Genomic DNA, 273,285 nt, shown 5'->3' on the forward strand with positions numbered 1-273,285 from the left:
CCGTTAAAATGGTTCGAAGTGATAATGGTACCGAATTCAAATGCATGATTCCTTTCTTTAATGAAAATGGCATTATATTTCAAACTTCATGTGTTGGGACACCTCAACAAAATGGTCGTGTTGAGCGCAAGCATCAACATATTTTGAATGTGGGGCGTGCTTTGATGTTTCAAGGGAATTTACCTATTGGTTTTTGGGGTGAGTGTATTCTTGGGGCGGTGTATTTGATTAATCGCACTCCTTCTCGCTTGTTGCATGACAAAACACCATATGAGGTTTTATTTGGTCACGAACCTAGTTATGATGAATTACGTGTTTTTGGTTGTTTGTGCTATGCTCATAACCAAAAAGCTAAAGGGGATAAGTTTGCTCCTAGGAGTAAGAAGTGTGTATTTATGGGATACCCTCATGGCAAGAAAGGATGGAAATTGTATGAGATAGAAACTGGTGATATTTTTGTGTCGCGTGATGTGAAATTTTTTGAACATGAATTCCCGTTTGCTAGTGTCACAAATTCTGTGGTGGAATCGGAAAATAATGAAGAAGTGCGTGCCTTGCTTGAGCCTAGTGTGGGGGTTGATCATGATTTTTTGGATGACTTGGAAAGGGTCCTTGAGGTGGTTGAGGATGCTCGGGATACTAATAGTGCTGCTGCCTCTGACATTGACACAGGGGCTGCTGCATCTTCTACAGGCAGTGCGGACCGCAGCCACCTCGCGGCAAGCACTGGCAGCCGCAGCCAGGTCGCGGAGGGTACTGCTGCTCCTGCCCGTGTGCCTGCTGCTACCTCTGGCAGCCCCGTGCCACTAACTGCACCTGCTGGCAGCTCTGGTGCGCGCGGTAGTGGGGCTGGCAGCACCTCGCCATGCACTGCTGCAGCTGGCAGCTCCGAGGTGAGTGGTGGTGAGGGTGCCGTAGGTAATTTGGGGGATGATGCTCCCATTGATGAGCTTGATCGTGGTAATAGGGTTCGCCGTCCGCCGGGTTGGCATAAAGATTATGTTGCACATACTGTTCAAGCTACGAGTCCTTCCACAAGTTCATCTCCTCCACGCTCATCAGGTACTCCCTATCCTTTAGCACATTTTGTGAATTGTGACAAATTTTCTATGCGACACCGTGAATATATTGCAGCTGTAGATACGGCAGTTGAGCCTCGTAACTTCAAAGAAGCGATGAAACATGAGGGGTGGAGAGAGGCTATGCAAAAAGAAATCTCGGCATTGGAGGACAATGAGACTTGGTCAATGGTGGAGTTACCTCATGGGAAGAAGGCTCTTGGGTGCAGATGGGTCTACAAGGTGAAGCATAATTCTGATGGGACAGTGGAACGACTTAAAGCTCGCCTTGTTATATTTGGCAACCATCAAGTTGAGGGTATTGACTATACTGAGACATTTGCCCCTGTTGCTAAAATGGTCACTGTTCGGGCTGTTCTTGCCGTTGCTGCTGCAAAAAATTGGGAATTGCACCAAATGGATGTCCATAATGCTTTTCTACATGGCGATCTTGATGAAGAAGTATACATGAAGCTGCCACCCGGTTTTCACGGCACCCGACCCGGCATGGTGTTTCGTCTTAAGAAGTCTTTGTACGGTCTTCGACAAGCTCCTCGTTGTTGGTTCTCCAAGTTGGCTGGTTCTCTGAAGAGGTATGGTTTTCTACAGTCGTACTCTGATTACTCTTTATTTACTCTGAACCATGGGGCCATTCATCTTAGTGTGCTTGTATATGTTGATGATTTGATAATTTCGGGGAATGATACTACTGCAATTTCAAAATTCAAGTCATATCTTAGTACATGCTTCCATATGAAAGATTTGGGTGTTTTGAAGTACTTTCTTGGTGTTGAAGTTGCTCGGAGTCCGGAGGGTATATTTTTATGCCAACGAAAATATACTCTTGATATTATTGCAGAATCTGGTTTATTAGGGGCACGTCCAGCAGGTACTCCTGTCGAGCAAAACCACACTCTGGCAAAATCAGAGACACCTCCTATTGCAAACCCTGAAATGTATCGGCGTCTTGTGGGTCGTTTGATCTATTTGTCATTCACTAGACTCGATTTGGCATATACGGTTCATATCTTATCCCAATTTATGCAGCATCCTCGTCAGGATCATTGGGAGGCAGCCCTTCGTACGGTGCGCTACTTGAAGGGTTGTCCGGGGCAAGGGATTCTATTGAGCTCAGATTGTGACTTACATGTGACAGGTTGGTGTGATGCGGATTGGGCTAGTTGTCCTTTGACGAGACGTTCCATTACTGGTTGGTTGGTGTTTCTTGGTAATTCTCCTATTTCTTGGAAAACTAAGAAGCAGGACACTGTTGCTAAATCTTCTGCAGAGTCTGAGTATCGTTCGATGTCTAAAGCCACTGATGAGTTAAAATGGCTAAAGGCGCTGCTTGAGAGCTTGGGGGTTTTGCATCCGCGGGCGATGAATCTCTTTTGTGATAGTCAATCTGCGTTGTATATTGCGCAGAATCCGGTCTTTCATGAACGCACTAAGCATATTGAGATTGACTGCCATTATGTTCGGGATGCAATTCAAGAGGGGGTTATTCGTCCGTCGTATGTGAAGACAACGGACCAACTAGCGGATATTTTCACTAAGGCGTTGAGCAAACACCAATTTTTGTATTTACTTGGCAAGTTGGGCATTTGTGATTTGCATGCTCCAACTTGAGGGGGGGTGTTAAGCCTTACATAATGTAATTAGCGTTTGGGCCTCGGTTTGAGCCCGAATATATTCTAGGTTGTATATATACCTTGTGATACAGAAATACACACTAAGGAAGATTGATTCCTGACAACTTCTTTTCAATTTTTAAATTATATACTCTCTCTATATCTAAATAATGTTCCTACTTTAAACCATGGTTGTCACACACAAAAGTCAACGTATGATCAATCTTAGAGATAAAAGGCATATTAACATTTCAATCTTAGATATAAAAAGTCAACGTAATATAAATCTCGCAAAAAAATACGTACATGCAATATCAACATTAACATCATCATCATCAAAAAGACGAAAATCAAGCAAAAAGATGACCAATAATAATTTAAAGAGACCTAACACATGGAATGATGGAGCATACAATATAATATCAAGTCAAATCTTCTAATTTCTTAAGATCTACCATTGCACCTAATAATTATACAAAGTTCAAAGGAAAATAATAATAATAATAATAATAATAATAATAATAATAATAATAAAGAGGTTGACATTGGGTTGGCTGGAGGGAACGACGAGGCCCTCAGACCTGCGGATGTGTTACTTTATTCATGGGATCGTGGTCGCGATGTCTGTGTTGATTTGACAGGGTCTTCTCCTTTGACACAGTCAGGGCTATCTGACTTTATTCCTGGGCGGGTTGTGGCTGATGCTGCTCATCGGAAGCGGGTTAAGTATGAAGCTCGATGTCAGGCTATTGGATATGGTTTCATACCCTTCTCCTTTTCTTCGCTTGGGGAATTAGAGAAGGAGGCTGTTGCGTTACTGAAGCGGATTCAGAGGTTCTCGACGACGCAAGACATTGGGGCTCGTGCTGCAGCTCATATCTTCACTAGGGTAGGTTTTGCTATAGCTAGAGGAGTGGGGGCCCAGATTGTATCTCGGCTTCCCACTAATTTATTGTAGGTTGTATGACTTTTGTTTTTGAGATATAATAATAATAATAATAATAATAATAAAAGAAAATTTTACCAGTTTCTTAGAGTTTCCAGCCTCAAGATTCTGCTTAAATTGGTCAACGGTGTGGCAACTTACAACTTCCGGCATTGTTATTTCTTGTGTTTTCTTTCTCCTTACTTTCAGAAGGTTTCGTCGTAAGTATATAATATAAGAAAATGCGAAGATCAATACTGTATCATCATACGAAGTATCTTTTTATTACATTATAGTTGGGCCGCCGAATATTTGGGCCGGCCTTTGCTATTTATTCATTTTTTTTTGTATAATTTATTTGTTGATGCGAGTAAATTAAACTCGTGCCTACACATGACAGGCACGATGTAAACCCGCCTCGTGTGGCACGATGTAAACCCGCCTCGTGTGATGGAACTTACTTTCGCTGATTTAATTAATTAACTAGTTTTTGAACCCGGACGATGCCCCGGGTTATTACATAAGGTTGATCATTAATATACATTGTAATTTATAACTCAATTTTCTTGTAATTAAATTTGTTGTTCATATTGAATTGTCATTTGTTACATATTAATATTTTGTATTCAAAAAAATACATAAAAAATAACTTAGATTGGTGGTAAAACACTTACTTTTAGATTTAGAGCTTGCGTGTTCAAATCTTGTGGAAAGTTTTTTTTTTATTATTAAGTGCATGACGTGGCGTAATGATTAGTTGAGTAGGTGACGTGGTGTAGTGAGTGTAGTTTACGTGACACGTAGATGTTCTTAGGAACATCTTGTGCATAACGTGGTGTAATGATTAGTTGAGTTGGTGACGTGGCGTAATGAGGAGAGCCTACGTGACATGTGGACGTTCTTATAAACGCCTTTTAATATATTAGTATAGATTGAGAAATCTTCGTCATGGGTTTTATCAAAAAAATAAAATAAATAAAAAAAAAAACGGCACCTAAACAAGAGGGTTGAGGGCCTAAGAGCACTCTCACTCATGGGCATAATTTTGCCCATGAGGAGAATTAAGGGGAAAGAATGAGAATTATAGCTCCACACTCATAGGCAATAAAAATTATGACCATGAGGAAAATGACAAATGCCCATAGCTATGGCTAATGGTAAAAGCTACAGTGAAGGTGGTCCCTCCATGTTTAATTATTAAAAAAAAAAAAAAAGAATAACAAAACTTGAAAATGTAAAAAGGAGCTGTTGGTTGTGTTTAATTATCGAGCATTTGGCAATTTTTGGTCCTGAGCATCAATAAGCTTGTGTTTAATTATAGGAAAAATGAAAATATATGATTTTTTTAATTAAAAAAAATATGTAATGTTAATGCTTTATTGTTTGATATTGTTTGATATGTAAAAGTCGATTAATTGAATAAAATAATGTCATTAGCATACATAATGTACAATTTATTGTTAACATTCATAATCATATAAAAAATTAAATGATGATGATAATAGGTAGGAGAGAGAAAAAGTAGGAGAGAGAGTGGTGTAGGGTTTTATTTTAGCCCATGAGTATGTGAGAAGTTATAAAAATAAAATGCCCATGAGGAAAAGTGAAAAAGAGGAGTGAGAAAGTGGATAGAGAGATAATGACATTTTTTTCACCCATGAATGAGAGTGGTCTAAGAGCATGAGCAAATGATGGGCATCGTGCCGTGCCGTCGCGGGCCGTGCTTGGTCGTGTCGGGGTGGGGCTCGTGTCGTACCGTGCCGTGTCGTGTCGGGGTTGTGGCGGGCCGTGCCGCGTGCCAAGTTTTGACACCCTAGCCCACGGCACGGCTCACGTGTTTGGCGGGCTGTGCCGTGCCGTGCCGCGGGGCACCACGGTTTTTTAATTTTTTTAATGTTAAAAAATATATATATTATACAAAATCGATATATATTTTATAAAAATAACGTGCAGGCGGGTCGTGCCGGCGTGTCGACAATCGTGCCCGTGTCGTGCCGTGCCAATTCTCAAAATTTGTGTTCACGCGCTGTGCCAGTGGTCGTGCCGTGCCCACCTTTATGAGCAATGGTGGGTAACTCACCACCATTACAACTAATCTCATTTATTTCTCTCTCTTCCAAATCATCTTCCACCTCACTTCCACTATCTTAAAGTTATTATTATGAGTCACTTTTTTTTTTTTTTTTTTTTAACTATAAGATCATCTCTAATGGTGAGACTCAACTTTGAGAATTGAAATACAATATGAGTTGTATTTTACCTCTAATGGTGAAATCATACCCACTTCTCAATTTAGCAACTCATGTTAAGTCTAATTTTCCAATGGTGAGTTTCTCTAAAATATACTTCCTCCGTTTTCTTTTAGATGCAACACACTCTTTAGTGCGGTAATTAAGAAAGGTGGGGTTTACATGATACGATAAATTTTAAAATAGGATGAGTGGTTATTAGGAGTGTATTTTAGTGGGTCATATGCTTTAAATAAGGGATATAATATAGTTTTTCCCTAAAGTAACTTTACTTTTATAGTGTGTTATAATTATTGTGACATTTCCTGTTTAGGAAAGTGTTGCAAGTAAAAGAAAACGGAGGAAGTACAAATATCACTTTCAATATAGACCCATCAATAATAATAATAATAAAAAGGTAAAATTTAAATAAATTACAAAATATATTAGAATATTGACAGGGGGTCCACACTTTTTGTCAAATGAGACTCAAAGTTGATTTTTGAAGTTGCTAAGTATAGATACCAACTTATTGATATATACATTGCAAAAATTATCCTCTCTCTCATAAAAATACTCACTTGAGTCTCACCATTGGAGAGGGTCTAATGATAAGCTTACTCACCACTATTTCTCCTAATTCAAGAATTCAAATATTACTTTGTAGGGGACACTTGTCATGTTTCTAGTGGATAAAAGCAAAAAAAAAAAAAAAAAAATTAAAAGTAACTTGTAGGTTAGTTACTCATCAGTGGGGTGTTCTCCTTACTATGAGTAACTTGTGAATCACTTCCCACAATGGTGAGTTAAGTCACAAAGAGGAGAGAGAGTGTTGTGAGTAGGGTACTAACTCACCAACGCAAATGCTCCAAGGAATACAATGCTTCAAGAGCAATGGTCCATTACAGTGTTTTATTCACAAAGTCTCTTTTTGACCATTACGAAAAAGAACCTGCAAGTAAATTTGAAATTGAATAAGAAAGACCATTGACATTTCTGTCATTCTGCAAGGTATAAACCAGAAAATCTATACAAGTAAGAATCTGTAACATCAAACTGCGCATTATAAATTAGATCACACAAATAAGAAAGAACACGTTACAGCTACAGAGTAAAGAATACTGATTCTATTCGGATTTAGTTGTCACATTATAAGTTTAGATCACATAATCAACTCATCCAGGTAAACATACTCACCACTAGAACACAATATTCTGTTATCTTAAAAACCATAAACCCAAAGCTGAATCATACAATCAGAAGTTCATAATCCATGATATATTATACCATTAAGAAGGGTACTAAGCAATAAATATAACATCACAAATTCACAAAGCGAAGAGTTCATTGATAACTTTCATTAAGTGGATGGTGCGGGATCAGCCTCAGGTAAACTTCGACCAGAATGCTCAGTAACGAGTTTCAGAAGAGTATCTTTGTTCGCGCCCACAAACCTGTCAACTACTTTTCCTTCTTTAAGGAAGAGAAAGGTTGGCAAGGAGTCGATTTTGAAATCCACAGCAACAGTCTGAAAGCAATCGATTTGCAACACCAAGTAAATGAAGCTGCAATTAGAGTAAACATAGAAGTAGCAATGTGGCAAATTTATGCTTTCAGAATTTCAGCTATTTACCTTGAGCTCATCAACATCAACCTTGAGAAATAACACATCTTCGTACTTGTTGGCAAATTCAGACAGAATTGGTGCCATGAAACGACACGGTGCACACCATGTTGCAGTAAAATCAATCACAGTCTGCCATAAAATTCATTTAGTACCCAACACTCTTAAACTCAAACATTTGATCATCGTTTTTGATCTTAACTCCCAAACACAATAACAATGCTTTCAGCAACTCACAACCTCAAACTAACACACATACACACCACTCGAAATCCAATCCAATTATGGACAATTTCATATACTAGTACTTCGTATTAAATCATAAATCATCTATTCCATCCTAACCAACCGGGAGCGATTGCCCCCAGTTGCAGATCGTCTCAGCTCCAATCCAGATTAATCAGAGTCTAATAGCACTAACTAATTGTCACACTCTTCAGAAATTCCTCAACTTTTTTTTATTTTTATTTTTATTTTTTATTCTTTCCGTCTCTAAATGATGTTCCTACCTCGACTCGGCGGTGATTGTCTCACAATAAAGTCAAAGTACGATCAATTTCAGAGATAAAAGGCATATTAACATTTCACCATTCCAATCATTCATTAATTAACTAAATTTTCGATTTCTTTTCCCCACATTATCTGAACTAGGAATCGTAAGAATTGCTCAAAAATACACAAATACATGCAATATAAACATCAACATCATCTAAAATCAAACAAAAAGATGACCAATAATCAATCAAAGACACCTAATACATTTAGCATAACCTTCAATATATAATGAGTCAAATCCCTAAATTTCTCAAAATCTACCCTTTAATACACAAAATTCAAAGAAATATAATAAAAAGCAAAAAGTTACCAATTTCTTAGAGTTTCCATCCTCAAGATTCTGCTTAAATTGGTCAAGGGTTTGGCAACTATGAACTTCTGCCATTGTTATTTCTTGTTTCTCGTTCTCCTCGCTTTCAGAAGATTTCGTCGTAAATGAGAAAATGCGAAAATCAATATTATCACTTTATTATTTTATAGTTAGGCGGCAGAATTTTTGAGCTTGCTATTTTATGTATTTTTTAACGTGGTATTCATTTATTTGTTGATGTGAGTAATTTAATTCCATTTGTTTTTCAATTACTTTACTCAAAGACTTTTGTGAATTATTTTTTATTTTTTATTTTTTTTCTCTCCTTAGTGACCAAGGATACAAAGGTACGACCTATAAGTAAGTTATTTGTATTTCCATTCAAATTATAGTTGGAGAATATTTTACCAATGAAAGATATAGAAAGTGATGATTGTGTAATGGAATAATTGGTAAAAAGCTTTATAAGATATGGAAAGAAGTATAAAGTAAATCAACGTTTATTACGATTTTGGAAAAAAAAAAAAAATTGTGGAATAAACGCTTATTACGAAACAAATTAGAATTCGGCAAGGCATGAATATACTAGGAAAGATTTGATATTCATTTAACTTATTTGTATTAATTAAAAAGAATGAACAAATTTCCTCAAAATAAAAAAAAGAATGAACAAATGGTTAAAACAGAATGTTTAAATTTGTAATTACCAATTTTGTAGGTTACATGTTCATACCAATTAAGAATAATAATGGTATGAGTCATAAGTATATTAATTGAATTTATGTAACACGTTACAATACAATTATTCCTATAAAGGGATAAGGATAATCTCATAATCAATGTGTGCCTCAAAGTAGTGGGCATAAGGAATACGATGCTTTGACAATGCCTAAAATTCGAATTTTCTCGTTTCATAGAGCTTGTTTATAGGAACTCTTTCCTTTGCAAAAACGTTTTCAGCCTAACGATTTGATTTTTTAAAAATGAGGCTTTAACATCAAATAATTCAGCCATAATCCAACGAGTAAGCCTCTCTTTCGAACCACACAAAAAGACTAGGCATGGGTGACAAGATGTTAAATCTTCTTCCTGAGATGGATGTTATTCAACAATCAGGTACTGGGTGGTAAGACCTCCCCTGTCCCGAGGACCGCTCACAAAGGGGTTCGGTTTCTCATAACCTGTTATGCAGGGTATAATACTACTTCGACCTGGTTTAAATTGTCACGTTATAAGTATAGATCACACTAACAACGCTACAAGCCTACAACTAATTCCACGCAAAGAAAGCCATGATAATATAAGAAACAATGGATGAACGGATATACTCATAGGTAAGCAATAAGCATACCCATGAGAACACAAGTAATTCCACAAAGTACATTACATTATTCGCTAATCTGTCATTTGTAACAACCATAAACCACAGCTGAATCATACAAGTATTCATAACCCAGGATATGGTAAAACATTAAGAGTAGTACTTAGAAATAAGTTTAACATGATAGAGCAATGAGCTTGCTATTAACTTCATTAGGTTGATGCTGATGCGGTTACAGTTGAAGATACTGCATGCTTCTCTATGGTGGCGAGGAGGGAATCTTTGTCAGCACCCACAACCTTGTCAACTACTTTTCCGTCCTTTAGGAAAATAAAGGTCGGCATTGCTTCGACTTCAAACTGCTCAGCAGCACTCTGCAAGCAATGATTCCCAACACAAAATCCATGAGACTGCAATTATACAGATACGAAGAAACGAAGTAGCTATGGGGGGCAAAATTGTTGTTTTAGAGTTTCAGTTATATACCTTCAACTCATCAACATCAACTTTGAGGAATACCACACGTGGGAATTTCTTGGCATACTCAGCCAGAATTGGTGCAATGAAACGGCAAGGTGGGCACCATGAAGCAGTGAAATCAATCACAATCTGCAATAAAATTCATCAGTTTACTAATCCAGTAATCCTAACTCCAACCACAAAGACGAAACCATTGGTTTTGAGACTTTTGACAGCTCAAAACATCAAACAATCACCCAAAACCATTCATCAGTTTACTAATCCAGAAATCCTAACTCCAACCATAAAGACGAAATCATTGATTTAAGACTTTTAACAGCTCAAAACATCAAACAATCACCCAAAACCATACGTGAAACCCAATTGAGGGTCAATATAACCAACAAGTGTTTTGATCGGCTTGTTAGAGGTACTAAACTACTAATAATTCTAGCTCAACCAGCACTAGTAGGGACTGTATCCCTTCAATTGGCGCATGCCCTGACTAAATCACCCAAAACCATACTCGAAAGATGAAACCCAATCGAAATTCAATTCTTATAAAACCAGGAAATCAATATAGTAACCAACATGAGTTTAGATCAGCCAATATCCCCTCCAATTGGGGTAAATCCTGACTTAAATCCGAATTAGTCGTAGTATAATGGGATCTGAATCATTGGGGTCTTCTAAAAACATTACTCACCCTAGCATACATCCACAGAAATACTACTTGTCTCCTATAAACATTTCTCACCCAAAACAGCATACATTCACACAAAGTCCAATTTGTGCTTCTTGTAATAACTTCCAACTTTCTCCACTTTCATCACAAATATCATCAATTCATCATTCCAATTACTTTAACAATTAACAAAATTCTCAATTGATTTTCCCCTATTTGTTGAATTAGGGTTTGACAGAATTTATTCTAATTAAAATTATCAAATTCATAAACATAAAAAATCAATCAAATTGAACCCCGTATAAAGGATTAATCTTTGAATTCAACCCAATTGCACAAGTAAATAAAATCAAATCATGAACTCCGGAATTCATAATTACATAAATAAATTTTCTGGGTTATAATAATTGAGCACAAATCAATAAAACTTCATATATATATATACATTACTCCATACTATATAAATACATAATCATATAAAACCCAAAAAAACTTGTAATCATATAAAAATCAAACAAAACACATATAAATTCATCAGAAAATTACAAAAATAATGATAAAAAATTTACCAATTTGTCAGGACTTTTGTTAGTCTCAAGCTGCTGCTTCCATTGGTCAACGTTGTGGCAACCAACAACTTCACCCATTTTTAAATTCTTGATTTTCTGTGTTTTCTAACTTTGTTGAGACAAATCAGACAATAGAATTCGAAGAAACGATGAATTAGATTTGTTGAAAATGAAAACGTACACCTCTTCAACTATTTATAGAGGGCCAAATAATGTTGGACCGCGTAATGTTGGGCTTGGGCTTTTTTTTTTTTATTCCACTTTAACTTTCCTTAACGCGGTGTTTTAATATTCGTTCACGTGAGTAATATACCAAATTTTTCTTTGTATTCGACATCCTTCTTCCGTTTCTTTTAACATGTAATGTTTTTTAAATAAAGAAGTTTCAATTAGGGTATTAGTTTCCTTTTTAACTACAAGTAATTTTTTTTTTTTGAATTGAACTACAAGTAATTAATTCTTCTATCTTCTCCTATCACATAAGCCCCATTTTTTTTTTTTTATTTATTTTTTTTTTCTCTTTTGGCTCTCTCTACTCCAAAAATTACATAGGAGTCAGTGAAAATTAAAATAACGCAAATAAAAAAAATGGAGGAATTATTTGATTTTCTTATTCTTTTTATTTAAAGGGTTTTTGTAAATTCTCTTTATCTTTCCCTTTACGCTACAGCTGGATGAATATGGAATATTTGACCTTTGATAAATTAAGAAAGTGATGAAGTTGATTATGATATCAAGAATGTTCAAGATTATAACTAAGTTGTTACACTTTTCATCCTGCCCTATGAATTCGAAAAAAAAAATTTGACCAATTAAGTTATCCCTCATTCGCCTAACTGAATGGTTTATGAGTCACATATAAGCCAAAATTTAAGGCATGTCAATAAAGGAAAGCCCACTTCAACTTATAAAAAAATTGCCAAAAAAATAAAAAAAAATTGCACTTGTCCAAAAAATAAAAAATAAAAAAAAATAAAAAAATAGCCAAAAGTATGAAAGTAAACTGTTTTGGGCCCACCTAGCATGCCCATAAATTCTCCAATGGGCCAGCCCGTATTTACTTCTAGTTTATTGAGCCCAGTAGTCCAGGCTCGGGACTATAATCCTTTATTTATTTCTAATAAATATAACTCGAACAAAACTCTTTGAGAGTCTTGATGATGGCTACATTATGCCTAGCCTTACGCTTTTACGTGACTAATGTCTTAAATTGTCAAGATATTCAGAATGGCCTTGGGGATTGGAGGTGTTCGTTCAATGGAGAGAACCCTATATGTGTGTTTTGTGACCTCCGATAACAAATTCGATCTTTGACATTGATAGAATATACGATAGATATTCTAGTTATTCTGTTATAGTGGGAGATATATTTTGTGAATATTTGTAAATATCTTTTGAGTTTCCTAATGTGATTAGGACTCATGTTTGTAACCCTATATATATTGATTAATGGAATACACTCCGATCTAAGGAGTTTACAGTATCTAACATGGTATGTATCTAACAGACATGGTATTTACTAGCAGTAAGACACTCAAGACTAACTATAATCCACTTCCATAGTTCCATATACTACATCCATTTCATATTATGTCACAATTCAAAGACAAATATGATTTACATATATCCTTGTTGGTTTGAATAGAATGCTAAGTATACCCCCAAAATCCGCTTTAGTTAGCCAATTCGCCAAGATAATATGATTTAAGCTAATGTTGGAGTATAGTCCTTAATCCTTATGTACTCCTTGATATCGGTGCTATCTACTGTATAGTATATACACACCGTGCTTTAAAATTGTCATATCGATTAATAGTACTACATTTTTATTTATTTTTCCAGGTCTATAAGGATATGGCTAAATCATACTTGTTATACATTATTTGTTTGTAAAATTGATGTTTTACCTAAAATTTAATGGTTTTTAACATTTTCTTGGTGCAAACAAAAGAATGATGTATGAGGACTAGAAAAACGTTTAGGAATAGGAACATCTTAGCACAATCGATTCATTTGATTTGCAAGTTGAATAATGTGTATGATTCTGTATGGTTGTACTCAAACTTAAAACATATATTGAGGCTATTATGTATTCGAATGGTCAATATATATACCATCAAGAGGGTAATACTTCTGCAAAACAATAATTGTAGGTCCAAAATACAAAAATCTGCTTACAAAACTACAAGAGTGTGGAAAGTTACTGATGTATGAGCAAATGAAATAGAGAATAATATATAGGACATTTTGTGAGAAACTACCTAATAAAGCCTAAATTTTGTGAGAAACTACCTAATAAAATAAATGTTGTAAGAAACTACCTAATAAAAGATAAAATGTTGTAATATACTACCTTCGACCGAAATTCCACCGTTGACTTAATTTTAGGATGTTGATCCACCTTAGAACACCCCCAAAACCACCGTTAGGGTTGGTTTTCAAGGTGGTAACGTTATTTTCGGGGTGGTTGGAGGATATTTTGAGTTGGTGAGCGTAGATTAGTGCTTTGGGATGGTGGTTTTTAGGGTTAGAGGTGGTGGTTTTGGGGTTGGAAGGTGCTTTAGATGTGGTGGAGACGATTTCAAGCAAGCTGTGTTAGTTTTGGGAATGAAAGTGGTGGTTTTGGAGTGTTTTGAGGTCGATCAACGGTAAAAATTCGGTATAGATAGTATTTTACAACATTTTACCTTTTCTTAGGTAGTTTTTTATATCATTTTACCTTTATTAGGTAGTTTATTACAACAATTTTTTTAATAGGTAGTTTCTCGCAAAATATTGGTTTTATTAGGTAATTTTTGACAAGAAGCCCTAATATATATCACAAGATAGGAAAAGAAAACATAAGATATGACATACATTTAAGTACTATAGTACAAAACATCGATTGACAAAAAAAATTATAAATACAACAAAATTATGATTTGAACATGTCAAATTATCTGCTCTAGTCTCTAACTCAACACAAATATAATATATTGCGGATTGGAGTATAACAAATAATCACACCACTAAGTAAACTTAAAATTGCTTACTGAATCCAATATCTAAGTATTACTTAGATACTAAGATCCCTCTGTGAATTTTTTTTTTTTTTTTTTTTTTTTTAAAATAAAAAATCTAAGTATCCCATGACCTAAAAATTCTTGTGGATGAAAATTCCTTTTATTATATATCCAACCCATCCCCTCTCATGAGATATTAAAATTAGATGTTTTTTTCCATACATGAGATATCGAAAAAGTTTTATTACAATGTATTTTAATTTCTCTCTCTATCTTTTTTTTAAAGATTACACACGAACAAGCATGAGGAGGCAGATCACTAATCAATGAGCTTTCAACCCGATTTGATTGGGAGATCGAGAATAGTAATAAGAGAACCTAACCTCAAACGACTCCATGTGCTCCTTAGGAGATCGAATCAAACTAGTAACCTCCAAATCATAAGCTCAACCCCTTACCAGTGGTTAAGCAATCTAGTCATTATGTAACCATTTTAAACAATCTAAAACTTGATACTCGTATGTGTTTATTTAAAATATATGAAGTACTCCATATATTATTACACTTGTGATGAGGTTTTCTAATGTTGATCGAGTTCTTATACTTTGTAGATTGTTGATTAAATTTACAATTGATTTGATCGTTAAATTCAAAAGATAATTTTAGAAGCACAAATACAAGACAAAAGAGCACAATAAAACCCTAGTGCAGTAGTATACTCGACTTAATTAATCCTTGATCAAGCTAAGCTCGAACTAATCTCTCATCCCCTTGCTTCCTTAGTTTGAAGATATCTTACCAAACTGCAAAGTTCTGGCCCGTACAAGTTTCATGAACTCTGCTTGTATTGAACTTCAAATGACTTTATTAGTTCCCAAAATATGATTTGAGTTTTAATGGAATCTTATTCATGTGCTCGGCTTTTTATTTTTTGACTTTTTGTCACCCTAATTTGTCAGCTAATTTCAATTTGTTAACAAAGTAAGTCACTAATGTGACACAGGACTGTCATGATATGGGTTATAATTCAATGAAAGTATGCTCCTAAGGCTATACGAAGTATATGTTAAGTTCGTCTAATTTCAAAATTTTAATGCTAGCATGTTTAGCATTTGACTAAATCGGAACAAATTTGATTATAATACATTAAGGGTCTGTTCACATTTACTTAATTTCAGTTCAGTTCAGCTCCAATCAGTTCAGTTCAGTTCAGTTCAGTTCGGTTCCAATCAGTTCAGTTCAGTTCAGTTCGGTTCCAATCAGTTCAGTTCATTCAGTTCAGCTCTTATTTTCCCTCTCACATAAAATATTCATTTCAGCTCAGTTCAGTTCAGTTCAGTTCCAATCAGTTCAGTTCAGTTCAGTTCAGCTCCAATCAGTTCAGTTCAGTTCGGTTCAGTTCAGCTCAATTTAGTAAATATGAACAGGCCCTTAGTACATAGTTTATGTATGATGATAAATTTAAGGAATATAATAATAAATGCACCCCTTAGGTCTGCATATATATAAGAAGATTAAGAAAGAAAGACTAACATTAAAAGAGAAATAATCCTAGCCTGATCAACACATGATTTTGCCATAATTTTCAAGTTTATACTTGTACAATTGTAGGAAATATAATTGATGCATGCTTGCATACATGCCTAAGCCTTAAGGGATGTATATATCATACAAATACATGTTAATAATCTATACTTAGTATTTAAAAACACAAACCAAAATTGACACATGTCATCATTCTTTCTCACCTTTCTTTATTCATTCTCCCTCCTTATGTTTTCAAAGAAATTCTCTCTTCATCTCCCCCTTTATTTCTCAATAACTTTTATATTTTGTAATCTTTATTTTAATTCAATAACAAATTAAATTTCCTAAACCTTCTCCTCTTCTCATTATTCCATTTATCAATTCAATTTATTCACATTCATAATTCATTTCTTTAATTTGACCCCTTATCTTCCCCCTCTTCTTATATAAATACAAATTTTCAATAAAGATTTTTTCACACTCATTAAGTTTCAAAAACTAAAAAATTAGAGAAACGTCTCTCAAAATTCTATGTGAAATTTCTACAACAATGAGGATGATGATTGAAAAGGAAAATATTGAGGTGGCAAGAATACTATGGAAATTCCATAGGATGACATTTTTTGCGTGTCATGGGGCTTTAATTTTGAAGATATTAAGCGCAATATAAGAGACATATATTGGTAAAGACTAAAGAAGAATATCATGCCTTCACATTTGATGTAAAAATTGTAAAATTATATTAAGTGTTTGGTATTTACAAAGTAGTTTTTTATACAAATTGTTGATTAATATATCATGCGATAGAGATATGATTTTACGATTTTAAGCCATTTTTTCTACAACTATTAGTTTATTACCACTAATTCATAAAATATTATAATATGTCAAAAGACGATAAAATAAATTCATTCAAATAATTTGTAAAGGGGTTTTTTTTTTTTTGGTGACAAGATAATTTGTAAAGTTTCAAATAAATTTATAATTTAAGCATAACCCGTGCGTAGAACGGGTCCAATAGCTAGTTTAATTTAATAATTGTACCGCACTCTATATTAAATCAAATAATAATTTCTTATATATATATGTGCATGTGCTCCCTAACTATTTAGTGCAGTAAGTGATGAAGGATAATTAAGTCAAATTTGATCTACTAATATCATAATTAATGTGGGGGCATGTACAATTTCTGACCTTAATTAGCACTTCTTACGTTTATTTTAATAATTAATGAACACAGTTAGGGCTGCATTTTGCTATAAAAAGGCCATCATAAAGACATCTTAATGCCATAACCTCAAAGTAGCAAACTAAAGAGAGAAATAAATAACTTCGTAATTAAATTATCGAAAGATTTATTAAGTATTTCTAATAATAGCACATTATGGAGAAGATTAGGGTAGCTAATATAGCAAATTTGGGCATGACTATTTGTTGCATGGTCTTTTGCTTTAATGTGGCTAATGCCTCTGATCCTGGTCTTCTTCAAGACTTCTGTGTGAGTGCAACCGATCCTCAATCCGCAGGTATATATTACATTATCCACCAAAATAATACTCCGCATCGAAATATTGATTACGCTTTTCACATTCTTACTATATACGAAGTATATGTGTATGAATTATTTAATTTTTAGGTACAAGTTGTTACGAGTACACTTTTATGTCTTTACCCTACACGAAAGGACTATTTACCCACTAATTTACTCTGTACTTAATTACTTTTGCCAACTAGTTACCCTGAATACCCCCACTTTAACGTGGAAGATTTTATCAAGATATCTTGATAGTATCTCTGGTTTATAAATAATAGTACCTCTGTCTCTTAATACAATGCCTCTTTCTCTTTATTATGTGAGGAATAAATGCTCAAAAGAGGCATTGTATTAAGGGACGGAGGGAGTAATTCGAAAGAACATTTAAGAAACGAGGCCAGGTATGGTAGTATAAATGTATGTACATTAAATAATGCATGCATTCGAGGTTACAATATTAGCAAAAAATCATTTTATTGCTATTATTAATATTTTATCTAAATTGTGGGATTTTAAAATCTATTTAACCATCTAGGCCAATTATCTACTATGTGATAATATGTAAAAAATATACATATAAGTGCAAAGCACAAGGTATAATTTAAAAAAAGGTACTAAAAAATTACTCAATTTTGGTTTGACGATCACAATTTCAATTTTTAAAAGCCCTTATAAAAATTATCGATTAAACGTCTACAACAGAAGCAACCCAAGACAACGCCCGAGCTACTCACTAGTTTCAAATCAAAAATTGTATGTGAGGAGCTAATATTTTTTTTTTTTTTTTTTTTTTGTCTTTCTTTAATTAAATAGATTAGTTGTCCCATTATCTAAGAACTTTTTTTTTTTTCCATTTTTATGGGGGCCTAAAATGAAAATATTTGTGCCCTATTTAACATTTATATTCCCTCAATAATTTTAATATTACTACGTTTATGACTTGATTTTCATTCGATAGTTGTATTGTTTGTACTCCGTACAAGCCTTACTAGTTTATTTTCTAATATTCCGTACATGTTCATGATTTATTTATGCGTGTAATTTATTTTACAGTGTTTGTCAATGGGATATTCTGCAAAAATCCAAACGACGTCAAAGTGACTGATTTCTTGTTCAAAGGGTTTAACAAGCCTGGAAATACAAACAACCTTCAAGAAGCATCCGCCACGATAGTGGACGTTAACCTATTCCCGGCACTTAACACACTAGGAGTCACCATTGCTCGTGTCGACTTTGGGCCTTATGGCCTAAACACTCCTCATTTGCATCACCGTGGATCTGAGGCCTTCGCGGTGATAGAAGGAACCCTATACGCGGGTTTTGTCACATCCGATAACAAACTCTATGACACGGTAATTACCAAGGGGGATGTGATTGCGTTCCCCCAAGGTCTAATTCATTTCCAAATGAACATGGATAACACACATGCTTTTGCAATTGCTGCATTTGGTAGTCAGAACCCGGGAAGAATTAATGTTCCTAATAGTTTGTTTGGAACTTCACCGCAAATATTGGATGATGTTCTTACTAAGGGATTTCAGGTGAGTGTGATGGAGATCGAACGACTTCGAGCACAATTTAATAACACGTCCATAGATACAGGAAGATCCATTCTGAAGTTGCTATCTGAACGTTCTAATTAATAGCCATAATCCAAAACCTAAATAAGGTGTTTGTCCATCATATTATATCCTATCATTAGGCTGAATATAATGGATAATAATAATAATATTTCGTAATTACAAGTATAATAAGTATGTACTCAGTAAAAAAGTATGTACTCCGTAATACTTGTAATAATGTATGCAATGTGATGTTTTTTACTTGAGTTTGTCACCTACGTATGATTGTCTCTACATGCTATGTGTCTAGTGTCTTGTATGTTTCAATAATAGACCACATTTTGGTGGTTAAGTTTTCAATTCGCTATAAATTATTGCCTTTTTAGTTTTTTCTCGAGCTCTATTTATAAATTGGTGACTCTCTCTCAAAAAAAAAATAAAAAAATAAAAATAAAATGGTTACTCTTTTTTTTTTTTTTGGAAACAAATCAATTCACTTATAAAAAGTCATCCTCCGGCATCTACAAATGAAATCTAATCAACAAATACATAAATTTAAATCATAGTGGTGACTCTTTATTTACAGTTTTTAGTTTAGTCAAATACAATAAGTAAGAACAGAAATTAATCTTGTACTATTTATGAATATTACGTATGTAGTTAAAATTTTGAAAATATATATCTCGAATCAAATATCTAAAAGATTCCACACGATGATAACTATTTTTACGTGATTTAAATTGCTATAGCTATAAGGGCTTTAGTAACCTAGATAATGTTAAGTAAATGGATCTTGACGAGGGTTATCGATGCCTAGCTAGAAGACTAGAACATTAATTAACTATTGTCAAGGACGGCAAATCAACTTTAATTAGGTCAAACCCAAAATTGTGTAATTTAGAGTAATAGGACGTATAAGGTATAAGGTACGTGAAATACGAAATTTTCAATTATAATTTAATTTATCCAACACCTTTCATAGCTTTGTTGGCTTTAATATGGTTAATTGGTTATCACATAAATAAAATGTGCATCAACACACTATAATAACAACTCACCGGCTCACCCCATTAAAAAGGAATTATAATAGATAACATAGAATTCATTTAGATGAAAGAGTGTCCTTAATTAAACAATGAAAATAACAAATGCTACTTTATACTCCGTATATTCTTACCAATAATAAACCCCAACAATAAAAAGCATAGGTATGACTAGTTGTACAACTATTATTATGAGCGAGTCAATTTTATTTATTTATTTTTAATTAAAACGAGTTAATTTTAATTTATTGTCTTTTAAACTTTTTTTTCTTCCTTATTTTGAGTAGCAAGTCTTGCATCTATCTTACTTTTTTTTTTAAGGGAAACGCATCGAGCAAATTTATTACTCAAGGGACATTAAGTCCGAGAGTACATAGGGAGCAATTTCAGGAGGGCAATGATTAACCCAAACTTGTTCAACCCCAAAGGGCACAAGCCTAGCTAAGTCTTGCATCTATCTTACCTTGAAGGATCTTATTAGTTTTCAACTTTGATTAACCGAGAGATCCTTATCATTAACAGTATTTTAGACTTTGAATTTTCAAAATAAACAAAGAATTAAGCATAACTCAAATTATATTTTGCCAGCTTCCAACGGACAAGAAAAATTGGAACTTTTTTCACGGGGCTTAGCTACTATTGACATGAGGACACAATTAAACATATTTTGCAAAAAAAAATTCACAAAAGGAAACATCAGAATTGGAACAACAACAAAAGTAACAAGAAAGAAACCTTATAACAAAAAGGATATTTTGTGGAAAACCACTTTTTTTGCGAGAAACTACCTAATTAAAAAAATGTTGTAAGAAACTACCTTATAAAATGACAAATGTTGTAAGAGATTACCCTTGGTCGAAAAGTCATTGATGACTTTTATTTTTTGGCGTTATTCATGTCACGTACCAATTGAGGAAAAATGAGGGAAAGGGTAAATTAAAAGTCACGTGATTTGGTCAACGCCAGAAAATGAAAGTCAACGGTGACTTTCTGCCCAATGGTAGTCTCTTATAACATTTACCCTTTAGTAAGGTAGTTTCTTATAACATTTTTTTGATTAGGTAGTTTTTCGCAAAAAAAAAATTTGTTTTATAAGATAATTTTTCACAAAATGTCCTAACAAAAAACCACCAAACAATGCTAGAACTTTAAATTTATATGAGATATAAGTGTATATAAAAAAAATCTCTCAAATCTTATTCAGCCTTGATTTATCAATCAATAAAGCACAAACATATATCTATAGGAAGTCTCAACTCTGTAACATTAAAGCCTAAGAAACTACTCCCTCCGTTTCCAAAAAAAGGATTACGTTTGTCATTTTAAGCATTCCCTTTTAATGTTTTGTTTTTTTATTTTTAATTTTATTTTTTTTTTTTTACTGACTTCCAATGCAACTATATATTCCCATTATTTTTCTCAAAAAAAAAAAAATTATATTCCCATTATTTACTATTACTATTATTTTATTTTCTCTTTCGTTTAAGATAAATAAAATTTATGTAAGCTTACATTATTGAAAGAAATGTCAAATTCTAGAGAGTAACAGAGAACCAGAGAGTAGAGACTAGTGTGGGCATACCTGGGGAGGGAAGGAGGTCAGAATTGTAAAAGGAGATTACTTGTAAAAGATGGTCATGTGTTTGAACATTTTATTTCTTCACTAATTAAAAATTAAAAATAATGGTCAATGAAATGACCAACTCCCATATATGATATTCAATTCCTATGATTTTAAATTCACATACACTAATGAAGCCCGCACGGTTTGTTAGTATATTTTTTAAAAAATATTCATATTTATGTGATTAAAATTGTTATTATATTAGTTTTAAAATATTAGATAAAATTTCTAATCTCAAAAAATAATATTTTGTATTTAATTAATTTAAACTTTAAAATCTCATTGGTCAATTTTGCTTACGTGGCATTTGAATTATTTAGTTGTAACAGAAATTAATAATCTCTTATTTAACTGGCTACAACTTAAATTTATAATCTTACACAGCGCCCTAAGAAAATTAAATCCTACGTGGCTCTCTAAAAGCTCGGTGAAAAACTCCACTTTAAATATATATATATTAGATTAGATTATACATGGTCTCCAAAGCATACATACATATTTCACCAATTATATACTTTGTATGTCTTAAACTTTGTATCACGGAGTAATGCATATCATAAAAAATTGACATTTGACATCTGAATGATTAATGTTGTGAGGACCAAGTTAACCAAAATTGTAAACCGTTACACGTTGATGATGATTATCTGAAGTAGTGAAGCTTAGCCCTGAGTCTTAAGACCCAGGATGACATTATCATTTTTTGATTTTATGATCTTAAGACAAGACTTTGTTTATTTAATGCATTTAAAAAGCTAAGTCTTAACAAAATCTGAAGTGGAGTCTTGAAAACTCAAGACTCAACTTAAGACTCAACTCTATACACTATACACAGTGTTTTCCCTATATATACATCAAAACACGGTGTTTTGATAATAATTTTTTTTTTAGTTCTTTAAATACATTATAATTTATGTACATTTCTTTAAAAAAAAAAAATCTATGTACGTTGTTTTTAAAAAAAAATGTATGTACGTTGTTCCAATTTTTTTTTTTTTTTTTATAGATATGAACGTTGTTTTTAATTTTTTGTATACAAAAAATCATGTTGCTTGTTTTATGTTATCTTAATTGTGTACTTATCTTGTTGCAAAAAAAAAAATCATACATACCAATTATGATTTAACAACGTATGATTTCTTTCAAAAAAAAAAAAAAACGTTTGATGACAATTATCAATCAAATATATATTCAACGTTTATCAATTTAAATTATCCTATTTTTTTGTTATTGTTGGTTGGTTTTTAATATTTATCATGTATGTACCTAGTCATAATTAAACTACTCTATATATGTATTATAAAAGCTAAATGTCCTATTGATTTTATTATTATTTATTTGTCTTCTTTAAAAGCCTACCAAAAATATAAAGAACGTACAATATTATAGCTTTCTCTGAATATGGATCCCATTCAAAATTTTGATTTGCAATCTTTTATAAACTTGATTCAAAGCAATAAAAATCAAAATCTACTCTCACAGTCATTGCAAAATTCCCAACTCCCTGAATTTTCTAGCCAACAAGGGTTGGAACATATTGAGGTACAAACTCCTCCTACGACTACTCAAGGCCGAAAAAGAAAATCTACTCCCTGGACGATTAAAGATGATTTCAAAAAAAAATATTGAAATACATATGTTAAAAGACAAAAAAAAATTAATAAATATTTTAAATAAATCTAAAATAAGTCTTAGGATTGAAGAGATAAATCTGATTGAGTCTTAAGAAGTCTTAACATAATTAAAATTTAAAAAAATAATTAAATTTAATATAAAATCTGATGTGGAAATTAATTAAAATCTTAAGACCAGATGGGGCTAATCTTGCTCTTACGACTTTAAGAATATGAAGAATCAATAGAAGTTCATAACCCAAAATTAGAAAGAATAAAAGTCAACTGTCATACATTCATACTCGCTCTCCACGGGTCTTCAGTAAATAATCCACGTGCAAATTGATTTTTATATTAATTTTTATTTTTTTTTTAAGATTATCAGATTTATTTTCAATAATTTTATTTTCTTGTACAAGTGTTATATAATGCGACAAGTCAAATCAATGTTCAATTCAATATCCTCTTTCTTAATACCTTCCTTTAAAAAATTACTCCAATTTTTTTTAATTATTATTTTTAGGCTCATATTTGCTGAAATTAGATTATTATAATCAAATTTATCATTGACGAGTTAACAACTAAGCTACAAGTTACTTGAACAAATTATGTCGTACTCAAATACGAATGATCATCAAGAACCATAGAAAGTTCTGTTCAATATTGCACCATTGTTATAGTCAATTACATTGATTACATCTCATTGAATAAACAATTTTCTTGTTAAAAAAAAAAAATAAAATAAAATTCTGCGGTCTTTTGAAAAATGACTACTATATTATTTTAATAATATATAATATGATCGGTTCCTTTTCCACGTTATAAAACGGTCACAATTAGTCAATTACTCTTATAATATCTATAATGTAAATACAAATTTTGAAAATTTTAATTCAACATAAAATAAATATTTTTTGAGAAACTATAAAATAAGAATAATAATTACATAAATGAAACTAAAAATTTAGGACAATTTTCAAATGGCTACAATAAAATTGTGGCCATTGTAACTAAGTGAATCTTAGCCCTCCAATTTATAAAATTCATCCTACCCATCTAGTTGACTTAAAATATAATAAAAAGTCAATTTCTATGTACAAAAATCTATGTAGAACATTTAATCAAAATATAAGAACATCCGTATCCAAAAAAAATTACAATTAGTTATAAGATTTCGAATTAAAAAACTGATACGAAAAAGATTTCAACTTCTATTAATACTGTAAAATCTGATCACATGATAAAACCTATGGGCTATGGTATATATCTTATTGGATGATTTTTAATTTTTCTTTTTTTTTCTTCAAATAATTGGTTTCTATAAATTAGAGATTGACATATCTTACATTGATTATCTTCATCTTCTTCGCCTTTGTTTTTTTTTTTTTTTTTTTTTTTTTTTTTTCTGATTTTGTTTTATGCATCATGGAGGATGATTGATTTTTGTAAGGATTTTGTAATAATGTAGAGACTAGAGTACTACATACCGAGTATAGTTATTGTTGATAAACTAAAATTAAATGTTGGTTTTTAATGGATTGGAGAATCCTTTGAACTTAGAAATGGATGGTATAGACGTTAATGGCAAAGTTTAGTTTCAGAAACCGATCAAAAAACTGTTTTTTTTTTAATTATTATTTTAATCAATCTAGCTTTTTTTTTTATTTTATTATTATTTTTTAAAAATTTAATTTTTTATTAAGTTAAATGGATGGATGGACAAGATTGATCATTAAAAATAAAGGGTCGAGATTAAAACTAATTACAATAGCTACAATTTTATTGTAGCCATTGAATAGTCTTCCAAAAATTTAATAAATCAAAAAAAAGTTGATGATACTATTTAATACTACCATTAATAAAGTAATATAATTAATTACTTGGAAAAAAATATGTTAAGTATGAACTAAATAATCATTAAAACATCATGGTACTCATACTTTAAAAGACTATTGTAAGATTTTCAATTTTCTTATGGTTATTATTTGTGGTAAGAAAGCTAAGAACATTGTCTCAATATCAGTGAATTAATGGACCTTATTTTGGCCTTTTAGGAGCATGTTTTCATTGTTGTTAGACTTGTTACTCCTTAGTCCGTAGCATAATGGAGTACGAGGTACGACAGTGGTTCTTAGGATTCCTTTCCTGTTAACTATTAACGTACGAGTTATAGTAAGTTATTCAATTTTGAAGGCCGGTTATGATGATAACATTGAACTAGTACTTCGTATGTTTAATGAGATTATTTATTTTGTTACGACTTATATTATTCCTTAATTTATTATTCACACTTTAACATATTTTTACTACTCCGAACAACATAATTGTACTAGAATATACAATTACATTGTTAATTATGGTTCTGAGGCACACCCCACCATCAAAAGAATGAGATTACTTTATAAAAATACAATTTCGAATATTTCATTCCAAAACCATATGATAATGACAACAGAAAGAGTAACTTCTTATTAATCTGGTCTTATATATATACAAAATAGTATGTTTAATTCTAGTATATTTCTTTTATTAATGGGGTACACAAACAACGTTGATTTCATTTCCTATAGAATACATGTATATAGACCATTATTGCTTGCAGAATCGGTGTCGTATCATGCTTGTACTACATCAATTCGGTCTTTAGAAATTTCAAGGGCTTTGGAAAATATTTGAGAAGAAAATAGCACATAATATAGGCGTTTTGCGTGGACAAGATGTTGGAATTGGACCAAATGATGGCAAATCATTGCATTAAATGTGCTTTTCCATGAATTTCAAAAACGAGTATAAATTTTCAAACAAAACAAATAAGTATTGTGCTACGTATTAATTTTACCAATTTGATTGGACTTACATCAATTTCCCATTCAAGGTGTAACTAGTGTATTCTTCAAAAAAAAAAAAAAAAAAAAAAAAAAAAAAAAAAAAAAAGGTGTAACCAGCGTAGGCGCGCACATACTTCGTATATAACTAGCCACTTATAAACACTCCATGTGTTAGGTTCCAAACAATTTAATTTATTAAAATATACTTGATCATAATGATTTTAATGAGATTTATCGATAATTAATCAATTGTCAAGTACTTACAAAAGTTACAAGTTAATCCATCCTTCAATTTATGTATAGATATAGCTGTGATTTTCATTAATTTAACCTGGAGATATGCACAAAAAGTATGACGAATATATTATCGAATTCAAACAACAAATTGTCAAATTAGGTCATCAAAGGAGTACATATATAAAATTAATATTTGAATGCATAGCAAACAAATAATCATTTGGGTGTGCGGCTCAACTCATCACGCACCTCCCTTCCAAATATAAAGAAATAAATTATTTAAAAGTAATATTCAATTCAAAAGTGCATGTATGTAGAATTATTAAGTAATTTTCAGCATCTTATGCATATATTCGTCACCTTTACTTCCTTAATAATATCATCTCATTTTCAATTGTAAGGATAACCTAACGATAAATGTTAATTAGATACATCCTCACGAAATTAATTAATAAAAGTAGAACCAAAAAGTTGGAGTTGAATAAATTTAGTAAGATCAACGGGTATATTCAAAATTTATATACTATATAGTAATTAGAAATGTACACCCTTATTATCAAATATATCACCATCCTAAATAACTTATTTGGAAGAATCTTTATAAAATTAGCTTAAGATTATAGGTTACCTATCCAATATAAATTAACATAAATTAATTGGTGATTCGTTAATTTTATAACCAAGGTTGGTGTTATCCAACTCATTTATCAACAAAATATATCAACAAGTATTATTTGTGCTTCCTTCTTAGAATATATATCTAATTAATTAGGTACCTTCTATTAGGTGAAATTACTAATTATGTAGTGACACACAATGTTTTTAAGTTAGTGTCTTTTTGAACAAAAAAGCTTCCTTTAGAAAAAGTCATGCATAAGAGTTAATGTAGTAGATCTAGATATTGTGATAGAAAAAGGTCCGATGTATAAAATAGTAACAATAGCACGATACACTTTACCTAGGAGTAATTTGTTTGTATTACTAGTTTATTTTTAATTTGGAAGAATGTCAAATTAAAGTAGTGTGAAAGACAAAATTGGAAGAAAGTTGAATTTTGGGTCTCAAATTTGCACAAAACAAGTCTCAGAAAATCTATCACACCAAATGAATTAGTGCAGCACATGACATTGTATCTATATTCGATCTCATGGATTTGAACGGTTAAAAATACTACGAACTACTTAACTAACTAATTAATTCATACTTTTTGTATCACAAATCATTTCGTAACTTTTATTGAGTAAAAGATACGAGTAGTAGGTTTTCAATTAAAGGGTAAGTTAGATGCAAATTCGGGTGCATTTCACCTAGATAAATCAACAAGGTTAATAATGAGACGATCAAGTACAAAATTACAAACGGCGGTGGAAATTATGGTGCATGCTAACACACACATGCATGTACATGTTACACATTATCATGGTAAATTAAATTTGTTGTACCATGCACCATGCATATATTGTCCATATATACAGTAATATCACATTTTCACTTTATTTTTTTTATTGCTTGTAATTATCCAAATGAGCAAATAATACTCATATAAAAGGTCATATAAATTACGGCTATTTCACCAAATGCCCCTGAGTAATTTTTTTATTCACCAAATACCCATAAACATTTTCAAATTCACCATATACACTTAAGTTTCACACAAATGTCACGAAATGCCCTTAATGACTAACAGCGGTTAACTCTGTTAGTCATTAAGGCTAATTATGCCACGTGGCATGTTCTAATTGGTTCATTTGTTATAATTATTTTAATTAACAAAAAAAAAGATTAAAAAAAAAAATTTAAAAACCCAAACCAGCCACTCTCCCCACCACACCACCACCCCCACGCCAACAACCCAGCCCCTTGCCCCCCACCCCCACCGACGACACCGACACCAGCAGGCAGCAGCCACTCCCCTCCCCATCGCCGCCCTTCTTCTTCCTGAAACCATCTTCCCCCCACCCTAAAACCCCACCCACAAATCGAACGAACCTCTCTCTCCTCGCGACGCCCCAACAGTGCCCAGCGAGCGCCCAACCAGCCCCTAAAGCCCATCCCTTGCGCCGGCGAAGCTACTTCAACCCTCGCCCTACCATCTCCACCCACTTCCCCCCCTTAAACCACCATCCTCGACACCTAAAATCGAAATCCCCAAAATTGAAATCCCTAAAATAGAAACCCTAGATTTCGATTTTAGGGGATTTTAATTTAGGATTCTGTCGTGGTGGTTGAAAGGGTGGAGTTTGGGGTGGTGGTTTTTGGCTAAGGTAGGCGGCGACGACGTAGGGGATGGACCTGGTTGCGGGAGAATTTGGGAGTTTGGAACGGGAGTTTCGGGGTGGTTTGTTGCGAATTTGGGAGTTTGGAAACGGGGGTTTCGGGGTGGATTGTTGCCGGAGAAGGGGTTTCGGGTCAGGTGGCTTGTCGAGGATGTGTGGCACCGGCACGGTGGGGAGGCTGGTAGGCTGGCGGTTTAGGGGAAGTGGATGGGCTGTTGTTTGGTGGTTGACGGAAGGTGGCTGGGCTGGTGTTAAAGGTGGTTTTTTTTTTTAAAAAAAAAAAAATTAACTAATTAAATAATTAAAAAAATAACCTATCAAATGTCGCCACGTGGCAAATTTAGCCTTAATGACTAACAGAGTTAACCGCCATTAGTCATTAAGGGCATTTCGTGACATTTGTGTGAAACTTAAGTGTATATGGTGAATTTGAAAACGTTTATGGGTATTTGGTGAATAAAAAAATTACTCAGGGGCATTTGGTGAAATAGCCGTATAAATTATTGTATCTTTTTTTTTGACAGAAAATTATTGTATCTTTAACTTACCTTGTGTGCACTATAAATGATGTACGAAGTGCAACAGTATATACAACCTTGACATATCAACACTTAGGACCACGATAAACACAACACAATAGAGACTAACTGTTTACAAAGTACTCCGTAATTAATTAATAACGTGTTTAATTGCTTGACCGAAAGCCTAAGTCGTACTTTTCGAAGATGGGCAACAGATCAAACCTACATGTACCGTGAGATAGATGTGGGACGGCTGCGTCCAAGTTAATTGATACATCGCTTTCTAAGACTCATCTTAATTTTCGTTCGTTGATGACGTCGTTGGATATGCATGCAATGCTGAACGATTCTTAGTAAACAGTTGCGCATTGTTGGCCTATAAATAGCCTGTTATTGTTCTTGTTATCACATCAAAACTTGTCTAAAACAAATTAATCACCTACCCTTTATACAATAATAAACAAATCACTTAATTTTTTTTCCAATCTTTAATTTGATTAATACGTTTGTGTATTTTCTTATATAAGTAATTACGTTGAATGGAGATGAATAATCATACGGCTTTGTTCATGGTCGTTGCATTGTTGAGTATTACTACTCATTTTTATTTTGCCAATGCAGCTGATCCTTCTTTGCTTCAGGATTTTTGTGTGGGTACGAACGACCCTAATGCCTCAGGTTCGTTTTCTTATTTTTTCGATTTTATTGTTTGATTTTTTCAATTATTTACTATGGCAAAATCGGATCTTATATAAGGTAGACTATATATTGTAATTCCTTATTGTTTTTCTAATCATTTAGCTATTGTTTTTTTTATTATAAAGTAGGAACGACTTTTTACTTTTTTGGGATAATATATCCACGCTACTAATAACTAATTATGGATTAGTTTGTTATACGTAATATGAATGATTGGGGTTATTTTTTATTTAACCATGCATTACTAATACATGTGTTTAAGAAATGTCACTATAGAGTAATAATCTAGTGAAAGACGTTTTGATTTTTAGTAATCGTTTGATGTAGTTGGTTGATCTCTCTATTCTCTAAGAATTTTAATAATTGATGGAATTGTTGCAAAAACTATATGGTTTTCACGTACTGTTCTTGAAAGTTAATGATATATGGTTTGATATATAGCTAGACTTTTCTCGAAGAATTTTTCTTATTTAATTATCTAAAATAACAAAATTAAAAATAATGGATGAAAACACTTATGCCAGCAAAATCTAAATAAATAATTAATTGTTCCTTCTATTTTAGTATAACTTGTCCTTTTCATTATTATAGACAAAGTTTGAACAATACAATTTTGTTTAAAATATTTTTAGGTGTCAAAAGGACATTACTCTTAAATATGAATCAGTTTCTTTCAAAAAAAAAAAAAAAAAAAGAAAAAAATTCATATTATCTATAACATATATTTTGAATTGAATAACCGTGAAGCTAAAGTTTGACCTTAAAATTTAAAATTACTTACTAATTATTTGACATCATTATTTACTTTATTAGATTTATTTATTTATCAGAAAGAATAAGTTCTAGTTCATACAAATTAACCATTGTAATACCCAGCTGAATAAGCTAATATATAAATAAATTAACTGTAATATAGAGTATTAAATATGATATCTAAACTTAAGAATTTTATAGCTTAAAATGTTTTGATGTAAAAAAATTCTAAGCTAACTATATGTTTTGTTTTGTTTTTTCTCAGTCTTTGTAAATGGAAAGTTTTGCAAGAATCCAAAAGATGTGGAAATAGAAGATTTCATACACAAAGGGTTTCACATTCGAGGAGACACAAACAACACTCTAGGAGCAGAAGCCACACTAGTAGACGTGAATAAATTCCCAGCACTTAACACACTAGGCGTAGCCCTGGCTCGCGTAGACTTTGCACCCTTTGGCCTAAACACCCCTCATTTGCACCCTCGTGGCTCAGAGATCTTCGCGGTGCTAGAGGGAACTGTATATGCCGGTATTGTTACAACCGATTACAAACTTTATGACACGGTGTTGAAAAAGGGTGACATGATTGTTTTCCCTCAAGGTCTAATTCACTTCCAACTAAATCTTGGTAAAACAAAAGCCTTTGCCGTTGCCTCTTTTGGAAGCCAAAACCCTGGCCGAGTTAACATTGCTGATGGTGTGTTTGGAACAAAGCCGCGTATTTTGGATGATGTTCTTACCAAGGGTTTTCAAGTGGATGAGACCGTGATTGAACGACTTCGAGCTCAGTTTTTGAGTAAGAACTTATCAACCAGCACCGGAAGATCTATTCTTAAGCTGTTGGCTCAAGATTATTAGGCTGAGGATACGTACTAATTAATTTTATCAAAATTAATTTCGTACGTAATATGATCAAGATTCATGCATTGTAGCCAGCTTTAGACCACAAATAAACTTCTTATCAAGATATGATTATACTTCGCATTATTATTTGTGTGGTTTGGATTAATCTAGGGTTTTATTCCTTTATGTTTGGCTTAGCTTGGCTTTCTGTTGTTTAAATAAATTAAAGGAATTTAGCATTATTCTGTTGTAGGTTCAGTTTAGTTTCGAAGTGTATTGTAATTCATCAAACATCTTCTTCTTTTTTTTTTTTTTTTTTTTTTTTTTTTTTTTTTTTTTTTTTTTTACAACATGTTTATTTTGAATAAAGAACTAGTCTTTGATCCATGATATATGCTGAATATTTATTATTGCTAAGCTTATTGTTTAATTTTATACATCGTATACTGAACTGAAATGAATATTTTATAAGAGAAGGAAATTAGGAGCTGAACTGAACTGAACTGAACTGAACTTATTAGAGCTAACTGAACTGAAAATAAACGTATGAGAACAGGCCCTAATATTTAAACAAATAGTTCAAGGTATATGTATAATTAGTAACCTTTAAAAATATTATTGGTAAAAACTTTCTAAGGCTCTAAGGTTTAACGAATTTTAAAAGTGCCTAAATTACTAATTATGGAAAGAGAAAAACAAGAAATAATCCTATAAAAATTAACACATTCCGATCCCCATTTTACATCACTTTATTAATTACTCGTATTGTTGTGTTTAGGTTATATTTATTTAATATTTCATGTAGCAGTTACCGACAATGAGAAAAAAAAATACTCAATGTTAAAATTCTACGAAGTAATTAATAAAATGCATGCATGCATGCATGGCAAGTTTCTTCGGAATATTAAATTTTACTCCGTACTTGAAATAACGACATTAAATTATCTCACCTGCATATCATGAACCATGCATGTTCTCCTCCAACTACATTATATCCCTACCTTATTTAAAAGTTTAACCAAGCGCCTATAAATAGTAAATATTATGTCAACTATTCCCCCATTTATGCATGTGAATCACAACATTTTTTTCTTTTTATATTTTACAGCATGTGGTAGGTTTTTTTTTTTTTTTTTTTCATTCCTACTCCCTCCGTCCCAAAAAGAACGACCCATTTGGGTTGATTACGCGGGTATTAAGAAAGTTAAGTAAAAAGAAGTAAAAATATATTGGAAAGATAAATTTACATAGGGTTTGTAAAAAAATAGAGAAAGAAAGTAATAAAATGGGTCATTCTTTTTGGGGACAAAGTTTTTATATGGGGAAGCTAATTTTGCACAAATATTGTTGCAAATTAGTGGGTGTTTTAATGCAAATGGGTCATTCTTTTTAGGGACAAAGTTTTGGCCAAATGGGTCGTTCTTTTTGCGACGGAGGGAGTACCTTTTACAAAGTTTGAGACAATTCTTATGAATAGTGTTTAAATAATTAAACCCTTTAAAATATTTATCTACTTATATGCCTTAATTAATGTTAGTTGACTCTTTTATTGAATTCTTAAAATAGTGTGCTGATGATATTTATATCATACCCCTAAATTTTTTTGTTTAAATATTTTCCCTCATTAATGTTACCAACAACTTAAGTGGTGACATAATATTAATCTGAAATAGATAATCGATCAGACATGGCTAGCTATGCGTCTTGAACATGCGCATTAGCCACCCTAGTATTCTAAAAAAAAGTATTGATTAAAAACCTAATTTTTGTACTTGTATTTAGTTCATATATGGCTAAAGGCCATTTAAAGGATTTTTCTTAAATTCTTCAGTAATTTATACAATTGTATTCAGAACAAAAGCTTCTCTTATGAATACTATGCATCATGTTCGAAATTGGTAAAATAATATGCCAAAATTTATAATTTCAATTTTCAAATAGCAATATTATCAAAACACAAATTTAGCTAATAATTCCTTCATTCCTTTTTTTTACCTTCCTACTTTTCGCTTTAATTTGTTTGATCTTTTTATATTTTCCTACTTTTTCTTTGTTAGCTTTTATATGGTAAAGAAATTAAAATTTTCACTTCTACTCATATCACCGTCTTTTCCCCAGTCCCCACTATATATATGGTCCATGTACATAAAACTATATAATAGTACTAATGTTTCTAAACAGCTTTCTCTCTTCCCTACTTAAAAGTACTTTAATTCGATATAAATATTCTAATTTTCGCATTAAATTAATTGGTATAGTAATTTTACAGAAGCGTACCTAATTCCATGAGTATTTGGTTGAATCTCTTTATTGATTATGTGGCTTAAAGCATATACATACACTAGGTTTTTCTCTCTATATTGCTAGAATGTATTTGAGAATATTAATATATGGTATGCGTAATGTGTTACCATACACTAGGGAACATACATAACCCTATACGTTTATTTATATAGCTCTTTTACTAATCCACCCGTCATATTTTTGAAAAGGCTAGATGGCCACAACACATATATATAAGACTGAACCCACACTTTAATTTATATGTAATAACTAATAAGGACGTGTATTAGCTCAATAATAATACTCGTAATAATAATAATAATAATTACTTAATTAATTTGATTGGATCATCACTTTAATTTTAATTTGGGTCAAACTATATGATAGCAAATTAATACGGATTAGAGTACAATTATATACTTGTATTGTAAACGCATAAATTAAAATTGTATATAGATCCATATATTTCTTAGATGTCTATATCAATTCATTAATTAACTCTTGTTTTGTTCTCGGGCAGTAGAATGTGTAATTGTAAGGTAGCTTCTAAATTATTGTCTTTATTTTTTGACAAAACAATTATAAATTACGAGAATTTGTAACTGGCCGAAATGACAACTTGCAACCGGAATTGACATCCATTATAATCAAATCTGATCAGATTTGTACTCTAAATTTGGTTATAATATTACATAATCCCCACATTTAAATAGCTGTAACATTTTCTCCAATAATTGTTGGGTGATTGTCCAACATTATTGAGGAGGGAAAAGAATTTACTTGTTTAATATTGACTTTTGGTATATTATATAGATTAATAAGGCTCTCATTTCACCTTAATTTCGCTGAGCTGAAATTAATTTTGCCGAGTTGAAATTAATTTTACTAAATTGAAATTATTTTTGACATGTTTTTGGCACTTGAATAAGGTAAAAGTGATCACCAAAACCCTCTAAAGAACATGTTTTTAGCACGAAAAATCGAACATATTTATTTAGAACGTTAGATTTAATGGTATGGTGGTGAAATCTTTTTTTTTTTTTTTTTTTTGGATGGCATTTTAAAATTAATTTTTTTGTGGTAATTTTAAAAAGTAGGTTATTTGTGGGTGGTAAAATACAAATCCAATGGTAGTGGTGAGAAGGTTCGTAACATTAACTATTGTGATCAAAAGTTGCTATGTGATGATCGATAGATGGAAAGTCCGAGTTATACACATGTATAGAGAAGGAAATCAAGCGGCGGATTGGTTGACCAACTGCAGCTAGGGGTGAACATGGTCTGGTTTGGTGCGGTTTGAGTCTAAACCAAACCAAACCGCAAAATACGGTTTGGTCAATTTTCCAAACCAAACCAAACCATATTAGTATTGAAACCAAACCAAACCGTAATAATGCGGTTTGGTTTGCGGTTTATGATGAGACGACATTTTTTCCTAAAAAATTGTCAAATATTAATAAATTTATAATAAAGTTTAAATAATTAGCCCAAAGGGATTAAATTTTACTACAAAGTTTTAATAAAAATAACAACCAACTAATCAAGTACTAAGTGCTAACACAATAAGAGCAATATGAGTTATATAACCTATTGAATTTTAAGTATTGATATTTGAGAATAAGTATAGAGTATAGTAGTATACTGACCGTATAGTCTTCTAATGATTTTTCATTTTTTTTTTGTTTTTAAATTTTTTTTATAATATATAATAACTATTTTAATTTAATTAAAAATTATAAAAATATTAAAATGCGGTTTACTGGTCTACGGTTTGGTTTGGTTTGGTTTATAATTTTCGAAAAACCAAACCAAACCGCAAACCATATTTTTCCAAACCGTAAACCAACCAAACTGCTAAAATGCGGTTTGGTCTGGTTTGGTTACGGTCCACACCAAACTGTGTACAGCCCTAACTGCAGCGTCTCTCAAGACACACAACTTAATATCATAAATTAAACTTTGTTCTAGATGAGCTTGGGAAGATCTTGCAAGAGGATGCTAGGGGGGTCTGACTTCCTCGTTTAGTTCCTCCTTAGTTGTTTTTGTTTAAGTAGTGGTAGTTTAGTGTGGTTGTTGCTTGTTATTTTTGCTTTTCTTTTGTTCTGTTTTGCTGATTGTTTTCTTGTCTTTGGAAGCTTTTCCTCATTTGAATCAAAAAAATAAAAATATCCCGATTTTTTTTTTCTTTTGAAAAGTAAGATACATTGAGGAGTTTAGGTACGTCTTCTCGTAAGACCGTGACCCAAGCTGTCAAGGAGCAAAAAATTAAAAAAATTTACTATTTAAAAATGGTTCTATATCTTGATGAGTCGGAGTAGTGTAGCCGAGAGAGGCAACATAGTCTGCTGCCGATTGCCTTCCTGAAAGATGTGTCTTGCATGAAAATTCGTAAAAGAATCCAAAATAGCCTTGCCATCCGCCATAAGAAGCTGAAGTTTCCATGGACAGCTGAAATGAGTCTACAAAATATTAATAACAGTAAGATTATCGCCTTCAATAAGTATATCATAAATATTAAATTCCCTAGAAAGAAGGAGGCCATTTCGAAGGGCAATAGCTTTGGCAAAGAAGGCCAAACAAGAACCTAAATTATAAGTTCGACTGGTAACATGATTCCCCGGGTGATTCTGAATGGCCACACTTGCAGTAGCAGCATTTTGATAGGAAGAACAATCAAAATTAAGTTTACAAAAGCCGAAAGGAGGTGGAGAACATGAGACAATAGGTGGAGGCTAGGGAAAGGAGGAGGTGGCGGTAGAGGTAAAAATATCCCCGATTAATTATTTATAACAATCTTTTTCCTAATCATTCAAAAGAGAAAAAGGTACGTACTATAAACAAAGCTCAACAAGATAATATAATCGAGATATATTATTGGGTAAACATTGAGACAGAGGTAGTACAAGTAAATTTCAAAAATATTGGTTCTCAACCAACCATACTTAAAGTCGTGTTTAATTTAATGTTGCACATTAGGTTAGAAATTTATTGACGTCCTTGAAATGGCTAAGATTTTTGTTTGGATGGTGTTTTCACTCTTACCCACTTAATCATGTCTAAAACGCAAGGCAAGGAGTTCTTGGTTGAGGAGGTCTCTGAGCAATTGAGGACCATCATTTTCTTTATGACTTCGGCCCAATATAAACTTAGTGACTTGATTTTCTTATGTACTTTGTTGTGATTTTATTAGTCGAGACTCGAAAGTAATATCAAAATTATACTCTCTTCGTTTCTTTCGAATTGTCTCAATTGCTTTTTTATTTTTTTTGTACAGTTTTAAATTATACTACTTCATATATATATATATATATATATATATATATATATAGGGGTGAGCAAAAATTCAGGGTACCCTGATATGGAACCGGAACCTGTTCGGAACCGCAGGTTCCAAACCCAGAACCTGTTGATCAGGTTCCGGTTCCGGGTAATAAAATTAGGAACCTGTTGCAACAGGTTCCGGTTCCGGGTAATAAAATTTTGGACCTAGAACCTATAGGGTACCTTGTTAGTACATGTTCCCTATAGGGTACATGAAACCGGAACCTATATGGTATTAAATATTTTAGACAATTAGTGTTGGTTTGTTATATTTGAAGTAGTTTACTAAAGTTGTAAGCTTTTATTGTGAACATCCATTTTTAAAAATATAGAATTGCCACAATTTATCAAGTAACTATTAAGCTTACTTTGAAAGGCAGGGTACCCTGTTTAGGAACCGGAACCTGCAAGTTCCGGTTCTGGTTCCCAATTCTTAGGAACTTGTTGCAACAGGTTCCGGTTCCTATTTTTAGGAACCTGTTGCAATAGGTTCCGGTTCCGGGTACTGATATTTTTACAAGGTACCCTGCTACGCTCACCCCTATATATATATATATATATATATATATATATATATATATATATATATATATATATATACTTTGTTCTCAAAAAAAAATATAGTTGGTACTTTAATATCAATTTCGAGACGAATTTAACAAGATTTCACATGTCAATACTTTTACTTATATTAATTTGGATGGTAAGAGAATTATTAACATAATAATCCCTCCATCCCTAAATTACATTCTTCTTTCTCTCTATTATGTGAGGAATAAATGCTAAAAAGGGGAATGTAAAGGGACGGATGGAGTATTTATTTTGAAATAAAAAGTAATATTTAATTTAAAAATAATTAATAATACTCGTATAATAATGAGTATGGTGTATGTCGTACCACTATGAACATATGGTATCAAAGGTGGTATTGGGCTTAGCACATATGGAGTATTATTTTGCACACATCACTAATAATTAAGATTATTTTAAGTCAATTTTGCTAAAAAGAACAAAGGAGTACATACGTATCATATATATAATCATCATTTTCAATTTGCAGTGCATCAATTTCATACTAATTAAATACAGTCCAATAAATGCCTATAATTACATTTTGTACTCCTATTACAAATTCATAGTCTTATATTCATTTATGGTGATTATTATGTAATAAATACTCCTGCGCCTCCGAACGAAAAGCGCAACACTATGACTTTTTGCCACACTAAGGGCTTGTTCTAATTTACAGAACTGAGCTGAACTAAACTGAACTAATTAAATTGAGCTGAAATAAACTGAAATTAAACTGAAGAGAATAGGTCCTAAATACATATTCCACTACAACCAAGTTATTTATTAAGGCTCTGTTAGATTTAACATTCTTAATTAATTAGGTTTATATAAAAAAAAAAAAACCTGAAATATGACAAAACAAGTCTAGATATATTACATATATATGTTAAGATTGAAATAAGTTGTTATGTTTCAACTAGAGGTCGTATAATTTATAGTTTACGCAAACAATTATCATAATAAGTTGAACCAAACAAACTAATGACAAATGTTTTTACATATGATATTCGAAACACACTTTTTACAATTTTTAATCAATTGCAACATTGTTCATTTTACGATTGTCAATGCATACTTTTTATTTTCAAGTAAGTAAGAACGTCCTACATATGTTAATAATTGATGCAGTTAGTAATGCATAACATATTAACGTTAATCATCATTATTTTCAATGCATCACTAGTAGGGATGGCAACGGGTCGGACTCGGAGCAGATTATACTAAATTCGACTCCGACCCTACAGGAAGTCAGAGGCTAAATCTGACTCCGACTCTGATCCGACTCCAAGATCTGACCTCTGACTCGATCCGACTCGACTCGAGTTTTTTTTATTATTATTATTCAATATACTTTGAGAAATTGGGCAATTTGGGCTTGCAACCCACACCCACTGCCACCATGACCCACACTAAAATCCACAATCCATCGGAGTTGGAGTCGGATAATCCGTCAGAGTCCGACATTTGTCGGAGTCGGATTTTTGTAGGATCTGACTCCGACCCTCCTCCAACTCGGAGTCGGATTATTTTAATGGAGTTGGACTGGGATTACCTTTTTCTCGGACTCGGAGTGGATTTTTTTTTCTTCGGGTCGGGACGGAATAGGGTCGGATCCGGATTGGATTGCCATCCCTGATCACCAGGCCAAAATACCTAATCGAATTAGAGTGTTCATTATTTTTAATACATCACCAAGCCAAAATAGCGTGTTTGCATAGTGCAAAACTAAAGTATGGATTTTTTTTTTTGACAAAAGAACTTACAAACAAACAACAAAGAAACTAAAAACGGAAACAAAGTAAATCACGCCGACGCGCCTTTCCTGCCAAACAGTGAGCTTGAGCAACCATAGACCTTGGAACCTTCTGAATATGACACACAACCAAAGCACCAATAACTTCCAAAATCTCTTGCTGAATCCAACATACAGAAATATCTTTGAGAAACTGAGATCGAAGCAGATCCACCACTGAAGAACAATCAGTAAAAATTTGTAAAGAGGAATACCCACGCCGCCTGGCATGGCGTAAAGCAAACAGACAAGCCATTAGTTCAGCCTGTAACGCAGAATTAGAGTTACAAGCCTGCGCCCCACCCCCGAGTTGAACATCAGAAGCCAGATCCAAGAATACCCATTCAGTACCCGCATTATGACTGGCAGAACTCCAGGCCCCATCAAAAGTAAGGCTGACAGAACAGGCATCCGACGCATTCCCTCGAAGAACTGCAGAAGATATATTACAAGAAAACCCAGGAGGAAATGCAGGCGTAATATTAATATCACATCTGAACGACCTAGCCTCAGAACACCTATCCACCCAACTAGAAGCTAGATCCATAATACAATCAGGGGAAGAAACTGCAGAACGAAATCTCATAGAGTTCCGAGTAAGCCATAGGGCCCATAACAAACTAAAAAAACGATCTAACATCAACCAGTCCTTATCATGAAGAAACTTAGAAAGAACCTCAGGAAACCACTCTTCAAAAGGCTGTTCTGGGGACATATTCAAGGCCGATCCACAAGGCCGGTTCTCCCATAAACTCCGAGTAAAAGGACAATCTCGGAAAAGATGAGAAAAAGTCTCCATATCCTTATGACAAAACCCACATTTGGAATCCACGGGCAAACCCTTCCGAGCAAGCAACGAAGCAGAAGGCAATGCATTATGGATAATCTTCCAAGCAAACATTTTCTACCTTGGAAATAAAGGGGAAGCCCAAAAATGCCTCCACCAACTTGAGTCAAGAACTAAAGGTGATCGGTGATCCCCATTCTCATAACACAAGGAGCACATATACGCAGTCTTCGTGGAGAACATCCCGTCCCTAGTAAATTTCCAATAAACAAAATCATCAATTCTTTCCTTAGGCCGTTCAAGGCCCAAAATAAGGCCAGCAGTACGGGGAGGAAACAACCGATGAATCAAACTCGTTTTCCATGCGTTCGAACGCACATTAATCAAATCAGAAACAAAGGATGGGACACCCATCCTGTTCACAGAATCCTTAAACTGAACGTGAACCCCAGGCACCCAACTATCATCAAGAATACTAATGTTGGTACCAGACCCCACTTTCCACACCAAACCATGATAAAGGGTTTGAAAACCCTGTAACACACTACGACAACCCCAAGACGGTCTGACCGTCTTGGCAGTGCCATGAGAAGCCAGCAAAGACGGATACTTTGCTCGATACACCTTGGAAACAAGCAGTTGAGGATTATGCATAAGTCGCCAAGACTGCTTAGCCAGGAGAGCAGCATTAAAACAACTAAATTTTCGAATACCCAAACCTCCCAGCCCCCGAGGCAAATAAAGAGCAGAACAAGGAGATAACGTTATCCCCTTAGAGGAAGGAGAAGAGCGCCACCAAAAACGAGCTAAGAGATTATCAAGTCGATTACAAACCGTAGAAGGCACTTTAAACACAGAGAGGATATGGTTGAAGGAAGCAACACATATAGAATTGATAATAACCAACTTCGCAGCCGCTGAAAGGTGCAAAGAAGCAAAGGATGAAAGGCGCTGAACAAGTTTATCAACCATAGGCTGGAAAACCTGACACTTCCCCCTGCCCATATCAACAGGCATGCCCAGATAAGTACCTAAGGAGCTCCTAGAATCCATACACAACACAGAAGCCAAATAATCCCTATAATCCAATGGAGTATTAGAACTGAACTTTACAAACGATTTTTGGAGATTAACCATTTGGCCCGAGACAGAACAGAATTTGTTAATGACAGCCATCAAATTGTCGCAAGCAGAAGGCGAAACTCGGAATAAAAGCAAGGCATCATCAGCAAAGAAAAGATGGGAGATAGGTGGGGCCTTACGGGAAATCTGAAGTCCTCGAACTAAACCAGAAGCCTCGGCACGACTAATCATTAAAGAAAAAATCTCCATACAAAGAACAAAAAGATACGGGGAAAGAGGGTCCCCCTGTCTGAGGCCGTAACGAGGAAGTAAAGTCTTTGACGGACAACCATTAACCAAGACCTGGTAGGAAACCGTTGTAACACATTGCTGAATTATATGAACCCAATATGGAGGGAAACCAAAAGCTCGTAAAACTTGCCACAAGAACTCCCAATTAACCCTATCATAAGCCTTATTCATGTCCAACTTAAGCGCCGCTGAACAGAGTTTAGAAGCCGAGGAATTCATATAGGAAAGAAGTTCATGAGCAAGCAGACTGTTGTCCGACATTAACCTACCAGGAACAAAGGCACTCTGAGATCCTGAAATCAAAGAAGGCAAAAATCTCCGAAGGCGATTCGTTAAACATTTAGCAATACATTTATAAAGAACATTGCAGAGACCAATAGGACGGAACTGAGAAGGCTCCTCTGGGTGATCCACCTTAGGCAGTAAAATCAAAAAGGTACGGTTCCATTCCTTAAGAAGATAACCATGGGCAAAAAATAACTGAATGGCCTCCGTCATTGAGGTACCAACCACTGACCAATGGGTCTTAAAGAAGGCTGCAGTATACCCATCCGGGCCTGGAGATTTGTCATCACCAATATGGAACATAGCATCTTTAATTTCCATATCAGAAAAAGGTAACATAAGCTCCTGACAAGCAGAGGAAGACAGACTGGGAAGCTTTAAATCTTCCCAGTCGAGGACCGGAATTTCAGCGGAAGGGGCATGACATTGGTAAAGGTTCGAAAAGTGATCAGTTAACATTAGCGAGATTCCAGCCGGATCTGATACCTAATTACCCAAAACATCTTTCAAGTTGATTATCTTATTGCGTTGTTTACGAGCCTGTACCGAAGCAAACAAAAATCGAGTCGGAGCCTCACCCAATGCATCCCATTTTACCTTGGCTCGTTGTTTCCAATAAAGAAATTCAACTTGGGCTTGATCTAAAACCTCCTTTCTTGTTGAAATAAAACTCATACGATTTGACTCGGTAGTCAAAGGACTAGATAAAGAGCAAATGGAAGTCTCTATCTTCCTCCAGTCAATACCCCGCGATTTCTTATGAGCAACACACCAGGCCAATAACAAACGACGAATAAAATCCAATTGACGAAAAACCGAAAACATCTTAGACCCTTGGGCATTAGCTTGCCAATTGGTACCAATCAGCAAGGAAACTTCCCGAAATAACAAACACCAATTCTCAATCCTATAAGGACGCTTCCTAGTTGAAATAACTGGACTATCACGTAAAATAATCGCCCCATGATCAGAGAATAAAATAGGTTGATGGATAAGCTCAGTCTCAGGAAAAGACTCCAACCATTTCCTAGAGGCATAGGCCTTGTCAAGACGCTCGAAAATCGGGTTATCTAATTGGCCATTAGTCCAAGTATAAGGAGGTCCCGAAAAAGGTACATCTATTAACTCCTCATTTAATTTCCAATCCAAAAAGTCCTGACGACCAGGAATATTAAAAGACCCACCAACTTTGTCTGCCAAGTATTCAACTTGATTAAAGTCTCCTAGTAAAACAACATCGTCAACTGTCCTAAGAATAGCAGAAACCTCATCAAAAACAAAATTACGATAAGAAATGTGAGGCGATCCGTACACAAAAACTACATTCTTTACTACTTGACCAGGAACATGGATTTCACAAAAGATTACATTAGGTGAAACTGAAATAGGAACTACCTTAAGGGGAGCAAACCTAAATACAACTAAACCCCCACTAAGCCCATTAGAATCCATACCACAAAATCCACTAAAAGCTAAAGAGGACAACTTTTGTACAGCAACATTAACAGTAGTAATGGTTTCAACTAAAAACATAATATCAACACCATAAGAGCGGACTAACGAGGCAATATACGGAACCTTAGGGGAGTCCGCTGCTCCAAGACCCCTACAGTTCCAAGCTGCCACATTCATAACAACCGTGGTGGCCCAGACCGGGGAGCCACCGAGCCCTCAGAAATTGAACTTAGAACACTACCCAAATGGTGTTGACTAGACGACCCTCTACGTTTTTTAAAAGCGTTAAGACACTGCAAATAAGGAGAAATACTACCCTCACCACCTAAGTGTACCGTTGAAATATTCTGCACTAAAACAGACTTTGTATAGGGCCAAAATTCCTTAACCCTGAACCTCATTTTATCACAATTCTTAATTAAGTTGAGATTCAAAGATCTTTTGCCCTTTACAAAAGGCGGTGAAGAAGGTTCAACCTCAGTACTTGGTCGTTTCTTAGAACCATGATGCTTAGCCCAGTCCCACATCTTTTCTCCGCTCCTCCGTGGTTTCGGACCAAAAACATGGTAGTCTCTTAAAAGGAGGCTTCGGTTATTTGAAAGGATGTGATCTTTGTGAGGAAAATGACATATTGATACTCCGAGGTTTAATTGTGGAACGGGGTTTTCTAGACGGTGAGTAACTGGATGAGGTTGGTGTATGACTGAGTTTGGTAGGAGGAGAGTTACAATGTATTGTGGGATCAGAGTGCAATTTCCTCTTTTTCGAAGGGGACAAGGATGGAATAGCAAACTTAAGGGGCCTCTTTCTTGATTGGTTACTCTGGGATCGGGGTGGAATAGTGTCCATAAAAATACTCCGAAGATTTACTGTAGTTGTTCTGTATTTTTCGATCCTTTTTAGTCCAATGTTCGAATTGGAGAGATTATGGTCAAGACCCAAAGGCGACTTGCACCAACTATTGTTATCAGCCACCAAAGGAATAGGCTTATGGGAAGATAGCAAACAAGAATTCTTTCTATGACCAGCTCTATTACACCCAGAGCACAATATAAACAAATTCTCATATTTGATATTTATCCATTTACACTTAGAGTTCCGAGGTTCAAGTAGAAGCCTGGTAACAATGGTTCGAAAACATTAATTTGAAGTTTTGCTCTAAGTAAGCAATTGATTGAACCTGGAGGTGGTTTATCGACACAGAGAATATTCCCAGCCAAAGATAGCATCGGTTTAACAATATCAATTTCACATAAGTTCAAAGGTACCTCATCAAGTCGCACCCATATAGCAGCGTCGTTAAAACTGATATCTCTTATCGAGTCACCTGTAGCCCAAGGCTTGAAGACTAAAAGAGCTGCTTGGTACGCAACAGATCCCTGCTCCAACATGGCATCTTTGTCCCGACTATCTTGACATAGAAACAGGAAAACTTTATTGAACCTCTGGACTTTAATATCCCCAAATTTTATCCACTTGTTGGACACCCAATCTTGGATTCGATGCTCTGAAAATTGACGGTAATCTACAAACTTGCCCAGAACTAGATGAAGATGGAAATTGGAGATTTGGGGTTTGGAAGAAAACGGGTTTTGGCTTAAGTTGTCAGAATTTTGAGGTGAAGCCATATCAATTGAAAGAGGAAAAAGTGAAAAAAAAACCGTAATCGAGGGGAAACTAGGGAAATCGAACAGAGCTATGAATTAAAACCAATAAACAAAGAATTTGTGGTGAAGGGAATTCCTTAGAAATTAATAATCATACCAGCTTGAAGAACACAGGAAAGGAACATGAAAGAGTCGACAACTCTGCTGATTGCGAACTGATTGCGCTATAAAGGTTAAATAAATAAGGGAAACAGGGGAAATAAATTGAAACAGGGAAAATACATAGGGATACCTTATAGAGATGAAGGAGTACTGAACATAATAAGACATATAAAGGACAAAGTAGATTTTTAAGCAATTACTAATCCTAACAGTTTGCTTGGTGATTATGGAGGTTGAAGAAGGTGGAAGACGGTGGAGAAGGTAGTGGATAGGCTCTAGATTCCTAGAGAGATAAGCTCTCAATTTAGAGAGAGAAAATTTTGATACTGAGTATTTTAACTAAAGTATGGATATGGGTTCATAGTAGTCCGGTCGTACCCAAACAATAATATTCCAGAAGAAAATGCACCTTAGATCAATCAAACTCCTCACGAGTAAGTGTATAATAGTGCTTACTATTAACAGGCTTGCGCTGCATTTACAAGAGTCCAATTGGGGTTCCACCTCTAAACCAGAGCTCTTTATTTCTTACAAAGTGGATATAACTTTCTAATTTATTCAATGGGACATCCCAACACTAGTACACTACCCTTACTTTTGCGTACGTTTAATACAGGACAATACTTCCACTCACATGTAAATTTATTCATTGATCAAAATTTAAAAGAAACATAATATCGATCCGTAACTCTAGCTTTTCTCTAAAATCTTTATGGCATCCTCACGAGAGTAGCCTACCTTGAGACTTGTTGCTTCATTCCAACCTTTCGAGCATGCTACAATTTTTCAGAGTAAATTACTTTTAACATTGAACGTTGAAAAAGGTCCGAGTCCGATCCCATCTCCGGCGTTGAACGCATCGAGCTTGATCTTGAATTATTGTTAAGCGTACAATAATCATTATTAGGCTAGAAATAATCACTATACCAAAATAAAGACAGCTTGGCCTAGCTTGCTAGTCAACGATGCAATTCAATTTTAGCTAATTACTCGATTAAGAAATCCAAACTTTGAAAATTTTTAAATGTACAACATCTTTATTTTTTTTTTTTGAAAGAATGTACAACATCTATATCTATCTATACTAATATATTAAAAGGCGTCTTGTCAAAATATATATATATTAAAAGGCGTTTCTAAAAACGTTTGCCTCAACTATATATATTGATAAGAAGGGTCGAATCCTTAACCTCTTGAACAAATGTTATTGTTTAACCATCTAGGGAAATAGTCGATTATACTTTAATGTTGCACACTAAATAATTATTATACTATAAAAATATTGAATATACATATTACATACACACTATTAAATGCTCTTAAAAACTTAGCACTTGTACAACTATAGAAGTAGTATTCTAGGGTAATGTCCGGACTACTCACTAGTTTATTAGTTCGTATTATACACTATCAATCATGCAAAACTCTTATTATCACGTTGCTTGTGAAAAAATCTAACACGAAGACTTGGTTGACAACTACTTCCCCGTGTCCTACTGATTGTGCCATAAATAGATTTTTCTTTTTTAATGGAGCAGTAATGTTTAATTGTATATATAGTCAGATTAATACATTGGCATGTGTTTCAATATTGACCATGTAAGTTACTCTAAAATGAAATGAGTATTATTTGATTTTATTTTCTAAAAAATACATATTATGGTTGTAATTTGACCCCTAAATTTTGAGTTCAATTTTTTTTTCTCTCTACTTTCTTTCTTGAAATATCACATAAATGAAACAGCTTGCTTTTTCAGGAAATCAAAGATCTTCTCTCCCAATAAACTGTTGGGGTGTTCATCCCAAGTCCCACATGGAAAGATTAAGGAAGTGAGAAGCTCCTTATATGTAAAAGCACACTCCAAATAATATGAGGCCTTTTAGGAAGGTGTCCAAAAACAAATCCGTGCGGGTTAGTCCAAAGCGAACAATATCATACTAATGTGGAGTGAGTATGCGTGCAACCCGTCAAGGTGGGTGACTCGGGCCCAACAAGTGGTATCAGAGCCGATGGTTCGTCTGGGACAATATGGGCGATATGTGTGCGACGGTTCCCTCAAATGTGTGACCTCGCTATTTTGGGGCCTTGTGTCGAAAGTCCTCCTGATATTGTGGCTCAGGTGGCGTGTCCCGTGATGATAGCGGCGGTGCAAGGTAGTTTTGCTGGAGGCCAGGGGAGGCCATGAGTTGTGAGGTCCTTGGTCTGAGTGGAGGTTTGTTGGGGTGTTCATCCCAAGTCCCACATGGAAAGATTAAGGAAGTGAGAAGCTCTTTATATGTAGAAGCACACTCCAAATAGTATGAGGCCTTTTGAGAAGGTGCCCAAAAACAAATCCATGCGGGCTAAGCTCAAAGCGGACAATATCATACTAATGTGGAGTGGAGTGTGCGTGCGACCCGTCAAGGTGGGTCCGGGCCCAACATAAACCTTATAAATTTGTGCATGGACAATTAAAGATAACGAGTTAGTTAGTGATTGACAAATGTGATTGAAATAACAAGTTACCCTTTCGTCAATTTGTATACGTAAGGAAGACTATAAATGCACGAGTTGATATTTTGTTCACTGCTTGAATGCTTGATCTACGATAGTACTATTGTGCTAGATTTTGGGCTATTAATAGGCCATTTTAGCCACTACCATAATCTCAATTACACAAACTTCTATAATACACAAATCTTTTTTATTGATAAGTAATTTCTTGTTAGCTAAGTTAAATGGAGAAGAAAATTACAATGTATGTTATTGCAACTATATTTACGTTACTTGCAGCATTGAGCTTTACTACTACTAATGCATCTGATCCTGCTCCCCTTCAGGATTTTTGTGTGGGTGTTGACGACCCTAATTTTGCAGGTCTGTTGATCTTACTTCAATTTTCGTACGTTATTTTGATAATCCTTCATTAAATATGTGTTATTGATAGAGTATAAAATTAATTCTATAATATTAACCACCATTTTAACTTTTTGGTTGAAGTTACATGTATGAGATTGAGTTAGCGTGACAAGAACAAACATAAGTGATGAGTATAAAATCAATCACGAGACTTTAATCATTTTAGCAGAGTTGGTCCGCTAATATTTTATGTTATTTAACATATATTTGGACTTTTCCATTTTTCATAAACTCTTTTTAACAATTTTTAATGTTTATTCATAAGGAAAACACCAACAGAAAAAATTGTTTGTTCATTATTCTTAAGTGTATGTAAAATATAAAATGTTGTACAGCACTCAAAAAAAAAAAAAAAAAAAAAAAAAAACATATTATACGCATAATTGGACATTGTGTGGACATGATTAGTTTTCACATAACTCGTTAAAATTAGATGTATGATATATGAAGCAAAATTATAAGATACAACATGATCAAAAGTACTAAGTTTAGTTGACGTCCAAGACTATGTTTTATACTCTATCAGATTTATTTTTCCATTTGCAGTGTTCGTAAATGGGAAGGCTTGCAAGAACCCAAAGAGGGTGACAATCAACGATTTCGTGTACAAAGGTTTTAACAAAACTTCGGTTATTGAAAACCCTCAAGGAGCAGAAGCTACACTAGTTAACGTTGATCGATTTCCAGGACTTAACACACTGGGTGTAGCCATAGCTCGTGTAGACTTCGCACCCTTTGGCTTAAACACCCCTCATATACACCCCCGTTCCTCAGAGGCATTCGCGGTCATTAAGGGAACTCTCTATGCCGGTTTTGTGACCACCGAGTACAAGCTCTATGAGACTTTATTGAATGAGGGTGACATAATCGCGTTCCCTCAAGGTCTTATCCATTTTCAACTCAATCTTCGTAACACAACAGCTTTTGCTATCGCGGCTTTTGGTAGCCAAAACCCGGGAAGAGTTAATGTTGCTAATGGTGTTTTTGGTACAACACCTAAAATTTTGGATGATGTTCTTACTAAGGCTTTTCAAGTGAATAGACCGGTGATTGAGCAACTTAGGTCGCAATTTTCGAGTGGTGAGCACGTATCAATCGACACCGCAAGATCAATGGTACTTGAGATGTTATCTCAAATCTAAGCTAAGCTAAGGTTTGAAGGAATTAAGGAATACTATGTCACATTGCTGGTAAATTTATGTGAGTTGTACGAGGGTATATGTATTGGTTTGAATAACCGACTACTATGATGTTATGCTTTAATTTATGTTTCTTGTATGTGATTATGTACTATGTATTGTGTTTAAGGATGGAATAAATAAAGGACTATTACAATAATGTCATGCATTCACCGTTTTGTTTTAATTGACATATTTCTTTAGACAAATAAATGCAGGATTGCAAATGTCAACTCTCTAATTGTATTAATATTTGAAAAAATTATTTTAAAACAATTACAAATAGATGTATAAAAATGTTAATTAAGACGAATCTATCAAGAACCTCATCACGCTATTACTTAAAATTTATATTGTTATAAAAAAGACAGAGTTGTATTTAAAATGTGCGCAACAAAGTCAATGAATAAATAATTGGCGAGAAAATAATATATAGATAGCGAAGATAAACAAAAAATACATAAGAATTTACGTAGTTTGGTCAACTAGACCTACTTCACAGCTGGGGTATTTATAACCTACCCTGTAATATATATATATGTTTATCAATGAAGCACTAGCCAATTATTTTTCAAAAAACGGATGAAAAAGGGTTTCGAAACCTTGTTTTGCATGTAATAATACAATAATACTACCTCTGCTTTATCAATTATGTCCTTATTTATTTAATTTTTTTTTTCATTATATAATGTTCTAGTTTTAATATAACTATTATTATTTTATTTTATTTTGAAGGAAAGCAAGTCCTTTTTTTACTTGCTTACACCCATTATCTCACAATATTTACATCTTTAATTATTCTTTATTTTATAAATTAAAATACTTCGTCCACTCTCTTTAAATTGCAGCGCGCATGAAGCAGATGCATATGATACAATATAATGTAGGAGTAGAGAGATAAAAAGAAAGACCTGTGATGAGTAGCGCGCGATATGTCACGTGCTGACTAATCCCCCCTAGTCTTTTGCACGCGTGCCCACTAACTTCCTTCCCAAAGGTTGCTAGTCAAGGCTTAACCCTGAGTATTGCTCCTAGCAAGTAAGTCAACGAAAGCTTAAGTAAGTGAGAAAGTAAGTAAGCACAAGAGAGAATAAGTTTAAGAGAACTTGTATTGCTTGAGAATGAGTGTTTACAAAATGCTTGGATGGTTTGCAAATGAAGGGGAAGGTCCCCATTTATAGGCCTCCCAAGTACCTAGAATGTTCTACTCTAGAAAATTCTAACCTCCTCAAATAGAGGGTCCTAGAACAAGGTTATTCTAGAGACTTCTATACAATTCTAAGTTACATATCTTATGTATTATACTCTAGGTCAACAAGAATGTACAAGAGCAACCTAAAAAGTTCTAGAAGCTTCCGGACGCATCCCAAGACTCCTAGCACATTCTGGAATGTTCCGGATCTCTCCTCGAAAATCCGGTTGCACCATTGTGTTTCTTGGGTCAAAAAACGGTGGACCACCAAGTTTGGTTTCATTTGGTCTCCCATATGACTCATTATTGTGTTACTGACAATGCGGTGTTCACTACAATTTCAATAGGGGTGCTAAATAAAGCTCAATAGGGGGAAGGTGCTCACTAGCACCCATAGGCATCTGGCGCATCTCCCTTGGCCCAAGTTGTTGCATGCTACCCATACGACCGCATTGACGCTGTCAAGGGTGTGGGACATGAGTCGTGACAGATAGCTAGCATAATTGGCCAAATTAAGTAATTTTGCAATTAATCTGTAACTTTACAAATTACTATACATTGCAATCAAATTAAAACGGATAAAGTATACTACGTATATAGTTATATTAGAGCCAACTATTAAGCAATGAAGCCTAATGCAACTGCATAAGGCCTAAAATTTGGTTAGGACCCCGAAACGATATTATTCGTACGATGTTCAAGTCATCACTTTAATTTGTCCTTATTTTTTTCCTTTTTCTTTTATCTTTTATCTTTTTATTTTGACATGATTACTTTTATTTGTCATGGAAAAAATTAGTGCGAGTAGGAAAAATTGAAAAATAGTGGCAGGAAAATGGATTAACACTGCGTTATTCAAAATCGGTCCTTTTCGTTTTTTCCTAAAACCATCAATGTGTCCCCATTACATTACCTTATAATAATGTCTACTGAATTTTATTTTGTTACCCATTATCAAATGATGCATGATTATTTACATGTACGTTGTACTTCTCGTATCAATTTCTAATTTTCTATATACCATTCTCAATTACAGTTTATGTCTAGTTAATTACTTATTTATAAGGGTCTATTCACATTTACTGAACTGAGCTGAACTGATTGGAGCTGAGCTGAGGTGAACTGAACTGAACTAAACTGAACAAAGCTGAAATGAATATTTTATGAAAGAGGGAAATTAGGAGCTAAACTGAACTGATTGGAGCTTAACTGAACTGAACTGATTAGAGCTGAACTGAACTGAAATTAAGTAAATGTGAACAGGCCCTAACTTACTCGTATTTAAAGATTTACATTTAATTAGGTCATATTTACAGAGCATTTTGTCCCATAAGAATAACTTCGGACCATCTATATATAAATCCGTGAATGGGTCAGATCCATTCAATTATTTTGATTGAAGGAATACAGGGCCTAGTAAACTAGTAATGCTTTGTGATTTATGTGGTGATGACATGACGACGACATGATTATAAAAACGATTTTTAAATTGAGATACTATTCATAAATATTGAACACAATTCAATTGCTAAGGGTCCCCATATGTTCATCCAATAGAAAATGTATGGTTCTTGATTAATATGACTTACCTTTTTTTTTTTTGCTATATATAGGCAAGTTATCACCTACATAATAAGTAAAAAAAGAAAAACATTCTCAAAAAAGGGGTGTATTTTATCTACTAAAATCTTTACTAGTTTAGTCATCTATGGAGAAGTTTAATAGAGGAGCTGGCTATGGTTATGCAATCAATTGGGCCATTGTAGCTTTGTCCATAGTCTTTGCAATGAGCTTTGCTACTCAATTTTACGTAGCTAATGCCTCCGATCCTTCTCCGCTTCAAGATTTTTGTGTCGAGGCTCGTGACTTTAATTCTGGAGGTATAACGCTCCTTTCCCTAGTTAATTTATTTTTGTGTTGTATAACATGGAACATGAATAATGCTGTGCTTTCACTGTACCACACAAAATTTAAACTATTCCAAAAATTTAAGGATTTCGTGATATGAAAAAGATGTTAGGGGGTCACGTTGTCACATAATGTACAGTAAATAATTAAGCACTCGTTTGGATTGATCATAGATTCATATCACTTTGTTCTCTACTTAATAAGCTCACATAAATAATTACATTATTCTAATATCTTACTAATTGATCTTAATCTATGTGATTTAATTAAATTTTGATTAATCTTCTACTCCGTACAGTCTTTGTGAACGGGAAGTACTGTAAGAACGAGGACGAGGTTACAACGAACGATTTCGTGTACAAAGGGTTTGACAAACCCGGAGACACAAACAACATTCTAGCAGCAAAGGCCACACTGATCGATATCAACAAATTCGCAGCCGTTAACACACTAGGGGTGTCCATTGCTCGAGTAGATTTCGGACCATATGGTCTAAACACTCCTCATTTTCACCCTCTAGGCTCGGAGATATTCACCGTGCTAGAGGGCACCCTATATGCTGGTTTCGTGACCACCAAAAATAAACTTTATGACACGGTACTTAAAAAAGGTGACATAATTGTTTTTCCACAAGGTTTGTTACATTTTCAACTAAATCTTGATGAGACCGACGCTTTTGCAATTGCAACATTTGGTAGTCAAAATCCCGGACGTATCAATATTGCTGACGCTGTGTTTGGAACACCTATCTTAGATGATGTGCTTACTAAGGCCTTTCAAGTAAATGAGAAGGCGACCGAACAACTTCGAGCTCAATTTTTGACTAACAATGCCTCCGATGATAATCCCCGGAAATCGGTTTTAAGGTTGTTGTCTCAACTTTCTAAATAATGCTAGTTCAATTCATTGTTAAGCGTGATGGTATGTTTGGATAAAATTAGTGGATGATCAAGTTATATGATATTCACTAATTAGAGTTTAAAACAGTGATTTAATGTTTGAGATTGTATTCTACAAGATTTTAAGGTCAATTTCTATTGGTTATGTGTATGAGTGTATGACTGTATGAGTGCATAGTATCATTGGTTTGTTGTTACATCACTATATTGTTGCAAAGAATCAATAGAATCCAATTGAAAATAATATGTCACATAAAAAACAATGCTAGCTAGCAAAAAGGGCTAAAATTCTAAAAACAATACTAGCTAGCAAGTAGCAACTATATATACAAACGACATAAACTTAATCGTCCATAATCAAAGTCATTACACATGAACTAAGTACTATTGGCTTTGAAATCATCCACGGTACAATATATTGTACAAATGGTTGTATAATGCGCAATATAATAACCAGATTGATAAAACTTGTTATTTTATTTTTATAGAATGTCGGGTTGTATAATAGAAATTGCTCAGATGAAGGCTATTTGTGGTATGCGTCTATGTTCTTCCACTATTTTTATAGTGCAACTAAGCACATTTTGCAACTTATGAATAGTAATTGTCATGTAATTGACTTATTGCAACTAGATGAGAGTGGCAATGGTACATTTTCAATTGAACTGGCATCCATGCATGTCCAATTATATAAAAAATCTAACAAACTCTAAAATGCAAAGTTAAGGTGGGAAATTAAACAACGTGACTAATATAATTTCCTAACCACGAATCTAAGTTATATAGTGTACAAAATTTCTGTAAGGTTACTATCAGTAGCCTGGACAATTGTCAATATATGTAACTATCGAACTCGTGAGGGTATTAATTAGTCCTGGAAACAGGCCAGGTCCTGAACTTTAATTTACATAAAACAATAATAGAGCATTTATTGACACATTAGACTTATTCATGCACCATCGTAATATAATTAACCAACTATAATTATATGCGTTTGTTAGATGGTATTTAGATTACTACGAGTAATAATTATCGAAAAGTCTTAAGGAATGGTACACAAAACTTGAGATTGAATTTATATAAACCATCTATTCATTATAATTTTACCTTTTCTACAATACGGAGTACCGAGTAAAACCAAAAAAAAAAAAAAAAAAATGCTTATGCAAAATGAAGAAAAGGTTGATGATACATTCAACACAAACTTTAATTTATCTTCCCCCGATTGACCGATTGTGACATTATATATGTAATTACAAACTATAGAAAAGACAGGTAATAATATTTTCAAATTGATTTGCCCTCAAAATTCCACATAAAAGTGGTCATACACGTACAATTTCACTCATTTTTAGTTCACATAGAGCTCATCCCAAGTATGCAAGAAATAACATTAATTGTATCGTGTACATCACACACCTGATTGTATGATAGAAATTACAGTCTAGCAGACTAGCACCGCTAAGATAAAAATAATTAATAATACCAATAACTATAAAAAAAAAATAAAAAAGCATATAGATCGAAGTGTAAGGCTAGAGAAAGGCAAGAAATGCTTCTAAGCTCCACTATTGCTAATATTTGCTATAGTGCAACTTAGTGAGCACACTATATTGGCACCTTAGTGAATGTCATGTTACTGCAACTACAGGAGTGGCAATGTATGTCTAATTGACAATTGTCCAAACTATTGATAGTAACCTTACATGGACATCAATCTTTAATTAGGTGAGAGATTTGTTTGACTCACGTTATTGTTTGATTTCTCACCTTTATTTTAATTTGCATCTCAAATTATCTTGGATAGTTATATTGAATTGAAGTGGTTATTTACTCGTGATGAAATTAACTAGCCTTGGAGACGACAACGGTGTTACGGACAATATCAATTGGCCTGGTTAAGAAATTAACATATTATTTTATTTTGTTAGATCAATCTTATACATATGTATATAATTACAGAGTTATCATTTGAATTCCATCTCATTCAAATTTTCACAATCTTTTAAGTGTGGCTTTCTTCACTTTCAAAAAATAAATCTAGTGGGGCCGATGCCGCATTCACGCATTAAGCCTAAATTTTAATCTAGTCCAGATTTGACACTAGTCCGATCTGATTCGAATTAGAAAAATATAACCGAGCCGAATTCGAGAAAAGATTACTCTAGCTAGCTTAATCAAAGTATATATAGTAGGATTCGACTTAGAATCTGAATTATCTAATCCAACTCCGACTTATATATGTACTCAATATTATTATTTTTAATAATTCAATTATGGTTTTATAGGTCTTTGACATTGATTTATTCCTCTACACTTGCTTGTCCCATTAATTAGTTATTCCCTCTTACACTCATATTCAATTCATAAACTACACCTGGCCTATATATTTCATGCATATATATTTGGCTATTGGCTATACTATAGCTAGTATGATACTATGATGTAATAGTTTTATTTTCTTCCCTACGTGAAATATTAAAAATTCTTCAAAAAAAAGTTTGATTAATATTTTGCTAGATAGACTTAATTATTCATCGATCGATCAAGGTCTTAACTTACTTATTATATGAGGTTTTAATCCATCTTATTTACAATTTACCTATTCTTATTGCAAATCAAACTTTATCATGTTCTTAACCTTATCTTGGGGGAGGGGGGCATTTTATTGCAAATGGCCTGGTTAATAAGCTAAATTGGTTTGGAGTAGAAGAATATAATTATGATGAACAAATCGAATTGAACACAAGCACAGTCATTCAATAAGAAAATTTTTCAATTTAAGTATAGTGTTATATTGTATATCGTTCATGCAATATTATGAATTTTCTAAGAAGTTCATGCAGATTAATATCATTACTATTAATATTATTACGTACTTCTTTTGTTAAAAAATCTACACTTGCCTAGCTAATACAGTCATTCCTAATTAGCTAACGATACTGTAGATGATAAGATTGTCAACCATAAATTACTTTTTTCATCAAAATCAACAGAAAAGTATGACTATTAGCTTTTACTTATTGCAATCTCAGCTATAAATACCCCCCATATACTACCAATACTACAAAAAAATCTCAATTTTCAAGTATTAATTAGATACATTGGATTATAAAGCCTTTTAATTTGCTCATTACATTATTATGTCAAAATTTGGCATGACTACGTTGTACGTAGCCCTTGCTACGAGTTTTATGTTTTACGTCGCCATTGCATCCGATCCTACACCTCTCCAAGATTTTTGTATAGGTGTAAATAACGCTCATTCAGCAGGTCCGACCTCTATGGCTTACTTGTTAATCAATTTTTAGATTACTTAGTTTATAATTCTAAAGTGCGTACCTTCTCATATGCACGCATGCATATGCCTAGGGGTAGGTGTATGGTGCACCAATGAGTGTTTTTTCGTTCATTTAATCAGTTTTGCTTATTTAATTTCTCCAAATGAGCAAAGCAAATAAAATGATAAAATATATATATATATATATATATATATATATATATATATATATATATATATATATATATATATATATATATATATATATATATATATATATATATATATATATATATATATACACACCATGGATACTCCTAGTTTTGAATGTAACTGAAATATAAGAGTGGGTGTTGTTAATTTGTTACGCTATGTTATTTGTTAGTGACATTTTTTTATGATCAACATTTTGCAGTGGTCGTCAATGGAAAGCTTTGCAAGAACCCTAAGCACGTAACTATAAACGATTTCTTATTCAAAGGGTTTAACATTCGCGGAGACACAAACAACACTGATGGTGCAAATGCAACACTAATCGACATTAATCTATTCCCCGGTGTTAACACACAAGGGGTGTCCTTGGCACGGGTAGACTTTGCACCCTTTGGCCTAAACACCCCTCACTGGCATCCTCGTGGCTCGGAGATTTTTGCCGTGGTGGAGGGGTCATTGTATGCCGGTTTTGTGACAAGTGATAACAAGTTATATGACACGATACTTAAGAAAGGTGATATGATTGTTTTCCCTCAAGGCCTAATACATTTCCAAATTAATATTAGGAAGACAGATGCTTTGGCTGTTGCTTCATTTGGAAGCCAAAATCCAGGTCGAGTTAACGTTGCTAAGGGTGTGTTTGGGACTACCCCGCGAATTTTAGAAGATGTCCTTACCAAGGCGTATCAGGTGGATAGGAAGGTGGTAGAGCAGCTTCGTGCCCAATTTTTTAATGAAATCATGCCAATCAACACCGCGAAATTGATTACTACATACTAATTAATCATGTACTGTATGTCTGTATGTGTAGTGTACGTGGTCATGAACCAGGGTGCAGTGGTTTATTTTTGTTCTATATATTATGTATGAAGCTAAGTACTGTACTGACGCTTTATGCCTTTATTGTAGTGTAGTTGTGGTTGTAAGCTAAGTTTACGTTTACCACTGTTTAAATTTAAGTTCGTTATTATGTTTAACTTTAATTCTATAGTTGTAATTTGTAAGGTTGTATGTAACGATATTTGCAGTAAATAAATTTTACATGTTATAATTAGTATGGAGAGAATATAATTATCATTAGGGTATAATTAGAAAGGGCTTATTTGTAACCTGTACTATATTTGATGGGACCTTACAACTTTGACTAAAATAAATGCACATAGAAGTCATTAAGTGTATTGTCCAGAGTTGGGCCAATGATTATGTTATTGGGCTTTAAATTGTCATTTTGAGTGGGAGTTGCAGCTTGGAAATACCATATTTTTTTGGGCTGTTTCCGTTGCTGGGCTGACAGTTCTCTTCATATAATTTTGCTGCCCAAAATTTCCACTGCACTAGTTTGTGGAAATACATTTCCAATTAGCTTTGTTTTCATTTTTTAACATGAGATACCCATGTCGATATGCTTGAGCAGGCACGAGCTCGTTGCTGGCTCAGCATTGTAACTTTGTAAGATATGCCTATCAGCCTGTGGGTTGTGGTCTTGTGGAACGTGTATCGGTGTATGTATATCATACTCTAAATTTGGCATGAACAAAATAGGTAGGCCTTTTTTGATGTTTAGAAATCTTAAAGGCGTTTGTTGGTATGGCATATGAGCACAATAGGTGTGACTTTTCCTTGACTCGTTCCAAACTCGACTAGCTAGGACATCGTAAGTGGGTTTGCATGACCCAACGCTATTATTGATGATTTATCTCTAGACATGTTTATAAAATTATAAACACATAGCTCCTATACCTAAATTCTTGATTACATATTCACTTTCTATAATACTCATTGAGTTATTATTATTAACTATCTCTCCAACTTACAAATGTGAGGTAAAGGGTGAAATCTCATCAAATTTATTCGAAATTTTTTTTTAAAATCTCCCCTTCTAATGTTCTAAGATGGACTTTCTACTCACCATAAGTCACCCAACTCAAAATTTAACTTTCATTGTTTTGATTCGAATCAAATTTTGATCTTATCGAATATCGACCCATTTGCCACCTCGTCCCTACATGGCTACACATTCAATCTTCACTTCACTTCACTTCACTTCTTGAGTACGATTTTTCAAAGCAAGAACTTATCAATTATCATCCATCTCAAATAGCACGTGCCACACAACAAAACCAAACCCAAAAGATTATCCAATCTCTCACGTGTAACCCCCCAAAACCACATCCAAAATCCCTAAAAAATCCACAATACCTCCCCAAAATTCCACCACCCAAACTCTCCTCTCACTCCCCTTTCACCCTCAATCAATCCCAGAAAACACAACCACCATTTTCATCATCTTCTTCTTCTCCCTCATCCACAAAACACACAATAATGCCAATCATTTTTCTCTCTCCTCTCCTCCCTTCCTCACTCTCTCTCCTCTAACCCAAATCTACAAAACCCACCTCCCATTTTCTCTCTCCTCCTCCATTAATGGCGCTCCCTCAATTCCTCCATTACTCCACCTCCCTTAAACCCTCCTTAAACCCATCCCCCATTTCCCTCCCTTCAACCCCTCTCTGTCTCACTCATCACCGTCGTAAACACCTCCGCTTCAGCTTCCAATGTTCCGCATCCTCCTCCTCTTCCCAACCCCAGAACAACCCACCATCTCCCAACCCAACCCCACAAAACGACGTCGTTGAACTCCCCATCTTCCCCCTCCCACTCGTCCTCTTCCCCGGCTCAATCCTCCCCTTACAAATCTTCGAGTTCCGATACCGAATCATGATGAACACCCTCCTCCAAACCGACCTCCGATTCGGGGTTATCTTCTCCGACACGCTAGCTTCCTCCTCCTCCGCCACCTCCGTCGGTTGCGTCGGCGAAGTCGTCAAGCACGAGCGTCTCGCCGATGATCGCTTCTTCCTAATCTGTAAAGGGCAAGAACGATTCCGAATCAACAAGATCGTACGGTCCAAACCCTACCTCGTGGCAGCCGTTGATTGGCTGGAGGATAAGCCCTCCTCCGATGGGTCCCACGAAGATTTGGAGAGCCTTGCCAAGGATGTGGAGAGTTACATGAGGGATGTGATTCGATTGAGCAATCGATTGAATGGGAAAGAGGAGAAGGAAATTGGGGATTTGAGGAGGAATTTGTTTCCGACACCGTTTTCGTTCTTCGTTGGGAGTACGTTTGAAGGGGCTCCCCGTGAGCAGCAGGCGTTGCTTGAGCTGGAGGATACCGCGGCGAGGTTGAGGAGGGAGAAGGAGACGTTGAGGAATACTTTGAACTATTTGAGTGCTGCTTCTGCTGTTAAGGATGTGTTTCCGTCTTCTTGATTATATTGAGGGAGAATCAATGAGAATGAGAATGAGAATGAGAATGAGAATGAGAATGAGAATGAGAGAAGGTTTGTGAATAGATAGGTAACTTTTAATATTTTTTTTTTGGAATGAAGGAATGAATGAATGTATTGGTATAAAGGTTGTAAATGATTGTTATTTGTGTTAATGGGAATATATTTTTATGAAGTAGTTAGTTGTTGTGTTGTTTTGTGTTGTTTTGTGTTCTTGAATGAGTGACAATGAGCTTGCTTTTTATGTGATACAACATGTTTAGTCACCCGGAATCATGGAATAAGTCAATTGTGCCAAGTCTGTTGTAGACAATATACCCGTTGTATACAAGACCTACCGCACTGATTACATCATTTGTGGGAGAATGGTTGTGAATCTTTTATGTGTGAGGGTTGTTTGACTCCATTGTGGAAAAATAGCTAGTTAGCAATGTCTTGGAATTGAATTGTGAATTTGGTTCATTAAGTATTTAGGCTAGCATTCGGAACCTAGAGCACGAAAGGGAAGGGAATGGAAATGAAGGAGAGTACTTTTCTCTGGTTTGTTCTGCTGGAATTGATGGAATTTCTTTACTTGGTTAGCTAATTGTAGAGAAATTGTAAGGAAATCGGCAAATTAATGTTATATTTACCTTCTCTTAGTTTGAATTCTGCTTATTTGGGAGTTATAGAGAGTATTGTAAGTAATCTTTCCTGCCACATTTGATCCTTTCTAATGTCAAGATTGATTTCCTTCCAGAGTGTAGGAAGTAAAATTGCCGTACCAAATCATCTACATTTCATTGCTTTATCATGGATAGTTTGCTGTTGTTTCTGCAACCTCTCATGATAGAGGTTTAATTAGGCAAATGGACATTCTCAAAATTGTTCTAGTGACAGGAAGTTGTCTATGACCCAGACCTCGGGGGTTGGGGGGAGTTTGGTGGGATTGTGTGTGCATGTGAATAGGTCATGGTAGTGTAGGCGGTGTAGCATTCTGGCGATATTTATAGCAGGCTATAAACTCCCCTGCAGGTTGTTTGCAAGCTTGAGCCTGCATTGCTTTGTGGTGTACTCCATATGGAATTATTCCTATCTGCTACCTTCTGCTGATATCAAGTTTTAAGTATCCTAAGGGAAGGCTTAGAGGATGTTTAATAGCTATCTTCTGCTCATTTTCTTCTACTTTTTTGTATCCTTGTTGTTTCGGTATATGTTTTTAAGACGTCATTTGCAACAATATCTGTGACTGAAGCAATGGTGTGTAAATTATATGCATATTTAAGGAATCCTAATGGAGAGATTTGATGGTTACCTTTTGAATATTTTTTTCAATTGTTGTGTTACTTGGATACTGTGTTCTGTCTGTAAAGGTTGCCCATCTTATCTTTTTAGTAGAGTCTGGTGTCCTCTTTGTCAATTCCACCTTCTAGCAATGAACATACTTGAGTGGCATAGTTACCTCAATTTCGAAAAAAATATCAATGCAGGTGATGGTTAGATTATATGACTACTGCATTGCTATAACTAATTGATAGAAACAGCTCAGTTTCCTGCAAATTTTCTGATTTACCTGAGAAGCAATGGCAGTTCCTCCTATTATGGCATGGGCATGCTGCATGTACGCCTCTGACTTGTCATTGCATGTACAAATCAAGTATTGAATAGTCTCATGGAGTAACGGTCTTCAACTTCAGAATCAGTTTACAAGAACTGCCACATCTGTGTTTGAACTTTGTAACTGCTCAAGTGCTTCAAGATGTATATAGAGATAAGTGAGTATTTATCAGTTGTCCCAACTGGGAATTGTTGAAGAACATTTTCACTGTATTTCTATGACACGAAGTTGGTTATTTGAGATATCATTAGTTGTGGTATATGAACACTGATGCTTGGCTATTTAATAATTCGATATTCAGGCACAGAATTGTTCAAAGTTGAGTTGCACCACAAGAACTTGCTTGATTCTGGTTCTTGTTTGCATGATTTGTGGTCTTTGCTGCTGTGCAATTACTTAAATTAGAGGTCACTGAGATGGGCAATTTGCTCTAGAAGTCACTCAAGTCAGAGACTCTTTAGATTTAGGTGTCACATTGTCTTAAAAGTCTCAACTCTTCAGGAAATGCAGCAAACAGAATCATAAACACGAATTTGTTAGCAGTCTTAGCACCCAAATCTAAAATTTTTGAAGACTAATATTGATTCAAGTTTGGTTACCATATACATCTCTGTTGTAAGGCGTGCTTATATCCAAAAACCTATCATATTTTTGGGGATCGACTACTGATTATATCCGAAAACCTATCGTATTTTTGGGGATCGATTACTGATTATTTTTTTAAAACAAGAACTGCGATAATATTAATTAATTAAAGCCGGAGCTTGATAAACATCAACTGCCCTCATTATGTTACAGATTTTTAACTGCTTTCCTCATCATTCAGGGCTCCGGTTTTATTAATAAAAAACACAATGTTCCCAAGGATGTTTGAGCCCTGACCCTGTTTACAACCATAGCAAGGCAAATACCAGTATATTACATAAACTCACGAAAATCTGTCGGACCTTAATAACACTGCTGTAAGAGTAGAAAAGCTTCTTCAGCAGAACACTATGATATTAACAAGGCACATACTGCAAAATCATCACCTCTACTCTCCTTCAGCATAAACGATATCAAACTGTATCTATTTTCCACCATGTACAACAGTACAAAGATGCGCAATATCGAATATACTGCATGAATTCCTCTATATAGCATGGGGAGCTTCATCTACCTTGCCCCCCTATTGTCGAACTGTGAAAAAGAATACGTACAAGCATCCAAGAATAGTCTCACAAACACCAAGTAACTGAATACAAGGGGACTTCAAACTGCCAGATTCTTCACAAGCTGCTCTGTTTGCTGTTAAATGGTTTCGCTAAAGTAATATTTCCTGTTTGCTGCAAGATCAAAAATCGTGAGTTGTGTTAGTATTACCAATGTAAACACATCATCAACCACATCACAGAACCATACAATTCAAAAAGTAAACAATTGCAAAAGCAATTGTAATAGAATTTGCTATTAAGTCATAGCACACAAGTGACACAACCAAGTTAGCATGATAAAATCACAAAACTCAAAAGGACAGCCAATTGCGAGAGCACACAGCATGATATTCAAACATGTGTTAGAAAACATTCTTAGATATGAAAAAACTAAACCCACCAGGCAAAAAGTTGTATTAAACTGTCTCTAAATAACTTATTGGGAGATCGGTGACTATTTTTTACCTTTTAGGGATGATCTTTACTGTCTTGGTGTTTGAGAGTTAAAAGTGAGACCCTCTTAGTTAATCTTAACACAATTTGTTTAAATTTCTTGTCTAACTAAAAAGTGAGAGCCATCGTGTCTAAACACAATTTTACACACATGAACAATGGATGATCTTTTCTTTCCTGCTATTTCAATTACCCCCCAGCTGTCAATTAAACATTTGCTAAAAAGAATGAACTAGGTACTAACCTTGAGACAAAGATTTCTTTGTGTATCACATACTGGATAATCATGAGGACAACAGTGGATATGATCTTTGCAGCATACTGCAGAATTTAACTCGCAGCATTTCCAAGTTGTGCATATACCAAGAAAACTCCGTGCACAACAGCAAGTCTGACCTGCTGGACAAGATGTGAACAAACTACATCTAGTAGGTCCGGGAGGTGGTGGTGGTGGTGGATTAGGGCTTGTTTTTGTGGGATATGATGGCATTTCATTGATGCCACAAATTCCACTTCTATCTCCACTGTTCCGCTGCATGTGTACAAAGCCATTCATACCCCAAGAAGTTCCCCATGAATTTTTAACTATCCAGTAATCAACTCCATTCTCTGAACCATAACCAACAATCAGAACAGCATGATCTACAGAGGTGGAACATGGGCCAGAAAAGATTCCCTAAAAATATAAACAAGTAAAATCTTCATGTCAAAACACAAAAGTTCTTTGTATCAGAAAAGCCAAGAGGTCCAAGAGTGAAGAAATTAACCTTAGAGTATAACTGGAATGCTCTCTCACTGCCACATATGCCAACACTTACTGGTTGAGCGGCTACAGCTTTTAGAAGTTCTTTCTCATTATTAGGAGGGACATCAGCATAACCATCAATAGTTACCACATGTCTCGCAAGCTGTAATATTAAAAACAAAGATTTCTTTGAGTTCTATTCCTCAAAAAGTCAGCAACTATGAGAACAAAAGACAAGCTGAAACAGGAAGCATTAGATCAACTAAAGGGTTTGTTTGGTTTCTCTCTTATTTTCCACAAAGGTAAAGGAGTGTTTTTGAATTGTGAATGCAGGTAGTTATATACTCAAACTCGTACGTGTCCCAAGTGTTGAACTTCTTATTTTGCAAAACACTTCTTTCTTAGCAGTCCAAATGAAGAGTCAAGTGTCCATACAGCCACACTCATGTCTGAGTGTTGAAGATCCATGTTGGACTCTCAAGTGCATAAGCCAATATGAAGTGTACAAGATTGACAAAATGAAGTGATGACATTAATTAAAGAAGCAAAGTTCTTGAGTATAGATTATAGAACGACAATTACACCCTATCACCTATGCAGGCCAGATTAGAAGAATTAAACTCTTGCTGCAATAATTGTTTTTGCATCATGCGGTTATGCCAATAGTCTAACAGACGCCATATAGTTGTCCCAAACTGTCAAGTGGGCATACAAATGGAAAATATAGCAGGACAAAGGAATGGATCAGGATGAATTTTTCACAGTAGCTGTCATTGCATCAATTATGGAGCATGATTTTAGTTCTCATTGCTCAGAATGCTCACCAGGCTAAAATGTCATTAAACTAAATAAGACACCCACAGATGAGAAAGGAGTTTACTCTCTTAGCTTCATCCACTTTAATTAAGAGAGCAGCACAATCCTACATTGGTTAAAACTATCAATTTCCAGCATCAAATATTGGGGTGGAGCTAAGAATCAGTTGTATTTAGAGCTTAGACAAGAAAGTTCCATCTCTCTTCCGATAAGACTGTACTAACAATGCAAGTGACTCAATGAAAACAACTGTTTTCTGTACTGTTCTGTGTACGAGCTAACCTAACTCAGCAATGATATTATGTTTATAACAAAGGAAGACTTCAAAGATTTTCAAACGATCAGGAAAAAAAAATCTCCTAAGCTCTACAATACTAAATGTTAGCAGAATTTTTTCTCCATACTTGAGGTGTGGTTAGTATGATAGCGTAAACAAAAATATATTCAAAAGATAAAAACCCATGGAAAGGTGTCTTACCTTGTTCCTATTGCAAGATTTTTGTTTAGCCTGGTATGGGTAGTCTTTCTCAGTGTCAATACCATGATTATCTATAACAAACTGGTAAGCATAGTCCATGAGCCCTCCATCACAGCCTTCATTGTAACTTCTATCACAGTCAATTAACTCCTGCTCAGAAAGGCTAACAAGAGAGCCTGTGACGATCTTGTTTACACCTTCAATTGCCCCTGTGGCTGAGAAAGCCCAGCAAGCACCTGAAAAACAAACCAGTACTCATTAAAAGAAAAGAAGGGTCTGTTTCATAAGCATGCTTCACTACTTCCTCAAAGAACTTGGAAAGAATAATCTTATTAAAAAAATAAAAATAAAAAATAGAACCTGAGCTGTTTCAAATTATTAGCAATCAACAACATCAGTATTATTTACTAAAAAACCAAAAAACATAATCAGTATTGTCTCAATGCTTCTAAGAAGGCTTTCAGCTTATCAGATATCTGCAACCTTACCCTTACACTTACAGTTAAAAGGTCTATTACAGTAGGCTATTGATCTGAAAGCAATGGCAGTAGGAGTAGGCTTCTTCACAATTATAAATATGTACATCCAGTTCAATTAGCCATTTTAATTGGGAATTGTTAAACAGCACCCTCAATTCTCCAGTTAACGTCGCAATATAAAAGTTATTTTACGAACATACCATTAATTGACCAACCTCTCTAAACTACTATCACCACCACCACCTCCTCCTCCCATTTACATACAAATCACCATCACCATTGTCACAGTTTAAAATGCAGGCGTTACCCGGCAAAATAAGGGCGTCGTTTAGCTTTTCACTTTTAATTTGGTACATTATGATCCAACAAATATTAAATATTTCAGCTCCATTGGAACTGGAAAGTAATAGGCCATCCGCCATCGTCACAGTTTATTTCATTTGAAACCTACTATTAGTAGTCTTAAAATTGCAAGAAGGAATTACCCAAGTCATGTCTCTTTTCAATTTAAACAAGATTGGATGTCATTGTCCAAAGCATCATTGGTTCATTGTTCTAATACATTATAATTCAGAAAGATGAAATCCTAAACAAAGGGGAGAGTTAGCTGAAGACCAATTATCTCCCATCTATCAATCAAATCAACCCAAAATTCTCAATCAATAACCAACAAGGCAACAGCCATAAAAACTTTCTTTAGAATGCTAATTTCCAATGTTCACTCAACATAACCCACAATTTCTTAAAATAAAAATTAAAATAAAGAACCACAATAACAATATAACATAAACACAGAACAACCCAATAAACTAGAGGGGAAAAAAATCACAATTTCAGAAAAACCCTTAATAATAGCCTAAACATTCAATTTAATTCACAAAAATACTAAAACCCTCAAAAAATTAATGAAAAATAAACAAAACATACCACAATTTCCTTGATCCTTGACATTAGTAACAGCACCTTGATTCCTCCAATCAACAGAATCAGGAATACCCAAATCAGGCAACTGAACAGGATTTTCACTATGCTTCAACCTGATGAAATCATTAGCAGAACTAGAAAGCCCAAGCTTAGAACTTCTAAATTCATGGTGGGTTAAATCAGCATAAGCATTCAGAGCAAGGGTATAAGTGGAATTTCCCAAGCTGTTATGGTAGTTGACAAATTCCAAATTATCTTCAAAAATTTTGAGCCTGTATTGTCTTTCTTGCTCAGATGGGTATGTTTTGCCATGTTCTTTGCACCATGAATCAAAAAGATCAGAGCTTGATTCAGAAAAATGAAGGTGGGATAAATACAGGGTGAATATTAGTAGCAATAGTAGAGAAAGTTTGCTCATTTTTTGGATTGGGAAATGATCAAATGATTGAAGAGTAAGAATGAATAAGCAAATGAGAAAATGACCATATATTAGGGTGAATTTAGATTGGTGTGAAAAACAAGTTGATTGGTATGTTTAGTTCTTTGGTGTTACAATTACAGCCAGAAAGTTGGAGTAGTTCCCAATTATATGCATGAACCTCGTGGTTCTATCTTGTTCTTTTCTCTTCCTTATCATTGTTGTCAATTTGTCATAAGCTCATTACTATGTGGATTTGTTGGGCACAAATTGCAAGGGAAATAGCCTATATTGGTAATAGTTTGAGTTATTAATGACTTAAATAATGTCGGTTGTTATTCACGATTTTAATCAAATTTTGTTGCCTCATAATATTGTTAAAACAAAAATAATTTCTCTTTATGCATTGATTCAAAAAAAATTCCTACATGGACGGTACTTTATGAATTTGTTTATAAATTGGTGCATGATGAGAGTTTGTTTTTGTTTCAACATTATTGAAGGAAATTGCTCTTGTTAATCATGATTTGGGATGCATTAAAGTGATATAGATTTTAATTTTTTAATTAAATAATTCCACTTAAAAATGAAAAGGGGAAAAAGGCGAGGTAATTAATGTGGTGTTTAGAGATAGCATGATTGTAACACCCCAATAATTCTCTCTTTAAACCTCTGAGGACCCTAAACAATATTCAAGAGAATTACTGGCGTGCTACCGCCACGTGTTCAAACGTTAAGGCTTTATCAGAAAATAGCAGCGGAAAAACTAAATCAGTTATAAATAAGTTTCAAAACCAACGAATGAAACCAAATTAAGTCATACAACTTGGAACCATTAAGGCCCTTATTCAAAACCCAATAAAAGTAGTAAGTGATTAAATTCAGTGTTCAAATAAATTCAAACCCAAAAGAAATAGTGTCGAATAAAATCGAATTAAAATAAATTCAAACTTGCAAAAGAAATAAAATGAAACAACCAACTCTCTACTCAAGATCCCACAACCCTGATGAATGCTGCATGTGTAAGAACCTGTGGTAATTCTGCTCCCCAATATTACAAGTGTAAAAATTGGATCGTCACAGGGTCATTGAAAGGCGAAGGCCATGACCAAAGAAAGACACACAAAGCACGCAATCAGCAAAGCTGAGTACATACAAGCTGCAAAATAAATTAAGAATTCCATAACATGCTACTAATAATCAATCATTAAATTATAGACTCAACACACGACTCAACTATTTATATTACTAAGACTCCATTAATTAATAATAGGTAAATCATTATTTTTATTCATTGGATTACGCAATAGACAAGGTTGTCCAACCCATGCTCCATTTGGAACATCAATGTAATCCCCCGTATTTTTAAATATATTAGTAATGAAATTATATTTTATTCATAATATTTATTTGTATTTTTTTTTCGGATTTAATTTCAAAAGTTTCAAATTATTTTTGGGTTTGATGAACGATTTTATTACAAAGAACTTTTTATGAACCTTTCTTCACTAATTTATATCCAGCAAACAAACCAAACCCACTTTCTTTTCTTAATTGGCCCATTAATTTTATGAGGCCCAATCTTAAAACTAACCCTACACCACTCTCTCTCCTATAAATACCCCATACATCCCCAAAATTTCCCACACAAAAAGGTTAGTCTTATTTTCATCCTCCTTTGTTTCATTATTTTGCTTAATGTTATTTTAATTGTTTTGGGTTTTGATTTTAGTATAAAGATTATATTTTTAGTATTAAATTATATTTTAATGGTATAAAGATTATAAATTTCAGATTATATTTATGTTATAAATTTCATATTTTATGAATTATAAACCTAGGGTTTCAATTTATTGAAAATCATGATTTTAGGGTTTTTATGAACAATTGATTTAGGGCTTTTATAGTAATGATGTTTTGAAATTTTGGTGATTATATTACTAATTAGTTTCCAGATTATTTTGAGCACGTAAATTCGTATTTTAATGTTTAGATTTCGGTTCGTTAATATTAATCCCGTTTTAATCCCGATCAGGTTCTGAACTCATCCGATTTTGACAAAAAAGTAGTGTTTTCCATGTGGAAACGATGTTTTAAGAAAGACTCACTACCTTTGGTAGTGAGCACCACCCTCTCGTGGCCAAATTCTGCCTCTAAATATGATTTTCGGGCAGTTTTTCATTTTTAACGAAGTTTTTTATTTTTAAAATTTTATCCTTGAGTTTGATTAATAAAATTAATTATTTTTAAAGTTAATTAAGCATATAAATATATGTTTTATTTATTTTAATAAGTTTTTCATCATATTATATTGTTGGAAATTACTTGGGATAGTAATATTAATTGTTGGTTGTTTTCTAGGAAGTGATTATTCCCTAGGAGAATTTTAAGTGATTAAAAGTGGCTCAAAAGGATTGTTTGTATGAGGTACGTACATGTCTACTTCGTTATAAGTAGTATCATGTTTAGGTACCAAAAGGAAAGAACTTAGTTTCATGATTAGAGAACACTTGGATGAAAATTGTTTGGTTATACATTTAATTAATTCATGTGCTTATGTTTATGAGACATGTTTTGGTGAATTGATTATGTTTGTATGGAATTATGGATGCAAACATGTTGAATTATATTGGATTAATTATTTGTATGGAATGTTGATACAAACATATTTTATTGGATTGGTTTGTTAACCACATTTGGATTATTAAAGGATTGGAATTTAATGGTTTAAATGGAATGAATTTATTAATTATTACCTTATATTATTATTGTATAATTGGATATTCATATGCTTGAGTGTATGTATATATGATTGACGTATATAATTTTATGATATGATCTGATTTAATTGTCTTGCTACTATTGTTATATTGAATGATTGTGTTATATTTCTGGGTTTTTTTTAATGTTATTGCTATAGGGAGTATTGTTCTTGAGGTTTTAGGATTATTAATGCAGAGTATTATTTTTGGGTTGAGATATGATTATATTTGGGTTATTAGTATGTGTTTTAAGAGTTGAGACATTATGAATCGAATTGTTATGTTATTTGGGAACATGTGCCAATATTGAGATATTATAAATTAATTTGTGAATGGTTATTTGATCAATGTGTGAGATCAAAAGGTTGAGAATTATTTATTTTGTTATGGGTTTGAGGCTCGGCGTTATAGACCTTAGTCCTTGGCATGTTGGTAATGAGATAATGATCATGAGTTAAGAATGAGGTACAATCTTTATTATTTATTTTTCTATGGTCCCCTACAGTGGGAATTGACCCGTATGTGGTCTGGTTCAAGGTGTTTTCTAGTTATTGGGAGTATTCAAGTTTTTATACTTGTTGGTTTTATTCGAATTACCCATGTCCAAGGCTAGGTATAGAACAATGAGCATGGCACACTTACGGGATAGAGAGTTGAGTAAAGGTTTGTATTATTATTCGAGGTTGAGTTGATAAAGGTTATTTTCAGAGTACAATGTGTTATGTAGTTTTGAACTACATTATTTAATTAAGCTAGTAATGTTGATTATCCTAGACTAACTTTGTGAGAATGGAGTCGCGCCCATTCTTGCATCGCGCTAAACTTTTATTTCAAATGGTCATTTGAGACCTGGATTGGACAACCTGGTCTATTGCTTACTCCAAACTAAATTAAATTTATTAAATTGAATATGATGAGTCAAGTGTTTGGAATTGGTTAGTAAGTATGTTGAGTCAATTGAATTGTCTAAGTGTGGAGACTTGATTAATGAATTCGTGTTGTATATTTAATTACTTTAATTAATTGAGCATGCTAGGTTTGGTATGTTGTAGCTTGTATGTACTCAGCTTTGCTGATTGCGTGCTTTTGTGTGTGTTTTCTTTTGGTCATGGCCTTCGCCTTTCAATGACCCTGTGATGATCCAATTATTACACTTGTATTATTGGGGAGCAGTATTGCACAGGTTAGCTTGATGATGTGAAGTTAAGGGATTTGACAAACGCATTGTCAAGGGATTGGTGTGATTGAGAGTATTCGATTCTTGTGTTGAACTTATTTATGCTTTGCTATTTCGTTTATGTTTTGGATTTTTAATATTGGTTTGGTTTTAAATAAGGGCCTTATATGGTTCCAATTTGTAAGCTTTGACTTATTCGTTTTCTAAATTGTGTTATTTTAAATACTTAAGTTTGATTTTTCCGCTGCGATACTTTGATAAAGCCTTAACGTTTTAACACGTGGCGGTAACATGTCAATGGTTCTCCACTATTTTATTTAAAGTAAGTGGTTTGAAAAAGGGAGAATTATTCGGGTGTTACAAAGTGGTATCAGAGCCAGGTTCGATTTAATTACCACTAAAATTAATTTAAAGTTTTTAGGCGCCTAACGTTTTAAATCTAATGAGTTTATTCGACTACCTTATTTAAAGTTAACTTAGATTTTCAAAAATTATTCTATTCTAATATATTTATTTCGGCATTTAATAAAAAAAGTTTATTTATTTGTTTTATATATTTTCAAAGTATTTTTGTTATTTTGAAATAAAATGAATTTAATTATTTATTTTTATTCCTAACTTGTGTGCTTATTTTGCTTATCGGTGAGATTTGGGTAGCATTAGAAAGGGCGTATAGAATAGATTATTTATTTCTTTATGCATTGTAATTAATTACTTAATGCTTTTATATTGTATGAAGTGATCATGCAAGTTATTTAATTGTGTATGTTCATGTAATGGTGCAAACTTGAGTGATCACTTAGTATCATGTTTAAGGATTAAAGCATGTCATATGGAATGGAATGGAATGAGATTCTTTGTGTAATGTGAAATGTTTAAATGATTTAATTTATTTGTGTGAAGCATGTAATTATGTGTCTACTAATGTGTGTTAATTTAATGATGTTATGCACTTGATGCATGAATTTTGGTGGAATTGAATCAAGGGAATTATTTTATTTAATTTTCGTGTGCGTAGGAATGATTAAAAATAAATAATCATTTCCTTTGAAAGTGACTTATTAGGGGCGATTGTGTGGCCGTGTCCACCTTTCTACCTTAATATATATATTTGATGATTATGAATGTGATTTATTAAGCAAGTGGAGTTCTTTCGCGCTGATGTCGTCCTAAGAGTGTGGTACATTTCTAGGCAGAGAAGGAGGATGGCTAACAACGATGCTTTAGCAGCTGCTATTAGGACTAGTTGAACCAAATTCGATTGACTTGCTTATTAGTTTGCCTACTAGTGAGGTTGTGAGGTGCACCAAGATACATAAGGGTTTACCTTTGAGGATTGGAGAGACTGATTTTCCATCTGATCTTATAGAATTTGAGTTGGATGACCTTGATGTCATTTTGGGAATAGATTGGTTAGCCACTTATAAGCTAATATAAGATTGATTGTGAGATAAAGAATGTTTACTTAAGGAGTTCTTTGGGGGAGATTGTGTATTACAGACGTTTTGGGAAACCAAATGGTATTGGGATTATTTCTGCGTTAAAGTTGTCAAAACTTGTACGTAAGGGGCATCCTTTGTTCTTTTGTTGTGTGCAAGACTTGGAAATGAGTAGTAAGTGAATGTGGAAGATGTGCCAATTGTGAATGAGTTTTGGATGTATTTTGTGAAGAAGAAATATGGGAGCATGAGATTGTGGATCGATTATAGAGAGTTGAAATAATGTCACAATAAAGAATAAGTACCCACTACCCAAGATCGATGATTTGTTTGATCAATTGAAGGGAGCTAGTGTGTTTTTCAAGATTGATTTACGTTCGGGGTATCATCAATTAAGAGTGGCTGATAAGGATATACCTAAGACTGCTTTTAGGATTAGATATGGGCACTACGAGTTTACAGTTTTGTCTTTTGAGTTGACCAATGCACTTGCAATTTTTATAGACTTGATGAATCGAGTATTCCATGAACAAGTTTGTAGTTGTTTTTATTGATGATATTTTGGTATACTCGAAAAGTGAGGAAAACATGAGCCATTGGGAGGCCGAGGATGATATGAGAAAGAGATAACCTAAGTTGTTTAATGAGGTGAGTTACGAGGGCGTAACTCTTGTTCTTTAAGGGGGGTAGAATGCGTATAATTTCGCGTTTTTTTTTACCCTATTTTATGCTATTTTATGGTGTTTTCATGCTTTTCATAGCGATTTTATTTGTTTACGCATCTAGTGAAGTGCGTAAATTGGAATGGTGATAAAGTATTAGTGTCGATATTATGACACAATTGGGATATAATTTTGAAATTTTTGAAATGGCTTTATGCAAAAGTTTTGCAATTTAAGGGATTTTGTGCTAAGTTTCGGGACGAAACTTCTTTTAAGAGGGGTAGATTGTAATCCCCCGTATTTTTAAATATATTAGTAATGAAATTATATTTTATTCATAATATTTATTTGTATTTTTTTTTCGGATTTAATTTCAAAAGTTTCAAATTATTTTTGGGTTTGATGAACGATTTTATTACAAAGAACTTTTTATGAACCTTTCTTCACTAATTTATATCCAGCAAACAAACCAAACCCACTTTCTTTTCTTAATTGACCCATTAATTTTATGAGGCCCAATCTTAAAACTAACCCTACACCACTCTCTCTCCTATAAATACCCCATACATCCCCAAAATTTCCCACACAAAAAGGTTAGTCTTATTTTCATCCTCCTTTGTTTCATTATTTTGCTTAATGTTATTTTAATTGTTTTGGGTTTTGATTTTAGTATAAAGATTATATTTTTAGTATTAAATTATATTTTAATGGTATAAAGATTATAAATTTCAGATTATATTTATGTTATAAATTTCATATTTTATGAATTATAAACCTAGGGTTTCAATTTATTGAAAATCATGATTTTAGGGTTTTTATGAACAATTGATTTAGGGCTTTTATAGTAATGATGTTTTGAAATTTTGGTGATTATATTACTAATTAGTTTCCAGATTATTTTGAGCACGTAAATTCGTATTTTAATGTTTAGATTTCGGTTCGTTAATATTAATCCCGTTTTAATCCCGATCAGGTTCTGAACTCATCCGATTTTGACAAAAAAGTAGTGTTTTCCATGTGGAAACGATGTTTTAAGAAAGACTCACTACCTTTGGTAGTGAGCACCACCCTCTCGTGGCCAAATTCTGCCTCTAAATATGATTTTCGGGCAGTTTTTCATTTTTAACGAAGTTTTTTATTTTTAAAATTTTATCCTTGAGTTTGATTAATAAAATTAATTATTTTTAAAGTTAATTAAGCATATAAATATATGTTTTATTTATTTTAATAAGTTTTTCATCATATTATATTGTTGGAAATTACTTGGGATAGTAATATTAATTGTTGGTTGTTTTCTAGGAAGTGATTATTCCCTAGGAGAATTTTAAGTGATTAAAAGTGGCTCAAAAGGATTGTTTGTATGAGGTACGTACATGTCTACTTCGTTATAAGTAGTATCATGTTTAGGTACCAAAAGGAAAGAACTTAGTTTCATGATTAGAGAACACTTGGATGAAAATTGTTTGGTTATACATTTAATTAATTCATGTGCTTATGTTTATGAGACATGTTTTGGTGAATTGATTATGTTTGTATGGAATTATGGATGCAAACATGTTGAATTATATTGGATTAATTATTTGTATGGAATGTTGATACAAACATATTTTATTGGATTGGTTTGTTAACCACATTTGGATTATTAAAGGATTGGAATTTAATGGTTTAAATGGAATGAATTTATTAATTATTACCTTATATTATTATTGTATAATTGGATATTCATATGCTTGAGTGTATGTATATATGATTGACGTATATAATTTTATGATATGATCTGATTTAATTGTCTTGCTACTATTGTTATATTGAATGATTGTGTTATATTTCTGGGTTTTTTTTAATGTTATTGCTATAGGGAGTATTGTTCTTGAGGTTTTAGGATTATTAATGCAGAGTATTATTTTTGGGTTGAGATATGATTATATTTGGGTTATTAGTATGTGTTTTAAGAGTTGAGACATTATGAATCGAATTGTTATGTTATTTGGGAACATGTGCCAATATTGAGATATTATAAATTAATTTGTGAATGGTTATTTGATCAATGTGTGAGATCAAAAGGTTGAGAATTATTTATTTTGTTATGGGTTTGAGGCTCGGCGTTATAGACCTTAGTCCTTGGCATGTTGGTAATGAGATAATGATCATGAGTTAAGAATGAGGTACAATCTTTATTATTTATTTTTCTATGGTCCCCTACAGTGGGAATTGACCCGTATGTGGTCTGGTTCAAGGTGTTTTCTAGTTATTGGGAGTATTCAAGTTTTTATACTTGTTGGTTTTATTCGAATTACCCATGTCCAAGGCTAGGTATAGAACAATGAGCATGGCACACTTACGGGATAGAGAGTTGAGTAAAGGTTTGTATTATTATTCGAGGTTGAGTTGATAAAGGTTATTTTCAGAGTACAATGTGTTATGTAGTTTTGAACTACATTATTTAATTAAGCTAGTAATGTTGATTATCCTAGACTAACTTTGTGAGAATGGAGTCGCGCCCATTCTTGCATCGCGCTAAACTTTTATTTCAAATGGTCATTTGAGACCTGGATTGGACAACCTGGTCTATTGCTTACTCCAAACTAAATTAAATTTATTAAATTGAATATGATGAGTCAAGTGTTTGGAATTGGTTAGTAAGTATGTTGAGTCAATTGAATTGTCTAAGTGTGGAGACTTGATTAATGAATTCGTGTTGTATATTTAATTACTTTAATTAATTGAGCATGCTAGGTTTGGTATGTTGTAGCTTGTATGTACTCAGCTTTGCTGATTGCGTGCTTTTGTGTGTGTTTTCTTTTGGTCATGGCCTTCGCCTTTCAATGACCCTGTGATGATCCAATTATTACACTTGTATTATTGGGGAGCAGTATTGCACAGGTTAGCTTGATGATGTGAAGTTAAGGGATTTGACAAACGCATTGTCAAGGGATTGGTGTGATTGAGAGTATTCGATTCTTGTGTTGAACTTATTTATGCTTTGCTATTTCGTTTATGTTTTGGATTTTTAATATTGGTTTGGTTTTAAATAAGGGCCTTATATGGTTCCAATTTGTAAGCTTTGACTTATTCGTTTTCTAAATTGTGTTATTTTAAATACTTAAGTTTGATTTTTCCGCTGCGATACTTTGATAAAGCCTTAACGTTTTAACACGTGGCGGTAACATGTCAATGGTTCTCCACTATTTTATTTAAAGTAAGTGGTTTGAAAAAGGGAGAATTATTCGGGTGTTACAAAGTGGTATCAGAGCCAGGTTCGATTTAATTACCACTAAAATTAATTTAAAGTTTTTAGGCGCCTAACGTTTTAAATCTAATGAGTTTATTCGACTACCTTATTTAAAGTTAACTTAGATTTTCAAAAATTATTCTATTCTAATATATTTATTTCGGCATTTAATAAAAAAAGTTTATTTATTTGTTTTATATATTTTCAAAGTATTTTTGTTATTTTGAAATAAAATGAATTTAATTATTTATTTTTATTCCTAACTTGTGTGCTTATTTTGCTTATCGGTGAGATTTGGGTAGCATTAGAAAGGGCGTATAGAATAGATTATTTATTTCTTTATGCATTGTAATTAATTACTTAATGCTTTTATATTGTATGAAGTGATCATGCAAGTTATTTAATTGTGTATGTTCATGTAATGGTGCAAACTTGAGTGATCACTTAGTATCATGTTTAAGGATTAAAGCATGTCATATGGAATGGAATGGAATGAGATTCTTTGTGTAATGTGAAATGTTTAAATGATTTAATTTATTTGTGTGAAGCATGTAATTATGTGTCTACTAATGTGTGTTAATTTAATGATGTTATGCACTTGATGCATGAATTTTGGTGGAATTGAATCAAGGGAATTATTTTATTTAATTTTCGTGTGCGTAGGAATGATTAAAAATAAATAATCATTTCCTTTGAAAGTGACTTATTAGGGGCGATTGTGTGGCCGTGTCCACCTTTCTACCTTAATATATATATTTGATGATTATGAATGTGATTTATTAAGCAAGTGGAGTTCTTTCGCGCTGATGTCGTCCTAAGAGTGTGGTACATTTCTAGGCAGAGAAGGAGGATGGCTAACAACGATGCTTTAGCAGCTGCTATTAGGACTAGTTGAACCAAATTCGATTGACTTGCTTATTAGTTTGCCTACTAGTGAGGTTGTGAGGTGCACCAAGATACATAAGGGTTTACCTTTGAGGATTGGAGAGACTGATTTTCCATCTGATCTTATAGAATTTGAGTTGGATGACCTTGATGTCATTTTGGGAATAGATTGGTTAGCCACTTATAAGCTAATATAAGATTGATTGTGAGATAAAGAATGTTTACTTAAGGAGTTCTTTGGGGGAGATTGTGTATTACAGACGTTTTGGGAAACCAAATGGTATTGGGATTATTTCTGCGTTAAAGTTGTCAAAACTTGTACGTAAGGGGCATCCTTTGTTCTTTTGTTGTGTGCAAGACTTGGAAATGAGTAGTAAGTGAATGTGGAAGATGTGCCAATTGTGAATGAGTTTTGGATGTATTTTGTGAAGAAGAAATATGGGAGCATGAGATTGTGGATCGATTATAGAGAGTTGAAATAATGTCACAATAAAGAATAAGTACCCACTACCCAAGATCGATGATTTGTTTGATCAATTGAAGGGAGCTAGTGTGTTTTTCAAGATTGATTTACGTTCGGGGTATCATCAATTAAGAGTGGCTGATAAGGATATACCTAAGACTGCTTTTAGGATTAGATATGGGCACTACGAGTTTACAGTTTTGTCTTTTGAGTTGACCAATGCACTTGCAATTTTTATAGACTTGATGAATCGAGTATTCCATGAACAAGTTTGTAGTTGTTTTTATTGATGATATTTTGGTATACTCGAAAAGTGAGGAAAACATGAGCCATTGGGAGGCCGAGGATGATATGAGAAAGAGATAACCTAAGTTGTTTAATGAGGTGAGTTACGAGGGCGTAACTCTTGTTCTTTAAGGGGGGTAGAATGCGTATAATTTCGCGTTTTTTTTTACCCTATTTTATGCTATTTTATGGTGTTTTCATGCTTTTCATAGCGATTTTATTTGTTTACGCATCTAGTGAAGTGCGTAAATTGGAATGGTGATAAAGTATTAGTGTCGATATTATGACACAATTGGGATATAATTTTGAAATTTTTGAAATGGCTTTATGCAAAAGTTTTGCAATTTAAGGGATTTTGTGCTAAGTTTCGGGACGAAACTTCTTTTAAGAGGGGTAGATTGTAATCCCCCGTATTTTTAAATATATTAGTAATGAAATTATATTTTATTCATAATATTTATTTGTATTTTTTTTTCGGATTTAATTTCAAAAGTTTCAAATTATTTTTGGGTTTGATGAACGATTTTATTACAAAGAACTTTTTATGAACCTTTCTTCACTAATTTATATCCAGCAAACAAACCAAACCCACTTTCTTTTCTTAATTGACCCATTAATTTTATGAGGCCCAATCTTAAAACTAACCCTACACCACTCTCTCTCCTATAAATACCCCATACATCCCCAAAATTTCCCACACAAAAAGGTTAGTCTTATTTTCATCCTCCTTTGTTTCATTATTTTGCTTAATGTTATTTTAATTGTTTTGGGTTTTGATTTTAGTATAAAGATTATATTTTTAGTATTAAATTATATTTTAATGGTATAAAGATTATAAATTTCAGATTATATTTATGTTATAAATTTCATATTTTATGAATTATAAACCTAGGGTTTCAATTTATTGAAAATCATGATTTTAGGGTTTTTATGAACAATTGATTTAGGGCTTTTATAGTAATGATGTTTTGAAATTTTGGTGATTATATTACTAATTAGTTTCCAGATTATTTTGAGCACGTAAATTCGTATTTTAATGTTTAGATTTCGGTTCGTTAATATTAATCCCGTTTTAATCCCGATCAGGTTCTGAACTCATCCGATTTTGACAAAAAAGTAGTGTTTTCCATGTGGAAACGATGTTTTAAGAAAGACTCACTACCTTTGGTAGTGAGCACCACCCTCTCGTGGCCAAATTCTGCCTCTAAATATGATTTTCGGGCAGTTTTTCATTTTTAACGAAGTTTTTTATTTTTAAAATTTTATCCTTGAGTTTGATTAATAAAATTAATTATTTTTAAAGTTAATTAAGCATATAAATATATGTTTTATTTATTTTAATAAGTTTTTCATCATATTATATTGTTGGAAATTACTTGGGATAGTAATATTAATTGTTGGTTGTTTTCTAGGAAGTGATTATTCCCTAGGAGAATTTTAAGTGATTAAAAGTGGCTCAAAAGGATTGTTTGTATGAGGTACGTACATGTCTACTTCGTTATAAGTAGTATCATGTTTAGGTACCAAAAGGAAAGAACTTAGTTTCATGATTAGAGAACACTTGGATGAAAATTGTTTGGTTATACATTTAATTAATTCATGTGCTTATGTTTATGAGACATGTTTTGGTGAATTGATTATGTTTGTATGGAATTATGGATGCAAACATGTTGAATTATATTGGATTAATTATTTGTATGGAATGTTGATACAAACATATTTTATTGGATTGGTTTGTTAACCACATTTGGATTATTAAAGGATTGGAATTTAATGGTTTAAATGGAATGAATTTATTAATTATTACCTTATATTATTATTGTATAATTGGATATTCATATGCTTGAGTGTATGTATATATGATTGACGTATATAATTTTATGATATGATCTGATTTAATTGTCTTGCTACTATTGTTATATTGAATGATTGTGTTATATTTCTGGGTTTTTTTTAATGTTATTGCTATAGGGAGTATTGTTCTTGAGGTTTTAGGATTATTAATGCAGAGTATTATTTTTGGGTTGAGATATGATTATATTTGGGTTATTAGTATGTGTTTTAAGAGTTGAGACATTATGAATCGAATTGTTATGTTATTTGGGAACATGTGCCAATATTGAGATATTATAAATTAATTTGTGAATGGTTATTTGATCAATGTGTGAGATCAAAAGGTTGAGAATTATTTATTTTGTTATGGGTTTGAGGCTCGGCGTTATAGACCTTAGTCCTTGGCATGTTGGTAATGAGATAATGATCATGAGTTAAGAATGAGGTACAATCTTTATTATTTATTTTTCTATGGTCCCCTACAGTGGGAATTGACCCGTATGTGGTCTGGTTCAAGGTGTTTTCTAGTTATTGGGAGTATTCAAGTTTTTATACTTGTTGGTTTTATTCGAATTACCCATGTCCAAGGCTAGGTATAGAACAATGAGCATGGCACACTTACGGGATAGAGAGTTGAGTAAAGGTTTGTATTATTATTCGAGGTTGAGTTGATAAAGGTTATTTTCAGAGTACAATGTGTTATGTAGTTTTGAACTACATTATTTAATTAAGCTAGTAATGTTGATTATCCTAGACTAACTTTGTGAGAATGGAGTCGCGCCCATTCTTGCATCGCGCTAAACTTTTATTTCAAATGGTCATTTGAGACCTGGATTGGACAACCTGGTCTATTGCTTACTCCAAACTAAATTAAATTTATTAAATTGAATATGATGAGTCAAGTGTTTGGAATTGGTTAGTAAGTATGTTGAGTCAATTGAATTGTCTAAGTGTGGAGACTTGATTAATGAATTCGTGTTGTATATTTAATTACTTTAATTAATTGAGCATGCTAGGTTTGGTATGTTGTAGCTTGTATGTACTCAGCTTTGCTGATTGCGTGCTTTTGTGTGTGTTTTCTTTTGGTCATGGCCTTCGCCTTTCAATGACCCTGTGATGATCCAATTATTACACTTGTATTATTGGGGAGCAGTATTGCACAGGTTAGCTTGATGATGTGAAGTTAAGGGATTTGACAAACGCATTGTCAAGGGATTGGTGTGATTGAGAGTATTCGATTCTTGTGTTGAACTTATTTATGCTTTGCTATTTCGTTTATGTTTTGGATTTTTAATATTGGTTTGGTTTTAAATAAGGGCCTTATATGGTTCCAATTTGTAAGCTTTGACTTATTCGTTTTCTAAATTGTGTTATTTTAAATACTTAAGTTTGATTTTTCCGCTGCGATACTTTGATAAAGCCTTAACGTTTTAACACGTGGCGGTAACATGTCAATGGTTCTCCACTATTTTATTTAAAGTAAGTGGTTTGAAAAAGGGAGAATTATTCGGGTGTTACAATCAATAAAAGAAAAACCCCATGCCTCCTTTCAGAAACATTAATAAACATCCAACGACCACGGGCGCGACTCCGTGACCGTAGTTAGTATGAGATCTCACCTAACTCCTAGTTTTGAAAAATATTTGAAATAAGAGACTCGTAGATCAGACGGCCTCGAGAAAAGTACACGGCTAATACCCCATGTACCCCAACCCCTGATTGTCATTACTCCAGAAGTGCACCAATCCAGAGTTTTATTGCTCATCCATCTTGCACTTTACGTGATTTACAGGTTTAGACTTGGTGATGACTCATATGCATAACAATACAATCAATCCAATATCAATTCAATCAAGTAAAACAACTTTTCAATTTCAATTCTTGATTTATTAGTGGCAAGCAACATTTATTATTTATTCCTTTACTACCTCGGTGTATAAACACCTTGAGTGCATAAGGCACCCCAAACTCTTAACCTTGTCTTATAAGACATGAACCATTCCTTTACTCATCCTATTTCATTAAATCATGAATGAGTAATAATTAAGTCATTTCACCAATCACATACCTTTGCCTCTAAGCGCACCTTGCATAATTAGAACATAACCAATAATTACAATAAGGAATAGTGCACGTCAAAGGAAATTCACAATGTATAACCAAACAATTTAACCCAGTCATCCCTAGACATGATACTAAGTTCTCGATCCGTCCTTAAACATGCACCTAAAAGCAAGGTTTTGTAACTTGTACGTACCTTGAGCAAACGAATTAGTATGCCACTTTACTAGCTAGAAATCACCTTCAATAAACTCCTCTCCTAAGCCAAATAATAACATCTCAATCAATACCCAATCAATCAAATTTACAGCAATACTAACTTACTTTAAAACCTTCAAAATCCAAATCAAACAACACTTTAAAACCTTCCCTTTTGTTAAAATTAAAGGCTTATATATAGTTCTTTAAATTTTTCTTCATAAAAACCTTAAAATACACTCTTATACATGAAATTACAGCAAGTTCAAAGTCTAATAAAAATCTGAAAATTATATAAAAACCCCTAAAATCTCTCTTTTTAATGGGTGATTAAACCCTCTTTATAAAACATCAAAAGTAGTACTTAGAAACTATTTCCAACACTTGAAACTTCAATAAAAACATATATTTATGCTTAATTAACTTTAAACATAATTAATTTTATTAATCAAACTCAAGGATAATATTTTAAGTATGTAAAAACTTCGTTAAAATCAAAAACTGCCCTAAAATCATATTTAGAGGCTGAATTTGGCCTCGAGAGGGTGGTGCTCACTACCAAAGGTAGTGAGTCTTTCTTAAAACGTGGTTTCCACATGGAAAACACTACTTTTTTGTCAAAATCGGATGAGTTTAGAACCTGATCGGGATTAAAACGGGATTAATATTAACGAACGGAAATCTAAAAATTAAAACACGAATCTATGTGTTCAAAATAATCTGGAATTAAGTTAAACTAATCAGTAGTTATAATCACCAAAATTTCAAAACATCATTACTATAAAAGCCCTAAATCAATTGTTCATAAAAACCCTAAAATCATGATTTTCAATAAATTGAAACCCTAGGTTTATAATTCATAAAATATGAAATTTATAACATAAATATAATCTGAAATTTATAATCTTTATACCATTAAAATATAATTTGATACTAAAAATATAATCTTTATACTAAAATCAAAACCCAAAACAATTAAATTAACATTAAGCAAAATAAAGAAACAAAGGAGGATGAAAATAAGACTAACCTTTTTGTGTGGGAATTTTTTGAAGATTTATGGGATATTTATAGGAGAGAATTATTGTAGGGTAAAAAGAAAGATTGGGCCTCATAAAAATAATGGGTCGATTAAGTAAACAAATGGGTTAGGCTTGTATGATTGGACATAAATTGTAGAATAAAGGTGCATAAAATAATTTGTTCAAATAATTTTCGACCCAGATTAATAATTTGAAACTTTTGAAATTAAATTATGAAAAATAACAAATAAATATTATAAATAAAATAAATTTTCATTTATAAAATATTTAAAAATACGGGGGATTACAATGATGATTAAAGAACGAAATCATGTATGAGAAACATTAATTAGTGGCAAATTATATGAAAATTGTTTGAAAAAAGAGAAAAAAAAACGTATTAGTAAATAGATGGAAGACTTTTTATATCGACTCTTTAAACCTTTCTGATTGAAAAAGGGGAACAAAAAGGATTAGAGAGCATAAGTTGTCTTTGAACGTTGAATGTTGCCCATCTTAGTATTAGTAACGAAGTCTATTGGTAACAGCAAAACTTTAGTTAGTTAGAGTCTTAGAACTCCCATCATTTATTCCTGTGACTCACTAAACAAAGCTTAAATTCTAATTTCTATATTCATTGGTACCATAAAGAAGTTTTTCAGTACTAAAATAATGAGTACTAATTACGCATAGTCGTGTCGTGCCAGGCTCGTGCCAATCTTTTAAAAATGAAGTTCATGCACAACCCAGACTCACATCTCGTATTGTGCCATGCCAAGTGCCAACATGCCCCTAATAATATATATATATTTGGTTAAGTTGGTCAATTATAAGAGTGTCAACCCATCATGCTCATACCAAAATTTAGAAATAAAGCTCATGCACAACCTATGCCACATCGATCATACATCCATACCTGTCTCTTGTGCCATGTCGAGCTTGTAATAGGCTCGTGTCAGGTCAGGCTATTTTTGTGTTGTGCTAATTTTGCCCTCGTGTCAGCCCCGACCCGACCCAACCCAACCCAACCCAACCCAACCCATTCCCATCTGTACTAGTCATTAACTGTAAGTTGATTATTGATTACCCTTATAAAGATGAAAGTCTTTTGAAATGAGAAGTACTAGCTTATACAGAGTATGCCTTATAACTTGCATAAAAAAAAAAAGAGTATGCCTTATAACACCAAAAAGTCTTCCAATATATTGCCATTTATAGATTTAAAATCTATTTATACTTAACTCAAAAATCTTGGGCTATCTTTCATTCTTTCTTCGCTTTCTATCTCTCTATCTCCTCAATTCCAATCACACGGGCATCTGTAAATTCTTCTCAACGGAGAGATGGAGTTGGATCCGCGGCATTACGAATACATCGTAAGTTGTATTTTCACTAAAATTTCCAATCTTTTTAGGGTTTTTTCTTTGCAATTTATTCAAAAATTAGAATTTCCTTCATTACTCTGTACTAATTTCATCTAGTAATTACTTCAACTTTCACCTTTGTTGCTTATGTTCGACCCTTTGATTGTAATTTTTGTAAAAGGGGATTTTTTTTTTTTTTTTTTTTTCGCAGAACTAGCGAAATTCATAACCCTAATTTTTTTTGTTATTTGTTACTATGTGGTAGGATTTTGTGATTATAATTATTTGTGGAAATTGATTTGAACAATGTATGTGGGTTTTATTTCATTTTGGGTGGTTTAATCGTGTTTGGTTGGAAGTATAATGCTATAAATCAATTGTGGGGCATCACCGAGGTACAAAACTAGTTGGGGAGAAATTTAAATTTGGGTTGAATAATGATTGGTTAAGTGCTTGGGTGTTTTCTGATACTAATATCCAATCTAATAGTTTCGAAAAGGTTACTTCTTGTTGATATATGATGGATTTTGGTATCTGTTTGGAGTTGATTTGTATTTAGCATGTGCTTGAACCGGGTTACATTGTGCTAATTGTATTTGGCGATGGCGGTTTTCCAGCATCAAAAGTCTACAGAATTGAATGTCTTGACGCCCATCCTTGGTGTGGGAGGTGACTCGTGACATTAAGCTGTGGAGAGCTTACAATGTACTAAGTTAGGATGTGATTGAGAAGTATTGAGGACTTTATGTCTTATTGGCTTCAAAAACAGTGTAGAATATACTTTCAGAGAGGGGTTCTATTTCAAATTAGATGAACAATTATATGTCTCTTTTTAAATAGGTTGCTTATGTGTCATATACTTATATACTATTCTGTGATAAATTTTATATTAAAACTAGCGGATTGGGATTGGCTGTTAAATTATCTAAAACCACATGTTTGAACTTTTGCATTACTATGGGTGGAACGAGGATTCCAATCATTTAGAATAAGGTATCTGACAACTTAATCTTATTAGCAATTCAGTAATAGAATATTTGTCATTGCACTTTATATGTTGATGGATGGTCTCCGTTCTAGCTGGTATTTGCAGTTGCAAATTATTTTAATTTTATGTGATTAAATGATCATTGAGCTCCTTACAGTTTTATATTTTCAGTGATTTAAGTTATCTCATCTTTTTTTTTCTTTTTCTTCTTCCCGACAGGCTGTAAGTGACAGTGACACCCACAACATCGTGCTATCATATCTTGTACATAATTGTTTTAAAGAGACCGTGGAGTCCTTTGTTGAATGTACTGGGGTAAAGCAGCCGACTGCTTGTCTTGAAGATATAGATAGAAGAAAAAGTAAACCCCCTCTCCAAGACTCCAACTACCTCCTTATAAGTGAAATTTCTATGATTTGTATTTCTGTGTGACATAGCTTGATTCAAGCTATATATGGTTCGAAAACAATTATACTTTTTAGAAAACGGTGAAGGTATCCTTGGACCTTAGGTATCAAAATCCTATTTTCTGAATTGCTAGGCCCGAAAAAGGGCATATGCAGGAGTGATATAAGGTATTAGTATATTCACTTTTGATGTCTGATTAAATGGATAATTTTTTGAAATACCAGTCACAATTATGATACTTGTAGACAAGGAAAGTTTAAGTTATGTCTCTTCCAGTATTATAATTATTGAAAGGAAAGGTATAGATGAAAGTAGGTACTCTACAAACTCATGAAGTATGTGGTAGCACTGAAAAAGAAGCATGGAGCACCAATGAATTGAATATATAGTTTTTCCTCTGTGAGCATGGATTATGACTTAGAACTGGTGAACTCAATACATTCCTTTCATGGAAACTCCAAGACCGAGAAGGGGGCAAACCCAGACTCTCAAATGTCTTAATACGTTGTAAACATTTAGTTCAAAGAACTTGTGCCATCCCAGCCTATGAACTAGGCAAAGTGTATATATATCTTGTGAGATTGCTAAAGTCAGCCTTTTCTGGAACATGTCATTTTTGTCAATCTTATGCAAAGCCATGTCCAGATGAAAGCTTCACCCTGAAAAAGAATCCACATGAAGTTGGCTACTAGTTTAAATGAGAGAAAAACTAGTTTATTTATTTATGGAGCAATTATTCTTTGTTATGCAGCCTGCAAGGCAACATCTGGATGTGCTGTTTGTTCTATTTAATTTCTTCATGCATTACTCTTGCTCTGGCTTTACTCCAAGTATGTGTTTTGACTTCCCATTTTTGTTAGGAATCATCAAGTTTATCTTAGAAGACAACACCCTCAAAGCTATTGAACTCACAAAAGAAGTAGCACCAGATTTACTAGAGGAAAATAAGGATTTGCACTTTGATCTTTTGAGCCTTCACTTTGTCAAGCTTGTGTGCTCAGGACAATGGTAAATATAACACTTAATGCTTCTTGTACTTCACAAGGAATGTCTGTTATTTAATAGATTATTTCCTTGACAGCGTCGAAGCTCTTCGATTTGCTCAGGAGAACCTGAGTCCTTATGGCAGTGAGCAAAAGTATGTTGTGAAGCTTGAGGTATCATTTCAACCATGTCTGCTCTGCTTCCTAGTATATGTGTATGATGTTATCTCTGAAAATAAGTTGCATTTGTTGCAGGAGTTTTTGGCTTTGCTTGCTTACGATGAACCAGAAAAATCACCATCATTTCATCTTATCAGCCTTGACTATAGACAAGATATTGCAGATAAGATAAATCGCGCAATTTTAGGTACATGTATGTATGTAACATGTTTTCTGCCTCATTTACTTTAATGTATATCTTTTTAAAGCTTAATCTTGTGAACTTTGTATTTAAAAAGTATAATGTCTAGCATGTCTTATAAGTTCTAATATTTTCTCTGGAATTCATTGGTGTAGCACATACCAAGCAACCAAGCTATTCGTCCTTGGAAAGGCTGATTCAGCAGACGACTGTTGTTAAACAACACTTAAGCCAGGAACCTAACAAGGTAATCTTGTATGAATACGCTTTACCTGAATGCATCGAGGCTTGTTTCACCAATATCTATCTTCTGATATACATTTAATCTAGGATAGTACTTGAGAGAGATCATTCTCTTATTATGATCCAACGCTTGAGTAAAGAACTTAGTTAGGTGATCTTAATATGAATGCATAGAGGCTTCTGTTTCTCATCCATGTATTTTGATAGCTGTATGATATAGGATACTCCGTTGTAGTTGTGAGAAATCATTCTCCTTGTATGTAGTACCAAAGTTTTTTAAATTGGATTGGTGCTTTTGAAACTTCATTTGTACCTGAGTGGGGAAGCTGGTACTTTTATGGGGCCTAGTTTGATTGGTGGGCTGGTTAATGATAGACAATTTGTTTGGCTCATTAGTATTTTGTCCTTCACGTGTAGTACTTTATATCAAAGGCAAAAAAAATCTGCCTAAAATGAGATCTGTATTCTAGAAGTTAGACTTATCGGCACACTGGCGTTAAATGAGTTCTATGAGACCTTATCTTTTGAGTTATTGATGATTTTAAGCTGTTAAAGCCTACTTTGAAAAACAAATGTTGCTGAATCCTTTTTTTTTTTTTAATTTTTATTTTTATGATGTACTATGATGATTGTACCGTTGTAATGATGAAATCCACAAATGTTGTTAGTCCTTTGAGGTTTTAAAGAACTAGTGCCTGGATTAAAATTTTAGTGTTTGGCCGTGTGACAACTGACAAAATTAGGTTGCGAAACCCCATACTTTATTGGAGTTTCTTTCCTAATTCATACTCTAGCACCTGTGCAATTTGCTTTCTTTGTGGTTGTAGAAATTCCTAAGCAATCTTTGAAATTGGTTAAGGGAGAGAATTCTGAATGTATATGCAGTGATGCCCCTCTCTAATACTCTTTTCTTTTTCCTTTTTTCATAAAGGAATTTTCTACTACTCTTTTATTGATTTATTCATGACAAAAGCTTTATGGAACGGTTGATCATTGGACTCAAATGAGTGAAATCTGAATCAACTCTATGCTTTACTTTGTGGTGTTTTCAGGATGGCCCTCCATTTTCTTTGAAGGATTTCATTGATTGCTGAAAACAAGATAATTATTCTAAATCAGGCAAGGCCACAAAGAGCAATCAAGGTGCATGCACATTCAGATCAGAGGAAATTCATATGTTAATTGGTTTTTTCAAAGATATGCACAATAAATCAAGTTTGTTCATAGGAGATGCCCTTTGAATTTTGGTCTTCCTGGCATTCACTTTCCGGTGGCTGAATATAAAACCGTCATTCCATTGTACAGACTGTAAATTCTTCAGTAGACTTGATAGTTGAGTTTAGCTCATTAAAGCTCACTTACAGAGTTACAGTATTGGTTCGAAAGGATGTGAATGTTGGGTTGAAACCAGTCCCACTTTATCTTGATTTCAAGTTTTTATTTTTTACACTAATGTTTATTGGATACATCGGTACATCAGAAATCGCTAGTTTGATGGAAGGATTTGTCTAACAACACTTCAAGGTCTTCAACAGCATGATTTCACCTGTTAAGTGATATCAAGTTATCATCCTACAGCATTGATGATTGATGATGCGTTTTAAGAGCCAATGCAGGGGCTTGATCATTTTAGGGCATACTATTATTATGATTGTGTAATTAGAGTATTAGACTGATTAGCTACTTGTCATCAATTTATAGGGATCTTTGATAAATTATCTTTGATAATTTAACTTACAGTTACAAATATAATCAAAGTTTATATTAATTGGATATAAAAATGCAAATGGGACCTTAAAAAATTCAAACAAATTTTCTTACTCATTTGAATTTTGAAGTAGTAATAGTCGAAGGTCTCTAAGCCATCATTTTACTTTTGAACCTATCCAAATGAGTGCTACTCTCACAAGTCACAACTAGCTACCATAATCTCAAAACTTTCTCAAACATGGGGTTAATTATGAGCTCAATTTGGATCCCTAAGGGTCAAAATAGCCCACGAAACCTTTGACGGAATACCAATTTGATAAAAATAATATTAATAAATGGAGAGTGGGCCCCACTAACGGTTTTAACGGCAGGATAACGGCAAGGTTACCGTATGGAAACAAAAATTATATTGGGGTTACAGTGTAGAAAGTCATATATGTTGGGGCACAACGTAGTAAAGTGAAAAAAACAGGGTTACTGTGTAGAAAAACCCATAATTTAAAGGTGAGATCAAATTAAAGGAAATTATATCACTAACCTAACTTTTGTACAAGTGGCTTTGAATATTACACCACCGTCTTCAACCCCTTCTCATTTCCACCACCGTCAATGGCGTCAAAGTCATACCAACGTTATTAGAAAAAATATTGTGTAGAACGGACTCACGGTGAGTCCGTCTACACATAAACACCAAATATTGTCATTCCTTGGGAGAATTTTCTTTAGCCACAAACCCAAAAAAAAAAAACATCTTTGTCACCACCACCATCTTTACCTGTGCCCTACCAACAAAACACCTCTCTTCTTATCACTTTATATCCTCCCTAACTCGATCCTCCTCTTTTCTCACATCCAGATCCCCATCAAGCCATCATAAAAGATTATAGTCGTCACAAACTCCATAAAGACCAACTCTTTATCTTATTGTCTAGAATCCCAAAATCCCAACTATACAAGATCAACAAGTTGTAAATTGTGATGCGAGAAACCTAGAAGGTGAGCCCGGTCTCACACAATACCTTTCGAAATTGTTATACTCCAGTACTCCGTATTAATGCCAAACTCGTTTTCTTGTTTAGGCTGGTGTCAAAACGACACTGTTTTGTAGATATGAATTTTCAATTTTATTTTTACTTAATTTTATCCTTATATTGTTTTAATCATTCATTTCTCTTTCTCTCCTCTCTTTCTCTCTTCAACTGTGCTCATTAAGCTACAGTTAAACTCTCAGTTCACCGGGAAAAATGGCGAATTTCGCAATCGTCTCTTCTCCGATATCACCATTGTCGACGTTCCGCCGGATTTCTCACTTTTCCGGCGAATCTCCGTCTTCGTCTTCTTCTTCCTCTTTCTTCTCTGACCTCCACCTTCCTTTTCCCAGGTATCACACATTTTATCTCTTTCCTTAAATTAGGGTTAATTAGGGTTTTTTTTTTTTTATTTTTTCGACTGGAATTAAAATTGATATGAACAATTCATTTCATGTTGTTTCTACTCTTGACCTCTTGTTATTTCATGCAGTTTAGTTCTGTTTTAGAAGATTATTTGATGTTGATTTTATGGTGTCGAATTATGTTATTTATCATCTTTTGCGGCGCTTTGTATTGAATTTTGTTGGTAAATGTTCATGAGTTGGTGACCTAATCTGTTCATTTATCAATGTGAAAGACAAATTTTGATTTAGAATCAAATGTGAGGAGGATTGTTGATGAAATTATCAGGTATATTGCTGCAAATGTAATTGTTGATTGTGTAGCGGATAGCTGTATAAAGGATACTCCCTTCGTCTCTAAATGTTGTTCCTAAGTGGATGTATCACAAAAAGAAAGTCGAAGTAAGAACAATATTTAGGAACGGAGGGAGTATCAAGAATTTGAGCTTCATCCTTAGCAAGCTTAAATCTTCATTATTGTATGCTTACTCGGTTATTTAATTCTAAAAGTAAAAACATTTCGATTATCAAAGAATGGAGGGAAAACTTTATTATGTAGGAAAGCATCACTTTTATATCAACTAAATGTAATTTAATAATTTAACACACATTTAATTAGCCAAATTAGATTGATATTTTAAAAGGAGAGATAGTATGTAAATGAATATATTAGAAGTAGACGAGAGAGTGAAAGAGGATCAAAAGAAGATCCTTGTGGATGTTGTAAAGGAAGGGGAAGAGGAAGAGGAAGAGGAAGAGGATGGAGCTAATGTAAAGTGAAGTATATGAAAGAGAAAGCGAGGTGTCATAAGGAGGAGAGGAGGGAGAGTAACTTAGAATATAAGTATGTAGTTGTCCACAAGTGATGGTTCAACAATTTATTTTTCTTTATACCAAGTAGACAAGTATAATTTATTTCGCTATAATAATAAATTGGAAAGTTTGCAGGAGAAGTGCATGTGTGCATCTTGTTTGTAAATCAGATTCATTTAACCTATTCATCTATATTTGGAAAAGGAAGGGAAGTGATAAAGGGTACTCGAAAAGACGTTAAGCAGTTTAAGGAAAGATGATGAATAGGTGGTGGGTTTTACTATACTCCTCCCCTCCCCCCCTTTGTTTTGAAGGATTATAAAGGGAAGTGGAGTAGGATTAGGACACATGGCATGCAAACATCTTTCTATAAAATATTAGTATAGAGACTATAGACAAAGATATATTAGTATAGATATAGATATGTATGGGTTTAATTGGATGGATATCTTTGTTGTTTAATCAGCTCATTTCATTTATAATATTATTTTTGGTGATGCAAGAGAATTCTCTTAGGATGTAGTTTTCGAATATCAATTATTGGCATTTTCTTCAATAGAAAACTATCTGACTTTGTTGTTTAATCACATGGACATTATAGCTCTTTATCTGCAAACTCTTTTCATTCCACACCACATATGTTTTAAGTTTTTGTAATGCCCTTTTTGTAATTTTCAGACTATGTAAACAGCTTGCTTTCTGATGCCCAGTATGTCTTTTTGGTAGGTTTGATCATCAAAGAAGCTACTGTAAAAAGGTTAGAATTTGCACAGTTTTGTGTGCTGCTGTCAAGGTCAAAGAGTATTCTTTGTTAGCATCGGATGCTTTCATGAAGGAGCCACATAAATATTTTGATCATGTAATCATTAGTGTTCGTGCTGGTGATGGGGGGCATGGGGCAATCTTTAAAATGCCAAACCAAAAGGCTTCTTCCAAAGTTGAGAATAAATATGACAAGGTGGAAAAAAGAAAAAAGATTTCATACAAAAGGGATAGTGATGGATCTCTTATACTTCCCCTTGGTGGACACGGTGGTGATGTTGTGATTTATGCTGATGAGAGTAAAGATACATTGTTAGAATTCCACAAGCAAAACCGTTATAAAGCAAAGCGTGGTGGAAATGTTGATGCTATGGGTGTTTTGAACTCCAAACAACGAGATGGATCTGCTGCTCAGACATTGCGAATACCTGTCCCGTTAGGTTCTTATAAAACCTTTAATGGCTTTTTTTTTTCTCCAAATATGTTGTGATACATCTTTGTTTTCGCTTATTCATATTGTTATAATCATATTTTATTCCTGTGTCGAGGTTGAAGGCAATATAAACTGCTAAACTCATTTAGAGCTCAAAGGTTGTCTACATAGGAGAGAATTAATACTTTAGTATTAAATATACACCTGTAGGATCCAAATTATGTGGAATACTAATGAATGATATGGCGCTCGCCCCCTCTTCTTTATGACAGGTACTGTTGTAAAACGGAAGCGAGGTAAACTTTTAGCAGATCTTGCCAATCATGGTGATGAGGTTCTTGTGGCAAGGGGTGGACAAGGAGGGGTAAGGCATCAATTTTTTGAATTTGTAGATCATTAGTTCATTACTTGAATCAGAATTTTGGAGTAGAACTTTGCTGTTCTCTGTTATGTATTTGAACTAAGGCCACTGTTTTGATCTATAATGAATGAAAATTTTCCCTATAACCATGTAACCAAAGACTGCAGTCTATAATTTTGAGCTGTTGACAAGAGAGGGGGCGAAGAAATATAACCTTCGTGTTGCCTGAATAGTAACTCTACTCCATATACATTTTTTTTTTGAAACACTCTACTCCATATACATAGATCGCACCTGTTAAGCCTTTCTTCATTATCTTCTCATGTTGAGTGTCTATGGATTCCGTATGCATATTGTGTCATGTTGTGTTGACATAGTTGTGGCAGCCAAAATTCCTAGTTAGAATGAGATAGCTCTAGAGATTTTAGGCAAGTATCATTGATCTTTCTGGGTAATTTTTTTTTTTTTCAAAAAAAAAAATTCTTTTTCTTTTAATTTTGTTGTATGTCTTTTCCCCTAGGAAAGGTACAGGGTTGGGGGATTTTGATGGGGTATTTATTGGCATCAGGATTCTCACCATGAATTTGGTACTCTGTCTTTTTTCCTCTTTGCAGATAAGCCTACTAGAAATGCCAGAGCAAAAGAAAAGTATGATGGCAGCTTTGACAACAAACATATTGAGAGATGACAGTGATAAGGTTAGTCTCAATTTATTCCAATATAGTATGCTTTAGCCTTTTGATCTATGTAATAAGGGGTTACTATACATTTTCCTTTTGCAAAACACACATTTTAAAAGTTTGAAACATGCATATGCTAGAGCCAAGAGGTTGAAGTTTGTATCAACTGATTTGTTTTGGGTTAGCATTCAGGTTATTCTGAAACTCTATCTGAAAGACATAAACTAGATGATCATTATGTATACTTTTACTACATATTCTGTTACAATTGCATCTACTTTAGGTTCTGTTGGTACGAATTTGTTGAAGTTTATTCTACTTTTTACCCTCTCAGTAACTTCTGGTGTGTTTGGGGTGTTAATTAAGATTTTGAGCTCTAATAAGCAAGTAAATTTTTCTTCTGTAGGGAAATTTTTATACTTAATGAGGTATTGGGATTGAAATGTATCCTTAGTAAGTTTTAAATTATAATTGCTGATCCATAATCTCATTGAATATTAAGGATGGAAAGATCTCGGTGATTTTTTTTTTTTTAATAATTATTAGGTAGAACTCTCTCCTTTTAATAAAGTTGGTAACACTTCAAAAATGCAGATATTTGTTAGTTTGTTTATCATATCAATTACTCTTATGTATAATTCAGTGCAATATATGCCATATATTGGGATAATTAAAGTTAAAAAGTTATACGAGTTGGTTTCTATTGATTTTTAATTTAAGTGGAATTATAAAGCACTTTCCCCAATCTCATGTCCATACTAGAAATGAATCCACATAGAAGGTTTGATTACATTGGTATCAACACAAATAGAATAATAAAGCCAAGATTCTTATCTCGCTTTCAAAGTGGATGATTTGTAAGGGTAAAATTAGGGTTTTGTCAATTTTATATAATTGCATACATACTTTTTTGTCATTAAATGACTTAGTATCTCTATATAGATAAAACCTCATTCACAACAACCTAGAAACCACCAATACCCAAAACCCATGCAACCGAATGCCTTCTTTGTGACCCTCTAGACTTGATTGCGTTTAGTAGTAAGGCCAATATCCAATTGGGCCAACAAATTGTGTATTGCTACTAGATAAACATTACAGTCATCTTAAATCAAATTAATTAATTATCTTAATACTTATAAAGTATCATAAAGAAATGCACCTTGATTAGTTAGTGTCAAAATTTAAATTGTTATTATTTTTGTGAAATAGAGTGCCGTAGTTAATACAATTTACATGTAATTTCTCACCATCTATAAGGTAAACACATGTGCATGTGGAGGTGTGGCTTGTCAAATTGTATGCCACATGTCAAAGTGAAGTGGTCAAGTTCTTTATCATATGAAAGCATTTGCATAGTTATAATTAGCCTATTGTTACTACATTTTATTTTATGTCATTTGAGCACGCTAACACCATGCACGTATACAGTATTAGTAAAATTATTGAATAAACGAGCATCCACATGTTATAACTATTGTTCTTTTTTTTTCCTTTCCTTTTTACATAATCATATATGATGTCAGGTGACGTGTATTTCCCATACTTAAATAATCATCCAACTACATGTCTATTAGCAAAATAATTGCAGCTACAATCGTTATCAATAACATTGTCATAACCGGTTGATAATTTTAGAAATGGAGAGAGAGGTGAAATTAGGGGTCAACAGAAATGACAATAATTTAGAATGTTCACTTGTAATGTACACTGTTGTCTAAAAGTAAGGAAAGAAAGAGAATCATGTTTCTGACAACCTTCTAATATTTTAACTATGCTGATGTGGCAAGGGTCCTAATAACAAACTTGGTTTAGTGAGCTATGAGTTAACTAACTAATACGCACTAACAGCTCAACACCTCCTGCAAGCTCGAGGATTTGATAAGTCAAACTTTCGGGCTTGTGAAGAAGATGTCAATGTTAAGCAGAGAGCAAAGTTTGGCAACAATATCAGCAACCTGAGGACTTGTGGGAAATTCACTGAGCTAAAGAAGACCTGTGACTCTGTGAGTACCCTATTGGATATCCCTTGTGTATACACAGTCCAATTGAACATGATTAGTCTTCTTGGTATGTGGAACTAGAGTAAGAGGGATGATCTTTGAGGAAGAGAGGGAGTAATTATCATTTCTTGCAAGTTTTAGAAATATGTAAAGTTTTTCTTCATTACATAGCAATCTTATGTTTTCTGGGCCTCCATAAAGCATCTTTTTTCTATCATATTATGCTGTTTTTGATCATAAAGACTTATTCACATTTGTGCATTTTATATTTGCTGATGAATGGCAGGTTCTAGTCCTTGGTCAAGCTAGGGAGGAAGTCAGTTTGGAATTGATACTCAGAGTAGTTGCTGATGTTGGTCTTGTGGTATATTCTCTACTGGTTATTTTAAATTTCTTAATCCTTTTGATGCTTATTCTGTTTGATAAATATTATCTATGCTACCTGTTGTCTCTACCAGCATCGTATCTTTAGTTTCTTGTCTCTGGCTTGCTTTGGTCCTTGTGAACAGGCAACCTAGGAGACTGTTTGGGGCAAGGAGAGACAGCATTACTTTACAACTTTCCCCCACCCCTGTCAAGGTTCTGATAGTTGAATTTTTAATTTTATTTTTGATTTCCTAGGGACTCCCAAATGCTGGAAAATCTACCCTTTTATCAGCTACTACACTTGCGAAACCGGACATAGCTGATTATCCCTTTACGACTCTGATGCCAAATCTTGGTCGCCTTGATGGTGACCCTTCTTTAGGGGCAGCTATGTATTCCTCTGAAGCAACATTGGCAGATTTGCCAGGTCTTATTGAAGGTGCTCATTTGGGCAAGGTACTTGAACTGATGCATTTTCAACTACCACTTAATCTGGCACAAGTTACTAATTCTGTAACACACATTCTGCAGGGTTTGGGTCGTAATTTCCTTAGGCATTTGAGGAGGACTCGGTTGCTGGTCCATGTTGTTGATGCAGCTGCAGAGGACCCTGTGAAAGACTACAAAACAGTGAAAGAAGTATGCATTGTTCTCCTCATATAGCAGCTAATTGAACAATGCCATGCATAGCAATTCCTATGTTCTATAAATCATCTTGATGAAACCTTATTTCTTCCATTATATACTGTCCTCATGACAAGGTTACTAATGACTGTCATGTGGTCTTTTCCTAGAGGCTAGAACAGTAGCTATTTGTGTTTGTGACAATGTGGACTTGAAGAGGCCTACATATGGTTTGAGACTCTGGGTTCTAGTATGGGGCCACAAATCATCTATAATATGAGATTGGCTGGCATATTACTTATCGCTGTATTGCAATTATATTAGTTCTTTGAAACATACTCTTCCCGATATAATTATATCCTTCATATCTTTCTCAAGTACACGATTCATTTTCATCCTAAAGATTTTTCAATGACATTGGTGTATAAAAGATTGTTAAATGATTGCAAGTTGTCTGCTTTAGATCCTGAAGATTTACCTAAATTAGTCCAAAACTAATTTACCTATCTGTGTGCAGGAATTGCGGATGTATAATCCTGATTACCTTGAACGACCATTTATTGTGGTATTAAATAAAATTGACCTTCCTCAGGTATTGTCATTTTCTGTGCTGGTGGTCTTGTAGCATTTTCTTACCATGTTTATGCATTTTTTTTTTCTTGCTTACTGATAATCTATTATTGGATAATGTTATGAGTTTATGATTGAGTACAAACACTAGTATCTTAAGACTTCTTTTTGTGATAAACACCTAGATTTCATAGCTGATTTGCTTCACAAGTTTGTGTCTCAAATTATTGCTACTATCTTAAAGTGTGATTGCATATGTGGCATAGGTTGATAAGCAAAGCCATGCTCTAATGTCCTGCCAGTATCATCAAGGACATTTGGTGGCGTTAACAATAAATTTGTTACTATATTGGGTTCTGATTATCACATACAATTTTAAGTGATTTATATAATAGTGATATGAACTAAAGAGCATTTGCAAACTGATTATTTTTCATCTAGCGGTATCAGGAACGTATATTGATGGAGCATTTGATATGAAAATTGGCTGCCTTGTACTTTTCTTCCAAAACAGAACCTCAGTTTAGGTCTAAAAGTGAAACTGCCCTGGAAGTTTATTCTTTGTGCTTCTGTTACTTTGTAATGACACCTTGGCCTCGTGTATTTTCTTTTTTTAGTTTTTGAAAGTTAATGTACTTTTATCTGTACAATTTTTGTGAAATACTTATTAACAAAAGTTCCTTCTTTTCTGGTTGTAGATTTTTATGTTTTGTATGAAATCCCAATGATGCGCTTTATATGTAATTTTTCTTTTATTCATCCTCAACGTTAGCTGTTCTCTATATTAATTTATACTTCCTTTAATTTTATATTGCAACAATTACTTTTTAAAGAATGTCACAAATATTGCATTGTTTACATCTCCTTTCACATTTAAAATATCCAATATGCATGTACTTACATCTCTAAGTCCCTTATTCAGTTGGGTTTTGAGGGTAAAGGTTTGTGGTCCGTTACCTTTTACCCACATTTTCTGAAATTTCATGCCTCTTTTCCATGTTGCAATGTATCTTAATTTTACTTTGGCTTAATGTTATCATCTACTCCGTTTGTTTCTTTTTGTTTGCACTATTTGCTTTTTGCACAGTTTTCAATGTAATATTGTAATTAAAATATCTCATCCTACGTATAGCAATAAATATTTGTAAAAGTTATATGTTTGGAAACCATAAAACCTAGATGTATCTAACAAGATTCCATATGACTATGTTTTGAAGTGTATATTTATCCTTCAAATGTTAGATTCCATTTTCTTTGGAATCTCCTAAGATTCCAATAGATGAATCAATATGATGATTAAGATTTTCCGTGTAATTACTTTTTCAATCTTTATAGACTTGGCCTTTATTGCCTTTGTAAACTTGCTTTTCTTGAAAATATTTTTCCTCTGAATGTGCTAGAACAAAACTCCCTACTTGGTTAGATTTATGACTACTTACATGATACATTTAGATCTCCCTTGACTCCTTATACCGCCAATAGAAGGATCCTTGCTAGATTGTTATTTTTTATTTTCTTGTACAATAATCTTAGTTCTTGACTAAGATTGTTTTTGTTATTTCATGATTATTACTTTAATTGCTAATTCATTCTGTTCTAATTTGTTCCAGGCAAAGGATAGACTTCCAACCCTGACTGAAGAAATTCTAAAAATTGGTCAGGACAGTGGATCCACTCCCCTGGTGTTAGGTGCAAGCTCTGAATATACAGCTCATACTAAAGCCGACGATACAATTCCATCAGCTTCTGAGACTAACAAGAGAGATAAGGAGATCGAGGACTATCCACGACCCCTTGCTGTTGTAGGAGTCAGTGTTTTGTAAGTAATCATTTAATTTAGCATATGGCTTACGTACTGTGTTATCAGCATTTTTATCGTTATCGAAGCTTTAGATATGTGCATGTAGGACATAGTGGTGATCTCATTAGGCTGTAGGTCTCTCTTTTTTTTTTTTTTAGTTTCTTACATTTTTCATGTAGATACAATGCTTTGCATTTATGGTCCCATGTGTTGTGGTCGAGTTGAGTAGTCAAATTTGGGTTTTAAAGCAATTTCAATCCGCTAAAAATATTGCGTAATAAAAGGAATCTGTTACACTAACTCTGTTACTAATTGAAGAGATTTCAATTCCCTTCTTGCACGCATGCATACTATGCGGCATGGATATCCAAGTGTTGAATTAGTTTGTTGTGTGATGCACTGTTAACAGACTGGAATGGCAGCTTGAAACCCTTGAAGTGTCAAATTAATCTACTTATTCACTGTTATTTTGCAATGAATATTTTAAAGCTATATATGAAACTAAATTGCACGCTGTCAATCTCGTCGTACTTCCTTTGTTTCATAAGAATTGTAACACTTTGTGTTTCACATTTGTTAGTTTACTCCTTTGACCATTAATACCTCTAATAATCAATTATATGACTATTAATATAGATGAATGATATTTTATGCTATGTTAATATTTTTATGAAATGAAGATAATATAATAAAAATGGTCAAAGTTTGTATAAGTAAAAATGTTGCAACTTTTATGAAATGAAGAGATTTTACAATTTGAGCTAGGAGTTCTTGTCGATTATAGATTCACTTCATGGTGAGAACATTTATCTTACACCTGGGTGCAAGATAGATTTTGTAGTATTGAGAGGCCTTTGTTTACACATAGTTATTAAGTTGAACTACATTGTACTAAATACTAATAGACAAATGCTTTAATATGAAGTGAACTTTGTATAGAAAAGAGTAAGATGGTAAAAGTCTTAATTAGGTAGGTCTTTTATTCAGCTTTGAACTGACCTGTAAAGAATTTATTATGTGCAAACACATACCCAGAATTTATGTAGAATGGCTGAAATTATACTTTTACAGATGCACAATTTAGTAATAGACAAGAGTCATGCATAACTTTTGAAAGTTTATCAGGGTATAAATGTAAAAGCAAGAAAAAGTGAGGTTATCAGATAAATATCATAATTACTGCAAAAGTATCCCTTGGGAGTGCAAGGTTACCCAATTTATCTACAAATACTATTGATGCTTATACTCCACGTATTTTTATGCTGATTATCAGTGGCAAGAAATTTTTGCATGTAGAAAGGGTTTTCAAGTGTCTTATGTTTCCATTTCCTTGTGTCAATTGCATCCTAATCTTTGATTGTTTTTACCTTTTACCCAACAAGAGTATTGAAGCTTGTTATTAGCCCTCTTGATATCTTGAAAACCTTACCATGGAATCCAGGTGTTGGGACTTATCATATCTTCTTCCTTGCCCAACAACAACAACAACAAAGCCTTAGTCCCAAAATGATTTGGGGTTGGCTAACAAGAATCATCATAAGGAATCGTACGATATAAAGAAAGGGACATAACAAGATAATCGTTTGAAAGAGTTTGAAAAAGGTGAATGAACTGTGCAAACGAAAGAGCATCCAAGATAAATCAAGGGAGTTATAAAAGAAAACCAAGTAAAAAAATTTTGGAAATTTTTAAAGGAGTGCTTAAATTGTTGGTGTGAAAAACATAAAGGTTTGAGAAAACTTTAGCAAAGGAAAACAATAGATAGTACTCTGTAGAACAACAATTTCTGCAGAGGGAAAACTAGCCTGGTCCAACAATTCCTGCAGAGGGCCTAATAGAACAACTATGATGTATAAGAACTTTCTAGTGCATCAATGTCATTTTAGTTAGACTCTAGTAGTTAACATAGTTACATGAAAACTTTGTGAGCTTAATATAAAAATGATTCTATTCATAAGTGATTACTGTAGTTATGGTAATCCATGTAGAATACTCATATGTATATGTTTGTGAAGAGCTCTTGACATTGTTTATAAGCTGTTCACACCATATTCAAGCACAGTAAACAACAAATTTATCCTAATGCAATCTAGTTATAAGCATGGTCCTGTGTACAGTTTGTTCTGTGTCCAAGCCATTTGTGCAATGGCTGAAGCTGGATTTGAAAATTTATATGCACATTGTCTTCTGAAGGATAGATTTGTTCTTATAACAGCATCAAGTGTTTCTTTCACTAGTGTAAAAATGAAGACTTAGCTGATATTTTAGAACAAGTTAGGATCTTTCTGAAAGATGTTTACATATTATGGAAGAATGTTGTGACTTTTTATCCTTAAGGTGTCTTGTGCTTTTATACATTAATAGAGTTAAGACGTCCTGGTCTCATATGTAATTCCCTGAATCTCTTAAGGTTGTTGAGGATGCAAGCAATTTCCATTGATTTCTGTTTCTTCTCTATCCTTCCTTTTGTTTTACACCAGCAATTTCACTTGTTAGACTTGATCCGGTCTGGATGTGTGTGCTTCATTTATAAGAAAAATGATTATGGAAAAGCTTACCATTCATCTGTGTTTGTAGTATATGACTTGGACACTAATCTTCACTATGCAAAACATTGAGCTAGCAGTGCTGTGGAAACGAAAACTTTTCAACTATACTTTCTATCTGCATAATTTGCATTAATCTGTAAATAAAATTTCCTTGTGACCATGGATCTTTTGCACATTTTTAGGAAGGGCATCAATGTGAAAGAGATGTTAGAAGAAATAAGGAAAGCGTTGCGGAAATGTCGAGATACTCAAGAATTCCCTCTTGAGTTTCAGCGTTAAGGATTTTCCTTACATATCACAGGTTTTAAAGAGATGACATTACGGCAAAAGGTCAGGTCATTTATGTTGATGACACCAACAACATCAAGGTAAATATCATTTTTCTTGTGATTGTCAGGCAATTATCTGCATCTAACACTGGTTCATCAACATATTAAAGAGGTTTATATGGCTGATGTTTCTTTCTACCAGGCTTATAAGTTATGAAGAATCTGAGCATAGAGTTGATAAATCATGCTGGTTCTTATGGCCTTCGCAACACATAATTGGGTTCTTTAAATGTTCAAACTAAGTTTTCGGACGTCTGCGCTGCAGCTCTATTGGTATGGAAGACTTCTGCTTCTAAAATCATCCGCACGCACACATCACTAGTGCCTAGATTAGTATAAATAGTTTCTCGTTCTTCCTCTTGTGTTTCCCATTAGTATCATAGTATAGTGAGCATGGATAAAACATGGTTATCTTGTGGGTATAAATATACAGTTTCTTAGTATCGCTTTCTTGAGTTACTTCACTGTCATTTTCACTTTTAGTTGAAACATTATTTAATGGGTATAAATATATGTCAAGCCTAATTCCACTATCATTTTCACCCTTTAATATTTCATCCACTATGACATGTTAATTTTTATGAGAATCTCTTGCAACGTACATAACTGTCATTCGCACTGAAAACCACTAGTTTCCAAGAATACGAGAAATATACTGGTGTAACCTTTGGGTTTGGCCGCGCCTACCTTTAACTCCTCGAACAATAAACCCTGTAAACTCTGTGTCCCAAAAAAAAGAACCCCTTATGACGAGGAGTCTTTGGTGTCAGCAGTCGCCCCATGCCTTCGACAACTGTCGGAGTAAACGGGCCCCGCTCTGTCTCAGAAACATCAGAGGTACAGAGCTATGATTATACAGTAAGTTCTATGAATCTTGAACTTAAGAGTTTAATACGTCAGAGATGATGGTAGAGAACTTTTTAATGACAGTCCCACGTAATCTTTCTTGACATGCAGACTCCTGCAAACTGTCAACCCAGTGGAAGGGAGACCTTTCAGACTTGCCTTGAGTTTCCCCGGTGTGTGCTTATCCTCAATCCTCTCCTGCTTGCTAAACACACTTGTTTAAAATATAAATTTTAGGAGAGAGAATTTTTTTGACACCCCACCCAATAGGAAATCGGTCCTATCCAAACCCAAACTTGGTTTCACACTATCCCTTGACTCTTGCCCCTCTTTTTCCCTCTAAAAGCCAAGTTAAATAAAATCTAGGATTTTTTTTCTTTTTCTTTTTTGATGAAAATTAATTATCTAGTCTGTATATGTTACTCGGACTCCTTATTTCATCTCAGTTACTTGTGTCGGATTCCGACTTTTTATTTTAGGCTAAAATCATGGAAGATTGTCACTAAATAACTAAGTCGGACACTTAAAACATGTATCCCTGTTTGCTGCAAGTACCTGAGTCTAAGTAACTTATCCATTTCGTTTTAGTTTCCTTAATTGGAAAAAAAGGAAAAAAAATGTGTACAAATTCAGTTTGCCAAGTGTGGATGTTGTATGGAGCAGGGAGATATTAAAGAGACACGATGAACAGGTTTATGCTGACAGCTATCAATCCAGATTTCACTGTAGACACGTATTAAGGGGAAAAAAAAAGGTTCAATTTTCCCACCCATTTTAATACATATTCATCTCTCATCTTGCAACATATAAATAACAGAGGAGTTACCCACCCCAATAGCGTCCAGGAGTGCAGCTTAGCTCATCAGTAGCCTTATTATACACACGAACTCACATTTTTCTCTCTTACTTTCTTTCACTCTCTCTCTCTCTCTTTATTCATTGTTGTAAGATATTTGCCTGATCTCTGTACTAGTTTCTCCTACAATGTTGAAGTCCAAGTTGGGCTTAGTGGAGAAGAAACAGGGGAAGAAACATCAGGTTTGCCAGGCTAGCTCTAGGAAGGGTTGTATGAGGGGCAAAGGGGGACCTGAGAATGCCCTTTGTACGTACAAGGGTGTCCGACAGCGAACCTGGGGCAAATGGGTGGCCGAGATCCGTGAGCCCAATCGCGGTGCTCGCCTTTGGCTTGGCACCTTTAACACCTCTCATGAAGCTGCCTTAGCTTATGATGCTGCTGCTCGTAAGCTTTATGGCACTGATGCCAAGCTCAATTTGCCTGAGGTCTACCAACCCCAGCTTCCCAACTTGGCTCAAACCCATGTTCAGGCTCAGGTTCAGGCTCGGGTTCAGGCTCGAGGCCAGGTTCGGATTCCTTGTTATCAGAATGGGTACAGCCTGTGCTGCTCATCAGAAAACAGCTCGCTTTCTGGTGCAAGTGACCTTAGTTTTCCAATTGAGGAGACTAATTCTACTTCCACAATCACTGATAGCACTACCACAAGTGTTGAGAGCTTTGGTGAGAATGAAGTTGGGATTAACCATGGTCTCTGGGAGAATTCCAACCCGAGTTTACCAGAGCTCGACGATTCGTTGTGGGCTGAGACTGCTATGACCCTCGGATTTCCTCCCCCTGTCACCGATCCACAACCCGAATTTTCAATCTCCGACGAACCGGGGTTATTGTCCGGCAACTTATATGATGACAGCTTCCAGTTTCTATGGTCTTCTTAAACAAAAAACCAGCCACATATTTGAAGGCATGAGATGGGATAGAATAGCCACCATGAAGTCTAATATAGACTACTTAGTAGTAGAAGTAGATGAATATGTAAGTGAATAAGGGTTTAAGAGGAAGAAGAACTTGGGATGTGACTGGTAAGGATGAAGTAACAAATATGTATATATAGGACTATTAAAAAGTACCTTTGTTTTTTTTAATCCTTTTTTTATTTAGTAATATTGAAATATGAAATAGTAGTAGTGGTACTTACTATATTTAGGAAGTTTTAAGATTGTAAGGGAAAGAAGTAGGAATGGTGGTAATTCTCTCCCCAATCATTTGGGTTTTCTGTAAAAAGACTTACTATATATAGTTGAACATGTGTACAAATTTTATAGGGTAATAATATATAAAAGTGTTGCAGAGTTTCTTCTGTACTAAAAATTTTGTGGAAGTCATTCTCATAAATCATACTCGTTTTAGTCGTCTCTTTGCAATCTCCCAGCTCCCAATTGTTTTCTACTAGAATAGTAGAATTCCCTCTATTATTTTAGTCTTCTAGATCTAGATGCTTAGAAAATCACATCTTTAAAATATAAAATATAAAAAAATTAAAAAATACTCATAATTAACATGGTTATAATAACATTATTAATGCCTTTCAGTTTCCTTAAAACTACACATACTTTCACCCACCTATAATAGGTGGGTAGCGATCTAAAAAAAAACTATACATACTTTCTTCATTTTTTCTATTTGTTCGGTTGTTCCATGTTGACTTTTCGTTCGTGTAATGTAGAACTTTGATTAATAATATCTTTAACTGCTCACTATTTATTAAAAATTGAGATAACATTTATTTTAACATTAATTAAAAAAAATAAAAAATGCTTGAGTATCAATTTAAAAAGTTAGAGTATTATTGTACTTTCAATGTACTTATGTACTCTTATGCTTGCAAATGATTGTTATATTTAACTTTTTTGCATAGTTTGTGATGCAAGATTTTAGTATAAATATCTTCAAACATAAATTTTTGTATATAGTTGGCTACATCATGAGTCAGGCATCATGAAGGTTACTTCGTTAGTGTTATAGAGTACTCAGTCAGGGGTTACCTTGTCTGTGTTATAGGGATTACTCGGTCATGGACTACTTTATCAGTGTTATAGGGATTACTCGGTCAGGGAATACTTTGTCAGTAATAGAGGGATTATCCAGTCAGTGTTATAGGAGTTATTTTGTTTTTTCTACAAGTGATCACATGTGACTAGTTGTACACAAGACGTGATGTTTAAAGGTAGAATCGTGTTCCCTTCAATCTTAATATGGATAAACTTATGTGAAATTCTAGTACGGTAGGACAATTCTCCGTACCACTCAAACAAAATGTGTCCAATAAACTAACATTGTAAACCGTATAGTTGAGAATCTTGCGACGGAGAGACTATATTCATATGACCCATGAGATGGTGACAGTGCTTGGCAGAAGATTACTTATTATAATGATTTAGCAAATTAAAGTAAAGAATAGCGGTTATAAATATCTACTGGAATTGAATCTGTTCATACTTCATACTTCGTTTCGCCGAAAATATTATCTCAATTAGGATTAAGATTTGGATTTAGGACCCACTATTTGTGAATCTAAAGTCTTTAATAACATGTGTATTTTATGAGGATTGTTAGCTACGTGCTACGTGCCCTTTTAAGGTGTATGAACTATGTAGGGCGATGAGGGAGTATGTAATACGTAGAGCTACACTGATATTTTAGTTTTCGAACATAAAAAAATACTTTGTACGGAGTATTAAATACTTAAATAATAATCGTTTGGTTTGATATAGAACGTACACTGTGATATTATAAACCCGTTGTTATTTTTACGTAGTTTTAGTTCCTATAAACTATAAATGTGTTTCAGGGGTTTATCGACCAAACAATTTTACTTCACAAAATTTAGCTATTTGAATAAGCACTTACATTTATCCCATCATTGTACAAAATACGTATAGGGGAGCTACATTCCATCCTAAAGTATTACAGTTCTAATTTTCTTGTACAAGTGACAGCATTCTTGACATAAACATTTTTAATAAAAGGCCTGAATTAGCAAACATGTTGATATGCAACAATGACCAAACTGAGCTGCAACATATGGAATTACTCTTTTTACATTGAAGCAACCGAAGCTTCTTCTTGTATAGGATGCCAATATCTATTATGAAGCCATAAAGAATCTGCTTCCACAGCATATCCATCTTGATTACGGTGCCAACCAAAATACGCATGTGTTCTGTTCTTGATGTCGAAAATGCCATGACCAAAGCTGGCCTCACGATAAGCAGAGTACTCTGGCTGTGGTTGGGTCATCCTGTATTAGAGTCAAACAGCAATTTTATGAAACTCATTCTTCTAGTCTCTACAAGGATAGAAGTGATAATGCATTTAATAGTCATGTTATCAATTGAACAAAGTTTAGTAAGAACATACTCGTAAACTAATCCTTCCAGATTCCCTCCATCTCCAATAGTTATGTAAACTGGAGCTGACTGATCACTGACAGGATCACATACACCATTACTGATGTTATATGCTATGTTGGATATACGTTCCTGCATTAACAAACGCAAGCTAAGTGTTAAGGGTGTGTGGTTGGTTGTGAGACAAAGAGAAAGTAGATCATAGATTTATGATTCTTACTGATCTCTCATAGGCATGTACATGACCAGCAAAGATGACGTCGACCTTGTATTTGACAAAATATGGTTCATACAGAACTCTCATGGTTTCACCCTCCATGTAGTGATGCACGTAACTACTATACATTGGGCAATGCATTATTGCATTACAACAACGAGCCAAGGGGTTTCAGTCCGGTTAACCTTAGGCAGTTCATCCATTAGCCATTTGTATTGAGGTGTGTATTTCCCTGCATATGTACAATGCATATGAAGAAGTTCACAAAGAAAACATCGTACTATAATATTTACATGCTCTTTTTGTGAAATACCATATGATTAAACCTTTGCCAAACTAAACTAGATCTAAGGATACTTGGATCTATGATACTACAAAAAATAATGAAATAACCTACCAAAAGCTGAGTAGGATGCCATGACTATGATATAGGCAGAAGCTCTTTTAATTAGGGGTGAGCATGGGACGGGTATCCGTACCGTTAGTACTAACGGTTCGGGTACCCGATAACCAATATCACTAAAAGTGATATCCATAACCCGAACCGATAAGTTCGGGTACCCGGATTTCGGGTACCCGAATTTTCGGAACGGTTATCGGGTACCCTATAAAGTATCCAATAGTGATAATTAAACTTAAATAATTAGTTATTATGATATTTTTTAACACTAATTAACAACAATACCACATGATCTTGACCAAATTATTAATAACATTACTAATTATTGATATTTATAGTGATTATGAAGTAATGTAAGAGTTTAAATATTGAAAAGATAGATTTTTAAGTAGGAAAAAAAACAAAATAATTGCTTATCGGAACGGAACGGGTACCCGTTAATTTTAAAATGATACCCAAAAACCATACCCGATAACAAATTATCGGAACGGGTACCCGAACCGTTATGGTTATCGGATCGGGTACCCTAATTTTCGGAACGGTAACGGAACGGGTTTTCGGGTTTTCGGTTTTTCGGGTAGTTTTGCTCAGCCCTACTTTTAATAGAGTACCAATAAGGAGCAGTACTGTGTGATGCTTGATATGGTGTTGGAAATCGATATGTATATGGCTTAAATGGTAGTCTCACCCTGCAAGAAGCAACAAAACTCAGCCCTAACATTAAGAGAAATTGCACCATTTTACTGATGGATTGAGCCAGAAGGATTAAACTTGGTATTGGTATAGTTGATTAGTGATTTCATCTTGCATTATATCCTTCAATGGCAGTCGAGTGTCAACAACCCCAAATTCAAGAATTGAAGAGAGAGTTACAAAAGTGAATAGAAAAAACCAAAGAAAATATATGTTCCTTGAAGAATATGTAAACCTTTAGTTTGACATAGCTATTATAAACTAAATCAAATAGTATACACTGGAAGCTGTTTATGGCAGTACAAGATGTCCATTGAAGAATGTCCACTTGTGACCCATGTCTCTAAGGCAAGCAAAAATTGATATCTGTTTGAAGTAGCAGCAAAACATTGAAGAAACGTACCACTTTTGGTAGAAAATCTATTTCATGGATTCCGGCAGTCCAAATCCATGGTTGATAAGCAGCATTTCTTTCAATAAATCTTCCCCAGGTATCCCACCTTGCATTATCATTGTTTGGGTAGTTGTCTGCATATGATAGGTCTCCAACAAACAGGAGTGTCTTGCCTTTCGTTGGGTTTAACTCGTAATGTGTAACTGTCCTGTTTGAATCATGTGTCTGACCAAGGTCCCCTGCTTGTTGTGAAGTTACCACAAACAAATAATGTATACAGTTATCATACTCTAGCCTTCTCAACACTAAATACTAAGCCAAAAAAAAAAAAAAAAAAAAAAAAAAAAAAAAAGCCAACAATGAAGATTTTAGCATTTGCTGATTATTACTGCGTAATTAGCATGTAATCTGAAAGAAGCAGTTGTGAGTAGCATAATTGGAAACCTTGAAAATGAAGCCATACCTATAAGACCGAAAGTATAAGGGACATCAGGACCAGGTTCTGGGGGTGTATGAAACCAAAATTGCCTCGACGAATTGCCAGATCCAACCTCATAGTAGTATTTTGTATCAAACTGCAGCCAGCATGCCAAGTGCAATAGTAAGAAAAATTCCATGTCCAAATGCGCTTAGGAAATGCTTGATAACCAAACTAAGAAAATCATGCTCGGGTGTACCTCTAGCCCCGCTATAGTGCAATGGTGAATGTAGCCTGAAGTGTAATTGACATACTTGTAAGTAAGAACAATGCCTTCTGCAAGCTTCTTTTCTGTGCTGTTTTCAGCCCAGTAACTTACTGTGTTTGATCCAGGCTCATCTGGAGTTGTCCAAGAGACAATCACAGCTCTACCAATGTGGTCTCCTTGTGTTATATGAACCTTCATGAACCATACTAACAATATAAGAAAAAACAAGCATGATCTGCCTCACTTCAGATCATCAAACATAACTAGGAGGTCTAAAGATTCAACCAACAGTATTTTCGATTTCTCTATGTATGTCGATATATGTTACTCGTACATACATTTCTCATTAAAGCCGATAAATTATGTTCCTGTAGTCCATATCATTACTACCACCCCCGTTCCCATTTACTATTTATGTAGTTGAATTTTGAAAACTTTGTTCGTCTCTAGTATATAGAAAGTGGCCTATTGTTTTGGGACGGCCCAATTAAGAAATGCGGCCTAAGAGTACTTCCCAAGGGCAGAGGAATTAGATTTATTACAAAGATGCAATGAATGATATTAACCAAAACATACACTGAATAACAGGTTACTTATTCGTTTGCAATGACTTGAACAATGATATTAACCAAAACATACAATTTCCAGCATATTAGCATATAAGAATAATTCCATTAATCAGAATTATTAAACACATTAGAGCTGAGCAATATCTACCAATGACTAACAACTTAGTATACTAACAATCACTAATCAGACATCATTTATACAAAATTAGAATATTACTGTAAAACCCAGAATTTAATTGTAAAGCTGAACAATATCTACAAATGACTAACAACTTAGTATACTAATAATCATTAATCAGATATCATATATGCAAAATTAGAACACATTACTATAAAACCCAGAATTATTATACAGTAAGATTAGGAAATTACCTGTTGTGGAGCATTATAACCAGGAGGAACTTGGAAAACATCGCTATCTAAGGGCATATCAAGTGAAAGATCATTACTTTTTCTTGAGAAGCTACTTGTTATACCCCCTTCACAAATTTCTGAAACATTTAAGATAATCACACCCACAATTAGTAGCAAAACAACAAGATTAGCATAAACCCACTTCATAAACATCTCTATTTTCTCTAAGCTAAGCCCAAATGCTAGAATCTTTCAAATTAATACAAGATTATCTATGTTTTTGAAGTGGGTTTTCTTCTTTTGCATGCATAATCTGTTTGAAATTTGAGCTGTAGGAAGTACAAGAACAAGGTGCCACAAAACTAGTTAAATACAGAAAGAATTTTTTTTAAGGAATTTTTATGTATGAAGTGGCAGTATAATGTCCTTATTTGGAAGGAATATTCATTCCAATTATTCGAATTTTTGGTTAATATGATTATTAATGATATAATGTTCCAAACTAATACAAGTAAGTAGGATTTTGATTGATTCAGGGATTTAACACTGATCAAATTATTAGTCTTTGAGTAGGTAGGCTTTTTTGGGCACATTGAAGAGGCTGAAAATAACTTCATTTGGGCCTTTGACAATCTCTCATATAGTCATATTGTTTTTATTATGGCATTTAAACCAAAGTATACAAATACAACTTACAAGTATATTTCAATTTTCTCAAGAAAATTACAAAGACTTTTGTGTGAGCATAAGGTAGATATGGAAAATCCAATTATTCGATATTCGATATTCGATTTGAAAACCTGGCTAAAAATCTAAGATATCCGTTGAAATTATCTTACCTGAATTTAACTTTGAGCTTAATTGAACCGAGCTGATATAAATGTATGTGTTTCATAATTAACAAATTAGTATTTTACGGAGTAACTAATGAACTAAAATATGACCTCTCTTTTACAAATAACAAAAAGTCCTTTTCTCAAAAGTCATTTTCTCTAATTAACTTGATCTGAACGACCCAATTGTCACATCTACATAACAGTAACACGTATACATTTATTTGATATCAGTTAAATTAGTAAACCACCAAGAATCTAAGGCCCCAAAAGTGCAACATATATTCAACCAAACACTTGGTATGACTCAACCAAACCACTTGATATGACTCAACCAAACCACTTGCATGTAATCTGAAAAAGTTAGCCATTCATATCTAGCCTTATGCTCACATATAACTTGCACTGAAAAGTGAAAACCCACAAAATGACTTAAATTTTGAGAGCAACATGAACTCAACAAAACATGATAATATATCAACCAGACTCAAATTGACAAATAGTATTTCGTCATATTTTTCAGTTAACCTATTGTTTAGGTAATTGATATGGTAGATATGGATCTTAATTGAATTTTAATTGGATTAATTGGGAGTTAGCTCAAGTTTTGGTAGTTAGTTGTTAGTGCGGTACAGCTGGCAAATTTGTTAGAAAGTTTGTTAGATTGCATTTTTTGTAATTTCTGGTGTTAGTGGAGAATGACGTAAGATCCCACTATAATAACTACTTGTAACAACTTTCATTTCATTCAATGAAAGTAAATTCCAACCACTTCTCTCTCTACAATTCTTCTTCTCTGTTTTCTCTCTTTTCTCTCTCTATAATTCTTGGAGTTTCGTCCGCCGTTGGAGGAGCTTCGAGCTCTTCCTTATCATTGGTATCAGAGCCATTCTTGCTAATTTCTTCAGTAAGAGATTCTGGCGCCTCCGCCTGTCACTAGAATAGTGGCAGCCATGGAAGCTCAGCTCAAAACTTTGGAGCAGCGTCTGGAAGAGCAAAATTCCAGAATTGAGCATAAATTTGAGGAAATGATGAAGATGATGCAAGCGATTCATGTTGAGAAGGTTTCGACTCCAATTTCTGAGCCGTCTACTCCTTCATCTGCTTCGAATGACAGTTTTACTAGGTCCAATCCTACCAGGACCTTAGGTATGAACCCTAAACTAGATTTTCCTCGATTCAATGGCAATAATCCTCGTATTTGGGTAAAGAAGTGTTGCAAATACTTTAGTTTATGCAAAATTGTTGATGAACATAAGGTTGATTTAGCTTCCTTGAATATGACTGATAAGGCTGAGAGTTGGATGATGAATTATTTGTCTGTGAGGCGTTCTGTGGTAGTAGATTGGAATGATTTTGTTGTTGATCTATATGCTCGAATTAGAGATAATTCTACTTTGGATGCTGTAGAACAGTTTAATAAGTTGCAGCAATTTGGTTCAATTGAGGAATATATTGATGAATTTGAGAACCTTAGGTCTATTTTGATGATGAATAATCATATTCTTCCTGATTCATATCTCTTGGATAGTTTTGTTGGTGGACTTAAGCCTGCTGTTAAACCTTTTGTTCGTGCTTTTAAACCAACCACTATAGCATCTGCTATAGATTTTGCTAGACTGCAGGAAGAGAATTTGACTAATTCAGCTCAGGTTTTCAAGCAGAATAAGTATTCTTCTACTACTGGTAGAACTGGGCAGTCTTTCACACCTTTAGCCAATTCAAAACCACCTTTACTTCCCACACCTTTGTCTAATCCTTCCACCTTCTCTAAATCTAAACCATCCACAAACAACAGACCTTTTAAACACATTCCTACTGATGTTAGACAAGAGAAAATAGCTAAGGGATTGTGTTATTAATGTGATCAGCCATATAGCAGGGAGCATAAATGTGCTTTCAAAGAGCCTCAACTGTTTACAGTTGAGATTCCTGGATGTGACTTTTCTATTGAGGAGGATGAGTGTGAGGTGTTGGAGTCTGCTGATGATTTTGATCCTCAAATTTCTGTTCATGCTCTTGCTGGTTCCAATTCTTTTCAAACTATGAGGGTCAAGGGTGTGGTAAATGGTAAGGATTTGCATATCCTTATTGATTCAGGAAGTACACACAATTTTATAGACATGAACATTGCTGCTAAGTTGGGTTGTCAATTGGAACAAATCCCATTTCAGACTGTTTCTGTAGCTGATGGTAACCATATTTCCTGTTCTCAGATGTGTCAGAGTTTTTCATGGATGATGCAAGGTCATAAGTTTGATGCTGAGGTTCTTCTAATTCCCTTAGGGAGTTGTGATATGGTCTTAGGGATACAATGGCTTTGGTTGTTGGGACCTATACATTGGGATTTTCAGAAGTTGAAGATGGAATTTGACCTTAAGGGACAACATGTTATACTCAAAGGTTTGCCTTCTAGGAAGCTTTCTGTCATAGAGGGTAATCTAGGAATTAAGCTTTTGACTTCTGGGATTCAGTTGTGTTTAATGCAGGTCACTGAATCTTGTTCTGTCTTAAAGGAGGGGGTTCAAGTATGTTCTACTCTGGTGGATTGTCCTGAGTTCAGTGGGTTAATGCAGCAGTATGCTGATGTTTTTGCTGAACCTTCTGAGTTGCCTCCTTCAAGGGGAGTGTTTGATCATTCAATTCCTCTCATGCCAGGCAGTACTCCAGTTAATATTAGACCTTATAGGTATCCTTTAAAACAAAGGGATATAATTGAGCAATTAGTACAGGAGATGTTGGATAGGGGTATCATTCAGGCAAGTTCTAGCCCATTTGCTTCTCCAGTTGTGTTAGTAGGCAAGAAGGATGGTACTTGGAGGTTGTGTGTGGATTATAGGGAGCTGAATAATAGAACAGTGAAAAATAAGTTCCCCATTCTTGTTATTGATGAATTGATTGATGAGTTAGCAGGAGCCACTGTCTTTAGTAAGCTGGATTTAAGAGCTGGGTATCACCAATTGAGGGTGACTGAATCTGATGTGTTCAAAACAGCATTTAAGACACACACAGGCCACTATGAATTTTTGGTGATGCCTTTTGGTCTAACTAATGCTCCAGCTTCTTTCCAAAGTTGGATGAACCATGTTTTCAGGCCACTACTCAGGAGATGTGTGTTCGTCTTCTTTGATGACATATTGGTTTACAGTAAGACAGTCAAGGATCATTGGAAACACTTGTCTGAGGTCTTTGATTTGATGAAAGCCAATTCTATGTTTGCTAAAGAAAGCAAATGTATTTTTGCTACACAAAGAGTTGAGTATCTTGGGCATTTCATTACTGAGGGAGGGGTGGAAACTGATGCTAAAAAGGTTGCAGCTGTAAGTAGTTGGCCTGTTCCCTCCAATGCTAAGGAGTTAAGAAGTTTTCTGGGACTTACAGGTTATTACAGGAAATTTATTAGAGGTTATGCAGTTTTGAGCAAACCCTTGACTGATCAACTCAAGAAGCATGGGTTTAACTGGAATGAGCAGGCTCAGTTAGCTTTTGAATCTTTGAAGAAAGCTTTAGTGTCTGCTCCAGTTTTGGCTATTCCAGATTTTAACAAGCAGTTTTTCTTGGAAACTGATGCCTCAAAGACTGGAATAGGAGCAGTTCTCATGCAGGAAGGTCATCCTTTGGCTTATATCAGTAGGTCCTTGGGTCCTAAATGGCAAAAGTTGTCTGTCTATGATAAAGAATTGTTGGCTATTGTGTTTGTAGTGCAGAAATGGGAACAATATTTGGTTGGTAGCCATTTTGTGATCAAAACTGATCAGAAGAGTTTGAAGTGGTTGTTGTAACAGAAAATCTCAACTCCATTTCAACAGTTCTGGTTGTCCAAGTTGATGGGATTTGACTATGAGATTCAATACAAGTGTGGAAAGGAAAATGTGGCTGCTGATGCTCTATCTAGAGTACAGGGGTCAGAAATTTTGTTTTTGGCAATTTCTGTGGTGGATTCTAACTTAGAATCTTTGATTACAGCAAGTTATCAGCTTGATGACAACTATTCTGCACTTATTCAGCAACTGCAAAATAAGGTTGTGGTTCCTGATTTTATTTGGAATGGCAAGCTTTTGACAAGAAAAGGGAAAATTGTGGGTGGGTCCTGACTCACAGTTGAGACATAAAATTTTGTCTTGGCATCATGAGACACTTGAAAGTGGTCATGGAGGCAGGGAATTGACATTGAGAAGAGTGAAACACCTGTTCTATTGGAAGGGGTTGACCAGGGATGTCAGTCATTTTGTAAGGCATTGTGTGACATGCCAGGCTGCTAAATATGATACCTCAGCTTCCCCTGGTCAATTACAGCCTTTGCCTATTCCTGAGGAAGTGTGGTTAGACATTTCTATGGATTTTATTACTGGCTTACCTAAATCTGGTGGTTTTGAAGTTATTTTTGTGGTGGTGGATAGGTTAAGTAAGTATGCACATTTTATGGCTTTGGCACATCCTTCTTCTACAATCCAAGTGGCTCAGTGTTATTTGGACAATGTTTTCAAGTTACATGGGTGGCCTAGATCTATTGTTAGTGACAGGGATTCAGTTTTCCTTAGTCATTTCTGGAAGGGGCTATTCTCTTTGCATGGCACTGATTTACTGTTATCTACTACATACCACCCTCAGACTGATGGCCAGACAGAGGTAGTAAACAGATGTTTGGAAGGGTATTTGAGGTGTATGACTGGAGACAATCCCAAGGAATGGCATAAGTGGCTACCACTTGCTGAATGGTGGTACAATACCCACTTTCATTCTGCTTTGCATTTGACTCCTTATGAAGTGGTTTACAATCAACCACCTCCACTTCACTTGCCTTACTTGCCTGGTGAGGTTAGCAATGCTGAGGTTGATAGAAGTTTGCAAAGAAGGGAAGCCATGATTCATAATCTGAAAGCTCATTTGCTTACTGCTCAGAAAAGAATGAAAGATCAAGCAGATAAACACAGGTCTGAAAGATCTTTTCAGGTTGGAGATTGGGTATGGCTAAAATTGCAGGCTTACAGATAGAATACAGTTCAGAGAAGGGTGAACCATAAACTGTCCCACCAGTTTTATGGTCCTTTTCAGGTCTCTGCAGTGGTGGGAAAAGTAGCTTATAAGCTTAAGTTACCTGCTGATGCTCAGATTCATGATGTCTTTCATGTTTCTCAGTTAAAACTTTTCAGAGGTGCTCTACCTATTGTTGCTCATGTTCCTGTTGCTTTTCAAGGGCAGACTGCTGGTCATGAAACAATCCAGCCTGAGGCTATTCTTGATAGGAGAATTGTGAAATCACATAATCGAGCAGTTGTTCAGTACTTGGTCCATTGGGTTGGTTTCCCTAGCTATGAAGCTACTTGGGAGTCTGCTGAGTCCTTTGACTAGCGTTTTCCTGACTTTCTGGGTTCTCAGACTTGAGGACAAGTCTTTTTGAACGGGGGAAGCTATGATATGGTAGATATGGATCTTAATTGAATTTTAATTGGATTAATTGGGAGTTAGCTCAAGTTTTGGTAGTTAGTTGTTAGTGCGGTACAGCTGGCAAATTTGTTAGAAAGTTTGTTAGATTGCATTTTTTGTAATTTCTGGTGTTAGTGGAGAATGACGTAAGATCCCACTATAATAACTACTTGTAACAACTTTCATTTCATTCAATGAAAGTAAATTCCAACCACTTCTCTCTCTACAATTCTTCTTCTCTGTTTTCTCTCTTTTCTCTCTCTATAATTCTTGGAGTTTCGTCCGCCATTGGAGGAGCTTCGAGCTCTTCCTTATCAGTAATCAGTTTCCCACAAAACAAACTCTAATTTTCCTTTCACACAAATCTAAGGGGTATCTCATTAATATTGTAAATTAAGGCTACATATTATTATTTTGTAACTATGCATATTTACCTATTAGTAGTAAAAAGTTTATTGTATTTTAGAAAAATGATTACCAAGTAGTACATGGTATAGTTGCCAGTTGGTAGAGCCTTATTCCTATGAATCCTATCAGTTGCGGTTCTTGGGGGCGGGGTTTCTTTATTCTCCTTTCCCCATTCTCCAAGAGTCAAACTTGCATAACTAGGTTGATTATGAATTTTTCATAGACACTATAGTGATTTATATAGCTACCCGCGAGATAACACCATCTTTTATATACATCTATTGAGCTAAGTGCATGTAGAGATTTTTTTTTTTTTTTTTTTTTTTTTTTTTTTTTTTTTTTTTTTTTTTTTTTTGACAAGAGTGCATGGAGAGATAGGTGCACCTAATGACCCACTTCAAGTAAGAAATTGTTTATGTTTGACTTGGTACGAAGGATTTAGGAATTCAAAGTTACACCACCTAACTACATACCCATCTCCCAATCTTCGTGTTTATGAAGGATTTCAACCCAAAATACCTCTGAAGTACAGCACAAATTTCCAATGATCTGGCAAATCCCAGTAATGCCAGGCTCGAGCCTTCGTCGGAGAATTTTCACCGGAAAATGAAAATTTTCTGTAATTGGCAATTGGTATGTTTTTATTAGCAATTTTCTTCAAATTAATGCCCCTTCAATTCACTATTTTAAGTGGTAATTAAGATGAAAATTCCATGATTTACATGAATATTTATGGGTTTGTTTGGTTGATTAGTTATTGTTAGGAGCTTTGATTTTCATTTCACAAATTTCCCATTTTTATTCTACTTTAACTTGTCTTATCTTTGATTCCAATTGTTATTGAAAAATTGTTTTTTATGGAGAGTAGAACTGTTAATTTCAATCAATTACATTTGTGGTAACACTTTGATGCACTCAATATATGTTAATTAATTGTTCAAATTCCATTTTGTTTCTTGGTTAAAATCTTGCTATATTGTAATATGGTGATTTGTAAACAGCTATTAGTGACATTATTGCAAATTTGCAAGATTAGTGATATCAGTTATTCCAAGGGTGTCTTTCTTCCTTTTCTCTAGCATCCTGTTAAAATTAAACAAATGGTATTCCTTTGTTGGAGAATACCATTGCTCAAAATTAAGGTGTACAAAGGTCATTTCAGTATATTACCAGTGATAACTTCTTTGGAAGAAGCTGAATAGGTTAGTAATTCTGATGTTTTTGATATAATGGTGTGAAATTTCTTTGAGATTTCATTAGTTGATGACATTCAGTGTAAAGAGGTACAAGGGTTTTTACTTAAAAAACAAAGGATATAAGGGTTGGTTAGGTAGCTAGATTCAAATGGTGGCGCAAAATGTTAACTTTAAAACGAGTTGTGTAAAATTTCTAGCAGTGATGCATGCATACCCTGATGTCCTGAGCTCGTGACAACCGTGTATATTTTCTTGAGAATGTGGAAAAAAATGGCTATATGGACTTGTATCGTCTTCTCTTTCTTTGTCGAGATTTGGTTCCCATTGCTTAGCATATGGATTCAAACACCCTTCGTTATTCCGCATTATGAGTTTGTAATTGCCAGATTATGACTTGAAAGTTGCAAGTTTTGATCTCTCTAGATTCTCTAATTTGACCAAATCCTTTACTTCCCAGCTTTGCTCTCATACTATTTTATGCCATTTTTCTGAATTTTGCTGTTGCTCAAATAATCAAATCTATATGTTAATGCAGAATATGTGATTTTACAAAATTACGTATGTAGAAATTGTACACGGAGGATAGTATTGGGACAATGGCGTTGTGAAAAACAGTTTTAAAGCTGATTGGATAACAGAAACTGCTGGACGAATTCAACAATACTATCATGGTAAGCTAAAATGTGCTCTTTATATCTTCCTTTTCGATGATAATGCAGTTAAAATTGTTTTATTATTTATTTGCTTGGTCTATCTAGCTTAAAGGGGGTAGAATGCTCAGTTGAGAGTAAGGTCACAGCAGTGGTTTACTTTTTAAAATATGGAATTTCAAATTTTTCTTTTTCAATTGTTGGCTAAATGTGGCAGTGATGTGGCCAAATTTATAATAAGCATCCAGGAGTTCTTACTATACTTGAACCAAAGTACCAAACTATATACATTAAAATATCTTATTAATGACTCAATCTTACAATATAAGTTTTGCTGGGCCTGCTTGCTTCCTAATGCTTGAATTTCTTACAAAATAATGTCCTGTTATCTATTACAAAACGCTTTTCTTCTTGACCCTCTAAAATCATTGCCGGTACAGTGCACTTAGTGAAAACCACCTGTCCAAACAAAGGGGTTTGCGCAGGGTTGGGGTTGTGCAAATAAATCTTCTCAATGCAGTCACCATAATTTCTGGTTACAGTATGAAATTGAAAGTTAGTTACAAAGTCATAGTAACTTTTGTTAAAAAAAGTTGTATTGCATAGGATTGACTTAACATCTTAACCATTTGTAACTCATAAGTAGTTGCAATTCTGTGTAACTAGCTTGGGAAAATATAAGGAGTGTTCAGCTAGCCAGATCGTCAAGTGGTGCAGGCTTATCACATATGTGTAATCAATCAATCAATCAATCAAAGCCTTAATCCCAAAAGTGGGGTCGGCTAACATGAACCAAATTTGATTATTCCGTGTAGTCATCAACATAAATCTTTCTCCTCCATCCCTTACGATCCAAAACTTCATCCTCACGTAAATCCATGCACTTCATATCCTTCCTCACTCCTTCCAACCAAGTCATCTTTGGTCTCCCTCTTCCTCGTTTAATCCCTCCATGGTCCCACTCTTCCACTCTTCGCACCGGTGCACCCTCGGGTCTCCGTCTTACATGTCCAAACCAACGCAGACGATTTTCCCTTAATTTATCTACAATGCCCGCCACACCTACTTTCTTGCGAATAACCTCATTTCTGATTCTATCTCTTAAAGTGTTTCCACACATCCACCTTAACATGCGCATTTCCGTAACCTCCATCTTTTTAATATGCTCTTTCTTAGAAGCCCAACATTCTGTACCATAGAGCAACACTGGTCTTATGGCAGTCCTGTAGAATTTTCCCTTCAACTTTAAGGGAATGCTGCGGTCGCATAGCACTCCCGTGGCCGCTCTCCATTTAAGCCACCCTGACTTAATCCTGTGGGTCACGTCTTGATCAATGTCACCATTCTTCTGGATGATCGACCCTAGGTACTTAAAACATTCACTCATGGTCAAATCCTTTCCATCCAAACTCACCACTTCATTGCTTGTCCCCCTCTGAGTGCCAAGACGACATACCAAATATGTGTAATATTTACCTAAAATTATTTAGACTTATTTTTATTGTCAAGCAAATGAAGGCGTGTATGTATACATACCTTGCAAAGAAATTAGTGATCTGATGGGTTGTCAGGGGACGTTTTCTTGCAAAGGTGAAAAAAATGGATCTATCCTCTATCTTTGTTTTCTCAATCTTTGGCTCCCATGGCTGAGCATTGGGATTCAATGCATTAATATTCTCCATGTCTTAAAATATTTGTGAGATTTTGATGAAAATGTGTAGTAAACAGGAAAAGTAAGAGATGAGAGACCTGTATTTGTAACTTTTTGGTCTGCTGTTCCACTGAGTTTACAATGGAAAATACAGAGAGTAGTTGTGAATTTATAATGTTTTTTTGGTTTCAAAAGGCGATGATGTAGACAGGATTTACTTCCCGGGTCTTGGATTTCACCCCCTTGACTAAGTTAGTCGCCATTCAATTGTGAATATAGAGAAATAATTTAAGGAAATTATCTATTTAGATGCTGATCTATATTGATTTTACTTATCATTATGGATTTTAATTCATTTTCCCACTACCTTATTTTTCCTTGATTTCTCCATTTTCTGTTTTAATATGAGGTTTTTTAAGAAGATAAGATGTGAAATCGAGCCTGATTTCTTGCCCAATAGGTTAAATGACTTAAATCAATTGTGATTCATAATCGTATATGAGTTGTTACACATTCGAGCCTATGATTTTTTTTCCCTAGCCAATCACATTGATACGATAATCCTACATATTATAAATGACTTAAAATCAATTGTGATTTATTACCATATCTGAGCTGCTATCACATTCGAGCCTATGATTTCTTTCCCTAGCCAATTGCATTGATATAAGTCTGTATAATTTAAACTCTTAAATCAGAAAAGATATGTACTTGAAATTAACGGGAGGTTATCTGAAATCAAAACCTTTGTATTTTATTTAGGATTGCTATTTGGGAGAATTAGGCCATGTTCTCTTCACCTTAACGTAATAATATTTAGTAAAACTAATTTCTTTTCAGTAAAAGTTATATGGACTTATATCGTCTTGTCTTTCTTTTCAGTGAAGCTCCTACTTACATGAAAGACTTTAGGCTTATAGGGTTATGCAACTCCATATATAAACCCATTACTAAATGTATCGCTGGAAGTTAAAACCCTTAATGGAGAATTTATAAGCCCTGTTAATCTAGTTTTATTCTTAATTGCTCAATTGAAGAAAATGTCATTATAAATGAAGTTGCTCACTATATTTATAAAGCATCACAAAAGCTAACTTATATATTTAATGGTTTATAGCTAGATATTTCTTAAGCTTTTGTTAGCATAGATGCCTTAGAATGGGACTTTATTAGAGACACCCTTCATAGTATTAACCCTTCTTATTCAAATAACTTAATTTTGAGTTGCATATGCACCCTTAATATCAGTTTTATGAAATGGCCAAATTACTCCTAGCTTTACTTCTTCTCGTGGAATAGGGCAAGGAGACCTCTCTCGCCATATATTGTTGGGCTATGCCTCAAAGATTGTCTTGTATGATACAAGAAAAAGGTTAGTAACAAAAGCTGGAAACGATAAAGATTGTTACTGACATTAATCTTTTCCACTTATTTTATGACGATGATGTCTTCCTTTTTGGAAAAGCTACTGTTGATAACATTCATGAGATGATGCAAGAGCTAGAGGATTGTAATACTACTTTCCTAAACAAATTCTCTTGGAAAAGAATGTGGAAACTTATGGTCCCTTTTAAATATAAGATGTTGTGGAAATTTCTTTCGGTTGCTAGTGTTTTAGCTCGAAAAAACCCAGACTTTAACCCTGCTCGTATTCGTTGCAATGCTCTTGTTGAAGATTGCCTTTATTTTTAGGGATTTCCAACCAGCTCTGCCTTTTGGTCCATAGACCATAGTATTTGAAAGAAATTACAAAAAAATTATGGATCTGCATTTGTTTTACAACACCAACTTTACAGATTGGTTAAACTTTAACTTAAATTTTGGTGGGGAATGGAACGTATTTTTTTGTATATCAATCTGGATTTTGTGGTTGATGACATGGTTGTTTTCGAAAACAAATCTCTATCGAACTACTCTTATTTTAATAAAATTTGGGTTGATTATAAGATTACTATTAACATGAAACAGGCTGATCTGAATCAGCCTTCATCCTCCGAGGTTGGAATTTCTAACAGAATTTGGGCGGCACTACAAAAAGGGTAAACACAGATGATCCTGGATTTCTATGGATAATGCAGGTGGAGGAGGGTTGATTATATGTGACAAAGGTCTTTGGGAAATAGCCTACTCGCTCAAATTCAAGATAATAGGTGCTGCTTCTGCCAAGTTACTAGCCATTAGAGAAAGCTTGTCTACTGCCTGGGAGAGAAATATTGAGCTCGAAACTGATGCTTAGGCCTTGAAATACATGCTCAAAAACCCGGCAGCCTACATGGACCACGATTTGAGAGCATTGATTAAGGAACTTTAGGCTTTGCTTAGAAGAGAATGGCAGGTTACCCTTCTCCATGCCAGGCGATTGGCTTATGCTCTGCTCATGGCCTAGCAAATATGGGTAGGACGCAAGCGGAGGACTCTGATCTATCACTTTGCTCCACCAAGTGATCTGGTCTCTGTCTATACTCGGGACCTTATCAGGGCTGGATGATTTGCTGCTCTCCAGGCTGCTTCTGTAATGTCAGAACTTAATGCTCTTTGTAAGTGTAGCAGGGGAGGGATGTATTACTCTTGCATTTTGGCTTTTTAGGCTGTGTAGTAAAAAGACTAGGAACAACCAATTTTCACTTTACTTTTAAATATGTTTATCAGTTTATGTAATGCTGTACTCAGTACTTGTTGATATCCCTATACCATTCGAGCTCTTGTGAAGGGAACAATTCATCCAATAACACTCTAACTACTTTTTCGTACTAGCTAGATTGGCCTAATCTCCTACCAAAGATCTATTTTTATAGCTAAGACAACCACCCAAGCATATCAAAACATTATGAGCACAAACAAGCAAAGAAAGTCCCCTAGGCTAGGTATTCCCTATTTTCAAACCTAATGATTAATATGAGGCAACCCCTTAAATGTTAAATTCATCTTTCGTTCTTTCACCTAAAACTACCCCACCTCCATATATTTCAAAACCTAACCCACCTCCATATTTTATTATTTTCTTCAATTTCTCATAAAACTCAGAACATGGAAAAATCGCTCAAATATTTAGAAACGGAGGGAGTAATTCAAAATACCAATATTGAATACTACATAAAATGTGATTAATTGATCAATATCGGACTTTCACCTCTTGTAACTTCTCTTTCCCGAAAAAGATTTTGAAGCTTTGGCGCCAAAGAACATGGCTTCGGCCAAAGCAACCAGCAGTAACAGGTCCCCTCTCAAATCTCAATTATACTAATTTTAGGGTTTTCGATGTATTGCTCTTTCATAATTTTTCAATCTCATGCTACTTTGCATCATCTGATTTCACCTTCAATCTCTTGCGCAATTTCAATTTTCCATGAACCTAAGGACAATTTTTGTTGCTAATTGTTTTCGTTCGAAAGAATTATGATGGCTGAATTTCGCTTAGGAAGAGAGAGATTACAACATGCTGAGAAATTAATCAACATTGTTGATTTAGTTAGGGTAAGAGAATGATATCATAAGACCAAAATTTGGAAATGTGGAATTTCATCACTCAATTAAAAAAAATTGGTAAAAATTTAGTTAAAATTGTTTTAGTATTGTCGATTTGTCGATTGGTAATTTGGCATGTTGCATTGAAATTGGAATGATTTATAGTATGAGATTGATGCTGTAAAGTGACCTATAATGTTGTATTGAAGTTAAATTATACGTAGTAGAAAGTAATTTGGGTTAGATAGAGAGAAAATTTAGGTTACCAATTCATATCGAAAATATTGAAACGAGCTCGATATTTCTAGCTTAATTGTATACCAAGGATAAAATGAAAGTATCTATGTCGTTTAGGATAATAATGATAATTTGAGCTGTAATTATCAACTCTGAAATTGCTTGCTTTGCTTTGGACATGATGTTGCTGATAGCTTAATGGTACTAGCTTTAAAAAAAATTTGATGTGAGCTTTGTCTTAATTTTATTCAATGACTATGTTAGTTGATAGCGTTAGCAACTATCGATTCAATATGGTAAATATGCTATTAACTGTCGCAAAAGTCCTTGCCAATAATTACTCTAGTTATGAATGACAATAACTAGTGTCCACTATTATATTTAGACCTCATGTTGGTATGTTTAGACTCCAAAAGAAGTATAAACTAGTAAATGTTCCTTAGTTCTTTAAAATGAAATCTTCTCTTGATCCATGCAAGATTGGCAAGTTATTTTTATCTGTGCCATAAGCTACTTACTTGAGATTGTTTCGTTAAAAAATTCAAATATTTCATATATTAACATATCCTGGTTGCATTTATGCCTAATGCTTTCCTGCTATTAGTGTTAGTGTAATTAAATGGTTTTGTGGTAATCGTTTCACTTTCCACTGATAGAATATTTTTTATTTTTTTTGAAGACTTCCACATGATAGAATATAGCTGTTGATTTAATGTTCATGCCTCTTGTTTTTATTGGTGAGTAGGGCCATTCTATTATGCTTTGTCATCTTTGGGAGAATTTTTTGAATAATTGATCATGCTCCTATATTAAATTCACCATTTGCTTATCTTTCATTAAGATTCAAGTTCCTGTAATACAATGAATCCATGGAATTTGATCATAATGTGAAATTGATTAGGAAGACTTTATGTAACTGTAGGTTTCTTTTCTCCATGAGAGGTTAACTTAATGGCTGCAATCCACATCTCTGTCTCTGAGTTACTGTGACTGGTAGAAGTTTAGTGACTTTCAGTTTTCTTAAGATGTAGTCTAGGTTTTGACCAATTCTATCTATAAAGGTCCATCACCCGGATTGCTTGTCCTTTTCGAGTGTTGGACAGATACTTCAGGACTGGTTCTGTTGGGAAGATAGGAAGATCTAGTTGGATTGTTGGAGATTAATGGAATACGAAGTATATTGTTAGTGTTGCCTCCATCATATGATGGAGTGTAAAAGGATCTTGGTTGTAAGGACTGATGACTAAGAGGAAATTGGAAAAGGAAGAGGCGTGGTAGCATGGTGGGGCAGATTGTATAGATTAATACTATATAGGCTGAAAGAAATTGATATAATTCACATAATGAAAAGAAAAGGTACCTCCTTGAAGACAAATGCTTTCTGGAAAGGCTCTAATTGTTATAATAATAGTCCTTGAGTAGACGTGCATTTTCACTATGCTCTCTTGGGATCTGTTAAAAATTGGCTTGTCTTGCCTAAAGTTTCCAGTAGCTAGATTTGCAATGAATTTTGGGGTTGAGGATGGTGAATGCATACTAAATCAGCTTTGATCTAGATTTATTAAAGTATTTATCCTATTTTTTCTTATAAATAACTTATACTTGTGGATTACTTATTTTATTTCTCATAATTTTCATAGGTTACTTGATGCTTCTCCAAACCTTGTTCATGTACCTTTATTTTAGTCTTCATGTTAATCTAATTTACATTTGGGACAACTTTCTTTACCCCTGTAATTTGGGATTAGAAATGGATTTGAACTTTGAAACCCCTGAGATTTTTGTTCCGTTCCTTGTTCAAATTATCAACTTCTAAGTACTAGCTGCATGTCGCAATCTGTGCTCACCAATTTTGAAACATTTGAGCCTACTTACGATCGAGTTAAATATTCATATATTGTGGCCACTTGGTGTTGTATACTTTATGTATTTCTTTGACATTTCTGCATACATGTATGTAAACAATAAGATTATAGATGCTTAAGGCTCAAATTCTTTAGTTAAGGAATTTTGTACAAATCTTATAAAATGTAACCGTCTTCAAATTATGGTTAAAAGTTATTGATTCTGCTCTCAAAGTGTGACTATCTAATCTAATGTAAGCTTCATCTAGATCTGATTGTTGATGAACAACTTATTGCAGAAGGATTTTTGATAATGCTGATACTACTAATCTATATTCAATAGCTACTTATTATAAAAAATTATTGTTTATTAGTGATTTAAATGTAATTTCATCTACATGTGCTTCCTGTTGTTCTGTTTGTTTTACAGGAGCTGAATTTATCAGCACATTGGCAAACGACTTTAGTTCAGATATATTTAATTTTTTCCCCAGCAAAGTCTACTTCTGCTTCTCTATAATTGTTTATGGAATCCTGCAATGTTGTCTCCCTCATCCAGGTATCTAACAAATCTTGAAAAAAATATATTACATTTTTGAAATTTTTTCTGTTGAAATTAGGTATTCTGGCTTGTGTTGTGGTTATTGCATTTACACGTGTTAAAATTATTTACCTATGTAAATATGGAATCATAATTGATCATGATTTACATAGATCCATAAAGTCATCAGAATTAGTTGGTTAGTTTGTAATGAAATCATCACATATAAGTCATTACCATAAAAGCACAAAAAAGATGAATATGCATTTCCATTTCTGAATAGTGTTTAAGACAGGAAATGGACATGGGTCCATACATCTGGCACGCCACAAAATTTTACTTGAAAGTGCATTTTCTTTCTTTGTAAATCAAACCATTAATTACGATGTAAAGCGTGGAGTTGGTGGGGGTGTGGGGGTTTAAGCTCCCCTTAATACACACCTTTAGAGATAGTAAAAATCATCACATTCTTCCCTAATACCTATTCCTTTTTACTCCCTTTAGGCTTTAGCCCATCTCCTAGTGAGAGGACACTAATTGAATGAAAACTTGATACACACACCAAAAAAACAAACTCTCTTGACGCAGTAGTAGTAGTTTGCTTGTTTTCCAACCCGAGCCACCAATTCAAGGATCATTTTGTTGTGGTCACTAGACGTTGTCTGATGGGGGGAGAAGGGGTTGAGTAAGGGACTTTGCTTGGCTTGATGTCCTGTTGTTTCCATGCTCTGCTGGAGACTGGATTGCAGCCTTGGCAAACTTTGCCTCCTCGCTCTTACCCCACAAAACTTGGTAGAGTCCCGCTATGATCAATATTGCCCCTAGGATCCTGTCAACATATTTTTCGATCATTGTTAGTTAGATTACTCATCCAATTTAAAAAATAAAACTCTATCCAATTAACCAAAGTGACTAAATGATAAGCCACAAACCTTATGGAATACTACCTAACTTAGCTGCAAAATGGGTCATGCAAGTAGGTCATACTTAATTGCATGATTGATGAGTGCTCTGTTTTTTTTTTTTTTTTTCCTTTCTATTTTCATCCCTTTTCCTTTTCCTTAATTTAATCTCTCCTTTTTTGTGGGGTGGAGTATTAATATTGATTAGAGTTGCCTAGGATAGTGAAAGTTGAGATAGAAAGTTTGTGGGTGGGGGAGAAAGATATAGTAATACAAGAAGAAAATTTAGTACTGACCCTCCCAAGTAGAACTGCTCTCCCAAAGCAATGGAAGCCATAATAGCGACAACCAAAGTTTGAACAGGTTGATAAACTGCTACAAACACTGGGCCTCCCCTATCAATACACCATATTTGTACAGCGAAAGCGATCCCTGATGCTACCACTCCCTGCAAATGTATTGAATTAGTGAGCAAATTTTTCAAGTGAACATAACATTTCACAATAATATCTCATTTCAATTATTATTAGTTGCACCCTTGTAAAGTCATTAACTGGCATTTCATGATTAACTTAAAGTTCAGTTTACTGAAAGTGAAAAAAAAAAAAAAAAAAAAAAAAAGTAGCCAGAGCACCTAACCTATCAAACTTTAGGGAAAGTGATTTGTACTTATGTACATGATACGTGAACGATGTGCCAATTTCTATATTTTACCTGTTGACTATGGTCTCTTTTATCTGGGTTTGAACCTAATGGACATTCTTCCTTGGTTATGGATTCAAACATGTAATCTCTCCCTCATTTCTTCAAAAAAACCAAAATGGCTGATCTAAATAGCCAATAAAAATAAATAAGATCTTTTTTGGTGGTGTAGATGTGCGGTATTGTACTTCCTTCGTTCACTGTTAGTTACAACATTATACTTTAATCACATTTTAACATTTCACCACCTTTGTTAATTTATATGTTGGGTAAAATATAGTCATGTGAGTTCTTATTAGATTTATCTCAATTATATCAATTTTTATTTTCTTTTACTCATGTATAAGGATATAAAAGGTTGAAATTATGCATTGACAAGTGTGAAAGTCAAAATGTTGCAATTAAAAATGAATGGAGAAAGTATTTTTAGTATATAATAAATGTGAAGACACCTCTTAAATAATTACATTGATCTTACTTCAAAACCTCCCAATGTCGTCACTTGCTAATCTTCTAGTTGCTTTTGAGGTTCCAAAGAGTTGCAAATTACATACTTAAATCTCTAAAGAAGAACATTGTAATATTGTATATTCATATATGCTTGTATGGCTGTATTTTGTACTTGTACTATATAAATTTAGTGAGCTATTAGTCCAACGAGTTGTGGATTCCACATGGGTTGGGTTACCTATGATTATTGAGTGGGGAAATAGTTAAAATGTTGCTTTACTGACCAACCTTATTCTGTCTTTTTTCAACTAATTGACCAGACTTCATTTTACAAATCTCCCCCATTATTCAGCTCATTACTTCATATGAGGTGCTACATCGACTGAAAACTACTATACATGGGAGGCTATTGAATTGTATGTGCCCCCCTTATGTATCTAGAACCACTTCATAAGTTCTCCAATAGTTTAGGTAATTTAGTGAGTTACTGAGTTTAAATATCTTGATGATTGGTGCATCTTTTAAAGGTCATTTTCCCACTGTGCACCATAGGGAAGATGATGGTATAATGATCGCAGCCGTAGACTCATATCAACAAACTGCCTTGGACCCTTGGATGTTCTTAATTTTATTACTAATCACATGGTCATTGAACGAGCTTATCTATACTAAAAAAAAACAAATAAAGATACAAAAGGTTATGTTAAGGGTGTTTTGATGGTGCCTAATTGCTACAATATTTGTTGCCTAGCTAATGTAAGATTGTGAGAGGAAAATTTTCTGTAACAACTATGTGTCACATGAACTTGATGTTATTGTGTAGTACTGTATAATATGCATAATTGCATAATAATTAATGTGTGTATTATTGTGTGTTTATACTTAAAATTTTGAGTTGCTTACCGCATACATGATAGTGAAGAGTTCACTACCCGAATGGAATTTCCAAGCTTCAAAGTCCCTCTCAAAGATGGCAGCGATAACCATAAACTGTATCAACCCAAAGAAGCAAGTGTAGGAGGTGACAGAGAGCCGTGCTGGGTACTTCTTCAGAACAGGTGCCTGCAAGACTAGCCAACCAGACCATGACAGGCAATGTCCAATTAGGAAGATGCATCCCAAGGTCCAACTCTTGCCATTGGCATCTCCTAATGAGAGAAGCACCGGCGTCGTATCGTGGAGTTCTTTGTTGGGGGAGTATATCACTGGACCTTGGTATAATGTAATAATTGTGGCCCCTGCTACACAGCATGCTGTTCCTAGCACCTTCGCTATACCATCCTTTCTGTCTAGTCTCACCTTCTCTATCCTGCAGAATTTCCAACCAAGCTTTTCAATACCACCGTCCTGCTGTGATTGTCTCTTTTTATAATATAATAATAAACCATTGTTTGAACAAAATACATTTATTAGTATTATTACACGTCCCGTTCATGTCCTTATTATCTATTATTAGCAACTACTATTTGTTAGAATTATTTTATATTATTTTGGGATATAAATGCCCAATCGTGTGTAAACTGCACTGATTACTTAGATGTGACAGTTCTCTTCGGAACAAGCCTAGAAAGAACTTATAACACACCCAATGAGATAGAGAGGAGTAATTGTTTTTAGGTGCCTGTGTGTACCTTTAATTTTATCAATAATATCTGAAGTATGTTCTTGTATAAATTTCGACATTTTTCTTGTGAGATTACGTTGATGATGTATTCTCTTTATGTTTTGCATAAAACATTTGCATGTTTAATCTGATGTACAGTTTGATTGTGAATAGTGCTTTAAGAGATGGACAAGCTGACCTGAGAAGTGCAGCCATGAGGAAGGTGAGAGCAGGCACAGAATTCTGAACAGCCGAGGCGAAAGTGGGCGATGTATTGTCCAAACCCAGCAAGTAGAATCCTTGGTTTGCTGTTATTCTGTGAAAAGGTACGTACATAAGATAATTCATTAATTATTTTCCATGTCACTGCGTTAAATGTTTATTATTGGAAGTGTGTGATCATCTTGTATATGAATCATACCCAACTAGTGCCAGAAGGAAGAACTGAACTAAGAATGAAAAAGTAATGGCAGGCCTCTCTTTCCTGATAGCAAAACAAGACAGTTAGTAGCCTTCATGTAGTTTAAGGACATGTATTGACCCAAAAACAAACATGTAAATGTAAGAAGAACTGAGTGATCATTGTTCAAGGACATACTTTTCGAGAAAATAGGCGAAAGGAAGGAGGAGAAGCAAAGCTATGACATTCCTATAGACAGGGAAGACAAGCTTGCTCACTCCCATGTTAAGAGCAGCTCTAGAGACCACATGAAAACCGGCATACCCAAACTGCAACGCCAGCATAGCGGCATGCAGCTGGAACTTTTCGGGGATTGAACACCACATCCTATTAGAGTGAGCGGCACCACTATCTGCCATTTTTACTAAAACTATTAAGCACTAGTTTCAGAATTTGATGGGAGTAAAAAGAGAGGGAAGGATAGAGATGTTGAGATTTTGGACCAAAGTTGCGGAGTATAAATATAAGAATACAAGGGAGTGATTGGGTCCCTATATGGTATGACTTCATGGCCCACAATGTAGGGCCATAAAAGAAGTTATACTACTAATTTTAAAAAATGAGGCTTCCAAATGAATTTGGTTGTTTTCAATATATATCCTTGTTGCTAGACTTTTTCTAATTTTCTCTCTCTTAATGTATTGCTAAGCTGAAAAGACAGTCTCTAATTGCTATAAGGAACAAGGTTCTGTTTGGAGGCATGCGAATAATCATGGGTAATAGAGGAGTAGGGAAAAAGGGAGAAAGCCAGAAAAGAGAGAGAAATAGGTGATTGTCTATGAATTGAAGCCGCCATTGATAGATAGAATAAGATAGCATGCACGCACGAGGGGTGGTGGGTTACTCCCATGCGTGCCTTCTTCCTTAGTACCCCACCATCACCCTCCCACAGTCCCACCCTCCTCTCTCATACACTTGTATTGACTTAATAAATATTACTTTAATCTCCTTATTAACTTTAATAAATACATGAATTAATACAAACAATTTTGACTATTTTAAACAATTATACCTTTCTTCTCTCCTTTACTTTCTCCCATCACGAATGTGTTATCATCCAACAAGTAAATTACAATATGGCCTGGCTGGTCATAGGTTTTTGTAGATGTGATGAACAACACTGCGTTTTCTAGTGTCTAGAATTATTAACATTTTTTATGTTGTAACATTATACTTCACAATATTTATTGCAGTCTTCTCTGTGATTTGGAAGATTGAAGAGAACTAGTATCCGTGAGCTTTACTCATACTATTATAAGAATATTTTTATCGGTGTCTAATGGATTATTATATCCCCCGTGTCAATAATAATATTTTTTTATTACTTCTTATAATACTCGCTGTGAGTATTTCATAATGTTATGCATCTTAACTTCTTAAGATGATACTCCGTATAAGATAGTAAAACCATCTCGTCCAAAAAAGAAAGAGTAAAAACTTTTGTTAAACTCTTACAGTATATTACACATGTACAATAAACTTTTATACATCATGTGATACTATAAGAAAATTAAGGAGTGAAATCGACTTTATTTTAAGAGGGTTGCAAGTTTTAAAAATATTCTGTAATTATGTGACTTTTAATGTAGAGCATTTGGGAAGTTTGTATAGTCTTGTGCTACCTGCTTATATATTTAGATATGTGACTGTAGGTGGATATTGGATTTGCTTCACTATGAAACAGATGAACATGAATACTCTATGATATGCCCTCTATTACTTGACCATAAGAGTGATGTTTGAGATCATTGTGTCTAAGATGAGCATTTGTTGCTTAACAAAATTGTGATCAAGGAATGTCAAGTTATAAATTTTGTTTCATGTCATGGATCACTGAGTAATCTGTAGGTGATCTCTAGAGGCCTTGAACAATGTGAAAATGGTGTTCTTGATGGTTTGAGTGGTGGTAATGAAGCATTGGTAATTAAGGAAGTTCAATGGTGGCGGTAGTGGTGGCGAGCATAAGGTGGTACTATGATCGAAAATTGTGGTGTCACGTAGCAGAATACTTAAAATTGATGTGGCAGTATTAGATGATATTGCAATATTGCCAAGTAAATTAGTCTAGCTGGGTCAATTTCTTTCAAAAATATATGTATGAGAATTCTGGATTATTGTCTTATTGCAATAACATCGTATGGATATACAGAGTTATTCATCACAGATATGAGTTTGTTGAATTGAAGGGTTCAATTTAGTGGTATTTAGATTTGCTAATGGCTTGCATTGATAAAAACTGATGACAGATTAGACCTCTAGAGAAAATTCTTATGCAAAGGTCTTCAAGCTCAGCAAAATTAAAAGAAATACTTGAGTTTTTGGAAGCTAAGGTTAGGAAATATTGGATGTAATAGAGAATAAGAGGTAGAATGAAGAAGTAGTGGATTGAGCTTATAGGATTATATTTGACTTGGCTAAAACCAACAATGGACATTACCGTTTATTGGAATTAGTTAAGGGATTGAATTCAGACAGTTGATCTAATGTATGTGCTTGATTTTTTTTCTTATGGTTGTATTCTTTTTTATTGGAAGTCTCTTTTAAATTTAAGTAATTAATCTAAATGTATTTTCCCTTATCTAAATCTGAAATATTTTTTAATCTTGAAGATCTTATTTGAATTTAACTCAACTTTATTAGCAGAAGTATAAACAACAAAGCCATGTGTAGGCTTCTTTGTAGACCTACTGTATTAGGTGTGCTTATCATTATAGGTGGGAGTTTGATGTTGTATTATTATTAGTATTGTTGTGTTTTTGTTTGCTTTTCTGGTTATTGAAAAACTAGTACTCATAATTATATATCCTCTTGACAACTTATTATGGAATTATCTTCAAGCTATGTGTGTGTAATATGTGGGGTTTTCATAAATAAACAATCTCTAATTGTTGTTTCTTGTGTCACTTGCATGGTATGGTTGTGTACTTTTGGACCACCTCAAACCAACCCTAGGAGCTTCTTCGTCGACTCAAACCACATCTTAGTAATATTTACTATGAAATGTTGAAATTATGTCTAGTTGTGTTATAGAAAAATTTCACAAATAACCAACTTGGATAATTAAGGGTATTTGTGTCGAGCATGAAACAAAGTTTGAAAGTTGATAACTAAAAAATGCTTGAATCAAAGGAAACTGAAACTCAAGGTACCAAAAAAATTTAAAAAAAAATAAGGAATATAAATAATTAAGTGCCAAACTAGAATCTCAGCAAACTTATTCAATTTGGAAAATTTTATACTTTAATAACATACCATCCATCATAAAAGCAAACTCCTTTCGGCCGTACATGTACTGCTTTGCTTATATACAATACTATGCCATTATTAACTCTTAATTGTCGGTTGCATCCCTCATTATTAGGTCAAATGACATAATCAGTTACAATCTAATTAAAATGTTAGGAATATTCATATCTGCTGACTAGCAATAGTGAAATGAAAATATGCAGCTAAGAACATGTGTGTAGCAATGTACCAATGGTGCTCTTTTTCCTATCTTTTTTTTTTTTTTACTAATTAATTGAGATTTGAGAATCTTTTTTCTTATTTGTGCACATATAAAAGATTTTGGAGTTATATTATGGAAAGAGTAAAGAAAATAATTTATACTTTTGATGCAAACATCTTGTTTATATAAGGAAAAATTCTCATTCCTTTAACCTTTTCTTAAATTCTCACTTTTTGTGAATCCCAATACAGACCTAGTGTCTACTGAAGAATGAAGATGCCATTGAGTGAGCCTCATCATGACACTCTGCACAGTTAAACAGTTAGTAACAGTTTTTAAAATATGTCTAAAATAAATCATATGCTAAAGATTGTTCAATCAAGCACAATTTTTGTAGTTAAATACTAGGAAAAAGAAAAGGTTTTTCAAACCATTACTCCCTTCATTTTGAAATAATAGTCACATTTTATCCAATAATTGTTGGTTAGTGGTAAATTTGTTTTCACTAGCAGTAGCAGTAAACAAATTACTAAAGTTGGAATTTTCATTATTATGAAATAGGCAGAAAGAAAAAAAAAAAAATGTTACATTATTTAAGAATGGATGGGGTTTTAATTTACAAAAAGACCTCTTATAATAGTTGGTATTTTTTTCATTTCCCGTCACTTAATTTAAGTGATTGTATATTAGAAATTTCATTCATAAACCATTATTACTTTGTATGATATAAAATGTGATTTCTTTTAACCATCCAAAATAATACCTGTATTAAGTATAGGAGATTATTAATATCAAACAGTTATACTCTGTTAGTGAGATTTTTTTCAGGAATTCAGGAGTATAGGGTCCACCCATTTGATCTTTTAAACCCAAAATTTGCAAAAATAGACCACTTTTAACTGGTATAGCACCATGGTGTTGAAAAGAAGAAAAGTAGCCAACAAGAAGAATCCAACTTTACCACCAGACATTTAAAATCATAAATCTAACATAATCTTTTTTGTATAACTACCCACAGATTATAATCAATATGATCAAAGGTCATTAATTTTCTTTTTAACGCCTTCTTAAGATTGATTATTAGTCCTCTTCTTAAGGAAAACTTAATAGAGGTGCTTCCACTAATGTTTCCTCACTTAGCAGGTGTTCCCTTATTGTGGGTTATGCTCTGCTATCCTCACCTCTACTTTATGAGACATACTGACCCCTCTTCCTCTCCCTTTGACACCATCATCATCACTGTAAATTTCAACTTCTTTCTTTACATATTTTATTATCAAAATCATGTTTATTTTTGATTTAAATATATTAAAATGGATAAAAGCTGCACTAACCAAGTAAAATAAATTTCTTAATCTGACAACCCAAGCTTTATTATGTGTATGCCACAAATATTTTTTTTTAATTGGAATATATTGGTGTTTCATGACTTTCATCCAAACGTGTCAAAAACTAATCCGACCCTACTAAATTTAACCAAACTCAAGACTCAAATCATAATTCGACTTGCATGGGCATAATAATTTAGTATGACCCAAATTGAACTATACCTAACCCAGTGTGCAAAATTGACATCTCTAGTTGCATTAAACATGTCATAAGGGTAAAGTAGACATTTCAGTATGTTATTGTATAAATACTAGAGGGGTGACCCGGCCTGCATGAACCGGTCGGACACCACCCTGACCAATACAGGTTGTGAAATTGATTACCCATCTGCACAACTTCCTCCTCTTTTGGGTTACATAATTAAGTACATGGCTGACAGCTATAGCTGATTTAGTTTTGCACGAGAGGATCTCTTCTATGGTCAAATTTGTATGAAAAATTGACTCCTATTTTGGAGATTAGGACTATTCAGGATCCGACCTGTTTTTGGTCGGGTCAAACTGTAGCATTTATATGATTTCTAGGGGCAGTTGTGTTGTGTTAAGATCCTGGCATGTACATACCTTATGCTCATTTTGATCCTATGGTTGCTTCAATTGTTAGTCACCCTCTCAATCTCTCATCACATGCTATCAATTTCTGTTTTCGAGTATTCGAGAAATGTGATTGATCTGATTGTAATAACCAAGTGTCCTTTGTTCTATCAGAAATTTTCAAGGAATTTAAGTCATGAAGAGTATTATACTCATCTAATGACTTGAAATTTAATTTAAGTGGGACTTGACTATGTTTTATCGTATTTAGGCAAACATTGTTTCAAGGATATTTTATGCATACCGAGTCATATAGAGTATTGTACGACTTGTTCATATAGGGCTTGACTAGGGAGAATTGTTTGCATTTTTTTTTCTTTTTGGATAATTCGTGCAAAATCACCCATGATCTCGAGTTATATTTCCTGAAAAATATCATCTATTTCTATGATTTTTACTCTTTACATATAATCGCTTAAACCTCTTAAAACTTTACATTTTCCATATGTTGTGTTTGCAGCTAGCAAATTACCTTCCCCTAGTACTTCAAATGACGATTATGCCCTCAGGCCTCAGTAGTGGAAGATTAGTATGAGTAAAACATGAGATATTAGGTGTGGAAAGATTATTACTTTCAAATGTAATGGATAGTTTACCACAAATCTGAAACTGATGTGCATATACCTGGCCTGTAACTTTCAAGCTTAATGGTGACCCTTTGCATTCATTTTTAGGAAGCCTTTTTTGAAGTTGACAGTACTTTTGTTTTTTTTATCGACTTTAATGCTAATCTCCCTTTATTTTAATTTTTTACGAGTTTAAAAAAAAGGTCCTAAATTTATCGTGCAAGGTGTGAAAAGGCGGGATATTCATCCCTTGAATCCTTGATAGCCAAATTCTTTTCTTTTTGTTCCTTTTGTCCTCTTATCTTCCTTGTTTCTCTTTATGCCTTTTTTATTTGATTTACCAAATCTTGATGGTGTTGTGCAAATTAAAGGGGAAAATGTATCACCTCGTGAGTTATATCATGTAGACAATAGCAATTATAGTACCGGCCTACAAAGAGGCTCGTACCTTGGACATGGTATTGCAATGGGAGATTGGATGTACGCAACCTTACTTTTACTATAGTGCAAAAAGAATGTGAACGCTGAACCCTAACTCACACAAGAGGCTCTATTAAGATATACGGAATTATTTGCATGATTGTATAATTGTCATGTTTGATTGGCTTAAGTCCCATTTGCATGCATGAATCTATTTGGCTCTTTACATGAAATTTTTTCACCCTCTTGTGTTTTGTTCTTAATAATTGTAAAACTGTTGTCTGTAATAGCATGTGATGAAGCTATTTAGAAATTAGCTGATTCTTTTCCCACTTGTATTTCCTCAGCAATAATTGACAGCATAAGGTTGCTATTCATGGTACATCCTCTTCAATTGGACAATCTTATGATAGAAGCTTCTGCAATCTGAGAGCGTTTCTTACGGCTGCTAGTGAGGCAGTGACTCAGCCATTAACTTTGCGGCTGGAACAGTTGAACTAGTCATTTATCTCTTTCAAGGTTTGACTCTAAAATTTTTAATACTAAATTGTCTATGTATGTAAGAACTAGGATGGAGTATGTGTTATTCTTTGATTGTTATCTAAGTAATGGGAGCCTATACCTTGCTCTTTAGATTTTAAAAATTTGCTCTTACTAAGTTACTAGCGCATATTGTGCACACACTAAACAAATTAGCATGTGGATCACATAATGACATACACTAGGGGGAGCATATGTTTTTTAAAAACATGGTATAATTTGACATGCTAACTGTGAAAAAAATCCCACTTTAAACCTTAAAGCTCTCTAATTGGCATCCTTTTACACAGGTTGGGAAAAAGAAAATTTCTTCCCTTATCCACTCTCCAACCCCAAAACGCACCAGGGTGTATATAAAAAAATACTCCAACCCTAACCTCACCTTGAATGTAGAAATCAAAACTTCTCAACTTTTACAGATGAATTGGTGTTTGTTGAGATTGGCCATACTCGAATCTATCTATAAATATAACTAAAGTAATTACCGCTGATGTCATTATTTTCCACATGTCAACTTCTTGTAAAAAATTTTCCCTCCAAAACTAATAATGACATCATTAATTTTTTTATCAACATAAATAAAAATTTGAAAATGCTAAATTAATTATATATTTTTCTAATAGATTTTATATTTGAATTGACTTATTATGCAATTTCTATTGGAGAATTAAAGGAAGGTCAGACTATTTCATTTCTTATAGACATTACGGAGTATCTTTTTCTCCTACTCCATATATTTTATACAGTACAAATTATATGAATTAGGGTGTTCACTCTTTATTAATTTATCAATTTATTAGATTTTTTAAAAATTATTTCTACTACGTACATATTACACACAAATAAGCTAAAAGATATTGTTAAATAAAATCATAAATTATTGTTAAACTCGTGCATCGCACGAGCCTAATCTAGTTCAATAATAAGTTTGTCAACCACTCTTGATACGTCTATTCCTTCATCTAATAGTTAGCAACACAAAAGAACATAGTTTAAGTGTGCAATTAGACGCTTATTTGACATATGTACCTAATTTGTATAAATCAGATAAGAGCAGAACATAATGGAAAGGAAAGATTTCCAAAGCAAGAGTCCAAGAGTATGTAGTGAACCACTTTGGTTTGTAAACTGTCTGGAAGAAATCATTTGGCTCACCCTAACTCGATCTAGCGGTTCTAATCAAGATAAGGGAGCAAGAAACAGTTACAAAAAAAAGCTATTTGTTTTTTTCTTCTAGTCTCTTTACTGAATTTGGTATTTCATTAAGCAAATGCAATTTGGCATAGGAGTTCTTCATTCGGATTTATCAATCTTCTCATGTCCCTTAATTTGGGAAGATCTCTTTAGCTCTATGTGGCTTGGCACATATGTAGCTCTTTTCTTCTAGTAGGTATTTTCACTACTAATCCTTTTATTGCTTTTGTTTGGCTCTTATAAAATAAAGTTATTCCTAACTCTTGCCCCTACCATGAAACAATTTTCTTGATCTAGGAAGAGGTATTGAAGTTAGATACGTCGTGGTATTTATGTTTGAGGCTATATTATGGCTAATATTTGGATATTAAGTTCTATGGAGGATTAATGTTTCTATCGAGATTCACTTTTGAGGATTTAATCTACAAAGCACGAATACTTTTGGGACTTGAGGTGTCTTGCTTCCGAAAAACTTAACCCTATTTTTAGATAGAGAGAAATGGAGGAAAAGGAAGAGAAGAGAAAAGGAGGGATGCATCATCTAAAATTCCTAAATAATAATTTTACTAGTCTCTAAGTCAGAAGGAGACCATAGAGTAAAAATGTAGAGAATTACAGGTGGCACCATCTAAAAGTACGAGTAGTCGTAAATTTAAAATTTGAAGTTATATGTATGTATTGCATGATCAAGCTATTGATATGCAATTATACCTAGAACAAAAAATCGGTGGATCGATGAATGAAATCATGAATTGAGGTACCAATTTGTGTTTGCTGATATTTTTTGCCCCTTTTGACCGGAAAATCCTATTGATATGATGACTTTAGTGCTATCAAGTATTGATACAAGCTAAGATTTGCATGGCCTCTTGCTTTTCTTTTTACTGATGATCACTCTCCACTTTGTTTATCTTCTCACCTTTTTTTAGATTTTCACAAAATAAATGGATCTTTTGTCAATTATAATTAGAAAAGATATTTTTTGTGGGGCGACACGTAAGTTAATTTAATTAGTGTTAATTAATCACGCCATTAAATCAAATTCCTATGATATTAACATGAAATGATGTTAAATCCTAAGATTAACATGTTAAAAACCTTTGATTATATAGTACAACTCTGCTGCAATTTGTGACTTGCTTTAGTTGAACATACTTGATGTTGAAACTACTTTTTCTGGCATGGCATGGTTGACATTTGATTACAAATGTTTCTCTATGGGATTATTTATTAAAGTCCTTTTCACTTTTTTCTAATTTTTTTTATTTTTTATTTTTTTTATTACTATATTTTTGTAAGATAGGGTTGGTGTGGAAGGAGGTTTAAAGATATTCAGGAAAGATAAAATAACAGGTTAAATTTTTGCAAGGTTAATTCTATTTTTTATTTTAATGGATTAATATTTTGCAAAGATTTGTATGGATTAATGGATTATAAGATACTCTCTTTATTTTTTTTTACGGAAATTTCATGAAATGCCCCTGAGTAATTTTTTTATTCACCAAATACCCATCAAAACTTTCAAATTCACCAAATACACTTGAGTTTAAGAAAATTGTCACCAAATGCCCTTAATGACTAACGGCGGTTAACACCGTTAGTCATTAAGGTTAAATATGCCACGTGGCATACTGCCATTGGTTCTCTTTTAAGTAATTAACCAATTAATTTAATTAATTACTTAATTAATATAAAAAAATAGTTTCAAAAAAAAAATATATTAAAAAAAAAAATTAAACCCACCCCCAGCCACCCCCTCCCCTACCAAAGCCAACCCCTGCCAGCGGCCGTCGGCGCCGGTGGTCCCCCTCCCCCTAGCCGAAACCGGCGCCGGTCGCCGGCAAGGCCAGCCCCCCCCCCCACCCTCGACAACCCCTCCCTTACCCCCAGCCCCCTCTTCCTCCGTTTCCCCACCCCTTAAACCCCTCCCCATCCCTCGAAAAATCCCCCATCCTTCGCGGCCGGCGTCCAAACTCCCTCCCCGGCGCCGGCGAACCTTTTTCGCCCAACTCCCCTCTATCCCCACCCTAAACCACCACTCAAAAAACCCGAAAAACCCCTTAATCGAAAAAACCCCAAATCGAAATCTAAGGTTTCGATTTGGGGGTTTTTCGGTTTTTTGGGTGGTGGTTTAGGGTGGAAAAGGGGATGGAATGGCGGGGGGTGGGGCGAAAAAGATTCGCCGGCGCCGAGGAGGGGGTTTGGACGCCGGCCGCGAAGGAGGGGGGGTTTTTCGAGGGATGGGGAGGGGTTTATGGGGAGGGGAAACGGAGGGAGAGAGGGCTGGGGGTAGGGGAGGGGGTGTCGAGGGTGGGGGGCTGGCCTCGCCAGCGACCGACGCTGGTTCCGGCTTGGGGGAGGGGGACCACCGCCGACAGCCACTGGCAGGGGCTGGTGGTGGGGCGGGGTGGGTCTTGGGGATGGTGGGGGTATTTTTTTTAAAGTTTTTTTTTTTTATATTTTAAAGTTTTTTTTAATAATTAATTTATTTATATTACAACAACCAATTAGAGCCTGCCACGTGGCATATTAGTCATTAATGACTAACGGTGTTAACAGCCGTTAGTCATTAAGGGCATTTGGTGAATTTTTTTTAAACTCAGGAGTATTTGGTGAATTTGAAAGTTTTGATGGGTATTTGGTGAATAAAAAAATTACTCAGGGGCATTTCATGAAATTTCCGTTTTTTTTATATATATTTTTTTAAAACAAGATACTCTATTTTACTGCTCGTTATTGTAGAAACATAGCAAGCTGAGGAGAGATGTGAGGTATATTTCTTTTGTCATCTATTAATCAATTACTTGACCTAAACTCAAATTGTACTTTAATACTATATCCGTTTCATATTATTTGCAATGATTTGATATAAAAGTAGAGAAGAAAAATGTCTAATCGTTGTAAATAATAGTATGAAACAGAGGTAGTATGACTTAATTATGATCTAAATACTTATGGTATTACCATTAACAGTATATATTCACATTCAATATGGAAACTATGTAGAAAGTGATAAACTTAGTTTGAAATGGACTTAGGTTTTTTTTTTTTTTTTTAGGGTGAGGTGCACAACAACTAACGTTAGATATTGGATAAATCTGCCCTTCAAAACTGTCACCACAATCCTCCATTTTGCTTGTGCTTTTGTTAGATGGTGCTAATAGCAAACGAAATGTTTAGAGCTACATATCTATAGCGGTTAGTAATTTAGTACGACCAAGTGTTGGTCAAGTAGTAAGGAAAGGAACCTGTTAGTAATTTAGTACAACCAAGGGCCTGTTTACATGAACTGAACTGATTGGAGCTGAACTGAACTGAGCTGAAATGAATATTTTATGAGAGAAGGAAGTTAGGAACTGAACTGAATTGATTGGAGCTAAACTGAACTAAACTAAACTGAATTGCAATTTAGCTGAAGTGAATAGGCCCCAAGTGTTGATCAAGTACTGTAATAAGGAAAGATTGGAGGTTTAATCCTTGTTAGCCATACTCACAAGGGAAAATAATACGACGTATTTTGCTTACCTACTAAAAAATTATGTAGTAGATTAGTGAAAAAGATTGGGCCATTGCTCAATTTCAGCAACTTGGTACTTGTGATTGGGCCATTGATCATTCATAATAATGTTTTAAAAATGCAAAGAATGAGGACACTCTTGAATCTGATTCCCAACTTTGTCATTCAAAATTACTCGTATGTCTTAAAGCTATCATACAGATCATAGTATCAAATGTCTACAGTCTACATCTACTCGTAAATTTTTTTCATCTGTTTTAGACTTTTAGGGCTTCAAGCAGTCGCGCTTGTAGTTTAGGGATGACTCCCTTATCATTGTGTACCAATAATTAGCAGCCTAATATGTTGCTCAAATATTTTGTGATACACAAATTGCTCAAGTTTTAAGGTGTAAAAGAAATCTATTTAGGCCCCGTTCTTTAGAGCTGCTTTGCTCTGCTCTGCTCTGCTGAAATCTGCTCTGCTTTGCTCTGCTCTGCTCTGCCCAGAAGCTCAAAAGAACAGGACCTTAGTTAGTCATCAAATACAGAGTACCAAAGTTGATCACCTAATCAATTCTAACAACTTAAACTTTGAAAGTTGATATCTAAGGCAATTATTATTGCGAAATTGTTACCCTTTTTTATTTTTTGTTACCTTGATTGAGAGCAACATGGATGTCATTTCGGAACACTACCAATACAACTATCAATGGAGAAGACTCTCCTCAGCTCCTTGAATGATATGGCTGTCATTTCATTATCTCATTCGTCTTGAAGATGGCTCTTGCACCAACTGTAGAGGTCATAGAGGTTTCATTTCATTCTCGTAGTCTATTTTTAATTAATTGCGCATAATTTCATTTTTATTATATCAATGTAACATCATTTCTACGTTTGTACATGGTATATATAATAGTCATCATACATAACACAGTTATAAATACCTAGAAAAAGGTTAGATATGAAATTACAATTGGCCCTCTCTATCACATTACCCTGACTCATATTTGTATACTTCTAACACCATTTGGCATTCTACACAATTTCTAGTCATCGATTTAATTTAGTTTTTATTGGTGGACATAGGGTTTTATTTAGGTCAAATCAATGTTAGAAAAAAAGTAATTCATAATAATTGAAATGTTGGGATGATGTTTAAGATTACACATAATGTATTTTAAATGATTTGTTTTGAAATAATTGTATAGGAGTAGAGTTGGTATTTTAAATAGTGATATAAAAAATAAAAAAATAAAAAAAAAGAGTAATAAGTTTTTCCTTAATTTGTTTAAAGAACTTAAGTTCATCAATTAAAACTGGATCTTAAGTACGACTATTTATCACAACAATAACTAAATGATTACAAAAATAAACTCTTAGTCTGTTTTTTAGAAGAGCTGTTATTTCAATGGAAGAGGATTGGAAGTGAAATATGATAAACAAACATGAGTATTAATCAAAATAAAGTTCTCAACTCAATCGAATACTTTTGTGACCTATGTACCCATCCTATAACCCGTAACCATTAACAACATATGAACATTATCATTTGTTTCCATTTACGATCCCATACAAAAGATACAAACCTAACGCTCAAAATGTAACTGGTTACAAAAGATTATCATCAATAACTAAATTATCGATCGATAAGACCTATAGTAGTAAATTGGAGTGTAGCTACTTATTATTATCTAGAATCATAGATCATCTATAAGCCCTATGATAGCTAATTGAAGCTCAATCTCAATGATAAAGACTTGTAGGTAGTCAAATTTTGATTGGATTGCCTTCATTAGATGCCCTAAAAATATCATCACTTTCATCATTATACATTAGTAGACTCTAATCTCAAGCTCTTCAAATCATATATTTTATACCCCACAATCCACCTTCACTTGTTGGTTACCATATTTTTGCAATCACGTATTATATGAAATCACAATGAAAATGTTTCCCATGACCAAAAAAAGCTGAAAATCGCACCTTTTTTTAATTTTTGAGGGTCCAAAGTTGTGGGAGGACCTCTTTGGCATCTCTAATTCCTTCAAGTAATATCCCCCCAAGTTGGCACCTCCCTCTACCAAATCTTTCATTCAATCGTGGGATGATAGAATTGGATGAATATCCTTGAAAAATGATTTAGTAATAGGAATTAAAGATTTAATTTTGTGTAGAGAGAGTCATAAATAACATAATGATATAGACGAGATTCGATCTTAAACATGAGTATCATCTATGAAACTTAACAAATATTGTATATATGTGTGTCATCTTCTCTGTTGTTTGTTCCTTTGTGTTTGTCTCATATTACAAATGATCATGCTTAGACTCGACTACAATTTACTATTACACCCACTTTATTTTTTATCCTACTATTTTTATTTTTTATCTCTTTCTAATCGAAAATTATAAAGTAACCTCATCCCAATGGGATAAATAAAAGGGAACGGACCTAAATTAAAGTTAACAAGATAAGGAAACACTTTTGAAGAATCTTCCATATAGTTTAGCTTGAAGGAATATTCCCAGTTCGTACGTTTATTTTCTTGCAAAGTATGAATATGCTGGTGTTTCTGACGTACCAAATTAGTGGGTAACACATCAAAAGTGCCCATTTGTGCTCATCTAGAGTAAATTGGTAAAGCTCAAATCAAGACAGTTTTTTGCATGTTTTCAATTCAACTTTAGCACTTGATTAGTGAACTCTTTTCAGTCAATTTATTGGTTAGTTAAACTATTTTCTTTCCATGATTTGTATTAGTCAAAGCTTAAGACCATGCAATTTTACCTTATGTAAATTAGCTTTCTAATAAGCCTATTAACTTCATGCATCATGCAAGAAATGGGAATAGACAATGATGTGGAATCTTTCATATGAAAGTCTAGTAATTAGATAAGATTGATTAGTTCGTATTAATTTTAACGGTAAAATACTTACGGGTTTTACAATTAATACTTATTCAAAGGAAATTAATGAGAGGTATGAAAATATGTGGATGTGACCCAATATGTTTTTTTTTATTATTATTATTCAATATATAATGATAACAAAAAAAAATATCCACTACAAACACATGTTTAACTTATTGCAATCAAAATCCGATTACAAAATAATATGGGGTAAAGCTTAAAATACCGGAGGGAAAAGATTTTTTAATCATCTAATACATTAGAGCCAAATGCACCACTTTTTCAAAATTATAACATTCCAACAACAATTGGATTACTCAAATTCGATAGCCAAACAATAATTCAAAATTTCATACTGTGAAGACTAATGTCAATTTCGCCTTACATGTTATTTGTAGGCGAATATTTCATTGATTGGATGTATAATTGAAAAATATATACGCATAATGATGATATTCAAGAAATAATTGCTTCTACACATTAACTTCCTGGAACCATTGTCTAACTTAAGAGCAACACTTCCAACAAAATCTTAATTCATGGGTTTATATGTTGGGGTGCAATCCAAATATTCGCTCCCATAATTTTCAAAGGCTATGTAACGGTTGTTTGAAATAATTTCCGCACTTTCTCATGTGATCTCAATTTTCTTTTGAAAACTTATTTGTGCAGTGCATTGAGGGAACAATGCAATGCACCAATGCAGAGACCTTATAGTCACTCAAATGCGCGAACAATTCAAAAAAAAAAAAAAAAACGCCAAAAGATACGAGTATTTTGAAATCTGAAGGCCAAAACTGGACTAAACCATTACGACTAGATTGCAATAAGGAGATGAGCCAGTTGGTCTGACTGGCGCCGAGTCAATCTGGTATTAAGCTAGTCCAAATCCAGCAAAGGCCTTGATGAAACACGCTTGGTGCCTACACCTAGCCCAGTAAGATCAATTTTCACATTTTATCCTAACAGAGAATGTAGCAGAATAAATTCAAGGAACCCACGCCTATATGTTACAAGAGCGAACACTGAATCGCTAGTCTGTTCTTTCATCTCGAGCTTATACATAAACTGTGAATGTAAAATGAAGTTTTCTGCCTATATGTAATCCTCTGTTTCGACTAGACAAGCAACCAAATACATAGGTTAAAAAGAGCAAGAGAACAATAAGGAGGGGTACAATTTACACGAATCACCATCGTGTGAGTACTAAACATTAAGGCTTCTTATGTAACGGCAACATGAGGCAGCTATATGTCAAGCCTATATGGTGAACATTGGAAAAATTAAAAAACTCCAACATACAGCAGTTCCACTTCCACCGCGTCTCCAAACATAAGGTTTGGTTGGGAAATTTCTGCTGTGGTAATTGTTCGCTCCAGGACCATAATACATCGAATTGTACAACACACGGAGAAGACTTAGTCGGCTCCAGTATTATCCACTGCTTTCTTGTATTCGGGCTTAAGCTCATAAGTACCTTGATTCGTTCCTCTTTTGTTGTATACACATAGCTCATTCAAAATTTCTTTCAAAAATTGCTGAAGAGAAAAAAACAAAAAGACAAGAGTCAGATTATAAAATTAGATAATTATCATCCCACACGCCACCTCCTCTCTACAAGATATGGCAACACACACCACTCAACGACTTCCAAATTAACATGAAAAAGACTTGTCAACTTATTTATACCATTTGATCACTTAATTGATTACACCAACCTATGGTACTCAGTATCTTGTAGGTATTTTGTACTCCGAATATGAAAGACGAACCTTTCAAAAAAAAACTTCCAAATTAATCTAGACAACAAGTGCCATATAGAGACTAGCAATTATTTTCGATTCCATTTACAACCAATGGTTAGTTTAAATCTACTCCTAATTAATCCATTTATCTCCATTTGATGTTTTTTTCCGAATACTTAACAATTTCATCAATTAATTTTTTTTTTTAAAAAAATCATAATACAATTACATACAATCCCCTGGGACATCACCCATGGCAATAAGGTAATGAATACTTTGGCCCTATTGAATTAAACCAAAACGGAAGTAAAAAACCCACCACCCAAAAGGCCAAAAGTGACCAAGCTAAATCAATGCAAGCCAAACCTATTCAAATGACCTAGTTGACACCCCTACTGTGAAAGACCTCAGCATAGATACTGCTTTGTGCTTATATATGCGGGTTTGCCAGTGACATAAAATTAATGGGGATGGGGGCCTTTGCATAATTAAACTAGAAAGAAGCTTACAGCAGGTTGATCTGTTTCTTGGACCAATTGCTTTAGTGCCCAGTTAGGCTTCCTTTCAAATAGCTTAAACATGATGTCCTCCAGCTCTCCACGATCCCTTCTGGTTCTCTTCATCTCTACTGGCTTAACTGGTGCTGTCTTTTTCTTCTCCTATAAATTATCAAGAAAAAACATAGTACTGTGATTTTTTCCTAGAATTCAGATGAGGATAACTGAAGTAGCCAATCTTATGAGAATCACACATTCCCACTTTGTGAACTATGCATGTGAGTGATGTGATTCCAAAATGTTGGTTTCCGCAAAAGAATAATGACGTGAGGTAAACAAAGGTACAAAACCAACAGTATAAGCCAGCCAGGGCAGGCGCCAGAGATGCGTACACCAACCAACTCACCAGAGTGAGATAGACACTAGATGGTAGCCTAAATAAAGGGTTTTGCAGCTTTGAATAACCCTCCCTCGGCTCCCAAAAACCACTTAAACAACAAGATGTTACCTTGTTCACACAAAGCAATAAGCTCAAACACTTTTCAACAGGGCCTTTAAATGGTGAGCCCTTTGGACATGCTGACATGTACAAGGTAGAAATAACTATATCTCCCTGTTAGGTGGTGTCGTGGTCATTTTAGTAAACAAATCCATTGCAAAAGGATTGTTAAGAAAAAATGTCATGAAGATAAGTATGAAAGCTTGACCTCTGAAAACCTATGCCTTTAGGCAAATCATTGAGACATATGTATAGTTCTAATAGAAAAGAAAAATACGAAGAATATTAATAGTCAAAATTGTGAGTTGGCAAGCGTGAAAGCAAATTGGTGCAATTTAAGGAAATGGGACAAGTATATAAAATATTGACATTTGACTCATTCGAGGCACTCAGATATTTGAAACAAAATTATATACAACATAATCTTTCGATAAGTTATTATCCAAAACTTGAACTACGGGCAAGGTACTAATTACGCAATGGTTATAATAACCATTAGGGAAAAGGGAGAGGAAGAGCATAGCAAAATAATTCCAGGCCCTGCGTCTCAAAAAGAGCCTCATGGCTGACTTTGGCATGTGTTTTACAAAATCTAGTTACATGCAATAATGTAAATGCAAATTATCTGAGTTAGATGAAGAGAGCGAAAAAAAAAAAAAAAAAAAAAAAAAAAAAAAAAGCTCTAAAAGATATAAAAAGGTATAGACGTGATGGAGAGTCAAAATGGGAAATTTCTTGGACCAACCAAGGATAGTAATGTGGAAATTTCATTAGGATGGAGGGGGTAGTAATCAAAACAATATTTACTACAAGGAAATATAGAGGAAACTTATATAAGAATGTGATACCTTAGTATTGTTTAGAAAGTACAAATGAGTTGTACAGCTTGCATTTAACAATCAAAATTTCAACATGAGCAACAAGATCAATAATCTTAACAATGTAGTAGATACAATTAAAAAAATATAAATGAAATATCAACAACCAATTAAAGAACCAAATATAGAAAGAAATGAGGTTATCATATAGATATGCAGCAAAGCATCATAAACAGAGAGGATAAATGAGACAGAGTAAAATAATGCAGTCGTACCTTAGAAGTAGTACCAAGTCCAAACAACCCAGGCATAGGCCGCATGTGTACACCACGGTCATTATCAATCACCTGTTTAAGATGTCAAGGAACCAAACAAAACTTAGTTTCTCCATAATTACATACAACTTCCAGCAAAAGATTGGGAAAATGATCAAAAAGGAGACAGACATAACACAAGTGCCTTACCTGAATCTGTCTGTTCTTAATCATGGACTTATTTGTCCTTTCACGGCACAATCTTCCATACTCCTCAAAATTTTCATTATGGGGCTTCATGTCAAATTTATGCTCAACTTTGCCTTCCACTGCAACCTTACCTACAGGAGCGAATATTACAATTACACAAGCAACCCACAAATAAAGAGAGGTCTAAGAAAAATAAGCTCCAACCAATATGGAAAGGTCTGAATACAGTCTTAAAAACGGTAGCAAAACAAATTTAGGAAGATATGTAGGTTACAACATGGATAGGTCTGATGGTCTTACAAATGTAAAAGTGGGTTTTTTTTTTTTTTTTTTTTGGACGAGAAAATTGTAATTATAGTCTTATGCATAGTAATAATAGCTACTAGATAATCATGGATCATATTACCAGAGCGAAAACCTAAGCAATGAGGCACTTGACCATTTAGAATAAACAGAAAGGGATTGAGGATATTGGAGAGTGGTAAACCACCTTTTTTTTTTTTTTTTTGAGAGAAGAGTGGTAAACCACCTTAAAATATAGACTAAAGTTGTTTGCCTGTCACTAGAAATCCCTGAATTTACTTGGAACTTAAATTACTTAATAACAGTTACTTGAACTCTTAGCCTTGAGTTTTGAACTAAGATTATTAGCCTTGAACTTAATTAATCTTAACTTATAAGCTCTAAAACAACCCTTATATGAACATATCAGCCTTGAACTAAAATTCAAATTGAACTTATATTAATTTGTTATCTGTCATTTATCTAATTCTATTAGGTAAAATATTAAACTTATCAAATATTATCAATATATCTGCCCCGATTCACTTTATACATGAAAGTTTCATTATAACTACCAGAACAAAAATTAAAAAGGGTATCCGAGGAAAGAATATTACAATGTGTGCAAGCAAATATTGGTGACAAGTACACAATGGTCAAACAAATAGTCAGCTCAATCAATGAGAATCACACTAGTCTAATGCAACCAAAAAAGATGTTCTTTTTCTCTTTTTTCCTTCTATATACTCTTAATTTTCTTCAGGGAGATAGGCAGAAGCGCTAACAAAAACACGAACAAAGATTTAGAGATGAAACAAAGAAAACTCATGAGCATTACATAATGGGTTGCTCCTAGTTGAAGGCTACCTACTTCCTATAACCCAGCATACCACATGTTAGGTTCTTTGTACTGATTCATGAATTCCTAATCCCAAAAGTTGGGGTTATGCAATCGAGTACCAAGTGCTAAAACCCTTAAGGCCGTTTCCATAACCCTATGATTGAGTGGTCCAAAAAAAATAAAGCTCCAACCTATACCTTAAAGATGGAACTGTTATTAGAATAAAACATAAAGCCCCCCTCCCTGGTAAAGTAAACAAGATTACCACTCCCTAGTCATTAAACATGATGCAAAGTCTGAGGTGATGTTGCAATATAGGATTTTAGGAAAGTTCTGATAAAGCTTTCAATCCCTCAGTTTAAGTTACTATCCAATATAACCCTATGGATCAACAGAGGAACAATAGCTAACTCCCATAAATTAATCAAAGCAGAAATTGATACTTACTAAATAGAACAAAAGCAGAAAACACAAAATTAAAGAGAGAATGCAATAGCACAAGTGAACTATTCTATTAAACATTTTAACCTCACCTTGACTCTCCGAGAAAATACTCATGGGAACGAAGTCCTTAAACATATTTAAGGAGTAGCTCCTCGGACCCATGTCGGAGCCATTCATCTCCATTGTGAACTGCTCAACATTGATGCAAATGCAAACAAATTATTATGTCATTCACATAAGAAACCATTACATAAAAGGCATATCCAACAGTCACTGAACTCTAGCAATATTACTCTTCTTAGCTAAACACAACCTCCTACCATGAAGGCATGAACAACCACCACCCTACCACCCTCTATGTTTCCAATAATTCCCAAAACTCTCATTACTATCTCAATTACAGCCGTGCGTATAAAATTCGTAAAGGATGAACCCAGTAAACTTCTCCTCACATATTTCCAGAAAGCTCACTTTGCTCAAATTTATTTTAAATGTCAACATACAACTTTAAACATGAAAAGTTGATTTCTTTAATACTACAAAGATCAGTAAATTGCAAAAATCTCTTATAACATATACAAAATTAGAGATTTTCACAATAACAATCACTCAAAACCAAAAAAAACCATTCAAATCACATTCAACTTCATATACTACGTATAAAACCTAATTAATTTCATCCCAAACTCAATCCAACTTAACTCAATTCAACTGAAAACCCCATCAATCAAAACCCAACCAATTTCCATTCAGAACAACAAAACCTCAATCAAAACCTAAAAATCAACTTCAAACAATAGTAACAACATAAAGCTTAAACCTTTACAATAAATTCAGCTCAATAAAAAGAAAGGGGAGAGAAATTAAACCTCAACGGCAGAAGGATCACCAGGTCGAAGAGGATCGAGCGAGAGGACAACCTTAGCGACGGGTTGAGGGTCGGAAGATGAAGCGCGTGATTGCCACGACTTAGAAATAACAAGTGGGCATTTCATCAACCAAACCGATCTTTCAGCCTTTCCTGTATCAACTACGCCATTGTTAATCTCACTGTTTTCTTCCACCATAACTATGTTTATTCAAGCTTTTCTGTAACAATTACAAAAATGGAGTTTTTGGACTGGTTGAAGAAGTGATTTTTAGTTTTTTGCTCTGGTGATTTTCTCTCTCCTGAGTCCTGAATTTCGGCAGTTTGGGTGAAGAGACTTGAGTCAGTATTTTTGAGAAGAAAGAAAAGAGTTGGACTGGTTTTTTTTGTTGGTCTTTCTTTGGTTTGTATTTGGGGCTTTCTAGCTATGGAGTTTTGATTTGTGCAACAGCTGTCCATTCCGGATCATTTCCGTTGTTGAGTTGGGTTTAGGTCGGGTCAATGTAAATTTGCTGATTTGGTCATGTTTAGGTTGGGTCAAGTAGGGTTAATAAAGTTAATGGACTTGTCTGTACGGGTTGATTCAGGTTGGATAAAATCATGTTTAAGACGATCGGTATATGTCTAGGTTTGTATCGGGTTCGAGTCAGTCATGCTCAAGTCGATTCAATTCGAAATCAAGTTGAATCGGTTTGACTATAAATATGGACTCTATTTGAATTTGGGGCGATTTAGGTCAATACTTCGAGTTAAATTATCTCTAGGTCGAGTTATTTTTAGGTAGGGTGTGGATTTCAATTACTAGGTTAACTTAGGTTTGATTGATAGAAATCAAGTCACAATGTGTGATTTCATTGTGTATTTGGAAACTCCAAACCCATGAGGAAACAAAAAAAAATTCTAGATCCGCTACTTTGGTTATCAACCCCAAAACTCTCTTAGAAATCTTGCAATGTAGCCCCCAGTTCGTATTACAGTTAGACTTATTGTTGCAAATTGAACATATAAAAGGCGGTTAACGTCAAGTAGTATTATAAAGCAAAATTAAATTACCAAAATTTCTAGAATGTTGCTTTAAAATTAATACATGATAACATAAACAAAGAGATAAATGCATGACATGTTGCAAACTGTTAAACTCACGAATATTGTGGAGAAAACGGCTTAATCTTTGTATTGATAATACTCACATATATATACACAATACATAACTTGCCTAAAACTCCTAACAAGATAAACTTAACATAATACAATATTAACAAAATATACCAAACCAAACTCTAATACTCCCCCTCAAGTTGGAGCATGTAAATCACGAATGCCAAACTTGCGTAAGAGAAAACCAAACTGCTGACGTCCAAGAGCCTTGGTGAGAATATCTGCCAACTGATGACCAGTCGGAACATACGAGGTAGAAATATTACCGTTTATCTACTCATCACGAACAAAATGACAGTCTACCTCAATATGCTTCGTACGTTCATGAAACACCGGATTCTTGACTATATGCAAAGCCGACTGATTATCACAAAACAACTGCATATATAGGCTTTGAATGCTTAACACCAAGAAAAAACAACAACATTTTCAACCATTTCAACTCACGAGAAGTGAGGGACATACACCTGTATTCGGCTTCAGAAGAGGATGTGGCTACAGTAGGCTGTTTCTTAGTTTTCCAAGAAACAGGGGAACGACCTAAGAAATTAAAACAAAATGACCTAACAAGGAACGCCGACTCAACGGGCATGCTGCCAATCACTATCACAAAACACCGTCAAGCGTAAATCCGTAGTAGGTCGCAACAAAATACCTTGTCCTGGACTACCCTTAAGATAGCGCAAGACACGAATGGCTGCATCCCAATGAGCGTAAAAGGGGTTATCAAATACGAATTTTTCTGCTTCCAAATAAAGATGGAAGTCTAACCGAACTTGGCAAGTCTTAAGATCGAGCTTTCATGCATAGAGCTAATTACTTTTTATTTATTTAATTTTTTTGTTTTAGAAAAAATGTACACCAGCAATTCTGACTATTTGCAATCTTCTTCTAAGTGTATCACGATCCCAATTATGACACTTTTCTTCCCAAACGGTCCTTAACCTTTTATGACCGATTAAGCCGATTATTAATGTCACGTGTCGCGTTTTAAGAGGTTGGATTTTTCTGTTGGCATTAGGTAGGAACTCTATTTCGACTATCTTCTGTGATTCTTACTTGGATTTTGTTAGGTTTGTTGTTACCTATGTATATTTCAAACTATCAACTTTTTATAATTTTATTATTTACTAGTCATTGGAGCACGCGCGATGCGCGTGCTCCCCCGACGGCAAGATAAGTAATATTCGTGGTTGTGTTCGGGTTTTGTGATATTCGTGGTTGTGTTCGGGTTTTGTGATATTCGTGGTTGTGTTGGGTTTTGCATTAGCAAGGACACATGAATTTACAAGTCATAACAAGAAGTAGTGATAAAGTTTTTACGGAGAAATATTTATAGAAAAACAATTTTAAAAGAACAGGTTTCTAGAATTTGTTAGAATTTAAAGATTTTTTAAAAAATTATATTCTTTTAGATATTATTTCTGAACGCAATATGGTTTCTTATTGAGTAGCTTAATTATTAACAAATATCTCGTCTTAAAATGATTATGATAATAAGGAGCAGTAATAAGGAAATACAATTTTAAAGGTTAAAGTTCTGTAAAATGGATTAAATGCAAAGCATATGAAAGAATTGTATATTTCTTTGTTATCAGTCTAAATAGTTGGTGTGATCTAAATTTCTTCAAAGCTTGTTTTGTAATTTTACATTTTTTCTTCGAGTTGAATGTTGAATTTTAGTACTATTTTTATCCTCGGAATTTGTTTTCCCTAAGTGAATATACGATCTAATTTAGGCAAAAGTTACTGTATTCTTCCCTTGGCCTTTGTCTCCTTGTTTTTTTATTTTTTATTTTGTTATAAAATATCTCCTTGCCCTTCTTTTTCTCAACTCCCCCCTCTCTTTCTTTCTCTCTTTTCCCCCCGTCTCTCTCTCTCCCTCTCGTATGTGATGAGTGTCATTTTGACATTTATTTTCTAGTCATGTTCCTAGATTTTTATGTTAATTCCTTTAAAATTTAATGTCTTCATTAAGGTTTTTGATATTTTATGACTTATTTCTCCTTTGTATGTTTTCATACATTATTGAGGTCATTTTGGAAGATAAAAAGATGAACAAAATAAAGGGATTCCATGTCTTTGAAAAGAAATATGATACATGCAAACTTAAGGAAATATTACGTAAGAATCCAACACGTTCTACCTTAAGGTTGAAATCATTTCTTAAATATGTTATCAATCAGATTAATTTTCTATACAAATTACAATATTGATTTTTTATCATATGAAATTGAATTAATTGACCATCCTTTTCTCCCCCTCCCTCCTTTTCTTTCCTTTCCTATCTTATGATTTTCAAAATTTATAAAGTTATGCTTTATTTGCATTTCCCCCTTTCTCAATCATTCTCATCTCTCTTTCCATCTTTTGTTACATTGCACCACTTATGTTTTCCAAATTTTAAAGCCTTTTTAAAAATATTGTTTTTTTTTTTTTCAATTTCTAAATCTTTGTCATGCCATTCTTGTGAGTATTGTTTTTTAAAATTTCAGCTGGCCTAAAAAAGAGATCTTGAGATTTGCAAGCTTATTATTACAGTAATTTACCTCTTTCTTAAAATATTCAGTTCAGTTCAGCTTCAATAATTTCAGTTCAGCTTAACCAGTCAATCAGAACAGGCCCTAACCATGATTGACTAAAAATTGAAAAGTTTATTATTAATCATTTTTGCATAAGCCAAAATTTATCTTGTTTGTAGAAACAAGGCTTTTGTCCCCCAAAATCTCAATGTACTATATGACCCCCTGCGCCACTCCCCCTCCCTAAACTTTAGGGATCACTTATCTACAAGAGGCAGAAAACACTCAAAGCAGAGTAAAGTGTAAGATTTCGAATCTTAACCATCTCAATTGTCATTTAATGTGAGCCGCAAGGCAAAAATTATACATGAATTTCAAAATCAGTGAACAAATTTCTATATGCTGTTTCTCTAAACGAGAGTTACAACAGATGAATCAGACATTTTTCAGGTTATAATGTTATATGTACGTAGCACTGATAATTGTCAATACACAAAGGGAATAATTGCATAGCGGTTGCTTGGATAGTTGTCAAATTTGCGTTTATACCACCGGTGTGTCTCTGCTGCTGCAAACACAAGATTAGCCATCTGCCACAAACCATTAGATTAGACCATCTCAGCTATTACAAATATAGAAACCAAGTAAAATGTCAATTGCTTTTCTATATGCATTTCATTCAAGGTAGGAGGAATTACCACAAATGCAAACATTAACCACACTGTCAGATCTAAGCCTCTGCTAGCAACCACAAGGCCGACATACATAACCTTCATGATAAATCAACCAAGAGTTACCAAGGAGAACACATGAAACATTGCAAATCTCACTTTAGTGCCTTTTTTTTGGGAGTGGGTTGGAGGGGGTTGATGGAGGAGAAGCATTACAATATCAGCAAGATAATGAGGAGACGAGGCAACTTCGAACCAGTCACCATGAGGGATTCGATATTCGTTATCTTGTTCCTTCACTTCTCGAAGATTTCCCTGATATATTATTAGCAATTTCACATTAGTATAACACTAATCATCTTCAACAAAGCTTGTAAACCAAACACAAGACAACTAATAGTTTAATAAGCAGAATTAAGGGTAAATGGCCAAATGGGTTATTAATAGCATGGAAAATAATCCAATAAATAGACTGTAACACCCCAATAATTCTCCCTTTTTCAAACCACTTACTTTAAATAAAATAGTGGAGAACCATTGACATGTTACCGCCACGTATTAAAACGTTAAGGCTTTATCAAAGTATCGCAGCGGAAAAACAAACTTAAGTATTTAAAATAACACAATTTAGAAAACGAATAAGTCAAAGCTTACAAATTGGAACCATATAAGACCCTTATTTAAAACCAAACCAATATTAAAAATCCAAAACATAAATGAAATTGCAAAGCATAAATAATTTCAAAGAACGAATACACTCAATCACACCATCCCTTGACAATGCGATTGTCAAATCCCGAACTGCACATCATCAAGCTAACCTGTGCAATACTGCTCCCCAATAATACAAGTGTAATAATTGGATCATCACAGGGTCATTGAAAGGCGAAGGCCATGACCAAAAGAAAACACACACAAAAGCACGCAATCAGCAAAGCTGAGTACATACAAGCTACAACATACCAAACCTAGCATGCTCAATTAATTAAAGTAAATAAACATACAACACGAATTCATTAATCAAGACTCCACACTTAGACAATTTAATTGACTCAACATACTTACTAAATTCCAAACACTTGACTCATCATATTCAATTTAATTAATTTAATTTAGTTTGGAGTAAGCAATAGACCAGGTTGTCCAATCCAGGTCCCAAATGACCATTTGAAATAAAAGTTTAGCGCGATGCAAGAATGGGCGCGACTCCATTCTCACAAAGTTAGTCTAGGATCCCATCTAACTTTCATTATAAAATAAAATGTAAATACCAAAAGAGAAGAGGACATGTTGATCAAACAAGCCTCGAAAAGCCACGGGCTACCACCGTGTACCCTAACCCATAATTGTCAATACTCTAGAAGTGCACGCTTTCCAGAGTTTTATTGCTCATCCATGTTTCACTTTACGTGATTACAATTTTAATTAATAGCCAACTCAATCAAGAAGACCATACATAACAATCATACATCAATTCGTTTTTAATCTTATTTAGGACAATGGTGATCACATCACAAATTAACCTTTAATTCCATTAAACTTCCAAATTATCCAAAATTGTTGAACATACTCAACTCACCTAGCCATTTCGGCTTAATCCACCTTTACTCAACATACTAACAAGTTATGATTGAGTAATAAATAAATAATAATAACCTTGTGGAATAATTAATAAATTCATTCCACTTAAATCATTCAATTCCAATCCTTTAATAAATCAAATGTGGTTGACAAACCAATCCAATAAAATTATGCTTGTATCAACATTCCATACAAACATTTTATCCAATATAATTCAACATGTTTGCATCCATGATTCCATACAAACATAATCAATTCACCAAAACATGTTTCATAAACATAAGCACATGAATTAAATCAATGCGTAACCAAACAATTTTCATCCAAATGTTCCCTAATCATGAAACTAAGTTCTTTCCTTTTTGGTACCTAACACGATACTACTTATAACGAAGTAGACATGTACGTACCTCGTACAAACAATCCTTTGAGCCACTTTTAATCACTTAAAATTCTCCTAGGGAATAATCATCACTTCCTAGAAAACAAACAACAATTAATATTACTATCCCAAGTAATTTCCAACAATATAATATGATGAAAAACTTATTAAAATAAAAAAACACATATTTATATGCTTAATTAACTTTAAACATAATTAATTTTATTAATCAAACTCAAGGATAAAATTTTAAAAATAAAAAACTTCGTTAAAAATGAAAAACTGCCCGAAAATCATATTTAGAGGCAGAATTTGGCCACGAGAGGGTGATGCTCACTACCAAAGGTAGTGAGTCTTTCTTAAAACATCGTTTCCACATGGAAAACACTACCTTTTTGTCAAAATCGGATGAGTTCAGAACCTGATCGGGATTAAAACGGGATTAATATTAACGAACCGAAATCTAAACATTAAAATACGAATTTACGTGTTCAAAATAATCTGGAAACTAATTAGTAGTATAATCACCAAAATTTCAAAACATCATTACTATAAAAGCCCTAAATCAATTGTTCATAAAAACCCTAAAATCATGATTTTCAATAATTAAAAACCCTAGGTTATTAAATTTACAAAATCTGAAAATTATAACATTTATAAAATCTGAAATTATAAAGTTGAATCATCAAAATACAATTTGATACCAATTAAATTGATTCAAACAATAAAATCAAAACCCATAAATAATTATAATTACACAAATTAATAAAACAAAAGAGAAAGGAAATAAAACTAACCTTTTGTGTGGGGAAATTTTGGGGATGTATGGGGTATTTATAGGAGAGAGAGTGGTGTAGGGTTAGTTTTAAGATTGGGCCTCATAAAATTAATGGGCCAATTAAGAAAAGAAAGTGGGTTTGGTTTGTTTGCTGGATATAAATTAGTGAAGAAAGGTTCATAAAAAGTTCTTTGTAATAAAATCGTTCATCAAACCCAAAAATAATTTGAAACTTTTGAAATTAAATCCGAAAAAAATACAAATAAATATTATGAATAAAATATAATTTCATTAATAATATATTTAAAAATACGGGGGATTACATAGACTGTCCTCTAATCACTAAAGCCTGAGAGCCAAGATGTCAGAAATCCCTATGCTACAGCCTACATAATTGACCCCATAGAAATTAATCAAATTATCATAAGGCTCCCAGAAGACACATGGAGACCTGTGACGAAACTCACAAACTGTATCTTAAAATTTACGATGGAATGAGCACCGTGACATTGGAAGAGAGAAGCATACATGAATCAACAAATTAACTAAGCTAAGACAATTTTGAATGATTATGATCTAGTATGCAGAGGACTTATGTTGTTACTATTTTTTTTTTCCTACTTATTTAGCTAGGGAAAGACTTGCTAGTTGTCATTAGAACAAATAGCATATATCCAGCAAATTACTGTAATAATAAGCTTGCAAATCTCAAGATCTCTTTTTCAGGCCAGCTGAAAATTTTAAAAAACAATACTCACAAGATCAGAGAATCATCAAATAACCTCTCAAGCTTCTTCAATGGAGAGGAAAGTCCAGGAGTTGCTTCAGTGGAGGGTTGGAGGAAGCTCAGAAGAGAAAGGAGAGAGAGAATTGTACCTAGAGATCACCAATTTAACCACGAATCAGACAATTCATCCCAAAAGAACGATCAATCACTCAAATTCAGCCCAAAAAACGAAAGCCAAAAAACAGAAACAAATCGATCAAATAAACCCCAAAATAATCGAAAACCAATCGAACAAATAAAGACAAAAAATCAAAAACAAATCGATCAAATAAACCCCAAAATAATCGAAAACCAATCGACCAAATAAAGCCCAAAAATCGAAAACAAATCGATCAAATAAACCTCAATAAAAACGAAGCAATTTCGCACAAATACACCCACAAAGATTCAACCCAAAAAATTCGAATACACATTGAACATATCAAAAACAACAGGAACATATATGCAAAAATCCACGACAATCAAACCCAAAAATTTGAAACTAAATCAAGAGAGAGAAACAAGATCGTATTTGCGACGGCTTCCTTCCGGCCAACACATCCATTAGTGTGGTTTTTCCAGCACCAGTTACACTTACTAATGCCGTCAATACCCCAGGTCTAAAAGCACCACTCACGTCGCATAGTAATTGTAGACATTTCATTTCCTAATGGCAAGATAAACAATTATTACGCTAAGCTACATGCTTCATAAAAGAAAAAAGTAAGAAAATATAACTTTACTAAATGAATACAATCTATGAAATACTTGTTAGAAAGATTTACTTACAGATGGTGTATCAACGTAGTAATTGATATGATTGAATGTTAGTGAAAGAGGTTGGAAAGGCAAAACCATTCCTTGTTTAAGTGTAGCAATAGTTGAATTAGTAGTATTGTTTGGATTGCTTAAGGCATCCATCTCAATGCCCTTATTATGTTCCTTATTTCCTAAGGATGTCTTCATGTTCTTTTCGGTCTCATTATCATCTTGAACTATAGTTTTCGAATCATTGAATGCTGAAAACCAAGTAACAAATAAGATTAAGCAGTTAATCATAGAGTTGTCAAAATTAATTATGAACTTCAAACAAAGAGATTAAGTGTGATCAAGTGATCTTACGATTTAAGTATGTTAATGCCACGATATATAAGATGTTGAAGACAACAGCATACCCCAAAAGAGCACCAATACTAATCCAATATACCAATATTCTTCTTTAAAGTAGCCTTTTGATGCAAGGATTAGATTGAATTGAGAAATTCTCAATTCTAAAATGTTTAGAATAAAGGAAACCATGGGAATGAAGATAAACCTTAGTAGCAAGCTAGTAAGCTAGAGTCATTGAATTAGTTATCAATATATCAAGAACACACACACAAGTACTCAATTAGGAAGGAAGCACAGCAGCAACAAGCACGGAAAAGTGATACTCAAGAAGAAGAACACAATAACGATCGCACCACAACAACTAACTCACAAGCACCGCACAACGATCCCACACACTACCACACCACAACGATCCCACACACTACCATAATACCCACAAAATAATTCCTAAGCAAATAATTTATGCTGGGTAAGTGTTAATCAATTGCTTTCATACTCAAATTAAATTCAACTCTGCCAAATGCCATTAACAAAATTTCGGCATAATTAACCCATTATTCCTTAATACATACCCATAATTCCTTAATCAACAAACCATAATTAACCAAAGAATTCTTCAAACAAATAAACAGATAAATCAAGTACCAAAAACTGATTTTGGGTATCTATGTAAATGGCACCAATAGCTTGTGAATAGTACCAATTACTGATTTTGGTACCTGCTCGGAGGAGGCCTTTGTTGTAGGGAAGGGAGCCGCAAATGGGGGCGTTTTGTTGTTTTAATTTTTCACGCACAAATTACCATCACCTAAACCTGCATTACGAAGGAAAAAAACTGATGAAAATCATCAATCTCCCAAATCCTTACTAATTAAAACAACAAAAACGCAGAAAATTTTAAAAAAAAAATTAAAAACAACAATCTAGATCATAGAAAAAGGGGAAGAATTTCTGTAACCACCCAAAGAATTCAACTGCGGAAAAAACCCAGAAATAACAATAATTTAATCAGTCAAATAAAAGGAAAATCTAATTGAAGAGATGAACACAAAAAATAAACAAAATTAAATCATAAATTTTATGGTTTTGTTGCTCAGAAACTGCTCCAATGGAGGAGATAGAGAGTGAGAGCGGGTAGAGGAGAAACGGGAGGAGAGAGAAATATAGTGAGAGGAGAAGAACAACTCTTGCAAGAACAATATACCCCGGCTGTCACTACAACAAAAGCCATGAAGAACAACTGGTCTCTCCAATACAGATGGCAAAATCCAAGTGCCTAAGCAAGGGCAAAGTCGGCAATTCCTTAAAATTAAAGGCAGCTATGTCATAACACCAAAAAATACTATTCATAAGGAATAGTAGCAAATTTTGCACTTTTATAATGGTTATGGATTAATTAAATAAAGTTATTAAATACTAGAGTTGAAAGTACAAGCCCTAGTAAAGCTCAATTGTTGTCTTGCAAATAGATAGTGTGAATTTGCTTCTCTCTTTTTTTTTTTTTTTTTTTTTTTTTTTTTTTTTTTTTTTTTTTTTTGGACAACCTTGTTAGTCTTTTGTGCAATGGAAAGAGAGAGCTTTGTTTTTTTCTAGTTTTTTCTCCTTTTCTTTTCCATGTGTTCAAACTACTCACATGGAAAGGATGAAAAAGAAAAAGCATCCAATATAAAAGAATATGCTATCTAAATCAAGTAAGTGTAAGTCTTTATCAACTAGATGAATCGATAAGGTAGAATTTGACTCAAGTTTTTTAGATAAGGAGAAGACGTCCTATCGAACTAAAACTTCTACTCCCTCTGTCCCAAAAGAACGACCCATTTGGCCAAAATTTTGTCCCAAAAAGAATGACTCATTTGCATTAAAACACCCACCAATTTGCAACAATATTTGTGCAAAATTAACTTCCCCATATAAAAAATTGATTTTCCATGTTATTTTATTACTTTCTCTCTCTATTTTTTTACAAACCCCATGTAAATTTATCTTTCTAATATTAATTTGATTTTTTGTCCCAAATGGGTTGTTCTTTTTGGAACGGAGGGACTAACAAATAAATATAACTTGACTCAAAACAATAAATTGTGAATTTATTAACGACCAAATGAATAATGTTCTTTCTTGAACACGTCACATAATAAACTACTCCCTAATTGATTGAATAATACGAAATCAAATACAAGTAATTAAGTACAAGTACTTAATTAAATTATACAAGTACTAGTGTACTACACTCTATTACTCTATGCCTTAATATTCACATCATTATCCTTAGAATATAAAAAATCTAAAAACCTTTGAAAATATCAGCTTGCGTATACCAAACCATTTCCCAACCCCCCTTACCCCACCATAATCTCTCTCCAATCAACAACCATTGATTATTTCAACACAACACGTGTCAAAATCACACCGGCTCAACATCCCAATCTTCTAGGCCTATCAACCCCTCATATAACACCACACAACAATCCTTCTCTCTCACTTTCTCTCTCTTCCAAACCTTCACTTTCTCTCTCCTCTTCCTTCAATGGCGTCGTCTCCTCTCCTCACTTTCTCTCTCCTCTTCCTCCTCTCTCTCTCCTCCTCCATCGCAACCTCCACCTCCGATGATGACATCATAATCCGGCAAGTCGTCGCCGGAGAATCCTCCACCACCGTCGAAAACAACATCGATGATCTTCTGTTGAACGCCGATCATCATTTCTCGCTCTTCAAATCGAAGTTTGACAAGAGGTATTCGTCTCAGGAAGAACATGATCGGCGATTCTCGATTTTTAGGGCGAATCTTCGTCGTGCGAAGCGTCATCAGGCGATTGATCCTACTGCTGTTCATGGTGTTACGAAGTTTTCCGATCTTACTCCGAAGGAGTTTAGAGAGAAGTATCTTGGATTGAAAGGTGGTAGGAGGAAGTTGAGGCTTCCTGCTGATGCGAATAAGGCTCCTGTTTTGCCTACTGATGGTCTTCCGGAGGATTTTGATTGGCGTGAACATGGTGCTGTTACTGAGGTCAAAAATCAGGTATTAATTCTTGAAATTGATTGTGATTTTTTTCTTGTTTAATCTATTTTCAGCTTTATTTTTCAGTGATTTTTGTGTTTTTTCTCTGGAATTATCTTCTGATTACCTGATTATTTTACTCTTTGATGTTATAAAGTGATATACTCCTAATTTTGTGAGAGAATCAACTATAAGCTGAGAAATTTACAATCAGTTATGAAAGTAGTAGTTCAAGTTGTATTAATTGTTTAATCTTTTTTCAGCTTTATTTTTCTGTGAATTTTGTGATTTCTGTGGAATTACTTTTGATGAGCTGATTATTCTTTTGATGTTGTAAAGCTGTATTTGTTTGCCAAATTAAACCATGGTTTTTGCGAGAATTATTATTAATTTGCGAATATTATATGAGAAATCAACGTAACAGGTCAATTTTTTTTTAAAAAGGGGCGATGATATGATCAATGATTTTTATGATGATATCTAGTAGTTTTAACTTTTAAGTACTATGTATCTGTCAAAAAAAAAAAGGTACTATGTAACTGATTTTTTAGTACTCCGTAGTTTGGAGGAATGATATATGGTTGACTTTCATAAATTTTGATTGTAAATGGAGTATTCATAACTACAATGTGACATAATGTGAATTTTGTGGAAAAAAATCAGGGTTCATGTGGATCATGCTGGTCTTTTAGTGCCACAGGAGCATTAGAAGGTGCTAATTATCTTGCAACTGGTAAACTCGTTAGTCTGAGTGAGCAACAATTGGTGGATTGTGACCATGAGGTCAGTGCTCTTGCTGTTTCTTCAAATTCAGTTTCTATTTGAGTATACTATGATTAATATTTGCTTATGGTAATTATGATGCTAAGTTGCTCGATATCTTATCGTAGTTGTAAATATATGCTTATGATTTATAGATGCATTGTCTTGTTTGTTGATGGTGCTCTAACATTTTTGTTGACAGAGGATAAGCTTATGCGAAGTATAAACTTATTGGTTGTATATGGATGGATGTTAATTTATTTACATCATAGTTGAAAAATATAAGCTTATGATGTTTTAAAGATAGGATTTTGTTTGTTAATGATGCTTTTTAAAGATTATCTCTTAGTTGTAGTTCCAATTTTTTTTTTCTAATATTAGAAGAAAGGTATCAAATTACAGTCCTTATGTAAGAGAGTTGTCAGTTGTATATATTTTTGCAAAGTTGCTATGACTTTATGAGACTGTATGACTTAAAGAAACAAATAAGGCATCTTCTAGGAAGGACACTGTGTGACTCTTTCCCCACATGTTGTCTGTATATTGCTTGGGACTTTTATACGTATCTGAAGTTCTGAACAGTGAAAAAACTTGTTGAAAGTTTAAACCCCACCAGTAAGCTTGTTTGATTCCTGTTGAGCTTGTAACATGTGATGCATATATATTCTGTGATAGGGTACTATGTTTTGCCTGATTTGGACAACTCAGGTTTTCATGCCTATATGTGCACCATTGATTTACACATGGTCTTAATTACTTTATACGAGTATTAGTTTGCATTGAAGTGGCCCTTGGCGGATACTGAATTCATCTGATATGTAATTCTAGAGGAAGGAATTGACAGTAATCAGTAATGCTATTGGGACTTTGTTTTGTACTGCAATCCATCTATAATTAGTCATAATTGCTTCTATGCTTCTCTGTCTTTTGTTTCTTTGTGTGTGTGGGAGAAGGGGGGGAAGGGGGTGGGGGCGCTTAGGACCAAGCCTTATCTGCTTATCTTTATGTATTGAAGTGAAGGTTCTTATGCATTGTCCTCTTTTTGCAGTGTGATCCTGAAGAACGTAACTCATGTGACGCTGGCTGCAATGGTGGTTTGATGAATAATGCATTTGAGTACGTACTGAAGTCTGGTGGTATTCAGCGTGAGGAAGACTATCCTTACACTGGTACTGACCGTGGCACCTGCAAATTCGACAAAAGTAAGGTTGCTGCTACAGTCGCTAACTTCAGTGTTGTTCCCCTTAATGAAGACCAAATAGCTGCCAATTTGGTGAAGAATGGTCCCCTTGCAGGTATAAATCCAAGCCTAAGTGTTTCATTATTATTGCATTGTCTTTTAAATCAACTACGGAGTAATGAAGATAGCATTTGTTAATTGGTTTTTCTTTTGTTTGTTGCAGTGGGAATTCATGCTGGTGCCATGCAAACATATATTGGTGGAGTTTCTTGCCCGTTGATTTGCTTGAGGAGTTTGGACCATGGAGTGCTATTGGTTGGCTACGGGTCTGCTGGGTATGCTCCTATAAGGTTCAAGGAAAAGCCATACTGGATCATTAAGAATTCATGGGGCCCTAACTGGGGAGATCACGGCTACTACAAAATCTGCCGTGGCCACAATGTCTGTGGTGTGGACTCCATGGTCTCGACTGTAGCTGCCGTGAACATTCAATCTACCCAGTAAAGTTGATATGACTATGTTGGCATTGTCCGTATTATTAGTGGACATCCATTGTAAATACACGTTTGCTGCAGTTCCAATCGCAGTGAATTTGTTTAAAGCTCTACATTATATCTATCTTAAACTTTAGTCCTCGAGGAGCATTGAGTGACTTATATTAGGAAGCAAAACTGAAACCATATGTAACTAAGTACGCTTTTAATTTTATGCTGCTTTATCCTAGCATTGTCGCGTTTAACAGATAAAATTACTGTGTATGCTGGTGTATGAGTTTTTGACGCATGCCCTATTATGCTATGAGCCTATGACCTTGAGATACAGGGAATGTCGCATGTTATGATGATGTTTCATACTGTGAATTGCAAAGACTTGCTTGTAAAATCACAAATAATAATGATTTAATAAATGACTATAATCAATCGTATACAAATCTTGCCTGTAGATTTAAAGAATATTAGGAAGTTGAGATGGAGCGATGTGTAAACTACCTACAAAACTTTACAAGATTTATCATAACTCGTCTGGTGCACCAAATAGCAAAATTGTGACGACTTGAGATTTCATTTTAGGTAGCACTGAATAACATGTATATTGTATAACCAGCTTCTGGCGCATATTCTATGTAGAAAGAATTTCCAGTGTGCTTGATTTGTTTACATGGGATCCCACCACGTAGAGATGTCAATGTACATAATCTGCTACCAGCAATCAGGAAGGCAACCGAAAATCAGACCTGCCACACCAGTAGATCTACAACTATGTTATACACGAACAACACAGATGCAAATCCGGTTGAGGAAGTTGTCAAAGGTGAATGTTCCAGGGTCAGCAGCTACTGAACTCCAAATAAAGTAATAGTAAGCATCACTCATCTTCGTCATCAAGACAAAATGAGAATGGCTGAAACTTATAACCATCTCCCTCAAAGAACTTATTCTGAAATTCTACCCAGTGAAGCCGCATAGCATGTAGAAATGCACTCAGAGTTTCCATCACTAATAGCACTCCAACAGTAGCAGATATAAAAACAATAATACCAATTGCGAGGATGAACATGTTGTTATACCCCCAGGTCAGAAGTAATACTTTATCAAAAAACACACTTGACAATTCTGAATGCGCCAGACTGCAAACAAGTAAAATTAAGACAGATAAACCTCAGCACATTGACAATTATAAAGCAGCATCAAGTATATGAAGCTTATTATGAGACAGAGAGATTATTAATATCCTACCTAAGAGCCCATAAACGTAGATATGAAGCTGTATTTGAGACTGCTCCAAGCACAAATTCTATGGTGTGTATTAGTTGGTGAACAAAAATTTCACTGAACTCAAATTCATTATGCCCCCCATGTGAATCATGCTCCATCTCAAAATCCAAGGAATCATCAGCATTATCAATAAGAGCATAGGAACGACCTCGGTGTCTCTGAAGAAAAAAAATGTTAATTTACAGGGTGCAAGACATCAGGAGAAATTCTCTATTTAAAGTGTATACAAAACTGAAAGATTACAAAAGAAAGTACAATAATTAACTCATTGAGAGGTTGTAAAGTTAGCATACTTCTTCATGCTGCTTCTTCAAAATAAAAGGCTTTGGAAATAGCATCCATGGTACAGAAACAATGGCCAGCAAGAGCAACAGAATCTGGCAAGTCAGGGCAACAAATGTCAGAACTCAGAAGTAATGACACCAATCAATCTTCTGGGAGAACCATTTGTAAAGCAAGGTTACCTGAAAAAATTTCTGACCAAAAAATAGTTGATTCTCCCCAAGGTCATCAGTAGGACTAAGGAACATGTATATTAGTATATGATATAGATCAGCTTTAGAGCCAGTGCACCACTTGACAATGATGAGGAATGACAGGTAGCCAAATAGACTGTTTAAAAAAATAATCTGGGGAACAAACTGATACCTGGACAAGCAGTTTTCACAAGCATAGTCAACAAATGAAGGGATAATGTGCATCTTACAACAAAAAGAGTGTTAATTGAAAGTTTAAGTCAAACTTTTACTTACCAGACATTCAGGTCACTCTTGAAGAATTTTGCATTACAGTAGCTCAAGATGATCCCAAGGTTCATGTGTGCCACTCCCAGAAGAATTGACATTTTCATCTTCAAAGAATTTAGAAAAGGCAATTCACTACGACTCCCGTGCCATACAGGATCCACCCCAAATGGGTATGTATCACGTACTTTTATCACGCCAGACGTAGAAGCATCCCTGACACACATAGGACCAATACATCAATTACTGAGGATTAAAAAAAAAGAGAGAAAAAAAAGGGGGCACAACCGCACAACACAGAAGGTCAAAGTTCTTACCGACATGAAGGATCACGGCAAGCATAGGCAGATTGTCCAAACAGCTCAAATGGGAGTGAAAAGAATTCATTATAAATCAATCCAGTGTATATAGAAAATATAGCCATCATCATAATTAAATAACGACCACCAAATGCCATCTGCATGATATCTCCAAGTTTCTGCTTGTAACAAAAGCAAACATAAAAAAAATTAAGATTTAATATCTCATAAGCAATTACGGAACAAGAAAGGCAAGTTGTAATGTTATCTAGCAAAAGGAAAAACAATCAACAGGAGCTGTGGCCAAGTTACTATCCTGCTAAACTTAATAGGTTAATCCCATTAAAAGACATGTCACTAAGGAAAGCCAGGCAATATTATATAGCACCAGTATCACATACTATACTGGGAGTCAAGCTACCTACAAAAAATTTAATGAACCTTGGTATGATGACTATGATCAAGAAACTCAAAGTTATGGTGGTGTGAAGCCTTTAAAAGTAACCACTCAAATAACAAAAACCAAACAAATTTCAAAAATAGTTGCACATAAATCATACTCCAATATCAACATCACTCTCATATGTCACAAAACATTATATATAGACATGATGGTGATCCCATATCAAACAACTTCATTATAAGCTGAATATGTTCATTGCAGACAGTAGCAATAAATGCAGTTTATTTATTACAAATCATAGTCATCATTAGCATCAGGATTAACCCAATGCCTTGAGCTTCACACCCGTGGCAGGAGTCGGTGGTGGTAGGGGGGGGGGGGATTGTTCGGTGGACAGATATTTGTAGCCTAAGCCTACGTATCATAGAGGCAATAATCAGTTGGCCCTTCATCTAAAACAACAATCTTTGGTGTTTGTTACTTGAAAATAATAAGAAAGCACAAAGAAATATTTTCCGAGCGATATTTAACAAGTGCATAATCCAAAGTTAGATGAATTGTTAGCCTACAATATTGGACATAACAAAGGTAAGAAATTGAGAACAGTAAGCATTGCCAAACAAGATAATAGAGGCAATATCTAATAGATAATTTTCAAGTCTAAGGGCTTGTTCTCATCAGCTTATTATCAGTTCAGTTCAGTTCAGTTCCTAATTTTTTTTCTCTCATAAACAATTCATTTCAGCTCAGTTCAGTTCAGTTCAGCTCTAATCATTTCAGTTCAATAAATCAGAACAGGCCCTAACTCAAGAATTACCCTACTCAATCCAAGTCCCACACACATCTAGCAACTCAAATGGATTTTCAATTGTCCTTGAAAATCATAGCTTAATAATCAAACACTTCTAAAAAGTCCAATTAACATAGATGAAACAAAACCAATACCAGGCCTCAAGCCTTTATTTGGTGTTAATGCTTCAAAGATAAAACCGAGCTATAAGCTAAAACTCAGTAAGTTATACAACTTTGACTGATCAAGAATGTAACTAGAATAAAATTTCAAGAGAACCATCTTACCTGACTGGAGAACTTCTTTTCCCTCAAGATCAAGTACATTGTTGCTAATAATAAACATATACCATGGCCCCAGTCACCAAACATTACAGCAAATAGAAAAGGGAATGTAATAATTGTGTAAACACCCGGATTCGCTTCCTGGTACTTAGCAACTCTGCAACAGAACAAATCAAAGTATTATTGACCAAAATTGAATAGGAATCAAGTTGAAATAGACGAACCGCGGGGGGGGGGGGGGGGGGGGTGTAGCAACACTGCAACAGAGCAAATAAGAGTATTATTCACCAAAATTGCATAGGGATCAAGTTGAGATAAATTCGAGGGGTGGGGCTAAAAAGAAGCTGTATGCAGATGATGCTGAAAAGATATAATTCATATTCACAAAAAGTCAAAAACTATGCACCAGTCCAGTTAGTTATCTCAGCCAATAACTTTCTACCCAAGCCTGGCGGAGAAAGGGGTTCGGGGCATATCTCAATTCAAAAAAAATTGCAACTTCCCATGTAGATTAGAGATCAAAATAGCTCTTTTCACATGCATGGTCAATTTATGCTCAAAAGGAAATAAATGCAAAATGGATTTCATGAAGTAAAATTCCAAATGGTGAAAGAATAAAGGCCCCTTGTTCAACTTCTCATTGCCAAGTTCCATGGGGAAGAGAAGGTGAGATTAGTTTTAGCTCCATGGCTTCTAATTGAGATTTGTTAAAACAACGGCCCATGTCGACTCCCTGGCTTAACCCAAAGCCAAACTCAGACAGTATTTTAAAGGAAACTCCCAACCTATCTAGTTATATATGTACTTCCCTAAAACTCAAGGTGATGCATAGGTATTGAATTTGGAGTCTTGGAGATCCAACAAACTAACAGAACATTGAGAGTTCTAACAGACGTTTAGCTTATTGTCATTGTAAGTTCAAATTTTGCACCCAACACAAAACTCACCCATATGCATCCACAATTTCTTGAAAAGCACTAGTGAATTTGTTCGTGCGAAAAAAAGTTGGTGGAGATTCCTTCGTTGGAAGAGTGTGGAAAATTGACCCAACTTGTGAGTTGCTATCATATGTTGCTTGTTGCAGTGTATCTTGAATCTGTGAGGTTGGTTGTAGATTAGTCAGAATACAATACAATTTTTCTCAAATATATAGCCCTGTGAAGAGTATGAACCAGCTGATTTTAACACTCGATCATAACTTAAACAATGACATGGTGATCAGTTCTGACCTTTCTTGTCGAAAAAACTGGACACCAGCCTTCTGCAACAAGGCACTTCTTTGTCACATCTATACTGAGCATATTCAAGGTATGATATATGGATTTCTCCTTCTTAACCTACAAACAAAGTTATACCAAAATAACAGCAATAATCAGTGACTAAATGTACGTCTGCTAAAGAGCTTCTTGACTAATGAAGACAAAAGGGAAAGTAGCGACAAGAAATCAAGTTATACCAAAATAACAGCAATAATCAGTGTCTAATGTAGTTTCATGACTAATAAAGAAGAGGGGAAACCAGTAAAAAAGCAGCGTAAGGACAGCTCAGCTGAATACTAACCAATTGATACCATTGTTCAATTTGTGATCCAATGGTGCGCAAGACATTGTCACGGTGATCATGACCAACATCAATAGTAGTTTTTAGCTCAGTCAGTCTTGCAGTGACCTACCATTGAAATAATCAATGATTTTAGTTATTTCAAAAATTCACATGAATGATTAAACAATAATTTTTTCAGTAATCAATGTACACAAGTTCTCATAGCAGCAATACGTCTTACAAGCAAATGTTTCTAACACCTGATTGAACACTTGACTCCATAAATGTTTGGAAGTATTGGAACCATATAGGTCCTTAAACATAACTTCAACAAATTTTTTCAGTAATCAATGTACAAGCAAGCAAATGCTTCTAACCCCTATTGAACACTTAGGCTTCCATAGATTGTTTGACCCAGATAGGTCATTAAAGTAAACTTCTTCTATGTTCCTACAAACAGTAATAAAGACTCTCTGATTTAACTTCTTCCTTTTATCAAATCACCTCACTCCAGGAAATAAGAAATTTCTACAAACATTTACATAAAAAATCAAGATAATCAACTTTTTTTTCAAGCAAAGATAATTGCCTATCTGTAGAAGGCAATCTAACAGCATGCATTTTTTTTTAAAAGAATGGATAGGGTCGACATAGACGACTTATTTCAGATTAGTTGATTTAGATCTTATCTATATAATATATTACTAAAGTCCAAAAAAATTTTACCCCAAAAACTTAGAATTCTTAGAATGAAAAATTCTTTCTTTTAAATGAAATATCAAGTAATCTTCCTAGATTTTTTTACTACAAACTTATTGAAGTCAAATTTGAATTAGTTTGAATAATATTGGGTTTTATACATGCCAATTCAAAAAACCAGAGGAAAGTACATCACAATGTTCCAAGCTTGGCTAGGGTCAAAGACTACTAATGTACGATAAATCTCTAATGCAGGACCTCACATCGAATGTTATATGTTGACATTTTTTTCTCTCTTGAAAAACTTGGCTAGAACTTCAATATGACCCAGCAACAGTGTTCCCAAATTACAAAATTATGTACAGCTTCCAAAATAAATACATAAACCTAAATCAAAGCTGAATCATACAACAAGTAATACCTCTTTTAACATCTGCTGTTGCTTTTCTGGCTCATCAGAGAAAGCATAACAATTAGCGGCAAACGCATCACATATTTTTACTATTTTGTTTTTTGCCCTTTCTCCAGAGTAGAAGATCACAAATACATTTTTATCAACCTGCACAGTCATATAATCCCAACATATAATCATAAGAAACTAAGCAGATATCTCATATAAAGAAAAATTAGTGCAATTATACGAAGATCCTCATGAAACATGTTTAGCTTAATAGACGTACTTGTAAGCTTATATCACATTGTAAATAAGAAAAAAATGCTGATTCTGGCTGTTAGATTCCATGAATAATCACATTCCTTTTTCCACTCTAGTTTGGTGAAAGATGTAACGAGCTAAGGAAAACAATCTACAAGATCAAAGGAGCGACGCATTTTAATGATTATCACTCACCTTGTGGCCTGATGCAGGGTCAACTACAGGGTATTCAAGCACCGCTTGCTTCAGAAATACATTTCCCCTAGTTGCCCGAAAAAGAATTCTCTCAAACGCCATTGATTTTTCTCTAGGGACCAGGCCACAGATGAACCCAAGCCTATACTGTTTTGATGGATCAACCGTCATTTCCTGAATAAAACTAAAGTTAAGCATCCTCCAGAAAAAATAAAAAGAAACGTATTATGACTGAATTTAGGGATAGCAGCTATATTTACTTGTTCTCGTAATAAAGGACTATCAATTGATTTTTCACCCAAGTGCCCTGCTTCAATTACTGTCTTCTGAGCTGCTGTACTAAGGGCTGAATGGAAAAACTCTGCAGCCTGAAACAGGTTTATCTTTAATATAGTACAATGACTTCTCCAAGACATGTAGAAAATCAGTTAAAATTTTGAGACACTTTACTGGCAGAGGTGAGGGTAACAAGAAGCAAAGCTAGATGTGACTCACTATCTTTGGCATCAAGTCATAAAATTCATTGCATCAGCATCACGATGGAAATTGAACTTACCTTCAGCAGCACCAACTTAAACTCTATAAGCTCATTGTATGTATGCTGTAGGTTTTCACTATTTGCATTCATCTCTAGAAGCTCAGTCTCAAGTTCACCAAGTTTCATCTGATTGTCAAATTGAGTTATTATTCCCAAAAAGAAAAGAGGGAAAACATAAAAATTGAATAAGAAAGACAGACTTTTTCCCATATAGCATACCTCTAATGCATCCAAATTGACTGTGTCACTTGGAGAAAACCAAGTTGAGGGCAGTAAACCAGCTTTATTCATCTGCTCTTTAAAAAACCTAATCTTGCGAGCCATTTCCCCACATCTTTTAATCTGGATTAATGAACAAGGTCATGAAAAATAGAAGTGAATGCGGAGTAATAAAGAAAACAAGATATAAATTATTCACTGGTGGATTATTGTAATTGCAGAAAAAAAAAATAATTAAAAAAAAAAAAAAACAGAGCTATGACTTAATGGAGTATAATTACTGCGGAAACCATCGAAAAGAAAATATGAGTTAAAATCCGCTCTAAAGTCGATAATATCATACAGAATATATAAATAAAAAATCCTTCAATTATAAATTATGAAACGTAAATTAAGAAAAAAATTTATTTCATTTTCATTATTTCTTTTAGGTTAAATGACTTTTGAAATTTTGTCAGAATTTGTAAGATGGCATGCCGCCAATCGGACTCGAACCGAGATGCTCTCACATTGCTTCCTAAGAACAGCGTGTCTACCAATTTCACCATAGCGGCTTGTTTGAAATCATAATAACCCATTTTTAGTCAATCGTCGTGATTAATTCAATCCAACATTTTTTTCGAACCAGTTCGGTTTGCAAATTCTTTTTTGTTCACGAATTGAAATGGCTAATATTCATAGTAATAATTATATATTACTTTGGGTTTTTTGTATTTTTTTTTTCATAAGACTGCTTTAATCTGTCAATGGACTTTCATGTAGTTTATGTTTTCATGAATGGAGTTACAAACGACAAGTTTAACAATTTAATATAGAGTCCCTTTACCAAGAACAAATTTTATGACCATGCTAATATTAATGGAAAGCCTCACATTTTGCTAATAAGAAAAGTTCATGATATTGGGATTTGATGTTCTTACTATTGTCATTTTATTCTCATAAAAACTTCTTCAAAATCTAGAGGCAAAATCACGCTAGAATGGGTTTGAAGTACATTGGAAGATTTCATATTAAGCTCTTCACTGAGAGCAGGCAAGACAACTCAAGTAAAAAATAAGATGACATTATTTTATTTACCCCAGTTTCCTAAAGACTCAAAATGGATATCAGTATTTCATTCATAGAAGGAGCTGCTAACAAGAACAGTGGGTAATGATATTGATAGCAGAACGCACCTGAGCAGCATAGGTCCTCTGAAATGGGCTCTTTTCAGCATTAAGCTGTAATAGAACAAAAAAAGAGTAGTATCATAAATATGGTCAATTGATCAAATTCAGATTGTGAACCAAAACCACAACTTTAACACATTATAATGACAATCATCAAAACATTTCAAGCACAAAGCAAAACAGATACAGCATTGATCTAATCGCAACAAGTGTTGCTGATTACGTGAGCAAAAGGCAAATAGGATTTTCTGTAAATATTTGTCTTCCCTTCAGAATGCGGACACTCACTGAGCCAGAAGTCAGCCATGATCAGCCAAAAGCTCCTCAATACAAAGTATAATTCAATATACTCCTCCCTTCTCCACCCAAAATGAAACCGAAAAAAATGCGTACTCTTGATCCAAATATCCAATGTACATTTTTTACTCCTCAGTCTGCTTTTTATTACCTTAATCTACTATCTTGTGTTCCTATGTAATCTAGTTCGACTTTAACCATTTGGCAACGTAGAATTAAAATACTCAACACATTTAAATATAAAAGGTTGATGTCCTGAAAATATATATTGAGACAACTCAAACCATAATGTGATCAAAGTATAGTAAGTGAATCGTGCAAACGCGTCAATTAAACAGAAACGAAGGTATACTCCGAATCAATTACCATTCAATATACTCCGAATGACCAAATCAATGATACAATGCACCATGAACCAAATGAAACCATCAAAATCAGAACAATCAAAATAAAAAAACCTAATAACTAAATTTATAACACATTTTACTTGATCCAAATAACTTATATCAGTAATAAAGCTCATTTTCCCAACAAAAACCAAACAATATAATCAAAACTCAAAATTCACAAATAAAATCACACATTATACTTAAATCAAAGATCTTACATCTGCATTATTATAAAGTACATCAAATACATAAAATAAATATGAAAAAATCATAAAAATTGAAAACTTACATCCTTAAATTGGACAATAGAAAGATCGCCAAGGTACGAAATTGTACGATGAGCAGATTCAATAGGAATAATCAGCTGAACCAGCTGCATTTCTTCTGATCTCATTAGATCCATCTTCGGCCAACTACTAGTATCCAACATTGTTGTTCTTCCCTAAATCTGTCGATTTTCTGAAGATTCAAAACCCTAATTCAACAAAATTCAGCTCTGAATCTTCAGAAATTCATCGATTTTAATGCAACCTAAAATCGATCAGTTTATAAGAAAAATAAAATTAGAGCATCGAATTAGATTCTGTATACTGTAATTAAATGAAGTGGAAATTTATTGGGTGGTTGATAAACCGACTAATGAAAAAGAAATGAAGGATTGTATTGGACGTTTTTAAGCTTTTTTTATTGACACTTTATATTTTTTGGTGTCTTTAAAATGTAAGTTTGAATTTGACGAAGCGACTTACGACCGAGAAGGAAGCGACGATGAAGTTTCGACTTCGGAGTTTCACTGTGCGCCGACAATTTTTTTTTTATAAAAAAATTAATTTAATGGCAACAATATGAATAAATAATTCTATATATAGAATGTTATTATTATTAATATCATAATATGTGTGATTTTATTGGTTGATATCTTACGTTGAATAATTTAATGTTTGTTTGATGGTTTTTTTTTTTTTTTTTTTTGGTGCAAAAGTATGAGCTTTACGAACTTGTGAATGTTGTGATCTATGGGAGGGCCGGAGGTGGACTCGGAAAACCTTTTATGTACACCCAGGTGCACATAGAGGTAGTTGACTCAAAGGTATTTGTTTGCTTATTTAATTTAATTTTGTTCGATTAAGAATTTTGTTGGAACCCAAATGTGTATCACTTGTGAGTGTCCCACATTGGAGAAAGAGGAGAGGTGGTTCCACTTTATAAGGTAAAGGAGTAACTCCTACTATTGCCAATTGGTTTTAGTATGGAAGCTCCAAGCCTTGTTTGTAGACCAAACTCTTATCCTCCTTGTTCGGGTTGCCCAGACCCATTTCATATTGTTTCGAAATTTAACATGGTATCAGAGCCCAAGTTTGTTGGGCCGTTTATAACTGGGTATTTGTCAAGCCACTAGTTAAGGGGCCTCTATTGGATGTTCATTCCCAAAGAGGATTTATATTGTACCTTCTGGTGTGCTCTAAAGGACACTCACAAGTGAGGGGGAGTGTTGGAACCCAAATGTGTATCACTTGTGAGTGTCCCACATTGGAGAAAGATGAGAGGTGGTTCCACTTTATAAGGTAAAGGAGTAACTCCTACTATTGTCAATTGGTTTTAGTATGGAAGCTCTAAGCCTTGTTTGTAGACCAAAGTCTTCTCCTCCTTGTTCGGGTTGCCCAGGGCCATTTCATATTGTTTCGAAATTTAACAAATTTAAAATGAGCAAAAAAAAATTATCAAATAAGCAAATTAAAGTACACTTGGGTGTACGGTACACCCGGGTGTATATAATAAATTCTAGGGTACTCAAACTGATGACCTATCATATCATGCACTAAATCTCACGATAATGAATTTTTGTTTCTAATAAAATGATGTGTTGTATAGGAGTACTTGTTTAGTTGGGATGATAGTGAGGCCAAAGGGCAAATGAATTTGACTAAACATGTCAATAAAAATTTCTTAGATGTTTGGATATCTCAGGTTGACAATTATACTAGGCATTATATTATGTACATATAACATGAAATTTAAGTTTCATTAGGTTTGATTGGTGTGACATAGATTGGTTGGGTTTATGTGATAATATGGTACTATTTTGTATAACTCTCTAATATACCACAAACAAGGTCTAAATAGGTTACATACTATAATCAATTGGTAATACTAGAAAAAATTATTCTATTCTATAAGGTGATCTGATAATTATTTTCTCTGCTTTTTCAATATGAGACTCTCAAAAAGGGATTGTAATAGATTTCAAAAGCCTCCAAGTTAAACTGTTTAACATGTTCTTTATCTCAATGATCTACTCTATTAGAGTTTAATGAATTAATCATAGCTGAGCTTAAATAGTCATTAAGGATATGTTAACCAATTTCTTTATTTACTACTCGTAGCAAAACATCTTGCATTCTGTTTTGGAAGGAAACAAAAAACTTTGTGAGAAGGTAGATTTAAATAGACAACTCCAATACATACACTAACAGAGAATAAGAAATAACAAAATAATGGACTAGGTAACAAAAGAGTTGACTTTTTGGTTTTTTTTTTTTTTTTTTTTCCGTAATACAGTTCTCACTCTAGTGTTTAGTTTTGTGGTTGCCAAAAAGAAAAAAATGTTATAATAAGGTGTACAAGCTATTTAACAAAACCTCATCTAAAGCTTTGACTAGTAGCTTGAAAAGTTCAATAGATCCAAGCACATCAAAATCATATACAAAACTGAAAAAAAAAAATACACTTTTGTGAATAGAAAATAGATTATCGATCGGCACCTTTGTTACGGTATAGATTTTACTTTAACTGAAAATGTAACAACATGGTACGTATTAGGTGCTATCAGTTTGTTGAAAGTTTTAGTGGATTAAAACAAATACTTTACTTTCTTTCCATTGTTTGACCTTTTTTCGTTACTTACCCTCTTCTACAAAAACTAAACATTTATAAAAGGCACTTGATCAATATAAACATATAAAATTCAAGTATCCCTTTCAAAATATATATATATATATATATATATATATATATATATATATATATATATATATATATATATATATATATATATATATATATATAATTCAAGTATAATTTTGATTAAAAATTTAGAAAATCAATTACATAGTATATACATATATAGGTGACTCCTATTGTAAAAGCATCTCTAAGATATAGATCATGATTGAGATGTCAACTTATAAAGATTCTAATCTTAAAATTTGATAAAAATAAATGGACTCTAATTCGATACACACCACTAAAGCCTACTTATTAGCTCTCTACTTCTCTAGACTTTCTATATATTGGTAATTTGCTTGCTTAATTAATCTCTTTAGGCAGTTTTCTTTAGCTATATAAACTTTCTGTTTCTCCTCACATGGTTTGTCTTGTTGCCGCATAAACTGAACTATCAACCTTAAACTTATAACCTTAATTAGGTCCATGGACGACAAATATAACTACGGAGTGTATAAGTATAAGTCGTGTTTAACGAGTAATATGAACAATTGCGGAGTTAATTAAGATTAATGACATTTTAGTATATGTCTTTCAATTCATCAGAACATACTTCCACCAGTATTTCAAACCAGTATCTTTCAATTTAGCTAATTTCAGTGATTTCTATTGCCGCTATTTTATAGGGGCTTCAAATGCCAATACATCATTGTTGTTGTAAATAGCTTAGTAAGTTCTTAAAAATAATTAAGACTATCATCTACTAGTCTACTACTAAAGATTTTTTTGTACATTAAACAATTGCTGCGTAATATATATATTGCCAAAATCTTTGCTTAAAAATTATATTGTCATTACCATCATTGCAAGGAGACATATGTACTTGTATTAAATTTAGACGCACAATATACTCCGCAAAACAATTAGTACCTAAGAGCTTTGATGGATTATATATGTAAATCTCGTCTATATCTATATTATTATTAAAACTCCAAGGTAAGGAGTGTCATTCCGCCATGTGTATATTTTTTTGTTTTATTACGCCACATTATTTTTTGAAACATATAAACTTGCCACATAAGCAATTCATGTCAATGATGTTTCAATTATTAGTAAAAAAAAAAAAAAAAGTTTTTTCTTCCAATTCAAAGTTTGTAACCGACATTATTTATAATGGTCTTAATTATTTGTCTTAATGAATAATCATATTATATCATTATTGAATTGCTTGAATTGGAGCAATTTGTAAAGATTGTACTCGATGATCAATTGGAATTCTACAATTGAATAATGAATGGTGAGTAATTAATGAGTAATTAGCCACAAATTATAATCGTTGGAAACGATTCACTTACCCTGGCCTCTTGGAACAAGTTTTGTAGGTGAGTATTTTGATATTTTATTTGTATACAACATAAAAATTTGATACATCCTATGTATATCAATGCAATTAAATAGTTATTATTTTATATTCATTCACTTAGAGGTCTGTTCACATTTACTGAACTGAACTGATCAAACTGAATTGAACTGAACTGAACTTGGAGCTAAACTGAACTGAACTAAACTAAACTGAATATTTTATGAGCTGAGTGAAGGAAATTATGAGCTGAACTGAACTGAAAATAAGCTGAAGTGAACAGGCCCTTAATTATAAAGATTGTTGAATATTAACCTTATAAATTTAGTTTGTATCAAACTTATAAAATTATAATGAACCAGGGCATCGCCCGGGCCAATAACTAGTTTAATACTAAATTAGCATAAGCATCACACTTATCACTCTTTCTTGTGGACACGTATCTCTTTTTAGCAACTCAAACACCTTTTATTTTGCATTCATTGTAAAATAGATTGAGAGTAAAATTTAGGGTATGTTTTGATTGACTGAACTGTACTGATCGAACTGAACTTATTGGAGTTTAACTGAACTGGATTGAATATTTTATGAGAGAAGAAATTTAAGATAAGAATCGAATTGAACTGAACTTATTAAAGCTGACCTAAACTTAAAATAAGTTGAAGAGAACAGGTTCTTAGTATAGCTAAAAATTTAGTCCATGGGCAATGATCTAAGAAGCTAGCTAGTTGATTCTCGCTAATTAAATTAAGGAAAATGCTATATACAGCCCTTAGGGCTACATATAAGCATTAAATTTACACTAGAAAACCGTAAAAAGTTAGGAAATCATGAAAATATAAACACTAATTACACTGATTTACGCGTGTTCTTGTCATGAATTCCTAATTTTATACAATTTTCTAGAGTATATTTAATGCTTATATATAGCCCTTAGGGCTACATATAGCATTACCCTTAAATTAAAAGTGAGTATTTTATGTGAGTAAATTATAAAATACTCATTGCCTCATTTATGTTTTGATAAAGACTCTTCCACACAAAAATTGTACTTGGGATTTGAAACTCTTCAAAATCAAATAATATACACATCCCAAGCTTAGAGATTAAAGTGTAAAGATCTTCATTGAATTCTCCATAAATCTACACAAGCCTATTAAGACTAGCCCACACAACACAATCAATGATACTCAAGGTTATTATCATCATTATTATTTTTTAAAAATATATAAAAAAAATTAAAAGAAAAAGAAGATTAAATAGTATTGGTGACAAAAAAAAAATTGAAAGAGGAAACAGGAGATTGTCAAGAAATCAAACAGTTAAACACATCCCTTGACTTGCGGATATACGCATGAGCTGTGTGTAACTCTTTGCTACAGTCTTTAACGTACACCTTAATGTCAAGGTTACCATGCATGCTTGTCTTTCATACACAAAATATCACCCAAAACATTGCTACTCACTTCTTACATATTTGACCAATTTTAAAGTGTATGTACATTATTTATTACATAATGCACTAAAACTTATGCAAGTCAAAAAGCCTTCAAAAGATACTCGTATATACACCCTAAACAGCAAAATCAAATGTAGATCGATCGGACTTATCAGCGCATCTCTCTTTATAGTCTTGTTCATAATAATGGATATATTTTACATACATAACTTTTTGAGATTTTTATCTACTTTTTATTATGGTTAATTATATCATTGGCTCATTGCATATGTTGATAACAAAAAATTTAGTAAAAACCATACAAAACTACATATGAGTGTTATAAGGTATTACGTAATAAACTTTTGGAGAGTATTAATTTAGGATACATTTCGTAGTTCAATTAAATTACTTTTATCTTATTTGCTATTTACACCATCTTATTTTTTTTTATATACGAAGTATGTAATCTCTATATACTAAAAACTTACTTTATGATGATAAATAATTGAATAATGTTGGTCATTGGCTCATTGCTAATAAATTGAACAAAAACGAAAAAAGAATGATCGATAAAAGTGGTTTACTGTATGAATTATGAAACAATGAATAACTGGGAAGCCAAAAATAGCGAAGAAAAGAGCAGACAAAGACATTAATAAGATCCAGCTACTTGATGCATCATTCCTCTAAAGCATGCATTAAGAGAGACTTTGCATGAAAACCTTTCCTTCTTTAAATTTTCCTCTTTAATTATTCACGGCATACAACCATTCCACTTTTTCTTTGCACGTTTCTTCTGTAGCAATTACATAACCTAATATCTAAATCATAACAAGCTACTACATTATTTATTTTCAAACAAAATCTCTGTGAATTATATTCACAAATCATGCATATTTTGTGTGGCCGAGAGACATCTAAGCACTATTTTATGCAATTTCTTCATAAATAAATCTTGCTAACGTAGAAGAATCTGTTAAACGCCTGATAATCGAAGAAACTTGAACAACTAAAATATATAGATAAACTATTTGATATGCAAGATTGAAAATACATACATATAGGTGTGTGCAAACCTAACAAAGTACTTAAATTGATGTGAAAGTTAACACTAATACAAGATAATGAATTATTGTATTGTTGTTATTGTTATTGATATTACCCTTCTAAGAGTAACCAACTACAAACATCTAAACATAAGATTATTACTATTTGATTAGGTTAATAAATAATAAGAACCCTACTTAAGTTTATTACTACTTCCCTTCCAAAAAAAAAAAAAGTTTATTACTACTTAATACTCCTATAACTAGCTAGTGTTATCCTTTTGAGATAAAATTAAAAGTATTTAGCTTATTATTAACCATACATCAATCATTAACCAACATGCATGAGCCCTCTAAAAGTTGCATGCTACTAATCTTTCACCAAAAGATCTCAAAAGTTCTAGTAAAAACTCCTAAATAATTTGATACAAATCATACAATTATTTTCACAAATATGAACTTGAAATAAACTTTATTACACAAAAGTATATAACCACTGCACCAAAAAAAATTATACTGTAGTTGATTAATTTTTTTATTTAAAACAAAATGTAACAGAAAATAGAAATCCAAGTCATTTTCTCTCATACTACTGCAAGTTCCTGTCTGAAAACAACTAACAAATTGACAAAACCAACTAATTTCAGAAAAAAAAAAAAAAAAAAAATCATCAGAAAACAGTTTGAGTTTTCTGTGTACAAATTATAGAGTGCAATCAAAAATGTGTCAGAAGATAAAAGAGTATATATAAGCCAGAATAAGGGGGCAAAAAGAAAGAAAAACTAAAAAGATCAGAAAAAAATAAGGAAATTTGAAGATGAAATGCAAACAAACTGCAGAAATTTTTGGAAGGAAAATAAGGATATATTTTTTTTTTTTTGAAAGAAAAATAAGGATATATAAGAGCACATGATATAGGTCAGAAAGTTTTTCATAAATTAGGTAATAAAAATTTTGTCCACTTATATAATTTTTTTAAAATATTTTTTCTTTTTAATTTAAGTTAGCAAATCTAGTAATCTATATATAAAAAAGCATCTTTTCCTAATAAAACATATGCTATCATATATCTAGTTTGTTTTTGGGTACCTTTAACTAGTTTAATTGCTGCATGCAGTATGTACCCTAATAATTATTTGTAGTTGACAATTATACAATTGCAAAACCCCAAATCATAACATTTATATATCATATAGTATAATTTCTTTCTCTTTTTTTCTCACTTTCTATTGTTACAACAAAAACAATCACATGCAATACTTACACAAAGTTTTTAATGCTTCTACACAACACACCCCCATGCTAATAAGCTAGCTAAGCCGGCCCTTCTCTTATGAAGGTCACATCCTTGCATGTCTATTTCAACAATATTCATCCTATCATTCAATTTATGATTTTGGAGGCATATATATATACACAATATGATGTACGTCATTATAAAATTAATATGAATGCTCTATGATTCTAGGTATCCGTCTAGGTGCAAAGGTCATATTAATAGTGTGAATTGATCGAACTAAGCTAGTTGTGTGAACCGAATACCTTCTATGATATAAGGATGTGTTAGGCCGGCCCTCCCTAGGGTTTAACCTAATTTTATTTCTATTATAGGAAAAATGTGAATCAAATATGGATAGAGGCAATTGATCATTAAATACGTAGTTACTCTTCTCCTTGACTCGCTTTCATCTATGCATGTGTTGCCCTAATCGACTAGATCTAACTTCTTAATCAACTAGATGGAAATTTATAGCATAATTTTGACACATCAACATACAAGCTTAAGGATTCATTCTATGCTAATTCATTCTCAATATATGCACCTTAATAAAATGATCCATTTCATACTATTAGACCATGCAGCTAACCCATCCATCTATTCTTAATTACCACCATCCAAAAACCATAGCAATATATATTATAATCATCAAAATTGTTTGAAACGCGAATGCATCTCCAACAAAGAGATCAACTTATTCAATTCATGACCCTTAAACAACAGTTAATACACGAATGTATCGAATAAGAGATCGATTAACATGACACCAAATGTATGTAGCTAGAAAGAATGCAAGCTCTTAGATTTTACCTAATGGCTAAATGCATGTCTTTCAAATTAAAAATACAAATTGTGTGGTAGTAGAAGTAACAAGTAAGACCATATAATCTAAAGTCTTTAATAATGGAATGTTATTATTTAAAAAACAATAGAAGGAATTAAAAGGGTCATGTCATGAAATAAATGTCATAGAAGAAAGTGTAGAAAAGAAGTACAGAATGCAGAGTGCAGTAGTAGTAGTAAGATTTATACGTCCGGCAAACTGACGGATAAGCTGGAAAAAGTGGCTACCTCGAGTTCAAAACCCCAGTGCAGAAAGCAAACCACCAATTCAATTCATTACCAAACACTCACACAAACAATTCTTCATTTATTTACATTTAATAAAATTAAAATTAAAAAAATTGAGTACATATGAATGAAACAAAAAGCAAAGACAAAGACAAAATCATAGATTTTGCACATATCCACATGCTACCACAAACAAATAAATGGAATCAAATAAAACATTGAAATCAAATAAATTAACTTGTCTAATCAAGCAAAGGAAATTAAATTAAGTTTGATTTCAAACATGAAATCAAATTAATTAACATAAACCAATGTCATAGTGAATAATTAACATGATGATGATCATCATCATACCTTAACAATATCCAATAAAAATTAGAAAATCATCTAATTAAAGATAAGAAAAAGAAATTAAAAAAAAAAAAGAAACATTTCTTTTGTAAGACTAGCTAGACCTTGTCAAGTTCCCAATGACCAAATTGACAAATAACATCTCCTAGAACATTACAATATAAATTCTTCTTCATTTTTTTTTTCATCTCATCATCAAATGATGGATTAGCTAGTTAGATAGAGAGAATGTGTGTAGGAAATTTGGATAATCAAGATCTTGGGGGTGGGAAAAATTGCGTACCAGCTAGGAAAGCATTGATAGGAGTTGGATATTTGGAAGAGTTATTCGTACCCATTGGGTCGAGTAAACTAGCTGTTGCAGTAGCTGTTGTCGCATTATTATTAGTACTACCACTACCAACCGTACCCATTAGGTCAGTAGTGGTAGTAGTCGCGGTTAACATAAGACCGTGTTGTTGAGACCTACCCCCGGATGAGCTTTCACCACCTCCTCCACCACTTCCATAGCGCGTTTCGGGACCTTGATTGTAGAGGATGCCCTTGAAGAGATGTCCCCCTATGTTTACTGCTGTTTGATATGCAAATTGTTCGTCTGGATCATCCATTGGACTCACCCGAACGCATCGGAAAACCGCTGGAGAGCTCACTTCCGGTGGGAAATTACCCACTTCCAACCCTAGTACATTACACAAAATAACATTTTTTTCAATAATTATTATTATAACACATAAAATAGATGTAAAAATGTAGTGATAAATTATGATGAACATGAAATTTTAACTCATGGAATAATAATTTTTTTTTTTTTTTTTGGGTTTTACTCTTGAATAGTAAGATAGAAGAATAATAATAATAACTCAAAAGAGAAAGAGTAAAGCAAGATGTGTTTAAGAGAGTACTATAGAAGTAGACTAGTAAACATGCAAATGATATACTCTTCCAAAGTTATGATAACTTGATAAGAATTTTGTTGTTTAGTAGTAAAATCATAAAATTTTGAGTGACAATTTTCATAGAATGACACATGCCAAACTATTTACAAAAATTAAAAAAAAAAAAAAAAAAATTATGAAAAACACAATAATTTCATCAATGATAATTCAAAGAGAAGAATTGAATGGGTTGAGATCGATCAAATCCATCAATCAAAACAAAGAATATCAAAGAACTCAACCCCAATCATTCTGTTTACCACTTTGTTAATATTTACAAACAAAACAAAATAATTAAATAAAATAAAATTAAAAAATTGGGAGGGTAGCTAGCAACACGAGGAGTGATCCACTCCCCGTCTAGTCTTCTACCCTCCCAAATTTAGTGCTTAATTACCTGCCGTGGTATTAGCGGCAGTGAGGACGCGAGAATTACTCCGGTTTTCTCGCGTCCTCTTTTCACCTCCACTTCCACCTCCGATTCCAACAGATGATCTCATCATTTGTTGAGTCTGCTGCTGTTGCGGTTGTTGTAGCACGGTTAACTGTTGCTGGCGCTCACGGCGCTTAGCGGCGGGGACCCACGTACTCTTAACGTGAGTAGCACAATCAAACCCACGACTCTTACAACAAGTCCTACACCTAAGATGAACACAATCTTTTTTTGCTTGGTTACCACAATCTTGACAATTCATACCCCCAACACTACCACCTAATTGCCTAAAACCCGAAGATCTACCGCTACCACTCGACACGACTGTATTGTTGTTATTGTTATTGTTATTGCTACTGTTATGATCGTTGTACTGATCATCAATGCCAAAGATCCTACGACTAGTATTCGCAGCCGAAGACGGGCCTAGCACCATGGACGGCTGTGATTCCCCTAGAAAAACATGCTGTTGATGATGATGATGGTGGTGATAATCTTGATGAAGGTGTAGCTTTGGTACATGGTGATGATGGTGGACCTGCACGTATTGTTGCCATATCTCAAAACTACCTTTTGGGTAGATCTCCTCACTGTTATTATTATTATTATTATTACTATTATTCCGGGAATAAAGTATTAAACCCGGATTATTATTATTATTATTATTATTATTATTACTAAACCAGGAATTCTGAATTTGATTTTCAGAATTACCGGAGGGAGTATTATTATTATTATTATTTTGCGGGTTTTGTGAACCACCGCTCCCCGGTGTTCCTAATGAGAAAAAAGCAGCCATATTATTCTCATCAGATTCATCTCAAAAATTCCAATTTCAAAAACAAAACAAAAATATTTTATTAGGTTAAAAAAAAAAAAAGAGAGAATTTAATGTTTTTTCTCTCTTAAAATCAGTTGTAATAAAAGCAAAAACTGCAACGCCGCCATACTGAAGAAGCAGCAACGTTGTTCATTTTCTTTCTTACCTCTGAACAAATTTTTGACAACAACAGCAACAAAAAAAGGAAAACTGAAAACTGAAAACACTGATTTTCTCTCTGTTGTTTTGGTTTTGTGGTGTTGTGTTTGTAAGAAAGAAAAATGAGAAGTGGGTTTTTATTTTTTGGGTTTGATATAATTCTCTCTCCTAAAATGAGTTGCTCTTTACTGCCACTTCTCTACAGTTAATCTAGGAGTGCCATGAATCTCGTCATTGAAATAATGGATGTTGGCCGTTGGATGGTGAATCGGATGGTTGGAGTTATTCCACGTGTCAGGGAATCAGCTTTTGGGTCTTATTCGTCCTTGCACCGAAAAACCCGCTCTACTTTTTCTGAGCTGTGTCAAGTTATTATACTCTCTAGTTTTACTCATTTTAATCATCAAAAAATGTAAAATGTTAAAATATTTTGATTAATTAGCATAATTAATCTAATTTAAATCATTTTTAGCTTCTAATGTCGCACTTTTAGTTTCCTTAACCATAAAAGGAAATGCAAAATGTTGAAAATTGTGGTAAGAACAAAAAAAATTGACCATAGTTTATGAATTATATAAAGTAGATAAATAAAAAAGTGAGACAATTAATCATATAGTATATGATGCACATTGAAAAGTAAAAACTATGCAAAAACCAAGTAGGTAAAACACTTAGCAACGGGATAAACTTATACTTTTCTCAATATAGCTGACTTGTATTATTGTTTGAATACATTAGTTATTGGCCTAATTTAAGTGATATCTCAATGCATAGTGCATGGTTGTGTACTTGCGTGTGTAAATAATCCTTTTTACTATTATGTATATTTTGAGAATATTTAGAAATTAGCAAACCCGAGTAAATAAATACATTATTACTTAGTTTTTTTAGACAGCTTGATTAATTAGTTGATTGTAGAAAATACCAGTATTAAACTTGATTTATTTTTATTGAACAACTTATAAGAAATTTCTCAAACCTTACAACTGTACAATGAATGACATAATTGATATATACTCCATACTTCGTATAGAAGAACATACGAAGTACAACTATATAAGCACAAGTTGGGTAATTAACGTATATACATTTTTTTTTTCCGTTCTTTTTCCTAATTACCTATTTTTCAATAGTTAATGTATGATCTCTGCATATTCATGTATTAGCAAAATTTTATAATATTAAATTACTACTACTACTACTCAATTACTGTAAATATTTGGACATAATATTTATACATTTATAAAATACGAAGTATTTATTTTAGGGATTTTTTTTTTTTTTTTTTTTTTTGGAAAGATGTTTTTTTACGATTTAACGTTAATTATATTGCACAGGAGAGATACATGATACATGAATTCAAGAATTGACAATTCTCCCTTTGTTATTGCAAGTCCGCAACACCACTGCACTGTGCATGCATGATTGGTGACTCCATTATACATCAATAGGGTTTCTTCAATCATTATTATTATTAACGGATTTCTTTGATTTCTTCTTGTAGTTCTCCTTAGTTAACTTCTTACAAGTTGGCTTTATCTTTCTTGTCATCTTGAGATTTGATGTAGTTTTATTTTCAACTCATTTTTTACATCTTGGAATGCCCTCATGAAGTACATAAGATTGGACTTGTATTAACTATTTATGCCTTTTATCGGTAGAATTTTGTTATTTAAACTCAAAAACTAAAGAAACTAGCTTTTGACTATTATTGGAGTTTCAATTGTAGGTATGAAAGAATTGATGAAGCAACCCGATATTGCTATTAACATATCATTTCAAATTAAATACATACGAGCTATCACTTAAGATGTTCCAATTATAAAAGCTCAATGAGCTCGATCATTGTGTATTGTCTATTATTCAATTTAATCTTTATTCAATTGAATTGGATTTAACAATTAGTAAAACTATTCCTTGTTGATAGACAAATAGACAATGTATTTTTAATAAACATAACCAAAAGTTGTAAAAACTTGACATTTTGAATTTACATACAGTGACAAACTCAATCTACATAAATATATTTAACATACATTTAAATTAAAGGAAAATGGGTGAACAAGATTAAATTTAATACGTGTCAAATAAAAAGATACTGAAAAAGTATTAGAATAAATAGCTAGTATATCATACGAAGTGTCATAAATTTTTAAATTAAGAATTTTCTTGACGTTGATTATTCAATCAGTTATCCGATTGATAATTTTGAATATCCAAAAACTCCAATGCCGTATATAATAATTTTTCAGTTTTGAATTTGAATCTAATTTACACAATTCAAAAGTTTCAAATATTCGATTTAACAAGCCATATATACATTTAAATTTAATACACTCTACTACTCTTGTATATTTTACTTGATATTATCCAAGGTATTGATAATTAAATCTGTGTGTTAAGTAGGTCAAAATGGATAAAATATCATACTTGCAAATATTTAATCGAGCAAATAACAAATGAGGAAAATGTAATCAGACGACTGCCAGTGTCCTGCTCCGGTGATCTTATGACAGGCGTCAAAATTAATTGGACCCACTTTCTTTGATCTTTGTATTGTTCTCTGACTTTTTTTTTCTTTCTAGAGACATAAGGCTGGTTTTTCTATCGACTTCTTTTTCTCCTTATTTTTTTCCTTCGTATTAACTCCGTATTTTTTTTAATTACTATGAGTAACTTTTAATTTTGGTAGTGAAGACTGTCTTCAACATTGTCTCGCTCATTTTATTTTCTTTAAAAACATTTTTTTAAAAAAAAAAAACACAAATTCTACAAACGTACTTACCCTTTTAGCTGAAATTTTGCAGGAAATTGCACGTTAATTATTTTATTTTTTTCATCTCAAATTAAGGGTCTGTTCTCTTACGTTGAAATTCAGTTCAGTTCAGCTCAGCTCAGTTCAGTTCAGCTTAGTTCAGCTCAATTCAGTTCAGCTCCTAATTTCCTTCTCTTATAAAATATTCAGTTCAGTTCAGCTGAGTTCAATTCAGTTCAGCTGAGTTCAGTTCAGTTCAGCTGAGTTCAGTCAATGAGAACAGGCCTTAAGTGTAACATTTCTTTTTGGCAGGAGTCCCAAAGGACATTATTTTTCATTGATGAAAATCATACGACATCTACAATTGATATTAATGACAAAAAAATAGATTTAAAAAAATCAAAGAAGAATTAACTGGAGAAGGATTAAGAATCCAATCAAATACGGAGTACATAGATATAACAATTCAATGCATTTTTGATTCGTGTCTCATGTAACTTTTTGAGTGGATCTGTTTTCGCTTCGTAATTTTTGGAGGAAGAAAATGCTTGTGACAAATACATACTTTCAAAATATCAAAAGTTTGTGATTTATCTTAATCATCTAACTTTGTGACACGAAATTATACGAGTCATATTTCGTGTAATGAAAAATGTTACACTTAATTTAAAGTGAAGGAAGTACTTAATTAGTGTTAGTTTTAATAATATCATGTGATTTGAAACGAGGCGTTTCATGTTTGCTTTATAGGGTAGCAATCTATGTTCCTATCTCTACATTCTTGGCTAATTATTGAAAGTTTGACCTATATTCATCATTAGATAAAATTTCAGTGTGATTAATGTAATGGTTAAAAGTTAATTAAAACTTATCAGCGTACCAGCTGGTTTTGATTAACAATCCACTCCTAGATTAGAGGTCAACTTTTTTTGACAACATGAATCCGTTAACCTATAGTAGAGTAGTAGCATAGTGTGTGACTGTGTACGTAAGGATGACAACATCACTAAAAGATATTCATTCTACTATATACTTCAGTATTACTATGAATTTTTAAAACATTATTTCTTGAGAGGTTCTACAATAAATGAAATCTATAGTTTAACGACAAATACATGCAGTGCAAGTTTTTGTTAGATTGGTCTAAAATTTAATTTTACATATAATTTTTATAATTGATAAATTTGAATTGGTCAAGGAATTTAAAAACTAATTCGTATATGTTAAAAAAAAAAAAAAAGAAATAATGTTATGTATGTTGAAAGTAAAAAATTGTGATTAGGAAAACGAAACAATAAAAAAGTTGGAAAAGGATCATAGGGGTGGCGTAATATGATAATTGATGCAGTAAGAAAATGGAGGAGTGATAAATTATGTAAATTTATATGTCAAAATATTTATTTTGTTTTTCTCTAATTCTACTTGACTAGTTGACTACATGTGCTCCATTCCAATATTCCAATTTGATCATCAGATTGTTTATTAAGGCCCCGTTCTTTAGAGCTGCTCTACTCTGCTGAAATCTGCTCTGCTTTGCTCTGCTCTGCTGAAATTTGCTCTGCTCTGCTTCAATCTACTCTGCTCTGCCCTGCTCTGCTCTGCTCTGCTCTGCTTAAAATTAATACTTAATATTGAATTATTATAATAATAATGTATATTTAATAATAATAATAAATAATAATTAATACTTAATGATAATAATAATTAATATTTAATAATAATAAATAAATAATATTTAATATTTAATAATAATAATATAATTAATATTTAATAATAATAATATAATTAATATTTAATAATAATAATATTAATAATATAATTAATATTTAATAATATTAATATTATTAATAATAATTAATTTTTAATAATAAAATTTAATGATTATAATAATAGTAATAGTAGTAGTAGTAGTAGTAGTTGTTGTTGTTGTAGTTGTAGTAGTAGTAGTAGTAATAATAATAATAATAATAATAATAATAATAATAATAATAATAATAATAATAATAATAATATTTAATATTTAATAACAGTAATAAATCATTACTATTATTATTATAGTATTAGTAGTAAAAATAATTGTAATAATAATAATAATAATAATAATAATAGTAATAATAATAGTAATAATAATAATAATAATAATGATAATAATAATAATAATAATGAAATCTGCTCGGCTCTGCTCTGCTTTGCTCTGCTATGCCCAGAAGCTCAAAAGAACAGGGCCTAATAGTTCTTCCATTCTATTGTAACATTTGAAATTTTGCACTTTTCCCGTTTTCCATATGACCACAATTGTTGATTTATATGTTACACAAAATATGATCATACTTAGTACTTACAGCAAATCTAACTCCCCTATAGTTGAAATACTCTAGAGAACAAAATTAATATATACATATCTTATAATAGACCCATATTAACATACAATAATACTTTAATTTGAGTATGCCTCTAATCATCATTTTTAACAACGCTATGAGGGTAAAAGTATTCATTATCAAAAGGTTAAAAATTGTGATTAAGGGCCTGTTCTCATTGACTGAACTCAGCTGAACTGAATTGAACTGAACTCAGCTAAACTGAACTGAACTGAACGGAAATGAAATGAATATTTTATAAGAAAAGAAAATTAGGAGCTGAACTGAACTGAACTGAATTGAGCTGAACTGAACTCAGCTGAACTGCATTGAACTGAACTGAATTTCAACGTAAGAAAACAGGCCTTAACTATCTTATTGACATTGGTGTAGATCAATCAAAAACTGATGAAACATTGCATTTTCACAATTATGAAATCAATAAGTTCTATGTTAGCATTACAAAATTAGATAAAAGCTTCATACATTTAAAATTCGTTCTAATTATTTACCATCAACAATCTGACTTCATACTAATTAAACACGATAACCATAATCAAAATAACACACCGTTTATGACAAAATTACACATCGCCCATTTGATGTCATCATACATACATATAGATACTAATCTATACCCCTCTTAAGAATTTATGTTTAGCAAAATGATATCCTTAAACTATGACAAACTAAAACAAAGATATAGGTAAGCAAAAAGGTTATATAAACATAAAAGTGGTAACATGATGGGCACCACATTGAAACATAAGGCCAAGAAAAATACAAGGTTGGTCCAACTTTTATGAAACAGCACGTGAATCCCTCAAATCACAAGACAACCGGTGATTTTAGTAGTTATAATCCTTTGATTTATTCACTAAAGTTTGTATTAACATCAAATTAATTATCATTAGTAATTCATTTAATTTAGTACGGAAATCATTTTACGCCGCCTAACGCCACACACAAGCCGTACACGAGGCTACACAAATTGTGACAATTTGACAGATTCTATTCAATTATTTTATTTTATTTTTAATTTTGTCGATTGTTTGATTTTTTTTGCTTAGTAGTGAAGTCTATAAATTTTTTTATTTTTATTTTATATTTTTAGCACAGAATTTCAGTGAATTAAAGAAATAATAATTGAAATATCATGTTTAAGGGCCCGAGAAAGAAGAATTTAGTCCCCTGCTTTTATCTCTATCTTTAAACTATTTTGTCTCTTTCTTTTGTAGTCATTTTCTATAGTTGACTTGTAAACTTTTGTTTAAGAGAGCAATTTAATTGAAAATGAGTATTGTTTAAGGTAAAAAATAGGGTCAAAACGAGTATTTTTAATCTAATTATTATGATTTCTCGCTTCATCCCCAAAATTCACCCTTGGATTGTCTTTTTGTTGTTGGATAATATTTGCCAAAGTGATTTTGATTAGTATAATTTGCACATATATAATTTAGAGGTGTATTGTGTATAACTTGTTTAGTCGTTTTAAGCCCCCAATAAACTCATTTCTTCTACGAAGAAGTTGACTCTTGACGTAATTGTGTAATATGGAGTTTATTATACATCAATTGGTCTAGCTATATACAAGTATCTGCGTTACTATGTATTCTAGCTTTAAGTGAAACCAATCTAACATTATTAGTTTTCTTTGTTTGTTTGTGTGCAATGTGTTTCTGCATAGCTCACTAAATTCATGAATCCCATGTCATAGTACATGCAGATAAGCACATTATTACACTTACATAAAAGACGTTGAGGTTTCTTAATTTCGGATGATAAAATACTTCTATGCATAAAACCTTCTTTATCCAACATTAATTAATAATAAGAAAATTTAATGGTCAAGACTTATCATACACAAAGGAAAACCCTAGCCTATTCACTGATTTAACCGTCGGAGGAATTTCATCTGGACACCCCTTGGTCTCTAAAGGGCCTATTCACTTCAGCTTAAGTTTAGTTCAGTTCAGTTCATTTCAGTTCCTAATTTCCTCATCTCATAAATTATTCAATTCAATTCAGTTTAGTTTAATTTTGTTCAATTTACTTCAGTTTAGCTCAGTTCAGTAAATCAGAACAAGCCCTAAGACATGCAGTTCACTTTGCTTGTCTTGTAGGATTCAGATCAACTAGCTAACCAAATTTCCTCTATCAATTTCCTTTAAACGGTTTTTCTAACAACTATGAATGATAGTATGATGACAAAAAATCAGATTATTATTGTATGTTATGGTCAAATCCTTTTAACATAAAATCATAGCCTCATAATAGTCATATATATGTTCAAACCTTGCACAACAAATAAAGAGTACTCGTAAATTACAAGTAGTACAAGTATTATGAGTAAAATAAAGTACGAAAATAAAACTTGATTCTTTAGTCCTGAAATTGGGTGAATGCTTGTCGTTTAGAAAGGGAAAAGAGAGTTAAAGATTAAAAAGAAAAGCTGCTGAAATTTTAACCATTTGAAGCCAATTTATGATTGTTGCAATTCTTTTGAGAAAAACAAATTAAAATTAAAATTAAATTTACAGAAAAATGTTGACGTGAAATGATGTAAATGAGATGATTGAGGAGTGAGGAAGGGATTTTTCATCCTCGAGCCCAGTGTCTTCTGTTTTTATTTTTTTTCACCTTTTTATTTTCTTCCGTTGACTCTCTACAGTAATTCAGACCTCTGATCTCCATTAATTTTTATTTATTTATTTATTTATTAAATTTCACCTTTTTTTTAAGAATAAATTTCAACTTTTTTACTTGCGTATATTTAAATCCTACAGTACTCCCTCCGTGTTTTTTTAAGTGATACATTTTCCATTTCCGATCGTGTTTTTTTAAGTGATACATTTCCTTTTTTGGCAAAACAATACATTAAAATATTATATCTCTCTCCTCTCATGGTCCCCACCCAAACCCACTACTACTTTTTTTTATTATATCTTTCCTCTCACATATATTACTTTTCAATAAATTATTAACCCCATTATCTTTCTTTAACAACTTTTTAATACTCCACTACCTCACTTACCTCTTATTTTATTTAAGTTAATTAAATTGCCTAAAAATATGTGCCGGTCAATATGTATCACTTAAAAAAACACGAAGGGAGTATACTTTTGTTACAGTAGTACTTGTTGTATTAGTAATTTAATTCATTTTTTTTTTAAAAAAAATAAATTATTTTATGATATGGAGCTAATGTAATAAGACAAAATTACCTAAAATAGATAGATTGTGGTTGAAGCAAAGTAATTCATTGGTATTTAGGGCATTAAGGCCATTAAACTCATTAATAAATTTCCGTAAAAAAAAAAATTACACACAAAGTACTTTGTAATTAAATAAAGGAAATAAATATTTTATTGGGGTATATCATTTATTCATTAAGTATTACAGAGTATATGCTCATACATAAAAATTCACTAAGCTAGTAGTCCGTAGTAAAACCGTGATCTCGTCACATGATTAGTTTGTCAAGGTTTGATTTAAAACATTCGAACTAGTTTAATTGAGATATATATTTTGACTAATATTTGACCTTGTTTTAATTTATTATGTTAATACCTAATATCTCCCTCTTCAAAAAAAAATAAATAAATAAATAAAAAGTTGATACCTTATAAATAAATATTACTACGTATGAAAGTAATATCGAGTATGAAATAAGTACCTAAATAAAAATGTGTAAATTAAAATAACTTTGTGTTTCAAAAAAAAAGAAAAAAGAAAAAAAGAAAATAATGTTATTTGTATGTTGATTATATACGATAATTATATACATTGTGTATAACCAAGTAATGAAGTAAACCAACCATCCATATGGTTACAACATTGTAAAAGAATGACAAGTAATCTTGATATTGTAAAGTGACAAATAGCATGGAATTTCGTGGAGACAAAGACTTCCTACAAATCCAAATCCATCTAACTTTCATAATCTCTTAGAACAATAATCTAAGATAATATACACTGTAATCAAATAATTAATCCATAATTAGCAACAACTAATTTGTCGTCACGATTCATACGTCGCGTCCAACCTAGCTTTAATTTGAGTACATGTTCTTGAGTTAACTATATCTACCGATCTGTTAGGCAGCTTAGGCTCATGCAAGTGTTAATTAAGTGTATTATTATTGAGTGACATGCATGCATGTGGACTGTGGTGCAAATTTATCAACGTCCAAGAAGTATATTTTCCAAAAATATAATCTTTCATGCTAATTTGATACTCCGTAACAATTAAATATACTACAAAGATTGGTAATACAAAGTACTTATTAATTTAATGGATATTTTGTCCCTTAATTAATGACTAGCTCGATTTCTTACAACGCTATTTATACAATGAATTAATCTAATACAATATTATTCATACATAGTGCGTGACAAAACCTCATATAAGTTCATTATGAAAAACACAATTATTTATTATCGTTTACTCAGCTATTTTTTGACTGTTTATTACTTAGCTTATTCTAATATGTACGTACCTTTTTTTGTATTCCAACTTTTTATTTTGGCTCTTGATAAATTAGAAAATTGTAATATTAAACAAGCTTTAAACAATGTACAAAACCACTAATTATCTTGTTTCAAAAAAAAAAAAAAAAAAAAACCACTAATTATCTCATAACACCAAATCAGCCTATTCTTCAAGTATGATAGATCAACTACGCGCTACTTCATTTGAAAGTCTTTGTCTCTTTGTTCCAATTTCAATCCTTTTGCTAACTAAGCCACGAGATCTCAAGAGATTCATCGATTATACATTTATACATACTTCTTACTTTACAATAACTTTAGCTATATCCAACATGTCGAACTTTATACAGGTATATAACATGTATGGGACAAGAGAAATACATATATGAAATCTCCAAGAATGGCCTTTTTTGTCCTCCAACTTCATTTTCATCTCAATTTTCTTCAACTCCCTCTAAAAATTTTCAACTATTTTCAATTAAACTCTCAGCTACTCATTATTTGGCAGAATTTTGTGATAAAATTGGTCCCCCTTGTGATAAAAATCATAAAATGGACCCCACATTCCTATCATATACTCTCACATAATATCATAGTGTGGCCCTCTTCATGTGAAGGGTCCCAATCATCAAAAGAGATACTCAATATAAATTACAGTAATAAAAATAAAAATACTCGTAAAAGTTACAGTAAATGCTTACAAATCAGCTCGCTTACACATTCTCATGTATGGCTGATTGGCGAGAGTGAGGGATAGCTCAAGTGGTTAGAACTTCTCTTTTGGTTTCAAGAGATCTTGGGATCGATTCTCACCCTTATCCTTTGTGGCTCTTTAAATACCAAAAAATGTATGGCTGATTGGCTGGTCACACCGTGTCATTATGAGGTTATGTTATACGAGTGCTTTGTACGGGTTATTTCGTCAGTATTATAAAGGTTAATCGAGCAATGTTATATGGGTTACTCGGTCAGTGTTGCATGGGTTTCTTGGTAAATGTTATAAGATTACTATATTCTTTTACAAACAGTTATATAGCGTAGCCAGTCGCACACAAGACTAGCTAATCTGTTTTACTCCCTCCGTTCCCAAATGTTTTTCCCATTCTAATATTTGGATTAAATTTTGAAAAATATTTAGAGACAAAGGGAGCATATTAATTGCAACAAAAGAAGTTTTGATGTCTTACAATAAATACTCATTTGTTACGATTAATATGAAACGAACACTATACTTTGTTTTTTTTAATGGTATTAATATAATATGTTATAATAGGGTTTTACTCTTTAAGGTAAATAGTTGGGGTAGAGGGTGTTACCTGTCACAATGTATGAATTAAGGTATAAAATAAGTGGGCTCATAAAGCCACGTGCCTACTCACATGACCTTTACAACAATAGCCTAATCTAACTCTTAGCTTCTTGTTTGAGCATTATCATTTGGTTAAAATGTAAAGGTTCTTTTTACAGGCTTCTTAAAAACTTGTGCTTTTCTAAAGGATAATGGAATGACTTGTAGACAAAAAATTGCATTTCGTTTTGGGAATTGTATAATGTGGGGTTGGTAGTCTTGGTACCTTCGAAGTTGCACCCTAATCCCAAATTCAGGTCTCCAATTTGTTGTTTGACGACAAAAGATTAGTTGTTTGTATGAATTGCTTTGACTAGCTTCTTGTATTACAGAGTAGTCCGTAAAAGTGTTTAATAAATACTTGTAGTTGTTACATTTTACTCCGTTGTACTAAGTCCAGTACATAAACGGTTCATCCAAACACATGTCTGGTGGCCTTGAACTAAATTGAGACTTCACACGTTTAGAATCTCAGGCATCGAGCACCAAATTATATGGAAAACAGTGGTTTGAAGTGGCTGTAACTGAAAGATTAGATGATGCCATGATGGTATTGTCGTATCAAAATACTCCAGGGATATAATTCTTTGTATGATTTCACCCCATACAAGGCTACGACCATAGACCTCTAATACAATATGTCAAGGTTCGTCACCATGAAACTGAAAAGAGTAGCAAAACTCTCTACATGCGACACTTTCAGTTCTAAATGGCTTCAGAAGAACGCTGTTCTTCAGCGCTGTGTCTGGTGTTTGAAAAGGTTTCACCACACATACTCAAATCCCTCTTTAAAAATCAAACAAAAATGAGGTGGTCAAATCTATACTAATCAAAGAATTTGCCGCCACTGAAGGATACGTACAGCTAACTCCAAGTCCCAAACAGACTTATTTCAATCAATAACTGATACTTGAAAAATATCCCAGCAGCATAGGTGTGAAAGAGATGCACAAAAACTTCAACTATTCATAATCATATAAAACAAGACTAGAAAAAGAATTTCATCAAAAATATACAAAATCTATAAATACATCGCAATATAACAGTAACTATAATATGAAAAAGAATCTATTGTGACAACAAAAGTTGGAAAAAACCCTTCAAACTTGGTACAACTAGTAGTAGGTACCTATTTCCTGCCCACAGGACTTTAATTCTCGAATCCAAAGAATAGCCTAGGAAGAATTTCTCATGGTTTATTGCACAAAATCACAGTCGAGACTCAAAACAACTAAAAACAGAGACAAGGTATGAAAATATGTGACAAATAGAAAAAAATCGAAAGAAAATGTAAAATGGCCGGACATTTAAGAGAACTAAACTCATTTTCAATTTCCTACCTCTTTTGCAGAAATTGCATCTAGGAAATTCAATTCTATGATCGTGAAGTAAAACATCTCCAACCAGAGTGCCAATCGTCCTACCTTACCTGTGCAGCAGAGCAAAGCAAGCCAGATGCATCTGCCCCAATGACTGCGAGATCACAAACAGCACAAATCTGGCCTTCTTGATCTGGCACAAAGCGGGAGCTGCAATAAGGACATGAGATATCCTTCTGACCACGGTAAATAGGTACATAAGTAGCCCCACAAACCACAAACGGATTCCTGAAATCATAATTCAACTGTGTTTTATCTTTCATATTTTTCTCAGCAGCCACGAGTACTTGTCGTGCAGTCTTTCCATGGTTTTCAACGGTGGGGTTAGTTTCCAAGAGTCGACGGGCAAAATTGGCAGCAGTGCACAGATTTCCCGCTTTGTAGCAATTTGTCATAGCAGTGAGCAATGCAAGTCTTACATGAGGCACCTGAAGGTTACAGTGAGTAAAATAGGCAGCTAATTCCTGCTGTCGAATTGGGTTGTCTTTCAGCTCCCTCCTCTTCAGTTCCATCTTCAAGCCCAGAACATACTCTTTAACTATAGTGATTAATTCTTTGACTTCATCAACCTCTCGCCTTGATTCAACCACTATCAATGGAATTGTATGAAGAATATTGGTAAAGGTACGCAGTGCGTCGCTCAACTTCCCAGCAGTCGTTAATTTGTAACCAGTTCTAAGCTTTTCCTCCAATTGAGAGAAACTAAAAACAAGAGCAGGTGGACTCCTCACATTAGGACTGGATGACTCAGTCCATCCCCTCTCCAGTGCCAAAGAAATCACAGGAGCGGAAGCAAAGGCAAGCAGGTAAGAATGGCTGGCAGAAAATAGATCAATAAACAGTGGTTTCAATGGAGCAAAATTTTTTATGCCCAGTTGCCTGGAAAGCAAACGCATAGCAGTGTCAAAGCTGCCAGCTGCAACACATTCAGCAGCAAGTGATGACCTTTGGGTCCATATCTGGCTCACTGGCATTCCTGGAGCAGGTGCCACAAATACAGAAGAACGCCCATTGCTTGTCACCTTAGGAGTTTCAACCTCAGGAAGGTCTAGATCATCCTCAATTTCCCATCCTACTTCATCATCATTATTGTCATGTACTCCTTCATCATCCAAATCAGCAATTATATCTCCATTTTGCAAGTCCTCGACAATCTCCAAGGCCTCAACCCACTCCTCCGCAACTTCTGCATCCTCATCCTGCGCATCTCTTGCATAATCAAGACCATCAAACATTCCCTTCATGACTGTCAACAATGGCCAGTTTGCACCACAGCTTATCTGACTTGGTGGCTTCAAGAGAGATTGTGACTTTCCCTTCGGGATTTCAGGAATTTTATCCCCAAGTTCAGCTGCTAGACGCTCAACAACATCATCTAGCCCATGGACTTTGGCAGTGATATAAGCAAGAGGCAAATGGTCAGCAGCTTCGAGAATCTTAACCCGCTCCTGAACATCACCCAGATAAAGAGCATTGTGGAATTGACCCATCACATTATTCTTCACTTCAGCAATTTTCAGCATTTTGGACAATTTCTCCATATTTCCAGTTATGAGATAAAGGAATGACAGCCTCTCAAAGTTCTTTGTCTTTTGATATGCATATTCAACAATGTCTGCATTACCCTGACGAAGAGCCTCAACCCCCAATCTATACCAATGGGTTTTGTCATCAATCACATTAGCAGAAGCAACAGCTACTTCTATATTACCACTTTCTAAGGCCAGGTTAAAGCGAGTTTTCTCATCCTTCACAAAGTGAAGAGCAACCTCTGGAAAACCCTTCTGCTGAAGATAGGCAATCATTGCTTGGCCACAAAGCTCAGAACGCTTAATCATGCCCATAACCTGGTCAAATCTCTTCCTCAAAAGTGATAGCTTGAAATAATATTCAGTTGCATCTATTGAGATAACACGGTTTTTCCCATCTCGATCTAAACAAAATATTGTGTTCCCTGACACTCTTGTGATGTACAATGGAACGTCGAGAGTCTGGATGATACCATTGTCCCCATTAGGCAGACAGTATTTTATGTGATTAAGAGTTGTGTAGATAAATACACCATTGTCGTCCCAGGCCCCACTCTTCACACGGATGGTTTCATGAAGTGTGCATCGGTGATCAAGCTTCTTGGTGGCTATAATTATGGAGTGTTTGCTCAACAAAGCAACACTTTCCATGTCATTGGACCAGACAACGTATCTAACAAAAGAAGTTTGAAGCTCCCCAAGCACTAACCTCTGTTGAGGGTCAAACACCAGCACTCTGTCCTCAGCCCTGCAAAGAAGGTTTCCAGTTCCTGCATAAAATATAGCATCAGTCAATGCAGGAAGGGCAACCTTTTTCACAGTCTCGTTCTTCAGGTTCTTCACCAGCACTTGGTTGGTGCTCCTGTCCAATACAGCAAATTTGTTCCGAGCAATAAAAATCGCTGAACAGCCAAGACCCCTCTTTGCCTCTTGTACCAAATCACCCCTACCCGAGCCATCTTTTGGTACTATATAGAGTTCATAAGATCCACCATCTATATCAGAAGAAATCAAAATAGCATTTTCGGTTGGACTGTAAGAAAGCGTTCTTGGGCTTTGGTTAAGTATGCTGGCACCGGGTCGACGTATAGGGATGACTTGACTATCCTTCTGGGTTGAAAACTCAAAAACCCGAAGAAAGCGATCCCTTACATAGTATACGAGATCACCGCTAACTGCAAAAGCAGGGCGTTCTCTCTCCAACTTAAAGACAATCATTCCACTGTCATGACCAGCAGCCAGAAGGTTCATCTCAGGATGTGCTGTCAAAATCCAAAAGCGGTCATGCTCCCTCCTAAATGTTTGGAGACCAGTTCTCTTTGTGGCATCCCAAACACGAATACTTTTGTCCTCTGAGTTTGAGACAATAATATCCTGTCTAGTGTGAAAGAGAACGCAAGAAACATTATTCATGTGTCCTCTTAAGGTATCCACCTCCCAAGCTTTGGTATCTGCACATCACACAAAATGCAGCCCAATTTGCATAAATATAGACTATAGATAGAACTGATCAGGGAACAGCTTATAATAATACGATCACTTTGTTTGGATAGCAAATAATGAAGGAAAAGAAGGGGAAGGGAATGGAAAAGAAAGGGAGGGGGAGGTGAGCTTCCATTTTCCCTCCAAATCTCTCCAATTTTGGAGGGATTATGCTCATTAAAAAGAGAGGGGAAATGGATCCCTCCCTCTTCATTCTCTTCCTTCCTCCAATCCTTTACACAAACAAGAGAGTTTGTCCCCCTCCCTTCTCTTCACTTCTTTTTCTTCCATCTCTTCTTTCCAAACAAAGTGTAAGGGTTTATGATTCATGATAAATTCTTCCTAGTATGTTCTCCAATGTCAGTGAACACAAATAAAATAAAATAAAAACGATAGATTCCTATTAATAAAGTAAAGCCAGGCCTAGACATAGTACTGTCTTTGGTTATATATAATTTTTTAATGTGGAGTTGCTGATTAATTTCCAATTCACAGTATTGTTCAGTAGAATAATTTACCACTATCTACACTACAAATTATCTTCCAAGTTCAAAGTTGACAATACATAGTGCACTCATAGCTATGCCTTTCTGCTACACAAAATAATCTTCCAAACAAAATTTTCACATAAAACATGCAGCTTTTAAAATATAAACTAAACAAAAGGACTTTAAACCATTCACATCCATACCATTCATACGCCAGATTTTAACTTGGCGATCGTCAGCACCAGACACAATCAAAGGGAGAGATGGATGGAAAGAAGCCCAGTTAACTCCTCGATCATGACCCTCCAAGACGTACTTAACAACAGCATCAACACCGCCAAACAGATCAGAATTCATCTGACTCAAACGCAAGATGTCATCAGAAGGAGAAACGCCTTTCTTCCTCAAAGAACCAATATCCCAAACACGAACTGTCTGATCCAAAGAAGCAGAAACAACTAGATCTTCCTTGGGATGAAAGGAGGCACACATAACATAATGATTGTGTCCCGTCAGCACAGAGATACAAGTACGTGATTGCCAGTTCCATATCCTTATGGTTTGGTCATCACTAGCACTGACAATCCAAGGAGATTCATGGTGAAACTGGACAGTGCGGATGTAGTCAAGATGTCCTAGAAGAGTAAATAGGCATCGATGCAATTTATAGTTCCATACTTTAATCTTATAGTCATCCCCTGCAAAGCCGTCAAGTAAGGTGTATCAAAAGATGCATTAATAATTTGTACAAGAAACTGCAGAAACCAACACAACCAGTCACAGAACAGAATCCATCATATAAATGCAAATACCTAAACAATAAAGTATAAACAATGCACCAATTATAGTTCTCAGTAACACTAACTATTTTGAACAGGCTAAAACAATGTCCGGGCTAGTAAATAGTGTAAGTAGTTCCCTACATTCCTACAAAGATCAGGTTGATACCCCAAATGACCATTCAATTGGTAAGGTATGTAGACAGCCTAGCAACCATATCTACGGATCCGTTAAGATTCATAAACTTCAAGCCAAGTTGAAGCAGTGACATTCCTGATGCCTCAATAGCAGCCATCATAATTGATCGATGAACAAACTACTGATCCACAAAAATCCTAGCGCGAGCCAATTTAAGCAGGCAGATCCTCAGTCATACAATGCACATCAGTAATCAAATACGAATACAAAAGCAGTGTCAACACTATACATAACACACTTCAGCACTCACACTCATCGATACACCAACCGAGCAGCTCAAATCCATATCAAAACTCGGCTACCATCCATCGCGTAAACTCCAATAAATCACACAAATGTAGGTCTAACCGAATAACCAAATCAACAGATCTCACAAATCCAGAAACAATCACTATCCAATACAATTAAATCTAACCTAAAATGATCAAAAACGAACAAATTCATCAAACTAAACCAACCAGTGAATCAAATAACCAAAATCCTCAACTGAAACAAACAATGTACATCAATCTAAACATCAAACAACTCAAATTAAAACTTGCCGACACTAAAAAAGATGATAAGATTACCTCCAGAAACAAAAAGAGGCTGAGTTTTATGAAAATCGACGCCTCGAACCGGACCATCGTGTTCGTCGAATCGATCAATGAGAGTACCCATACGATAATCCCACAATTGGATCACACCGCTGTGTAAACTCGCCAAGATCCATGGACGTTTCGGGTGGAAACTCAGTCCCTTCACTCGATTACTCTTCGTTTCGAATTTCGTCAACATTGTTCTTCAATTCAAATTTCCAGAAGAACAGCGATCAAATCATAAAATTGCAGAAGTGATCAAAAAAAGGATTGATGAATTCAGATCGAAATTGAAAGAATTAAAGGATCAAGTTGAGATTGAAACCCTAGAAATGATTGAGAATAAGGAGAATGTGAGATTGAGCTTGAAAACTCAGATCTAATGCAAAAATGGCGAAAAATGGGAGGTGATTTAGGAGGAATTCGACATTGTAGTGAGAGAAAGTGGGAGGAAGAGAGAGAAAGAGGAAGGAGGTTATAGATCTGGCTTTGGGACCTTCTAACAGCCGATCTCAGTTTTGGCTATGAGTCTTTGAGTCTGGATGCGCGGGGTATGTTATTGTTTGTTATGGGGACGTTTTCGGATTTTTCTATCGAGTTTATATCATGATACGCTTTTGAAATGAGCTAGATTTAATCCCGTGCATATGTGTAATATACAAGTTATTTCTTAAAAATTTTGAAAAATATTGTTCGTCAGGTCACAATGTTAATGTTAAAATGTAAATTTTGATACAATGAAAGTAGATGGCGATTTAGAAAGATAATGGGTAAAAAAATGCCAATAGTTATTGTTTTTTTTTTAAAAAAAATTGGAAATAAAAAGGTAAAGGACACGTGACATCATAATATGCAAACTTCGTAATTTGAAGACAGAAGGTATGACATTTTGATTGAGTGGTTCACTTTCTGAGCTTTGGTGAAAGTCTTACAAGTTATTGTTCATCTTTTTTTCACGATATGGCACTCAAGAGATAAATGAAGTTAGTTGTAATCCCCCGTATTTTTAAATATATTATTAATGAAATTATATTTTATTCATAATATTTATTTGTATTTTTTCGGATTTAATTTCAAAAGTTTCAAATTATTTTTGGGTTTGATGAACGATTTTATTACAAAGAACTTTTTATGAACCTTTCTTCACTAATTTATATCCAGCAAACAAACCAAACCCACTTTCTTTTCTTAATTGGCCCATTAATTTTATGAGGCCCAATCTTAAAACTAACCCTACACCACTCTCTCTCCTATAAATACCCCATACATCCCCAAAATTTCCCACACAAAAAGGTTAGTCTTATTTTCATCCTCCTTTGTTTCATTATTTTGCTTAATGTTATTTTAATTGTTTTGGGTTTTGATTTTAGTATAAAGATTATATTTTTAGTATTAAATTATATTTTAATGGTATAAAGATTATAAATTTCAGATTATATTTATGTTATAAATTTCATATTTTATGAATTATAAACCTAGGGTTTCAATTTATTGAAAATCATGATTTTAGGGTTTTTATGAACAATTGATTTAGGGCTTTTATAGTAATGATGTTTTGAAATTTTGGTGATTATATTACTAATTAGTTTCCAGATTATTTTGAACACGTAAATTCGTGTTTTAATGTTTAGATTTCGGTTCGTTAATATTAATCCCGTTTTAATCCCGGTTAGGTTCTGATCTCATCCGATTTTGACAAAAAAGTAGTGTTTTCCATGTAGAAATGATGTTTTAAGAAAGACTCACTACCTGTGGTAGTGAGCACCACTCTATCGTGGCCAAATTCTGCCTCTAAATATGATTTTCGGGCAGTTTTTCATTTTTAACGAAGTTTTTTATGCTTAAAATTTTATCCTTGATTTTGATTAATAAAATTAATTATGTTTAAAGTTAATTAAGCATATAAATATGTTTTATTTATTTTAATAAGTTTTTCATCATATTATATTGTTGGAAATTACTTGGGATAGTAATATTAATTGTTGGTTGTTTTCTAGGAAGTGATTATTCCCTAGGAGAATTTTAAGTGATTAAAAGTGGCTCAAAGGATTGTTTGTACGAGGTACGTACATGTCTACTTCGTTATAAGTAGTATCGTGTTAGGTACCAAAAAGGAAAGAACTTAGTTTCATGATTAGGGAACATTTGGATGAAAATTGTTTGGTTACGCATTGATTTAATTCATGTGCTTATGTTTATGAAACATGTTTTGGTGAATTGATTATGTTTGTATGGAATCATGGATGCAAACATGTTGAATTATATTGGATAAAATGTTTGTATGGAATGTTGATACAAGCATAATTTTATTGGATTGGTTTGTCAACCACATTTGATTTATTAAAGGATTGGAATTGAATGATTTAAGTGGAATGAATTTATTAATTATTCCACAAGGTTATTATTATTTATTTATTACTCAATCATAACTTGTTAGTATGTTGAGTAAAGGTGGATTAAGCCGAAATGGCTAGGTGAGTTGAGTATGTTCAACAATTTTGGATAATTTGGAAGTTTAATGGAATTAAAGGTTAATTTGTGATGTGATCACCATTGTCCTAAATAAGATTAAAAACGAATTGATGTATGATTGTTATGTATGGTCTTCTTGATTGAGTTGGCTATTAATTAAAATTGTAATCACGTAAAGTGAAACATGGATGAGCAATAAAACTCTGGAAAGCGTGCACTTCTAGAGTATTGACAATTATGGGTTAGGGTACACGGTGGTAGCCCGTGGCTTTTCGAGGCTTGTTTGATCAACATGTCCTCTTCTCTTTTGGTATTTACATTTTATTTTATAATGAAAGTTAGATGGGATCCTAGACTAACTTTGTGAGAATGGAGTCGCGCCCATTCTTGCATCGCGCTAAACTTTTATTTCAAATGGTCATTTGGGACCTGGATTGGACAACCTGGTCTATTGCTTACTCCAAACTAAATTAAATTAATTAAATTGAATATGATGAGTCAAGTGTTTGGAATTTAGTAAGTATGTTGAGTCAATTAAATTGTCTAAGTGTGGAGTCTTGATTAATGAATTCGTGTTGTATGTTTATTTACTTTAATTAATTGAGCATGCTAGGTTTGGTATGTTGTAGCTTGTATGTACTCAGCTTTGCTGATTGCGTGCTTTTGTGTGTGTTTTCTTTTGGTCATGGCCTTCGCCTTTCAATGACCCTGTGATGATCCAATTATTACACTTGTATTATTGGGGAGCAGTATTGCACAGGTTAGCTTGATGATGTGCAGTTCGGGATTTGACAATCGCATTGTCAAGGGATGGTGTGATTGAGTGTATTCGTTCTTTGAAATTATTTATGCTTTGCAATTTCATTTATGTTTTGGATTTTTAATATTGGTTTGGTTTTAAATAAGGGCCTTATATGGTTCCAATTTGTAAGCTTTGACTTATTCGTTTTCTAAATTGTGTTATTTTAAATACTTAAGTTTGTTTTTCCGCTGCGATACTTTGATAAAGCCTTAACGTTTTAATACGTGGCGGTAACATGTCAATGGTTCTCCACTATTTTATTTAAAGTAAGTGGTTTGAAAAAGGGAGAATTATTGGGGTGTTACATTAGTGCCTCATGCTAAATCGATAGAGTTTAGAATTAGTTAGGTGTGAACCTTGACATAGCTTGCTATCTACGTGCCATGTCTTACCATAATTTTCAAACAACTCAAGCATGGTTCGAATCCATGTATCATGTCATGCTTACTTGATTAGATCAAATTTCATTAATTTTTTTATTTCATGCTCGAACACGACATACATTATCGCGCACACAACATATCGTATTGACCTCATGTTATGATTTCCCCAAAAATTGTTATCACAAAACGAAGAACACAAAATTTTACCACGTATAAAAAGAACCTAGCTAGTGTCATGGTCCAGACGCAGAAGCCCAAAATAAGAACATGGGCCTTACGATATAAGAGAGTAATGGCCCATATTGCTTAATTCGGTGGTGAACTGGTGAAGTAAGTCCAAGCACTTTGTAGTGAAATTTACCCAAATTCTACCTCATACTATATATCATAAATTTTCAATTCTTTATTTTCATAGTCAAATAGTCAATATTTTTTTTCCCTCAAAAAAAAAAAAAAAAAGTCAATATTTGAAAATTTAGGTGATTCCATATTAGGATTTTGCACTTGGATCCGTATAAAGCCCCGGGGCCAGACGGATTTCAACCGATTTTCTATCAAAGATTTTGGGAGACAGTGAAGCCTAGTGTTCTAAAGGCTATCATTGACATCCTGGAAGGTCGAAGCTTTCCTCCCAGCCTCACAGAAGCTTTCTTAGTGCTTATTCCTAAAACCGAAATCCCTCAAAGAGCTAATCAGTTTAGACCAATTGGTCTATGTAATATCACTTATAAAGTGGTTACCAAGGTTTTAGTGAATCGGTTGAAACCTCTCCTGCCAAAATTGATCTCTCCGACCCAATGTAGCTTTGTGCCGAAAAGACAAATTACGGACAATATAATCATAGTCCAAGAGATGCTTCATACAATGCGGAGAAAGCAAGGCAAAAGAGGCTACATGGCAGTCAAGATAGATTTCGAGAAAGCTTATGACCGTCTTAGGTGGTCTTTCATTCGAGAATCTCTTTTAGAACTTCGTCTTCCTCAACAAATCATTGAGCTTATAATGTTGTGTATTAGTTCGACTAAGCTGAGCATTTTGTGGAATGGTGAACCGACTGAATTTTTTTCCCCTTCGAGAGGAATTCGTCAAGGCGACCCCCTATCTCCGTACATTTATGTGATTTGTATGGAAAGACTCGCACACCTTATTGATCGAGAGTGTAGATTGGGTAGCTGGATTCCGGCTAGAGCTAGTGTAGGAGGGCCTCCTATTTCAAATCTAGCCTTTGCCGATGACTTGATCTTGTTTTGCGAAGCTAGTATAGATCAAGCAAGGTGTATGAAATAGTGTTTGGATAATTTTTGTGATGCTTCCGGTAGCAAGGTTAGTTTGGAAAAAAGTCGAGTGTATTTTTCTAATAACACTAACTTTGATATAAGAGAAGCAGTGTGTGTGGAGTTAGGGATGGAGTGCACCGAAGATTTTGGCAAGTACTTGGGAGTACCTACCATTAATGGTAGAGTAACGAAAGAGAATTATCAATTTTTAGTTGATAAAGTTAATACTAAACTTGCTGGATGGAAGACAAAAGTCCTATCGATGGCTGGCAGATTGACCTTGGCTCAGTCGACCTTATCAGCAGCTCCTTACTATGCTATGCAAACTACTCGAGTGCCTCGTGGGATTTGTGATAATATTGATATTAAAATTCAAGGTTTCCTATAGGGTAGCACTGATACTAAGAAAAAAATGCACTTGGTGGCATGGGAAAAAGTTGCGAGTCCCAAAAATGAAGGTGGTCTTGGATTGAGATCGATGAGACAAGTGAATGCCGCATTCATGTCTAAGCTGGGTTGGAGAGTATTGGCTGAGCCAAATTCCCTTTGGGCCCGAGTTATTCGTCACAAATACTGTAAGGGGAGGTGCGATGTGGAGATGTTCAAGCACAAAGCCGATGCCTCTAATGCGTGGAGGGGTATGGTGGACAATATTGATGTGTTGCGTAAGGGTATAGATATAGCAGTTGGGAATGGCAAGTCTACTTCGTTTTGGCATCAACGTTGGGCTACTAAAACTCCCTTAATCGAGTTGGTGATAGCTGCTCCTCCAAGCTCAGTTCTTGATTGCACAGTAGACGAAATGTGGGATCCTGCTATTGGTTGGAAATTGGAATGTTTTGCAGAGTACCTTCCACCTAACATTCTCCAAGAAATTAATTCTCATGAATTAATTGAAGATGATGAAGCCATTGATAGCATTGTGTGGAATGGATCTCCTTCGGGGGGTTTTTCTTTGAAGTCTGCTCTTCACATCATTCGTACTAGCAGTGGTGCTAATTCCCCTGAAGATGTTAGATGGAAAAATATTTGGCAGTTACAAGCTCCTCAGAGAATTCGATTGTTTATGTGGCTTGCATATAATGATAGACTCATGACGAATGCTAATCGGTTTCTTAGGCACCTTACTGCTGATCCTAGATGTTATCTATGTGGATATGTTGAGGAAAATTTGAATCACATTCTTAGAGAATGTCCAGCAGCTCGAGTAGTGTGGAGAAAAGTGGGGAACTCTTGTGATGGTGAATGGAATAGCCTCAATTTCCAAGATTGGATTATGAGTAATTTGAATCCAAAAAAAGTGAGTGATAGCAGCGACTAAAACATCATCTTTGCAACAACTTGTTGGTGGATTTGGCGATGGATGAATGAAAGATGTTTTGAAAGAGATGTTGTGATCCCTCTTGATCAAGGTAGTTTCATCATGGCTAGAGTTGGTGATATCCACAGGGCTTTTGAAAAGAATATAATGGACATTAACTCGAAAAAGAGGAAGAGGACAGAGGTTCTACTGCGATGGATTGCTCCTAGAGAAGATTGGGTTCGTTTAAATACAGATGGGGCGTCAAGGGGCAATCCCGGACCAGCAGGGGCAGGAGGTATAATCAGAGGGAATCGAGGTGAACTTTTCGAGTGTTTTGCTGCTAATTGTGGTATCTGTTCTAACACCAAAGCAGAATTGCTTGCGGTCATGAGGGGCCTTGCTTTAGCTTGGAATGGAGGCCATAGGAAGGTTCAAGTCACAGTGGACTCGGAGATTGTTGTTCGTATGTTGGTGGATCCAATCCCTCCCAACTCTCCTTATATTCATGTGTTACGAAAGTGTAAGACCTTAATTGCTAAGCGTGATTGGGAACTTACTATTAGCCACTGCCACAGAGAAGCTAATCGAGCTGCTAATTGGTTAGCTAATTATGGAGTCACGGCTACAGAGAAATTAGTCATCTTTGAGGCGGTCCCGGAGGATCTTTGAGCCGTTTTATTGGAGGACTTACGGGGAGTTACAAGGGCTAGGATGATCCCAACCGAAGCCACTTGATGCTGAATAAGGGCTGCTTGATGTGTCTTCATTAGCAGCCTTGGTTTTGTTTTCTTTGTTTTTCTTTTTTGCTGTTTCTTTGTTTAGCCGTTTTTTATTTTCTAGTTTTTGTTCTAGATTCTTCTCTCTTTTTGGGGCTTGCCCCTCGTATTCACCAAAAAAAAATATTAGGATTTTCAAGGACTTGAGCCTGGGCCCAGCGGAAGGCATGCACTTGACTTCAAATGTGGAAAAAAGTTTTAGTCATTTCAACAATTTTCATTTATTAACATTTTGGTTGGCAAAAATTGGGATCATGATGAAAAGAGTTGGGAAAAAAAAAATAGTTGTTTCTTTATGGATAGAGCTTTTTGTTGAAATTATCTTAAATTAAAATATTGAATAGTTGTAATGTCAATTTCATGATGTGTTATTGTAAGATAGTTTTATACTAAACTTTGCTTTTTTACTTATGTCTACAATGATACTTTGGTAACCTGATGTTATTCAAAGTAACTCTGTTCCGGTTGTAATCTGATAGAGTATGTAGCTTTCTTTATAAATTTAAGCAATTGTTCAACGTATTGATTATCTTTATATATTTTCAAGCTCATGAATGATTATTGTGGGTTGAATACCATTAGTTGCTTTATTATCATTACATACAACTATGTTTTTATTTACTATTAAGTGACAATCATTGTTGAAATGTGATTACTTGTATTTAGTAGCTAGAAATCATTGCTAACCCCAAAAACATACTCCTAAAGACATTTTGGACCCCAATCGATAAAGATTCTTGTTACTTTAAGGGTCTGTTCTCATATACTAAACTGAACAGAACTGATTAAAGTTGAACTGAGCTGAACTGATTGGAGCTGGACTGAATAGAGCTGAAATGAATTGTTTATGAGAGAAGGAAATCAGAAACTGAACTAAATTGATTGGAGCAGAGCTGAACTGAACTGAAATTAAACTGAAGAGAAAAGGCCCTAATTTGTTAGCATTTTCACATGAAGATTGTACATACCCTTGTTTATTTTCACTTACTCCGGACTATATTCTGTTAGGATGTTTCAACTTATTAATTTCCTTTCAAAGAAACCTTTTTCAATACTTCTATCTTCGAATGAATCCTACATTTATCTACCTGTCTCTTTCTCTCTATTTTTCCAGTTACACACGAATAAATCAAATGTAAATGTATCTAAGACAAAGTAATTATCAAGACGGAAGTAACATTTATTAGTGACAATCACATACAGTTTTATCAGGGAAACGGTTTTGGCACAGACCACCTAGCAACTTAACACCGCGCAAAGGTCGAGCAATGTTAGGTGGAAAAACACCTAATATTATTGTTATTATTATTATTATTATTATTATTATTATTATTATTATCATCTAAAAAACAAAAGTCATACAACCTACAATAAATTAGTGGGAAGCCGAGATACAATCTGGGCTCCCACTCCTCTAGCTATAGCAAAGCCTACTCTAGTAAAAATATGAGCTGCAGCACGTGCTCCAATGTCTTGCGTCATCGAGAACCTCTGAACTCGCTTCAGCAACGCAACAGCCTCCTTCTCTAATTCCCCAAATGAAAAAAGGAGAAGGGAATGAAACCATATCCAATTGTCTGACAATGAGCTTCATACTTAACCCGCTTCCGATGAGCTGCATCAGCCACAACCCATCCCGGAATAATGTCAGAGAGCTCTGACTGTGTCAAAGGAGAAGATCATGTCAAATCTACACAGACATCGCGACCACGATCCCAGGAATAAAGTAATACATCTGCAGGTCTAAGGGCCTCGTCATTCCCTCCAGACAACCCAATATCAACCTCTTTCCTTGCTAAAATCCCAGAACGATAGCAAACATCAGCTAGGGTATCCCGAACAACATTATGTCGATGTTTAATACCTACGATACTAGCACACGACACCGCGTGATCACCGAAAATATCCCCTGGAAAAACCCTCGAACAAGCAGAGCACGGTGTCAAGACAGAGAACAATGGAACACCCAATCGATAGTATAACACACATCGGTAAGTCTTTGCGTTCATAGTCTGACCCAACCCTGAAATAGGAACCGCCCGAAGCCAAGCGGAGGTGTAATCTCCCTGTTGCGATTTCCACAATGCTGATTGTCGTGGAGATAAAGAGAAGGTGGATTATGCAGAAGCGGTAACCTTCGTGAAGTATATATCTGCCAACTTCTTCATTAGTTTAGGGGCAGCGACCTCACTAGGATTACTCAAAATGTCAGACCCAATCGTTCCATGAAACAGTCTCAACGAATCCGCAAAGGCTCCACCAAGACCAACGGCACCAGCATCCCGAAGAAGCTTTGTCTGCAACCCAGCAGACTGTAACCGAGAGGCAAGAAAAGCATAATGACAAACATCACCTACAGAGTAAACAACTAAACATCAAGTCCGCCAAACGCAAATGGTAAGGTGGCAAGGCGCCACTGCCAATGGTCAAACCCAGGCCCCGAAGCAGTAACGATATGCTTCAAGGAAGAACGAAGAGTCTCGTCGAAAGTGCGCTGAGCTACCTCAAAAGCACTAGGAGGACAAGTACGCAAAGCAAAGTAGAGTTTAGAAACTCCAGTATATGCCCTAAGCAACAACAGCTCGCACCGGGGATCATCAAGCTGTAACACCCTAGAAATTCCTTTCCTTTAAATACCCACTTTACTCTTTTAAAATACGTTTTAGGAATATCTAAGACATTACCGCCACCGTGAAAATGGCTAAGGCAACTATCAAAGATACACAACGGAAGACTTAATAATTAAGAACCGATTAAACAAGTCAACTCAAAAGTCAACCAAACAAAAGTAAAGTTTAAAACCAAACAAACAAAATCAATTAAAATCAAACTACAACTTGGAACCATTAAAGGCCCTTATTCCAAACCGTTCCAAAACCAACCCTTTGCGTTAGTCCACACAAAAAGTATCATAAATAAATAAAGCATAAAACACATCGTAAACTAGCATGATTCACTCTTCACTCATGCCCCGTCATGAATATGTTTCAACCTGAAAAATTTATCTCTACTTGTCCCCACTACTCTCCATTAAAAATGGGTCATTATAGGGCCAAGATAAAGACAAGGCCAACAAACACACAAACACACGCAATCAGCAAAGTTGAGTACATAAGTGTATTTAAACACACTAACATAATTTCACCTATCAACACACACTTACCTCAATGCACCTGTTTACAAGCACACACATCATTCAACAAGACTCTTAAACTAGCCACTAAATAATTTATTTAGCGTTGATTACGCATCGAACGGGTTTCCAACTATACCTCCCCCAAATAAATTAAGGTTAACTGACACGGGAGCTAACCGTGCCAGCGACATAACCACTCAAAGGTGGCGGAATTCCTGCGCATAATAATAAATAAAAAGGAATGTACAGCGTCCTGTACTCCATTAGAAGTTATGATCAAATATAAAGTCACATAACTCCCCCCATATGTTCATACTCAAGGTATATAAGTTCCACGAGTTTTGGTGCGTAATCTCTTTCACTTTACGTTATTTACAAGTTATTGGACTTGGTGATGACTCTCAAAGCATAATAATTCAATTAACAACAATTATTCAATCAATCAACATGCCAATTTAATTCTTGAATAATTAGTGACCACATATTATTTAATAATGTTGAACCTTTTTTAATTCTACCTCAGTGTCAAAGACACCTTAAACGCATAAAGCGCCAAAAATCCTATCCCTCGGTGTTAAAAACACCTTAAGTGCACAAAGGCACCAACATTCCATTTATTCCTCGTGTACATAGACACTTATATAGCTCCTTCCTCATGCTTAAAGCATCAATAAAAATTATATGAACCATAATAAAATTTCTTTTCAATATTCCAAACATAATTAAACATGTAGTTTAATTAATCATGCATTCTAACATGCCATAAATAAAAGTGTAGTCCATATAATCATGCCAAAATATAATTTTCCAATCCATAAACCATCACAAATAATTCATGCTTCACAATTCAATCACCAACACCAATAATTCACAATTCCATACGTAAACCTTAGCATGATACTACTTGTAATTGATTGAAATCAAGCCTAGCATGACACTACATCATCAAAATATGCTAAGTACGCGAACGTACCTCAATTAGGCCCTCAAAGTAGCCGATTACACTACAATAATTCCCGAATCAAGTCTCCTACATAAAGGGACAATAATACTATGTTACTTCTCTTTGTATACACAATTTCCAGCAACTTAAATTCACTTTAGACTACTTAAAATAATCTGAAAATTATTTAAAAACCCCTAATTAAACTCTTCTTTAATGGGTAGTTAAATCCTTTTCATAAAACCATCAAAAGTAGTACTTTGGGCAAAATTCCAGCATTATAGTTTAATTAAAAACTCATCAAAACTCCATAAAGATTCAATCTTTAAGCTTGATTAACACTTCCAATCAATGGGTATATAAAACCCCCAAATTAATTGCAAGTTAGAGCCCTAAAATCAATACTTTAATAATAAAAACCCTAACTTTCAATGCTTTATAAAATCTGAAATTAAAACACTTTATACTCTAAAATTTACAATCTTTAATCATTAAAATATAATTACCAAACATACTAATCATATTTAAACAATTAAAATCAAAAACCCAAATTATAAATTATTAGAACAATAATTAAAACAAGAGGAGAGAGAAGGGAGGATGACCACCTGTGGGTGGCGGGCTGGCGGCCGGTTGGCTGGACTGCCGGCGGAAGGTGGCAGAGGTGGTGAGGTGGCGGCAACAAGGTGTGCGCGAGGTGGTTTGTTCCCCCATGAAACTCATGTACAACAACAAAAAAAACAAAGGAATAAGAAAAAAAAGAGAAATAAGGGGAAAAAAAAAGAAGGAAAAAGAAAAGAAGAAAAGAAAAGGAGAAATAAGGGAGAAAATAGTTACCTTGACCAATTGACTTTTTGTGTGGGAAATTTTGGGGATTGAAGGAGTATTTATAGGATGGAGTAGGTTAGGGTAAGTTTTGGGCCTCATGAAATAGTAATGTGATGAAAGAATTATTAGCCCAATTATGAAAATAAGATAAATGGGCTTGTTATGAAATTGGCTATATTGGAGTAAGCTAGGTATTGACCCAAAGATTAAACTTTATTACTTAATTTAAATCTGATAATTAAAATAGTTTACCCAAAATATATTTCATAAATAAGTAAATAATTTATAAAATACAATAAAAATACGGGGTACTACACAAGCTTAGTAACCTTATCCATAAGTGCAATGGTCTTGGTCACCCTTTGCATCACAAGCTCACCACTAAAACAAGAATAAGAACTAGCGAGACCACCAAGCAACTTAACACCATGCAAAGGTCGAGCAATATTAGGTGGAAAGACACCCATAATCCTGCTTCGAGGGTCTTCTGTAGGCCAGAAAACTTCAGTTTTTTTCACGTTAAGATGTAGCAATATTATTATTATTATTATTATTATTATTATTATTATAACCACATTATTATTATTATATTATTATTATTAGTAAAATTATTATTATTAATATTATTATTATTGCATTGTTATTTTAATCATTATATATTTTTAAATATTAATTATTATTATTATTATTATTATTATTATTATTATTATTATTATAATCATTATATATTTTCAAATATAAATTTTAAAATAATTATTAAATATTAATTATTTATTATTTAATGTAATTATTTATTATTATAAATATTAATTACTTATTTTTTTTATTAATTATTATTATCTTTCAATATTAGTTATTATCTTCAAATATTAATTTTTAATATAAAAAATCAATTATTATTATTATTATTTTTTTTATTCTTATTAATAATAATTATTATTATGATGATGATGATTATTATAATATTATTATTATTATTATAATTATTAAATTTTATTTATTTATCTATTATCATTATTAATTATTAATTATTACTATAATAATTCAATATTAATTATTATTTTTAAGCAGATTAGAGCAGGGCAAAGCAGAATAGGACTCGGTAGAGCAGAGCAAAGCAGAGAAGCTCTAAAAAATGGGGCCTAAGTATACAATAAAATGATTATATTAAGCTTGTATATGAAAATTTTATTTGTATATAAATAGCAAACGATGACCATATTTTTTAGTTTGACCCCATAAATATTACAATGTGCTCTGTGTAGAATTTGACCCCATATTTTTTAGTTTGACCCCATACGTACAGAACCACATATATAGGGGAGTATATATATGTACAGAACCACATATATATGTACAGAACCACATATGACCCCATATGACCATATGTATAAACTATATGTGGTTCTGTACATATGTATAAATAGTCATCAAATATTTTACATAATAATAACCGTATCACATAAGATAAAAAAAGTTATATTTTGTTGGCAAAAATATTATTATATAAGATCAATTATCTTTATTGTAGTATATACGTATGAACCAGGGGGGTTGTATTTATTTGAATTTTATCTTCATTAAATAATAAAGTTGTATTACCAACTTACCGTGTATTCGATATGGTATGATAATTAATTGTCTTTACAAATATACATAGAATAAACTAAGTTGGATACTAATTTAAACTATTACTTTAGTTCCAGTGTTAACTATGCATAGTGATAATTTTCCATAAAACTATCACATTTATATTTTTATTTATGGATATTATTATATACGAATGCACTAAGCCACTAAAAAAAATTATGATATACGAATTTATTTATAGAGGATATTTTATGTTAGGAAATAAATAGATAGGTTGTCATATATCTTTTTATAACTACCTAAGTTAGACATGAAGTATACAAGTTTATATTATACTCGGTATTATCTTTTTCATAAATATCTAAGTTGGCAAAAATATTATATAAGATCAATCACCATTATTCTAGTATATAACATTCTATTATCACAATTATACTCAAGTTATAGTAATTAACTTTCATGGGTAATGCTATTTAATTTTGACAAATTTATTTGATTTGATGATTTTTTATTTTAAGAATAATAATGATCTATTATGTACATATGTATACAAGCTAAGTAAACTATAAGACAAAAATTATATCACATAAGATCAAAACAAGTAATATTTTTTTTTGGCAATATATTATAAGATTAATTGACTATATAATATTGTCGTGAGTATTAATAACTTTAGACCAATAACCTGTAAGGAAAAAATTATGGTGAAGGAAAATAATTTAAATATTAGGAAATAATTAGCTAGATTTGTATCTTTTTTTTTTTTATTTTTTTTTTTTAGGAAAGACTTACGTTACACATACAAAGTATCCATTATCAATATTTTTGAGATAAATCAATTTGATCTTCTGTTATTGTATATTATCTTTTTTCACTATCTTATCAAAGATATTATTTTATCAGATGTATTTCATTCTTTATTGATATATAGTGGAAATATATTATGAAATTTTCTACTTTTAAGGTTAATGAAATTATTTTGTACATATTTTTTCAGAAAAAAAAAATTTATACATAGTATCAATAAAATTTATATTGCTTTTGGCAAAAAAATATTATATAATTAAGATCAATCAATATTATTTTAGTATATATATAAAATGATATTTTTTTTAAATATATTATACGTACTATTTATAGGAAATATGTTAGGTTATTTAGTGAATAATTGCTTTAATTAGGACAGCGTAAAAGAGCGGGAAAATTTTGCATGTGAAGGTAACACATGGAGCTATTTTTTTTGAGTGCCCTCTGTTTTAGTATAGTTATAAATTGACTAGATCTAGAAAAATCAAAGATCACACAATCCTCACTTGATTTCATTACCTTATTTACTTTGATTTGTTGACCTATTGACTGAGCTATGTTCATGAATTTTTTTTTTGAAACATAGCTATGTTCATGAATGATATACTTCATATCTCTCAAATTTTCTAAAAATCATACATAAGTATCTTTTCAATCATGTGGCACAATACTCCTATTAATATTGATTTTTTTGAGTGAATAAGAAAAAAAGATAATAAATTTTGTGTGAAAATGGCTTCAGTTTCTGCAACTACCCCTCTCTTAACCCCTTATCAAATGGGCAACTTCCATCTTTCTCATAGGTGAGTTGAATTTTTCATTTATTCCTTGTTCTATTTGTCTTTATTTTTTAACAGTTTTCAATACAATATGTTATTACAAAATTCTCAAAGCTACCAATTATAAATAAAAATGTACATTACAAAGTTTATATACAAATTATAAAATTGAATTGAGAAGACAAATCAATATGTCGAAGTGTAGACAAATAAAGTAGTTGTATAAATCTGATAAGTAACTTTTTTTTTTTTTTTCTCACTATGAAAGAGATGTAGAGAATACTAAGGATAGAATGCGTAGTAGGATTGTTTAGAACGATTTGAAAACTTTCAATGTGACAAATGTTGTCGGTAGTAATACTAGTTATAAAATTCCAAGTATATACTAATGTTTATATTATCAATCCTTTTTCAACGAGATTTTCATCCATTAATGATGGTATTTCCATCGTTTCTCAATGATTTTCAGCCGATGAAAAAGGGGCATTTTTCTTGTTGAGTAAAATGTTTGTAAACTGCTTTCTCTCTCTGAAACAATAACCGTAATATTAAAACAGACACCGAAAGTGACACATGTCACTTTTTGGTGATGTTTTTTCCCTCCAAAATCACTATTTTGATTTTTTTTTTTTTTTTGTTCCTTTTATTTTCATTTTACATGACATTTACAATTTAAACAATGATTACACAAGATTCACAATATATTTACCAAATCAAAACTGATTTTGGTTTATTTAAGTTAGTAAAAAGTAAAATGAACACTGTACAATTTTCAACATACATTAAGTCAACGCCTCTTGCATTTAAGATATTTAAAGATAATAATTAACAAAAAAAGCTATACACTAAAACAAATATAGAAATGCCGACACATGAAGACAAATTTGAGAAATTCTTTTCAAGATAATCCGTATGTATGTAGTTTGCAACAATTGAAAGATGGGGTCATATGGGTATGACGAACCCTATTATGTGCCAAGTAGAAAGGGTTATGGTAGTGTATCATTTATAGTATAAGTGTAATAGTCGCGTGTATGATTTAAAAAATCAAATAATTATAAATGCTCTTTATTATATTATTCTCATCAACATCATCGTCTAAATGACTTATGTTGAAATGGAATTTTACTTGTTCCCATCTGTGTGTTTATAGTTGGTGATCTTATTGTACCATATATTGGTATCAATTGATGCATCTTAATTAGTTTGAACTTAACAGGGTTGTATTGGCTCCATTAACCCGAGTTAGGTCATATGGAAATGTTCCTCAACCACATGCAATTTTATATTATTCCCAGCGGACTTCAAATGGAGGTTTGCTCATTTCTGAAGCAACTGGAGTTTCTGAAACTGCTCAAGGGTACGTCCGAGCGAGGCAGCGCAGCTAGCTTTAGCTCCACATACACTTATAATTAGTAACAAGCTAAGAGAAACATGAAATTCTTTGATCATGCAGGTACCCTGATACTCCAGGTATATGGACAAAGGAGCAAGTTGAAGCATGGAAACCAATTGTTGATGCTTTACATGCAAAAGGAGGCATATTTTTCTGTCAAATATGGCATGCTGGACGAGTTTCTAATCAAGGTCACTAATTTGAATCACACTCTTTTTCTTTTCTTTCAAGTTTCTAAATACTTCATATATTTTAATTTCTCCGTTCTTTTATTATTGCTCTTTAAGGGTTTGGTACAAATTTTTTAGTATTGGAAAAAAAGGATGAGAGAGAAAGGTAGAAATAAAAAGTTGCCTATGTAATTGTATACACAAAAAAAATAAGTCTTGAAAAGCAAGGTTATATTAGGTATTTTTAGTGTGAACACAATCTATTATTTCTTTTCCTAAAATGGATATGGTGCAATATTTGTGGAACTTCCTTAAAAAGCTAGTGGTGCAATATTAAAAAAATGAAGGAAGTATATACTAGTAAAAGTTTTGTGGATAATTAATCTTTTTCTATGGTTTTGGTTTATCATTTCTTTTATGCTCATCATTGAAAAGAGACTTACTAATTTAATCATGCATTAAATTTTCATATACATTATACTTATTCTCTTACACTACATACTTGAATATAGAAAAATAATGGAGGGAAGAGAATAGAAAAGGAAATGTGCATCATCCTTTATTTGGATATATAGCTAATGCAAGGAGGGAAGGGAAGGGAAGGATCGATCTTTTTTCCTTTCCCTTATAAAAACCCAAATCTCTCCACTGTTGGAAAGATTTAGAAGGAAAATGAAAGCTCACCTCCCTTTCCCTCATTATTATTATCCAAACATAGTGTTAATGAGTTATGTAGCTTGGTTTCGTTTATATTGAAATTCAAATTTAGGTTGTATTGATTAGACATATATATTATATGGTAATACACTTTTCTATAAGTCAATTGGTTTTACTTTTACTTATATTTCGTAGCCTTTTCACTTAGTTATTAGTTTCTTTTTTAATCCCATTTTTTGATTTCCCCCAACTCTAACTAACTCAATTCAAATTTGCTTGTTCATATATAGGTTTTCAGCCAAATAACCAATCTCCAATCTCTTGCACTGATAAACCTTTAACACTAAAAGTTCGGGGACAATTCTCAACGCCAAGGCAATTAACAACAAAAGAGATACCTTTAGTAGTGAATGATTTCAAACTTGCTGCTCGGAATGCCATAGAAGCTGGTAAGTTTTCGATCAACCTAACAATATAATATTTGATGTTTTCTAATCATACAATTAAGCATGGTAGCATTTCATCATTATCTTGACCATGAATTTCCTTGTTACAATCTTTAAAATTACTTATATATTTTCTAATCATACCCTTAATGACTAATTAACTATTGTTAGTTTTGTTATTCTTTAGATTTAAATTATACCCTTAAAATCACCCACATCCCCTTCCCCCACCCTTGAAACCACCGCCCTTCCATTGACTACAATCCCCCTAAATTCTTCCATTTTTTAGAATTTCTTTTTCCCTTTTTTTTTTCTACCTCTATTAACAAATGAGGATTTTAACATGACACATTTATATATGGTGAAAAACACTCTATGTCAAAAGAACATGCATGGTTGTATTCTTGTTAATGATGGGATGAAAACCATTCTATTTAATTATATTACTTGAATTTAAAATTATGTTTCACTCTTCTAAAAGGTGTGATCGATCTTATCATCATTATATTCAAACTTTTTTCTTATTTAGGGTTTGATGGTGTTGAAATTCATGGAGCAAATGGCTACCTTATTGACCAGTTTATGAAAGACCAAGTTAATGACCGAAAAGATGATTATGGTGGATCTCTAGAGAATCGTTGTAGATTTGCTCTAGAGATAGTTGAAGCAGTTGTGAAGGAGATTGGTGCAAATAGAGTTGGCATTCGTATTTCACCCTTTGCTAATTACATGGAATCAGGTGACTCGAATCCAAAAGCTCTAGGACTTTACATGGCGAAATCCCTCAGCAAGCATGGAATCCTCTATTGCCATGCAGTCGAACCTAGGATGATAACTATTGGTGAGAAGAAGGAATGTCCTCATAGTTTACTACCCATACGAAAGGCATTCAATGGTACTTTCATTGTTGCTGGAGGTTATGAAAAGGAAGACGGTAATAAGGCCGTAAACAAGGATTATGCTGATCTTGTAGCTTATGGTCGCTTGTTTCTGGCAAATCCAGATTTGCCGAGAAGATTTCAGCTTAATGCACCTTTGAATAAGTATCATAGAGAAACCTTTTACATATCTGATCCCGTTGTTGGCTACACTGATTATCCATTCCTAGAAGATGTCATGTAGCCTTAATAGAAAACTTTCAATTCTTTATTAATTTTGTGGAAGATACACTTTCTTATTTTATTTGTACCATTTTTTTGGTTCATTGAGAAATAAAGAAGTTAGTATTGTGATAAGATAAGTACTTCTATAAGAGTATATATGCCTGCAACAACACATTAACCATATTCTAATTCTTTGTCCAATTAAGTAGTTATTGCACTTTTTAAAATTCCAATTCAGTAAGGCTTTTAATATATCCTTCCATCTCCAAGTGAAAAGAACAAGAAGTAGAAATTGAATGTTGAGTTTGTCTCAAGAGAGATTGTCTAATGCTGACTTAGTTAACATAATCTCAAAACTAAATAACATAATGTCAACACTAAATTTAGTAAATTTGTTTTGTATTTTAAGACATTAAAAAGTCTCTCCTATTTAGCACCGCATAATGAAAATATTACTTGCAAATAAAAACAGGGTAACTTGACGAGCAATGACGACGCTAAGTGTCCAATGCATTCATAATTGACTTCCTAGTCTTCCACTTAGCAAAAAAAATCCCAAAAAACCACCCAAAAGCCTTTTGAGGCATAAAATCCAAAGAAAAACTAGCCTGTAAATCCCAAACAATAGTTATTATGTGCACTATGGTGCACCAAGAAATAGGTGCACCATGTTAGACCTGGCAAATGGGTCATTCAGGTCGGGTATGAGTAGGGTCATTTCGGGTCGGGTTAAGTTTGGGTCAAAAGGTTATCGGGTCGGGTTGGGTCATTTCGGATTTCGGGTTGATTTCCGGTCGACTGATAATCGGGTCGGGTCGGGTATCGGGTTAACACTTGGGTCGAGTTCGGGTCGGGTCAATTTTCGTGTTTAATTTTCGGGTCAACTTCAAGTTGGGTCATATTCGGTTGATACATTTGTATTGAACATTATGTTATGAATGCATTATTATTGTACTATATTTTTTTTTCTAGACTTGTGAGAATTGTGACTTTTATTTGAGCTTTTATTAATTTTTTTTAATCTTATGGACAAACTCCGTAGAGTAGTCATTAAATTTCAATCTTTTTACGAATTTTAATAACTTATAGAGATAAAAGGCCGAAGAAATTGAGAAAAAGTAATGCTCAAAATAAGAATATTGGCCTTACGATGAAGTCCAATAAAGCGAGTAATGGCCCATATTGCTCAGTTCGGTGGTGAACTGGTGAAGTAAGTCCAAGCACTTTGTAGTGAAATTTACCCAATTTCTACCTCATACTACATATCATAATTTTTCAATTCTTTATTTTCATAGACAAATAGTCAATATTTGAAAATTTAGGTGATTTTATATTAGGATTTTCAAGGACTTGAGCCTGGGCCCAGAAGAAGGCATGCACTTCACTTCAAATGTGGAAAAAAGTTTTAGTCATTTCTACAATTTACATTTCACCATTAACATTTTGTTTGGCAAAAATTGGGATCATGATAAAAAGAGTAGGGAAAAAAAATAGTTGTTTCTTTATCGATAAAGCTTTTTGTTGAAATTATCTTAAATTAAAATATTAAATAGTTATAATGTCAATTTCGTGATGTGTTATTGTAAGACAGTTTTATACTAAACTTTGCTTTTTTTTTTTTTAACTTATGTCTATAATGATACTTTGGTAACCTGATGTAATTCAAAGTAACTTTGTTCTAGTTGTAATCTGATAGAGGATGTAGCTTTCTTTATAAATTTAAGCAATTGTTCAACGTATTGATTATCTTTATATATATTCAAGCTCATAAATGATTATTGTGGGTTGAATACCATTAGTTGCTTTATTATCATTACATACAACTATGTTTTTATTTACTATTAAGTGACAATCATTGTTGAAATGTGATTACTTGTATTTAGTAACTAGAAATTATTTGCTAACCCCAAAAACATACTCCTAAAAGACATTTTGGACCCCAAGCGATAAAGAGTCTTGTTACTTTAAGGGCTTGTTCTCATTTACTAAACTGAGCTGAACAGAACTGATTGGAGCTGAATTGAACTAAATAGAGCTTAAATGAATTGTTTATGAGAGAAGGAAATCAGAAACTGAACTGAACTGAACTGATTGGAGCTGAGCTGAATTGAACTGAAATTAAGCCGAAGAGAAAATGCCCTAATTTGTTAGCATTTTCACATGAAGATTGTACATACCCTTGTCTATTTTCACTTACTCTAGACTATATTCTGTTAGGATGTTTCAATTTATTTGTCTAATTTCCTTTCAAAGATACATTTTTCTATACTTCTATCTTCAAATGAATCCTACATTTATCCACTCTATTTTTCCAGTTACACACGAGTAAATCAAACGTAAATGTATCTAAGACAAAGTAAATCAAAACGAAAGTAACATTTACCAATGACAATCACATACAGTTTTATCAGGGAAAATGATTTTGGCACACCCTTAATTGATTTTGACATACCCCTATATATGAGCACAATTTACTATGCTCTTCTCACATAAAGGTGTGACAAAATCAATTAAGGATGTGTCAAAATCAATTTCCATTTTATCATCATCCAATACTCCCTAGTTTGCTTTAACATCCACGCCTTTTCTTTAAATACAAAAACATAAACAAAAAAAGTATAAAAAAAAGTTGCTTTATTCGTCAGCAAAAAAATCACCTTAACTGGTTCCCACCTACGATTAGTACCGTACTCCACCAAACTCCTTCCCCAAATCATCAATTCAAGTCCACCCCAAGTTCCTCCATCCTCTTTATTATTTTCCAACTTGCATTGCATGCTTCACATCTTAACTTCTTCTACCATTTTTTAAATTTCCATGCCATACCCTTCTTTTTTTTTTTTTTCCCTTTGAAAAAAAAAATATATATTTTTTTGTCTCATTCACATAACTTTTTCTTATAAATAACAAGTACACTCTCTTCATTCTAACATTCCATTCTCACCTTCCACACAAAACATACACCCATGGAATCCCACAACAACCCCTCTCTCCCTCCACACCCCACCCTCCTCGCCATCGGCCCCGGCCCCTCCTCGCCTCCTAACCTCGATCATCATCGATGTTTCCCCGTCGTGATCCGATCAATATCATCCATCTTAACTAAGTTTCATGCAGGCTACTTTAGGATAACATTGTCCCTAGGAAGCCAAGCGTTACTATGGAAAAACCTAATTGAACCTACTAGTCATAACACTATTAATCCATTAATACAACATCTTTTTCATAGGTTTCACCCTATTACATTTGTGTCTTTTTGGGCATTTTCTCTTGTTGTTCTTGTTCTTCTCTCTTTGATTTATCTATTTCGTTGTATCTTTCACTTTAACATGGTGAAGGCCGAGTTCCTTCACCATGTTGGTGTAAATTACCTCTTTGCCCCTTGGATTTCTTGGCTCTTACTCCTTCAGTGTTCGCCGTGGGTGGATCAAAAAACCGGTGTTTACTTAAGCCTTTGGTGGACTCTTGTTGTTCCGGTGGTTGCTCTTGATGTCAAGATTTATGGCCAATGGTTCACTACCAAAGGAACAAAGTATGAACTAACATATACAACAATTCAACAAATTATTAAAATTTTTGAAGATGTGTCTCACTTTTGTGTGTCATTGTGTCCTATTCATTTTTATTGTTTTATTTTTTTTATTTTCTATCTCGCTTCTATGCATGTCAACTAATTTGAAACAGAGGAAGCAGTATTAAAAGTTTAATCAAATAAAAATAAGTGACACATGTATTGTCATATAGTACACAAAAGTGAAATTGATGAAGTATGAGCTAGTTCACCTAAACCTACGTTTTAAAAGTTGATTTTGTAACTTACTTCGTAAATGATTTCGTGCATTAATACAGGTACAATTTGACAGCAGTGGCGAACCCAACGAGTCAAATGAGTGTGATAGGAAACCTAGTAGGGTCCACAGCGGCGGCACGAATGGGGTGGAATGAGACAGCAATGATACTATTCTCCCTAGGAATGGTACATTACTTAGTGCTTTTTGTGACTCTCTATCAAAGATTGTCCGGGAGCAATAAGCTCCCGGCAATGCTTAGACCGGTGTTCTTCCTATTCTTCGCGGCGCCGGGGGTGGCAAGCTTGGCGTGGGGGTCTATATCTGGAAAGTTCGATACAACTGCGAAGATGCTATTCTTTCTATCTGTCTTCCTCTTCATGTCTTTGGTAAGAATTTGCGGCCTATTGTTTTCAAAGTAGGGGTCAATATAATTGACTATTTTCTTTATAACTTTGTTTATTTTTTAAAGAAAAATAAAACAAACACCCTGGTTTGGCGTTTTTGATTGCGTATGTTCCTGTCATTTTCTGCATGGTTTAGAATCTCTAAGATAGCTAGATCTTTTTATTAGTAGGTGTATAATTATTAATTTTTTTGTGGTAATTTTTTTTTTTTTTTTATTATTTTTTAAATTTTTATTTATTTATTTATTTTTATAATTATTAATTTAGTTCGTAGCTAATTAGCTATATACCTAGATACTAACAATAAATAAATAAAAATGGTCCATACTACTCGTTGCCAAAAAAAATATACGTAATACTTCGTAGTTTCTAGAAATGAATTTAGTACTCCATCATTTTCTGAAGAAAAATACAAGCTGTAATATTCAGTTCATTAATTGAATATTGTGTGTTTGTGTCACATTTTAAATTAACAATAATGTTATTATTGTGGTGTTGAGATGTAATACGTACTTAAGATTCGTGAACAATACGAGTATTATTATATGCAAGTGTCATACACTGATACAAGCTAAGACATAAAAATCAATTATGTATGAAGACCAAAAGACCTAGCTACGACTGCACCTTATTTCTTACAACACTCGCTCTTCTTCATATCTTAAGTTTTGATTTGAACTATTTGTCGCAAGACTTGTGGGAAATAGTCTAAAAGTCGCGTCGTAGTATACAAAGTATGAAAGTAGTACGTTAAAGTTCTTTTAACTTATATGAGTACATAATCTCTAATAAATTTTTGCTTTCAAAATTCAATTTCATTATAATTGAAGATGATTTTATAATTTATACTTTGTTTCTAGATATTTATAAGAGAATTTTTGGTCGTTTGTTATAGTATAAAATAGAGAGGAAAGTACACTAGATTATGACCAAAACACCTAAAAAATACAGGCTTAACTACAAGTAATTGTTAATTACTCCGTAGTTAACGTCTGTAGTATCTTACTTGTATCAATTTGCAGCATATAACATAAATTTATGTGATCACTGCAGCAAAATTGGGAACATGGTACGGTCCTGCTAAGACTACCTGATAAGGTTTTGTTGTTAATTAAAAGTTAAAACTGTACTAATCTTAATTTTTAATTCCATATTAAACTACAAGTATGTTTTTAAAACGTTGAATTAAGAAAAATTTGAAAAATACCACCATGTAAAGTAGTGAATTTTGACATTACCACCTCAAGTTTTTTTTTATTTAGCCGTACTACCTAGTTTTTTCCAAAACGCTAAAAAGTACCACTATTTTTTTTTATTTACTCTAGTTTTTTTCCTTATTTCTTCATTATTTATTACGAGTATTTGATTACTCTAATTAATATCTTTGTTCTAAAACCTTGTTTACCTAGCTCTGAACGGATGGAGTTTATGTCGTATCATCATCACCAACAACTATTTGTACGCGGAGTCATGTAATCTTCATTGAGTAATCAAAATATTTCAGAAAAATTGTTTTGGTTTATAACTATACATTCCTTTTTAGACAGATTGATCATCAGAAGTAACCATTCATAGTTGTTTACAGAGTACATTTAAAGATTGATCATCATAAGCTAGTTTTAATCTAGTATTGAAGTTTTTAACTAGACAATGTTACCTTTTCTAGGCGTATTTTCTAAAAGGTTATTTTTTTCTCGTTGGAATGGGTATGCTCGAGGAATATTTATTCTGCACGAGAGGTAATTATGTACCCAAGAAAAAGTTAGGGGAGGGTCGAATTGAGCCTCACATATGGAATCAAAACCTGTACCAATTTCCCTAGTCTTCCTCACTAGATTGTCCCGTCTTATTCATGTAGACTGGTCTAATTCGAGATCGATACAACAAACTATGATTAAAAGATTTACCAATTAAACCTAATAAATAGACCGAATGTTTGAATAATACTTACATATATAAGTGCATTATAACATCTCGTGACTTTATGTAGAAATAGTACCCTTATAGCTTAGTCCAATTGAGAGTAAAGTCGACTTATCACATTTAAGTACTTATAGAAAGTCGTTGAACAGCATGTTTGACGTATACTTGCCGGAGGAAATTAATGCAAAATTTTCCACAGTTTTTTCCAAAGTACAAACTGTATTACAGTCCAAATTGTCCAGCTAATGTGCTTGTTTTGTGGTTCATACTAAATCGTGTCCCCTTTTTTTTTCCAAGCCTCATACATTTATAAGGTATTCTTAAAAATCGGTGTTTGTTATAAAAGGAAGCATAAACAAGAAAATAAGTGATCGAGGGATTTTGTTGGCTAGTCACAATCCTAGTACTATACTTCCTCCTTCAACTTGGGTCCGTGATTAGAAGAACCGTTAAATAAATTGTAAAATGTTGAGTATTACATTTAACCAAAATATTTATCAATATATTGTACTTTTAAAAGACAAGGAACAATATACATCACTATTTCTAAGGGTATGTTCTCTTCCGCTTAATTTCAGTTCAGTTCAGTTTCTAATTTCTTTCTTTCATAAAAAATTCATTTTAACTTTAGTCAGTTCAGTTTGGTTTAGCTCCAATTAGTTCGATTTAGTTCAGCTTATTTCAGTAAATTAATTATAGTGATTTTTACAACAATTAATTGAGAAAAATTAAGGTTGAAGTAAGAGTTATTTTTTTTTTTTTTTTTTTTTTTTGGGATTAGGTGGGGGTGGGGTTTTGACGTGTGGTAAATTTTTTGATAAAATATAATCATAATAGTTACATATTACTCATCACCAAATTGGTAGGATTCGTAGGAAATTAGGAATGGTGGAAATGCTTCTTATATAGGTTAAGATATTTAATTTATGAATGCATGTGCATCCAAATATCTAACATACATCAATTCATTAAGTTTTTTGCTATCAATTTGATAAACTTCGTTGATATTATAGTTGTGTATATAAATTTCCCCATCACTTAAGCCACAAATATTGATATCAGCTTCTTAAAAATGATATATCTTTCACTGTCACGTGACTTACAATGTAAATTAAAAAGACAAAACCAATATTTAGGGGGGGACGGGACCAATAGCTATATGACTCTTGTTTTTATATATACATACTACAATCAATAATCGACTGTAATACTAACACACAAAATTCGAATTGAAATAGGTATGCAGGCCATTATTATTCAAGAAAGCGATGAGAAGGTTCAACGTGACATGGTGGGCATATTCGTTCCCGATCACGGTGTTAGCAATAGCTGCCACAGAATACGCAGAGGAAGTAAAGGGAAAATTAGCAGATGTATTAATGCTGGTTTTAGCATCATTGTCAATGTTGGTCACTTTCAGTTTGGTCATACTCACACTATTCAACTCCAAAATGCTTTTGCCAGATAATGATCCTTTTGTTAGTTCTAGTGCTGTCACTCCTGTGCCTGATCATTTACCTACTATAGTTACTCGTACAACTCCTTTGGATATTGGACCGAATTATTAAAATTCGATACTTTTTTGAAATTAATTTTGGTTTCTAAGCTAATTAGATGATAAATGATCCGGGTCAAAGTAGGATTCTCTTTTCAGGCCAATTGTTATTACTAATTGGGTGTTTTATTTATTTTTTCTATTGAGTATATTGTATATTCTTAGTATGGAGTATGATTTTGTTTTCAATCTTATCATATGGAACAACATTAACTATATACTTCTATTATAAACAACCATATATATAGAGATAGTTTATTTGAACATATAGATAGTTTCTATAATAAACAACTTAATTACTTGAATTTATTTGAACGTATAGATAGTTTCTATAATAAACAACTTAGTTTACTTATAATTTAAAGTTTTAAACTTTTTTTTTAGGTGCGTGTTTAAAGAGCCACAAGGACGAGTGATAAGAATCGATTTAATTAAGGACCACCTCCTGCAACTGGCTTGTTCCAATTTACTGTACTGATTGGGGCTTAACTGAACTGATCGAATTAAATAGAACTGTTTATGAGAGAAGGAAATTAGGAATTGAACTGAATTAAATAGAACTACTTATGAGAGAACTAAATTGAATTGAACTAATTGGAGTTGAACTGAACTGAATTGAAGTGAAAAAAGCTGAACGAATAGGCCCTAAGAGGGAAATATTAACCACTTGAGCTATTTCTCACTTTTAATTTAAATTTAGAGTCCGTTCTGTTCACCTTATTTTCACTTATTTCAGATGTAATAAGTTCAGATAAGTTCAGATCATGTTTAATAAGTTCTGATAAGGGTTACCTAAGTACAAATTACAACTAAAATAAGTTTAATAAGGTCTAATAAATTCAGGTAAGTTAAGATGAGTTCGGATCAGTGAAAATCGGTGAATAGAACACACCCTTAATTAACCCTTATCAAACTCATTTATCTGAAGTAGAAGAAATGGAGATGAATTAAATAGGCCCTTTAATCTTTTACTCCCTCTGTCCCTATTTTTTTGCCCCATTTAACTGTGTGCGGTCTCCAAGAAGCGTATTAAAACGTCTGTATCTTTATTTCCATAAACGTAAAAATTATAAAAACATGATATAAATAAAATATACAATAAGACGAATCTAACAAGACCACTCATAATTATATTATCTTTTATAGATTAACGGTAAATTGTGATCAAAGTTTTTAAAGTTCGACTCAAAAAGTGGCAATGGGCAAAAATAAAGGGATAGAGGGATTATTACATTATTCAAGTGAAGGATTTCTTTAAGTTCCCAAGAACGAGATGAAGAATAATGGAAGCGTTTGTAGTCCAACGGTTAGGATAATTGCCTTCCAAGCAATAGACCCGGGTTCGACTCCCGGCAAACGCATTTATTTTTTATTTAGTTGTTTGATGTCTGTACATCTTAAGTATAGCTGTATTACATATTTACATGCATCATTCTTTTATCCTCGGTTTATAATCTTATCTAACAGACCAACTTGTTTAATTTAGTGACCCTTTTTAGCTATGTTTTACTTTATTTATTTTATTGGTTAATGATGATACATTCTTAGCTTTAACTAATACCAATTGCCAAGACCTTGAGACCTTAATCACTACTCTGTCTAATTAAAGTCGAACATATTACATGTACATGTCGACCGAAACAATGACACTAACTAGTACGAGTAATGAATGAGATAAGTCTAGGATATGGTTGATAAATTTAATAAATTCAAGGTTAAATATGATATGATAGGATGAGTAAAATTTAAGTGATCGAGGAGAACACTATATGTAATTTTAATTTAATCGAATGTTCATTTAATATTCAATCAAAGATCTAAATCAACAATTTTAGTGATTCAAACATTCATCCTGCTCTTGAGCAAATCAAGCATCTAACTATAAATAGTCAACATAAAATAACTAAAAAAAAAAAATTAAACTATATATAACTATTTAATATAATGAGATTAATCCACGAATAACATTAGATATAAGGCATGTTCTGATTAACTGAATTGTTCTAAACTAAACTAAACTAAGCTTATTGGAATTGAACTGAACTAAACTAAATGTTTTATGAGAGAAGGAAATTAAGAACTGAACTTATTCGAACTAAACTGAACTGAAAATAATCTGAAGAGAACAGGGCCATAGTCTAGCTATAGTTTTCACTCAAAAATCACAAGTAAATCAGTTAATTCCCATCTTATAGGAAGACTCGAGAAGAAACCTCACAATCATCATATGCAAATATATGATATATAGAGAATAAAAAAACACAACTACCACTATAAAATTTTTTTACACATCTTCAACAAATCGTACAAGGCAGTACAAAGCAAACTCCAAAAACTTGATTAAAATACTAAACTATTTTAATTTAACAGAAGACAATCGTGATTAGACTTGTATAAATAGTTAGTTGTATAATATCTTACCAACCTTTTAAGTACATATAATATAATTGATTAATGAGTAAATGTACTAATGTTAAGTAACAATGGTATTAGAGAATTAAATTATACGTCAAAAATCTAAATTTGTTGGCCTACATTATCAAATAGATTTGTGCATAACATGTAACATACAATAACTCACCATTTGGACTAATAAGATTAAAGGGTTTTTAATTAGCTAGGGTATAGCACAAAATTTGTTGAATTTCGAAGTGGGCTTGTGTCTTAATTAGGTGCCTCAAATTTTTTTTATATATGTCGGTAAGATTTTTGTTGGGACCAAATTAAATTCATTCGTAGGGTTCGTACCACAAGCTAGCTATTCAGTTGGATGCAATTTGGTTGTTCCTTCGTCATCATCAAATTAATTAATTTTTGTATCCCATGATCCATCAATATGCCTAATGAAGCTATTACAAATTTACAAGGAGGTAAATGAAGTGGTGTCCACAGATGACATTACGGGTTGTTACTTTTAATGTTAATAATAATTCAATTAATATATACTTATATATGTACGTGTATGTTATATAAGTACATATTTAAATCTCTTTTTAGATATATGTTATATGACTTACGGAGTATTATCTATTAATCAATCTTTTTTTTTTTTAAGAAAAAAAAAGTCATGAAGTCATCCAACCATTTGATATTGAGACTAGTGAGCACCATACCGTATAATCTTTTTTTTTTACATAAACAGGAGATATATTTCAGTTCAGTAAATGTGAACAGACTTTTAGTAATATATGCGCTATCCTTTGGAGAAAAAAAATAACTCAACTTTCAAAGAGTTAAGAGTGTTACTTGAGTGCACGCATTATTTCAAAGGTATTATTTTAAAAAGTATTTTACCATACCGTATAATCATTAGAGAAGAAGCCACTCTTCTCCACATACCTTTAAAGAATGACATAAAATAATCAACCATAAGTAATTAAGTGTATAGTGATAAGGTTTACATCTCACAATCATGAGATTGTGGGATCAAACCCTACTAGAGTCACTTTGGGGTGGAGATTCTTTACCCATTCCCCCACTCTCAAAGTTTCTAGCTCGCTAACCCGGGCCAAGATGATATGTGAGAAGTTCTGACCCGATAGGGCCTTCTCATTACCAACCAAAAAAAGTAAGTTGTATAGGCTATTTAACATTTTGTTTTGAATCTGACTCGTTGCCATTCCTAATTATAGCTGTCATCTATGTATAGAAAAAGTAAATGGCTAATTTTTTGGGTATAAGGACACACAAGGACCACCCTACAAAAAGTACAAACCAAGCTAAGACTACATACAAAGTATTGGATATATGCATGCTAGCTAGCTAATAACAACATAGAAACTACCTATGTCCTCAACACCATATATTACCTAATGATATGTACCCCTACATAGAAACTACCTATGTCCTCAACACCATATATGACCTAATAATATGTACGAGTATCAAGTTTTTTTGAGTGATTCTAAGATTTCTAACATATGCACTGGCAAAATGACTTAGGGCCTATTCACTTCAGCTTAATTTTAGTTTAATTCAGTTCAGTTCTTAATTTCCTTTTCTCATAAAATTTTCATTATCAATCCAGTTCAGTTCAGCTCCAATCAGTTCAGTTCAACTCAGTTCAGTAAATGTGAACAGACTTTTAGTGATATATGCGCTATCCTTTGGAGAAAAAAATAACTCAACTTTCAAAGAGTTAAGAGTGTTACTTGAGTGCACGCATTATTTCAAAGGTATTATTTTAAAAAGTATTTAAAGCATATTCTTGTTTACTACTGTACCTTTATTTGAATTTTCTGGATTCGTCACTAACCTCACTAGATACATGCATCGAAAACTTTCAAGATGTTGTGTAACAAAGGGAATACTATTTACTATTTAGGTTATATTTGAATGAAATTCACAGGTCTACTAATGCGTTGAATATTCTATTATCAATCTCTTCTAAGATACAGTGAAATTAACTACTTTAATATTGTTATTTTGTCATTAGCAATTTGAATAAACAAACCTCAATGTTTATCCTAATTTAAATGTTTGTGTCATTTGAAAAAAATCTTGTGACTATTATTTTATACGAGCTAGTTTATTACACCAAATGCAAACAAAACATAGGACAATTAAGTCATGATTTCCCAGCTGTGCTGCATGCCAATTTGGCAGATTTAAGTAGAGAATTCACTTTATTTTTTTTATTTTTTTTAATGAAATTGACAATTAAGGAAATGAGGAACGTCAAGCTTAATAATTAATATTATAAAATTAAACAAAAAAAATATCCAATAAAATTGGAGAATTAATTAATCTGATTTGGCTTTGTCTGCCCTAAATCTGGTATCCTATTCGTCAGCAATTGGCAAATAAAATAATGATAAAGTAAATAGCGTAAAAAAGTATAAAATGTCGTAATCATATTATGCCTAATGTATTTTGTCTATATTCGGATCCTAGAATGCATGCTGCATGGGTTAGTAAACCAAACCATGAACATGTTGAGCTAACGAAAGATTGTGTCTTAGATTTTTGTAAGACTCCAAAATATATGGTATTAATTATTAAGTATGTATGTGAGTTGGTATTATGGGATTGTACTCAATTAACTCAAGTCGTTGTTTGGTTGAACTAGGGCGAAGTTAAATTTTATACTTCGCTGGTGGTGAACGTGGTGGTGGAAGAAGAGAGACATCTATCTGAGAGGAGAGAATCGAATTACATACTAGTATGTGATTCTAAGCAAGGGTGGTACGATGACGGTTACGTTGTATTGTTAAGTGTAATTATGACGGTTGCAGACTTGTTGCGTACTAAAAGTTTATTTTGAGTATGAACCTTTACATTATTGATTTAATTTTGGTTCAAAATTCAAATGATGACATTTTCTTTAATATTTAGCACATACTCCATATGAAATACTATATACTCGTATGTAAGTAAAACATTTGGCGTGTTGGACTGTACGAACTTTTTTGTAGCATTCAGCTAAGAACTTCCAAACCTATGCATTATGCTTACATTAGATTTGAGAATGAGATTGTTGTGTAAGACATGAATTAAAATGACTGAAATATCCCAAACATAATATTTTAATTATCTTACGTGTGATTAGATCTAGTTGCTTGACTTAATGTAGATTAAGGTATATCCAGTGAAGTGAGTAAGTGAGTGTAGCTTTCAATCTTTCATGCATGCACGAATTAATTTTATTTGTGAAGAAAAATAGATTAGACAAATCATAGAAATCGAAAAAGACAACACCAAATAACCTACCTTGAATCAACTTGTTGATCTTTAATTATTTTTTATAAGAGTATCAATTTGTTTAATTGATAAAACTAACTACTCAGCAATATTTAATCAGAAGAAAAGTCAAAATAAGCGCCGCGGCGAATTGAGCAAGAATATCACTACACATATTTATTTTATAGTTTCATGTTGGATTATTATGGGGTGTAAAGTATAATATAATGTTTTTAATCACGAAATGTTGATGACGATACAAAGTTCGTATGAAAATAATGAAATGGCCTGGTTTCATGATGTTAATCATATTGTGTGAATAAGGTGTTTTATTTTATAATTTTAATTTGAATTTATATATTTGTATGATTTTAACATCACATAATAATTTAAGAAGGTGAGAGTGAAGGATAGCTCAAGTGGTTAAAGGTTCCCTCTCGGTTTCAGGTGATCCTAAGATCGATTCTCATCACCCGTCTTTCTGGCTCTTTATTGTTACTTTATTGGTGGTAATAAAAAAGTATTTCTTACTTTGCTCGGAAAAATTTTTCATTAAGTGCCAAAAAAGAAGTGATTCTTGTAGTTGTTAGATTTGTTGTAATCAAACATTTAAACACAGTCCAAAACAAATACTCCTAATAACAATTAAAGGTTTAGAATTGGAATACAACTAATATTATAAATAGTAGAAAATGAATGGAAGTTAATAAATAATAATGGGTCCAATTTCACCAATCAAGCATTGAAATGAACTTAGCTTGAAAGGTAAGCAAGTGATGGGTACGTACAAATCCGTATAGCTTACCTCATTTGTTCTTTAATTTGTATTTTTCATTTTCCCTTTTTAATTTCTTCGTTTGTGGGTCTTACAAAAATGACGGTTTAATAAATTGATGTGTTTGTTTTTATTTTGTGATACAAAATTAATTGATGTATTAGTAGAGTTATTAAGACTTGAGAAGACGTTTCAAAGTTCTCTGATGATAAGTTCTATGGAATAATTGGATGGTTGGTGTTTGTTAGTTGGTACTCCCTCTGTCTCATAATATAGTTCATGTTTGTGTTTTGTCGTGGTATTTAAGAAATAGGAGTAAGTAGATGAACTATATTAATAGAAATGAAAAGTACTTTACAATTATAAAAAAAAAAAGTTAAAGAGAAAAAGTGGGAAAAAAAAATACAAAGCATGTGCAAAATTCAAGGATAATATAAGAAGTACAATGAATAAAATAAAAAAAAAAAAATTGAGGGTATAATGGTTTTTACATACTATCCAAGGATGGAAACAACATTTTGAGTATCCAAAATAGGAAAATAGGAATTATATTATGAGACAGAGGGAGTACAAACTAAGTTAAAAGCTTCGTGTAAATTCTAATGTTAGCAATCTAAGCATGGCAAAAGTTTTTTTGTAGAACTTGTGCCATATCTAACACTTTCAAGGTGTATTTTTCGGAACACTCCTTACTCTTCGGGTTATTTGAAAATCTTTTCATTAATGTGTTAAGTGATTTTTTGTAATGTACATATTTGACCATGAATGAAAACATTTTTAGCTAGATTCGAGTTCTACTTCACTAACTTGACTAGAAAGAACATATGATTGTAATAAAGGAATATGCCGTGTATAAGAGAATGAGTATAAGAAGTTCGGCCAAAATAAGTTCGAAATAACCGTAAATAAAAAAAATTTAAAAATATCTACTCTCTCTGTTTTTTTATATACATCAGTTTGACCGGCACATTTGTCGAGACGTTACTTTGATCATTAATATCTTTAATTGTGCATTAGTAAAAATTGTAACAAAATTATATTATGACTTAGACATTATGACAAATCTAATGATATATTATATAATAACATTTTTTTAATTTTTAGAGGTGAAAAAATTAAATCAACCATGATATGTAAATAGTGCAATTGTCAAAGTGATGCATATAAAAAAAAAAACGGAAGGAGTAAAAAAGTTCTTTAAACATCAAACCAAAAGTCATATCCACATAAGATACTTATTCTAACAATTATCACTACTTAAAGTGTGACCAATTTTATCGAATAAGTCCTAATACACCCGTTAAAAAGAATTTAAGTTATGAATACACAACGAACAATTATCAACACATATAATGCACACATCTGCGTGCCCTTGCCGCCTATACTTATAGGACTGATGATGAGGTCTACCCTCAAGCCAACAACAACAACAAAACAATCCTTTGGTACATTGATAGCACAGGTTACAAATCATAGAGATAATTGATGGATACAAGACGTAAGAAGTTGTAACAAAGTAAAAAACTTGTGACAATTCAATTCACCAAATTATAAACTGCATAATGTTTCAGAATCTTTTTCTTAGAGTCCCACTAAAACTTTCACCAATTCAGCAATTTTATCTATTTTTGGTAATTCTCTCTCTCTTCTTTCTCACCTCCTTTTACCTCAATTATTATTAATCAATTTCTTTTCAGAATTGGGTGAACTAAAACCATAGAAATTTATTCAGAAAGAACAACAACAACATAAAATTTAGAGAGAGAACAAAAAATCATCAAAAATGGCGAGAGGAAAGATTCAGATTAAGAAAATAGAGAACCAAACTAATAGACAAGTTACTTATTCTAAGAGAAGAAATGGGCTTTTTAAGAAGGCTACTGAACTTGCTGTTCTTTGTGATGCTACTGTTTCTATTATTATGATTTCTAGCTCTAATAAGCTTCATGAACAGCATAGCCCCGGAATCACGTATGTTTCTTGTCTCGGCTTTTTTTTTTTTTCGTGATTGTCCGGAGTTAATAGTCACGTTGATAGTGTAATTTTATAAGTCGCTTTGAGACGATTAAATTATTGGGAGGTTGATGTGGGGTTATTAAATTATTTTAGGGTGTTGATTTTTTTTTCTTTGATGTTTGCAGGCCCAAGCAGGTTTATGATAAGTATCAGAGGGCTATGGAGGTTGATCTTTGGGCCAAGCAATATCAGGTCTGTTAAATTATTTTTTTTCTAATTATATGTGATTTTAAAGATTTAATTTTGAGGTGATTGCTGTGATTTTTGTGCAAAATGGCTTGTGGTAATTAATTGGATTTTGGTGTATAACTATAAAAGTTTGAGTAGTAATATTGAGTTAGAAATTAGGGTTTTGCTACTTTAAAAATCATCAATATATTTAAAAGAAGATTTTTATTTGGTCTTGTATCTTAAATTTTGATGAAGTTTTAGTTTTCAAAATATATATGTGCATAACAGAATCATTTGGAATCTAATCTATGAGGTACATAGGCCATACCGCCAAATTGAGAATTTTAGGGCAATTTTCTATGTACAATCAATTGTATTTTGTATAAGGTACAATCAAAACAAACTTATATTTAGCTCATTTGAAAGCTCCAAATAAGTTGTAAAGTGAATATATTGGCATACTTGGATAATTCTTGGTAATATGATAAGTTGTTAACAAGCCTCCTTGTTTTTTCCTTCATAATTTATTATCACACTTGGGTAGGTTTTTGTATTAAGAGTTACAACGAGTGTTTATGAGACTCTTCTCTTAATAGAGAAACCAAAACTAAAGAACAAAATAGGTTAAGAATGATCCATATGGGAAACCGAATGATGTTGATACTTGATAAGGACTTGGTTGTCGCGTTCAATGGATAAGTAGGATATGCCGCCCATACAAGCAACAACCCGGGTATAGTTACTAATCACAGGGAGGTAATATAACTTATAAGAGGCTTTAATACACACAATTACACAAGATATGTATAGAGCTTTAATTTTGTTGGCCTTATATAGACTACTACTGTAGTGTTTTCTTAAGGAAAAATCTCTGTTTAGTCTGTTTTTATAAACCTATGATCTGACTGTGATTAGCCTGTCTCTGTATAGAAACTATGTACAAGTAGCAAAATATCCGATTTATTCAATTATGATTTGAAAGTCGAACTGATAATCCCTTCAGAAGTCTTCTCTTTGACTTTGTTTAAGATAGACAAGTGGGGATACAAGCCATCAATAAACCAAGGTTGTATAGTTTCCTGTACTCTTTCTGTCTTTTCAAATGTCTAGAGTAAGTCGTTACATTTCCTATTACAGTAGAATTATATATATATATATATATATATATATATGATAAAGTTTCCAATTCGCCTCTACTTAATGATGATCATCCAGTTTTTATTAAGCTCTTTCGTAATAACATGTTATACTACTAACATAAGGGGTTGGAACAGTGTGCCAATTATTGTTAGAGGGATTAATGGAGTATGTCTTTAGTAAGTTTTCTACAAAAAAATCGTTTATATATCGAAGTAAGATCATGATCAGTACAGGAAGCTTCTTTTGATTTGCTCTTATTTATTAGTCCTCCAATCTAAATTGCCTTCAATTTTTGTACTTGAGTGATGAACTCTATGTTGAAAAATCAACAGTTCTACTTAAAACGCCATTTCAAAGTCAAAAACACTATAAGAACAACTTGTTACTTTAATTTGCAGTTATCTCTTTAGAATTATGAGCTTGATCAGGTTATATGTATGTGCAGAGAATGCAAAAACAGCTGCACGATCTGAATGAGATAAATAGGGGGCTTCAGAAGGATATCAGGTGACGCTTATGTCGGTTGCACGTTGAAGTTTAACTGTTTCTTCACCATTTAGAGTTTATGAATTGTATTATTCTAGTTTCATTGATTTTGTTTGAACTGTGGGTTAATAATGTTGGTAGGCGAAGGATGGGAGATTGTTTGGAGGATTTGGCTATTGATGAATTGCGCTGTCTTGAAGATGAGATGGTGAATGCTGTGAAGGTCATTCGTGAACGCAAGGTCTAAACTCTCATACTCCATATATTAAGCTAAACAATACACTCTTTTCTGTCTATTCTACCATATTATACAAAAATGTTGTCTTGTAGAGATCATTTGAACTTCTGATTTTACGAGTTGAAATGAGCATCAGTAGTGATCAGTTTGAAAACTGTGATCAGAATATGGTTTTAAATTGGTTTTTTGATCAGTTTAGTAGGACTAATATGTAATGTAGAATATTTTGGTCACCTCTTCTTCTGATTTAAGTACAATGTAGATTCGTAATGTGAGTTATTCATTAAACGAATTTGCCATTTTGTTAATTGACAGACTAAGAAGATCGACAATAATATTGACACTTCGAAGAAAAAGGTCAGTCTGATTTTATGATTTCCTTTCGTTCTTAAGGTTCTTATCCTTGTCTGCCTATGTATTTAACTTCGAATAATTTTCTTCTTTTTTTGCATTCTGTACTAGGTGCGAAATTCTCAAGAAATACACAGGAGCCTCCTCCAAGAATTTGTAAGCATATCACACTATAATTTACCTGCATTTTCCTGCTTTTGAATGGCTAGTGTATTAGAATTTGATTGCTGAAGTTTAAGTCATTTTTTTGTTGATGCAAATTTTGATCAACTGCATTTTCCTGCTTTTGAATGGCGAAAAGAAAACTACTAGAAGTTCTACTTTGCTACTCATAAATTTTTATGTTGGCAGGATATTCCGAAGGAGGAATCACAGTATGGATTGGTTGATAATGGGGAGTACAATCATGTGCTTGGATATAACGATGACAATCGTATACTTGCTTTGCGATTGCAGCCGTGTCAGCCTAATCTTCATGCTGGTGCAGGGTCAGGATCATGTGTAACAACTTACACATTGCTTTGAAGCTTTGAGTATCACCAGTCTCATGTTATGAGTTCATAACAACTTAAAATCTATTAGCTAGTTTGTGTTTGTACTCTGCAGTATGTAACGAATCAGTAAGTGTAATGTTTGCAGTTTAACTTATATGTTATTGTGAAGCTAAAACTAATGACAGAACTTGAGTTGTTTTGTTGTTTGGATCATTGTAAGAAAGTGATGATACTTATTCATATATTATCTAGATACAGGTGAATGTTTAATGTTGTGTTGATATATTATCTAGATACAGGTGAATGTTTGTGGATGACTCGTTAAAATTGTTACATTGTTGATAAGTGATATATATTGAGAGAGAATGTCAAGATCTTAATTGCTGACATGTTATGCATCTCACTTCTCTCGGGACCTTTATATATAAGTGTATTCAATAGAGAATTAGAGATGACATTGAGTTGTGTCCTAGCATAAAGCACATGTTATCACATCATATGGAAATGACATTCCGCGACACAAGGCATGGTGAGGACAAAATGGCTTGAAACATGTAAGGAATTATTTTGGTCTTTTTTAAAAGTCTCTAACTCACAAAATTGCTCTAATCAAAAGTTAATCAACTAAGAAGACAAATACTAGTATTTTTAGATTGTCAAAAAAAAAAAAAAAACTAGTATTTTTAGATGGTAGCAAATATGGAGCATGTTTGGGCCTGACCCAGGATCGACCCAACTAGCAAAAAAAATGAAAATATCCTTCTATGGTATCAAGTTCATTTCTTCTAAACAAGTCCTTCATATTAGTATATTACTACCATGGATCTTACCCCAATAAATTCAAGATATATAATTTTGTCATCAAATTATTTGCATTTAAGTATACATACAAGGAGAAAAGCATAAATTTCAAATTCCTTAGACCTTTTTTAGTTTATACGGAGTATTTAAAGATGTCGTAATAATACGAATGAAACAGTTTAATATTTTTCATAATTCAATAATGCTCTATAAATATAAACATATTTTTCACTTTGAAATTCTATATAAATTGAATTGTATGTTGACGGCACAGCAACTGTTTACAAAGATCTTAGAAGTTACTAATATATTTCAATTTTAACTTTGCATTTATAATGACCTGCTTTTAACTTGCGAACTTTCCTTTTTAATTAAGATTGAAGCAAACCTTTTAAACCTCTATGGCGTGCCATTGAAGTTTTATAACAAAATCTTTTCTTCTAATAATAAAATCAAAATTCCGAAGTGCTTCACAACCTTTTCGTCTCATCTGACATATAACAGCTGAAACATGTAACCTCACGCCTCACCAGGTATGTAACAGCTAACATTGTAACCCTCCGTCTCCATATAATCAATTCCGATATCAATCAAAGATCTCCTAAAAGATTTTCCAAATCAAAAAATTAACCAAATTGATCACACAAATCACCCCAATCGTTGCATTTGACCCAAACCATGACCACCTCCTCTTCATCATCTCCATATTTATTCTCTAATCAAACCATTTACACTTAACACTAACATGAAACAAACATTACAATAGCATTTTTGGTGTTTACTTCATCTTCCTCAAATTTCTCAATTCCGTTAAACTCAGTAACTAAATTCCGTGATAAACATACACATTTTTTTTGGTTTTTCTCTCTCCTCTTAGCGAACCTCCCGCCTCCTGTCTCAATCTTTTTCTCTCTCTAAAAAATTTGGGGTTTTTTGCAGTTTCTCTCTCCTCAAACCTCCATTAAACCCCGCCAAATTAAAACCTCCATTGAAGGAGGAGGAGAAGAGTGAGAGAAATGGGTGCTCTTGCTCTTCCTTCGCCTTGGATTCCTGAAGATGACCTTATGCTTAAGAATGCAATCGAGGTACCACTTTTTTCAAATTTCCCTTTTTTTTGTTATTGTTGAAGTTGAAATTTTACTTTATGTTTGTTGAATTTGATTGTTTACTTTTTGGGAATTTGATGAATTTTCAGTTTTTGGGTCTTTTCATTTTTTTGTAATTGAGGGTTTAATGCAATTTTTTTTTTTAATTTGTATGATTTTGGTTTTTGGGGGGTGTGATTGGAATTATGATTCTTGATTTATTGTTCGTTATTTGGGTAATTTGAGTTTCGAATTGATTGTCGTTTCTAATTGATTTGAGTTTATGATTCTAATTTTTGGTGGTGATCATAAAGATTTGATTTTGGGTGGAAAATTAGGGTTTTCAGAGTTGTAATTAGGGTTTAGGGTTTAAGGTTTAAGTTAAATGTGTAATTAGTGATTAAGAATGAATTGTTGGGGTTTGTTTGCGTAATTACGACTTGTTATGATTTTGTTTTTACCGATTATGTGAATGTTGAGTGTTTTGCATTTTTTAGGCTGGTGCTTCCTTGGAATCACTAGCGAAGGGTGCTGTGCAATTTTCGCGGAGATTCACTATTAAGGAATTGCAAGATAGGTGGCTTGCTCTTCTTTATGATCCTATTATATCGTCGAGAGCTGCTGAACAAATGGTGGAGTTAGAACGTTCTGCATCGAATCTTGCTTCGAAATCTAACAGAGCTGATAATTCGAAAGGAGCTAAAAATGCCCATGGGAAGAGGAGGGCTGAAAGTGTACGTAGATGTTATTATGCTATGAGGAAAAGAATATGCAATGAGCCTCATAACCAGGGTGATTTGGCTTTTCTCGTTGGAACTAGTGATAATTGTTTTGTGAATGGGGCTGAAGCTCCAGTCCCAGATGACATGCTTGGAGATCCAATGGCTGGCCATTTTGGGCTGGGGGAATATGAACATGTCGATTTTGATGAGTTGCGTAATGAATTTCCTCAAGTCACGAGAGGTGGTGCTACATCTTGTGGGGTTAGTGAATTTCCCATTCAGCAGCATAATACATTTGAAGATCATATGGAGCATAACACTTTGCTACTGCATAATGTGTCTTCCAAAGAACTTCCCGCTCATAATATGTTTGAAGGAAACGATATTCAAGTAAATCCTGATTGTAATAATAAAGACATCATGTGTTCTGGTTTTGAAGGAAACACAACCTTCAATCAATCTATACCTGAGAGTGAAGCTCAATATCATTTACAGTACACATCTCCACCCCCTGCAATGCCTGATTGGAAACCACTTGATGGCATGTCAGTGCCAGAAATGCCTGATGATATAAGCATTAGGGGAAAAAATATACATATAGGAGATCCTTTTGCTAATGATGATGCTGGAGGAACATCTGAGTATGGTGTTATGCACACAGATCCCGATTTGACTCATATACCAGGTGATGACTTGGAAAATCCGGGAGGTTGCACTTTTCCCAACTTTGAATTCACAAGTGAAGAGGAGATGCATATCTTTGATGGAGAGAATCTTGATGTGTTAAATCTACTCTTGTTAGACTCTCCTAATGATGTTAATGAAGATGACAGATTGCCCAATGTGTTTGAAACGAAAGGGCCATCTGCTACAGACGTATATATTGATATCCCGAGTAATACAGGTTCATTTGGAAAAAATGATGTTGATTCTCACATGGGTGACAGTAATCGTCAAAATAGTTCAGACACTCAAATGCCTACATCAACTGCATATGTCAACTCTGAGTTCCCGGAATATTGTAATGGTGTTATATGCTGCCTATTAAACACTGAGGATCCTGAAATTCCATGTAACGATCATATTGTTTTTCCTAGTAAGCCACGGGCAGCATCTGCCAGTAGAAGAAATCAGAGTGAGGCTAATAACCTATCATTACATGGTAAGGATAACACAGGCACTCAATCTAGTGGAAAAGGTCTAAGCACAATGAAGAGGGAACAGAAACGGTTTGGCGAATCACGTCAAGCTTCTCAGACACGAGGTCCAGATGTGGGACTTAATCGTGCTGTTAACGAGCCTGGGGTTAAATTTGAGACATCTAGGCCTGAAACATTTAATGGCCCCAGGGGTTCTAGTGGTGGCCCTGGAGCTCCATGTCAAAGTACTCAGGGAGTAAAGAAAGAACCTTTAGAACTTCCACTGTCTAGACAGCCTGGCTGCAGTGTTGCTGAGAAATCAAGTCATCTCTCAGATGTGGGCCATATACACACTGCTGTTGGAGGAACTAGTCAGGATGGTCAGACATCACTGGCCCTTAAAAATCAGGAATCACACACACTGGGATCTGCGGACAGTATGGCTGCAGAACCTGGTGTAGATCCATTATTATCTGACCCTGAAGAGCAATTTTCTGAGAGTGATACTGACATTCCTTATTTTTCTGATGTTGAAGCAATGGTACTATTCAAATTCTGTTAGCACTGTATGGTATTGCTGTAAAGTTTTATTTTTCCCCATCATTTCCTCTAATTAATTGCTTTTTTGTGCCAGATACTTGATATGGACTTGGGCCCAGAAGATCAGGATTTTTTCTGCAGTAAAGAAGGTACAATGAATTAGTTTGGACCTTCTGTTTCTGCCAATGTTTTGTTTACATTCCTCCCCTTAATATTTAATTTTTATTGCCAGCACTAGTCTTTAGTTGAAAGTTCATCTATAATGGTTGGCACTTAATTATCTGTTCTATAGGTCAGTTGTTTGTCTCCAATACCATGCACTATTTTTTTTATCTATTTTTTATAATTTTTTTTGCCACAATTTAGATTGTTGTTATAACGTGATGATCTGTTTATTTCTGAGGACATTGTTAAAACATTTCCTTTTTAGGGCAGTCTTTTCATCCTTTGACGTCACCTATATTTGAGTACTATTGACCTAAATCCGGCCTTTTGTGGTCCTCCCTTGGCCTTGTCTGTCTTTGGGTTGCAATTATAGAGCATTTAACTAAACCAATAGATGCATACTTTGTTTCGAGGCATTTCAGCTTTCTGGGCAATCAGTATCATACACATGATTTTTTTGATAAGAGATCTACTGATGTCACATTTGCAATGTAACTGCCTTTGCACCTGAAAATTTAATATCACTGTTACTGCTTGAAATATGTGAGGAAATACCTTTTCCCCTTACCATGCCATTGCCATCTATACTCTTTATATTACATCTAAGTTTATATAATTATTAATTTAATTTCTGTCAAAAGTAGTTTTTGTATTTATTTGTTTTATTGATTCTGTTTATTTTCAGTTGCAAAATATCAGCACGAGGATGTGAAGAGGGCGATCATAAGGTTGGAGCAAAATGCACATTCATATATGCAGAGAGCCATATCATCACATGGCGCAATTGCAATATTATATGGTCGGCACTCAAAGCATTACATTAAGAAACCTGAGGTACTTTGTTTGGCTTCTGTTTCTCATCCTTTTTGCTACATCCTAGTTGACAATTGTCATCTTTTTTGCTGTGTCTACTTGACTTGTGACCCTCATACCTTGCTTGAATTGTAGGTCTTGCTTGGGAGAGGAACAGAGGATGTTACGGTTGACATTGACTTGGGCAGAGAAGGGCGTGCAAATAAGATATCAAGGCGGCAGGTGAGATATCCTGTAAACTCATGTTATAGAAGATAGTTATCCTTGCGGCAATATGTTGTATATCAACCATGGTTTTTTTTTTTTTTTTTTTTAATTTTTTTATTTTCCACTTTTTTCTTTTGAGCTGATTTCATATTTTTTCATTTGTTGTTATCGATATGCTTCTGTCTATACTACCAATGTTAAATCTAGTTGCTTCTAACTTAATCTGTTAGTGTTGAAGAGGTTTAGTAGTCTATTTATTCAAGCTTTGGTCTCCTCCATAGATTTTCTTTTCTGAATGGTTGCTGTACCTTGGGCTTTGAAGTCCTCTGTTTTCTTCTTTGGGTTGGAGGGGTGTGGGTGCGAGGAAGCTCGTGTGCTGCTATAGAGTATAGATTTGTAGCTTGTCGGCCTTGTCCACAATGCACCATTCCCTCTTAATTCCTTTTAAGTTATGATAACTGAATAGATTTATGCCGAGGAAGGTATATGAGGAGTGCAAACTAAATGGAATAGGCTAAATTTCATGATCAAAGCCCGTAAATCCACCACCTTCTGAACTGTTATGGCTCATTCTGAAACTTTTGCCAATTCTTGAATTTTTGGTGTTTTTGTTCACATTGGGAAATTTTGCTTAGGCATCGTTTCTCTTTCTTATGCTCTTTCACATATTCATCTCTTTAACTTGAGGACTAATGATGTGATTGTTGATTTGTTTATGACCCAGGCAATTATAAAGATGGACAAAGATGGAGCTTTTAATGTAAAGAATACTGGAAAATGTTCAATCTATGTAAATAGCAAGGAAGTCTTCCCAGGGCAAAGTCTTGGTCTGCACTCAAATTGCTTGATTGAGGTATTTAACTAAGCATTATTTTAAATGTGCGCTTGATTCTTTTCCTTATATCTGTAATGTGACCCATGTCTGCAGATAGCAGATTTGCTTCCAATCCTCCATGCCTTTTATAATGAGCTTTTGAGTTTCCTTTCTTTCCCTCCACCCACACCCCTTTTTTTTTTTTTTTTTTTTTTTTTTTTTGAGGGGTGTGGGATCATATTATGCGAGGAAAGGTTATCAATTGGAGACATTCTCATTTTCATACTTCTTAAACCTGTTGGGCATTGTTTGATACCTAATTTAATTGAATACTCCTAAATGGTAGCTGATTTCTACCCTATTAAACAAACCCAATCTTTTCCGAAAATGGTAGCTGATTAGGGACTAGAATCAACCCAACTTAGCTTGATTTCATCCTTACTCGAATTGCCTTGATTCGACAGACCAAAATCGATTATGACCTGAATTTAGGTGACCCAAATTAAAACATTATCCAACCCCAAATTAAATTTCAGCTACTGTTTAAATGTAAATATTGCAATGTATAAAATTAGGTTCATTATGAAATATGAATAAGTAGTAACCTATATTTTATAGCATAGAAGCACACGAATGTAATACATAAAATCTGCAAAAGCATTGGATTATGTAACTATTTAGGTTTTTTTTCAATGGTTATTCCAACTTAAAATACATCTGCAAAAAAACTGTTGTCTTATAAAGTACTTGATATTTGTAATCTGATGTCTTATAGTACTTGATATTTGTAAGACATTTTGAATTATGATCCGTATCAAGTTGTTTTCTGGGTGGTACTCAGACAGGCCCTAGGTACTATGCAAAGTCACTTCTATCTTCTGAGACGTAAAATAGACCACCCTATGTACGTTGCACTAGCAACATAGTTTCTCTTAGTAATTTTCTGTTCTGGTTCTGCTATTAACATTGAGTAATTTGCCCACTGACTGATTTGTTAGTGGGTGATGATGTGTATTTTCAAGATAATTGTGTCACACCATAATTAAATATGGCCACTGACTGGTATTGTTTTGAGATAGTTGGCCTCCCTCTCTGTTTTATTGTTTTTGTTTCATTATTTGTTCATTTTAACAATGCATTGTACAAGATGGTTACAAAATGCAAGCTTAACATGCGTTTTGGATTTATCTGCAGATTAGGGGAATGCCATTCATATTTGAGACAAGCCAGACTCGCGTAAAGCAATATTTGGATAATGCTGCACGGAAACTTGAGGACAAGAAGGTGAATATCTAAAGAGTTTGATGACCACTGGAGGTGCTTGTTTTACTGCACTTTCTTGGTTTATTTTTTTTTACTTTAGCCTCTTAGGTCTTTGTATCTACCCTGCTGACTGCGTAGAAAATTAGGTGATGTTTAGAAGTAGGCCTGTAAATTGTATGCTTAACTTGAAATAGTAGGATAACTATCAAAAGTCATTGTCTTCACTCAAATCCTCCATTTTTTGATACTGCTGCCCCACTTTCAAAGTAAAATTAGATTTATTGAATCACAATGGATTATCCTTCTTTGTATCTATAAACCAGAAGGCTAAAGAGCATGATGTTGTGGTCTCGTTGTATTTGAACTCTATGGAAGTATGGATATAGTCTTGGTTCACTGTGATGTACCCTGTAGTTAACACTATGAAGCTCTTTGTAGCATGGCATGATGCTCACTCAGATAGTCTAGTAGTAGAGATATTGTGGGGAGAAGATCGAGCACACGTATTATCTTAATGAACTTATGCATACCAAACGTGACAAGTAAAGCTGTTGAGGTGATCAAACATTGTGAATTATCAGGGTTAGGGATGCTAATCGAGCGAGTCGATCACGAGCAGAGGGTTGCTCGACTCGTGCTCGTTAATTTTCGAGTCGAGCCGAGTTGATCACGAGCTGCTCGTTTAAAGGTTTACGTCTCTTGAAATTCAAATATTTGTGAATGATATTTTCTTCTATTTATATAAATTTTTTCTACTTAAGCTTATTATTTTAAATTTATTAAGTGTCAAGTTTAATTTTTGTTTTTAAAAACGAAATAATAGAAAAATATTGAATTTTTTGTACATTTATTGAGTTTCGAGTTGATTCAAGCGAGCACGAGCAAGTTCGAGTAGAGTTTTGACCGAGCATTGACCGAGTCGAGTTTGAGCTGCTCGCGAGTTGCCCTGCTCAATTAGCACCCCTAATCAGGGTAAATGTTAAACCTTAACTTGAAAATATTGGTCTGAGCCTCTGAGGACACTGAAATGCAAATCTACCGTATGGGTCGATGGGTTGACGAACAAGCGTAAGCTACTCATTTTTTTAGCAGAAATCCTTGACTTATGAATTTAATCCCAAACTCGATCTCATGATAAAATGAAACCTATTACTCCGTATCTTTTTCTAGCAAAGTCTAACACAAATTATAGGTAGTTTAAGGAAAATAATATACGTAGTTTTTAGCTAATATAAAGAGTTAAAAATGTAAAAATAAAAATAAAAAAATAAAAATAAAAATGAAAGTACGTAGTATAACATTAATTATATTAGTTTGCCTGTGATTTTACTCCATATCAAATTAGGTAATATATTAAGGGTAATCGTAAATGTAGCCCTTAGGGGTAAAAATAAGCATTTAAATATTTAATATACAATATTTTTTAATTTGTTATTAATTTAGAAATGCATGATAAAATCACGAATTAGTATAATTAATTTACATTTTCATTTTTTGTTAACTCCTTATATGTAGACTTAAGGGTTATGTATAGCATTTTTCAATATAATTGCTTATTTGTAGTCCTTAAGGATATATATCATCACCCATAAGTTAAATATTGAAGTATATTAGTACTATTATGACAAAGTATTCATTAATAGCATTCATTAAAATACTTTACCATATAATTGTACGTTAACGGTTAACTAACAATTAAACAAATAGATTAACTCAAATTAAACCCCAAAATAAGAATCATAACCTGAGCCTTAAATCTTAACCCAACAGTTACTGACAAATGTAGTAAAGGAATTTAATCACACTTTTTTGGGTTAGTAAAACCTTATAAATGTCAATGCATCAGATCTATAAACAACTTTTAAAGTTCTCAATCCCTATGTTTTACCTGCACACAATAGTCAGTTCCATAAATATTTTTAATTTCCCAACTTGACTTTATTATTTCATAATAATTGAACTATAATTATGCTGTATTTCCTACTGCCTACACTACCGACCACTGCAAGTTTAACTTTTACTTCCTCCGTTTTCTTTTACTTGCAAGTTGCAACACAATGTTTAGACATGAACTTTTAAGAGGTGATTTGTGAAGATAAACAAGTGATTTTATTAATACTATAATTTTAGCACTGTGAATAGGGAAGGGTTAGGTACCATGTGTATAAATTATTTTGATTAATATGCCCGTTTACATTGTATAACCTTGACCTCAAAGTGTATGCCACAAGGCTGCTTTACAAGTATAAAAAGAACAGAGAAAATTTTATTTTTAATCAAGATCTTATTTCTATTCTTATTTAATCTTTTGTCAGATTAATTTGTACGGCTCAACTACTTGATCTTCCTTTACTTTTTCAAGTAGTACAATTAGTACTGCTGTTTTTATTCACTTCAACAGTGAGATACCAAAAAATAAAAACACCTTCTGAAACAGAAAAAATGAAGCTACTGCATCATTTTCTGATTAGTGTAAATTTCTGTCTGTTCTGTTTGGTTGTGGTTGATGCAAGAACACATCCAGGAGATATAGAGGTGTTGAAGGATCTGAAGAGATTAATCGACTCGAAATCGATAACACCAGGATCATGTCTTAGTTCCTGGGATTTTTCTGTTGATCCCTGTGATCATGTATTCAGTGCATATTTCACCTGTGGTATCAGGTGTGACTTCAGTCTTGCAGGACTAAGTCGAGTCACCGAGGTTGCCCTCGATGGGGCGGGTTACTCGGGTTCAATCACTAACATTACATGGTTACTCCCATATCTCAACACACTAGACCTCTCAGGCAACACTCTATCAGGCTCACTGCCTGAATCCCTTTCCAACCTGATTCACCTTCGACGACTTAGTCTGTCTAAGAACGCATTTTCTAACTCCATTCCAACCTCTATTGGCTCCTTACCTTACCTAGAAGAGCTCTATCTAGATGAAAATCAACTTAGCGGATCAATCCCGCCGAGTTTAAACAAACTAAGTCACCTTACAGACTTAGCAGTACAACAAAATCAGCTTTCTGGTGAATTCCCATTTTTAGGTTCTTTGAAAAATTTATGCAACTTTGATGCAAGTGATAATAACATCTCTTCTTTTGCAACAACTAATCCACTTTCTCTTCCTATTTCCCTCATTTCTTTTTCAATGAGAAACAACAGTTTAAGAGGAGAAATGCCTAGAAATTTCTTCCATATGCAACAACTCGAAGTCTTAGATCTTAGTTACAATGAGTTAAGTGGTACAATTACAGGGGAAGTTTTTGATCTTCCATCACTTCAGCAACTCAATCTGTCTCATAATCAGTTCTCAGCCGTCAATTCGCCGAATGGTAAAGGGAAAAAAAGAGGAAATGTGTTGGCTGTTGATCTCAGCTACAATAAGATTAATGGGTTGTTGCCAAAATTTTTGGCTGAGTTGCCAAATTTATCAGCATTGTCATTGGAGCATAACATGTTTACTGGGATGATACCCCCAGTTTATGCCCTCAGGGTTGCAACAGCGTCGTTTCAACGTCTTTTGCTCGACGGGAACTACTTATTCGGGCCGATACCAGACCCGTTAAAGAGGTTGGAGCCGGGTTCGGCGACAGTGAGCTTGGTGGATAACTGCTTTTATACTTGCCCTGTTACATTGTTCTTTTGTCAAGGTGGTGAGCAGAAAACACTGATTCAGTGCAAAAGTTTAAGGCATAGGATTCCTTAGGAGTTTGGTTTGGTAAATCATTTGGCATAGTTGAGATGTGCATAATATATGCATGATCTAAGTAATCCTTTTAAAAAGAAAAATGGGTAAGGCTTTTTAGAGGACACACAAGAAAACTAATTAGAAGCAAAAAAAAAAAAAAAAAAAAAAAAAAAAAAAAAAAAAAAAAAAAAAGCATATTGTATTATGCTATTTAGGTTCTTTGATACATTTGCTCCCTATAAAAATGTGGAGTTTTAAAATTGTGATTTCTGTTAATGTTATGAAGGATTTACAATTTTGTTGTGTTTGTTTTTGGGCTTGTGACCACAAGATCTTTGTTTTGTACTGTTAACAGTACTGTTTTTGGTACAAACAGTGTTTTTTCTAATGAACAAGAAAACTCATGCTAAGTATCAAGGATTTTATCATTTCAAACTCTTAAACCTATCATCAAAATAGTTCCACCACAAAATCTTAAAATTTAATAGTGTTAACATTGCTTCATACTATAAGTATAACAATAAGCAGGTGCAATACTCCCATAAGTGTCAGTTGGTTGTTGCTCTTGTCAACACAGCTTGAAAGCAGGACAATTTGAAAGGGCATTCTAACTGCCGTATGTTCTACTGCGCTTTCGACTTGGTGATAATTCTTCATTGGATCCCCTAACAGCAATCACCACCTTTCCATGCTCGCCGAACACAGCTCATTCCATCCAAGGGCTCCAATTGCAGTCATCAGAGTTTTCCTATTGTTGCAGCTCCTTTTCCTTACCTAACACAATCTTGTTTTAATGTATATGAATTTCAAGAAGTGAAGAGCCATTAAATGACCAACAGCACGGAAACAAAAAATATCTGAGTCGGGTAAAAAGAAAAGAATGGGCTGCCTAAACATACATCTACAAAAAGAATGATTGACAAAATTGTAAAGATACAATGAATTGTCAAAACAGAAGATATGAACAAATAGGTAGTTTCAAGTTTTGTGGTCCTTAAGTACACCATGTTTAACCCCCTAGCAAAAATTGGGGGTCTTAGAAGTTACGTAAATAATGTGACTACATCTTTCCTGTATCCTCTTACAATTAAAAGCCTCGGAATGTTTTCCACCAAAAGATCCAAGTATTCCATATAAAATATAGATGGGTGATGAAGAGGTGGTGGCGGTAAGCTAACAAGTACCACAGCGGCCATTCTTGAGTATCTTAGCATCGTTGAATTCAACTTCAAGGTAGTGTAAAGAAACTTCTCCACCTGTTGCTCATTCACAACTACAGGTTTACCATCAGCCATCAAAGGAGTGCCGTTCCTCTCAGCTGTTTCTTTCATCTTTGACATGTAATCAGCAACTCGACGTTGTGCAGCTGTAAATGCTTCGATTGACTCATCCTGTGCGGATCCACCATCTACTTGTACATCCCATGTTTTTATTGTAATAACAATTACTTCTGCCTGCATACGGAGATCATAAAGAAACTTCTTTACATCTCCTTTGAGGCCTTCAGCATCAGTTTCCTCCTCTGCTATGCAAAAGACTTGAATCTTGCAATTCTCAAAGCTCTCCTTTGTCAAGAGAAGCTGGGAGAGAAGAAGCATGAGACCTCCATCCCGTACAATCCAATATAGATCGATTGTGCCAAACTGCCGTTGAAACACATTGGGCCATTCCTCAAGACCCTTGACAATGACAACTGCCTTGTTTGCTACAATGCAATCGTTGATTATTCCAACAAAGGTGGATGGAATTTCAATTAGGTTTTCACGACGCCAAATTTCAGGGTACCGCATTACCACAATGTTAGGTTTGAGATTTCCAAGGCCCATGGTTTGGACTATGCCACGGAAGCCAGCAGACATGTCAGGAGCGACCACTACTTCTGCAACACCCTCACACTGCTTGTATTCAATGTACGTACTCAACTGCTGGCATGCAATCTTAGCATCTTCAGCACATTCAAGATAGTCCCCATCAAGGATAGAGACAAAGATTGACATTCCACGACCTTTCTTTTTCACACAATTTGCAAAATCTGCAAGTTTGGGGTGACATGGTACATTCTCTGGTAGCTTGCCCCAAGGCCGGCAGAAGATCAATGGAATAGGATACCAGTTCTTTGCATGCACCTGATTTGCTGATATAGCAATAAAGTTAGGCACATGGTACAAATAGATTTTATTTTTTTTGGCAACGGCACAAATAGATAAATTAAATGAAATTAAAAAGGTATAAATAAAGTCCACTTCTTAACAAAACCAATTGCACGATCTTACATTGATCTAAATTGGTCTAGATATAAAGAAGTAATTCACAGATTTGTAAACAATCATATTGAGATTATGATCCTCAACTGTAACCATCATACTACAAAGTCAAGCACCATAGCTAGTGGACAATTCTGACTGTCAGCAGGTTTGAACAAAACCAAAAGCATCAATGCTGCCTATGATGATATGATCTAAAAACAAGTGTTGGGTGATTGTAAATTAAGTTTCAAACAGCTAACTGGTACTAAAAACATTCTACAGCACTATATATGCTCAGCCTGTGATCAATGTCCAAATTTTGTACAAATTTTACCAATCCACAAACATAGATCTCTGACAAGAAAATGATAGCATTAGCAACAAAAAGTAGAATCCTTAAATCAATACCTCCAAGAGAACGAAGACTTCTAAGTGCAAGTTGAAAATAAGCACTCTTGAAACCATCACCCCAGTCTCCTGCTTTTCCTTTGATGCACACATATTTGTATATAAGGCATGCAAGGGCAAGAGATACAATCGTGAATGACCACGAGATCAAGAACATGATCACTGCAATACAAACCCTGAAGTGAATCAAATTTTTCCAAAATAAAATCAACCCAGATTGCCACACAAATTCATTAGTTTGGAACAGCAAGAAGCCTTAAATGAATCAGTTAACAGAGAAGACAACATTGCAAAAACCATGTCAGTGTCTATGCAATCTAACAAGATGAGTCTTGTTTGGTGCATATGCACACCATTAGTTTAAAGTAGCCAGTACAGGACTGCATAGATACCGGCACAAGTGCCCAACTGCCCAAGCTCTCAGCATAAAATATTCAGGGTAACACCATTCAGTTTAGTTAGCTCCTCTCACTTCCACTTCTATTCCCTTTCCTTCCTCTTATAATGCTCCAAACCCCTCTTCGAAAGTTCTAATGAGATGGAACTTTATTTGTTCACTTTTGTCCCTCATCTTTTACCAAATATATATCTCTCTCAAATCCATAAGATGTAGGATATTCTATGGTGGCAACTACAGCACCCCAAAGCATGTTTTCATACAGCCTAGATGCCTTCTAAATTAGAGATGTACAAGTTCCCAATCATCAACCTTTTCAGAGTAACAATTACCAAAAGATGCCAGATCACGAGTAAATTTAATAATAATTTTTAGAATAACCATACCTATACAAATAGTTGCTCCAAAAAGTGAGAGGCTCCAATGATGAAATTTCCAACGCGGACGCCAGCTGGGAGCATCAAGAAGGTCCAGAAGGAAGCAGGACAAGTTCACACCCGCATAGCACAGCAGGTAAAACATAGTGATTGTGGGAGAAATAAGATCCAGATTCCCAATCACAACACACCCAAGACAAATGAAGGCAGTAAAGAGGGTAGCAATATAAGGCTCACCCCCATCAACTACTTTGAAGTAATTAAGAACAGGTAAAATATCATCATTTGCAATTGCGGCCAACAAGCGTGGAGCACCAGTCAAACTCTGAAGGGCAGCCCCCAGAGTTGACAAAATAATTCCCACATAAATTATTACTGGAAAAGGCCAAGCAACTGTTGCTGTAAGTAACCTGCATAAAAGCAGATGTGCAACAAAGCAGAGAAAGATGTCAACACCCTATAACTGAGTAAACAGATATGCAACAAAGAAATAAAGATGACAAAACCCTTTTACAGAGTAAGCTTCAATAATCCTTTAACACTGGGATTATAAACATCCATATGTATTATGTACCAGTGGAAATATATGAAATAAAATAAAATATGATTCTTTTGTGAATGTTTCTAGCTCTTAGACAAAAGGCAACTAGAATTCGTATGCATCTTAATCCCTCCACAAGAAGTCATGTAAAGTTGACATCAATCTCCTCGCAATACCTATATTATAGTTGTCTGCATACAGGATATATATTTTAGTCATTCCTTAAATTTGATTTTCTGTCCTAAATCCTAATACTACTGCTCGAAGGTGCTTTTCATCAATCAATTATATTACCTAATTTCACAATAAAGCAATAAAATCTATAAGGATAAATCCATAATCATTTCACAGCAAGGCTCCTCTGTGGCTCCTACTTCCTAGGTGAAAAAATAATACATGAAATCAATAAGATAAAGAAAGTAGGTGAGTGTACAGCACATGTTCACAAAAAGAAGCAGAGTTTTATTTGACACATATGAACTTCCAAAATTGCCTAATTCAACCCTATGGCTGGTTCAGATAATGAAAAAGAGCAAAAGCCAAAGTTCAAAATCACACACCTGTCTGTCAGAAGCTTTTCCCTAGTTGCAAAAGCACCAAATACTAAAACTGAGATTAGATAGAGACCAGTGGTTGTGAGTTGTGAAGCCAATGTTCCAACAGGGATTGAATGCTGTGTATCTTTCAGTGAGGCAGAGCGATTTGAACCAGCCATGATACCGGTTACAGCAGGAAAGAAAAGGCCAACCAATGCACTGCATAGTCAGAGTGTATAGTGAAAAACAAATTATACAGCAGTTCACAAATTAACAAAATTCTCTAAACTAGAATGGGTAAAGGAGAACAAGGGAGCAGTTAATGATGACATAACATGCAAAGCAGAAAAGTACCAATTTTTAAAGAGGCAGAGTTTGCTAAAAAAATTTTGTGCCTTAAACAGCAAGAGTGCTAAACATAAGGTATGTATGGGATGAACTAGGTTCATCATAGTTATATGAAAGATTCTCTTGTAGCCAGAAGGAACAGAAAAGCTCTAGAAGCCAAAGTGTGAAAGACAGTTCTGTTGGCAATTTGGTGGTGCACTCTGAGAAAATTCCCCTTCTAAAAGTTTCAATTTCAAACTATCAAGGCATTTGTATAGCTGGAATCAAGTATTTCTTCATATCATTAGTTGACTCTTCTTGGTATTTAAAATAAATTGTATCATGATAACCTGAAGGCAAGGGATTTGTTAACCTTAGCCCTTCTTTTGTATATGGGATTGAACCATTAATAAATCTAACCTAAAATAAACCTTCCAATAATCCCCTAACTTCTTGACCCTGATACTAAATCTTACACCCTTTCTCCTAGAATGGCATGTGATGAAAAGAGAACAACATTGAGGGTAGATGGGTCAATTTCTTAGGGTGGCTAGTAAAGGAAGATGGTGGGTCTAATAATGAGGATACATTGGGGATTAAACCAATTTCATGAGGGTAAATTGGGGAGAGAAATCTGTCAAACATGGCAAAGAATCCAAAAGGAAACATCTTTCTGAAACACCCAAAATAAATGATGAAAAAAACTTTTAAGAACGGAGGGAGTACTACTTGTAAATATTTGTTGCCTTTACGGGAATTATATAAATAAATACTTCCATAAATAGTAGAATTACATATCTGGAAACTCTACAAGTATATAATTAATTAATTATACATGATTGTAAGATTAGTATCAACTTATCAATAAAACTATTGCGACTAAAATTTTAAGATTCCATATGATTCAATATAGTTATAGGAGAGGGAGGTAGGGGGTAAATTTGATTGTAAGATTGGTCAAAGTTGGCTGACTACTTCTTCCAACATAGATCTTCTCATTACCAGAAATTTCCTACTATACCAATGATAACTTTAATTTCTGATTTTTTTCTATAATGAATTTTATTTGATTTACAATAAAGCCTTAATAAAAACAAATACAAACAAATCACCTTCAATCAATAGTACATCCATCCATCAAAAAGCAGTAGCTAACTAACATAGGAATTGTACGGCTTCTCTTTTTTTACAGTTAAGCATACACAATTTTCCATTGAAATAAACTTTAGGCAATGGAACAACAAATACCTGATGAGCTAAGAAGTAACAAGCTAGCTCTGTGCAAAACTCACACACTTAACTACACAGCAACATCACTATAGATTCTGCTTAAAGCTTATTACCTTTAACCACTCAAATCAAGTTGAATGACGGTTGAAAATACACTTACTAAGCTATAAAATAATCTTTCTACAGTTCCAGTATGGGAAACTAAAACAATTGCGATTCTGCATTATTTGCCTTGATTTTTAAGAACTTGAACCACAAGTTTTCCTATAATGACCGTACACAAAACATGCTCATTACATGGAAAGTTCCACATGGGGCGTCAGTAAGCAACAATAATCACCTTTTTAAGTTAAAACACAGTCCAAAGGCTCCTTTGGAATCACATGTGAACCATATCGACCAAAATTTATATACATCATACAATGTTAGGTTAAAGTATTTACCATGTGAATACAAACAAGAATGCAAAAGAAACAAGAAAAAAGAATCATAAAACATACTTGAAATTCCAGTAGGTCGATCCAAGAGGATCAGGTATGCCAGCTTCATTAGTCATTTGGTAAGCAGAACTCCAGTTGTCTTTGAATGTTGTTAAACTCATGCCAGTTATTCCCTCTGTGTAAAGCAATTTAAGGGCCCAATTCGCCAAGCAAAGAAAAACAAAAGGAAGCTCCGTAAGCTAAGTAATTCTTCAATGTTGCAAAGACATCCAAATGTCCATGCACCCGCACTGCATATAAGTGCAAACATATAGACAATTCACACAGACTGCATCTTTTAGACAACAAACATGCATATGTAAACATATTATTTCCAGATGCAAAAGTTTCAACAATCACTGAAGCAAGCTTTTATGCATTGCAGTTTGCAAGGTTACGAATCAGTACACAAGCAGGTGCGTAAATCGACTCAATACAACCATCAAAAAAAAAATCACATCTTGGAAATCTAATAATAGAGTATTGCTAGATCTAATTGCAGAATTGGTGTCACACTACTAATATAGTTTAATTATCTTGATTCAGCCTAACAGAGCGAGAATATTTAATTTGCAAACACGCGAAGAATGTAAAAGCACACGCACCAACAGGCTTGTCTTTTCCAGATGCAAATATTCCAACAAATATGCAGAAAATTGAGAGCAAAACTGGAATGAGGAAAGCAGGTGCAACTCGGTTGATCATCTTCACACCACCAAATACTATAAAACAAAGGATTATGGTCACAACAATCCCATAAATTTGTAGATCATGAACACTTGGTTGATGTATGGGGCTGACTGTTGTTCCATTCACCTTTGTAATGGTCTCTGCACAAAAAAACCACAGGAGAAATATCTAATTCAGGGAAAAAGATATTGCAGAAAAAAAAATGGCAAGGACACTCGAACAGTAGACGCGATAGGTAATACTTTGTCTAAAGATTGAACATGAATGCTGGCACAAAGATGTAAATTGCCATAATGATGCCAATTCGTTTCTATTGCACACCCCTTAATTTTCTCCATCTAAGATTGGGGAGATTGAGGGAAGGTGAGGTGAGTTTTTTTTGTTTTTTTTTTTTTTTTACATATATACATTTTATGCTTATATGCTTTCATGTTAGATATTATCAAAGATTTATACCATGCATGCATCTCTAGTAAAATCTCCAGCTTGTTGCTATAAAATAGAGATATTAGGGGTTAAATTATACAATATGTAACACTTTTATCAAGTCAAGTTTGTGTCAAAGCCTCGAAGGTTGCAGACAACCAAAATTTGTGCTATTTGAGGCAATTTTCCCTGACCACAAACAAAGCATTAAAATGACCAGCTAATAAAGTTATTTATGGATGCAAACTACTGAAAGTCAGGTCCAGGCTATCTAAAGCCCCAAAACATCCCACCACGAAATCCCCAGGAGCACACAAACTTTAATCCTGGCTCAAAGTCTACCTCCCCATGATTCCAACATCAGGTCTTCTAGAAATCCAGAATAACCCACATAAAGACAAACATATCAAGCACAGTCATGTAAGGTACGTTCACCTCTTAATATTTCCACAGTAATATCTCATCTCCTGTTTAGTACCTGTAAAAATACCAGCACTTGGCACAGCACTAAGGAATGTTTCAACAGCTCCCAATACGTAACTGGGGACAAAACAGAGAAACATATAAAATAAGTCAGAATAAACAATGCTTGCAAGTCATATTAGGTATCACTAGTTCACAAACCCCCCCACCCCCAAAAAAAGTAAAAAAAATAAAGATCTAAGGTAAGCACTCACAGAGATGCAGCGACTGCAGTTCCTAGAAAAAAACAAAGTCCAATGCTGACACCAACTTCTGGACCAAGAGCACGACCAATGAGATAATATGGCCCCCCACCCTGTAATGCACAAATACAAATTTATTTCATTTCATACTAGACAAATATATGTATTGATTTCACACTATAAGATAATGATTCCCTAAAATACATGCAATTATTCACATATACAAACTAATACAAGTACATACCTCAATAATTGCATGAAAGCTAATAAACATCAAGAGATCTTATTACCAAATTGATTTCGGACAAAAGGGAAAAATACAGATTGCATATTATATATAATATAATGTATAAAATAAACTATTGCTCACACCAAATTCAGACCCAGGAAACTGGTAGATCAAACATTCAAATTGGATTCAGTTGGGTCACCATTCAATCTCCTACCAGGTCATAACTGATTTATGCTACATTACTGATTAGGTACAGTCTTTCAATTCAACCCATAAAAGGTTAAAGTACAGGTGTAGATTGATTAGTCTTATACGGTCTACGGGTTATAGGATCAATGTAGCATTGCTTCCCATCAGTCATCAACATGCAGCCAGAAAATAATTATTTGGCTTAATGGTAGTTCAGCCCAACAACTAAATTTGCATATGCAAAAAGATACCTTTGCATGCAATCATCGTCTGCTATCAAACAACAAAAACTAGTTAGAGTAGTCACTTTACCTTCATTGCACCATTTGTTGCAATTGCACTTAATGACACCGCTGTCAAGAACGTACACATACAGCAGAACGACACGAGAAATAAGGACTGGCCTATGCCTGCCATACCAACAATCCTGTAAATGCACAAAATAAAGCAAAAGAAAAAATGGCTCAAATAATTAAAAGCAACCAAGGTGGAGAGAGATAAGTAAAGAAATTTAAATAGCTTAAAAATAAGAAATCTAATAATTAAATTAATCAGACTTTTAAAAGAAAAGACTTGATACCCAAGCCCTGCCTGTGTAGCTTTGAGTTTTCATTGAAATTAAAGTATAAAAGAAGCAAATTACCAGGTAAACCGGATGTAGTATATGATTCCCAATATATTTTGCAAGCATGGCAAAAATACTCCCATCAAGGTTCCCAATTTGACATCAGCATCCTGAATAAAAATTACACATCAACATGTTGCAAAATGTAATCAGGATTTTTGCTATAAGCAATAACTCACACAGAAAGATAATAATATTCAAAACAAAGGCAACTATTTTAGACCAAAATTTAACTTACATAAAAACAAAATATTCTTGTTTCTAGTAACTACCCACAAGAAAGATCTGAGCCCGCAATAAAGAGTAGCTTCTTAAGTAAAACGAACATATAGGTCCACTTTTGTAAAGATACATTCCGTACCACATCTCTAAATGACTTAAGAAAGCCCGACAAAGCATGAAGGCAGCTTGAACATAAAGTGCTATTAAGAGTCAAAACAGTGGGACTCTAAAATGCCACCTCATGAAAAGGGTGAGAGGAAACCAAACAAATGTTTGATCCTACATCCCCAACTAAATTGTACCTTGTCAAGTACAGGGCAAGCAAACTGGATCAATATGAAAGATGCATCCACTAGCTTATTTCTGGACAATGGAAGAAAACCAAAGGATAGAGGACAGACAGGAAGTCTGTCTGTGACAGCAAGCATATTAGGAAGATTGAGCAGTTGAGAAGTCGCAAATTTGAGGAGTTTTTGACTATTTCTGATTTCCCAGTGCACCCTATGAAAATTATAGATATATTTCTATAACTCTATAAGAGGAGCAATCCTAATTACTTATATCTGAGTAGTTTTGATCCCATTAATAAAGCTATGTTATCATTATAGATGTCTTCAAAGTTGACCACTGTTTCTTGGCAATACTTCACATGATATCTGTAAAATAAACAACAAAGGAATACTTGGCAAAACAAAAGGTGTAGAGGCTTCACGTATAGATAGCATCACAAAGGAAAAGAAAATAATGGGCTGCCTACGACTCCCTTTTCAGCTTGTCTTATTATTCCCTCATTACAAGAGGCTTGCTGTATAGATAACGTCACAAAGAAAAAGAAAATCATGGGCTGCCTACAATTTCCTCCTCATCTTCTCTTATTATTCCCACATTGTTCATGTTGTCCTTTTATTCTTATTTATCCCTTCCTCTCAATGACAAAGTTAATAACTACAAACTGAAAGATATGAAAAGGCATAAAAAGTGCAGACAAACTAGAAGTGACAGAAAAAATGCTAGATAAAATACCAAAATACCTTTGGACGCTCAAGCATAATAGACACATCCTCCCCTTCTCTAGGACTAGACGGGGCATGACTCTGCTCTCCAGTCATACTGAAAAAGTAAATCACCAAGGCACAAATCAAGGTTCCATTACAATAAGCTACCAAGAGAAAATAGGCCTGTCTTTTGTCAGAGGAAATCAAGAAAATCTAGTTAAGTAACAGTGCCAGCTATAGGCATGACCGCATGAGCACCTTGAGCAACAGCTTTGAATGGCCCCACATCTTTTTTATTCTTTTTAATTTTGATATTAAAAAAATAAAAAAATAAAATAAATATAAATAAATAAAAGAGAGAGAAGACAAAATTATATAAAATTCATGCAACATAAATGTATGATATATTTTGTCGATGTATCACCGATGAAATACAACTCTACTGTTTAGGGTCCATTTTTTAGTTTTCGCTTTGGGCCACGAAATTGTCCGAGATGGCACTATTAAGTACCTCAGAGTCACCAATAACAAAGTTGTTTTATTGTAAGAAAACAAGAACATCCAACTATAATAAAACACAACAGTTAAACTAAACTGCATATTCCCATTGCTAAGCTAGACCAAGCCAAACCAAACCAAAATAATACAGCTTGTAATTTAAACAACAACATGGGAACACCATACTTCCAATCTTTATTTCATCATTATATAAAAGCCTGAAGTAAAGGATAGTCTTTGATAGTCAAACAATAGGCTGTTAAAATTTGAACCACATATTAAAACTAGGCAAGAGAAAGCAAGTCCATTTTGCAGCTCCTTTAAAATAGCCTCATACAACTAAAACTGAAAAAATAATAAAGATCCAGAGAGAGCGGAAAAAAAAAAAAACAAAGGGAGACACTTCGTACCTTCTAAGGCCTAAAATATTCACAAGAGAATCAAAACCAAACAATTCCAGTTTTGACTCCCTGTGAGTACCATTTACATCAGCATGTGAAGCTGACGAGCTTTCACTCCCATCTGGCCTCATGTCTTCCTCTGTGCTGACATTCATTTTTCTGCCAAAAACAACAAAATGGCAAGAAACGCTATAAAGCATTTACTAGATGAAGCTTTCATCTAAATTCACTCAATATTACATTTGTGCAATGTTACCAATGTATGCTTCAGCATGGTACAGTAAACATCAATAGAATGACAAATCAGAAATCTAATCAACAAATTAAAACATGCACTATGATTCACGTGAGCAAACAACAATGAGGCTTGACACTATAATCTAACGAAATGATCCCGCTTACAGTTACCAATCCAAATTTTTGTTAAGAAAATAACATTGTGTTAATTGTTTAAAATTTTAAACATAAGATCTCCTTGCATCAATAACGGACAGGAACTCGACTCCTAAAGATCCAACACAACAGCTGAGAGTAATTTGGCTGGCTCATCGAGGTGCTTATGGAAGCATATGTTGCAAGATATAAGCATATAGCATCATTAGAAGTGTTATTTGTGCCCAAATCCAACAAAGTTGTCTGACCCTTAACCCAAAAACTATTAATCCAACTTAATATTAATTTAAATTCGACTTGATCCCAAAGCCAACACAAATCTGACCTGACTTGAACAGCAAATTTTATAACTCAATACCGACCGAAAAGATTCAATTTTCAAGTGAGCTACTTACGTTGTAATCAGCAAAGGTGCTACATAAAGGTAATAATCAAGTCAATCCACCTCCATAGACAAAGTGCAATCTAGATTTTCTGTATCTTAATTGAAACTAATTGGGAGCCTTAATTTGAATGCAAAAACAGCTAATACTAGCAATATAAACCCATTAAAGTAGGAAAGGACGGGAATTCAACTCGTCTTGTGCTCCGATTACAGAACAAGATAAGAAAATGGATCTTGGATTGGACATTACTATACCAAATCATCACAAATCTTATACAGCTATCTCAAGCTCAATTCAAGAATATCCCTCCATTAATACGAATCAAATTCATAAAACCTCGTCCGTTAATAGTGTATTATATTACCACATTACAATAAAATCAACCAAATCCAAGCAATTACAATTCAATCATCAAAAATAACAGTAATAATCTAGCTCAAATGAAATGTATACATATCATCAACATAATTTAGCTCAATATACTTGCCCAAATATAAAATTCAATCATTCCAATTCCAATCAACAAAATTAAACAAAGGAGATATAAAAAATTCAAACCTGGAATCGATTGCAAATATTTTCTGGGAAATTGAAGCCGAAATTCAAGATCGTAGATCTAGGGCAACAACAATCAGTAGAAAAACATTATTCAAATTACAAAAACAAAATAAAACGAATCTCAAATTGAAAGAATACAATATAATGTGATTGAATCATAGTTTAATTGAAGAAAAATCTTACCTGTGAACAAATTTGACTATTTAACAAAATAATGCAAAGAATTCAGCGAAATGTGATGGAGATCGAAGAAAAATTCAATTCAAAGGTCAAAACATCTTCAAACCAACTACGATTATTCAATTTAAATGAGTTGATTAAATTCTCTCATTTGGTCTGCTTGAAATTGAAGAAATGTAGAAATCTCAGAAAAATTTAATTTTAATTTTTTAATTTGTTTTTGGAGAAATGGAAACTCCCTCGCTTGGTCATGTATGTTGTACGGAAAACTTTATTTTCTAGGTATAGGCTTAATTTAATAATAATGGAAATTTTGTGTCAAATAATAATACAATAATAATAATAATAATGGAATTTTTTTTTTTAATTTACTTTCTCACAAAATTACAAAGCGGTCACGGATCCACTCAAAAAGTTGTATGAGACAACGAATCGAGAATGTGTCGAATTGTTATATTCATGTATTTGGATTTTTAGCCTTCCTCGATTAATTCTGGTTTTATTTTGTTAAATTCGTTTTCATTATCGTAAATTGTTCGATTTAATTACCACTAAAGTTACTTTAAAGTTTTTTTTTGGCGCCTAACATTTTAAATCTTATGATTCTGGATTTTATGACGTGATTTAAGGTTAAACTTTAATTTCAAAAAATTATTTTATTTTAATTAAAATAATTTGGCATTTTAAATAAAATATATGTATCGTTATAAATTACTATGTTATTATTTATTTTTTTTGAATTAGTTGAATCTGCGTACTTATTTTATTCTTTGAACCTTAGTATTATTTATTTAATTTTATGTGTGAGATTTGGGTAGTCTTAAGAAGGGCATATAGGACAGATAATTTCTTTTTATGTGCATTGTAATTTAATTCCTGGTGCCATTTATTTTGAATGTAGTTTTTTTTATGCAAGTTATATTTAATAGTATATGTTTTATATAATCATGCAAATTTGGGTGTTGTGATCACCTATAATCATGTGTAAGGATTAAAGAATACAATATAGATTAATTTGTGATGATTTGTGCAATGTAATGTGTATGTATGGATGATCATTATATGAAGCATGTAATTATGTGACTATTTGGTTATGCTTATTTAATGATGTTATTTATTATTTATTTGGTGCTTTAGGTTATTGGTAAGATCTATATTTTTATTATTTAATATCTCCTTCAATTTTTGCAACCAATGAGTGTTTATTTGAGAAACCTTATGATCAAATTAGGAATGTACTTGGAGAATTGATGAAATATATATATTTGGTGATGATAAACTACGCGAGAGGAGTGTATGAATTTTGCTTTGGTCAAGCCACATACTTTAAGGAGAGTGGAGACCCTGCTTTTCTGTAGAACTAGGTAGTGAAAGATGAGTTTTTGTTGCTTTGAATTGCCATGAGAATTTAAGGAGCATAACTTTGGTGGAAAGAGAATAGAGATACGCTTCGTGAGACAATTGACTTTCGTTGAAAGAATTTGAAAACCAAGTTGGAGAGAAGAAAATTTTGAGGAGCCAACGGATTCATAAACATGGAAATATAAATCAGGCCTTTTAGGTTAATTAATGTATTAACAATCATTATGGACTTAATGAATAGAGTATTACATGATTACACTAGTTCGATAAATTTATACTTAAAGTGTGAGGAGTGAGTATGATCATAATGGACATTTGAGGATTTTGTTGACAACTTTTAGGGACGACCTGTAATATGCTAAGTTTTCGAAGTGTGAGTTTTATTAATGACTGAAATTTACATTTTGGGACAAAAATTCAAGTGGTGAGTAAGTGGTCTACACCTAACATTGTGACCAATATAAGGAGTTTATTGGGATTAGATGTTTAAGGAGGTTTGTGAAGGATTTTTGAGGATTGTTGTATATACCTTGATGGAAGAAAGTTAGTTTGAATGGGATGAAAAGTGTAAACAAGCCTTTTAACTCTTAAAGAACATTTAATCGTTGCACTTGTTTTAGTCTTGCTTAATGGGAGTGGTGGACTTGAAGTTTTTACTTAATGGATGTGTGTTGCAACAAAATGGAAAAAAAATGATAATGCTTCTTGCCAAGACAAATCTTATGAGACCAATTACCCTACCATGATCTTGAGATTGCATATATATTGTTTACATTGGAGATTCATTCGAAATACAGTGTCACCTGTAAGATTTTTACAGATCTTAATAGCCTTTGGTTGTTAGCTAAGGAGAGCTAAAGGGATTATTGAGTGCCTATGAATTGAACTATTCAAATTTGAGGAAATTATAGAATAACAAGTTATGGATAAATTATTGCTGAAAGAAGAAATGAAAAAGAAATGTCTAATGATATTATTGAGGTGAGTTACGGGGGCGTAACTCTTTTCTTTAAGAGGGGTAGAATGCGATGTAATTTCGCGCTTTTTACCTTATTTATGCTTTTTATTGCTTGAATTTGCATGATTTTGCTTATTATTATACATTATTATTGTGTTTACATGCAATAAAAGTATGTAAACTTTGACCAAGTATGAGTTCATTAAGTATAAATTTCAGTTTGTTGAGTATACGTGTTGAGAATTAAGCAATTTACAGCAATACAAACACAAAAGTTTGAATAGTTTTGGAGAAATTATGGTTTTTGGGTTAAGTTTCGGGGACGAAACTTCTTTTAAGAGGGGTAGATTGTAATCCCCCGTAATTTTATGAAATTTAAAATTATATTTTAATATATTTATGTGAATATTTAATTATGATTATTTATTTACAATATTTATTTTATATAAGAAAATAAAGTTAATGTTTATAAAGTAAATAAAATTATTTTTATTAAGTTATTTCTCTACCCATATTTTCAATCATGAATGATTATTCAAGTCCAACTCTCCTTGTTTATAATAGTGTAGCCCACTTTAAAATTAAGAAACCTTAAACTTTTATTCAAGCCCAATTCTTTAATCCTACTCTTACTTAAACTTGGAAACCAAGCCCATATAAAAAAAAAACCCTTTAATTCTCCCCTCTCTTTCACGTAATCCCTTTTTCCTTTTCTCCTCCTCCTTCTTCCTTGCTGTTCACGATCAACACAAGAAAAAAAAAAAAGCATTGAACGTTGCTCCTACCATCAGCGCACCACCATCAGCGACTACCCATTGCCGCCCTTGAACCACCGCAAAGCAGCCACCGTTTGTTCCATATTCTCTTCTCTTCTTTCTTTCCCTCTCTTATAAGTTCTTGTTTAATTTTAAAGTTTCAATCTTTGTTTAATTTTGATTCTAAATTATTAATAATAAGGTTTGATATTATACATGGGTTATAAAAGATTATGAATTTACGAGTTTTGACATGTTTATATTATGATGCAAAATTTCAGATTATATACGTGTTTTAATTTTTAGATTTTCGTTCGTTAATATTAATCCCGTTTTAATCCCGATCAGATTCTGAACTCATCCAATTTTGATGAAAAAGTAGTGTTTTCCATGTGGAAACAACGTGAAAGAGAGGTATATGATTGGTGTAATGATTTTCGGGCAATTTTTGATTTTTACGAAGTTCTTTTTACTTAAAATATTATCCTTGAGTTTGATTAGTAAAATTAATTATGTTTAAAGTTAATTAAGCATAAATATATGTTTTTATTGAAGTTTTAAGTGTTGGAAATAGTTTCTAAGTACTACTTTTGATGTCTTATAAAGAGGGTTTAATCACCCATTAAAAAGGGAGATTTTTAGGGGTTTTTATATAATTTTCAGATTTTTATTAGACTTTGAACTTGCTGTAATTTCATGTATAAGAGTGTATTTTAAGGTTTTTATGAAGAAAAAATTTAAAGAACTATATATAAGCCTTTAATTTTAACTAAAGGGAAGGTTTTAAAGTGTTGTTTGATTTGGATTTTGAAGGTTTTAAAGTAAGTTAGTATTGCTGTAAATTTGATTGATTGGGTATTGATTGAGATGTTATTGTTTGTCTTAGGAGAGGAGTTTATTGAAGGTGATTTCTAGTTAGTAAAGTGGCATACCAATTCGTTTGCTCAAGGTACGTACAAGTTACGAAACCTTTCTTTTAGGTGCATGTTTAAGGACGACGGATCGAGAACTTAGTATCATGTATAGGGATGACTGAGTTAAATTGTTTGGTTATACATTGTGAATTTCGTATGACGTGCACTATTTTATATTGCAAGTATTATTTGTGCTCAAATTATGCAAGGTGCGCTTAGAGGCAAAGGTATATGATTGGTGTAATGATTAATTTATTACTCATTCATGATTATGCAAGCAGGATGAGTAAAGGAAGAATTTAAGTCTTCTAAGACGAGGTTGAGGTTTTGGGGTGCCTTATGCACTCAAGGTGTTTATACACCGAGGTAGTAAAGGAATAAATAATAAATGTTGCTTGCCACTAATAAATCAAGAATTGAAATTGAAAAAGTTGTTTTACTTGATTGAATTGATATTGGATTGATTGAATTGTTATGCATATGAGTCATCACCAAGTCTAAACCTGTAAATCACGTAAAGTGCAAGATGGATGAGCAATAAAACTCTAGATTGGTGCACTTCTGGAGTAATGACAATCAGGGGTTGGGGTACATGGGGTATTAGCCGTGTACTTTTCTCGAGGTCGTCTGATCTACGAGATCTCATACTAACTACGGTCACGGAGTCGCGCCCGTGGTCGTTGGATGTTTATTGATGTTTCCGAAAGGAGGCATGGGGTTTTTCTTTTATTGATGTTCCAAATGGAGCATGGGTTGGACAACCTTGTCTATTACGTAATCCAATGAATAAAAATAATGATTTACCTAATATTAATTAATGGAGTCTTAGTAATATAAATAGTTGAGTCGTGTGTTGAGTCTATAATTTAATGATGCATGATGATTGATTATTAGTAGCATGTTATGGATTTCTTAATTTATTTTCGCAGCTTGTATGTACTCAGCTTTGCTGATTGCGTGCTTTTGTGTGTGCTTTTCTTTGGTCATGGCCTTTGCCTTTCAATGACCCTGTGACGATCCAATTTTTACACTTGTAATATTGGGGAGCAGATTAACCATAGGTTCTTATACATGCAGCATCCGCATCAGGGTTGTGGGATTTTTGAGTGGAGAGTTGTTTATTGTTCGTAGTTTATTTCTTTTCATAGGTTTGAATTTATTTTAAACTCGGTTTCATTTTTGTTCTACTTCTACTAGTTTGGATTTTGAATAAGGGCCTTAATGGTTCCAACTTGTAGCACTTAATTTGATTTTATTCGTTGGTTTTGAAATTTATTTAAAACTGTTTTGGTTTTCCGCTGCTAATTTCTGAAATAGCCTTAACGTTTGAACACGTGGCGGTAACACACCAGTAATTCTCTTGAATTTGTTCAGGTTATTTACAGGTTTCTCACAGGTTTTTAAGAGAGAATTATTGGGGTGTTACATTGTCAATTGTAGATGTCGTATGACTATTATTAATGAAATTTAATGTCCTTTATTAGGACTACTTTCAAAAAAAAAAAATAATGGAAATTTTTCGATGGTAATATTAAAGTTTCGTTTATGTCAAAAAAATAATAATAATAACAGAGCTTTTTCAGTGCGGCAGGCCACATGGTGCGGCAAGGTTACTTGTATTCTGGGTTACTTGTTTCTGGAGTTACTTGTATTTTGAGGTTACTTGTATTCTGGGGTTACTTGTATGGATTAATTGAGTGGGTTGAGTAACACCTACAAGTAACCCCAGACCAAAACCTCGTACCAAACCAATAACATCCTACAAGTAACCACTGACCAAAACCAGTAACACTCATACAAGTAACCCCATGATACAAGTAACACCTACAAGTAACCCCTGACCAAAATTAGTAACACTCATACAAGTAACCCCAGAATACACAGGTAACACCTACAAGTAACCCCTGACAAAACCAGTAACACCCATACAAGTAACCCCAAAATACAAATAACACCTACAATAACACCATACAAATAACCCTTGCCGCACCATGTGGCTAGCCGCATACAAAAATTTGTATAATAATAATAATAAGGTTTTGTTTATTAGTTACTTTTTGACTAGTTGAATGTATTAATTGATTTGACTAACTTATTCTATCAGTTGTATAAAAATTGTTTGAGTATGTATAAAAGTTGTATAGGCCTAATTGTATAAAAGTTGTTTGAATATGTGAAATGACCAATAAGTTAATTGTGATGGTAGGTAGTTCACATAGTTGTGGTTGGATTTTAGTTTATATGGGATATAAATGTCATTTCATCGTAAGATATTGAATAAGCTTATTTAGTGGAATAAGCTCTTTAAATAAGCTTCTGACCAAACACCTTGAATTAGCTTATTAAATAGTCAGTAAGCTAATGTTGGTCAAATGAACTATTTTTGCTCAAATAAGCTAGTTATCAAACACAACCTTGTGATCAAATTTTTTACGGAATATAAAACATTACTGTGGTATGTTTAGTTGT

General features: G+C 33.6%; 24 protein-coding genes, 2 long non-coding RNA genes, 1 other non-coding gene and 2 pseudogenes across 29 annotated transcripts; 17 read left to right on the plus strand and 12 right to left on the minus strand.

Annotated features, from left to right (window-relative positions):
• Nucleotides 1–6,947: 6,947 nt before the first annotated feature.
• On the minus strand, nt 6,948–8,490 carry LOC145614597 (thioredoxin H5-like). Its single transcript, XM_081669655.1, has 3 exons — nt 8,332–8,490; nt 7,476–7,598; nt 6,948–7,370 (listed from the first exon to the last, which is right to left on the minus strand). The coding sequence occupies exons 1-3, from the start codon at nt 8,404–8,406 to the stop codon at nt 7,203–7,205; spliced, it is 366 nt and encodes a 121-aa protein (XP_081525781.1). The 5' UTR covers nt 8,407–8,490; the 3' UTR covers nt 6,948–7,202.
• Nucleotides 8,491–9,627: 1,137 nt separating this feature from the next.
• LOC145614167 (thioredoxin H-type 1-like) lies at nt 9,628–11,525 on the minus strand. Its single transcript, XM_081669175.1, has 3 exons — nt 11,366–11,525; nt 10,139–10,261; nt 9,628–10,026 (listed from the first exon to the last, which is right to left on the minus strand). Exons 1-3 carry the CDS (start codon nt 11,441–11,443, stop codon nt 9,865–9,867), a joined length of 363 nt encoding a protein of 120 aa, XP_081525301.1. The 5' UTR covers nt 11,444–11,525; the 3' UTR covers nt 9,628–9,864.
• A 5,753-nt stretch (nt 11,526–17,278) lies between these two features.
• On the plus strand, nt 17,279–19,071 carry LOC145615546 (putative germin-like protein 2-1). The gene is made up of 2 exons (XM_081670617.1): nt 17,279–17,420; nt 18,482–19,071. The coding sequence occupies exons 1-2, from the start codon at nt 17,279–17,281 to the stop codon at nt 19,069–19,071; spliced, it is 732 nt and encodes a 243-aa protein (XP_081526743.1).
• A 10,495-nt stretch (nt 19,072–29,566) lies between these two features.
• On the plus strand, nt 29,567–31,732 carry LOC145615326 (putative germin-like protein 2-1). The gene is made up of 2 exons (XM_081670392.1): nt 29,567–29,810; nt 30,850–31,732. The coding sequence occupies exons 1-2, from the start codon at nt 29,672–29,674 to the stop codon at nt 31,440–31,442; spliced, it is 732 nt and encodes a 243-aa protein (XP_081526518.1). The 5' UTR covers nt 29,567–29,671; the 3' UTR covers nt 31,443–31,732.
• A 4,160-nt stretch (nt 31,733–35,892) lies between these two features.
• On the minus strand, nt 35,893–45,410 carry LOC145615144 (uncharacterized). Its single transcript, XM_081670216.1, has 2 exons — nt 44,566–45,410; nt 35,893–36,169 (listed from the first exon to the last, which is right to left on the minus strand). Exons 1-2 carry the CDS (start codon nt 44,923–44,925, stop codon nt 36,005–36,007), a joined length of 525 nt encoding a protein of 174 aa, XP_081526342.1. The 5' UTR covers nt 44,926–45,410; the 3' UTR covers nt 35,893–36,004.
• Nucleotides 45,411–47,738: 2,328 nt separating this feature from the next.
• On the plus strand, nt 47,739–49,282 carry LOC145615383 (putative germin-like protein 2-1). Its single transcript, XM_081670460.1, has 2 exons — nt 47,739–47,923; nt 48,512–49,282. The coding sequence occupies exons 1-2, from the start codon at nt 47,785–47,787 to the stop codon at nt 49,105–49,107; spliced, it is 735 nt and encodes a 244-aa protein (XP_081526586.1). The 5' UTR covers nt 47,739–47,784; the 3' UTR covers nt 49,108–49,282.
• A 2,673-nt stretch (nt 49,283–51,955) lies between these two features.
• On the plus strand, nt 51,956–53,287 carry LOC145614829 (putative germin-like protein 2-1). Its single transcript, XM_081669889.1, has 2 exons — nt 51,956–52,215; nt 52,542–53,287. Exons 1-2 carry the CDS (start codon nt 52,044–52,046, stop codon nt 53,132–53,134), a joined length of 765 nt encoding a protein of 254 aa, XP_081526015.1. The 5' UTR covers nt 51,956–52,043; the 3' UTR covers nt 53,135–53,287.
• Nucleotides 53,288–56,244: 2,957 nt separating this feature from the next.
• On the plus strand, nt 56,245–57,415 carry LOC145613580 (putative germin-like protein 2-1). Its single transcript, XM_081668685.1, has 2 exons — nt 56,245–56,415; nt 56,838–57,415. The coding sequence occupies exons 1-2, from the start codon at nt 56,286–56,288 to the stop codon at nt 57,413–57,415; spliced, it is 708 nt and encodes a 235-aa protein (XP_081524811.1). The 5' UTR covers nt 56,245–56,285.
• A 1,433-nt stretch (nt 57,416–58,848) lies between these two features.
• Nucleotides 58,849–60,100, plus strand: LOC145614885 (uncharacterized). The gene has a single exon (XM_081669959.1). The coding sequence runs from the start codon at nt 59,060–59,062 to the stop codon at nt 59,906–59,908; it is 849 nt and encodes a 282-aa protein (XP_081526085.1). The 5' UTR covers nt 58,849–59,059; the 3' UTR covers nt 59,909–60,100.
• A 2,186-nt stretch (nt 60,101–62,286) lies between these two features.
• LOC145614440 (low-temperature-induced cysteine proteinase-like) lies at nt 62,287–67,149 on the minus strand. The gene is made up of 5 exons (XM_081669498.1): nt 66,614–67,149; nt 65,208–65,443; nt 63,936–64,076; nt 63,413–63,844; nt 62,287–62,847 (listed from the first exon to the last, which is right to left on the minus strand). The coding sequence occupies exons 1-5, from the start codon at nt 67,026–67,028 to the stop codon at nt 62,791–62,793; spliced, it is 1,281 nt and encodes a 426-aa protein (XP_081525624.1). The 5' UTR covers nt 67,029–67,149; the 3' UTR covers nt 62,287–62,790.
• Nucleotides 67,150–84,314: 17,165 nt separating this feature from the next.
• On the plus strand, nt 84,315–88,841 carry LOC145615022 (uncharacterized). Of its 2 annotated transcripts, none has more exons than XM_081670101.1 (7): nt 84,315–84,423; nt 85,619–85,760; nt 86,668–86,815; nt 86,889–86,964; nt 87,046–87,163; nt 87,307–87,398; nt 88,447–88,841. In XM_081670101.1, exons 1-7 carry the CDS (start codon nt 84,391–84,393, stop codon nt 88,486–88,488), a joined length of 651 nt encoding a protein of 216 aa, XP_081526227.1. In that variant the 5' UTR covers nt 84,315–84,390; the 3' UTR covers nt 88,489–88,841. The 2 variants fall into 2 exon arrangements, with proteins under 2 accessions (XP_081526227.1, XP_081526228.1); XM_081670102.1 differs by having other exon boundaries at nt 87,046–87,157.
• Nucleotides 88,842–90,292: 1,451 nt separating this feature from the next.
• Nucleotides 90,293–102,270, plus strand: LOC145614347 (putative GTP-binding protein OBGC2). The gene is made up of 11 exons (XM_081669396.1): nt 90,293–90,485; nt 92,076–92,551; nt 92,817–92,908; nt 93,520–93,603; nt 95,875–95,952; nt 96,210–96,410; nt 96,486–96,593; nt 97,096–97,170; nt 98,759–98,967; nt 101,681–101,866; nt 101,970–102,270. The coding sequence occupies exons 1-10, from the start codon at nt 90,349–90,351 to the stop codon at nt 101,775–101,777; spliced, it is 1,557 nt and encodes a 518-aa protein (XP_081525522.1). The 5' UTR covers nt 90,293–90,348; the 3' UTR covers nt 101,778–101,866; nt 101,970–102,270.
• Nucleotides 102,271–103,533: 1,263 nt separating this feature from the next.
• LOC145615513 (dehydration-responsive element-binding protein 2D pseudogene) lies at nt 103,534–104,699 on the plus strand (annotated as a pseudogene).
• A 1,679-nt stretch (nt 104,700–106,378) lies between these two features.
• On the minus strand, nt 106,379–110,630 carry LOC145613440 (purple acid phosphatase 2-like; annotated as a pseudogene). Its single transcript, XR_014106949.1, has 9 exons — nt 110,208–110,630; nt 109,258–109,458; nt 109,044–109,155; nt 108,589–108,819; nt 108,099–108,183; nt 107,491–107,543; nt 107,097–107,325; nt 106,887–107,008; nt 106,379–106,767 (listed from the first exon to the last, which is right to left on the minus strand). The product of XR_014106949.1 is annotated as a purple acid phosphatase 2-like (transcript).
• Nucleotides 110,631–118,593: 7,963 nt separating this feature from the next.
• Nucleotides 118,594–123,007, plus strand: LOC145614778 (uncharacterized). Its single transcript, XR_014107149.1, has 2 exons — nt 118,594–118,724; nt 121,654–123,007. It is a non-coding gene; the product is annotated as an uncharacterized LOC145614778 (long non-coding RNA).
• A 3,677-nt stretch (nt 123,008–126,684) lies between these two features.
• Nucleotides 126,685–130,999, minus strand: LOC145613428 (protein WALLS ARE THIN 1-like). The gene is made up of 6 exons (XM_081668531.1): nt 130,697–130,999; nt 130,520–130,582; nt 130,298–130,414; nt 129,399–129,804; nt 127,640–127,791; nt 126,685–127,270 (listed from the first exon to the last, which is right to left on the minus strand). The coding sequence occupies exons 1-6, from the start codon at nt 130,915–130,917 to the stop codon at nt 127,093–127,095; spliced, it is 1,137 nt and encodes a 378-aa protein (XP_081524657.1). The 5' UTR covers nt 130,918–130,999; the 3' UTR covers nt 126,685–127,092.
• A 15,125-nt stretch (nt 131,000–146,124) lies between these two features.
• Nucleotides 146,125–151,977, minus strand: LOC145613520 (uncharacterized). Its single transcript, XM_081668636.1, has 6 exons — nt 151,576–151,977; nt 150,796–150,895; nt 149,140–149,270; nt 148,951–149,022; nt 147,371–147,520; nt 146,125–146,654 (listed from the first exon to the last, which is right to left on the minus strand). Exons 1-6 carry the CDS (start codon nt 151,771–151,773, stop codon nt 146,535–146,537), a joined length of 771 nt encoding a protein of 256 aa, XP_081524762.1. The 5' UTR covers nt 151,774–151,977; the 3' UTR covers nt 146,125–146,534.
• Nucleotides 151,978–155,562: 3,585 nt separating this feature from the next.
• On the minus strand, nt 155,563–159,833 carry LOC145614889 (uncharacterized). Its single transcript, XR_014107180.1, has 6 exons — nt 159,796–159,833; nt 159,425–159,542; nt 157,917–157,984; nt 156,142–156,240; nt 155,953–156,024; nt 155,563–155,844 (listed from the first exon to the last, which is right to left on the minus strand). It is a non-coding gene; the product is annotated as an uncharacterized LOC145614889 (long non-coding RNA).
• Nucleotides 159,834–163,011: 3,178 nt separating this feature from the next.
• On the plus strand, nt 163,012–166,208 carry LOC145613246 (cysteine protease RD19A-like). Its single transcript, XM_081668319.1, has 4 exons — nt 163,012–163,561; nt 164,204–164,323; nt 165,351–165,597; nt 165,706–166,208. Exons 1-4 carry the CDS (start codon nt 163,070–163,072, stop codon nt 165,984–165,986), a joined length of 1,140 nt encoding a protein of 379 aa, XP_081524445.1. The 5' UTR covers nt 163,012–163,069; the 3' UTR covers nt 165,987–166,208.
• A 138-nt stretch (nt 166,209–166,346) lies between these two features.
• Nucleotides 166,347–176,179, minus strand: LOC145613245 (V-type proton ATPase subunit a3-like). Its single transcript, XM_081668318.1, has 17 exons — nt 175,769–176,179; nt 174,800–174,844; nt 173,625–173,747; nt 173,424–173,531; nt 173,128–173,235; nt 172,868–173,041; nt 172,439–172,576; nt 171,337–171,444; nt 171,006–171,113; nt 170,724–170,872; nt 169,780–169,933; nt 168,318–168,478; nt 168,010–168,216; nt 167,722–167,905; nt 167,551–167,634; nt 167,219–167,415; nt 166,347–167,109 (listed from the first exon to the last, which is right to left on the minus strand). The coding sequence occupies exons 1-17, from the start codon at nt 175,907–175,909 to the stop codon at nt 166,848–166,850; spliced, it is 2,451 nt and encodes an 816-aa protein (XP_081524444.1). The 5' UTR covers nt 175,910–176,179; the 3' UTR covers nt 166,347–166,847.
• Nucleotides 176,180–185,221: 9,042 nt separating this feature from the next.
• Nucleotides 185,222–187,137, minus strand: LOC145615439 (protein SHORT INTERNODES-like). The gene is made up of 2 exons (XM_081670511.1): nt 186,303–187,137; nt 185,222–185,649 (listed from the first exon to the last, which is right to left on the minus strand). The coding sequence occupies exons 1-2, from the start codon at nt 187,135–187,137 to the stop codon at nt 185,222–185,224; spliced, it is 1,263 nt and encodes a 420-aa protein (XP_081526637.1).
• A 12,305-nt stretch (nt 187,138–199,442) lies between these two features.
• LOC145614223 (coatomer subunit alpha-1-like) lies at nt 199,443–205,239 on the minus strand. Its single transcript, XM_081669243.1, has 3 exons — nt 204,697–205,239; nt 203,353–203,847; nt 199,443–202,630 (listed from the first exon to the last, which is right to left on the minus strand). The coding sequence occupies exons 1-3, from the start codon at nt 204,902–204,904 to the stop codon at nt 199,692–199,694; spliced, it is 3,642 nt and encodes a 1,213-aa protein (XP_081525369.1). The 5' UTR covers nt 204,905–205,239; the 3' UTR covers nt 199,443–199,691.
• Nucleotides 205,240–219,754: 14,515 nt separating this feature from the next.
• Nucleotides 219,755–223,592, plus strand: LOC145615189 (putative 12-oxophytodienoate reductase 11). The gene is made up of 5 exons (XM_081670260.1): nt 219,755–219,825; nt 221,021–221,161; nt 221,258–221,388; nt 222,315–222,473; nt 223,000–223,592. Exons 1-5 carry the CDS (start codon nt 219,755–219,757, stop codon nt 223,590–223,592), a joined length of 1,095 nt encoding a protein of 364 aa, XP_081526386.1.
• A 2,932-nt stretch (nt 223,593–226,524) lies between these two features.
• Nucleotides 226,525–231,365, plus strand: LOC145615303 (S-type anion channel SLAH4-like). Its single transcript, XM_081670367.1, has 3 exons — nt 226,525–227,105; nt 227,423–227,750; nt 230,930–231,365. The coding sequence occupies exons 1-3, from the start codon at nt 226,540–226,542 to the stop codon at nt 231,257–231,259; spliced, it is 1,224 nt and encodes a 407-aa protein (XP_081526493.1). The 5' UTR covers nt 226,525–226,539; the 3' UTR covers nt 231,260–231,365.
• Nucleotides 231,366–232,535: 1,170 nt separating this feature from the next.
• TRNAG-UCC (transfer RNA glycine (anticodon UCC)) lies at nt 232,536–232,607 on the plus strand. Its single transcript has one exon. It is a non-coding gene; the product is annotated as a tRNA-Gly (tRNA).
• A 6,549-nt stretch (nt 232,608–239,156) lies between these two features.
• Nucleotides 239,157–242,849, plus strand: LOC145614716 (floral homeotic protein DEFICIENS-like). The gene is made up of 7 exons (XM_081669788.1): nt 239,157–239,671; nt 239,842–239,908; nt 241,473–241,534; nt 241,655–241,754; nt 242,067–242,108; nt 242,214–242,258; nt 242,454–242,849. Exons 1-7 carry the CDS (start codon nt 239,484–239,486, stop codon nt 242,625–242,627), a joined length of 678 nt encoding a protein of 225 aa, XP_081525914.1. The 5' UTR covers nt 239,157–239,483; the 3' UTR covers nt 242,628–242,849.
• A 1,308-nt stretch (nt 242,850–244,157) lies between these two features.
• Nucleotides 244,158–250,369, plus strand: LOC145614317 (uncharacterized). Its single transcript, XM_081669355.1, has 7 exons — nt 244,158–244,482; nt 244,980–246,884; nt 246,978–247,032; nt 247,734–247,882; nt 247,997–248,083; nt 248,793–248,921; nt 250,077–250,369. The coding sequence occupies exons 1-7, from the start codon at nt 244,414–244,416 to the stop codon at nt 250,176–250,178; spliced, it is 2,496 nt and encodes an 831-aa protein (XP_081525481.1). The 5' UTR covers nt 244,158–244,413; the 3' UTR covers nt 250,179–250,369.
• Nucleotides 250,370–252,587: 2,218 nt separating this feature from the next.
• On the plus strand, nt 252,588–253,942 carry LOC145613582 (uncharacterized). The gene has a single exon (XM_081668686.1). It carries the CDS (start codon nt 252,588–252,590, stop codon nt 253,842–253,844), a length of 1,257 nt encoding a protein of 418 aa, XP_081524812.1. The 3' UTR covers nt 253,845–253,942.
• A 780-nt stretch (nt 253,943–254,722) lies between these two features.
• On the minus strand, nt 254,723–267,065 carry LOC145614500 (cation-chloride cotransporter 1-like). Its single transcript, XM_081669556.1, has 14 exons — nt 266,831–267,065; nt 266,648–266,705; nt 265,320–265,469; nt 264,448–264,526; nt 263,213–263,304; nt 262,882–262,996; nt 262,161–262,261; nt 261,962–262,023; nt 260,973–261,197; nt 260,389–260,503; nt 258,356–258,550; nt 257,264–257,664; nt 256,481–256,642; nt 254,723–255,960 (listed from the first exon to the last, which is right to left on the minus strand). The coding sequence occupies exons 3-14, from the start codon at nt 265,463–265,465 to the stop codon at nt 254,870–254,872; spliced, it is 2,784 nt and encodes a 927-aa protein (XP_081525682.1). The 5' UTR covers nt 265,466–265,469; nt 266,648–266,705; nt 266,831–267,065; the 3' UTR covers nt 254,723–254,869.
• Nucleotides 267,066–273,285: the final 6,220 nt, after the last annotated feature.

The sequence above is a fragment of the Chenopodium album genome, chromosome 25, assembly GCF_948465745.1.
Source record: "Chenopodium album chromosome 25, dcCheAlbu1.1, whole genome shotgun sequence".
Classification (NCBI taxonomy): Eukaryota; Viridiplantae; Streptophyta; class Magnoliopsida; order Caryophyllales; family Amaranthaceae; genus Chenopodium; species Chenopodium album.

Excerpts from the sequence above, each read along its gene's own strand:
- LOC145614597 (XM_081669655.1), bottom strand. The coding sequence starts at position 8,406 with ATGGCAGAAGTTCATAGTTGCCAAACCCTTGACCAATTTAAGCAGAAT. Across the intron at positions 7,599-8,331 it reads ATGGAAACTCTAAGAAATTG|ACTGTGATTGATTTTACTGC; the intron begins GTAACTTTTTGC and ends ATTTTATGGCAG. Across the intron at positions 7,371-7,475 it reads TTGATGTTGATGAGCTCAAG|ACTGTTGCTGTGGATTTCAA; the intron begins GTAAATAGCTGA and ends GATTGCTTTCAG.
- LOC145614167 (XM_081669175.1), bottom strand. The coding sequence starts at position 11,443 with ATGGGTGAAGTTGTTGGTTGCCACAACGTTGACCAATGGAAGCAGCAG. Across the intron at positions 10,262-11,365 it reads ACAAAAGTCCTGACAAATTG|ATTGTGATTGATTTCACTGC; the intron begins GTAAATTTTTTA and ends ATTTTATTGCAG. Across the intron at positions 10,027-10,138 it reads TTGATGTTGATGAGTTGAAG|AGTGCTGCTGAGCAGTTTGA; the intron begins GTATATAACTGA and ends CATTGCTTGCAG.
- LOC145615546 (XM_081670617.1), top strand. The coding sequence starts at position 17,279 with ATGGAGAAGATTAGGGTAGCTAATATAGCAAATTTGGGCATGACTATT. Across the intron at positions 17,421-18,481 it reads AACCGATCCTCAATCCGCAG|TGTTTGTCAATGGGATATTC; the intron begins GTATATATTACA and ends TTTATTTTACAG.
- LOC145615326 (XM_081670392.1), top strand. The coding sequence starts at position 29,672 with ATGGAGATGAATAATCATACGGCTTTGTTCATGGTCGTTGCATTGTTG. Across the intron at positions 29,811-30,849 it reads GAACGACCCTAATGCCTCAG|TCTTTGTAAATGGAAAGTTT; the intron begins GTTCGTTTTCTT and ends GTTTTTTCTCAG.
- LOC145615144 (XM_081670216.1), bottom strand. The coding sequence starts at position 44,925 with ATGGCTTCACCTCAAAATTCTGACAACTTAAGCCAAAACCCGTTTTCT. Across the intron at positions 36,170-44,565 it reads TATGGGTGCGACTTGATGAG|ACTCATTTCAGCTGTCCATG; the intron begins GTACCTTTGAAC and ends AATATTTTGTAG.
- LOC145615383 (XM_081670460.1), top strand. The coding sequence starts at position 47,785 with ATGGAGAAGAAAATTACAATGTATGTTATTGCAACTATATTTACGTTA. Across the intron at positions 47,924-48,511 it reads TGACGACCCTAATTTTGCAG|TGTTCGTAAATGGGAAGGCT; the intron begins GTCTGTTGATCT and ends TTCCATTTGCAG.
- LOC145614829 (XM_081669889.1), top strand. The coding sequence starts at position 52,044 with ATGGAGAAGTTTAATAGAGGAGCTGGCTATGGTTATGCAATCAATTGG. Across the intron at positions 52,216-52,541 it reads TCGTGACTTTAATTCTGGAG|TCTTTGTGAACGGGAAGTAC; the intron begins GTATAACGCTCC and ends TACTCCGTACAG.
- LOC145613580 (XM_081668685.1), top strand. The coding sequence starts at position 56,286 with ATGTCAAAATTTGGCATGACTACGTTGTACGTAGCCCTTGCTACGAGT. Across the intron at positions 56,416-56,837 it reads AAATAACGCTCATTCAGCAG|TGGTCGTCAATGGAAAGCTT; the intron begins GTCCGACCTCTA and ends AACATTTTGCAG.
- LOC145614885 (XM_081669959.1), top strand. The coding sequence starts at position 59,060 with ATGGCGCTCCCTCAATTCCTCCATTACTCCACCTCCCTTAAACCCTCC.
- LOC145614440 (XM_081669498.1), bottom strand. The coding sequence starts at position 67,028 with ATGAGCAAACTTTCTCTACTATTGCTACTAATATTCACCCTGTATTTA. Across the intron at positions 65,444-66,613 it reads CAAGGATCAAGGAAATTGTG|GTGCTTGCTGGGCTTTCTCA; the intron begins GTATGTTTTGTT and ends TTTGTTTTTCAG. Across the intron at positions 63,845-63,935 it reads CATTCCAGTTATACTCTAAG|GGAATCTTTTCTGGCCCATG; the intron begins GTTAATTTCTTC and ends TTATATTTTTAG.
- LOC145615022 (XM_081670101.1), top strand. The coding sequence starts at position 84,391 with ATGGAGTTGGATCCGCGGCATTACGAATACATC. Across the intron at positions 84,424-85,618 it reads CGCGGCATTACGAATACATC|GCTGTAAGTGACAGTGACAC; the intron begins GTAAGTTGTATT and ends TCTTCCCGACAG. Across the intron at positions 87,399-88,446 it reads TAAGCCAGGAACCTAACAAG|GATGGCCCTCCATTTTCTTT; the intron begins GTAATCTTGTAT and ends TGGTGTTTTCAG.
- LOC145614347 (XM_081669396.1), top strand. The coding sequence starts at position 90,349 with ATGGCGAATTTCGCAATCGTCTCTTCTCCGATATCACCATTGTCGACG. Across the intron at positions 92,552-92,816 it reads GCGAATACCTGTCCCGTTAG|GTACTGTTGTAAAACGGAAG; the intron begins GTTCTTATAAAA and ends TCTTTATGACAG. Across the intron at positions 96,411-96,485 it reads AAGGTGCTCATTTGGGCAAG|GGTTTGGGTCGTAATTTCCT; the intron begins GTACTTGAACTG and ends CACATTCTGCAG.
- LOC145613428 (XM_081668531.1), bottom strand. The coding sequence starts at position 130,917 with ATGGCAGATAGTGGTGCCGCTCACTCTAATAGGATGTGGTGTTCAATC. Across the intron at positions 130,415-130,519 it reads TTCCTTCTGGCACTAGTTGG|AATAACAGCAAACCAAGGAT; the intron begins GTATGATTCATA and ends ACCTTTTCACAG. Across the intron at positions 129,805-130,297 it reads CTCATGGCTGCACTTCTCAG|GATAGAGAAGGTGAGACTAG; the intron begins GTCAGCTTGTCC and ends GAAATTCTGCAG.
- LOC145613520 (XM_081668636.1), bottom strand. The coding sequence starts at position 151,773 with ATGGTGGAAGAAAACAGTGAGATTAACAATGGCGTAGTTGATACAGGA. Across the intron at positions 150,896-151,575 it reads GTGATCCTTCTGCCGTTGAG|TTCACAATGGAGATGAATGG; the intron begins GTTTAATTTCTC and ends AATGTTGAGCAG. Across the intron at positions 147,521-148,950 it reads GACTTGGTACTACTTCTAAG|GAGAAGAAAAAGACAGCACC; the intron begins GTACGACTGCAT and ends GATAATTTATAG.
- LOC145613246 (XM_081668319.1), top strand. The coding sequence starts at position 163,070 with ATGGCGTCGTCTCCTCTCCTCACTTTCTCTCTCCTCTTCCTCCTCTCT. Across the intron at positions 164,324-165,350 it reads TGGTGGATTGTGACCATGAG|TGTGATCCTGAAGAACGTAA; the intron begins GTCAGTGCTCTT and ends CTCTTTTTGCAG. Across the intron at positions 165,598-165,705 it reads GAAGAATGGTCCCCTTGCAG|TGGGAATTCATGCTGGTGCC; the intron begins GTATAAATCCAA and ends TGTTTGTTGCAG.
- LOC145613245 (XM_081668318.1), bottom strand. The coding sequence starts at position 175,909 with ATGTTGGATACTAGTAGTTGGCCGAAGATGGATCTAATGAGATCAGAA. Across the intron at positions 173,236-173,423 it reads TTAAGTTGGTGCTGCTGAAG|GCTGCAGAGTTTTTCCATTC; the intron begins GTAAGTTCAATT and ends AACCTGTTTCAG. Across the intron at positions 167,906-168,009 it reads AAGAGTGACCTGAATGTCTG|GTATCAGTTTGTTCCCCAGA; the intron begins GTAAGTAAAAGT and ends CTGCTTGTCCAG.
- LOC145615439 (XM_081670511.1), bottom strand. The coding sequence starts at position 187,137 with ATGGCTGCTTTTTTCTCATTAGGAACACCGGGGAGCGGTGGTTCACAA. Across the intron at positions 185,650-186,302 it reads TGCCGCTAATACCACGGCAG|GGTTGGAAGTGGGTAATTTC; the intron begins GTAATTAAGCAC and ends GTAATGTACTAG.
- LOC145614223 (XM_081669243.1), bottom strand. The coding sequence starts at position 204,904 with ATGTTGACGAAATTCGAAACGAAGAGTAATCGAGTGAAGGGACTGAGT. Across the intron at positions 203,848-204,696 it reads GCCTCTTTTTGTTTCTGGAG|GGGATGACTATAAGATTAAA; the intron begins GTAATCTTATCA and ends ACGGCTTTGCAG. Across the intron at positions 202,631-203,352 it reads TAAAATCTGGCGTATGAATG|ATACCAAAGCTTGGGAGGTG; the intron begins GTATGGATGTGA and ends TGTGATGTGCAG.
- LOC145615189 (XM_081670260.1), top strand. The coding sequence starts at position 219,755 with ATGGCTTCAGTTTCTGCAACTACCCCTCTCTTAACCCCTTATCAAATG. Across the intron at positions 221,162-221,257 it reads GTTTCTGAAACTGCTCAAGG|GTACCCTGATACTCCAGGTA; the intron begins GTACGTCCGAGC and ends TTGATCATGCAG. Across the intron at positions 221,389-222,314 it reads TGGACGAGTTTCTAATCAAG|GTTTTCAGCCAAATAACCAA; the intron begins GTCACTAATTTG and ends GTTCATATATAG.
- LOC145615303 (XM_081670367.1), top strand. The coding sequence starts at position 226,540 with ATGGAATCCCACAACAACCCCTCTCTCCCTCCACACCCCACCCTCCTC. Across the intron at positions 227,106-227,422 it reads TTCACTACCAAAGGAACAAA|GTACAATTTGACAGCAGTGG; the intron begins GTATGAACTAAC and ends GCATTAATACAG. Across the intron at positions 227,751-230,929 it reads TCTTCCTCTTCATGTCTTTG|GTATGCAGGCCATTATTATT; the intron begins GTAAGAATTTGC and ends GAATTGAAATAG.
- LOC145614716 (XM_081669788.1), top strand. The coding sequence starts at position 239,484 with ATGGCGAGAGGAAAGATTCAGATTAAGAAAATAGAGAACCAAACTAAT. Across the intron at positions 241,535-241,654 it reads GGGCTTCAGAAGGATATCAG|GCGAAGGATGGGAGATTGTT; the intron begins GTGACGCTTATG and ends TAATGTTGGTAG. Across the intron at positions 242,259-242,453 it reads GGAGCCTCCTCCAAGAATTT|GATATTCCGAAGGAGGAATC; the intron begins GTAAGCATATCA and ends TTATGTTGGCAG.
- LOC145614317 (XM_081669355.1), top strand. The coding sequence starts at position 244,414 with ATGGGTGCTCTTGCTCTTCCTTCGCCTTGGATTCCTGAAGATGACCTT. Across the intron at positions 244,483-244,979 it reads TGCTTAAGAATGCAATCGAG|GCTGGTGCTTCCTTGGAATC; the intron begins GTACCACTTTTT and ends TGCATTTTTTAG. Across the intron at positions 247,883-247,996 it reads ATTACATTAAGAAACCTGAG|GTCTTGCTTGGGAGAGGAAC; the intron begins GTACTTTGTTTG and ends CTTGAATTGTAG.
- LOC145613582 (XM_081668686.1), top strand. The coding sequence starts at position 252,588 with ATGAAGCTACTGCATCATTTTCTGATTAGTGTAAATTTCTGTCTGTTC.
- LOC145614500 (XM_081669556.1), bottom strand. The coding sequence starts at position 265,465 with ATGAATGTCAGCACAGAGGAAGACATGAGGCCAGATGGGAGTGAAAGC. Across the intron at positions 263,305-264,447 it reads TTATGCTTGAGCGTCCAAAG|GATGCTGATGTCAAATTGGG; the intron begins GTATTTTGGTAT and ends ATTTTTATTCAG. Across the intron at positions 262,262-262,881 it reads CAACAAATGGTGCAATGAAG|GGTGGGGGGCCATATTATCT; the intron begins GTAAAGTGACTA and ends TGTGCATTACAG.